General features: G+C 44.4%; 3 protein-coding genes and 2 long non-coding RNA genes across 15 annotated transcripts; 3 read left to right on the forward strand and 2 right to left on the reverse strand.

Annotated features, from left to right (window-relative positions):
• The first annotated feature begins 1,920 nt into the window (after positions 1-1,920).
• On the forward strand, positions 1,921-41,981 carry SCOC (short coiled-coil protein). 8 transcript variants are annotated; one of them, XM_089777988.1, is made up of 5 exons: positions 1,980-2,254; positions 22,238-22,312; positions 22,410-22,493; positions 24,094-24,232; positions 38,629-38,793. In XM_089777988.1, exons 1-5 carry the CDS (start codon positions 2,191-2,193, stop codon positions 38,648-38,650), a joined length of 384 nt encoding a protein of 127 aa, XP_089634114.1. In that variant the 5' UTR covers positions 1,980-2,190; the 3' UTR covers positions 38,651-38,793. The 8 variants fall into 8 exon arrangements, with proteins under 8 accessions (XP_089634115.1, XP_089634114.1, XP_075786038.2 ...); XM_075929923.2 differs by having other exon boundaries at positions 1,981-2,254; positions 22,241-22,312; XM_089777986.1 differs by lacking the exon at positions 1,980-2,254 and adding an exon at positions 21,489-21,677.
• Positions 31,634-105,948, reverse strand: CLGN (calmegin). 4 transcript variants are annotated; one of them, XM_006114270.5, is made up of 16 exons: positions 105,604-105,946; positions 91,809-91,981; positions 90,362-90,435; positions 84,869-84,927; positions 81,251-81,392; positions 80,098-80,179; positions 74,043-74,235; positions 71,190-71,379; positions 66,707-66,820; positions 65,401-65,557; positions 62,076-62,291; positions 59,780-59,899; positions 59,409-59,550; positions 48,799-48,876; positions 34,604-34,710; positions 31,634-32,554 (listed from the first exon to the last, which is right to left on the reverse strand). In XM_006114270.5, exons 2-16 carry the CDS (start codon positions 91,968-91,970, stop codon positions 32,474-32,476), a joined length of 1,917 nt encoding a protein of 638 aa, XP_006114332.3. In that variant the 5' UTR covers positions 91,971-91,981; positions 105,604-105,946; the 3' UTR covers positions 31,634-32,473. The 4 variants fall into 4 exon arrangements, with proteins under 4 accessions (XP_006114332.3, XP_006114333.4, XP_089634111.1 ...); XM_006114271.5 differs by lacking the exon at positions 105,604-105,946 and adding an exon at positions 105,342-105,565; XM_089777985.1 differs by lacking the exon at positions 105,604-105,946 and adding an exon at positions 104,743-105,221.
• A 1,279-nt stretch (positions 105,949-107,227) lies between these two features.
• LOC142829582 (uncharacterized) lies at positions 107,228-150,690 on the forward strand. Its single transcript, XR_012904129.2, has 3 exons — positions 107,228-107,305; positions 136,130-136,176; positions 150,147-150,690. It is a non-coding gene; the product is annotated as an uncharacterized LOC142829582 (long non-coding RNA).
• Positions 114,142-207,315, reverse strand: LOC102460821 (alpha-1,3-mannosyl-glycoprotein 4-beta-N-acetylglucosaminyltransferase B). The gene is given in 15 exon segments (XM_089777991.1): positions 114,142-118,729; positions 119,417-119,529; positions 121,382-121,463; positions 121,572-121,650; positions 123,663-123,856; positions 126,846-126,953; positions 148,589-148,719; positions 152,339-152,453; positions 159,839-159,914; positions 162,871-162,984; positions 169,306-169,352; positions 171,535-171,668; positions 179,130-179,270; positions 185,230-185,391; positions 204,262-207,315. Coding segments are annotated over 15 exon segments (2,691 nt in total). The 5' UTR covers positions 205,436-207,315; the 3' UTR covers positions 114,142-118,708.
• Positions 158,038-170,955, forward strand: LOC142829581 (uncharacterized). Its single transcript, XR_012904128.2, has 3 exons — positions 158,038-158,201; positions 165,330-165,418; positions 166,257-170,955. It is a non-coding gene; the product is annotated as an uncharacterized LOC142829581 (long non-coding RNA).
• Positions 207,316-250,303: the final 42,988 nt, after the last annotated feature.

Consider the following 250,303-nt stretch of genomic DNA (forward strand, 5'->3'; position numbering starts at 1 on the left):
GAACTGCGCGGCGAGTGGCAAATCTCCGCCGCTTTGTAAGGAGGCAGAGGAAACCCCCGGTGACTGGCCAGCTGGGGAAACCCAGCCACCGGCTGCAAGCCCCCTCCCCTGTCCTTCCCTTCCCTTCTCCAGAGCCAAACACCTCCCCTCCCTGCTATAACCCAGTCCCCTTTCTTCCCCAACCTTATGTCCCAGTCTCAGCTGCTAACAAGTGCAGGCTAGAGCTGTGAGCGCACGTGTAGTTGAAACGCAACCCCTGCCTTTTCCATTACTTTCAATGGGAAAATTGACCCCGCATAACACGTTTTCACTTAGCACGATCATTTTCTGAAACATATCTACCACGTTAAATGAGGAATTACTGTACCTCCTGGGTCCTAATGGCAGTTGTGCTCCTCTTCTCTGTGCTGGGAGCCTTCCTGTTTGGAATGCCTGCAGTGGGGCTCAGGAAAATAAAAGGGAGGAGGAGAAGAGAGGAAGTGGGAAAAGAATAGGGAAGGGGGAGGGGAATGTGGGACTGAGGGGAGGACGATGGAGAAGAAAAGGGAATAGGGGAATCACAGGGGCAAGTGGGAACCCTCATCCTGAAAAGTCCTATCCCCCCTATTCTTGGACCCTTCCAATGAGTCCCTCACACCCAAACCTCTACCCCACTGATCCCTGGACGCTCACCTCCTTTAGCTCCACTCCTCCCACACACTGATCCCGTGCTGAATCACAACTCCCAGCCCTCAGGGACCTCCCCTCTGCTGAGCCCAAATCTGGATCCTCTGCGCAGTCCCATTGTCCCACCTCTTGGAACCCCTCCATGAGCTACTTTGCATCTAGATTGCTCGCTGAGCTGCCTGCACCGAGATTACCCCACCCAGAAACCCCTCACCCCACACCTGGATCCTCCTATACTAAGCCCCTCTACACTTGAATCCTGCTGGGCTGTGCCTGCCCACCCACATCTGCTGCAGAGAAGCAGGGTGCTAGGGTGTTTCTGGGGCAGGCCCAGAATCTTGTACTATGTCAGGGCCAGGTGCAATCTAAGAGCCAAGTCCCTGTACCGGGGACTGTGGGGCCTTCAGAGTGATCCCCCATCTCAGTGCAGCCAGTGGCCTCTGCTCCCCATTGCCATGCTAGAACTATATTTATTTACTGACAAATACAATTTGCAGAATTGTAAAATATTGTGCAACTAATTTAAACATTTTGGGTGCATAATTTTTTTTTTTTTGGTGAAGAATTCCTCAGGAGTTGCTCATGCAGCTAGTCTTACTAGCTTTGATGGGACTGTTCAAGCGAGGAAAATCACTCAAGTCTAAATACAGGAAGGACACAGGGGTGGCCAACCTGTGGCTCCAGAGCCACATGTGGCTCTTCAGAAGTTGATATGCAGCTCGTTGCATAGGTACCAAATCCAGGGCTAGAGCTACAGATGCCAACTTTCCACTGGGTGCTCACTGTTCAACCCCCAGCTCTGCCCTAAATACTTTCCCCCCCAAGGATCCTGTCACTTCCAACCCTCTCTAATGAGTCTGTCACACCCATGCTTCCCCTCTTCAGCGTCTCCCACTGAGAGAGCGCTAATCCCAGTGGACAGGAGGAAAAGGCGAAGAAGGCACTGACTGATGGGGTTGCTGAGAGTGGTGGTGGGGAGATAATCAGGGCTGGTGACATAGAACTGCTGCTCTTTGGCAATGTGCATTGGTAAATTCTGGCTCCTTCTCAGGTTTAGGTTGGACACCCCTGGACTACGAGCTTTTAATTTGTAGCTCCCAAACCTGATCACTGCATTTGCTTGAGCTACAAGTAAATTATCTATTTGAGCTCTCATAGTTGGGTTTTCTCCTCCACCTCTTCCTGTCTTGAAAAAAAAAGAAACTTCTTTATGTAGAACGAACAGTACTTGTCACACAACCAATCTGAAACAACAGTGTTTGCTCTGCATGTATCTGATCAAGCTGTTATAACTCTTTAACTTTGTAGTTTAACAATTTCCGGGAAAGAGCTCAGAGTTCAGGCAAGAGATCACACTGAAAGAAAAACGTGTAGAGTTAACTTGAAGGATCAGGTAGCACCTATTTGGTGGATGGAATCATTAAAGATTTAACAAGCCATGTCACATGAAAGCTGAAATATGGGTGACAAATGCCACTGTTTAATGCATTTGTGAAACAAATCTGTTTGAAAAACTGAAACAAAATGGAGGTACCTCTGGAAGATGAGGACAGCACTTTCACCAACATTTCCCTGGCAGATGATTCAGGTAAGAAGCCACAGCCATTTGATTATAAAACACAAAAAACAAGGAGGCTAAACAATAAGATTAGGTAACACAAGAAGTTTGTGTGTGTGCATCAGACTGCTCATTACTCATTATTATGAGCTAGCATGTTATTTTAGAAAATGTCCTTAAGTAAACTTTTCTAGTTGTTTAGTTGAACCAGCCTTGTGATTTTAATAAAAAATAAGATTTTTCTGAGGAGTTGTGGAAGTTCTCTGAATAGCGTATGATGACAAGTATTCCCAGCTAGAAATTGTGTAGTCTTCCACTATCTTAATAGGAAAAATACAGTATGTTTGTAATCTCAGAAAATGTTACTGTTAAAAAATAACAAAAAATGAAATAACACAGAATAACAACATAATCAATGTACAGCAGAGAAAGGTCAAAGTGTCAAAAAAATAATTAATGTATGCAATGAAATAATATATTTAAATCAAACTGTTATGCATTTTACATTGTTTTAAAAGAAACTGCAAGGCACCATTTGTGGACCAAAAACTTATTTGGAATAAGGAATAAGATATTTGAATTTATGGGAAAAATTAATGTGTTATACCATGCATATGTAGTAAAATTATTAAAGAGAACAAGCCAGATTTTCAGCTTGCATAAATCAGCATGATCTCAATGGAACAATGCTGATTTACAATTATAGAAATGTATATAGTATGGCCCATTTCTTCCCCTTCTACCATATGACTCTTCATTATAACATTTATTTTGTGTAGTGTCTTTTGCATACATTGTCTCCTATAATTCAGACTTTTAGGATCATATTCTCTACCAGCATTGTATAAATGTGATGGAGCAGAGAATCAGTCTGTTAAATATTATTTTATTGCTTTAGAAAGCACGCATCCCTGTAATAACCAGGAATTTATATGCAAAATTAAAACTACAATTTACATAAACTCATGAGTGGTGTATATAAGAGGCTTGAAATAAAAAAGGCTGGCCCTGCAGGGAGTAAATGCTGTACATGTCACGGGACATCTCTCTTTAGAAGCGTGCCAGCCTGCTGCCTTTGTGCCCTGGGCAGAAGCACCAGAAATTCGCCAACACTGGGGACGAGGGGTACTGGTGCCAGACTGAGACCTCACCGGTGCTTTATCCCAAAGCCGCATACTGCTTCTTCCATCCTACGTCTTATGCTAACTCTTCCTCTTCCCTTCCCATCCCATTCCAGCTCCACTTCCTACCCTGAAGCTCACATTTGGGTGGGATGCACAGAATGGGGGAGGCAGGGGGAGACTGCACAGAACGGAGGGGTTGGGCATGTTTGGCAGTGCGAGACCAATAAACCAGTGGATTGTTCCCCCTCCCAACTCTTGGGGGCAGGGAGTGTCACCCAGCAAAGGAGGGGTGAGAATGGCAGCCTTTGTTCTGTGCCCCAGGACAGTACCCACTTGGCCCAGCATAGTTCTTGGCCAGCTGGGGTGGAGGTGGGGCTGAATTCCCAGTCAGCAAGGGGCAGGCTGCACTTCCCCAGGCCAGGCTCTGCAGGGAAATAGAGAGGGGTGGGCAGAAAGGGATTCATAGAGTATCAGTTATGTTGCTGTCTAGCATTCACCTCCCCACCATGATACCCTGGCTGCACAACCCACCTACACACCCTATATCTGCCACACACAATACCCATCTGCGTGTGCGCGCACACACTTGTTTTCCTGCCTTCAAGATAAGTGACAGTGAGGAAGTGGGCAGAAAGGAATGAGCTACGGGCAGGTCCTTGGGGGAAGAGGCAAAGTGGGGGCAGGAAGAGGCAAACTGAGGGTGGGGCCTCAGGGCAGAACAAGCAGATGGAGCCAATGACTGAACACTGATGTCCTGTCCCCACCCCTCTTCTAGAGAGCTTCCAGCACTTCTTGGAACAGTCTTCCCAAATGAAAGACTCAGTCACTATCTATGCATAAACTACTGACAAAAATAACTTTATACTTATATGGGGCAAATCCTGCATTCACAGAGGAGTTGCTGGCAGTGGACCTGAAGCTATTCTGCTGCAAACTGGGGTACAGGATTTCAGCATTAGGGACAAAGAGTATGCACACCCTCTGCACAACAATGATCACTGTTTCATGGAGGCTCCTTGTGGCATAGCAAGGATGGAACCACAGAAACATCATCTAGCTTTCTGCCCTTTGATGAGGATTCATAAGGAACACAGGGTATGACTACACTGCACACTAAGCCCTAAACTGTGGAACCAAGGCTTTGGATTGAGTGTTTCCAAGCTCATGCTTCAGCATCCACAGTACACTGTAAATCCAAGTTTACAACTGCTGGACCCAGCTCTCATAGCTGTGCTAACGTGTCCATACTGCACAGCACAGACCTGGCTTGGCTCTGTGTCTTGAGCTATATCCACACTGCAAAATGACAGGGCTTAGAGTCAAATTACAGTGGGATTCAGGCTCTGACCATCCTCTAGCAGGGCTCTGGGACCTACCTCCCACTGACCCTAGTCAGATTTGTGTGTGAACAGAAAGGCAGCTCTGAGATGGACCCTGTGCTTAATGAACAGTGCAGGCATACCCACAGTAGGGATATTAAGGACTAGTCGACTATCTGATAAGCAAATGCTTATCAGATAGTCAGTCAACTAGTGGATTCCCCCCCCGCCTCTTGCTGCTTCTATCAGATAGAGGCAACAAAGGGAGGAAAGAGGTGGCGTTCAAAGGGGCAATGCCACAGCTGAGCCTGGGATCAGCTGTGCGGTGCTGCCACGCATGGAGCCCGGGGTCATCTGGGGACTCCCCAGCTGACCCTGGGCTCTGCGTGGCATTTCAAATCTGGAGTTCAGCATAGAGCCCAGGATTCCCAGTGGACTCTGAGTCCCCCACTGACCCCAGGCTCCATGAGGGAGCTTCCGCTTTGAAATGCGCAAGAGTTACCGCTGGGTACTCTTGTGCATTTCAAAGCTGGCACGCCCGCGTGCAGCCCTGGGCTGCACACAGAGTTCTGCATTCCTCCTTTGAAATGTACAAGAGCCCCAGCAGAGGCTCTTGTACATTTCAGAGGAGGAATGTGGAAGTGCTTATTGACTAGTCGAGAAGTCGATGGAAATTCCATCGACTACTCGACTAGTAAATTAACCGTTACTTAAGATCCTTAACCCACAGTAACTCCATGGTTTAGGATGATCTGCATCTGCCAAACACCCACCTTCTCAGACCAGATTGGCACGAGGATTCTGACCTTCCAAAGAAGGATCTCAAAATGCTTTGGAAGTATTAATGAACTAAGCCTCAAAACACATTTGTCAGCAAGTAAAATATTATTCCCACTTTAGAGATGAGGAAAGTGAGGCATAAAGAAGTTCAGGCCTACGTACACTTGATCTATCTGACTTGCCCAAAATCACATAGGTAATGTGTGGTTACATCTAGAATAGCTGGAAGTTCTATTCTTCAGCCCCAAGCCCCATAGTAGGTAACAAAAAAAAAAAAGCTGCCGCTTCCCCCTATTAAATATGGTTAACAACCAAGTAATTTGTCAGTGATTAAGAAACCCACAAATATAAACACCCAAATCTGGAATTAAACATGCTAAACTAAATAAATATGCTTTGCACTGAAAGCTAAAGTGCCTACATTTGGGCTCCGATGGCCCATTGAGAGTTGTGAATTTCAGAGTTTGTCTCTCTGACTGAGACAGACCTGTCACTGACCCCAGAAATTTTTGTCCCAGGAATGAACAGCAGGATCAATAATTAATCATAGAAATTAGAAGGCTCTGAATAGGCTAGAGAGAAAAATAATATTTTCATATAAGATTTGAAATCAGAGGGAACAGAGGCCCAGACATGCTGTTCTAAGAACAGTCATGTAATCCAGATTAGTGATCCATTCAGTTCAGTGTTCTGTCTCATCTAGTGGCCACATGCGTCAGAGCCAGGTGCAAGAAACCACTTAATCCCTACTAGGGATGTAAATGAGTAGTCAAATGTATAATTAACTGATAAGCACATGCTTATCAGTTAATTTTCTCAACTACTCGCATTCCCCCCGCTTGCTGCCTCTGTATCAGAGGCAGCAAGGGGGTGGGAAGCAGGCTTAAAAGCCGGTTCCCTCCAGCACTGGCTCCACAGTAACTCCTGCCCCTGCCCCGTCCCCCACCCCCCCCCCCACACACTGCTGCCTCTATCCGTGGGCCTAGGCACACCGTGGGCAGAGGCTGCTTCATGGCAGCAGCCCCTGCCTGCGAGGGGTCCCAGCTCCCCATGGTCAGAGGCTACTCTGCCTCCTGCGGAACAGCCTCTGTCTGTGGCGAGCCTGGGCCTGCCACGGACAGAGTCTTGTCTCCAGCAGCATCTTCTGTCTATGGGGGGCCCCAGTGGAGAGGGGCTGCTGCCACCAGGGACCAGCCTCTGTCTGCAGGGAGCCCAGACCCCTCGCGGACAGGGGCTGCTGCCACTCCATGCTGCTGCCTCTATATCAGATGCAGCAGCGTGGGGTAACGGGGCTCCCTGGGATTGGGGCCACAGTGCACTTGCTGCTGGCCCTGCCCTCGGAGACTATATAATAGTCAAGTAACCAATAGGAATTAATGCAGTTACTCGACTACTCAATTAACTGATATCTAACACTCCTAATCCCTAGTAGTTAAATAATGGTTTAAAGCCTGAAGCATAAGGTTTAATATCACTTCCAAAATGTTTGTTAGCATTAACTATTATATCTGGAGGGTAGAAGCGGAGGAAGAGAAGGGTCTTACAATTACAGACAGAGAGGAGGCCAATTACTCATGAACAGGGAAAGAAGGAAAGGAATTAGAATGTGTGGGAAAGAAAAAGTTCTAAGAAATGAATTACAGCCAGTCAAGGAGGGAGCAAAAGCAAAGAGCATTTTAAATGAATGATAAGCAAGTGGACTTTGCTTGAGCATGAGCCAATACAGAAGCAAATGCTCCAGTTATTAAGTCTGACCACGGAGAGGCACTCATCTTAATGAACTGTAGTAAATATATCTGCACCAATCATCAGAGATAGACATAAATAAAGAATTTTAATACTGAGGAAAATAATGCATATAGCCAACAAGAAAAATATTGTGATAAACGTATGTGCTATCTGATCACATATCAGACAAATAAATTGCAACTTTACATGTCAAAGCTTCTTTAGCACAGACACAGCAAAAAGCCAGGGAAAACTCTGGCTAAGCAATGGCGTTACTGACTCTAATGAACTGACTGCAAGCCATGAATATTTAATATCTACTGCTATTTCATAACAGCAGCATTTCTCCATCTTCCTGTTAAAACCCAGATTTTTTTAAATCTCATTTTTAATTTGAAGCAGACAGCTAATGCAAAATGGTAGCAAAAGATAAACTTCAGTGGCAGTACAACAGCAACATAGACATCTAGGTGTGTTTAGAAGCCAACAAGCAGCAATAATTTATATTTGTGAAGAAGTAAAAGTAATTCTGCCTTTGGGTTAAAAAGTAAAGGGGTACCTTTTTCTTGTACATACAAACAAAACTTTACAAACTTCTCAAAGAAGTTTATAGACCCAATTGATTATACAGGCAGTCCCCGAGTTACGCGGATCCGACTTATGTCGGATTCGCAGTTATGAACGGGGATTTTCTCGCCCCGGAGGACTGGAGCGGCGGGACGCCTGGTCCCGCCGCCCGCCTCCTCCGGGGCGAGAAAAGCTGCTCCCCGTCTCCCTGGTCTGCTGGGGGAGCCAGCAGACCAGGGAGACAGGGAGCAAAGCGGCGGAGGACCCGGGGCCGGACCCGCGGTGCTTCCAGCTGCAGACCAGGGAGACGCTGAGCAAGGCGGCGGAGGACCTGGGGCCGCGGAGGACCCGGGGCCGGACCCGTGGCGCTTCCAGCTGATCTGGAAGCGCCGCAGTCCGGCCCCGGGTCCTCCGCCGCTTTGCTCCGCATCTCCCTGGTCTGCTGGGGGGGGGACGCAGCTAGTGCCCCCCCCCCCCCAGCAGACCAGGGAGACGTGGAGCAAAGCCCGGGGCCTGTGGTAGAGCAGGTGGGGCGCTGCCGGTTGGTCCCGCAGCACCGCTCCTTGGCGCTACTGGACCAACCTGGCAGCACCCCAGCTGCTCTACCCCAGGAGTCCTGATTCAGCTGCTGAATCAGGACGCCTGGGGCAGAGTAGCTGGGGTGCTGCTGGGTTGGTCCAGTAGCGCCAAGGAGCGGCCGTGATACTGGACCAACCCAGCAGCACCCGAGCTGCTCTGCCCCAGGCGTCCCCAAGTCAGCCGCTGCTGAAACTGACCAGCGGCTGACTACAGGAAGCCCGAGGCAGAGTTGCTCTGCCCCGAGCTTCCTGGAATCAACTGCTGATCAGTTTCAGCAGCAGCTGACTTGGGACGCCTGGGGTTCTTAAGTTGAATCTGTATGTAAGTCGGAACTGGTGTCCAGATTCAGCCGCTGTTGAAACTGATCAGTTTCAGCAGCGGCTGAATCTGGATGCCAGTTCCGACTTACATACAGATTCAACTTAAGAACAAACCTACAGTCCCTATCTTGTACGTAACCCGGGGACTGCCTGTATAAATAAAGACGAAACTTCAACTAAATGGGGAGCCCAGCACTTACCGTTAATTGAAGAACCCAGCATACTTCCATTCTATACACTACATTAAAGCCATGTGAGCTGGAACAAATATTGGATTTGTGCCTGTTTACTTTTTTACATTGTATAAAAAAGGCCCAACTTTTTTTTCCTGATTTGTGGCTTGGTGTTTTATACATACATGTACGCACATATGTATGTACAAGAAAATCAAGGTGAACAAGAGCTGAATTTCTAATGGAGAAAAAAACATGAAAAATACTTCACAGAGAAGCAAAAAGGATAAAACCACTTACTCCTCATTTTAAGATCACCATTAAAGCTTTGAAAGGTCATTGAAAGGTCTTCCCACAAAACACAGAAGTACAAAGGCTACATTAGTAAAATGCCAAGACCATGCCACATACTTTAGGTTTGTCATCCATAGCCTCAAGCCTGGGAAAGAATCAGTACGACCAAATTTTGATACAAGTTTGTGCATAGGGAAAAATGCACACCCAACTATCCTACGTCAACAACATGGATCATTCTGTACACAAATAGGTTCTTAGCAAACACTTTGCATATATTATCACCACATGTAAGTGTACAAATGAGGGTGTGTCCATGCATACAGTTTCTCACATGAAGGTGGGACTCAATTTTTTTTAAAACAAAATCTTATTTAAATGGTTCATGTAGTGCTAAAGAGAGGAAATGTAAGTAGACTATAAGCTTTTTGAGTCAGGGACTGTTTCCTATTCTGTGTTTACACAATGCATACCACAATAGGGGCCTGGTTTCAATGGGGCCTATAAGTGCTACTGGCATACAAATACTATACAATAATATGACACAGATCAATGCAATAACTTAAGATACAGAACTAATTCATTCTAATAGCAGCTTGATTTTGTTTAAAACCACTATTATGAAACTATTATTATCAACATCATTTCTGCTTTTGGTTTAGGTCCAGCTGTGACTGTCTAGCTGCATTAAGGTGTCGTGTGTTACTTACCACACTTTTTATAGCTAGTGGCAAAATGTAATAATAATTGTATTGCATTCTGGCAAAAACAGCATTACTTGAAAATCTTCTCAAAGGCCATCTGTCATCTCTGCAGATAAAGAAAAGACTTGACATTAGGGACCTAGAGTAGTTAGCAATGCTAGTAAAAAGTATCAAGCAGTTTGTATTCCTTTTCATTCTTCCCCCATGACAATGTTGGTTAAAGGAGAAAATACTGCAGTCTAAAACGTAATGTGTCATACTCATTTCAGAAAATGTACAATAGATCTTATTCTCAATGAAAAAGGAGCATGCATTCCTGCTTGAATGGGTAACAGTGAAGCCTGTGTTGTCAGTCAGTGGAAGCAGACTACTGTGCCTGTAACCCTGTCAGAAAGGAAGTGAATGTTTTATTGGTTTACCTTATGCGTCATGGCAAAAAAACAAAAACAAAAACCCTCATGATGCAGACAAGAGTTTTACAAATAAAACACCTGAAAGTGTTCGCCACCAGTAGGACGTGACAAGCTATATTATTATTTGTCTGTTGGGTCAGAAACCAAAACATGCTGAGAGTCTCTCTTTCTAGTCATTACATAATTGAGCATATTCATCCCCTCAAATAATCTTGACTATTAATGATTCCTTATATACTGAAAGATCACTGCCATTATATGGAAAATACTCTTTTCAGTAAAGCTGAATAAATTAATTCCTTTTGCAAGCAATGTCAGCTAGTTTTAGGAAATCTTAATTGGAATTTGGGATATGTATAAGAACAGATAATTACTTTTGTACAGTGAAACTTGCTGTTCCTGTAAGTTGAAGATAATAGGGACTACAGTATCGTGAATAACTCTCCTGGTCTGGCAACATGCCTTAGATAATATTATAAAGAACATTAATAAGAAATTATTAGTTCTGGTTCTTAGATACATGTAAATCAGTTGTGACTTCAGGGTCACTGATATCTTGCTGAAAATTATGCTCTCTTTCTCTCTGTCTCTGTGTAAATCTTCAGTCAGAAAATCCATTTAGCTGAAATAAATGATCTAGCGTAAAACGTAAAAATGGTTTTAATAAACAAAGAGGCTGAATAGTGGAACATTACTTAGGGCAGTACTTAAGACTTTCCAGTAATCAAAAGAATCCTCTTATTCCTTTTTTAAACAGCACTGACTTGATATTAGTATGTTGGTGTGCTGCTTTACAAGACAGAACAAACAATTTGCAGCTTATGTGAGTAATACTATAATGTTTTCTTCATGACAAAGGGCATTGAATTTCAGAAACAAAAACAAACTAGAAAAAATTCTATGACCATAGTCTATATCTAATCTCGCAATCTTCTGGTGAATGTTTCAGACAGCCTTTAATATTCAAAAACAACCAAAACCAAGGATGACGACTTTGCATGCACTCACATGCAAATTAATATATGCCCTTTGGATTTCGTTCGTCCCAATGAGAAGGGAGTGAAGTGGCAGCAGATCTGCTGCTAGGACTTTGCTAAAGGGTAGTTAATCTTCAGAAGGCAAATCTGGCTGTGGAGATGGGTATTTGACATCATACATGTTACTCCTGGGGGAATTCTGCTTCACTGCATGCAGGCAGAATTCATATTCCTTGTAGATTTTTTTCAATCTCTGCAGAAAATACATTCTGCCAATGAGGTGCTGAAGTTACACCTTTCACTCACCTAGGGTTGTTATGGCACCAGAAAAGAGGCAGCTGCTCCTGGTAGAGAGCAGCCAGCTGCAGAGAGGGAGAAGATCCTGTACCCCTCACAGTGCCTGCCTGTAGGGCCAGTTGAGGAAGCATGGGATATGGAAGGATGGCTAGTGTGGGACAAACGGTGCTGTTGGGTTATGTCATGGACTGGGGTTTAGAAGGACAAGTGGGGGCTGAATGAAGGGGTACAGATGCACTTGGCAATGGGGGAAAAGGTTCAGGCACGCATGGGAATTCAAGGATACATGGGGATTAGGGAAGGGGTGGCTGATTGGGGGTTCAAGGACACACAGTGACAGGGGAGGTGTAGGGACATGTGGGATAAGGGAAGATGTTCCTGAATGAACAATAGAGGCTATGGTTCAGAAAAGGTCTGCATGGTGGAGATTCCCCAACACCCTAACAATCCCTCCCTCACTCAAAAAAACCCGTTCTATACAACTCCCACCCATACACAACAATCCTACAGGATCATTCCCGGGCTTCTTCCCACAATTATATCCCACTCCCTTAGCTCCTCTGACTTCCCAAAACTTTTGCACTGCTTCTGAAGGGTGTGGAAAACATGTTTCTGAACTGTAGTTTAAATGATTACTCAGAGTTGAATGAATATGCCTAGTAAGGAATCTATTTGTCAAAAAACATTTCTTGAATTTTTTTATCATCTGTATTATTACAGATGTAATTGCTGATAGGTATTTTGAAATAAATTATCAAAATAACTGAAAATGATATGATCATACTGCATTACAGGCAGTCCCCGACTTACGTCGGATCTGCACTTACGAACGGGGCTTTCTCGCCCCGGAGGTCGAGGTAGCGGATTGCTACCTGCGAGCTCCGGGGCAAGAAAGCCCCGTTCGTAAGCTGCTCTGGTGCCCCTGGTCTGCTGGAGACCGTCTCCAGCAGACCAGGGGCACCGGGCGGGTTCCCGCGCTTCTGAGGCTTTGCCAGAGCAAAGCCTCAGAGGCGCGGGAACCCGCCGCTGCTGCCGCTTCAGTCCGGGTGCCTGTGGTCTGCTGGGGATGGTCCAGAGCAAAGCCTCAGAGGCGCGGCACCCCGCTGCCGCTGCGGCTCTGCTCCCCGTGTCCCTGGTCTGCTGGGGGGGGGGCGCGGCTAGTGTGCCCCTCCCCCCAGCAGACCAGGCTTTTGTTTTGGACCCTGGAGCAGAGCAGCTGGGGCGCTGCCGATTGGTCCTGCAGCGCCGCTCTGGGCATTACTGGACCAACCCGGCAGCACCACAGCTGCTCTGCCCCAGGTCCTGATTCAGCCGCTGCTGGTCAATTTCAGCAGTGGCTGAATCAGGACGCCTGGGGCAGAGCAGCTGGGGTGCTGCTGGGTTGGTCCAGTAGCGCCGAGGAGCGGTGCTACTGGAGCAACCCAGCAGCACCCCAGCTGCTCTGCCCCAGGCGTCCCCAAGTCAGCCGCTGCTGAAACTGACCAGCGCTGACTACAGGAAGCCTGAGGCAGAGTTGCTCTGCCCCAGGCTTCCTGGAATCAGCGCTGATCAGTTTCAGCAGCAGCTGACTTGGGGAAGCTTGGGGTTCTTAAGTTGAATCTGTATGTAAGTCAGAACTGGCGGTCAGTTTCAGCAGCGGCTGAATCTGGACGCCAGTTCCGACTTACATACAGATTCAACTTAAGAACAAACCTACAGTCCCTATCTTGTACGTAACCCGGGGACTGCCTGTATTTTAACAAATTCAACATGTGGAATTTTTCAGAATTTTAAATTTTTGTGTGCAGAATTTCCATAGGAGTAACATGTGCATATGATGTCAGACTCCCTTTTCACTTCAGAATCAGTGCAACTAATCATGACAAAAAATGAACTATTTTGTCTGATGTCCCCAAAGGGAACACTCACATACTGATTATGATGGTATTTCTACTACAAAGGGATCGCCACTGTTCCTTTTTCTGGCAAATTTATCATTGTAGGTGATAAATATTACCTTCAGTGTACTCTTAAAAATTATCAAGACAAGATTTTAGTGCTAAAATTTTGAAAAGAAGAGACACATTTTATCTAAAGGGGTTAAAGAAATACTGTTGGCTAATGACGTTAGTAGAGTTACACAAGGGTTTTATTTGGTCTACTTCAGTCAAAAGGGACAGAGTCAATTAAGACTCCAAAATGTATCTTCCCTAAAAAGGAGGGTAAGTTTCATGTAGCATCTAATGCCAACAATCACTGTCTGTACGGCATTGCTTAGAATTTATTTCGTATTAAGCAAGGTAAATGATTGTAAAAATATAGCACCATATGTATGATAGATAGTAGGGATGTGAATATTTAACAGGCTAACTGGTTAACCGAGGGCTGGGCAAGAGTCTTGCCTAGCACTTTCACCTGGCCCGTGGCAGCTCCCAGTCCTGCCGCTAATGCATTGCCTGGGAGCTGCCAGGGAGGCACGTGCCCTTTCAATTGCTTTTATATAAAGGGCTTGCGCCTTTGCCAGCGGCTCCCAGGCAACGTTATAGCAGCCACAGGGAAGACGCAAGCCCTTTAAAAAGCAGGAGCTGAAAAGGCTCACGCCTCCTCAGTGGCTCCCAGGCAACACGTTAGCGGCAGCAGGGTTGGGAGCTGCGAGCCCTTTCAATTGCTTCTATTTAAAGGGCTTTTTCCTGCTCGGGGGGCTGCTACTGAGAGGCCTGGGAGCCGCTAGGGAGGCTTTCAACTCCTGCTGTTTAAAGACCCCACCTGTCCCGCAAGCACTTTGGAAATTTTTGAAGTGGCCCCCTCTGTTCACAGTGGGCTCAGGTGCCCCACAGGAAGGGGCTGCTCCAGCTGAGATGTTGGAGCAGCCTCTGCCTGCAGAAAGGGCAGCTTCCACCTGACTGGAGTGGCACCCCAGCTCTCTTTTTAATTGGTTAACCAATTAAATGGGATTTTACATCCCTACTAGGTAACTTACAGACATGTCTGAACCAGAGAGCTTACAACCCAAGGAGCTCCACTGACTTCACTTTGATTTGCCTGCACAATTTGCAATGCATAAATGAGATCTAGGGAAATGAGGGAGAGGAATTATTTAAGCTTAATACCAATGTGGACACAAGAACAAATGGATATAGGCTGGCTAGTAGGAAGTTTAGACTTGAGATTAGACGAAGGTTTCTAACCATTAGAGGAGTGAGGTTCTGGAACGGCCTTCCAAGGGAAGTAGTGGGGGCAAAAGATCTATCTGGTTTCAAGATTAAACTAGATGGGTTTATGAAGGGGATGGTTTGATGAGATAACATGATCTTGGTAACTAATTGACCATTCATTATCAGTGGGAAATAGGTCAATGGAGGGATGATAGGAGTTATTACAGAGAACTTTCTGGGTGTCTGGCTGGTGAATCTTGCCCACATGCTCAGGGTTTAGCTGATCGCCATATTTGGGGTCGGGAAGGAATTTTCCTCCAGGGTAGATTGGCAGAGACCCTGGAGGTTTTTCGCCTTCCTCTGTAGCATGGGGTACAGATCACAGCTGGAGGATTCTCTGCATCTTGGGATCTTCAAAGTATTTGAAGACTTCAATATCTGAGATATAGGTGAGAGGATTATTCTAGGAGGGGTGGGTGAGATTCTGTGGCCTGTACTGTGCAGGGGGTCAGACTAGATGATCATAATGATCCCTTCTGACCTTAAAGTCTATGAGTCTATGTAAAGAAAAAAAAGAAAAAATATAAGTGATAGAGTAGCTATGTCTATTAGATATGTTGGTATCTCATTTTTTAGATTTTTTCAATTTTTCATCTATTTTTGTAACACTTTGGTGAGGAATAGGATTTGCAGGCATCTAAACAAACTGTATCTCCCTAAAATCCTCAAGATTGTTTTGGTGGGTTAGTTTTTTTTGAGGGAATATATGAGCTTTTCATAGATTAAAAATTTTAAAAGCAAACAAACTTACCTCACTTAGTCTTTGTTCTGCCAAATGTGTTGAAAATATAGTTCATCTTCTAATTCAGCTATCTCCAACACAGAGAGCACATTGCCATTTCACTTTCTTGACAATATTTGTCACAGTGCTGCTGTAGCCATGTTGGTCCCAGGATATGAGAGACAACATGGGTAGAGTAATCTCTTTTTCAAGACCAAATACTGTTTGTTGGTGGAAAGGACAAACTTGCAAGCTCAGAGCTATTTTTCCAGTCATTCCTTGTGAGCCCTTGGGGGACCATCTTTATCCAATGCAGCAGGCAGACACACATGATCCCCTAGGGACTCACAAGAGAAGGACCACAAGAAGAGCTCTGCACTGCTTAAAAGCCTGTCCTTTCCACCAATAGCAGCAAGTGCAATAAAAAATATTACATTACCCACCTTCTCTCACCTATTATATTTTACCTTCACTTTACACATCTGCACTATGATACATATAGTTGATATGTCTTTAATAGTCAGTCCCTTATTGGTTCCATAGTCACATGTATGGTCTTGGTTCCAGGTCCCAAGCTCTTCTCCCTATCCCACCATTTAAACAACATCAGCACAACTGTTCTCACTATGTATTCACCAACAAAATATTTCTCTTTTCTTTCCCACTCATATCGCAAACAGCTTATTCAAGTACTACAGACTGTATATGTGTCCATCCCCTACCCTCTTGTCATGTTATCTTCAAAAACATTGACCCACAGAATATGAAGAAGGCTTTTAATGTGGCAGAACTTCTTAGTACTTAAGGCATTAGTTTGGGACGTCCCTGCTCTGTTACATGTCACTTCGTTTCTCCGTGTCTAAATTCCCCATCATTAAAAGTGGGATAGTAGAGGTGTTGTGAGAATAAATACATTAAGAATAGTGATGCACTCAGATACTATGGTCATAGGAGCCATATAAGTACCTACAAAACAAATGTGGTAGTATATGATTCAGGCAACCAATAACTAATATAACTGACTGTGCTACAGAAATACACACAAGGAAACATTTGTCCAATTCCCTATGCATCTTTAAATAACCTAACAATATGTACGGTCTGTAATGAATTCTTCATCATCTCATTTTCTGCATCAGCTGAGGCCTAAAGCTATACAATTTTATAAAAGGAAAAATGTAAGTCTTGGATACAATAAAACAACACAAATCTCATTTACCCGCCCAAATGATCAAAGAGATATGTATCAAAAGTAGACATTATGATAGGATTCTCACCCAGACCAAGCAAAGTAAGACATCTGCCCTGGCAGCATTTCACATGACAAAATGGAGAACACAGCAAATCAGAATTTCTAATGCTTTTCTCACATGATTTTATAATTCAGACAACTGACTGGTCCACAAAAGAACAAGCTAGAATAATGGTCTGAAAGGGACATTTATTATTGCATGCAGTGCAGTTACACACAGTCATAGATAGAGTAGATAGAGTTATAAACTAAGCAAGGTTTCCACCGAAAGCACACTCCACTTTAAAAAACAACAACAAAACCTTGTAGGATTAATTTTATGAAACATTTTTTATAAAATAATAACAGCATCTATGATAGGGCTTTTGGAGTATTCCCCACCCTCCTCCTCCTTGAATTTTATAAATGTTATTAAACGTTATTAAACCACTAATTTAGATAGAATTTACTTGAGAATAGTTTGGAGGCCTAGCAGTTATACCACCCCTGTGAACATTAAAATTTGTGCAAGAACAGGTCCCTTGAACTTTAGAGGCCTGTTAAGTGCTGAACACCTTCAGTTCCCATTCGTATAAGCAGGAATTGCAGGTGTTCAGCATGTTGCATTGCTGAAATGACACACTCAGGCTCAGGAAGAGAAATAAGACAGTGCTTTGTTTAGTCAAATTAACCCCATGGTTTAAGGAGTGGCAGTGCTAAGATCCAAAGTTCCCTATCTTAAAACAGGGAATAATGGGAGTGAGAAACTAATACAGGTCAAACCTCTCTGGCTGGCAACATCCATGGTCTGGCATGATTTTAGTTAGCCAGATGTCCACTTATTATGGGTGAGGCCAAGTTTCCCACAGTGCCATAAAGCTTATGTACAGCCACCAGTCCTGACTCTCAGTGCTGTTATTTAGCTCTAAATTACGCATAACTGTCTTCCAAGAGCTCAGTAAGCAGTAAAAGTGTTGGTAATGCTGCTAGACAATACTGACCTCCCTTGGTGCAGCAAATACTCTGGTTTGGCACAAATCACGTCCTAAGTGTGCTGGATTAGAGAGGTTCAACCTGTACAACTATGAAGAGGAACCTCCTCCAGTAAAAAACACCTGTAACACATTTTTTTGGTGGGCAAAAGTGTTTTTATCCTAGTAAACAAACTCCATATATGTACACACATACATATAAAAGCCAGCCATGATCTTGAGTAGAGCTAGAATTTAATCAAAAACAGGAGAAATGTGTTGTGCTGGCAGTTTTGTTGTAGCAGTGCTATGCACTCTCTGTGCCAGAGATCTTCTAAGAGAATTCTTGGTTGCCATTTTGGCACCATAACAAGGTAAGCATGCAAGATCACAGAGAGAGAAAGCTAGCTTATGTCATGTATTAGTAGCAAGCACTGGCCAATCAAGGAGTGCCACTGACAAGCTCCCAAGTAATAGCTACAGTACTGGGGTCTTGTTTGCAGGGATTAGAGAGGTTAAAAAAAGACCTTTTCTAAAGGCAAACAGCTTGCAGCAACTCTAATCACAAAGGCCGCATAAGAGAGAGGCTGAGGATCAGCCATAAATCCTTTTATATCCTGAGTAACTTTTTCATTTTTATATTAACTGTTTCTTGTTAGGTAAAAAGAAGAAGAGTTGTATTTTTCTCTTTTTAAAATTAGCACAGAATTTAGGAAGATGCTCACTGGAATCATGGAGTACTTTCCGAGGTGTAAATGCAGCAGAAAATACACTTCTCCAAGAAAGAATAGTATAGTCCAACACACTCACCTACTTACCCATGTAGCACCAAGTTACCTATGTACACTGGCACGTCTCTGCTGTTCCATCCCCCTGGAAAAAACCCTGTAATATTTAAGGTGGCTAACTTGAGATGTCAACAGATTATATGACAGGAAAGTTCAGAATCTGTAATTAGTTGCTTTCTACATCCAAGTCCCTAAATTATCAGGATGGGACATGAATGTAGAAGCAAACAAACAAAAACACAAAAAACATATATTCCCAAACAAAACTAAAAGCACAACTAGCAGCTTCTTTTGGTCCAAATTTAGTGTGAGCCACATATGTACATTCAAGGACAGGATTTGGCTGAAATATCTTTTAGGGTATCAAAAGATTTCCAAACTAAAAATCCTAAATTGCTCAGTCACTTAGCTTTTTGTTCTGCATTTCTACATTGTCTAGCACTATATGGTCCTGGCCCATGAGTAGGGTTCCTAGAGGCTACAGAAGCAAGTTAAACAACAATGGAAAAGTTGTTACATGGAAATCTGTATGAAGCCTAGATACCAAAAAGAAATAATCAGAAATGTGTACTTCATCAATATGTGGCATTGTATTTGTACTATTATTTGGTTATTGTACATTCTAGCAATGCTTTTATGATTTCATAATAGTACTTTATCAGAGTATTAATTTAAGATTATTAATAGACAGAATATGGATAATTAATGGTCACCTCCACTCTATTAATCTAACTTTAATCCTGTGGCATTTCTATACCATTAACACAACATGAAGTCATTGTGCAATCTACAGTCTAATCAGAAAAAGTCTAAATGCAAATCACTTCTCTGAATCTATTTAAAAGATCTGTGCCTAGCCTAACTAGACACTAGAGGTCGCTCTAACACCATCCTTTATTCAGTCATCATTGGTTTTCATTACATTGGAAGAACTGAGAGGTGAGCCTGAGTGAAGGCTCATACTCAAAATGTCATAATTCAGCATCACCATGTCACTATATACAATAATTATATAGGCTTTATAGAGCAGTACATGTCATTGAAGCATTGTACAAACATTGACAAAAACAGAAATACAATTTGAGCTTCATAGCAGTTTCCCAACCAGTGTATGCTAAAAAAAAATGACCTAATCTTAGATCCTACAGTAAAGTATAAGAGCAGGTGCACTCACTCAACTTTGGGTTGTTCCACTAACTGAACCAGTTCTCAGCATAAATTAAAAAAGCCTAATGCTCTAATTTATGATGACTACAGTTTTGAATGATCATTCTGGCAGCTAAGGTCATAAGAGATCACTAACCATGCCCCTTTGCTGCATAGGAACCTGGGTGAGCTTCAAGGTGCTAGGGTGGGGGTCTCTGGTCACAATGTTTTCTCAACCAGGGACCACAAACTAGGGATATGAATGTTAAACTGGTTAATCAGTGGGGGCTGGAGCAGCCCCTACCTGCATCAGGATGGGGCTTCTCCACCCCCGTGCCCCCCTTTAATCAGTTAACCAATATATTTATCCAGTTAACCAATTAAATGGGATTTTACAACCCTACTGGAAACAGGATTCAGGGATCCACCAAGCAGGGTCAGCATTAGACTTGCTGGGGTCTAAGACTGAAACCCCACTGTCTGGGGCTGAAACTACCACACCACTGCCTGAAAGCGGGAGCCTTGCTGCCTGAACTGAAGTTGTAGCCTGAGAACTGAGCTTTGCAGGACCCTGGGCAGTTGCCCTGCTTGCTACCCCATAACTAGGGTCCTTCCAATTTTAACACCATGAAAAACATGTCAAGAAATTAGCACTACCATGAAAAATGATCTCCCAGAAATCAACCAGGCTAGAGAGGGATAGGACTTCTTCCCTTGCTGGGCTGTTGTTAGAGGGATATCAGATCCACCCCCACAGGCAGCACAGAAGTTCTGCAGCAGTCCCAGAGCTGGGCTTCAGGCTCCTGCACAGTCTTGAGCTACCCAGACTACAGATTGAAGCTAAGGACTGCAGCTTCTGCCATGGCCCTGGGATGCAATTTCAGATTGAAAAGCCAACCTTTAATGAACTCAAACACACACCTTTTTCCATGCTCAGATAAAGACTCTAGTACTTACCCGTTCCTCACCCCTAAGACAGGGACCTGCCATTCATTTCCCATTGTTGTTTTGACTCAGCAGCAATACTTGTCATAATCCATTTCCAAGAGTTGGCAGGGCACCTCTGCTGTTGATAGGAAACACCCCTTCCCTGAGGGTGCCATTGGATGCCCTCCATCTCCTATCCCACTCACTATCCTGTGCACCCCTTCAGCTCCCTCCTGCATCTACACCACTGTCTGCTTTGCTCACCGCCCCTTCCACACTGTGTCTCTCTGCTGCTTCCCACAGTGCCTATGTCTGTCCAGCCCATGAACCATAGTGGTAGCCATTTTGCCTGCGAGCTGGCTTCCTCCTGTTGACAGCAGGGAACGCTGATAACAGTAGCAAGAAATGTCTGACAATGCACCCTCCATTACGTGTGGGATAAGTTTTGTTATGTGCACTGTGGCGTGCGCAGATGCGAATCCCAGGCAGAGACACGTGCTGCTGGCTGTGGATGCTGCGCTAATCAGCTGGGTGGCGTCTGAATCTCTCCAGCGTGGCCGCCCAAGCACTCGATTGACAGCAAACCCTGTGGGGTCAGCGGGCAGCCAGAGGCGGGAGGGGCGACTGCGGGTAAGGGACACAGTGATGAGTAGCAGCTTCCCGTTAGCTCCTCGCCCGGGTAAAACACGCCGCAGCGGGCAGCGCTGAGACAGGGCTCAGACTCAGACCTGCTGGGAGCGCTGCCAGCGCAACGCCCCCCTCGGCCGAGCCCTCACGTGACAACAACGGTTGTTACCAACTGCTCCAGCAACAGCCCACCAGGGCGCTAGCAGCTCTCTGGGCTTCGGCACCCTCACGCCCCTCCCTTTTCCCCCAACTCTCCTTTTCGGCTCGCAGGCCCCACCCACTATGGGGCATCTTATCCAATCAGGCAATGAATCAGACTGACGTCAGGACAGATGTTCGCTCGCTTTGCTTATTGGCTGCGGAACGCCCCGCTCCCCTTCGGAGCTGAACTGCTCCCCCCCATCCCGCCTCCTCGGTGTCTGTTGTGTTTGTGGGGCGAGCGAGAGGAAGCGCGCGTGCGCCGACAGCCCCAGGCAGGGAGGCTGCGCAGGCGCGCTGAGGGAGGGGGAGAGGAAAAGGTAGAGCAGCGGCAGCGAGCGCCGGTGACCGCAGCTTGTGGAGCAGCGGCGCGAGGTGAGCGGGGAGGGGCTGTCCCGTTGTGGGGCGCGCCTGGGCCAGCGTCTTGGAAGCCAAAGCGGCTCGGGGGGGCGGGGCTGGGGATGCGCTAGGCGGGGCGGGGGCCGTTCGGTTCCGCACCCGGCGATGCGCGTCCCGCCGGTGCCATAGCAGCTCCCGCGGGCTCAGCGCGGGCTGGCCGAAAGGCGAGCGAAGCGCCTGGCGGGGCCGTGGCAGCAGGACGCCCCCGCCCCCTTCTCAGCCGGTCCGTGCGCGGGAGAGGTCTAAGGTAGCCGCTTTCAACATGGCAGAGGCCCATTTGCTCGTCCGGTGAACTGCCCCATGCCGGGCTAACGGCAGCTTTGGCGCCCGTGGGCGGTGACCGCCTCAGTGCCCCGAGCGCAGCTTGCCTGGGAGCAAGGGTTGGAAAGCCTCTCGCCTTTGTGTGCAATTCGGGATTGGGCAATACCGGCTAAGTCACCTCCCTCTGCCCCCTGTACAATTTACACCAAATATGGCCAAACCTATCTTACAGCAGCAGCGGCTAGTTATTCTTTTGACGTTGTTTTCTCTGTTAGCAGAACACCTCCCAGCAGTCCTGCATCCAGGAGTGGAAGGGTCCCATTCTACAATGATGAATGCTGACATGGATGGTAGAAGGCCTTTCATTTTCTTCTTAACTAATATGCTTTAGTGTAATTGCTTATTCTGCTACAAAAGCTGCATTAAAGTGTATGTGGTTTATTGCAGCGGTTGAGGCTGAAAATCAGGTGGAACTGGAAGAAAAAACACGACTTATTAATCAGGTTTTGGAACTGCAGCACACACTCGAAGGTTAGCAGTTTGCCATCTTAGACCATCGCAAACGTTGAGCAGCATGTAAATATTTGTAAGGAAACTCTGTATTCTGGACAAATACAGACTCCCCGGCCAAAAGAGCAAACTGAACTACTGTTCATAATCTTTATTTAAGCCAGGGGTGGAGAAACTTTTTTTAGGTTGGGGGCTACTAAACCACAGAAAAATTAGTTGGGGGCTGCACACAAGTGAGAATCTAACACGAAAAACCAAACCCTCACTGACATGGCCCCTGACTGAGAAGGAGAAAGGCACTCCCCATCTTCCCTGTGCACACCAGAGCCAGGGAGGGGGCTTAGGCTAGTAGATTTGGGTGATCCAGCCCCCCTGGTGTACGAGTGAGGAGGCTGGAATGCTGATACTGAGGGGAGCCCTGAGCATTGGGGGCCAGATGCAGCTCCTGAACCTTAGGTTCCCTACCCCTTGAACTAAGCAAATAGCCTGCATCTTATGGCGAATAAGATACATAAACATGATGTGATCATCTGGAAGGTACTTCATTGACACTAAACACAATTTTTGTTTGTGTAATGTGGGGTCTGATATGCTCTTAAATTATTAAAAAAATCAAAATGGACCTGCTTCAATTTTTCTGTCATAGTATTAATATGCTTGTGAGTGAGCTTATTAATGCTTGGTCAGCTGTAGCTAAGTATAATAGCATCTAAAAAACTAGGTGAATCACCCAAAATAAATTTGCCATCATTAGTCTAGAAATAAAAAAGTGAAGGATAATTAACAGGATGAGATGCTTAGGTATCAAATTTCATCCCAGACTGCCATGTTGCAAGTAACTTCATTTAGAAAAAGATTGTTGGATGACACTGTTTGGTGGTATTTCATACCATATTGCATTGTAGTTTTACCGTATGTAAACACTCAAATAGAGGTTTAATCTTCCTGCTCCAGCCTGCCTAGGATCTGACCTGTTCCGAATCAGGGAATTTGCCAAACTGGCAAGGTCAATACCAGCTCCACTGTTCCAGAGTTCACCTCCATGACAGGTGTCCTGACTCCACTCACCTGTTTTCTCCCATGAATGCTCCTACCCAAGAGCATCCACAACAGTAAGGGACAATCTGCAGCCCACTGGAGCTTTGTGTGTGGCTCCTGAGACATTTTGTCTACCATGGCCAGGAGCAGAGTTGCCAGATTCTGCTGGCTTCCTTCCACATAGAAGGAAAAAAAACTAGTATTACTAAAGTGATGTGCACATAAAAAGAAAGGGCAAGTGAAGTGAGGCATGTGCTGATGGTACACAATATTGAGAGAGCCATGCCCACCACCTGCATTCAAAGTGGTGCTACAGTTCTTTACCCACCCCACAAATTCTAAGTACGTAAGTGCAGTTAGTAAAACTATCCTATCTTGGGAGGCTGTCTTGGTTAAAACTTGCAGCCCACCGAGACAGAGGACCACTGATGCAGTCTGTTCACTAGCCTAGGATGTCTATTGCTGACCCACACTATCACCACTACCGACAAGGGAAGTCTGGATTACAGAGGCTTAACCGATAACTTGATTTGGACACATGACATGGCTTGTGTTATGCTTTAAACACAATTTTTTTTTATAGATCTGTCAGCACGAGTAGATGCTGTGAAAGAAGAAAACCTGAAACTGAAATCAGAAAATCAAGTTCTTGGACAATATATAGAAAATCTCATGTCTGCATCTAGTGTTTTCCAGACAACTGACACAAAAAGCAAACGAAAGTAAGGGGTTGATTCCTAGATTACATCGTTGTAGTGCTGCTTTTTCTGTTTTAATTGAAATACTTAGTTTGTCGCTTTGCTGGATATTTGAAGATTAATGGCAATTATAGACAGACTTAAGAACACTCTCAGACAACTGGAACCATGGTTGTGTACTATTAGCCTTTAAGCAATGTGCAAATGTAACAGACTAACTAGACTTGCATATTTGTTTCTAAAATCAACAATGGCATGTCTTGTGAAAACTGGATTCAGTTTGTCAGGTTCAGTAAATACATTTGACAGTCAACTACTTTGAAGATTTTAGAATAGTGTCTTGATTAGCAGAAAAATACAGTGTTTGTAAAACAGGGTTGAAACCTTTCTTTCAATGATTACAAACCTATTTTGCACCACCTCTTCGGTTGAAAAATAATTTTTAGGTATGTGTAGAACACTGTCATTACCCCTTGACCAGTGATATAAAAAAATACTTAACAGGTTAAGGATTTTCATGAACAAGTAGAGATGGGACTACACTCTGCAGGGTTTTAATGATTTGCTTGTTCTTGACAAACTGAATATAAAATTCTGTAAAGATTTTTTTATGGAATGCTGAATTACTGTGACTGTTTACAACTGGTATACCTTGCACACTTCAAACCAGTTTTTCCCTCCCAACTGCCAGCACTCCAAAAATGGCAGATTGCATTATCTTTAAAAAAGCAGGTTTTCAGTTACATATTAGTGATCATGAAATAGCTTGAATTGTAGTCTTGATAGAAACAATAGCCTTCAAACAGCTATTCATCCTACTTTGAAGAATTTGCACTGAGGAACTGAAGATTATATCTTCAGGGTCTGTTTTTCCCCCCCTTTCTGCTGCTTGTTCCCTTTTTCTGGCATGAGAACATATGCTGTACCTATTGAGGCACAGCAACAGCACAAAAGATATAGTCCAGGAAGGGTGTTGGAACAAATGACTTCAGAGCCACATTGCCTCTTTCTGGGCTGGTGCAGGCCCCAGCCTAAAAGAGTAAGGGTAGGGAATCCTGTAACTACCAGTTATGCTCCCTGACTACTACTGAGCTCATATTCAGCCTAGAATTGCTACAGTGCAAAACACTGGCTACGCTACCCTCTCCTCCTGCACCAGTCCTGAGGTGGTTTAGGGGAATACACCTCACACAGGCACTGTCCTAGGCTTTGTTTACACTGGAAATGTAGCTCAGTGTATGTAGATACTACTTCTTCTAATATCAGGTTTTTTTCCTGTTGGCATAACACCAGTCCCTTGAATGACATTAGCTATCTCAATATAACTATTCATGTAAGCATAGATGCTTCTATTAGGGATGTTAAACTTTGATTGCATCGACTATTTGACTAGTCAAATTTACCTAGACTATTTTATTAGTTGATAAGGGCACCTCCATCTTTGAAATAGGCCCATGGCTGTTGTTACACTTCAAAGGCAAAAGCGCTGCAGGGAACACAGGGCCAGCAGGGAACTCATGTAGTCCCCCACTGGCCCCGTGCTCTCTGCAGCATTTATAAGCAGCAGTGTCACATGGAGCCTGGTGTCAGCTGGGGACTCCTCCGTGTAGCCTAGGCTCTGTGCAGTGCTGCCGCTTTGAAACACTGCAGAGAGCCCAGCATCAGGCTTCACGCAGTGTTTCAAAGTGGCAGTGCCGCACAGAGCCCAGGGTTAGCGGGGGAGTCCCCAGTTGATTCTGGACTCAGTGTGATGCTGCTGCTTTGAAGCATCTCCTGTTTCTCTTCCCTCCCCCCCAACCTTGTTGCCTCTCTCTGATATAGGCAGCAAGTGGGGGGAGGAGAGGGAGGAAGTGACTAGTTGACTCAACTTTCACATCCCTAGCTTCTGTATTGGGGGCTTTGCCAGCATAGCTAGGTTGTTTTTTCACACCCTTAATTATTGGCTATATTGACAAATTTTTGTAGTGTAGACATGTCCCTTAATGCCCCAGTGCCACTGGAGCAGTGTGCAGGTGCCAAAAGCTAGCTGTTTCATACATAATTTGATGCCTGACCAACCTCATTATACTGATTTCTATTGCCATAGGTAGCAACTTCCAGTTCCTGCACTAATACATTTCCATCTGTTCAGAAAGAGGCAGAAATTGGTAGTTATCTATGTCTGGGATGTTTTTTGGCTACGCTAGTAGTTGAATGCGGTGGACTGGTTTATGTGACCTTTCAGCAACTGTTCAATATCCTAGTGTAGATGTGTTAAATGATCTGCTGTTACTGGGATTGGGGCTGTAACAAAGGTCAGTAAAGTCTTTACAAATGTTTCTAGTATACTTCAGTATTAATAGTGAAAAAGCAAAGTACATGGCAGTAAGATTTCATTTATCAGTATTGAAAGTTACACATCTCTCCCAACTGTCTCTATCAAGCTAGTTGATGTGCTGTGGTTTTATAAATGTTAATTAAAACATCTTTTCAGTAATGGAAATCTTTTTCCATGTTAAGAAGTAAAGTAAATTTGTGCTTAAGGCTGTATTTCATCACTTCTGTGATAAGTCTGTAAAATAAAAAATTGTTTTGGTGAGTGGGTACATCCATAAAGAGTTAAACCAGTCTCAGATGGCTTTCTTGACAGCTAAAAATCAATAACAGCAGAGTGATGACATACAAGGCCACATCCATGCAAGGAAGAATGTTCAGGCCTTTGTCCCTTCCCCCACTGTTAAAAAAAAATTACAACTACAGCCTATGCACAATTTTAGATGGGTGCAGGTGGCATACTAAAAGTGAAGCTTCTAATTCAGGTACTAAATCAGGGCTCTGGTTGCAACAAGGTTAAATGTATAGAATGAATGGGATGTAATCTGGCTAGAGCTTTTATCCAACTGCATGGCCAACATACTGTCTGAGTCCTATAAACCCTTAACAATTTTAAACTTCTATATGATTTATCTGTCCCCTTTGTGCTTACTGAACACCTGGCGTGTACTCAAGTATTGGTAGCAAGTAGGATTAATCTCCTAGCTAATGACTTAACTAAGGGGTGTTCAGGTATAAATCAGTGTCCATTTACCTTTTAAACACATTTTGCTCCTTTCTGTGTCTTATAACTTAAGGGGAGAGGAGGTAATAATATTGGGTGGTCAAATATTGGAATAAATTGCCAAGGGAGGTGGTGGAATCTCCCTCTCTGGAGATATTTAAGAACAGGTTAGATAGACATCTGTCAGGGATGGTGTAGACGGAGCTTGATCCTGCCTTGAGGGCGGGGGGCTGGACTCGACCTCTCGAGGTCCCTTCCAGTCCTATTATTCTATGATTCTATGAAATGTAACAGAGAAGATCCACCATTGTCAGTTGGTAATGAAGTATGCACTTGTTAGACTTGAGCCACTTTCCTAAAATCATGGCGTAATCTTAATCATGTTTTGTATTAATGTAAGATTGGATAATGTTTTAGCCATATGTATATAGAATAGTCATTTCACGTGTAAACATTTTGTTTCCCACTATTGTGGCCTTTTAGCTTACCAACATTTTAAAATTGTGTTGTATTTCTGGTTTTGCATTTAATAAAAGATGGATTTGTCTCAGTTGGTTTGTCTTAGAATGTTTTACAGATATGTTGGGAGCTAAGTAGGGATGTGAATGGTAACCAGTTAACAGATAAATAACCAATAGGAGCTGGAGCAGCCTCCCACAGCCATGGGCAGGAGGCTCCTCAAGCTTGGTGATGCTCCAATCTGGCAGGAGTGTGCTGCACTGCAGTACCCTTCCCTCCCCCTGCTCACCTCTGTTTAAAGTGGTTAGCCAGTTAAAGTTTAATTGGTTAACTTATTAAATAGGATTTTACATCCCTAGAACTAAGGCCCTTTTAAACTCATGTGAAAGGGCTACACAGAAATATTTGAACAGTAGTCATGGTAAATATTTGCTAACCACACTGAGTATAAAATTTTTCAGCAAGTTATTGCCACTGATTGTCTCTAGGAACTAAAACTAAGTTTATGCATAGCTATCAGGTGAAGCTAATCAGCATTAGAAAATTAATTCACTTATTTCCCTCAACTTTGTCAGAATAATTAATCAAATTCTATTACATATTTTGAAGTGTGTGTTTGTGGATTTGTTTGTGCAAAATAAAGTCATACTTCCTGATTAGCTACAAGTACTAAATTTTGCATGAACAATCCCACCACGTAAGTTATCTAAATGCACTGCTTTTTACACTGGAACATGGTGGGTGAAAGATTTTTCTTTTGCTAGAAAAACTGCCATGACTTTAGAGTTCACAAAAATATTTGCTAACAATTAGAATAGTTGCCTATTCGACTGTCATTTTAGTGACAAGAATATTTGGTACTGTTACAAATTCAAATTAGTTATGAGAAGAGTAATGGAAGCTTTCAGTCATTCAAATTTACCATGTATGGTAATGTTTCAATAAAATGAATGTTTGAAGTTGAGATTTTACAAATTTAAAATTGTTCTTTTACTTTTTTCACACACATTAACAAATTCTATGACATTTAATTTTTTGAACTTTCCTATAAGTGTAACTTAGACAAAGTGACTTTGCCTGGTCAGCTACAGGCCTCACCTCCTAGTAAGCTCTATCTGTGCCAGAAGGAAGGGGGGAAAAAAAAAAACTTTGCATTGCTGTATGATCTTTTGCACTACTTAGTCTGTGCTCTAAACACTCCATAATAGGTACTAAAAGGCCCAATCCTATGCCATTAACTACAGTGGACTTAGACCCAAAACAGCTGTCAAACTGGAAAGTGTATATCATAAAAGGTTTTGGGCATCTAAAAAAACCACACTGAGAACCTATTCAATACTAAAGTGTGGACACCAGCAAAATCCTTAAAACCCCTATTAGTAGCTTTGAAGTCTTGTACTTTGTTTAAAAATATTTATTTGGAGATGTGTACCCTAATACAGGGTCTTAAGCTACAGCTTTGAACACTATAGGGCTAGTATACACTAGAAGTGCTACGAGATAGCTATGCCAGGGGAAGATGCTTTATGTCAACAGAAAAGTGATCTCCTGTTGGCATAATAAAACCACCTCTGCAAGAGGTGGTAGCTATTCAGGTAGGAGATGTTATTCTGATAAAGCATTGCACATCAATGCTCAGGTTGCTCTAACTCCTGTTGCTCAAGAGAGTGGCTTTTCCAGAGGAGCTTAATCTTGCTTTCTCTAAGAGCTACATCTCTTTCAAATAATCAATCTCTACCTTGAGCCTTTGGTATTCTGGTTCTCCCACCCACCCTCCTGTAAACTCAGTGGCTAGTTTATGAATCCCCACCTCACTTCCAGAATGTTTGGAGGCTGTCAGTTGTTAGCAGCTATGATGCATCTGAGGGAAGAAAGCTGGCTATCTTGAAAGCCTTGGAATATGAAGCAGATTTTAGGCAGGTAATGCTTTGGTACTGAAAATAGGTATTAGCAAAATCTGGCTGATACTCTTTTTTGCCCACTTACAAAAGAAATCCCCCTCTCAATCGAGAGAGGTGGTTTTGTATTACAACTAATTCCTGGCAGTAAGAAGGAAAAGTATCTCTAATCCACTAGTCCAAGTCCAAATACCCAGAAGAAAGCTACCTACCACCTTGTAAATTTATTTTAAAGCTGTGGTAACTTTATATTTATCCATACAAAAGCACCAACTTTGAGTTTTGGTATATCCTACTTTATCATTCTCCAGGGCAAATCGCTAAGAGGTTGTTTCTGAGAAAAGGAGGGAGCACTAGAAAGGAGACTGTCCCCTCTAGCCAGTCAGATCATATACTTTCCTAATGAAGCATTGCAGAGTAAGCAGTTCACTTGTGAAATTAAAAAGGGAAGGCTTTTGAATACACTTAAATCTTCTAGTAGGTGATACTTCATCCTGCCCAAGCAGTGGCAAGACACTTAATGGGAAACGGAGAACTGTTGGAGACAGATGACCCTCTATTATCTGAAGGGCTACAGCTCTCAGGAGAAGCTCACATCTTGATGGTAGCCACGGTACAATGAATAAAGCCATCCAGAGCAGGTTGGTGTATGCAACCATCTCAGTGCAGACCTCACCAATGTGTAAGATGAATGGGAAATTTTCTCTCTAATGCTATGGAGAACTTGGCCTTCCCTAGTGATTCAGGCCTTCGACAGATTTGTAAGCAGTAGGAATGGGGATCCCATGCTCAGGCAGAAGCTATTAAGACTAATCACTTCTTCCTTACTGTTAACTCCCAATCTTACTGAACTAAGACTACTTGCTTTCTGCTCAACGACCTCAGCATTGACAAGATTTTTCCTGCTCAGCCAGTTCAGCATAGAACTTGGCCACACACAAGCCAGAAACTTCATCTTTGGCCCAGATGAATGTGGTGTGGACCAAGGGTCAAGCAATTGGGACAGTTATATTCTACTTCCCCTTTCTGTTTTCCATTTCAGTGGGTGAAGGGATAATGGGAGAAAGGAGGATAGGGAATGAACAGAAAGAGATAGTGCTCCATAAAACTTCTTTAGAAATCCATAGGAATGTTTTGAAGGAAATAGTTTTAGAGGCATAAACACTTCAGACCATAAAGAAAATAAGAAACTTAGTTTAAAATCTTAAATCCTGTAAAGGGGACTTTACTGTAAAAGAAAGAACTAGACTGAAATTTATACACGTTTCAAAAAAAAAAAAAAAAGTAAGATTCAACAGCAAAAATGAACTGCTGGAATAGTGAAGGGGATAGCAGCATGTGAAAGTCACAGTCCCTCATTCACTACTTCAGGGTAAAAAATTCTGCAGGGAGTTCTGTCAGACTCAGCTTAGAAAGTAGAGATCCTAGTAATGAAAATTCTAGCATAAATTCTCATTGCAAAGACAAAATCCAGTTATTTAAATAATTCAGAAATCCCTGGTTTTAAAGACTTTTGTGGTGTCTAATTATTGCAACTATATTGTGTTTAATGTTTTAGTATAAGATAGAAGCAAAAAAGTTTCTCTTGCACTATACTGTTTTAGATCCCAGTGTAAAGTGTCCTTGTGACTTACTATCACTTAAAGACTCAACTCTTCAAAATTCTTGTCTGTAAAACCAGTGCTTTTTTTGTGACGGTACTGCCTGGAATGGCGTATCGTCACCTATTTTCCCAGCCCACAGAAAGGGAATGGGATTTCCCCCACGCGTACTGGCACCTGTTTTCCTGGGGCAGCTTGGCTCCTGACAGAAGCCTGCTTGGGACATGTGGCGTTTTTTCTTCCAGTTCCCAGCACAGTGCTGTGGCTCTTAAAGGGGCCGTGACCGAATTTTGGCCCCCAGCGCGTTTTTTTGATTTGTTTAGATCAACACATTTTCAAGTTTTCCTCCCCCTCCCCCCGCTCAACAAGTTTGCCCCAGAGTACCGGCACCTTTTTTCTTACAAAAAAAGCACTGTGTAAGACTAATACATTTCATGCTGAGCATAAAAGATAATATTAAATATTTATTTTCAAGAGGCAATGTACACTAAGCAAATATTTTGTCAACCAGGATTAGGCCATTCTGGCTAGGAACATGAGAACTATAAAAATTTGAAAAAAGTCGCCTGTACAGCATTTTACTTCAGTAGATGTGAATTCTCTGCATTCAAATGTAAAACATGCTACACTATTAATTGTGTTTCTACGAATGTTACATTTTCAAATAAATTACTGGAATAAATGCCTGGAGTGAACATGACCATAAACATAACATTATAAAGGTAGATCATGACAATAAAGTTGTGTTGCTAGGACTGAACATTTATCATACAAAAACAATTACTGTAATTCTGCACAGGAAAAATATGACTGGCCACTTCTCTAGGGCTCTGAACTATTAGCAATGCTACATTTCATTTCAGCTGAAGGGAAGCAGCTGATTTGTGCTACAACTGAAAAAATACTATTGCATTTAATATTCATTTTTCAAAAAAATGTTTAGTGCCAAAATGACCTTCAAACAAATATGAACTCATTAGTTTCTAAAAATATTAATCTTTTAAATCAGATAGTCAAATTGCCATTTTTACTTTTATTGTAATTTGAAACCCCACCTAACTTCACAGATAGAATTTTTTCTCAAAAAAGGTTGGGAAGAACAAGGAGGTTGGGAAGATCAAGGAGATCAATGGAAGCAGGAGGCTATGTACTGCTAAGTCCACTTCCCCCCCTTTTTAAATCTCAAAGTAACTTGCACGCTGTCAGGCACACCAAAATGGCATGCCAAATCTCTATAAATCAGAAACTAAAAATACTAGTTGGAAATAATTCAGTCCTTTCGTACTCTTCTTTTACGTACGGATTTCATTGGACCATCTCCCGATCCTGTGCTTTCATCAGCTTCTTTCATCTGGAATAAAAATTTTTGGTTTAACTTTATCAAAATGGCAATCTAAGTGACAATAATGAAAGCTATTTTCCTTAGCCCTATAGATAAAATACAACATGGCAAATGTTACAAAATGCACAATAATAGGCTCCCTTTTCTCAGCCCTAAATAGTCTTAATTTCCTGTCCTATAAACAGAATATAAAACATGGTTTTATATTTACCCAGTATAAACTGGTTTTATCCTCAAAAACTTATTTACTTTGCTTTAGAAAAGTATCTAAAGTACAGTACAGTCTGCACTCATTCTACCCATGATTTCTTCGTCTGGAGGTTTTGGGTACTCCACAGCTGCATTGCTCTGTGAAACTGAAAGTGAACAACATGGGACTGTCCAAACCAGGCATCTGACCTAATGTGCTTCCCAATTTGAACACAGGTAATTACTGTATCAGAAGTCTTAAGAGAAAATTCCTGCACGGGCCAATGTATTGTAATCCTGTTTGTTGCACCATCCAATGGCAGGCCTGTCATTTTTAATTTAAAATTCCTGAGCCATACCACTGCCTTAGCAATGACACAATCAACTTTTTGAGAAATCTGAACTACAGATCAACAGCTACCATAAAATCTCAAGTATAATGTGCACCTATGTATAGTGCACACCCTGAGTTTAGACTCTTAAAATCATGAAAAACCCGAACTCCTATGTACAATGCGCACCCATTATACAGGAGAATGGGAGGGAAGGAATGGGAAAGAAACCTGCCCCCCACCCAGCTGCCCGTGCGCCGAGCTTGCATCTGCCAGGGGAGCCTCCCCTGCCCAGCTGCCTGTGCGCTGCCAAGGGTGAGTTTAAAACTTAAAAAAAAAAAAAACCACCTATAGATAATGTGCACCCGACTTTGACGGGAAAAAAAATGCGCATTATACTCGAGCTTTTACGGTAGTCATAATTAGGGATGTAAGCGACAAGCCGACTATCCTACAAGCAAATACTTATCAGATAGTTGACTAGTGACTCAACTAGTCACTTCGCCCTCCACCCTTGCTGCCTCTACCAGAGAGAAGCAGCAGGAGAGGAGGGAAGCAGGATCTGGTGCTGGGGGGAGCCAGTTCCCCCCAGCACTGTCTCTCTGGGAAGCAGTGGTAGGGGTGCAGAAGGGAACTGGTGGTGTTTACATTTCAAAAGCAGAAAAGCTGCAGGGAGCCTGGGGCAAGCTGGGGACTCAAACCCGGAAGGGATCTTGTACATTTCAAAAACAGAGCACCACTGGGGTCTGTTTGAGTCCCCTGCTGGCTGTGCTCCCCATGACACTCCGCCTTTGAAATGTAGCAAGAGCTGACAGGGCTTTTGCTACATGTCAAAGGCAGAGGTGCCCTTACTGTCTAATCGAATAATCTATGCAAATTACATTGACTATCTGATTAGTTGATAAATCTAAATTTAAAATCCTGAGTCATAATTATAAAATAAATGTTTGTATATACTGATAACTGAATTAAAAACACTTCAATATTTCTTATTTTTTTGCATCTTAAAGTCTTCCAAAATAAGGCATTAAGAGATTTTTTGCCTGCTGAAGCATCCAAAACACATTTTCAAAACTGCTAGAAGAGTTGCTAACTATGCCAAACTTCTTTCAATCTCTCTGGCACAAACCCTGCCAACACCATTATGTTCTTTAGAAGGCTATATGTTTTAAAATAATACTACACCAGGCAAACTCAGTGGAGGAAAGAGTTTTTTTCCAAAACACAACAGATTGCTTCCCAACACATTTACAAAGTTTCTGCTGGACCTAACAGGGGAAGGTGTGTAACCAAAGATTTTACAGGCCTATACAATTCTAATGCCTGACATATTACATAATAAAATAAATCAAACTAATATACAGAGAAAACATCCAGATAAATTCACGAGCAACCCATTTATGGACAAATTGGAGGGAGAGAGAAGAATGTAGTCACTATCTCCTGTAAAACGAGGCATTTCCAAGAACAATCAAATTCCTGGTTTTTGCCACTGTGCTCATTTGCAAATCTTATTTGCTGTTCTAGAGTAGCTCACCTCATCCTCTGAACCAGATTTATTTGATTTGTCGCCTTCTTCCTGACTTCCCTCTGCAGCTTCATTCTCCTCTTCATCATCATTTTTATCTTCACCTTCACCCTCACCTTCCAGAGCAGATATTAACAATGAGTCAGTAAATAGGCTATTTTATGCAAAGGTAAGAGAGGTATTATGCAAAAACACTACTAGAGAAAAATAAAATTTGAAATTGGTGTATATTGTAACAGACTATTTTATATGACATGGTTCAGACTAACATAAGAGAAGGTTACTCACCTGTGCAGTAACTGACATTCTTCGAGATGAGTGTCCCCATTGGTGCTCCACATCAGATTGGTGTGCTGCCACCTAGCCTTGGATTGGAGTCTTCAAAGCAGTATCCCCAGGGCTGTGCATGTGTGTGCTTTTAGCCATGCACTGCTTCTGTGCAGGCATCGTGCATGTGTGACAGCCCCCCCCCCCCAGTTCCTTCTCTACCCTGGAAAAAAACCCTTTGAGGAGGCCAGAATTCCAAAGTAGAGGGGAGGAAAGAGAGGGTTGTGGAGCATCCACAGGGACACTCATCTCAAAGGACATGAGTTATTGCACAGGTAAGCAACCTCCTCTTCTTGGAGAGGGGTTCCTGTGGGTGCTCCGCATCAGGTGGCTACAAAGCTGTATCATTCTAAGGAGGTAAGGACTTTGGATCTGGCATGAATGCGATCGACAGGACCACTTTGGAGAATTTCAGACAAAGGTCCTTGAATAAGTGCATAGTGCTTTGCCAATGTATGGTCTGATGACCAGGTATCAGCTGTGCAAATATGTAGGAACACTAGTGAGGTAGACATGGCTCTAGTTGAATGTGCTTGTAGGCTGTTAGAAGGATTAATCTAATACAGTCCAAAATCCAGTGGGAGAGTCTTTGGGATGAAATGGATTGATCCTTATTGTGATTGGCTATAGACACAAAATCTAGGAGAAAATGTGAAAGGCCTAGTGTGCTGTAAATAAAAGGAAAGTGCTCTGTGTAAATCAAGTGCATGCATCTTTGATTCAAATGAGTTAGCGTGGGATTTGGGAAAAAATTTAGAGAGATGCATGGTCTCATTGAGGTGAAAGGATGACCGTTTCTTAGGTAGGAACTTGGGGTGGATATGTAGGGTCACTTTGTCTTTGAAAAAGGTGACATATGGAGGAGAGTCTGCCATCAGTGCTGCAATTTCTCCTACCCATCTAGCTGACATAATGGTGACGAAAAATGATGTTTTCATATAGAACTGCAAAAAAGAACTAGTGGTTATTGGTTCAAATGGAGGCTGAATAAAGTGTGTTTAAAACCAGGCGGAGATCTCAAAGGGCCGTTGGTGGAGCCACATCTGGATAAAGTGCTTGCAGTCTTTTCAGGAACCTGTTAGTGAAGGGATGTGCAAGTATCAAAGAGGAGTCAATCTTGAGGTGGAAGGTTGTTATAGCAGCTAGGGATGTAGTCAACTATTCACTTCCTCCCCCCTTGCTGTCTCTGTATTAGTGGCAGCGGCGGGGGGGAGGAGGGGACACGGCAGGAACCAGTGATGGGGGGAGGGGGAGGAGCCAGCTTAAAAAACAGTTCCGCCAACACCTTCTCCGTGGGATGGCAGGGGAGGCAGAGGCGCAGCAGGGAAAATAGCATGAGCGGGGACTGGAGCAGTCTTTGCTCATGTTGGGCCTTTGCCCGTGGGGCTCGTACTACATTTAAAAGGCAAAGCCGCAGAAGAGATATCAAGCCCCCCCCACACTGACTATTTAAGTAGTCGATGGAAATTCTATTGACTATTCAATTAGCTGATTAATCAAAATTTAACATCCCTAACAGTAGCAAGGTGAACCTTGATGGAACTTAAGGCTAAGCCAGTTTGTTTAAAGTGAAGCAAGTAGTCGAAAATAAAGGGTAAAAAAGATGGGGGAGGGAGGCACGACCTGACAGTGGGCATCATACAGAGAATCTATTCCATTTTTAAAGTAAGTCTTATGAGTGCTCTGCACTCTGTGTAACAGAACTCATTGCACTTGTTGTGAACACTCTCGCTCGTGTAGAAAACCACTGAGGAGCCAAGCTTTCAAGTTCAGCATACATAGGTTGGGATGACTGGTCTGTATTCCAGATTGGAAGAGGATATCCAGGGTGTGTGGGAAGGAGATTGGTGGTATGCGGGACATCCTGGTCAGGAAGGGAAACCACGGTTGTCATGGCTAAGATAGTGCTATTAGAATTAAGCGTGCTTTGTCTCTCCTGGCCTTGTGGATGACTTTTGTTCATAAGAGAAGGCATAGAGGAGGTGAAATTAACAATTGATTAAGAAGGCATCCCCCAGGTAACCCAGGTTCAACTGCCACTTGTGTTCAGTGGGAAGGGCCCTGCTGAAGGCACTGGATGTCAGGTTGAGGTTGCCCAGAAGGTGTACAACAGCTATCTTTATACCATGTTTTAGACACCAGTTCCAAAGGGCAATTGCTTCTGTGCATAGGGTGTGGTATCAAGCTCTGCCCTGGCGATTTATATAAAAAATTTCTGCAATATTGTCTGTATAAAGTCTTAGATGATTGTTGCTGATGACTGAAAGGAATCTCTTGCATGCATAACTTACCGCACAAAGTTCTAGGATGTTTATGTTGAGGTTCCTGTCCTTGCTGGACCACATTCCCTGAGCCATACAATGTCACAGATGTGTGCCCCATCCTGTGAGGGATGCATCTTTCATCATGGAAATGGAGGGTTCTGATGTGAGGAATGGAACACTGCAGCAAAGTTTTTGTGGTATTGTCCACCAATGAAGGGATTTCTTTACTCCTGGTGGAATGGAGAAGGATTTGGATAATGGGTGTATGTTGGGTTTATAGACTCTCCTGAGCCAGCCCTAAATACCCCTCATATAAAGACAAGTGTTGACCACAAAGCTGCATGCTGCCATGTGGCCCAAGAGTTGAAGGCAACTGTGGGTTGTAACTCTGGGAGTAGACTGTAATATTTGTACCAAGGCCACTATTTTGTGAAAATGGCCTGTGGGAAAGGAAGCAATGGCACTTGTGGAATCAAGGTAAAGTCCTATAAATTGAATCTCTTGCATAGGGGTCAAAGCTGCTTTGATTTAGTTTATCTGCAGTCCCAGGTGTTGGAATACATGTCTGATGGCTGATTGTGATTGTAGAGAGTTGGCTTTGAGAAGGTAGTCATTCAGGTAAGGAAACACGATGACACTTTGTTTTTGCAGGTATGCTGTAAAAACTGAAAGGACCTTTGAAAAGAATTTTGGAGCCATAGAAAGGCCAAATAACAGGACCTTGTACTAGTAATACTGTGCACTTAAAAAAAAAATCAAGAGAAATCATCTAAGAGCTTGATGGATGGAAATATGAAAGTATGCATCTTTCAAGTCGAGGGACAAAAACCACTCACTTTGGTCCAACACTGGTATAATAGTAGCAAGCATCACTATCTTGAACTTATACTTATTAAATTCGTTCAGTGCTCGCAAATCTAGGATGGGTCACAATCCTTCCAAATTCTTCTGTGAGGAAATAATGGCAATAAAAACCTTTCCTCTTAAACTGTGTAGGGAGTATTTCAATTGCCCTTAGGTGAAGGAGATGTTTAACTTCCCGTTGGAAAAGATTTTCGCGAGAGTGGTCCCTGAAGGAAGGATGGGAAAGGGGTACACACATAAAGGGAATAATATATCCTTGTTTAATTATTTGGAGGACCCATCTCTCAGAGGTTATTCATTGCCAGTTGTTAAAAAAATGGAAGTGCTGAAACAATTTAAGAAACAAAGATGACATTGGAATAGATGAGGGGTTCTCTCAACCCTCACCATGTTCAAATTTGCTTACTCGATTGTTGTGATTCTTGCAAATTGTTGGGGGGAGAGGTCATCATTTCTCCCCCCAACAATTATTTCTGCCTCTTATGGTTTGTTGATGCTGGTCTCTTTTGTTATATTGTTCGTGTACTGGGGATATCGGGGCCTAGAGTATGACCGATACTTACTATTGTTTCCTTCTAGGTGCCAGATTGTGGATGCCTAGAAGGCCTGAGCATTGGCAACAGAATTTTTCATGGAGTGCATCACTTTGTTAGTGTGGTCTGCAAAAAGCTTCTGTCCATCAAATGGGAGATCTACAATGGACTGAATTTCCCTGGGGAAGGAAGGAAACCAGGAGGCTTTTCTTATGACTGCTGTGGCTGTGGCCTGTGCCACCGTGTCAGCAGCATCTAGGGCAGTTCGTAGAACCGTCCTTGAGATTTAGGACCGTAATTGCTGAGGGCCATACAAAGAGGAGGTTACTTACCTCGTAACTGTAGTTCTTTGAGATGTATTGCTCATGTCCATTCTGATTAGGTGTACGCACGCCGCATGCTTGGATTCTGGAGCTTTTTTCCCTTAGCAGTGTCCATAGGGCCAGCAGGGAGCCCCCTGGAGTGGCACCAGTATACCGGTGCATATATACCCCTGCTGGCCCCTCCGCCCCCTCAGTTCCTTCTTGCAGGTTCCTTCCAACATGGGGAGGTGGGTGGGATGCAGAATGGACATGAGCAACACATCTCGAAGAACTACAGTTATGAGGTAAGTAACCTCTTCTTCTTCGAGTGCTTGCTCATATCCATACTGATTAGATGAATCCCTAGCTGTACCCCCTGGAGGCGGGGTCGGAAGATGACTAAATATCTGTCCTTCTGCAGATCTCAGAACTGCCCTCCCAACGGCAGCATCTTTCCTGGCCAACTGCGTAATCGCATAATGCTCTGCAAAGGTATGCACCAATGACCAAGTTGCTGCCCTGCAGATTTCCAAGATTGGCACATGAGCTAGGAACGCCGCTGAAATAGCTTGAACTCTCGTGGAATGGGCCATTATGCGTGGTGGTGGTCTACCCGCACCCTCGTAGCATTGCCAAATGCAGGAAGTAATCCACAAGTATATACGTTGCGCCGAGACTGGCAATCCTTTCAGCCTTTCTGCCACTGAAATGAACAGTTGAGGTGACTTACGAAAACCTCGCATCCTGTCTATTTAAAACGCCAGTGCCCTCCTAACATCCAGGCAGTGCAAGGCCTGTTCCCTGGGTGTGGCGTGTGGCTTGGGGTAAAAGACGGGTAGGTAAATATCCTGAGAGAGATGGAAGTGCGAGACAACCTTGGGTAGGAAACTTGGGTGTGGACACAGCCTCACCCTGTCTTTAAAGAACACTGTGTAGGGTGGTTCTGAAGTCAGCGCTCTAAGCTCTGACACCTTCCTGGCCGAGGTAATGGCTACTAGGAAGGCTACCTTGTAAGACAAGTGCTTCAAAGAGCATGAAGCCAAAGGCTCAAATGGCAGTCTCATAAGGACAGTCAGGACTAGGTTAAGGTCCCATGGTGGGACCGGCAGTCTCTCGAATGGTATCAACCTGTCAATCCCCTTCAGAAACCTTTTAACCATAGGGTTAGCAAAGATGGACCTCTGACCCTCCCCAGGGTGAAAAGCCGCTATAGCCGCCAGGTGTACCCTCAGGGAGGCTGTGGCAAGGCCTCGCTCCCGCAGGTGGAGGAGTACTCCAAGACAGTCGGTACCACCCCTTCACCCGGAGCAAGCGTTCTACTCCCTAGCCACGAGGTAAACCTCTTCATTTAGCCTCGTATAGAGCTCGAGTGGACAGCTTCCTACTTTCTAACAGAGCCTCTTAGACTCTTCTGGAGCAGGCTCGTTCCGTGGCAGAGAGCCACTGAGGAACCACACTGCTAGGTGCAGGGATGACAGGCTCGGGTGGAGTGCTACTCCGGCCTCGCAGCTCTGGTTAATTAGGTCTGGCACTAGAGGCAGTCTGAGGGGTCCCTCCACGGTTAGGTCTAACAGGGTAGTGAACCAGTGTTGGCGAGGCCACACTAGCCCTATCAGAATTACCCGGGCCTCGAACCTCTGCACTCTGATGAGGGTCTCGTGGATCAGGGGAAATGAGGGGAAAGCATAGAGTAGGCCCCTGGGCCACATGATCTGTAGTGTATCGCCCCGAGAACCCAGGCCGTGACCCATGAATGAGCAGTACTCCCGGCACTTGGCATTGCTCATTGTCGCAAACAGGTCCAGACGGGGAAGCCCCCACCTCTGGAAAACTTGAAGTATGTCTCGCCTTATCACCCACTCGTGCGCCTGAATTGAGTGACTGAGTCTGTCCGCTAGCCCGTTCCTGGTCCCCGGGAGGTGAGACACCTCTAGGCAAATGCCATGGGCCACACACATTTCCCACAGTTCTAGGGCTTCCCGACACAGGGGAGAGGAACGCATCCCACCCTACTTATTGATAGAATACATGGCCGTAGTGTTGTCTGTCAACACCGCCACCACCCTGTTCTGCAGGTGGGGGAGGAACACCCTGCAGGCCAGTCTGACTGTCCAAAGCTCCTTGATATTTATATGGAGGGGAACCTCCCCTGGCAACCACGTACCTTGTGTTCTGAGGCTGCCCAGGTGCGCTCCCCATCCCATGTCTGAAGCGTCCGTGACCAGTTGCACTGACGGGGACGCTCTGGTGAATCGGACTCCTGCACACACTGTGCCCTCGTCCTTCCACCAGTCTAGCGAGCGTAGGATCTCCTGTGGTATAGTCACCACCGCATCCAATGGCGACCGCATAGGGTTATGTGCTGCCTTGAGCCACCCCTGTAATGGGCGCATGCACAGCCTGGCATGCTGGACCACATAAGTACACGCCGCCATGTGGCCTAGGAGCCTCATGCAGGTCCTCGCCATCGTAGTAGGAAATTCCTGTAGCTCCACTACTAACGAGCAGATAGCGAGGAATCTGTCCCTTGGTAGAGATGCCCTTTCCGCGGGCGGGTCTAGATGGGCCCCCATGAAGTCTATCACTTGAGTGGGGTTCAACAAGGATTTGGCATCGTATATGAGGAGGCTCCCAAACAATGCCCTTGCCCTTTTAACATGATCTTGCACCTGTCCTCGAGATGTGCCCCTTATCAACCAATCATCTAGGTACAGGAACACCTGGATCCTGTGCCGCCGCAGGAATGCAGCTACCACTGTCATACATTTGGTACACACCCTCGGGGCTGTACATAGCCCAAACGGGAGGACCGTAAACTGGAAATGGTCCTGTCCCACCACAAACCTTAGGAACTTTTTGTGACTTGGAAATATCGAAATGTAGAAGTATACATCTTTGAGATCAAGAGCAGCGTACCAGTCCCCCTTCTGGAGCGACGGAATGATGCAAGCCAGCATCACCATCCTGAACTTTGCTTTTCTTATGAAGGCGTTCAGGTTCCGTAGATCTAAGATGGGACGCATGCCCCCCTTCGCTTTGGGTACAAGGAAATAACGAGAGTAGAAGCTCTTTCCCCTCATCTCTGGGGGCACCCTTTCTCTATAGCCCCTAGTGCCAACAGGTTGGACACTTCCTGCCAAAAGAGTGTCTTGTGAGAGGGGTCCCTGAAAAGGGACAGGGAGGGGCGTGGGGGCAGGGTATGAGAGGAAGGGGATAGTATACCCCTGCTTTACCAGGTCTAGAACCCAGCGGTCTGACGTCATCTTTACCCATTCCTGATAAAAGAGGGAGAGACGGCCCCCAAAGGGTGGATTCATAGGTGCGACTAGTACTCTGCTCTCCGGAGTACCTTCAAAATGAAGGCTTAGTCTGGCGGCCAGGTGACGGCCCAGCACCTCCTTCGGAGTCCAAACGAGGGCCTCTACGCCTACCACTAAAGAGGTCGGGGCGGCTATTATTGCGGCCCTTGTCAGTGCTTTGCCCCCGCTGAAAGGGTCTGGAATAGGGTCTAGTCTGAAGGGGATGCCTCTGGTGGGCCGGGGCGTGCATCCCTAGCGACTTCAGTGTTGCCCTCGAGTCCTTCAAACTATGAAGCTTAGAGTCAGTCTGCTCTGAGAAAAGACCCGACCCTTCAAAAGCTAGGTCCTGGATAGTGGTTTGCACCTCGGGCAGAATGCACTTGCAGCCATGCACTATGCCTCATAAGCTTCTTGGGCTCTTTCGCCTTTCGAGTGGGACTTGGGAGCCCTTGTTGCTCTTTCTGACCCGCAGCCTGCACTACCATCGACCCCGGGGCCGGATGGTTGAAAAGATGCTCGTGCCCCGCTTGTGGCACATAGTACTGCCTCTCCACACCTTTTTGAGGCGGCGCGATGGAGGCCAGTGTCTGCCACAGGGTCTTTGACAGCTTGTCCGCCATCTTTTTTCAGTGAGTGCGCCACTCGCCCAGGGCCCGCTGCTGTCAGAATGTCCACCATAGGATCTTGGTCCTTGTGGACCTCCTCGTACTGCACCGCTAGGTTAACCGCCAACCTTCTTAGCAGCTCCTGGTGTGCCCTTGCATCCACTGAAGGGGGTTGAGGTGCAGAGTCCGCCAGAGCCTCGTCCGGCGAGGACGATAAGGACTCTCTTGGGGGGACTAACTCTTCCCTGCCGAGCTGTGCCTCCAGTTCCCCTCCAGCAGAAACGCTCGTCTGGATCGAGCATGGCTGGACCATGGCCTCCTGTCCTTGGCTGATTACCTGAGGCCTAAGCATTGTCACCATGAGCGGGCTCTCCTCAGGTGGAAGGGCTCTTAGTGGGTTGGCTGATGGGGCGCTACTCCTTCGGGATGACCCAGCCACCGACACCGTAGGAGGGGGCCCCTGGGCCTGGTGGTAAGCCCAGGGCATCCACAATGGCCACTGGGGTTGTCTCTGGGTCTGCCACTGCTGCTTGTCTGCTGAGTCCCAGTGCCCCGATCTAATAGTCGAATGAAACCCGACGGGATCGAGACCTATACGATGACCAGGCTAATGTCACCGATTCCGTCTCAGACTCTGACGAATAGTTCAATGCCAACCAGGGAGGGGCCGAGGATGCTTGCACCCTCTGCTGAGCCACCATGGTGTGACGTCGTGGGGGTACCCGGCTGGTTTCTATGCTGCTGGCTCTGGGGTAACCCCCACTGGCTGCCGTGGGTACCACGACCCAGCAAAACAGGATGAGTCACTATGCAAACCAGTATGGCCAGACACCCCCCATGGAGAGGAACAAAGGAAGGTGGAATGCTGCCCTGGCTGGGGGGGCAGGGCTGGAGGAGAGTTAGTTAGTGGCTGGCTGTCTGGGAGCATGGAGGAGACAGCCTAGGGAAAGGGGCTGGAGTTTAGGGGCCCAGTCTCCCCCATCTCAAGGGGGCCTGAGGCATCCTAGCCCAGCTCTGTGACCAGATTCCATCTGTGCTGTATCCTGGAGAGGCAATAAACTTCCTCTATTCCACCGGCTGGTGCAGTCTGTCTGTGCCATTTCGGGGTGCAGGAGACGGGGGACCCCCAACGCGCTGTCACACATGGCCAACGGCTTACCCCTCTGTTCCACACGCAGTGCTGGAGGAGGCATAAGTGGAGGCATTTGCTGCAGCGGTACCATGCCCAGCTTTATCTGGTAGGCCGGTAAATAGCCCATCGGTGCCGCTATTGGTTGCTGCACCTCAGTCTGTTGCGGCACCAGTGCTCACAGGGCGTGAGTTGGGATTGGTGTGGGAAGAGGCATCAGCGTCAGTGCCGTGCGGGGCACCGGCTGTGGTGCTGCCCCCGGCCCCAGTGCCGTGTGAGCTGCCGGGGGTCTGTCCAGCTATCCTGGTGCCAGGGTCCTCGGTGCCATGAATGTGCCACGTCTCCTTTTTGACACCTTAGAGGGCAGATGCCCCTCCTTGGGGTGCACCTTCTGGGCACTCCATTCCTTTGGGCATCCCCTCGAGCCCTAGGAACTTCTCGGTGCCGGGGACTGCGACCTCTGCTTCGGTGCCTTATCAGCCCCCAACCGATGCTTGGCCGACACGGGTGCTGCTGACGGTATGCTACGGATGAGTGAGGGCGCTCCTCGCCCTAGGGCTGCGGTGCCGACTCCATTAGTACGAGTTTCAACCGGGAGTCCCTCTCTTTCTTAGTCCGGGGCTTAAAACTCTTACAAAAATAGAGCAGCTTTCTGCTTGATGAGCTTCTCCCAGGCACTTCAGGCAGTCGGAGTGAGGATCTCCATAGGGTTTAAAGCCCTGGGGCCCTGGCATGCTCTCCCCTCAAGGTGAGAGTCGGCTGCACTCCTCTGTCTAACTAATTATACTATTTACACTACTTAACTACTTAACTAGATAAAACCACAAAGTCAACTATAATACAACAGATAAAGGAAAAAACAGCTGCTAAGAGATAAGGCTATTAGCCTAAGGCATGCTCCAGCTACAGTCAGAAGGTAAGAAAGAACTGAGGAGGAGGAGGGGCCAGCAGGGGTATATATGCACGGGTATACCAGCACCACTCCAGGGGACTCCCTGCTGGCCCTATGGATACTGATAAGGGAAAAAAAGCTCTGGAATCTGTGCATGCGGCGCGCATACACCTAATCAGAATGGACATGAGCAAGCACTCGAAGAACTGTTGTTTCTTAATGATTTCAGACGTTTCTGAAGCAAAAACAAAGTAATTTGTGTGGTCATATTTACTTAATAGAGCAGTGTAGTTTGTCACTTGAAGTTGTAGTGTTGAGGACATCTACACCTTGCAACCAACAAATTGAGCCTCTTGCTGTCACGATCTGATGGTGCGGATCTAAAATGCTGCTGTTTATTTTTTTGGTGGGCAGCTTCCACCACCAATGAATTAGGCACGGGGTGAGTAAAAAGAAACTCAGACACCTTAGGTGGAACATAATATTTTGTGTCAGCTCTCTTACAAATGGGGATAGTTGTTGCAGGAGTTTGCCATATCGTTTTTGCTGGCTCCATGATTGCTGGATTAATTGGTAATGCGATTTTAGAAGATGTCACAGACTGCAAAATGTCCGTTAACTCATGTTGGTTTTCAGTAACTTCCTGAAGGGGGATGTTCAGCTCTTCAGACATGCATTTAAAAAAGTCCTGAACATGTGCAAAATCATCTGCGGTAATAGGTGGAGAAGGCATGACTGCTCTATCTGGTGAGGAGGATTCGTTCATGTCCAGTGACGGGTCAGAATAGTCGCCTTTTAGAGCTTGCTGTCACTGAGGAAATGGATACTGGTGACGGGAAATGCTGTGGCACACTATGTTCTTTATGAGTGTATTGATGTCTGTGTCGAGATTTCTAGGGGCTTCAGTATTGCCATTGCAGTATTGCCATTGCAGTTCTGAGATGGGGGGTGGCATACCAGGGATTACCATACCATGGTGGCATGCTTCTATGGAGTGTGGCGGAGGAGTTGTGGCAGAGTAGATGGAACATTAAGTGGGAGGAGAATTGTTTGGAGAAATAAAATGATGTCCACAGCCTCCAGAGAGTCCACAGCCTCCTCAAGTGAGATAGTTGGTAGTGATCCTGGAGTACTGGGAGAGCAGTCGGTACCAAGAAAAGGTGTGTTAAATCTAGAGGAAACCATAAGGTCTCTTATGTTGCATATACTGAAGTGCTGGTGTTGATGGTGCTGTGGTTGGCTGCGCCGATACTATTTGTAGTGCAGGATGGTGTTTTGGCACCGAGCGGTCAGGTGATGTAGTGGATGCCTTCACAGTGCCAGATGGCGTACTCAGCACTGTGTTGCTTGAGGTGCTAGCAAAATAATGTCGTGCCGGATGGTGCTGTGACAGACGATGCAGACAGAGAAGGCAGGCAACTTAGAGCCTGAGGCTTCGTTGTGGGGTTTTGAGTGACCTGCTTTACTGGCAGTGCTGGACACGCCCAGTGCATTGTAGGTGCTGAGATGCGGTGCTACTGTCACTCTGCACTGTAGGTGTTGGTGAGGGTAGTTCAGGTGCCAGAGCCTCCTGAGGCAAGGAAGAGCTTATCTCTTCACAGGCTTTTTGTCTTTTTGTATCTGTGGCTTCTTACACTGCTGATCTGGATCAAAAAGACTGGTCTTAACGATTTTGAAAGGTGTATTAATATGAGATGTGAGTCTCTGTCTCACCGCACTCTGGACTTCAGGTTCGTGCAATGGGGGCACTTTTGAGAAACATGGACACATTGTGCATGTCCATCAGACACTAGAATTGGGTCTTTGCATGTGAAATAATGCTTAAAATCCAGTCAACTAGGCATAGTGCCAAGTATTTATCTAATTAAGGGAAGCGAAACTGGCAAAAAACACTTCTTTTTAAAAAGGAAAAATGATGGACTATGAACTGCTAAACATCTATCTATCTATCTAGGGACTAAAACAGGGTGAAAGAGGATTTATTTATCTAAAACATGGAACGAGGTAAGGAACACTGCCGAGCTCCATCTCTGGCTGAAGGCAGTAGAAGGAAATAAGGGGAGCACGCAATAGAACGAACAGTAGGAGTGCTCAGCTAGAGGCATGTGCGGCCCAAGGGACACTGCTCTGAAGACTCCCATTCAAGACTCAGCGGTGGCAAACCAACCTGATGTTGAGCACCCACGGGGATCTCTCTCAAAGAAGAACCCTCTGATACTAGGAGTAGCGATTTCTTATCGCTAGTGTAAGATCCATTGTTAATTTTTCTACCCAATTTTGACAATTTCAACCTAGTCTCTTTTCATGCCAGCAATTCATGTATTTAGATATTCAAGCAACATTTACTGCAACTGCAAACAACTGTTTATACAAAAAGGAACAATCTACTCCTTAATCTCTAACTATTTTAGCAAACAGTATTTTAGTCCAAAACAGATGCTGGGGGGTACATGGAGCAGCTAATGGAATTGCACGGTATCATTATGGGTTGATACCCTGCATTATCTTTATGGGTTTCCCAATGACCTCATAATCAGAAGCAAGGTTTCAACCAATTCAAAGCAGCACACCAATTCAAGGCAGCATCTGACCTTACTGTAAAGATGCAAAACCTGCAGATGCATCTCCATCAATATGGATGGGTTCTACACATGCCTATCATGAAATGTGGGGTACATGCACACAAATTCCAACTACAATTATGTGGGTGAAATAAGACAATCACTACACAATCACAAAACAACATGATCTCAATTTCCTGGTACAGATGCAGACTTAAAGGCTTTGTCTACACTGCAGGGTTTTTGAGTAAGAAGATTTTTGCAGAAGAGATCTTCCGCAAAAACTTCTTGCGCAAAAGCACGTCCACATGTCAAAAGCACATCGCAAAAGTGATGTGCTTTTGTGCAAGAGAGTGTTCACACTGCACGGACACTCTTGTGCAAGAAAGTTCTGATATCACAAAAAGCACAGGTGCTCTGATGGCTAGGGGTTTCTTGCACAAAAAGAGCCTGTTGAGCATCCACACACATCTTTTTGCGCATGAGTTCTTGCCCAAAAAGGAATTATACTTTGTAAAAGGAGGTATACCTGCACCGCAAAAAGCCCTCAGTTCTGTCGATTGACTGTAGATTTTCTTGCACAAAAATGTGCTTGAGGTGTGGATGCTTCATGGGTTTTTGCTCAAAAACAGCTGTTTTTGCACAAAAACTCTGTAATGTAGATATAGCCAATGACAATTTAAAAGTAGTTCTATAACCGTTAGGATAGTGTGTCAAAACACCACTATTCACATTCTGTCAAAGGACTTCAGTTTTTATTGCTGTCAATTCAACACTTTGCAGAAGCACTAGCATCAGTTAAAATAATAAAGAAAAACCTAAACACCAAAAGTAGCAATTGCCAGAAAGGGAATAAACTGGAAATTTTAACTATTTGTTACTGATTATCTAATGAATAAAGATCTAATTGTGCCTTAAAAGTTGCAAAGGAGGAGATGCGTGACCAAGCCAAGAACAAGTTACTACCACCCATCAGCCCCACAGAAATGCTGTATTAAAAGTAACAGAAGAGCAAATCACAATTCTGAAAAGCCCATTTAGAGATATAAAGTCATGCCACCAGCAGCCACACACTGCTGATGAGGTCTACTGCAAATGCTTCTACTGTTTACAATTGTGTTGTCTTGCATGGAGAGAAGGAAGTTTCTCCCACTGGAAGATCTCAGAGATTTAGAATTTTATAGGTTAAATCAACACCATGCTCTCTACCCAGAAACATAGAAGCAGGCCTGACAGTCATGATCCAGATCAGAATTAGAAAGTTATATTATGGTTGTAGATTCCATATGAAGTAGTTCAGTAGAAAGCCTTTGCATGGGGGTTTCTACCCACCAGCCTTAAGTATTATCAGCAAGAAAGTGTAAGAAGAGAAGAAAGGAGAAGCCATTTTTTTAAGCCCTGGCCCAGGTTACCTCCCTTTCTCAGTACCTGAGGGAGACTCCTTCCTTCCTTTCTTTTTTTTTTCCTTTACAGTCTCTTTTTTCTTCTCCTCAATTGGTCTTCTTTCTGTAGGAAAGACATAATCAAGGAAAAGCAGAAGCCACATGCTCCACACTTTCAGGCATGAAGTGGAAAAGAACTGTGAAGAGACAACAAAACCCTCTTAAGTATGAAAGGCTGATTGATAGGTTTTTGCCTCCTTCCTCATAGGTGGATATGTAAGTTCATGTAAAGAATGGGAGAATAGGGAAAAGTAAAGTAGAGATGTATGACAAAGTCAGCCTTTATTTCTGCCTCACAGAAAGCACAGAAATTGCTTAAACCTCTGAATAGACTGCATGTCTAGAAATTAAAGACTTTGCTTTAATACACATTTAGTCACTCCTGGGATTTTAGGCTTTAACACTGGATCTAAAGAGTCCTTAGTGTAACAATACTGAGTGTTAACAGCCATTTCAAAGACAAAATTTTTAAACAAGGTAAATCAAAGAAGTTATGTGATTCAAATTATTTTTTTCTTTCAGTTGGCACCATATATATTATGCTTTCATTTCAAAGCCTACTTTGATAATGCTAATCCTAGTCATCTATCAGAAAAAGATCAATTTTTAAAAATGTTTCAGTAATATTTAAACCTCAGAGTAAAACCAGAAAAAAATCCTGAATGGCATTCTGAATATCTTAGCTGTACAGCTTGATTCAGTTCATAAGAATTATTGCAGATTTAAGAATTAAGAATATTTCCCACAAAAGTAATCTCCTTTCAGCTAAAGTGAAACACCATACTACAACATGAGGAAAATCCTTGAAGTTTAACAGATTGAGTTTATTTTTACAGTATGAAATCTGTAGTCTAAAGAAGAAGTTACTCACATTTGTGCAGTAATGATGGTTCTTCGAGATGTGTCCCCGTGGGTGCTTCACTCATGGTGTCTGGCTCGTCCCGGCGTTGCGGCTCGGAGACTGGCATAGCCGTGCTCCACCAGACTGCACGTGCGCGAGCAGCGGCTCGCGCCGTTCGCACCTTTCATCTGTTGCGTGTGGTCCAGCACCACTTAATTCCTCTCAGCTGCCCAAGCATCTGTAATGATAAAGAGTCAAATTCCAGAGCGGGGAGGAGAGCAGGTCGTGGAGCACCCACAGGGACACATCTCCAAGAACCATCGTTACTTCACGAAGGTGAGTAACTACTTCTTCTTTGAGTAGTCCCTGTGGGTGCTCCACTCATGGTGACTTCAGAGCAGTACCTGAGCAAGAAATGCACTTCTGAATTAAGGTTTAACAACAGGAGGGAGTACTGCCATTACCACCAAGAAGTCTGAAGCCGAATGATTCAGTATCACATAACGTCTCATGAAAGTCTTGTTGGAGGACCATGTTGCTGCTCGGCAAATGTCACGAAATGGTACTCCTCTTAAAAAGGCTATAAATATGGCCACTGCTCTTGCAGAGTAGGCTTTAGGTTGAGCTGGGAGTGGCTTATTATATAGAGAATAGCATGTAGTAATCCATGTCACTATTAAGTTCGCAATGCGTTGGGAGGACAATGGTTGCCCCTTGGAACGAGTCACCACTGAAACTATAAGGCGGTCTGTTCTGCGGAAATCTCGTGTTCTGTCCATATAGAAAGCTAGAGTCCTGTGTACATCAAGGGTATGCAGAGTTGCTGCATATGGTGAGGTATGCGGTTTGGGGCAGAAACAGGGAAGCACAATGGGCTCGTTGATATAAAGTCCGAGCATACTTTGGGAAGGAATGCTGGGTGATATCTTAATGTAACCGAGTCCTTTGTAAATATGGTATAAGGCAGTGATGACATGAGGGCTGCCAGTTCACTTATTCTATGTGCCGAAATCAAGGCTAGTAAAAAGAGAGATTTAATTGTGAGCGGGTGCAGTGAGGTCGTAGCCAATGGTTCAAATGGGGGATGTGTCGACGTATCTAGCACCAAATCGAGATTCCACAAAGGCGGTGGAGGACTCCATGGTGGGTTAAGATTCATAAGCCCTTGAGAAATCGTTTCGTCATGGGGTGAGAAAACAAGGAAAACCCGTCTACGGTACAGCGAAAGGCAGTAATCACTGCTAAATGTACTCGTAAGGAGGCTATAGATAGACCTCTTTGTTGCAAATATAGTATATAGTCGAGTATCTTATGTAATGGTGAAGCATGGAGGTCAATATTTTCAGCGCACCAAGCCTGAAATCTAGTCCACTTAGTAGAATATGTGGCCCGTGTAGAGTCCTCCCTGCTGGACATTAGTACATGTTTGAATCAATTGGAGCAAAGGTACTCAGATGCCGTGAACCACTTAGCATCCAAACAGTCAAATGCAGGATTTCAGGTCTCGGGTGCCATAGAGAGCTGTTACATTGAGTTAGTAGATTCGGAGCAATGGGAAGACAGTACAGTGTATTGTTCGACAGCTGGTGAAGCATTGAATACCATGGTTGGCGAACCCAAGCTGGAGCTATGAAGATCACGTGAGCCGCATCCATGGTGATTTTTTTTTCCTATGATCCTGGGTGCAAGTATAACTGGCAAGAAGGCATAAAGTAGAGATGCTTCCCAATGAAGGAGAAAGGCATCTCTCAAGGAGTGATGACCTATTCCTGCTCTGGATCAGTATTTTGGACACTTCGCACTGTCTTGTGTTGCAAACAGGTCTATTGATGGAAAGCCCCAATGGTGGAAAATCCGAACTGACATTCTGTACTGGAGCTCCCATTTGTGATCGTGGGGATACTGCCAGCTTAGTGAATCTGCAACGACGTTGTTGACTCCAGGTAAGTACAATGCTATGAGGAACGTGTCATTGCAGATACACCAGTTCCACAACCAAATCGCTTCTGCGCAAAGATATCAAGAACGGGCTCCGCCTTGTTTGTTGATGTAATTCATGGTTGCAACATTGTCTGTGAGCACTCTGGTTGTTGTGCCCTTTATGTGCAATTTGAAATGCTTGCATGTATGAAATACTGCCCGTAGCTCGAGAATATTGATGTGCAGTAACATTTCTGCCTTGGACTATCTGCCCTGAACTGTTAGGTTGTCCATGTGGGCGCCCCATCCCGAAAGGGAGGCATCGGTGGTTATTTGTTTTGATGGTTGGGGGCAGTGAAAAGGGACATCCTGCAAGAGATGTTCTGGTTTGGTCCACCATTAGAGGGACCCCCTGACATGTGGCAGTAACACTACCAATTTGTGGATGCTGTGTTTCGCCCGAGTGTAGACAGAGGCTAGCCAACGCTGGAGACATCGGAAATGTAACCTCACATGTCGAACGCTGAGAGTGGCAGCTGCCATGTGGCCCATCAACTCTAAGCAGGTGCATACTGGCATCATTGAAGGATGTGTGACGAAGTCTACTAGGTCCTGGATTGACTGGAAACAGTCTGCTGGTAAGTATGCACGAGCTGCCTTCACATTTAGTTGCGCTCCTATGAAAATGAAGTTCTGAGTCGGTCCTAGAGTCAATTTTTGTATGTTTATAACGAGACTGAGAGAATTGAATGTTCGGGTTATTTTCAACAACTTGCATGTCTTTGCATCAGTACGACCCCTGAGGAGGCAATCGTCCACGTAGGGAAAGATAGTTACCCCTGCTTTGTGCAGGTGGGATGCTACTACTGCTAAGGTCTTGGAGAATACTCAGAGCACATGCCAGCCCAAATGGAAGTACTTTCTACTGGAAATCTCCATCTGCCACTATAAACCGAAGAAATCGTCTGTGCGCCCCATGAATTGCAATGTGGAAGCAAGCATCCTGTAAGTCGAGGACTGCGAACCAATCTCCCTCATTCAGTGCTGGTATAATTGTAGCGAGGGTGACCATTTTGAAGTGTTTCCAGAGGTATCTGTTTAGATTTCATAGGTCCAAGATGGGTCTCCATACTCCATTCTTCTTTGGAGTGAGGAAATATCAAGAGTAGAACCCTTTTCCTTGGAATTCCTTGGGCACTCTCACTATTGCTCCAATGGTGAGCAAGCAATGGACCTCTTGTTTCAACCGATCCTCATGAAATGGGTCCCTGAAAAGGGACGGGATGGGTGGAGTGGTTGGACGAATTGAAATGAAGGGGATGGTGAGACCGGAAGCTACAATTTCCAACACCCATTTGTCCATGGTGATAGTGGACCAATGGCGGTAATACAGCCTTAGACGACATTGAAAAAGGAGATAGGAGCTTTGTTCGTATCCTTGACTAAACCTTCAGATTTGTTGGTTTGTAGATGGCTGGTTAGAGATACGGGCAGGCTGCTGTCACCTCCTCTGAGGACGCTGCCAGAATCGTTGATGATCTAAGGTGCGAGGTTGTTGCCTATGGAAGGAGAAATCACATCTTCTTTGGTAAGTATAATAGCGCTTTCGTCTGAAGGGGGGTCTATACATCCCTAGCGTGCGAAGCGTAGTTCGGGAATCCTTCCCTGAGTGCAGGTCCTCATCTGTTTTGCTAGCAAAGAGTTTATGCTTGTCAAAGGGCAAGTCCTCAACCTTATCCTGGAGTTCTTTTGGGACTGTTGCTGATGGTAGCCATGAAGATCTTCTCATTGTCACCCCTGTAACAATGGCTTGTGTGGCAGTATCCGCCACATCCATGGCGATTTATAATGTGGCTTTACATGAAGCGAATCCCTCTTGCACTATGGATTTGAACAATGGTCTTTTTGAGTCAGGGAGATGCTGCAGAAGGTCCGCTAATTTTGAATAACTATCAAAACTATGGTTGGAAAGGAGACCAGAATAGTTGGCAATACGCAGTAGTAATGTGGCTGAAGAATAAACTTTCCTTCCAAAGATATCTAACTTTTTATCATCTTTTTCTAGAAGGGCATTTCTGTAGTGTGGTACTTTCGATCTATGCTGTACCACGTCGACCACCAATGAGTTAGGCTGGGGGTGATTAAACAAAAAATCCAAGCCCTTGGAAGGGACAAAATACGTTCTATCCGCTTTTTTATTCGTTGGAGGAGCGGATGCTGGAGTTTGCCATATTTCCTCCACAACCTCCATGATCGCCTCATCAATGGGAAGTGCGATTCTACTCTGGTGCTGTGGGCGTAGGTTCTTCAAGAGATGGTGTTGTTTCAGTCGAATGTCTCCTAACTGTATCTCCTGGTTATTTGCAATGCGTTTGAAGAGATCCTGAAATTGTTTCAGGTCATCTGGCAAAGAGACGTCGCCTGGAATCACCGCCTTATCTGGAGAGGATGATGAGTTGTCTCTTGGCGATGCGCTCTGCTGAGGGGCTTCTGGATCGGACTGTTGTCCTTCTTCTGGCTCCGACTGCTCCAGTTGAATTGTTGGGCTCTTTGGAGAAGGAGGCAGTGAAAGTTCATGTTGAGGCTCTGAAGGTAAAGGTTGAGAATCAGGAGATGAACAGCAACATGTGCATCTCCTGTGGTAGAGGGAGGTCCAATCATGATGAGGAGGGTCATAATGTGGGAGAAAAATCAAATAACTCCAATTGTGTCTAAAGGGGGGACTGTGTAGAAATCAAAACTCTCTGAAAGAAAACTGCTGTAAGGGTTAAAAGTTTTCCAGACCTCTCTCCCTGTAACAGAGAGAAATCAAATTAACTCTAATCAAGACCCTTACAATGCCTCTTATCTCAAGTTCATGGATACTCCTAGTCTGTCACAATTTGTCATGTAAACCCTTATCTTTGTCACAGTTTGCCTTGTAGACTCCTCCACTCAAGTTCTCATGTGGCTTTGTGTACTGTAAAAACTTACTTCTAGCACTCCTGGGGTGAACAGAAGTCTCAGAGTACTTCTGCTGAGACTTTGATATGTTAAAGAACAATCAACAACTGAACTGTCTAAGCATTCTGTATATAGGATACCTGAATCTGTCTCTCATGGCTGCTGCTTTCACTCTTGGAAGTGACAGCCTGCATGCATGCATCATAAAGTTTTTCCTTCTAGGTTTCTCTCCTGCCTCATTGATTTGACCTCCGGCCTCGAACCCTTCTGGGGGCTCTGTACCCCAGGGCAGCGAGATTTCCCCCTCAATAACATGTCCTATGGTAATGACCACAGTATCATTCTGAGTGTGTTGGGGATAAGTGCCGAGGAGATGAGATACACTACTATGTCTTTTATAGTAATAACACCTTGGTGACTGGATAGGCAATCGTGAATAATGGTGATGGTTCCCTATAGCAGGAGTAACAATCAGGGGACACTGACTGGGCTGAGTGCCCGATTGTGGTGCCAGTGACGTAACTGCGGGGAGGGGGATGGCCCCGGAGAGAAAGTTGGTGAAGAAGAAACAAGCCCTGGATGCATGGTCATGTGTGCAAGGGCTTCTTCTGGTGCCGCTGTGATATTCCCCTGCAGTGGTGCTGGGGAACGAGGTGCCAAGCGTGCCTGCTCCAGCGCCGGTGAGGTTGTGGTCTGTGGTTTAAATATTGCCGGTGCCGGCGGCAGCGAGGCTGTTTCTGCTGTTGGTGCCGATTCACCTGGTGCCGCTGATGCGGCTGCCCTGTGTCGGTTTCCACAGTGCCGATGCTGATTGTGCTCTCAGTGCCGCAGGTAGTGGTTTTTTCCCCATGGGAGGCCAGTGTCCACTGAGACCCTGCAGCAGTTGTCCCTGACGTGCCAGGACCATCTTTCAAGCCCTGTCCAGTGCTAAAAGCCTCTGGGAGAGATCAGGTTGGAGACGGCTTAGATATTTTGGGTGCAGACGCCTCAATGGCAGTAGTACTGCGCTTGTGCCCAGAAGGGATAGGCAAATCAGCAGGCTATAATGCCTTATCCATCATAAGCATTTTTAACCGTTTCTCATGGTCTTTATAGACTCTGGCTGTCAGCTTACAACAATGCTGACAGCTTTGTGGTACGTGTGCTTCTCCTAAGCACCGTATGCATGCTTCATGCCCGTCAAAACTGGCATGGGCTTCCAGCAGAGCATACATTTCTTAAAACCTGGGGAACCAGGCATTTCTCACAGAAGGCTATTTCTCATTGTGTAAATTTTTTTTTTAAAAGAAGAACTATGAACAATAATACGACTTAGACTAATTGTAACTTGATATGCTATTAACTATTTACAGATTAAACCTAAGGAGAAACTCTGAGGAAGAGATGGAGCTCTGTCCGTGACTGAGGTCGGTTGGAAGTAACTAAGCGGGGCTGGACCACACGCAACAGATGAAAGACTTGAACGGTGTGAGCCGCTGCTTGCGCATGAATGATCTGGCGGAGCACGGCTATTCAGGTCTCCAAGCTGTGGCACGGGAACAAGCCTGACACCATGAGTGGAGCACCCACAGGGATCACTCAAAGAAGAATAGGATTTTACTTGTATCTTTAAATTAAGTTTCATCATCATGAGATTATGTATGAAGTAAGGATGTTAAGGACTAGTCGACTAGCCAATAAGCAAATGCTTATCTGATAGTCAAGCTGACTAGTCACTTCCCCCCCTTGCTGCCTCTACCAGACAGAGGCAGACGGGGGGGCGGGGAAGTGAGGGTACTTCTAAGTGGCATCGTCACGTGGAGCTGATCCTGGGCTCTGTGTAGTGCTGCCCCTTTGAAACGCCGCAGCAGCATTTGAAACGCCGCAGCAGCATTTCAAAGCAGCAGTGCCATGTGGAGCCCAGGGTCAGCTGGGACTCCCTAGCTGATCCCAGGCTCCATGCAGCGCTACTGCTTTGAAATGCCACGCGGAGCCCAGGATCAGCTGGGGACGCCACAGCTGACCCCGGGCTCCGTGCGGCATTTCCATGAAACTTGGATCAGCTGGGGACTCCCCAGCTGACCCTGGGCTCCTTGTGGCATTTCCACACGGCACCTGGGTCCTCCCAGGCTCCACATGACATTTCAAAGCAGCAGTGCCGCATGGAGCCCATGGTCAGCGGGGGACTCTGAGTCCCTGCTGACCCCAAACTCCATGTGACGCCGCTGCTTTGAAATGTCACATGGAGCCCCCACAGAAATTCCATCAACTACTTGACTAATAAGTTAGTAAATATTTAACATCCTTACTATGAAGTAACATTTCATGAGTTTAACTATGCAGAACAGGCCTGAACTGGGCTGCTGTGAATGTACTTTAGAGGGCAGTTATTTCTATGGACTTGCAAGACAGCTGGCCCTTCCAATAGGATTACTAGCAGAGATCACAAGATAGGGCAGAGGTGATCAGTGTATATAGTTCACTCTTCCTGCTCTAGTCTTAGACAAGGCAATAGGGTCTGAATAGGATTAGTGAGCTCTGTAGTCATCTGCTTAAATCCCTGACATGCAGTATAATTGTACTAATATTGGTCTCAGGATATAAAGAGAGACAAGGGTATGAGGTTATATTTTTTAATTGGACCAAAGACCTATGGAAGAGCTCTGTCTCTCCCACCAAATGAACTTGGTTCATTAAAATATTACCTCACCTACTTTTTTCTCTAAATTCCTGATGGCATTTTGAGTTGCTGGCTGACTCCTCTACAATAGGAATAGACAGGGGGAAGATAAAAGAATGATGCGGGAAGAAGATGGTCAGTGGAAGTATGAAATGAACATAGCTGGAAAGTGAACACTGCAATGAAAAATTTACATACTAAAAAAACAGACCAAGGGAAACAAAGGAGAATAGTGCATCTCTTGGGGGTTTTTTCCTAAGAAATTTATTTAATAAAAATGAATACAAAATGCCCAATAGGACCAACATGCTAGCAGTTCCTAGGAACAAGTTGAATCCCCTAGAGAAACTCTTACTATGAGGAAGCCCACACACAGATGCAGCATCATCTAAAATGGATGGAAAGAAAGGCACTGAAACGCAGGAATCCCAGACTACCATGCTAATAGCATGAGAGCTGGCTCTAGGAGCCCCTGGTTTCCAAGATGAACTCCATTAGAATGTGACAGATGGAAACATTCAGTGGAGAAGCAAAGGAGGCTTCTTTATTCAAGAGCAAGGAATATAACAATGACTGGGCCAAAAGAAGAGGAAGAATAGAAAGCCAGTGCCAGAGGCACTGGACTGGCAATTGATGCTTATGTCAACAGTATATGCCTCTGATGCTGAAGTATAGATGGAATGGGTCAGCGCTACTAAGTACTATACCGAAGCACCAGCCCCAGACAGACAAACAAAAGCTATCAATATTGAAGCATCTACTACATGGAGAGTAAATCATCTGACATCAAGGTGAATCACCAATGCCAGAAAACACTAGCATCAAGAGGGTACAGATGCTAGCGTAGACACAATCGGACAATCACTTGCCTCTTGACTGTTCCTTTCTCAGTAAGGACAGAAAAGAATGATACTGCGAGAAAGTCTTGGAAGACTGGGTTTTCTGAAAGTACTGACAGCAGTCAAGACTGTGCTCACGGAAAGAACTGACCTCTCTTTTTGTATACAACTTCGGGTTAAGGAAACCTAACATGAAGTTGAAAAGATATCAGAATGGTTTAATAACAATCTCTTACTGGATCCAATGGCATAGGCTGTTTTGGCTTAGTCTGAGTGGCAAAGGCTAAGTCTACACTGGCCCCAAATTCCGGAAAAGGGATGCAAATCAGGTAAGTCAAAACAGCTTATGGCATGTTTATTTAAATCCTACTTTCAGGTAGGAATAAGAGATCCTCCGGAAAAGGGCTTTATTCCGGAGGATCGCGCCAGTCTAGATGCTTTTTTCCGGCTTTTCCCCAAGCCGGGAAAAAAGCAGCAGACATGTTTATTTAAATCCACGGCAGATATTTAAATCCCCCGCGGATTTCCCTATTCTGACTTACCTGCTTTGCATCCCTTTTCCGGAATTTGGGACCAGTCTAGACGTAGCCAAAGTGTTTTAAAGCCTGATGATCTACTGCTTTCTGATTTGGCAGAACGAATCTGAGATCCACGCAGGCTCTTAAGGCAGTTCAGTATCAGTAGATGATACCCTCATAGCTTCTGATAAAAAGTGAAGCTTAAGGAAGCTCTCCAGGACTGTGCATAAGAGAACATATACACAGAATAGGAACAAGCCTCTCCCCAAGGGAAGAGAAATGCCTCATAAGTTTAGTGATGATAGAAAAAGTACCGTAGGAGAAGTATAGCCTAAAGCCACAGGTTGACCTATGGTCATCTTAGATCTGAAATGGTGTGAGAACATCTCAATAGTATCTTATGAAATCAAACATCCAGAAGGGGTATAAAGCCTAACAATATGCATACCTAACTATAGGTATATATTAGAAGCATTATAATCTCTCTCCTAAAGGAAAAAGTTGACTGATGCAAGATATAAAGACACTGTAGCATTCCTGCTTTCTATCTTGGCTGATCCAAAGGATCTCTGGGACAGTTGGGACTGTGCACTCTGCCTACAGGATGGAGAAAGGAATGGCATAAGCAGAGAGGTAAGGTGTGCACAAAGCCACAGCTTACATAGCTACTCAAAAAAAAGATCAAAGAAGATGCACAATGGAGACTCCAGGCAGGCAATGGTCAAAGAACTGTTTATACTAATGTAATAGTGGTGTTTCTCCAGGCCTTTTATTCTAATACAGCTGGATATAACTGGTATTAATTTGCCTGGAAAAGCAGTTTACAGCTATTTGCATTTTGACATACCTATAGCCATAATTCGTTGTTCAGCTTACCCTCTATAGCAATATCTTCATTTTCTTTCTCTTCTTCCAATTCTGCTTCATCATCTATCTCCTCTCTCGCTTGTTCAAGTTCTCCCTTTGTAACTGGTTTAGAGACATCAGTTTTTTTGTAGTTGATGTCTTCTTCGATTTTCTATAACAAATTAATCAATTACATTTTTAAATAACTGATCTCTAACATTTACTTTCTGATGGGGGGATTTTGTAAAGGTGCATTATTAAAACTAAGTTTTAAGATAAAAAACTGACTTGGAGTGGTTGTTAAATTTTGTAAATTTATTGCAGCTAGAAGGCATTACGATCAAGCAAATTACTATCACTAGAAAAAGAAAAGTTGAAAATAAAATCATTAAATCTTTTACCTTGCTTGGCCAGCAGAACAACACACCCAACCCTACAGGCAGTGCTAGAGTCAAGATGTAAATAATCCAAAGCCATGGACGATCTTCTGCAGCTGTAACCAATTGACTCAACATACCAGGCTGCAGAAAGAAATGAAGAATGAATCTCTGTAATTAATAAAGTGACCAAGCAGTTAAACAGCTTACTGCATTTTTAGAAGTACTGTACAGACATCTGTTGATCTTTAACATCATGTAAAAAAAAAAATCTCTTTTGGGAATACAGGTTTTTTTTGGCCCATTTACCAATTATAATGTTGCATACACTCTCTAAAGATTGTTTATTAAATATTAGAGGACAAAATTTTGTAAACATGCACCATTAAATAGCTTCTGGCATAAGGAAGAGCAGCCACACACAGGTGGAATAGAGTCATCAGTGGGATGGGACTGGGACTCCAAACCCTGAAAGCACAGGCCATCTGAACTAAAGGAGAACTCTTAGGCTCATTTACACAGCAGGTAATGTGTTCTATGGAGGTGTGATTTCTAAAGCACACCAATGCGTCATGGATTAATTGGCCTGCATATACCCTAATGGTGGAAACTAAAGTCTTCCTAAGACTCTTAACACAGTACTATTTCAAAACAGCATTACATTAACCAGCAGGCTCCGAAAGGAACAATTAACAGAGAACACGTTAGTACTCTATAGAAATCATACCCTTGTAAGGCACATCATGTACACAAACCTTTATCTGTAAAGAAGAGGCTTTGCAGTTTTTGGACACTGCCACTAGAAAGAGTTACGATCACATACACTACGCCAAAGTATCATGGGCACATCTTGCAACATAGGATAGAGATGCGTGCACATAGGATATCAAAGATGCTGGCCATCTCCAGGCAGTGCACATAAGGATAGGATAGCAGTCATGGATTTGATAACATATATGCTTATAGTGTATATGCTTATAGTGACTAAAGACCTTCATTTGTTTGACAGATTTGCAACACGACCAGTTGTTGCCTCTAAGATTTTCTATCCATGAGCAGAATGAGTTTTGTCTTCTGCACTGTGACAGGGTACGTGCCCTGCACTGGCCCTTTAAGGGCAAAACCCAGGCTGGAGCAGGGGCTGGAAGTAAAGACCCAGCTGAAGCTGTTCTGGCTAATGAGGGCTCAACTGGGGGCTATATAAAGGAGAGTAGTCTCTCACTTGAGAGAGAACCATAAGGGGCTGGAAGCTGAGAAAGCAGGAGGTTCACAGGAGCTAGAGCAATGCTGGGGCAGCAAGGCAGGGCTAGGGGAGCTCTAGACAAGCGAGCTCCCAGGCTGTAGGGCCTGGAGCAAGGCCCAGGGCTAGGAGGGCTATAGCGAGGCAGTCCTGGTAAATGGGGGTAGTAGGTCCACACCTCCTCGCCGGTGATGAGTGGCCCTTGCAGACTGCAGTTTGCCCTGAGACAGGCTAGATGAAGACTGGCAGTGGGTCACTGATGCAGGGTGGTGAGGCAGCCCCCCACATGCACCAATATTAAGGTCATGCATTTTTCAGCATGTGCCTTTTCCCCCTGCTGCCATGTCTTCCACCCTCCCCTCTGCTGCTGCCCCCCCATCTCTTACCCTCCTATGTTGTCCTGGCTCCTGCATTTCTCACTCCCCTCAACTCTCCAGGGAATCTTCCCTCTTCCCCATCCTCTCTGACCCCTGCATCTGCCCTTCCCTTCCCCCCTGTGCCCACCCTCCTTTAGCCCCACTCTGATCATCTGTAGCTGCCCCTCTCCACTGCACTCTAAACACCTCCCTCTACCCACTTCCCCTGCCTCTTTCCTCTGCCGGGACTCAAACTGTTGGTGTGCTTCCATGCAGGTGCACAACTTAGAGGGAACTATGAACATGATCAGTATTCTTGATCACTTATCCATGCTCAGAGAGATTACATACTTAGACTGAAACCACTGATCATATGTATTTATTAAAGATCCTACTCCTACTTACCAAATGATATTGAAATCTAGAGGTGACATTCTGCATCATTTAAGTCAATAAGCGTTTTGCCATTAACTTCAGAGAGGGTGAACGAGCGCGCGCACGCAGGAGTAGAGGTGTAAATCAAGTGCTTCCAAGGTTTATTGGAAGAGGTAGATTTGGATAAAGCTAAGCTGTCAAACTAGGGAAATATAGCACATTTCTCAGAACTGTTATCCGCTTAATGAAAAGTAATCAAGTAAATATATATTTTCTACATTAACAATAAACTCTTCCAACAGCATGTTTCTCCACTTATTTTGGCTACTAGGAATTGTAAATACTATACCTCATTAGCACTAGCTACCAATTTCTTCAGGCCCCAGCCATCTGCAGCCCACCTATCTGCCACTTCCATTTCTGAACAGATGATAAAATTATCAAAGTAGATATCAGGGGTCATAGACCATAGCTCTAAACCAATAGCACTGACAGCAGTCATTTCAAATGGGTGAAGATCCTCAAAATAATCTGGATTAGGGATTTTTTGAGGACTCCAGATCCCCTGTAAAAAGAAAAAAAAAATATAGTCATTTGAGAGGTTCTTCTAAAAACCTGGAAGAGTGAAGTATTTTCTCTTTTTTGAAAAAGGCAAACATGTTAGTTTGAAAGGAAGGGGAAGGAAGTTACCATTTGAGAAACATAATTAAAATGTATCTTGCAGGAGTCTCAATCCTGCACATCACTTTCCTAGAACATGATAGATTTACCACCTCTAATGTCTTCAAAATTATTGCTCTCTAAGGGTAGCAATAGTAGTGGCACCTACATCCCCTCATGCTACTTGTGTGCTGTTCCTGTGTGCTCCACTTTGGGTGAATGTAGAACAGTGCCCTCGTAAGGATGGAAGGGGCTTTGGAGTTGAATTTGTCACTGAGGCTAGTATAATGAAGCCTACTTTTGTGTCTCAGCTTGATTCAAAAGTAATTTCATAATGGTTTGTTGATGTGTGTTCAGCAGCCCAGGTAGCTGCCCTGAAGAGGTCTAGAATGAGTACATTGTGTAAGAATGCTATGGAGGCACATAAAGCTCATTGAGTACGTTGTGATGCCCAGAGGTCTTCAGTGTTGTATAGTAAATAGCAGATATGGATCCAGCTGATTATCAGTTTTAGATCATCTTTGCATAGATATGTCAGAGCCCTTTGATAATTTTATTTACACAAAAGGTCTAGGTGATTTTTGGAAGTGCTTCTTTCTGTCCAGATAAAAGCAAACATCTAGTGTGTTTAGGGCTGCCTCTTGAGCCTTAGTATTTAATTTTGGTTTAAATGTAGGTAAAAATGAAACAGTTGGCTGAGATAGAAGAAAGATATTTTCTGCATAAACTTAGGATGTCTAAGTGTCACTTTATCCTTGAAGAAAATTGAATAGGGAAGGGGTGAGCCATAAGAGCCCTTATTTTCCTGACTCTAGACACAGATGTAATGGCCACCACAAATGCAACTTTCACAGATAAGTGAAGTAATAAGCATGTGGCAAAGGGTTCAAATTGGGCTTTGATTAGAATGTGGGGTACCAGTTTTAAGTCCCAAGCTGGCATGGTTTTTTGGATGTCAGGGTACATGTTTTGTATTCCTGTGAGAAATCACCTCAATCATGTGAGCAACTATTGAAGTCCCATCTACTTCCTGATGGAAAGCTGTGATGGCAGCAAGGTGAACTCAGCCAGCTTGTAGCAAGTCCTGAATTCTTTAGGGATAAGTGTTCCAGAATTAGTGGTAGTGTGGCCTGTCTTGCAGGTGCTTGTTTGTTCTGGCACCACAGGAAGAATCTTTCCATTTTGGGAGGTACGTAGTGTGTATGTTGGGTTTCCTACTCTTAATTAACACCTGCTTTTCTTGCTCTGAGCAGGTTAGTTCATTGTGGTGGATGGCTAACTAACTAGATATAACTAACACTACGTATGCTAAGGAAAGACACTGTTAAACAAGAGTAAAGACTAAGCTTTATAACTTAGGCCAGGTCTACATTAGGGGAAAATGTCGAACTAAGGTATGCAACTCCAGCTACATGCACAGCTTAATTGGAGTCAATGTACTTTAGTTTCAGTTACCATGGCATCTCTACTGCAGGGGGGGTGGGGAAGGGGTCAATAGGAGAAATGTGTTGGGACTCCTCTTATTCTCTCCCTTGTGGACTAAGGTAGTTGACAGGAACATGATCAGTGCTCAATTTATCAGATCTTCTCTAGACCTGGGATACTGATCCCCACAGCACCGATCTCCCAGTAAGTATAGACAAGGCCTTAATCTAATCATATTTCAAGTGGTATTCTCAGACACTAACTGAAGGGGTCAGGTCATGCATGTGCTAGATGAGGCACCAGTGGCACAGTAAGATTGCTCCTGCACACGTGCCCCAAACAGACATAGCTACTGAAAATCTCTGATCAACAAATCCCAAGACACACACCTGATGTGGAATACCTACAGGGTCAGCTTGACAAAAAAGCATTTTTTCTTATGTAGTTTTCTAAAAGGAAAAAAAAAAAAAGTTTGTAGTACAGGCAGTCCCCGGGTTACGTACAAGATAGGGACCGTAGGTTTGTTCTTAAATTGAATCTGTATGTAAGTCGGAACTGGCGTCCAGATTCAGCCGCTGCTGAAACTGACCAGCGGCTGACTACAGGAAGCCCGAGGCAGAGTTGCTTTGCCCCGGGATTCCTGGAATCAGCCGCTGATCAGTTTCAGCAGCGGCTGAATCTGGACGCCAGTTCCGACTTACATACAGATTCAACTTAAGAACCCTAGGCGTCCCCAAGTCAGCTGCTGCTGAAACTGATCAGCGGCTGATTCCAGGAAGCCCGAGGCAGAGCAACTCTGCCTCGGGCTTCCTGTAGTCAGCCGCTGGTCAGTTTCAGCAGCGGCTGACTTGGGGACGCCTGGAGAAGAGCAGCTGGGGTGCTGGGGTGCCGAGAGCAGCGCTATGGGACCAACCGGCAGCACCCCAGCTGTTCTACCACAGGCATCCCGAGAAAAGCCTGGTCTGCTGGGGAGGGGTGGGGGGGGGGGGGGGGCGCGCAGACCAGCAGACTAGGGAGACGTGGAGCAAAGCTGCAGAGGACCCGGGCGGGGGGACCGCCCAGACGCACCACGGTCCCGCCGCCCGGGTCCTCTGCAGCTTTGCTCCGCGTCTCCCTGGTCTGTTGGGGGGAGGAGCCCCCCAGCAGACCAGGGAGACGCGGAGCAGCTTTTCTTGCCCCGGAGGACGCAGCGGCGGGACTGTGGCGCGTCTGGGCGGTCCTGCCGCCCGCGTCGTCCGGGGCGAGAAAAGCCGCATTCGTAAGTACAGATCCGACATAAGTTGGATCCGCGTAACCCGGGACTGCCTGTAGTTAGTATCTGTAGGATAGCTGAAGTAACCATTCTAGAATAATTTGGTTTCTGCAGAAGCAGTTCTTAATGTAGAAAAAGGATTTGTACAGGAATGCACGATATTTTAAGGTAATTAAGAAGCAAGTCAAAGTAAAAAAATCTGAAGTCAAATGTGATCAGTCATGTATTCGTGATTCAGCTACATAGTAACAAATATGATATAGAAGCCTAGGCAGATTTTATGAAATTCAGAACTTTTTAATAACAAATACAATATTTTATTGTATTTTATTACTACCTGATAGTTAGGATTATCTATCATTGGTGGTTTCCATTTTCCTTTATAGTTTGGATTGGTCATCATAGGGCGCACCCACTCTCCACAGCCAGGTGCAGTCTCACATTTTGGATTAGGGATCTGTGGGGTTTCCCATTCACCATCCATTTCTTCATCCCTGTGGAAGGGATTACAAACAATTGACTATTATAACAATTTACTTAATGATCAGAACCTGAATATATTCTGCAATTCTGCAGTTTCTGAGTTTCGCCCACCTCTAGCCATAGAAATTTATTCTACAATTTAAGATCTTTGGAAACATTTTTACTGGCCTACATCATTGTGTGGAGAATCTTGAAAATACGAAATGTAAGAAACATCAACAAAGTTGTATTCCTGTATCTTCAGACAGCATGAAACAGCATAGAACAGTGGTCCCCAACGTTGCGTGGCTGCCGGGTGCCCGGGGACAGAGCCACTCACGTGCCATGTGCCCGGGGTCGGCACTGCGCATGTGCTGCGCACCCAGGGCAGGGGCTGGCAACGCACCCCGGGCTGGCACCGTGCATGGGCTGCGCGCCCGGGGCCGCCCACGAGCCACGTGCCCCAGGCCGGCACCGCACATGTGCCCTGGGGCCGGGGCCGCCCATGCGCCCCGGGCCGGCCCTGCGCATGTGCCGTGCGCCCAGGGGAGGGGCCGCCATGCATCTCGTGCCTGGAGCCGGCACCATGCATGTGGCGCGCGCTGGGGGAGGGGGGCCAGCCCAGATGTTTCAGCGGGCGCACAGAAATCCCCCGGCGGGCGCCATGGCACCCGTGGGCACCGCGTTGGGGACCACTGCTCTAGAAGATGTGAGCTACCCCAATCAGCCTAATGGGTCAAGCTAAAGATGACAATTTAAAATATCAGCATTATTAAATATTTTATTTTACAATCCTGAACTGCTTCCCTGGTATCAAAAACTCCAGATATGTCTTGCTACACCTATAAGCCAAAAGCCACAGTTTCCCCAGTGACCGCTTTTACAATACAGTTGTGCATGGGTCAATAAAAATGAAAACTAATTGTGAGGGCAGCATAAAATAAATTTAATACTACAATTAACAAAGGGTCTGCTGTGCAGATAACATTGTCCATTTTCATATTTTATTTCAAGATTACATTATAAAATGTTTCTGAAGAAGTCTCAGAATTTCTAGGCTGTTGCATCAAAGCACAGCTGACTAGTGACAGAATTGTTGTCCAATTTACCAGAGAGTACATGAAGACTTGTCTACTGTACCTCTGCAAAAAGATCTGCTCTTACTGATTACAAGTTCTTACCAATCCTCTGGCTTTTCAGCATTAGGATCTGGAATATATTGTAGTTCATCATCAAGCCATCCCTCAGGCTTGACAGCATCAGGATCTTCTATTTTGGAAGGTTCATCTTCATCCCTTTAATGACAGATTGATATTACCAGAAAAAATATAGCAATCTGGCTCCAGAGTGACAAAGTAGTAGTCAAAGGAACATAAATGACACAAAAGAGATGATTTTCAAACACACAAAAAGGAGTTGGGTATCCAGCACTAAGAGCAGGATGTTCTGCTCCCCTTTGTGCCTTTGAAAATCTCCAAAATCAAGTTAAACAGTTTTAGATAATACACTAGCTCCCAAGTTACCATTGCCAACTTGTGATTTAGTGTGACATCTTCCTGTTTAAAGATGGTTTTCTCAGCTATGTGAAAGCTCCACAGTCATGGAAAATAACTATACAGCAGAAAAAGAGACGTGAGCTATATAAAAGTGCTGTCACATTGTGACGTAGTGGGGGTACCTGGCTGGTTTCTATGCTGCTGGCTCTGGGGTAACCCCCACTGGCTGTCGTGGGGACCACGACCCAGCAAAACAGGATGAGTCACTATGCAAACCAGTGGCCAGACACCCCCCATGGAGAGGAACAAAGGAAGGTGGAATGCTGCCTTGGTTGGGGGGCAGGGCTGGAAGTTAGTGAGTTGGTTGGTGGCTGTCTGGGAGGATGGATGAGACGGCCTAGGGAGAGGAGCTGGAGTTTCAGGGGCCCAGTCTCCCCCATCTCAAGGGGGCCTGAGGCATCCTAGCCCAGTTCCTGTAACCAGATTACATCTGTGCTGCGCTGTGCTGGAGGAGCAATAAACCACCCTCAATTCCACTGGCTGGTACAGTCTGTTTGTGCCATTTCGGGGTGCAGGAGACGGGGAACCCCCAACGCGCCGTCACACTGGTGTCAGAAGTGGGATGCACTGCACCCCGTGGATGAAGCTCCCAGCGGCAAGCGACAAGGCGCAGTAGAAGCAAGAGCCCTGGAGCCAGGCGTGCTGGAGACAGAGCGAAGCGGTTCCTGGGAATCGTGGGGCGCTGCAGCACTAGACTGGTGAGTCTGCACCGAGGGGCCCAGCGGGCAGATGGCCTACGCCCGACTCTTGAAGACAGAGCTGGTGGGGCTGTGCAGAGAGAGGGGCTTGCCTGTGCGGAAAGCAACCAAGGCCCAGCTGATTACCCAGCTGGAGGAGAATGACCAGCCACAGGGCCAGGATCTTGTCCCCAGGGGAAGCAGCCAGACCCCCCCTGAGAGTGTGTCAGGCTCAGAGAGGGGGAGGAGCGCTGGAACCCAACGGAGAGATGAGACAGCGTCTCCCGGGAGGCCTGCAAGCCGTAGCCCATCTAGGGCAGGGGCCAGCCCAGCGGAGCTGCGGCGGCTGGAGATCCAGCTGCGGATCAGGGAATTGGAAGTAGAGGACCGAGAGAAGGACCGCCAGGACCGAGAGAGGGAGCGCCAAGATCGAGAGAGGCAGCGGCAGCATGAGCTGGCCATGGCAGAGCGGAGAACCGGCGGGGCACCGGCTGCGCCAAGTGCGGATGGGCCCCAGGGTCCCAGGACTGCCAGACGCTTGGAGAGGCTCATGGTGGCCCAATTGAAGGACATGGGTGACATAGACGGGTTCCTCAGTGCCTTTGAGAGGGCCTGTGGACTGCAACGGGTCCCCACAGCTGACTGGCTGCAGGAGCTCATCCCCGCACTGAACCAGGAGGCGGCCGGAGTGCTCAGTCAGCTGGAGGACCTACAGCCAGGGGATTACAACCGAGTCAAGGAGGCCCTGCTGCACAAGTTCGGGCTGACCCCCGAGATGTACAGGAAGAAGTTCCGGGGGGTACAGAAAGGGCCACGGGAGACCTATGTGGACCTGGCCTCCCGCCTGGCGCAATACTGCCGCAAGTGGGTGTCTGGAGTCGGAGCCCAGACCGCAGAGGAGCTGCTCAAGCTGGTCATGATGGAGCAGTTCTATGAAGCGTGCCCACCCAAACTGAGGCTGTGGCTCAAGGACCGGAGACCAGAGAACCCCCAGGAGGCCGGGAGACTGGCGGATGAGTTCACGGAGAGCCGGTCCGGGTGTGAACGGGAGTCCCGGAGAGAAAGGGAATCGCGCAGAGACCGGATCTCGGCTGAGCGACGGAGGGAGTCAACTACGGGGCGAGACCAAGGAACAGGTCGTCTGCGCCCCAGAGAACCAGCCAGGGCCTGGACAGAGACAGCCCAAAGCCTAACTTGCCATCGCTGTGGGCAAAAAGGCCACAAGAGGGCTCAGTGCACCAGGTCCCAGGACCGGGGACTTTCCAGGGTTAACTGGCTGGGGCGGGAGGAAGGGCAGGCTGCCCCAGAGGCAGGGGCTGGCAGGCAAACCTCAGCTCAGAGAGAGGGGAAGGATGCTCAGTGCACCTCCCCTGGGAGGTCTGATTCTCAGGAGGCGGATTTCTCCGTGTACCGGGTGGGGGCAGGACGGCCCCTGCGGAGCGAGTGCCTCATACCCCTGGAGGTGGATGGTAGGAAGGTGACGGGCTTCTGGGACACGGGGGCGGAGGTGACTCTGGCCCGATCCGACATAGTGGCCCCGGAGCGGATACTACCCCACGCGCAGCTGACCCTGAAGGGCATAGACGGGTCCCCGTTTAAGGTGCCTGTAGCCAGGGTGCATCTGAAATGGGGGGCGAAGAAAGGCCTCAAGGAAGTGGGGGTGCACCCGCACTTGCCCACCGAGGTGCTGATGGGGAATGACCTAGAGGAGTGGCCCCATGAATCCCAGCGGGCTCTAGTCACTACCCGGAGCCAGAGCCAGCGGGGGGCTGACAACGTGGGTCCAGGGAAGGACTCCTGGCAGCGTCCTCAGGGTCCCATCCCAGTGGACACGGGGTCCAGCCAGGCTGGGACTCCGGACCTAGGCAGAGGTGGGGGACAGGTCCCGATCCCTGCCTCAGCAGCTGAATTCCAGGCTGAGGTGCAGGCAGACCCCTTCTTGCAGAGGCTGCGGGACCAGGCTGGCCTCCGTGCAGCTCAGCCCCAGGGGAGAGGTGGCCAGGAGAGATTCCTGCGGGAGCGTGGGCTCCTGTTCCGTGAGTGGCTCCCCCCCAGGAAGGCGAGGGCATGGGGTGTCCAGCGGCAGCTGGTCGTCCCCCGAAAGTATCGCCTCGAGCTGCTGTATTTGGCCCACGATGTCCCCGTTGGGGGCCACCGGGGGATCCGGAGCACCCGGCTGAAGCTGCTCCAGCACTTCTATTGGCCGGGAATCTTTACAGCCGTGCAGCGGTACTGCCGGTCCTGTGACTCCTGCCAGAGGGGCGGGAAGGCCCAAGACAGGAGGAAAGCGGCTTGGGGGTCTCTACCCCAGATAGACCCTCTGGGCTGGCTGAGAGAGTTATGGGAGGGGAAGTCCTCCCTGGATGGAGCATCTGGGGTGGAACCCGCCCTGGCTGTCCAGAGAAGGCTCGCTGGGCTCATGGCCCCAGCCCGAGAGACCCTGGCCAGAGATCAAGGCCAGTGGAAGGGTGGGTGTGACCCCCGAGGACAGGCCTGTGCCAGTCGCCCTGGAGCGGGGCAGCGAGTGGACAGAGGGAAGCCAATTCATGTGGGGCCTCGCCACGGCCGGCCCGAGTCAAGGGGAGCACCCATGTCCCCAGGGCGGGTTCCCACGCAGAGGACCCGAACTTCCCTAGGTCACGAGCGGAGTGACCCTGCTCAGTTCGCTCTCGGAGGGGGGAGAACTGTGACGTAGTGGGGGTACCTGGCTGGTTTCTATGCTGCTGGCTCTGGGGTAACCCCCACTGGCTGTCGTGGGGACCACGACCCAGCAAAACAGGATGAGTCACTATGCAAACCAGTGGCCAGACACCCCCCATGGAGAGGAACAAAGGAAGGTGGAATGCTGCCTTGGTTGGGGGGCAGGGCTGGAAGTTAGTGAGTTGGTTGGTGGCTGTCTGGGAGGATGGATGAGACGGCCTAGGGAGAGGAGCTGGAGTTTCAGGGGCCCAGTCTCCCCCATCTCAAGGGGGCCTGAGGCATCCTAGCCCAGTTCCTGTAACCAGATTACATCTGTGCTGCGCTGTGCTGGAGGAGCAATAAACCACCCTCAATTCCACTGGCTGGTACAGTCTGTTTGTGCCATTTCGGGGTGCAGGAGACGGGGAACCCCCAACGCGCCGTCACACACATGCATCAAGTAAAACTGAAAAAAGGTTCTTCCCAATCTTTTATTTATCTTATCTATAGGTGTTACTTGTACCAATAGCAGGAACAAATTTTTCAGAGACAAAATGTGCTTTTTTTTTTTTTTTTTTTTTTTAAAAAGAATTACCAGTCTCCTTTAGCCCCTGGCGCATATGGACTCAAATACTACTACTATTTCCAGAAGTAAAAAACAGTCTACCAACACCATAAAATTAGAAGTCAAAGCACCAAAAATGAATATCTTGCATGCTATATAATGTATAAATAAAATATATTTTCCTCACCAATCATCTGGTTTGACAGCATTAGGGTCAGGAATCTTTGGTCTCTCATCCCAGTCATCTGGCTTCTTATCACTGGGATCGTCTATTTCTTTCGGAGGATTCACAGGAGGAACCATATCTTCCAGAAGATTTCCTTTGCCGACAATGGATTGGTCAATTAACAGTTCAAACGTGTCATCTGGTTTCAGCACTAAATTGCAAGATAATAAATATATTATAAAAATTGTGAAATAAAGAAACTGCATTTTAGTCTTTTGCTTAAAATGTTTATCTGTGTACAGACACAGATTAATGTGTAATAAACACACAAGATTAAGTCTGCTTTCTGAAAAACTCAGGGAAAAAATGTAATTTTTTTATATCATTAAGGAACATGTTTTGACCCCACCCCGGCTTCTCACTCAGCAGCCATCTCAAAGTTTCCACTTTTGTTTTAGAAATCAGGAAATCTGTATTTAATTTATACTATGGAATCAAGTGAAAATACTGCATTAGTGAAGTGAAGGGTAGACAGTATCAATTCTGGGATTACTAGAAAACTGGCATGTTTTTGATTAAGATAAAATATAAATTGTAATGGCATACAAAACACTCTGTTAAAAGACTATTAAGGTTGAAAAGTCAAGCATTCAAAAACTAGGAAATACCAGAATGAAGGCTGTTTGTTTTCTCTTTCTTGTCTGGCCCCATGTCTTATCTACTGAATATTGTTCAAATCTCTGAATACAAAATTATTAATTCCTTATGGGCTTTTCTATGCATTCATCACTACTGTAGCTGAGTACTTCACAAATATTAACAAATTTATTTTTTCAACACCTCTATAAGACAGGAGGTATTATTTCCATATTGCAACTGGGAAAGGATGTAACAATTAAGATAAGATATTCCCTTTATTTTTCAGTGTTCTTAGCATTATATAGCATTTTATACATTCGCAGACCAGTTCCATGGACTTCAGTTGCAGAAGTTATTGCTCAGTGCCTCTGTAAATCAGGCCCCAGAATCTCAAGTTAGGCACCCAAAAAATAAACACAATTATTGACCATCACAAGTTACAGTAAACTTCCGATAATCCGGCACCTTTAGGACCCACGGGGTGCTGGATTATCAAATATGCCAGACCATCAGAAGGGGGAGCTATAAGGGGTCTCGGGTGGAGTGGCAGGAATGCGCCCCCTCAGCGCTGCGGGACCAACCCGGCAGCACCCCAGTTGCTCTGCCCCAGACTTCCCCAAGTCGGCTGCTGCTGAAAATGACCAGCCGCTGAATCCAGGAAGCCTGGGGCAGAGCAGCTCCAATTGTCTGGCTGCCCGGAGCACTTCTGGGTTCCAGATGGTGCCGGACCACAGGAGTTTTACTGTACTTGACTACCATTACATAGGAACTCTATGGCAGATGCGGGAAGAGAATTTAATTCTCTAGGGCAGCATTCAACTCTAAAGATGGAGACTGTCCTTTCCCTTCCAACAATCCCCTACTTCATTTACTAAACATCTTCCATCTTTGGCAACAAATAAAGCAATAGTCTAATAGACAACAGCCTCTATTTACTACATATCAGTGTTCCTGAGAGAAGGTCCATTCTGTGCACTGATGAAGTTGGGGTCCTCTGGAAAAAACACTATGTGTTCATGAAAGAAAGATTACTTCAACATGCATAGTCACAAGGAGGGCAAATTAATGTTGCACAGGAAGCATTAATTCTGACACTTCCTAATGAATATACTTGAATTTGCAAACCTAATGATGTCCTTTTAATTGATGTGTGTGCAATTTCCTAGATTTTTAAGACAGTAAACTGAAACAAATTCCATCACATGGCAGAAATTCCATCATGCAGATCATTCTGATATCATATAGGTCATCAGAAAGATTGTAGCCTTTAGATCCACCACAAAGACTTTTGATATTGAGATAACTGGGTAACTGACAGCAGTTTCAGTAGAATTTTATCATCTTCTGCATAGACAACCACTAGAGGGGACAAGTTGCTAATGAGGTGCAGAAATATTTCCTGAAAGCAGAGGAACAATTAGATTCAGGAATTCTGGGTCTCAAACTATTGAGGGAAGGGCTGTCTAGCAGAAACAGACTCTGATCATTCTCGCCCCCCCCCCCACTCCACAGCTTGCCCCCTTCTTTCCAACTTGTCTGAAATACATTTTTCCCCACTATCTAGCAGTATTGTCTCCATTTCCTTCCTCCCCACATTTATTGTAGGACCATGGAATTGAAGATAGATGGGACGTATTAGTAATAAAGAGGATCTTGTGTTACCCATCACACCTAAATTTGACAATAATTTAGGATTACTGTGGGTAAGTAAATTTGAAACATTTAATTGTTAGAGACTTATCAGAAATACTTGATTTGGTTTTTTTTTAAGTAGTAGGTTAAGTATTCCAAGCAGCCATTAACAGTGTCAAGGATTCCATCTCCATAATCAGAAAGATGTTTCAAATTTCATCTTTTAGAACACAATGGGGGGGAGGAGGAGGGGAGAGGATAAAACAAATGCCTGTTGCCAGCTCTAATCCAGCTCTCTAACTTAATCTATGGCCCTAAGATTGGGCTATTGCAATGTGCTCTTTATGGCGCTTCCCTTCTGCTTCTTCTGGAAAAAAACTAGCGCAGTTTGCCTATTAAGCAGTGTTTCTTGGTGGAAGTAGTTATTTCTGGTACCCCATGAATTTTAAACAATAGAATTGCAAAGCCATTTATTTAAGTTATACACAGATATCTATAGCAACAAACAAAAGCATATAGACAAAATAGACTCATTTGTAAGTGAATGGGGACCTCATTTTCTAACCTTTCCTTTTAAGTGCAAAGTTAAGAATTAAAGGATACCCAGAGTATACAGATGTGTCTTCTTGTCTGAATAGAATTTTTTTAGGTCTACATCAGGACGCTTAGCATGCTTTTCCTCATAAACTCCAGTTTTAGGATTCTTATGTCTGAAGATAAAATGTAGTTTATAATCTTCTCCACATTTATCTGGTCCAAACATAATTGTGTAAGGTGTTTTGTCAAAGAAATGTTCCTGTAGAAGCAAGAGAACATAGCATTGGTTATACAGTACATCTTGTGTACCTCTATTCTTTGATGCTGGTGGAGTTCAACTAGCATATAATCCTATTGTCATACATTTCATGCAATGAAATATCAGTCCAGCACCCAACAATTCGAAGCTCAATCCTGCAAGATGTTCAGCACTTCTTGATAGGTGCTGTGTGCTCTTTGTTTCCACCACACTGACCATGCAAGGATTCTCAGCACCTCACAGGAAATCATTCAGCTAGTGATTTGCTAATCTTTTATTAAATTCTCTTCTTTAAAAAATAAAATACAATGATGGTACATATAAGCTCTTCTCTTCCCTTGCCTCCTCTCCACTGTGTTTATACCTGCTTGTCATGTCACATCACTCTTCACCCTAATCTATTTGGGAGAGGAAAGGACTTAACTCATGTTTCTCCAGCATCACTCTCAAACCTTACTGGGATTGAGACCAGGAAACATCATAAACATCACAGACCGGAGACCAAATGTAGGAGGTATGTAACATCATCACTGAACCAGAGACAGTGTGAGAGACTAACAGCTATAGTCAGAGGTTTTTTTCCTTTTACTTGAAGCTGTGTATATGCTCAGTAATGTGGATGCTGAAACAACTGATTGTATAGTACAATTAAATGTTTTATTTATGTACATAATAGCCAAGGGCTGGATAAAGCCTAGGTGAAAGCAGATTTCTGACTGTCATAAGTCCCAATCTCTGTATTGATTTTGTACAGTATTTTATATCTACAGCTGTCTACATTTTAGGGGGGAGGGGTGGAGTAGGTACCCAGTTATATTCTTCATGTTAAAGGAAAACACAACATCTCTAGTTAGTGATGACAGTCTAGCTAGGATACATTTAAAGTGTTATGCTGTAATGATTTATCTTTGGAGTATTATTCATAAAAAGGAATATGAAACTAGTGTGTGTGTGTGTGTGTGTGTGTGTGTGTGTGTGTGTGTGTGTGTGTAAGTAAAACTCTTCTGGTAAGGGCTCGTATTGGATTCCTAGAACTCACTTTCTTTCCCTATTATTGTAAGCAGGGTCTAAATCAATGCTTCCAATGCAGTCAGCTGGAATGGGAAAGGAATCCTAGGTATGGTTATGCTCACTCAGTTGTTTAGCCCTGCAAGGTATTCCAGTGTTATGTAAATACAGTTCATGCTGGAATGGGAAAGAAATCCTGTGTGTGGTTATGTAAATACAGTTAGGTCAGTGCTATAGGCATGATAGTCAATTGTTAGAATGGTATTTTGCCTAGTGTAATTAATTTGGCTGCTGTGGGGGTCACAAACTATGTTAACCCTAAATGTAGGAATTGTAAATTAGGACCACCAATGCTTGCAGGAGAGACAGTCATTGTAAAAATCTCAGATTGACAAGCCTTTCCCTTCCAGACTCAAGTGAAGTGAATTGGCAGGGAGAGCAGAGCAGAGCTCTGAACCAGCAGACTTCATGTCTTCCAGGTGTAAACTGTAAAACTGGTTCAACTTGTTTACTTCCCTCTCCTCACCCCCGTTCTAATGATAGAACTAAAACAGACTCCACAAGGAGTCTCTTTATTTTCTGTTGGCCTGCACTGTGGGTCAAGAGCTGAAATCACTGCAAAGCTGGAATCACAGAAAGCTGAAATTACTAGGCTTGGCCCAGATCCAAATCCATCACAAGGCCAGTGGAAGCAGGCGGCCATCTGGCAGGAGCAAGCAAGCCAGTAGAGGGCCAGTAGGGTGGCTGGCAGGAGCAAGTGGCCAGCAGGAACAGTGGCGGGCAGCTGGCAGGAACAGTAGCTGGCGACTGGAAAGCAACTGGTGGGAGTGGCTGGCAAGTGGCAGCAAAGTGGTGCCAGAAAGCAGTGAGCAGGTGCATGGAGAGTGATCAGCAGAGTGGGTGAGACCCCTCCTATCCCACACCGCAGGATGGGAAGGGAACTCTGCAAATCACCTCTGAGCTCTGGTCTGCCCTGACCAAGGGCAGCAATGGCAAGTGGGGTGCAGAGAAGGGTTGGGCATATGAAAGGGGCACTTACATTGCTGGACTTGTGAGCCTGAGAGGCAAAGGACATTGCCCAACCTACCTGAGCTGGGATGTTTACTCATGATTTGGTTATGAACTCCATTAGTGGTGTTTCCCCAAGTTAATGCCATGTTATTTCTCTCCCTCGTTCATTAAAAGTTTATTTTTCTATGCTCAGACTTTGAGCTTGTGAATGGGGTAGCGCTGCCTCTCAGAGATGCCCAAGGGGTTGTGTGAATTTCCCAGGTTACTGGGTGGGGGCTCAAGCAAGTTGTGTTGAATGGATAGAGAGGAACCCCTAGATATGGAACACGGCCCTGGCTGCTGCAAATGGGTTACATTATAAATATCCACTTTTAGTATTTGGAAGAGTTCCTCTAGAAAATCTAGCTGTAGTCTCTGGAGAGGAAAGGAATTTATGATCTTTGCAAATACTTGAAGTTGCAGAGAGGCATTCTCTAGAACAGAATTACTCAACATAAATTATATGAATCCTAAGTTGATGCTAGTTCAACTTCACTAGGATCTCACCCTCACAGGAAGGAAAAACAGTCAAAACTCTCATGTGTGATAAACAAAAAAGGAACAGGGTTTGTATTGCTTAAGGGGACTTTGGATGAGGTGGGCCATCCAAAGATGACAAACAGTCAAAAAATCACTATGGGAAAGTGTTTTACCCTTAAAAAGATAATCAGATTTTACATATGGCAATTAATAATAATAAACCCCCACTGACCTCTGGTAACAATGTACTCTCCTGCTGATAAACAGACTTATGTATCCTTTATATGTATGTTCACTTAAAAACCGCCCGCTTCTATGAGAGGAAAACAAAATGGCAGAGGACCAGATAGGAAGGGATCTCTCTCTTGCTTTGTGGAACTGAGGCCAATCCCAAACAATTTGGGGCCGCTAAAAGTCAACACCAGAAGTTTAAGTTCTGGGGCATGAACATATCTTCTAAAGTAATTTAGGCCACATTTTCACGATTTAAAAGATCGCTCAATCTTAGCAATAGCTCTCCGACCCAAAATGGGTATCAATCTTACTAAGATCTAAAAAAAAAAAATGATCCAAGGTCCGAAAACTATCCCATACAGTGAGAGACATAAGAAGCTCAACCTATTTATCACAGAGAGGGTTAAGTAGTAACCTGATCACAGTCTTCAAGTATCTACAAGGGAAGAGATTTCCAATAGCAGGCTGTCCTATAAAATAGCAGGAAAAAAGGCATAATGACATATATTGGGTGGAAGCTGAAATCTAGACAAACTTGCATTACAAATATATCCTTAATTATAAAAATGTGAATTAACTAATGACATGGTAGATTCTTCATCATTTGAAGTCTCAAAATCAATACTGCGCATCTTTTTAAATGGGATGGTATAGCTCAAACAGAAGTTTGGTTTGATGCAGGTAAATGGCTTGTATTACTAAATGAGATGTAAGTGACTGATCAGAACTGTCCCCTCTGCCTTTAACATCTATGAGTTGTCATTTTATTTAGATTTTAAGAAAGAATAGTTGAGATCACTTGAGTCCTGCATGTAGACTATTAGTAGTATATGGTCTACATTACGTAATATGCCCATGAGCCCAGATATTCACAAACGCTATAGAAAATATATCAGAGTGAATGCATTATGTGTTCTTGGGTGAATTAGATCTTTATATGTTTTTTAAAAACTTTTTTGTATTTTAAGCTTTTTTTTTTTTGCTTTGAAAATAATATAGATTAACTATGATTAACTATTTCTTGTATTCAAGGTGTATGATGGGGTGAGGCAACCCCGTCATTACGGCCAACCGGGGGGTAGCCGGGACGCCGAAGGGACCCGCACTCATGCCACTATGGAAGCGGCAGGGCAAAAGCCGGCAACTCCGCTTGGGGGGAGGGTTCAACATACAGGGAGCACGAGTACAGCAGGAGGCAGGGGGAGGAATGTTTGGGCAGAGCACCCCGCCCGGCGGGTGATGTCACCCGCACAACAGGGAGCAGTGGCAGAATGGACAGCGGGTCAGCAAAGGGAGATGATATCCCCTGTTGAATCTAGGAAGAGGAGGAGGATAAAAGCCTGGGGGAAGGCGCAGAAGGGGGAGGACGGACATGGCAGGTGATGAAGGCAGAGAAGGGAACGCAAAGGGGCCCACTTGAGAGGTTGTCACGGTGGTCCCCGGCGGCGGAGTTGAACAGTGGCCCAGGGCAGGGTCGCGAAGCCCCCCGAGTAGGCAAGTTTAGGAGTAACCTCCCACCCGTCTGCTACTGCAGGGAGCACTGTTCCCTCCGTTAGGGCTCTGGGCCACTCTCTCTGCCGCCGGTGGGTGACCTAGTGGCTACGAGCGCAGGTGTATCCTTCCCTTACCATTCAGTCTTTACGGCACATGTGTAGAGGGAGGGGGCGGGCCTCTGAGAAGTGGCAAGGGTGTCATGTGCGAATAAAACAACTAGGTGGACTGGACAAAAGGGGTGCAGACTTGTGACAAGGTGTAACAGATGCTAGTAAGCATAATAATTGCCTAAAACTCAAAAGGCTTTATGTGCATACAAGATGATCTACCCGGCACTGGTCAAGTCCTTAACTCAAGCAATTTTTGTTTTTCTTCACTTAAATTAATGCTCCCGGGTGGGGCTGGGGATCAGGTGTTCAGAAAGCAGGCTGCCACTGGGAGAGAGGACAACCCCAGAGCTCTCTTACCACAGCAGCTTGGGGCCAGGTGACAAGTGCCCGTCTATGGCTGCTGCAGAAGGCACAGCTAGGAGAGAGATGCATGTTTGGGGGCAGACAGACACACAAACAGACAAACTCTCTCAAATGTATAGTACAGTGGTCCCCAACATGGTGCCCGCCGGTACCATGGTGCCCGCGGGGGCATTTATGTGCGTCCGCCAAATGCTCGGGGCTGGCCTAGCCCCGGGGCATGTGGCGCAGGCATGGTGCCGGCCCCAGGCACATGGCTCACGGGGGGGCGGGGGGAGGGGGAAAAAAGGGGGAAGAAGGGAGGGAGGAGAGGCGGTGCCAGGCCCAGGCGTGTGGCGCTGGGGGGGGGGGGGGGCGCGGTGCCAGGCCCAGGAGCATGGCACTTGGAGGGGGGGGGGGGAGCGCGGCACTTGGAGGGGGGGCGCCGGCCCCGGGCACGCAGCTATGGGGGGGGCCCCGCACTCGGGCGTGCAAGTGTCCCCGCCCTCTGGTGCCCGGCGGGTGAACAGCCACGCCCCCCTGGCGCCTAGCAACCTCTAATGGTTGGGGACCACTGGGTATAGTAGATAGCTGTCCCTTTCTCCACTCCTGCCCTCTGCTTCCTGAATGAGATTATAGCTGACCCAGTCCTCAACTCTGGACCCTTGCTGCCTCCCGCCCCCGTGGTCATTAAACAGTATTACTGTCCCAGCTAGCAGACTTCTCCCTTTCCATTTTATGAGAAACAAATCATCACACTCCAAGCACATAGCATTGTCCTGGCACAACCAGACCCTTACTTTGCTTTAAATAATGGTAAAAAAGCTTCATACCAAATTTGGTGGTCCTAGCTACTACCATTTAGGTGTTCTTGAAGAAATGGATGGATGGATGAGAGGGGCACAGACTTGCTCAATTATATAGTAGATAAGATTTTAGAACAACTATAGTCAGATGAGAGAAAGATATATTAATGAAAAACCTGAAAGAGAAACTTATAAGTACATTTTGGGCCCAATACCCCCATTTGCTGAGCATTTTGGGTACTAAGGGAATGAATAATCTTATCCGTCACATTTCTACAAGCCAATGATCACATTCCTTTAAACAGAAGAAGAATTATAAAAATGTTACATAAAGAGCATACCAGATCTAAATCATCAGAACCAGAAAGAAGCTTAACGTATGCACCACCACAATCAATGCCATCTTGAAAGTTCACTTCATATCTGTATGAAAAGGAATCAAAGAACATATTGCTGTAACCCTGGAGAAATTAAAGCTCACTTTCATCTACTGTTTAAGTCTGAATACATGCACAAGATTGTATACAAACATTTATATTACAATATAAATCATTACTTACAAAACACTTCTAGGACATTACATGAAATATTTTATTGCTATTGCAATATAAGGCAACACGTAGCAGTCAGTGTCAATCTAAAAAAAGTTACAGTACAACACAATAGCAAGCTCTACTAGGAAAAGTTTTTGGACAGATACATAGAAGTCATTCACTGCGTCACTTTGATCAAGTTGAATGGGGAATTTCTGTACTATGTGCCTTACCTATATCATGGTTTAGATTTTACTACAGCAGCCCTCTCTAGTAAAATAGTTTCTTCTAAATCACTTTTAGTCAATATCCACTACCTTAAAAATTTCAAAAATGTATTTAGACTAGGAATGTAAAATCTTGTTTAACTGGTTAACCAGTTAAACAGGATCTTTAATCAGTTAACTGATTAAAGGGGGCATGGGTAGGTCCCCTCACCCCCACCCCTCGTCAGACAGAGAGCTGCTCCAGCTCTCACTGGTTAATTGGAACCTGTAACCATCACCCTTAATGGGATAACAGGTTAACCTCTCTAATCCCTAATTTAGATATCACTGAAATGTTTGTAAATTCCATGCAATTTGGAAGCTCACTTGCGGAGATGCTGACATTTACATGGCAGTCTTTTACATCAATTTTGAGATACTGAGTTCCTCAGTATTCAGACAACAGGTTTAAAACATCACTATTTGCTATATTTTTAACATATGAGCACTAAAATATAGCTTTAGTTTGGGTTTGAAGATCTTAAAAGCTAAAACATTTATAATAATAATAAAATAATGTGCACATAAATTATTATTATTATCATCATCAACAACAAAATCTCCATATTTGTGCTTTTGGTACATTTGTGCAAAACTATCGATGTTGAAATGGAAATCAGAATCATGAAAAAATATAATTTTTTATATTTCAAAGTTAGATAAGTAATTAAGTAACAACCTGTAGAGCAACTTACTGAACAATCAAAGGCTTAGAATCAAAAATAAATGGCCTTGTTAACATAGCTGATATTGCATGATGTCTTGCTATTGACTTTAAAACTAATCCTCTATCTCCAGGCACTGTGTTTTCCTTAAGCGCTTCTACTTCCCATCTTCCTAAAACAAAAAACACAAGTTTTGAAAAATAGCAAGATGAAGGCAAGAAATTACTGTTATCTTGAAAAGAAATTAAGAGATTTGGAAGGAGCTATCAGACGCAGATTACCATAGCTATGTTATTATTTAAATATGATACAAAAATATCACACACAAAAATTTGTGATTGCATTTGAGATTTCCTGATACCAACAGTTTTTTGCAGATAATCAGGTGTTACTGCACAAACCAATTACAGTAAAACTCCAGCAGTCTGGCACCCCTGATGGTCCGGCACCATCTGGAACCCAGAAGTGCTCCAGGCAGCCGGACAATTGGAGCTGCTCTGCCCCTGGCTTCCCCGATTCAGCCGCTGCTGAAACTGACCAGCGGCTGACTCGGGGAAGCCGGGGGCAGAGCAGATGGGGTGCTGCCGGGTTGGTTCTGCAGAGCTATGGGGCACATCCCCTCCACTCTACCCCAGACCCCTCATAGCCCCCCCTTCTGATAGTCCGTCATATTTGATAATCTGGCATCCCCTGGGTCCTACAGGTGCTGGATTATCAGAAGTTTACTGTACTAGGAGCAAATCTTGACACTCGGTGCCAAAAGTAAAAGTTAGACAACTACAGAATAAAACATTCAGTTTATCGCTAATGATACAACGGTGGATTTTTTTTTCCTAAAGTTTTACTGCTTAGATCACATTTAAAGTTCAACTGACAAGATAAATTATCATTGCACACACTTACAGTTCACACACCCACTCCTGTAATAGATCCATAATCTCTGGGTGAGTTACTGGTGTCCTCAAATCATGATATAGAAACTACTGTTACTGTTCACCTTGCCTTTCATCTAAAACCAGTGTAAATGTGAACAGGGAAGCTAAGATATTTTAAATGTATGTGTATTAGAACTGTAACAACACTGAAGTCTGAGAATGAATCAGTTAAAGAAAACATTTAAGTTCATAAGTTGGCCAATTGACAATAATAGTCCTCCCATCCTTCAAGAAACAGCGTTTGGTTTCCCTTGCTCTGAAAACAGTGAAATCACTGTATCAATGTATGTTTCAATTCAATGTATGTTTGATACATATTTCCTTCTTGGAGACTAAACTGAAGCCATAATGTTCTACAAAATGTATGAGGAGGGGAAAATGTAAACGTGCAGGGCCATTAAAGAGGTCTATGAGGGCCTCCAATCACAAATAGAAATTGCAGGCCTTTCTGGATGTCAGGATCACGAGAACTACCTACTTATAGACACTACGAGCATATTTATTTCCATCAAGTAAAAAGCTAAGTTAGGACTGCAGAAGTCTGGCCAGGATCTGTAAGATTTATCTGAGGTCAGACTCAATTTAATGGGGGTAGGCTTTGGTCATAGAATCATATTCCTCTGGTGTATTAAGCAGCTATTCTAATAACTGAAGTTCTGGAACATTTTGCTATACCTTTGCTAACAGCAGTAGCCTCTTTCCCCAATATAGTCATCTTTTTTCCATGTCATAAGCAAAAAGCTGGTAGCTGCTTTTTCTGAAGGTTGAGGAAGGTTCGAGCTGTCACGCTGGTCCAGAAAACAGACCATGGATTGAAGATTGTCTTGTAATCCTTCCCTGACACACATGTGGTGACCTGGAATGTCGGGGGATATATGCCAGTCTCACACTTGCAAAGCCATTAAGTTGTGACTCAGAGCCTTTCTGTTCAATTATGTGTGTCATGGTAGCTTAACCACCCATTTAAATAAGGACTATTTTTAGGGACACCAAGGCTACAAAGATTTAGGATTAACACTCAATATATTTATACATTGTTGCCATTCAGAGAGTAAATCTTCTGGGTGCAGAGTCTCTGTGTGATCTTCTTATCTGAGGTGGGATACATCTATGGCCATTTCATTGTGAAGCAAAGGCACTTAGAAGTCAATTCCTAATTGCAGATTGCCTTGGACTGGCATCAAGTAAGAAAATCTTTAATAAAGACTTTTTTCTCCCACATGTTCTTTAGAAATTGGAGACAATGACATGTTCAATTAAAAGACCCCAAAAGTTGTAAATGATCTAACTAAAACTCTCCTCCCCTCCAAACTGTTCAATTTACTGTCTTTTGATACATCTGTATGCTCTAAGACACTCTAGTAACAGAACCAAATTTCAATTCGTTTAAAGGCAGAGAAACTGATTTGACAAAAAGCTTTTCAGAATTTCTTTATATATAAAATGAAAAAAAAAATCCATAAAAGGATACAGGTAAGCACCAAATCTGACAAGAGAACCAAAGAATTTGAATGGTCACCCCTAAAGACTCAGAAGCCAAAGACGTCACACAGCTGCTGAGCTCTATGGACCTTTTGTATGCAACAGCCCCCTACAGGGCTCACACTTTGATTTGACAAAAATAACGTTTCACTGAAGTTGGAAATTACCAGATCATTATAGCTCACATAGATACTTCAGAAGATATCAATTGATGAATCAGTAGCAGATATACAGCAATGTGAATAAATATAGCTTACGGCATAGATCTTTATTAATTAAGAAATTCCACTGTATCTCATCAGTTTTAAGTACAAAAACCCTTTAAAATAATATTGTACTTAAGACATTTTGCTGTTCTATTAAAATTTTAATTAGAGAAGGGGAAGACTGTTCTCAAAAAGCACCACTCACATCATACAACTGCCACTGGCTACTCAGATATCAGATGTTCTAACACTGTTTTCTCTGCAGTAATAACTTGAGATTCTTTCAACTGAACTGCTTTTTCCTAATATAATTACAAGTTGCACCTCCCTGGTCTGGCACCCTTGAGACTCGAGCGGTCATAAACAAGGGAGTTTGCCAATCCAGGGGAGGTCAGACCTCTGGGTTCTCCTGGGGCTCCCCCTCCTGACTGCTGCCCCAAGACAACCCAGAGGCCTGACCTCCTCCAGCCCACCTGCCTGGCTGGCTCTGCTGCCCCCAGCCTGCTTACAAGACTCTGCTCCCTGCCTCTGGCTTTGCACAGGGCAACAGCTGCTTCCAGGGTTCCCTACCACCCTGCAAAGGCAGCAGCTACTTCTGAGGAACTGCCTGGCTCTGCACAGGGCAGCAGCCATTCTCAGGGCTCCCTGCCTCTGGCCTCTGCAAAGCAGCAGCCTCTCCCATCCCAGGACTCTCTGTCCCCAGGTCAATGGCCCTGCAGACTTCTGCCCACCAGACCAGCTCCATTCCCAGCCACTCTCAACCTCTGCAACCTGACGGACCACAGATGTTGCCAAACCAGAGAGTCCCAGATGAGACAGGTTCAACCTGTACTTGCTAATATCCGCCCTGTGGGCAGCAGGAAATATATTTCCATATCAGGATAACTTTCTGTATTCTACATCTTAAAGGCATTTTTTTAAAAAAGTCAAGTGTATGGATAGAAAAGCATAATGTAAGTTACAGTTGAAGTCTGCTTTTTGAGAAAGAAGCCACACAACACTGAAAAGAAAGGAGGAAGGTTTACCATCATATTTAGAAATATTTTCATCTGTGTCTTCTTTCTGGGTTTTAGATAACAGCCACCTGTGGAAGAACAAACAATTAAGTTGTGTAATACAGACAAGAAAATATAAATAAAATTGGATTATTATTTTTAAAAGGAAGCAAAAACTTCTTTCATTGTGGATAGTTAAGTAGTAAATGTACAATAAGGATATTTTGACAAAATAAATCACCTAATTCACCGATTTTTTTTGTAATTTAATCTACATGAAGAAACAATATTAACATCGGGGCTAATCTGCAGGCACACTTAATAGTGACTCGAGTCCTAATAAGAATTTAAAACAAGTAAAATTAGTATGAACCAAAATTATTAACATCCAGATAAAAATCATGAGCTAAGGTTTAGATCACATTTAAGGATAATATCTGTAAGCATCACAAAAATACATATTACACACCCAGGACATTTATAATTAAGGTTAATTTTCTTAAAATTCAAACATATCAAGGTTAAGAAAAGCATACGTAAGGCACCCAGACCTTAACTCTATCCTGTAGTGCCACCGTGGGGGAAGCAGAGGGACAGGCAAAATCCCAATGTGTCTTTAAAAGTCAGTTTAAGATAATTCAGAATTACCAACAGTTATACACTAATCATACTTACTGAACATATACTTTAAAGGATCTGAAGGCCTTCAGTGATAGGTGTTAAGATATTTAAAAACTTTTCCAAAGGACAAAGTATCTGAAATTATTTTAGTATCCACTTTACCCTAAGTTTTATGTATTGATGTTATTGCCCCTCCCACCCACTTACCTTGCAAAATAAGAACTCTATCCTACTACTTCCAGTTAAATTAAAGAATAAATACATAGTACTACTTCAATGGGGAACACTAAATATTGTTTTCCCTAGAGACATCACTTTTGGCATCTGGTTATTATTTCAACAGCACAGGGAATTAATAAAAGCAATATTTTAAAATCTTTTGTGCCATAACTGTTGAAAAGTTCAGATTCACAGTATTAGTTAAGTAACCCAAATAATAGGGAACAGAGAAAAATCTGGCTTTTGTTTTCCAATCTGAATGTTTTCTCAGCAGGAAAAAGTGAAAAAATATCCTGAGATATTCAGAGATTTAAAAATACGCTGGTATAAGTCTCTAGAGCTATGGAAACACACACACACACACACACACACACACACACTGTAAATTTAAGACTACCTACTAGTTCAAAGTTTAAGTTTACTAGACAGGCAAAAGGATAATTGTACTTCTATTCTAAAGAAGCTATTGTGGGCTCATGCACACGAAAAAAAAATCAACTCATGATGCTGATAATCTGACTAACTGTGGATTAGTGGTACCAGATCCTATTTTTGGAAAGAAACTGAAAAGCTAGGGCAATTCTCTGGCAGTTTGAATCTTCATATTTTCTTCCAGCTAACTACAGGTTGCCTGGGTACAGATAGACTGCACTGGATTCATTAGGTAATACTCTTAGCAATGGATGAAGCAGCCATACTGCTGTTTTGATACAGTCAGTAGCCTTTCAGCACAAAATTTTGTTGGCGGACATTAGCACAAGTGAAGTGAGTGCTAATTCAGTAGCTTTGGTCTATCTTTTTGATTAATACAAATAAACATTTTCTCTGCCCCTTGTTCTTTTCCTGTAGTCTGCCATAAAACTGAATGCCACTTCTCTTATTAGGGTCACTAAGCAGGTCATTGGGAAGATCCTGGCCAGCTGCAGTGTATTCAGGATGCTGGTGACACCAGGTTCGAGAAATGGAATCAACTTTCCAATGCCCAGATGAGAGAGAGCTGGCTGTGATTTCATGAGGTCTGACGGAATTAATTGGAAGAGCTGACAGTTTATATTGCTGCCCATTGGGGGAAGCATGATCACCATTTGTAAAACAGATGGGTAATTTGGGGGAGTAAGTTCTAGGTTACTCCTAGAGGCTCAGCGTGTGGTTGAATCCAAGAGTGCCTCCCCCTACCATTTGTAGCCAAGAGTGCAACCTAGTCTTCAATCAGTTCCATACATACAAGATGGGAAGGGACTGTCTAGGAAGGAGCATGGCAGAAAGGGATCTAGGGGTCATAGTGGACCACAAGTTGAATATGAGTCAACAGTGTGATGCTGTTGCAAAAAAAGCAAATATGATTCTAGGTTGTATCAACAGGTGTGTTGTAAGCAAAACTCGTGAAGTCATTCTGCCGCTCTACTCTGCACTAGTTAGGCCTCAGCTGGAGTACTGTGTCCAGTTCTGGGTGCCACATTTCAAGAAAGATGTGGAGAAATTGGAAAGGGTACAGAGAAGAGCGACAAGAATGATTAAAGGTTTAGAGAACATGACCTATGAAGCCAGGCTTCATGAACTGGGCTTGTTTAGTTTGGAAAAAAGAAGATTAAGGGGGGACATGATAGCGGTTTTCAAATATCTAAAAGGGTGTCACAAGGAGGAAGGAGAAAATTTGTTCCTCTTGGTTTCTGAGGACAGGACAAGGAGTAATGGGCTTAAAGTGCAGCAGGGGAGGTTTAGATTGGACATTAGGAAAAAATTCCTAACTGTCAGGGTGGTCAAATATTGGAATAAATTGCCAAGGGAGGTGGTGGAATCTCCCTCTCTGGAGATATTTAAGAACAGGTTAGATAGACATCTGTCAGGGATGGTGTAGACGGAGCGTGGTCCTGCCTTGAGGGCGGGGGGCTGGACTCGATGACCTCTCGAGGTCCCTTCCAGTCCTTACTGTGACAGGCTCTAGACTAGGGAACTTTCACCTTTACTTAGGGCAATGACCCTTGTAATTTAATATGGAGGAGGTGTGTATTAGGACTGCTGAACCTTGTAGAACTGAAGAGGAAAATGGGGAGGGGGGTGAAGAGAGGGAAGAGAAGGAAGGAAATTCAGTAAGGACTAGCCACTTGTACTTAAAAGCAATGAAGCCAGAGGTTCACAGCAATTGATTTTATGACCAGAGCGTGAAAAAAGTATTCCGCCAAACCCTCAGAGCATGCAAAACTAGACAACCATTAATCAGCTGAATGAATAGAAAAAAAAGCATACCTTCTGGAGGGGGCACCTTTTCTCCCGATCAGTTATCCTAAAGTGTTTTAGTTTGAGATTCTCTGAAGCTGTTTGGAATTCTGCCAAGGTCTCTTGGATTTAGTCATCCTATCTTGTGTTAACAGTCTCTCCCCCTTCTCTTAGTATTGAACAGAACCAGGCTGACAGACCATCTCTAGCTCCATAAAAGGAAGACTGCACCAAGAATATGGTTGGTTCATCATAAAAGCACAGTTATTTTTACTACAAATTGCAGAGCATTGATATCTCAGTGTTATACTGAACCTTCAACCTATTTTTCTCCTTGCACAGTTTACGACATGTAGATATCACTCAAGTTCAATCATGTGTTTAAACATCTGCTCATACATCAGAATGCTTTTGCTAAACTAATAATTTCCACTGGAACCACAATCTTCTGCTTGCTCCAGGCATACATGGGTGTCCTACTTGGGCCTCTTAGGAGCAAACTGGTATAATCTGAAGACACATCCTAGAACTGGTTAAACAATACAAATAAATCACATCCAAGTGGATACTGACAAGAAAGAAACTCCAGATTTATGATATATGCAGCACTATTTAAGTTAAGGGGCTTCCAAAACACTTTGGGACCAGTTAAAAATAGGAATTTAATCAAATTTGCCCCTTACACAGTAATAATTATATTTTGGAAGAATGGGGGAAGATGTATTTTCAGGCATGAAAACACATCAGCACTGGACCTACATTGGTGGAAGTTGATATTGACATGCAAAAAGTGGTATTTAGCCTTCTATAAAAAGGAAGAACAAATCGAGCCAGTGATAACCCCTCTGTACTGTTGGAAGCAGTTTTATGTCTAACCGAACACATGTAAAGGATCCTAAAAGGTATTAGGATGTCAAATTTGGCCAGTGCCATAAAATAGCTATCTTATGTAATATGTTGACGTTAAGGCTACTAAGCGTGGTTGTGAATAGTCTCATTGCCCACGAAAATGGGCAATTTTAAACAGCATAAAGTGGTATGTTGCAAATAGTTGGATAAATGAATGACAAATCATCACTGAATGTAAAGAAAGTCTACATGAACAGATATTCTGCAACCCAGGACATCTGAAAGGGTAGTGACTGCGAGACTTAAATGGACAATAAAGGAAAAAAAATACAGTAAGAAAGTTCTCTATTTTAAGCATAACTTATTATCTAATAGAGCAGTGGTTCTCAAACTTTTTGGTCCATGGACCACTTGGCTCAATATAAACCTTTCCATGGACCATTAGTTGCTAATGGAAACTCATCCTTAGTTAGGATAATTACGCCCGAGCTATTTTTCTACTGCTGCAGCTAAGGACAATGGTTTAAATTATTAAACAGATTAAGCATTTTAATTTTCTCATGTTATTTTCTGTTAGTTTATCAAACTTCATTTTAAATATTAATTTATGTTCATGAAAAAAGGTTTCTATGTTTTATTTATTTATGAAGGGGGAACTTTTTTGGGGTCAGGGGTCACTGACCCACAGAAAAATCAGTTGGGAACCACACAAATGTGAACAAACAAACAAACAAACAAACAAACCAACCAAAAAAAAAAAACCTCCACCAAAACCCCACCAACCCTCACCGATATGGTCCCTAATTGAGACACCTCATTCCTCTGGTGCTCCAGCCCCATTGGGTGAGGGGAAGGGTCAAGGAAGACTGAGGTTCAGGGCTTTCCATAAGCCAGATTTACTTTTCTGGGGTTCCAGAGGTAGTAGATTGTGTGTCCCCCCCCTTAGGCTCTGTGGTGGGTACAAAAATGAGGGATTCAGTGTGATAGAGCTGACAATAAATGGAATAGAAATGGGGGTGCAGGATCTGGGCAGGAGGAGGGGTGCAGGAGGGGGTGAGGGTGCAAGGTGTGGGTAGAAGGTAGGGTGCAGAAGCATACTGGGAGTAGGGTGTCTGGCCGGGGGGATGGAGCAAGAGAGGGTACAGAAGCAGGGTGGTGGTAGGGTATACCTCCTGCAATGAGGTTTACCATCTAATTCGAATTAGGGGCTTTAAATCGGAAGCCCGTTTCACTGCCGCGTGTAGACGTGGGCAGTTACTTCAGGTTAGTCAATTTCTAAAAATGGCAACCGGACAGGAACATGCAAATCAAGTGCGGGATATTTAAATCTCAGGCTTGATTTGCAATTCCGGTCGCCCTTATTAACCTCCCTAGATCGATCTAGGGGGCTAGTGTAGACATTCCCTTAGAGAATAACCAAGCCATCAAAAACCAAGCAGTCCTGTGGCACCTTAGAGCCTACTAACACATACTAGGTCATGAGCTTTTGTGGATAAAACCCACTTCCTTAGATGTGAACCATGAACAGATTTGGTCAGACTACTGGCTCTGCATGTTATCAGTTATTCAAACTGCTGAAATTTAAGTTTTACAATACAATCTTTTATGAACACTTACCCAGTCAGTACGCCATCATCAAAAGTTTCTGTAAAATACACTTCCCCAGTAGGCTCTGGAGTCTTGTATATAACCTAAAAATATTTATACAAATGATAAAAGAATAGCTTAGCTGAAATATATCATAGCTCATACCTACATTTCTAAGTATCATCATCTCTGATGCAAGAAATGTTTGACTACGATCATTTGCAATCCTCTGAGAAGTACTTGGGGCTGACCACTCCAGCACACACTAGGGATGTTAAATATCAGTTAATTGAAGAGTTGAGTAACCTCATGAATACTTATTGGTTAGTCGACTATTCTATAGTCCCCAAGGGCAGGGCTGGCAGCTACTGTATCAGACGCAGCAGCGCGGGGTATCAGGTGGGAGCAGCCCGTCTACGGCAGGGGAGGAGGAGAAGGGGAAGGGGTGTCTGAGCTCCCGGACCCAGCGCAAGCCAGAACTGAGCTGGGCTGCCTGCCCGCCTGGTTCCTAATAGGGATGTTAAAGATAGTCTATTGACTAGTCGATCCCCCCCACCTCCTTACTGCCTCTATTAGAGAGGCAGCAAAGGGTGGGGGGAGGGGTACTTCAAAGCGGCAGCACCGCACAACTAAGATGGAGATCAGCAGTGTGGTGCTGCTGCTTTGAAGCTGGGGAGTCCCCAGCTGACCCCGGGCTTCATGGCGCTGCCCCTTTGAAATGGGGTGGTAGATCTTGGCTTGTTCTGTCATTTAAAAAGTGATCTTGGGTATAAAAAGGTTGGAGACCACTGGGTTAAAAAGTCTAAGAAGGAGTCCAAGATTCTTCCCCTCTTCTGCAAATGTCCTCTACTCAAGTAGTCTCCTTTCTGACCCCCACCCCAGTCAGAAACCTTCAGTTTGGCTGGTCTGGCAGTCAACAAACCAAACAGACCCTCTCCCTCTTTCAGGAAAACTGCCTCTTTTCTTCTGCCAAATTTTTCATCCTTTGGTTTTATAGGACTGTATCAAGACCTCACCCACTGGACAGAATGCAATTCCTTAAGACCAACTAGGTAGCAATATAATGAACAAGTAAACCCAGTGATATCTTATTCAGAAAGAGAAAGAATTTTTGCTTATTGTGAAGACTGTGGAAAAATAGTTTGTCAGATGTTGCAAACCCATTGCAAGCTCTGGAATTCATTCATCAGTCATATTCTAATCACTGAGGCTTGCAATCATATTCAATCTAATGACTTATATACAATGTTTGCAGTCACAATCCCCGAAAAACAAAGTAAAAAAAGTAATTGATATATATACACATAATATATGACAAGTCATGTATAACATTATATATATATATATATATATATATATATATATATATATATATATATATATATATATATATATATATATATTTTCATTCATATTTGCTGTCAATTACCCATTATATAAAACTCAAGTTTTGGCTGGTGTCAAACAATAACCTTACCTCTAAAGAAGAGCTGCCTTTGTCAATGTCAGTTTCTTGAGAGTTCTTGTCAAAATCTTCCACCTCAACATCTGCATCTTGGATTTCTTCATCATGAATTTCTGCAGTTACTGAGCCAACTAACAAGACACCCAGCCACAGCCAATCCCACTGGACTTGCATACTGGTTATTTCTGTAGAATTAAGTACATTTTATTTTTGCAGTGATAGTTTACCCAATTACAGTTAATAAGCCGTAAGGGCTACAGCTATGGGGAAAATATTTAAAGAAAACACAGGATAATGACTGAATATACATTTTATTATTTGCATTTTTTCAAATGCCCAAGAACAGCTTTGACAACCCTCATGAAAGCATTCTGAACAAAATGCTAGAGGCAGCAAGGGTGAGGAATTGCATGTAGTCATTTGGATTAATCGATAAACCTGGGTTTATCGGTTAATTGTTTAAATGTCTATACACTAACATCCCTGGTCTCTCATAACCATAAGACAACAAAATGTCTAAGTTTTTAAATGAAATCTTTGATTGATCCATGGATCAATCTCTTAATGTCTATTTGAGGATATAGTCCAATGTTGGTTTTAAGGACTTAACTGGAATAATTTGCCTGAGGAGATGGTGTCACTATTAAAAACATGCACCATATCTCCCGTTTGAATTTGTCTACCCTTATCTTCCAGCTACTGAAATGCAATATGTAGCCTACAGGAAAAGACTAAGATGAAAGTAGTCTAAGGAATGGAGATGGGACAGGCAAAGAGAATGAGAGCGGGGTAAGCTGCCAGGAGTAGAGAAGAGACAGGACAGAGATAGCTTGGAATTGATGGGGTAGAAGGCATCAAGCTGGAAGAGAGAAGGTGGCAGTACATTCTATGCCCCTTCTAAGCCAAGAATGGAGCCCAAAGTTCAAGTCTCACCATTTCTCTGATCAGCAAATATTTGTGAAGCCAATTGGCAAAATGTGTTTGATTCCACTCACCTCCTTCCCACACAATACAGCCACACTACTACTATCTGCAATAGCTCAATACTTTTGTTTAAATTGAGGAATGCCTATTGAAAAAGGGGGTCCAATTAGGTTTGTTAGATGTGATCACCTATTTGGTTATAACTGCAAGAGTCCGCTGTGTTGGGAAGAGTTCTTATTCCTCCAAGAGGAGAAGAAGGCAGGAAGGTCAGAAAGGGCAGGAAAGAGAAGGCAGGAGTTGCTAGACTGGCAATATTAAGGGGATTTTCACTCACACTAAGGAGCTCTCCAGATTGCTTCTCAAAATAAGTGAGCTTATGGTAGCCACCTCCCCGAGGCAAACTTTGTCTCTCATTGGAAAGGGTAGTAGTCGGCCTAAGGCAGCTCCTCACTAGTTGGAGCAGAACACAGATGTTGCCGGACCAGACAGTCACGGACCAAAGAGTAAAGTTCAACCTGTAGTAAATAAAGATATTTTGATTCAGCATCCGGTGTGGCATATTTTACCTTAGCAGGTCAGCTCTGAGATACGGATTTAAAGAGGGAACCTTAGAAGGAGGCCTGTAAAACTCCTTGTCAAGTCTTCTGGTAAGAACTTTGGCTTCATAATTAACATATCCATTACTCTATTAGCTAAAATGAGCAGGGAGGTTTTAGGTGGATCTAAAGGTTGCAATCCTAATGATTATCCATGTCAGTATGCATTAAAAAGGAAATCTAGGAAATACATAGAGCCCACATTAAAAACATTAAATGATGAAGAGTCAAAAGTTTGCCGTTGTCGGATTTAAGATTGCATACGCATAATAGTCCCCCTTGGACGTTTATCTCCTTAATGAAATCCTCTAATTACATGAGCACACACTGTTTTGCAGAGGATCCTTGCCTCATTCAGTGCATAGAATGGATGTGCTCTATTGATATATTAAGATTTTAGTCTACAAGACCCCTCTTTTGCTGGGGAAGTTGGAAGAGTTGTAGTTTCTTCCTGCAGTCCCCTGCCTCAGTAAAGAGGGGCTGAACGGGACTCACGGCTGAGATAACTGAAAGCTGCTGCGGATTCTATCCCTGCCTCTGCTCAGGGCCATCCCTACTAGTACTGGTGCTCTACACAGCCCAGCACTGACACCCCTCACTCCTGCATGGGGAAGCAGCTGCTGTGTATGGGGTTGCCAACTCCCCTTGACCAGATAGATTGGACTAGGGATGTAATTGACAAGTCGACTATCCAATAAGTCAAAGCTTATCGGATAATCAATGCATTTGTCGATTAGTCACTCCCTCCTCTCGCCCCGCCTCCCCTCCCACTGCCTCTATCACAAAGAGGAATAGTTGCTAGGGGAAGCCAGCTTAAAAGCTGGTTCCCCCCCAGCTCCAGCTCCATGGGACAGGGCAGGGGTGCAACAGCAGCATTCCTCTTTGAAATGTACAAGAGCCCCCTGAGGGAGCTCTTGTACATTTCAAAAGCAGAACATGTGCTAATCCTTATCGACTAATCGAATAGTTGATAGAAATCCCATCGACTATTCGATTAGTTAAATCAATATTTAACATCCCTAGATTGGATGCCATTTGCTGCAGTGCTGTCCAGTCCAGTCCAGTGGAGTTAGCAACCCTGGAGTAGGACTGCAAATGCAGGCTGGAGGAACAGAGAGGGTGGCTTTGCTGTCAGCTGGAGACAAGCAGCACTTTGAAGGAGAAATTGCCACTTCTCTCTTGCCACCGGCTGTATGGCCATCTCCTGCTCCTCTAGAATCGAGCCATGAATGCTGTTCGCCGCCACCAAGTGAACAGGGTTTGGAGAGGCAGCCCAGGGATGGGGCTACCAGAGCTGGTATTCCCTGCAATCCCATCCCTAAGGCACATGCAGCATAGGGCACCACTAAATTAGAGGCACCAGCGTGGTGCCCCAAATTTAGTGGTGCTCTGTGCTGCTGTGTATGTCTAAGGACAGCCCTACCTCTGCCAGAGTACTTAGGTAATGCTAAGCAAGTCACAAACTAAATATTTCAGATATAATAAATAATTGTGTGGTCCTTATTTTTTGAATGTCTAGATTTGAGACTCTGGAAGTGCTCCGGCCAGCCAGACAATTGGAGCTGCTCTGCCCCCGGCTTCCCCAAGTCAGCCGCTGGTCAGTTTCATCAGCAGCGGACTTGGGGAAGCTGGAGGTAGAGCAGCTAGGGTGCTGCTGGGTTAGTCCCTTAGCACCGCCCCTCACCTGAGCAGCACTGCTGAAACTGACCAGCAGCTGACTTGGGGAAGCCGGGGGCAGAGCAGCTGGGGTGCTGCCAGGTTGGTCCCGCAGCGCTGCCATCTCCCACGGTGCGCAGTTCCCTGCTGACCCCCCCACCCCAGACCTCTCATAGCCCCCCTTCCGGTACTCCAGCATATCTGATAATCCGGCACCCCCTGGGTCCTAAAGATGCCAGATTATCAGAAGTTTACTGTACACAGGGAAGGACTGGAACTACAATTTATTCACAAGTCTGATACTCATGCTAATAGCTTAAATAAAGATACCAGATGGCTGGGACATTATCAACCTACCAAACAATGAAGGTGCCAATGGTTCTTTGTCTGTATAGTATCTGGTATTAGTACTCTTCCTCTCGATAGCCCACTAATGGTTCTTATCAGCCTCTTTTGACTATCTAGTCTTTAGGTGCATATAGACTATTTGTTTTTCCTGTTATATTCCAGCTCAGCTTTCCCCTTCATATTTTTATACCCACTGCCTCTTCTTTTCCTCCCCCCCCCCCCCCATTTTTTTCCTTCTTCCTCCTTCCATTTATTTTAGTTCTGGACATCCAACACTCTGGTCATCTGAAGAAGTGGGCTGTGCCCACAAAAGCGCATGATACATCTACATATTTTGTTAGTCTTTAAAGCGCTACCAGACTATTTGTTGTTTTTTAAGTTTATCCTGCACAGACTAACTCGGCTACCCCGACGCTATAAAACTAGGGCTATAGACCACCCAGCGAGAAGATCAATGTTTAAGAAACTATATTTATAAGTGTAATTGGAAAACCCACAATCAATTTAATATCTCTTATTATCAGGGGTTGAGTAGTAAGTACTAAGTATTGTTTAGGGACATTACTGAACCAACTGGTTTACAATTGCCAAATCCATCTATAACCAGACTACAGATAAGGATTTGGAAGAGTTCAAGTTGGAAGGCAACTCTGGTCAAAGTAATCATGAAATAAATAAAGGAAGTAGTCAGAGCAGTAGAATAAGAGCAGACTTATAAATTCAAAGCACACTGGTTGATAAGGTAGATTTAAGGAAGATTTAAGGGGAAAAAGGATTTTCAGAAGGACATGAAATTTCTCAGTAAGACAATATTAAAGCCACCATAACACCAACAATCTATCGCAATGCAAAAGAAAAGACAGAAAGAGTAGCAAAGGCCAAGTGCATGGTTGTTGTTTTTTTAAACTAATCTGAAAAAAAAAAAAAGTCTAAGAATCCTATCCAAAAAATGGAAACGTGAAATTTCTAAGAACAGTACAATCACATGGGGACAAAAATCAGACACACTAAAATGAGGGGGCATCTAGAAGAGAAAAAAAAGGCAATAAAAAGATTCTATAAATACATTAGAAGTAACAGAAAGACAAAGGGAAGTGCAGGCCCGTTATTAGCAGGAAAGAAAGGATAATGGATGACACCAAGGAGGTTGGGGTGATTAAAAATCGGATCACAATGTTGCTTGTAATTAAATTACCAAAAGCAACTATGGGGAAGGAATACAAGCCAAAGTTGGGAAAGAACAGGTTAAAGATATTTAACACAAGTTAGATGCACTCAAGTTGCAGGACCTGATGAAATTCACCCTTGAGTACTTCAGAAGCTATTAGCAATTATCTTCAAGAACTCTTGGAGGACAGGTAAAGTCCCACAGGACTGGAGAAGGGCAAACATAGAACCTATCTTTGAGAAGGGAAACAGAGCACCTGGGGATTTATAAGCCTTGTGTCAGCCTAACTTTGATTCCTAGGAATATATTGGAACAAATTAAACAATTTCTAAAGCACAGACAGGTACCAAACCAACTTCTATTTCTTTTTTAATAGAGTTATTACCCTAATGGATAGGGTGAAAGCAGCAGATGAGAGAGATCTTGACAGTCCCTCATGACAGCCTCATAACCAAACTAGGGAAACTGGATGTAAGTGAAATTACTATAAAGTACTCCAGGCAGAATTAACGGAAATGTCACATGTAAGAGAAGGGCAGTAACTATTCCAATCTACTTGGCACTGGAGACACTTAGGCTGTGTCCAGACTCAGGGTTTTTTTCGAAAAAAGTAGCCTTTTTTTTGAAAAAACTTCATCTGCGTCTAGACTGCAGCCGCATTCTTTCGAAATTAAATCGAAAGAATGCGGCTTTTCTTTCGACGGTGGTAAACCTAATTCCACGAGGAAGAACGCCTTCTTTCGAAAGTGCTCTTTCGAAAGAAGGCGTTCTTGACAGCAAACAGGCTTTTTAGAAAGAGAGCATCCAGACTCACTGGGTGCTTTCTTTCGAAAAAGCAGCTTGCTTTTTCGAAATTCCGCGTGCAGTCTAGACGCGCTCTTTCAAAAGAGGCTCTTTCGAAAGTATCTTTCGAAAGAGCCTCTTTCGAAAGAGGCTTGCAGTCTAGACATAGCCTTAGGCTGAAGTAGTGTTTCTAGTTTTGGACATCATACAGAGAAAGATGTGGACAAATTTGACACACACACACAAATTGTAGAAACATGACCTGTGAAGAAAGGTTAAAAATGTTTAGTCCTGAGAAAATTAGACCGAGGGAGAGACCAGATAGACAGACAAAATGTGATAAGGACTGTTATAAACAGGATGTTGAAAAATTGATCAGCAAATCCACTGAGGGCAGGATAAGATGATTCCCTCTGGATCTCAAGCAAGGGAGATTTTTGGTTAAGTAGTTAAAAAAGAATCTTACTATAATACCAGTTAGGCATTAGAATAGATTATCTAAGGAGATATTGGAATCCCCATTATTAAAAACAGGTTTAACAAACATCTGTTAGGAACTGTCTAAGTGAACTTTGTCCTAGAGGACTTGAAGGTCCCTTCCAGCCCTATAATTATGAACCAAGGGGAAACCATTCTGATTATCTAGTCTGACCTGCTGTATAAGGCAACTCTCAGAACCTTCCTGAATTAATTTGTTTCAAAAAGAACACATCAATCTTCATTTTGAAGTTGTCCAATGCAGAATCCACTACAAACCTAAGTTTTCAGTTGTTAAATTACCCTTACTGTTAAAAATTCTACCTATTTCCAAACAAAATTGGTGTAGTTTCAGTTTCCAGTCTTTGAATCTTGCTATCCCTTTGCCCCTTAGATTGAAAAGGACTCTATAAATCAAGTTTCTGTTCCCCACTGTAAAGCTCCCTGATGGTACCCAGGATTGTGAGGTGCCTTGCTAATACCTGCCCTTAGTGTGAATAAGCCTAACTGGACATGTTCTGTTCCAGCTGACTCTACAGTGAAACTTGCACAGTCCTATCACAAAGAATGATGGGAAATGCTTTAACCTGATACATTGTTCCAGCATGCTTTCCAATGATGATGAATTTTCTTAAACACAAAAATATTCCTTCTAAGTAGGGATATTAGTGTGTAGTCATTTACATGATTAACCGATGAACCTGGGCTTATCGGTTCATCAGACCAACTACCCACAACACCCTCCCTTACTGCTTGTGCCCACAGGGTGCCAGATGTCAAGCTGGCTCACCACACCTATCTGCTCCCACAGAGCCACCTGACCCCGTGCCACTGCCTCTTGATCAGAAGCAGGAAGGGGAGTGGCAGGTGGGATCTGGTGTTGTGGGAAGCCGGCTTAAAGCCTCCCCCCAGCCCACATGTAACTGCTAACATTTCCAGCAGTTACACAAATAAATGACGGTCAATATCCTTAATAAAACTCCCCTCAAACAAAGAAAAGTAGGGGATTTATTCAATTACTTGCTTACATCAGGGAAGGATGGAAAGTGTGGACGCGATGGAAAACTGAGAAACAATATCAGAGTTACAGGCAGTCCCCGACTTACATGGATCCGACTTATGTCGGATCCACAGTTATGAACGGGGTTTTTCTCGCCCCGGAGAACACGGACTGCGGGACCTTGCGGTCCCGCCGCCCGTGTACTCCGGGGCGAGAAAAGCTGCAGACCAGGAAGACGCGGAGCAAAGCTGCGGAGGGGCTCGGGCAGCGGAGCAGCCCAGGCACGCCTGGGCTGCCCCGCTGCCGGCTTCCCCCGAGGCTTTGCACCATGGACACACCACGGCTGTCCCTCTGCCGGCGTCCTCAGAGGCTTTGCTCCCAGTCTCCCTGGTCCGCCGCCCGCGTCTTCCTGGTCTGCTGGGGGGGGGGGTGCAGCTAGTACGCCCCCCCCCCAGCAGACTAGGCTTTTCTCCGGATGCCTGTGGCAGAGCAGCTGGGGTGCTGCCGGTTGGTCCCGCAGCGCCGCTCTGGGCGCTACTGGACCAACCCGGCAGCACCCCAGCTGCTCTGCTCCAGGCGTCCTGATTCAGCCGCTGCTGGTCAGTTTCAGCAGCGGCTGCATCAGGACGCCTGGGGCAGAGCAGCTGGGGTGCTGCCGGGTTGGTCCAGTAGCGCCGAGGAGCGGCGCTACTGGAGCAACCCAGCAGCACCCCAGCTGCTCTGCCCAAGGTGTCCCCAAGTCAGCTGCTGCTGAAACTGACCAGCACTGACTACAGGAAGCCCGAGGCAGAGTTGCTCTGCCCTGGGCTTCCTGGAATCAGCCGCTGATCAGTTTCAGCAGCAGCTGACTTGGGGACGCTTGGGGTTCTTAAGTTAATTCTGTATGTAAGTCGGAACTGGCGGTCAGTTTCAGCAGCGGCTGAATCTGGATGCCAGCTCCGACTTACATACAGATTCAACTTAAGAACAAACCTACACTCCCTATCTTGTACGTAACCCGGGGACTGCCTGTACTATCCTTGATGGAATGAAGTAAATAGTGGTGGGATGGGGAAGAGGTGTAATAAAGAGAAGGTTGAATAAGAAGGAAAGGGCAGAGTTATGCAGGGTGTTGGTGTGCAAGAAGTTCAAACGTATTGTGAGAAATAACTTAAGGAAAGCCAGTGTAAAGAAAAATCCAGAGAATAATTTACTTGTTAGAGGAAACATCAATTCCAGACTCCTCAGTGGTATCAAAACGATATCAGTTGCAAAAACAATGAAACTCAAATTGTAAAGCTGAAACTACTTAGTATTTTTAGGGGTGACCTGATACTAAATGTTCATTAGATACATGTAAAAGATTGCAAGCAAATACTTCCCTTTACGCTCACAAGAACTTCTTGAAAATTAGTACAGGTGGTGACTTTTGAAAGGAAAAGTGATGTTTACTTCAAGGAATCTACCAAGGAATAGACATCAACTTCAAGGCTTAGTTGTCCCACCGAATGAATAAACTAGCGGTACTAATGGCTACTCAGTTAGCTGGTTAACTGCAACACACACACCGCTCAGTGTGCTCTGCATTTAAAACTCACACCAACAGGCTGGCTCAGTCCCAGCCTGCTGGTCCAAGTTTTAAATGAACACACAGGGGAAGTGCATGCCACCACAGCAGTGTGGGACAGCAAGCGGGAGCTGGCCTATGTGAGAAGCCAGTTTAAAAACCAGCTCCTACCTGCTGCCCCACACAGGGCCAGATTATCCATTAGGCACAATGCTTAGAGCCTATGAAAAATTCATAACTGACTACAAAGAAACAAAGAAAACAGCTAAATCACACTTGAACATTTGCACATGTATTCTAATAAAAATAGCAAATTAAGATCAAGCCAGCTCTCCATGCATATTGGCTCCTGCAGACCCACCTGCCCCCCCATTCACTGCCTCCTACAGCGGGGACAGGCAGGAGCTGGTGCTGGGGAGAGCTAGCTTAGAAACACCCTGTGAAGCAGCCTCTGCCTGCAGGGGAGTCCGAGCTCCCCATGGACAGAGACTGCTTCGCATCCCACAGAACAGCCTTTGTCCATGGGGAACTCGGACTGTACCGTGGCCAGGGGCTGCTGCCACCCCATGCTGCTGCCTCTGATAGAGGCAGCAGCACAGGATAGCAGGCAGGCAGCCAGTCCATGAAAGGAGCTGGTTTTTAAATCTAGCTCTCCTCCCGGACCAGCTCCACCTGCCACCCCACACCACTGCCTCTGATAGAGGCAGCAGCACAGGGTAGCAGGGGGCTCCCTGGGAGTGGGTCTGGAGCCCACTGGCTACCAGCCGTGCCCCTGGGAACTATCATATAGAATCACAGAAAAGTAGAACTGGTAGGGACCTCGAGAGATCATCAAGTCTAGTTCCCTGCCCTCACGGCAAGACCAAACACCATCTAGATCATCCCTGATAGATGTCTATCCAAACAGCTCTTAAATATGTCCAGTGATGGAAATTCCACAACCTCCCTAGGCAATTTATTCCAGTGTTTAACCACCCTGACGGTTAGAAAGTTTTTCCTAATGTCCAACCTAAACCTCCCTTGCTGCAGTTTAAGCCCATTGCTTCTTGTCCTATCATCAGAGGACAAGGAGAATTTTTCCTCTCTCCTCCTTGTAACACCCTTTTAGATACTTGAAAACTGCTATCATGTCTCCCTCTCAGCCTTCTCTTTTCTAAACTAAACAAGCTCAATTCTTTCAGTCTTCCCTCATAGGTCACGTTTTCTAGACCTTTAATCGTTTTTGTTCTCTGGACCTTCTCTATTTTTCCTCATCTTTCTTGAAATGTGGTGCCTAGAACTGGACATTGAGGCCTAATCAGCACAGAGTCGAATAATGACTTCTCTTGTCTTGCTCACAACACTCCTATTAATGCATCCCAGAATCATCTTTGCTTTTTTTGCAAGCATCACACTGTTGACTCATATTTAGCATGTGGCCCACTATGACCCATAGATTGCTTTCTGCAGTACTCATTCCTAGACAACCACTTCTCATTCTGTAGATGTGAATCTGATTGTTCCTTCCTAAATGGAGTACTTTGCATTTGTCCTTAATAAACTTCATCTTATTTGCCTCAGGCTATTTCTCTAGTTTGTCCAGATCATTTTAAATTATGGCCCTAACCTCCAAACACTTTCAACCCCTCTATTAAGTTTGGTATCATCTGCAAACTTAATAAGCTTACTCTCTATGCCATCATCTAAATCATTAATAAAGATAATGACAGAACCAGTCCCAAAACAAACCCTTAAAAACCCCACTTGCTATGCCTTTTCAGCATGACTGTGAACCAGTAATAACTACTCTCTGAAAATGGTTATCCAGCCAGTTATGCATCCACTTTATAGGAGCCCCATCTAGGTTGATTTCCCTAGTGTCTTGATAAGATGGTCAAGCAAGAGTGTATCAAATGCTTTACTAAAGTCTAGGTATACCACATCCACTAGGGATACAAGAGTATAGTCAATTAACCAATAAGCAAAAGTTTATAGATTAATGCTACAGATTACATGCATTTCCCCACCCCACCAGTAAGTTTTTTAGCACGCTAGCCAGCAGCCAAGCTCAGTCTTAGCTTGTGCCAGGTCCAGAACCTACTCCTGCTGCTGCTCTGCAATTAATGAGTATTAGGAGCCATGCAGCCCGGCTCAGTTCCGACTCTTGCTAGATCCAGGAGCTCAGACCGTCCCTACCGGACCGGGACTTCCATGACTTTTCAAAGGTGACTTGCAGACATCTGACTTTTCTAAGTGATTTTTAACTTAAAATTGCATGCTGTTACACAACTATTCAATTACACGATATCTAACATCCCTAACTTTCACACTGAAACATCATCATAGCTGGAATCCACTTCCATTAAGCTGAGTTTTGGTGCAGTCTTCACAGTGGGAGGTTGGCAGGGGAAATGATCCTGTCAACTTCCCTTATTGTTTGTGGAGAGGAAGACTACTGGCACCCATGGGGGTGCCCTCAGCATTCGATTTAGTGGGTCTTTACTAGAGCCACTAATCAACCGTCAGAAGATCGACAGCTGCAGCATCCATCTTTCCTCAAGTTCAGATGTGGCCCAAGACTGTATATGTGTAATTGTGAAGTACCAAATGTCCTGTAGTTCTCATCTTGGTTTGAGCTTTTAGGTACTACCGTAACACAAAGTTGCACAGATCAGGAAGGATTTTTGGAGCAGATTTTAAAAAGTCCTCAAGTCTTACTCAGGACCAGACAACTGTGTGTTGGACATGCTAGTATATTACCAGAAGTTACAGCAGCATCAGAAGCCAAGGCCCATTCTGCTAAGCACGGTACAGACACATACAAAGAGATTCCTGCCTCAAACATCTGGTCTACATTACAGCAATTTCCACTAGTATTCTTTCAATCCTAGCACAATTACTGCTTTCAATATTTCTTAACTTTCCTGGTAGATTAGATTTCTTTTGAATCTATTTTCCCCTCCACAGAGGAAGCTTCTTTAAAAGAAAAAAAAATTGATAAAGAATGTACAAACAGAAATAACTACTATGATCACCTTTAAACCATGCTACTTAACCTCATGAGGGCAAGGACTCTTTACCCTGAAAAATTTAGATTTACAGAGGGTAACAGAAATGCACTTTAAACGTCTGTTGAAAGATCCAATTACCTGAAATGTAGCGCCAGTAAGGGGAGGGATGTGAACGACTAGTCAGAGACAGCCGGAGGGAAGGGGGGGGGGGGAGAGAAGAGGAGAGTGCGCTTCCAAGCAGCAGCGTCGCATGGAGCACGGGATCAGCTGGGGGCTCCCATACTGACCCCAGGCTCCATGCAGTGCTACCACTTTGAAGTGCACCTCAGGAGAAAAAGAAACCAAGCACTGTCCACCTTATCTGTTGGATCCTGGCCAAAGGGTCTGGTCAGTCATGCTAAACAAAGAACAATTGTTGAGAAAGCTACCTTGAGCTAAGGCTATATCTTCGTAAATTAGGTATTGGGCATAAGCATACAAACAAAAGTAACCCATTCTATCTTCAGCCTGCTCTGCCTGATACCAAGTAGCCCTTGTTTTATCTTTACTATAACACAACTCAGTGTTATAGTAAAGATAAATTATTGTTAACTGAAATGATTGTTAACTCCAGTTTAAGGAAACAAAAGCACGCCTTATTGCTTTAAGGAGACATGGACCTTAACTCCCTGAGAATTCCAAGAGAGGAATGACTCAGCACCCAATTAAGACATGCTGAGGCCCTAAGCTATTTCAAGTTTAAGATGTCCCATCACATTACCAAAAAAATTAATTTAGTCCTTTTTTTAAGAGGTCTAATAATCTGGGGCACTAAACTGCAGTTTACATTAGGGATGTCAGCACATAGTTGAGTAAACAATTAAGTCTGGGCTTAACTAAATGCACCCCCTCTTGCTGCCTCTGTACCAATCCTATGGAGCCACCTACTCTCCCTCCCGCCCACTTCCGCGCTGCTGCCTCCAATAAGGGATGCCAGAGCAGCCCCTGTCTGCAGAGAGCTCGGTTCCCCCATGGACAGGGACTGCTGTCACAGAGCAGCCTCTGTCCTCAGCAGGACCAGGCTGGCTACAGACAGAGGCTGCTCTGTGGAATGCCAGCGCAGCCCCTGTCTGTGTGGAGTTCGCCTCCGCCCCCCATGAAAAGAGGCAGCACAGGCTTGCAGACTTCCTGCAAGCGGGGCTGGGAGCGCACTGCCTGCCAGCCCCACCCCCGGGGATTATCAAATAATCATATAACCACTAAAATGTTGTGCTGTTACACGATTATTGAATTAATTGATATTAACCATAAGCTCGTCTGTAGGCATCTGGGCTCTGAGACGTAAGTAGCAGAATATTTAAGACACGCAGGATTGGAGGACAGTCAGTGACAACCTCCCCTAAAGGACGGAACCCCAACCATTTAACAGTGAAGCAGATTTAGTGCAGTTAACATATAAGATATATTGCAGAAGGATACCTATGTTTAAAGCAACCTGCAGATAAAAGCAAGCACGTGTTCAGAATCAAGACGCTATGTCCAGTCCACATAAAACTCCACAAATCCTGGGCCTACGTTTTGATAAAGACTCATCACACGGGTTTTAAATTTTGCGCATTCCAAGGTAGTGCAGCCCTCCTTCAGCCAGGAATACACACGCACAACAGCTTGGCAGCTGAAACCAGAGTATCAGGGTCTGACTGACCCTAACCAAGAGCAGCCAGCCAGTGAGCTGCAACATTCCCCGGCAGGCAGACAGTTTAGGGCACCTACTGCCCATCCCCCACACGGAGCTAATTGCTGTTGTTCTCTCCGGCTGGTCCCACTAGGCCCCAGAGCATCTCTCAGGAGAGGCGGGCGGTGCTGCCCGAGAGCTCTCTGCCCCGCCGTGGGGGGGCGGGAGTTTGAACGAAGTCGGAGACCGGGCGGGGGCACAAGGCCGAGCGCGCGGAACGGGGAACCCCGCCAGGCACGTGTCCAACAGGGGACGCGCCGAGCCCATGGCTGGGGTTCGAACCCTCATGCCACGGACATTCTAACGGCAAAATAACGGCCGCGCCCGCGTGCCGAAGGCTCACCGCCGGGGTGGGGAAAGGGTCGGCAGGAAAGCGGCCTGCACCCCCGACTTCCTCCGCGCCGCCGAGCTCCTAGGCGCCTGCGGCTCACTGGCCTCCAATTAACGGGCGAGCGAAGGAGCAACTGGCCCGCAAGGCGCGAAGCGAAAGCCCCGAGCAGAGCTCCAGAGATGCTCACAGCCGCGAGCCACCACACAGGCAGCAGGAGCGGAGGCAGCCCGTCCCCGCGTGACTCAGAGACGTTTAGCCGCGGGAGGACAATTACCGGCAAAACAGAAGGTCCGGTCCGCGTCTGTCCGGTAAAGCCAGACAGCGTCCCTTCGCGCATCACCCAGGTCCAACTACGCATGCGCCACTGCGCTTCAAGCGATGCCGGCGCCGAAGAGCAGGTGTTGCCTCGCAACCGAGCCAATCCGCTCACGCTGCGAACAGACCAAGCGAATCACAACTCCAGACCCTCCCGTCCGACCCACTGGCTGCGATCACAACGCCCGAGCCAATCACTGCTCAGTCCGCGGCGGTCAGGGCCCAGCACGTGCTGGCTTAGCCAATCACCATCAGCGTTTACAGAAGGGCTCGCGGCTCTGCTCCCGCAGCTTTGGACGTTCCGCTGCAGTGCGCGCACGCGCGGCGTCAGTCACTGTTCAGTCCAGGCCGCCAGACGTAGTGGTCAGTGTCCGCGCGGGAGCTGGGAAACAGGTGCCCGTTTGGTGCCGCCCCGCTTCCTAGCCAGGGTCAGGCAGGGCATGCGGCTTGCGCAGCACAAAGCCTCAGCAGCGAGGCACCTGCTCGGCCCGGAGTTACTGCTGCGCGATCCCATAAACATACCCGCCCTTGCTCCACCCCCTGCACCTCGTCCCTCCATGGTGCTTTGCTTCCCCCGGGCTGCTGGCTGTGGTGGGGGCCAAAGGATTTGATGCGTGAGAGGGGCTCGGGGCTGAGCATGGAGAGGAGGGTTAGGATGCAGGCTCGGGCTGGGAGTTTAGATGCAGAGGGATGCTCAGGGTTGAGGCAGAGGATTGGGCTGCAGGGGACTCTTGTACATTTCAAAGTAGAAGTGCCCTCAGGGAGCCTGGGCTCAGAGTCACCTGCTGACCCCGGACTCCATGCTGCACTGCCACTTCAAAATGCCACATGAGGCCAGGGGTCAGATGGGGACTCCCCTGCTGACCCTGGGCTCCTCAAGGCATTTCCCCAGATCCTGGGGTCAGCTGGAGACTCCCCAGCTGACCCCAGGTTCTGCATGTTTTCAAAAGCTGTGGAGGAGCCTGGGCTCAGCTAGGGAGTTTCCAGCTGACCCTGGGCTCCTCAACATTTTCCCAGAACCAGGGATCAGCTGGGGACTCCCCAGTTGACTCTGGGTTCCACGGAAATGACACAGGGAGCCCAGGGTCAGCTTGGGTGTCCCTAGCTGACTTTGGGCTCCATGCAGTGCTACCACTTTGAAACACCTTAGCAATGTTTCAAAGGGGCAATGCCACACAGAGCCCGGGATCAGCTGTGCAATGCTTCCGCTTTAAAGTACCCCACCTTCCCCCACCCCTTTGCTGTCTCTATCTAATAGAGGCAGCAAGGCTGGGGAAATCACCTAGTGGACTGGACTATCCGATAAGCATCGGATAGTCAACTATTCCTTAACATCCTTAATAAGGACAAATGAAACAGATTAAACCTTCCAAATCCGGGAGTCTCTAGTCCGGCAACATCTGTGGTCTGGCAGAGCCACGGATGTTGCTGGACCTGTCATAACCATGAGGGTTAGCTAGCAGCCTGGAGTCTAAGGGGTTATCTATGTTCCTATATCTAGCCAGGTAGCATTCAGCCAATAGAAATGCAGGTAGGGACTTCAAACTTAGACAAAGGAATTTTGAGGTTTTCCCTCCTTTGTCTCTGAGTCAGTTTGCTCTCTAGATACTGAGGGAGACAGAAGACATGTCTCTCTCCAAGAAAAAGACTCTTCAAAATGTGTAAGTAGGGTAAAGTTTAGATAAATCTGTTAGGTTTTATTGTTTCTGTTCTGGGACTTTGGATCTGATGTGTGTGCTGTTAGAAATGGGTTTTCCTCCCTAATGCTACGTCTAGACTGCAAGTCTCTTTCGAAAGAGGCTTTTTTGAAAGAATCTTTCGAAAGAGAGCGTCTAGACTGCAACCTCTTCTTTCGAAAAAGTAAGCTGCTTTTTTGAAAGAGAGCACCGAGGCAGTCTGGATGCTCTGTTTCAAAAAAGCCCTGTTTGCATTCAAGAACGCCTTTTTTCGAAAGAACACTTTAGAAAAAAGGCATTATTCCTCGTGAAATGAGGATTACCGCCATCGAAAGAAAAGCCGCGTTCTTTCAATTTAATTTCGAAAGAATGCGGCTGTAGTCTAGACGCAGGTGAAGTTTTTTCGAAAAAATCCTGCAGTCTAGACACAGCCTAAGTCCTGAGCCCATGGAAGTCCCCATGAGTATATTAATTGGTGACTTTTTCCATCTAGTCATTATGCTTTCAACAAGAGTATTGTTCTGATGATAAAAGTTCTTTCTTTTGTTAACCTGGTATTGGTTCAGTTCTGTGTCCTGGAAAATCTGTCTGTGGATATCTGCATGCCTCTCACTAGAGGGCAGCTACCACAGATTGCAATTGGTATTTTATCTTTTATTTTTCAAGCTCTTTGGAGAAAAGAGCTTGGGGTACTCTGGAGCTGGTTTCAAGTGTCCACCCGTTTGTGGGTTCAAAAGCACTTGATGGTGGCAGCAGATTTTTATCCCCAAAATCTAGGTTTTTAGGATTTTGGGGGGAGTTTTATACCAAAGCCTGCAAAGATAAGGTTTTGAGGTTGCTTTTGCAGGCCCCCACTTCTGCGTTCATTGTGCCAGAGTGGGGAATCAGCCTTTACAAAGCATTTGCTTACCGGATAGTTGCTAGTCCTTAACATCCTTAATAAGGACAAATGCAAAGTACAGGTTGAACCTCCCAAATCCGGGAGTCTCTAGTCCAGCAACATCTGTGATTTGGCAGAGCCAGGGATGTTGCTGGACCAAAGAGCCCTGGAGCAATGCAGGGGCTGGGAAGCCCCAGCTGGGCCAGACAGCATCTGGGGAGCCCCCACCCTGGCCCAGAACCCCAGAATTAATGGAACCAGGCAATGGCTGGGGAGCCCCACTGCTGGCCAGAGAACCCCCACCGTTAGCGGGGCAGTGGCTGAAGAGTCCCCGCCCCAGCCGAGAATCCCTGGCTGCAGCTGGGCTGCCTGCGGTCGTGCAGCCCTGGCCAGTAACCCTGGGAAACCCCCCATGGCAGCGGGTCTGGCAGAGGCAGATGACCTAATCTCCAGCAGCATCAGGGTGGTCCTAGTAGTAGGGAAAGATGGCGGGGCGGCCCTGGCTGGGGAACCCCCTGTGGCAGCAGAGCCACCAGCAGCTAGGTGGTCCCACCCGGGAACCTTGGAAAATGCCCTGCAGCAACAGGACCAACAGTGGCCAAGTAGTTCCCGCCAAAGACCCCGGGAGACCCTGGGGCAGTGGCCGGGTAGCAAGGTGGGGAACTGTGTTGAACCAGCTTTAACAGGGCCAGTGTTAGCACAGAGAGCCTCAGGGAGAGGAGCTTGGGAGGGGGGCAGCCAGCAGGGGAGCACTGACCTCCTCTGGTTCGGCAAACTACCTGGTCCGGGACAGCTCAGGTCCTGAACGTGCCGGACCAGAGAGGTCTTACCTGTACGCCACTTAGAAAGAAACAATCAGTTTCACACATACAGAATGGGAAGTAACTGTTTAGGAAGGAGTACTGCAGAAAGGGATCTAGGAGTCATAGTGGACCACACCTAAATTTGACTCAGCAGTGTGACACTGTTGCAAAAAAAGCAAATATGATTCTGGATGCATTAACAAGAGTGTTGTGAGGAAGACATGAGAAGTCATTCTTCCGCTCTACTCTGTGCTGATTAGGCATCAGTTGGAGTATTGTGTCCAGTTCTGGACACCACATTTAAAAACAGATGTGGAAAAATTGGAGACGGTCCAGAGAAGAGCAACAAAAATGATTAACGGTCTAGAAAACTTGACCTATGAAGGAAGACAAAGAATTATGCTTGTTTAGTTTAGAAAAGAGAAGACTGAGGGGACATGATAGCAGTTTTCAAGTATCTAAGGGTATGTCTACACTACCCTCCTAGTTCGAACTAGCAGGGTAATGTAGGCATACCGCACTTGCAAATGAAGCCCGGGATTTGAATTTCCCGGGCTTCATTTGCATAAGCGGGGCTCCGCCATTTTTAAATCCCCGCTTGTTCGAACCCTGTGCCGCACGGCTACACGCGGCACGAACTAGGAAGCCTAGTTCGAACTACCTAGTTCGTGCCGCGTATAGCCGCGCGGCACAGGGTTCGAACGAGCGGGGATTTAAAAATGGCGGAGCCCCGCTTATGCAAATGAAGCCCGGGAAATTCAAATCCCGGGCTTCATTTGCAAGTGCGGTATGCCTACATTACCCTCCTAGTTCGAACTAGGAGGGTAGTGTAGACATACCCTAAAAGGGTATCACAAGGAGAAGGGAGAAAAATTGCAGGAAGGGATTTCTATTTTCCATTCAGTCAAGCATGTCTTAATATAATGGGACATAACCTTCGTGAATCTCTAGAGCATCTTCATAAAATCTCCCAAGAGCATCAGTTTATCCAAAATTTCATCGCCTCATACATCAAGGCAGCCAAGCAACCTTAACTATGCCATATTGTGACACCATATAAAGTTTTAGCATTTGTGAACCCAGATTAAGGATATTAAATTTTGGGTAACTGACTAATCTAATAGTTGATGCATTTTTGCATCAACTGTTCAATTAGTCGATAGGGTGCCTCTGCCTTTTAAGTGTAGCAACAGCCCTTGGGTTCCAATCCCCACGCATTTCAAAGCAGCAGTGTCAGGCAGAGCCCAGGGTTAGTTGGGGAGTCCCCAGCTGATCCCGGGCTCCCTGCAGCACTGCCACTTTGAAGTACCTGCCTCTTCTTGCACTCCTACCCCAACTTGCTGCCTCTATCTGATAGAGTGACTAGTCAACCAGTCCTTCACATCCCTACCCCAGATGAGCTTAAAAACATGTAAAGATATTTCATTTTTCCCCTTTGTGGCATCACCAGTGGGCAACATTAAGATGGTTTGTGTGTCATAAATGTCAATTTCTTTCTTTAACTTTTTGGAATGTCTCTTATGTGTAATATTAACTCCGAATTTTCCCAGGTTTATAATGCTTCGTTTTGGGTTAGTTACTGTTTCAAGTACCACAAGCTGGATAAAAACATGAAGGATTCCATGTTTCTAAAACTAAACTTTATTAAAGTACTACTACAGAGTTGTTACAACTGCAGCTATCAAACAATATGCATGTAGCCTGAAGCTTCCCTCTTAAAAGGGAAGTTCTAAAGAGGTTGCTACAAATACAACACTTCTGCAGTGATGTTTATCCTTAAATTATTGAAACACACTCTCAACTATAACCCCATTTTAATTTTCTTTTTTCCCTGGAAATGTTTTTAATATTTATTAGAAGTTTTATTTTATAGACAAACATGCCCAAGATGGCATTTAGTTATAAAATCTTCAAAGAGTAGTTGTAGTGGGCCAGGTAATTTACTAAAGATATAAAATCCCATTTAATTAGTTTAACTGGTTAAACATTAGGTTTAATTGATTGGGTTCTCAAACTTTGTGATACCGTGACCCCTCTCTAAGTTGCTTGTGACCCCCCGAGGGGTTGGGACCCACAGTTTGAGAAACTCGGGATTAACTGATAAAACAGTAGTGAGCTCTATGGCTGTCCTCCATGGCCAGGCTAGAGTTCCCATGCCCATGGTGCACCCAGGCAGGGCCCGCCCTGGGCAGAGTCTACTGCGGCTGGGACGGAGCGCCTCTGTCTGCGGCATGCTCAGGCCAGGCTGATGCTTACTGGTTCACTGATTAACAGTTCACATCCCTATAACCTACCAGTGAGAACTGGAAAATGTGTCCAGTCTCTCTCATGCAACTTAGTCATTAAAATACTCCCTCACCAGCATCAACTTCCTGAACACTATAGTCAGCTTCAGCTTCTATACCCAAGAAACCCACAGATCACTACAGTTACTTTCACAGATCCAAGTAACCACTCCAAACATACCAAGAAATCAGTCATCAACAGCCAGATACCACAGAATATCCAAGGAGAAAATCAGGAATACAAACTTTAACAAAGCTTGAACTTAAAACTTGGAATGTGAAGGCTACCAGTTAACTGGTGAGGCTGGAGCAGCTCCCTGCTTGTCATGGGTATCCTGCATCTCATCTGGAACAGCTTCTGTCTGGGGCAGGCCAGAGCTCCCCATACACAGGCTGCTCTGACTGGGACACCAGAGCAGCTCCCACTTGCAGGGCACCCTGGTCATAAACAGGCAGGGGCTGCTCTGGCATCCCAGCCAGAGCAAACTCTGTCCATGGCAGGTCAGGGTGCCTAACAGGCAAGGACTGCTTTGACCAGGATACCTCTGTCCACAGCCAGACAAGGTGCCCCACAAGCAGGGGCTGCTCTGACTGGGACACTGGAGCAGTCCCTGCCTTCAGGGCACCCAGGCCTGATGTAGGCAGGAGCTTCTCCAGCATCCCAGCCAGTGCAGTCCCTGTCTGTAGCAGAGTATGGAGGGCATTCCAGCCCAGCTATGGGCAAAGAGGGCTGCTCCAGTTGGGCTGGAGCACCCATCCCCCACTCATGCCCCTTTAATCACTTAACTGATTAAACAATATGTTTAACCAATTAGCCAATTCAGTGGGATTTTACATCCCTACATACAATCCATCTTTATCAAACAAGAATGTGCCACCAGGAAGTAGACTGCATCATGTAATCATCTATCTGAATACACCAGAAGAAACTGCTTCACAGCAAAGAAAAAACCAACCTTCTGACCATATATTCCAAGTAGTTACCTATCACATCATAACTGAACCTCTAGATAGAGAATCATTAAACAAGTACAACCGATGGAGACTAAATACTAGAAGAAGCCTTTTCTGCACTCCCGTCTTCTGGCCTTCAAACAGCTCCCCAACTTCCTCATCAGAAACTAGTTCCTCAAACATCAGGTGACACCAACTCAAACCACCACTAGACCTAGCCAGAACAACTGATACAAACCTGCAGACTTTGTTCCACTGTTACAATGATCAATAATCCTCAACAGTGACAGCTTTCAAAATCCAGGGTTATTAGCATATCTGGTATATGTCACTCATTGTGCTAAATGCCCCAATAACACAGATTCAACCAGGAGCAGTACATGGAGCCATCTGTTTCCCTCACCTCTCCTCCTCCTCTCCCACACATCACAGAAACATGCTGGTGACTTCCAGGAGCAGCACAGGGTCAGAGTAAGCAGGGAGCCTGGCTTAGTCCTGCTGAGCCATCAACCAGGAACCCCCTCCCAAGATAAGCATTGCCTGTTTGGAGCCCAAAATCCTCATCCCTTCCTGCGCCACAACCTCCTGCCCCAGCCTGAGCTTCCTTTCAGAGCCAGCACACTTCATTCGTATAATTAATTAGCAGCCGCTTTTGCACAAAAAGATGCTGTGCAGACAGCTCCTTTTTGCGCAAAAACCTCCTCTTACACAAGAGCTGTTCTTCCTCATTTTTTCAGGAAAAATGCTCTTGTGCAAGAGGGAGTTTTTGCACAAAAAGGAGCCAGCTACACAGCTCACTCTCCCTTTCTCTTCTCCTCCTCCTCACTCACTCGTTCTCTTCTCCTCCCCCTCCTGCCTCACTCTCTTTCTCTTCTCCTCCCCCTTCTGTCTCATTCTCTTCTCCTCTTTCTGCCTCACTCGCTCTTTTTCTTCTCCTCCTCCTCCTCCTCCTGCCTCTCTCTCTCTTCTCCCCCTCCTCCTGCCTCACTGTCTCTTTCTCTTCTTCTCCTCCTTCCTCTTACTCGTGGTGCCCAAATGGCCACTTGCTCCCACGTGGCGGCCTGGCTGAGCGGCGCAGAAGTCGGCCGAGCACCAGGATGGGTGGCGAAGACCGTGACAGAGGCTCCAGGCCCCCCCGGCTGAGTGGTGCAGAAGTCAGCCAAACGCCAGGGTGGGAGGCAAAGGCCATGACAGAGGGCAGGGCCTGGAGCCTCTGTCACGCCCTTTGCCTCCTGCCCTGGCACTCTGCTGACTTCTGCGCAGCTCAGCTGGGCCACTGCGTGGGAGCAAGCGGCGTAAGCAGCCGCTTGGAGTGTAGCTTGCACTGCTTGCTACCGCGTGGCAGCCCAGCTGAGCAGCGCAGAAGTCAGCCGAGCGCCAGGGCGGGAGGCGAAGGGCGTGACAAATGCTCCAGGCCCCGCCCAGTATTATTTATTCCACAATTTCTCGCGGAACTCCTGATGATGATCCGCAGAACTCTGGTTGGGAAACACTGCCCCAGAGAAAGTGATATTAACAAAATCTTCCCACGTGAGTATCTGGGAGCCATCATTTGGATGTTCCTGATGGGATTTTGGGGGGGGGGGAGAATCACTTTTGCAAAAAAGTGCATTTCCCATCTGAAAATCATTCTCATGGAAAATTCCTAACCAGCTCTAATACTTACTAGACTCTCCCTTGACTGGGGTAGGAATATCTTTCTTGTAGTCACTAGTTGAGGCAATTGGGCCCAAACCAAAGACAAAGTCTCCCACTTCAACTGGGGAATCTACCTCACATTCTTATCATTCATTTAAGAAACACCTGAAGGAATTTCAGCTATTCCAGGCTAACTCATGGGCCCAGATCCATAAAAGGAGTACCATTTACATGCATTTAATGCGATGCAGGCAGACTATGAAAGATTTACATCTGGAAAAAATGTTGTTTATTGTAATATATAAGACATGTACGGATGTTTACAAAACAGAGTTACCCAGACAAGTCCATTTATAAAAAAAACAGTTAAACATCTACAAAGATTGTGTGATTTATAAGTAATGGAGAAAGAGGAAGAGTGGATGTGGAAGATGAAACTCCCATGTGCAGTAGTCCGTACATTAATTCAGATATTTGTAAAGATCTATTTTAATCTAAATAATTACATGACTATATTAATTTTCTTGGCTTACATATCTCAATTATATTTAAAGGATTATTCCTGTCTCAGAGGAATCTATTCTTTTCTCAGGGTGCATTAGTATTATCAGTAGTTATGCACACATATCAAGAAGGACCACATGTAGCTTCCCTTACTTCTGCAACTGGTAACATAATTAAGGAGAACAGATTTTTTTTTTTTTTACTAAAGAGCATAGTAGCATAAGATCAATAAATATATTCAAGAGACACATTAATACAACCAGACGAGTGATTCCTGTTAGACTTATCCAAATGTTAGGATTTTCCTTTAAAGGTCCATAGGGGGAAAAAATCTAAGACCATACTGCTAAAACATAGGCACTAGAGGTCAGTCACTTTCTCACTGCATTTAAATGAAAATCAAATGGGTTGAATAAGCATAATTATTATGTAAATATTTATTTAAAATGTTTCCATATTTTTAAACTAATTATTAATATGTGTAATGAGCCTGAGGTAGCCTGTGTTTTGGAGATTTTTCGTAAGTATCCTATAAAGGCAATATAGTGCTAGTACTAAAATAGTATTTCTTACTTATAGAGCTCAATGCCCTGCTTAGGAATCTGAGATTTTGCCATTTTATGGGTTTTTTTTTTTGTAACTGATATTTACAGTCTTTCCTTAATGCTTTGTGTTGACAATATTTATTTGTACAATAAACACATAATACAAAGAATACTTTTCTTTTCTATGTGGGCTCATATGATCTCATGTTCCTTATTCTCTTTTTCCTCTTCTTTTAAGTATCAGCCAGCTCTGTTGAGATTCCTTGGCACTTGCTGACAACTGTGCAGATGGGACCATTACCAGTTCTTAATGAACCCACAAAGGGGCTCTACAATAGCCATGTCACTGTCCCTACACATTTCTTAAACACGGTCTCTTGGTTCAGTGCTCTGGCTTGAAATACAACTCACAGGTTGGAATCACAGATTGAAAGACCAGCATGAATGTCCTCACTGTTCAATAGCCTCTTCTTTAAGCTAAACTCTTGGTATGGAGAGGCAAAATCATGGCATTAATTCCTTGGAGTTACAAGGTTGTGGTATCTGCTATTATCTTTAATGTAAGATATATAATGCAAAGCTACAGTAGGAAATTTGGATTACTGAATCATATTTCTGTTCTCATTTACACTGGTTTAAATCAGGGGCTGTTATTTCAATGGAATTACTCTGGAGTTACACCATTGTAACTAACAGCAGAATCAGGTCTGCTGACCCTAATCTGTGGCTTGCATCTCACAACAAAGCCTGAAGTTCACTGTTATTATAACAACTACCTTTTAGATATCAGAAAATTTAGCGCATGAAACTCTATTCTCAGTTATCTTAAAGAAAATTCAGATTAGCGCCAGTGATCCAGTTAGTTTGGCTTTACACTAGGGTAACTAGGTAGGGCTCTGATTCTGCATTCAGTTTTGTACAGGCTGACCCCCTCTTTCCAAACAAAGCTCACTGCAGGGTAAGGTGAGGGGTGAGACAAGGAAGAGGGGGTGGACTATGAATAAAATTTGCCCCACAGTAGTCTCTATTTATGAGGAAGACTTACACTAATTTAATATTTATAATGTCCCTATACTTCTTCAAAGTCAATGGGCAAGGCTCCCACATATCACAGTGATGTGGAACAGGTAAGAACATAAGTAAGCAGGTAAGACTAGACTGAAAGCTGACTGCAAGGAAGGAAACAAATATTTACAGCAGTGCAGTTAGTTAGCCTTGAAGAATTCAGGTTGATCAAAGCATTGTGAGCTTTCTGACATTTTACTTAAAAGTTTAAGAGAAGTTTGTTTTTTAAAAAAGAGGGTTCTTTTTAGGGATGTGAACTACTAGCTGAGTAGTCAACTATCCGATAGTCAACAGACTAGTCACTTCCCCCTCACCCTTGCTGTCTCTATGAAAAAGAGACAGCAAGGGGTAGGGGGAAGAGGAAGGAGAGCTTCAAAGCGGCAGTGCCATGTGGAGCCTGGGGTCAGTGGGGGAATCCCCAGCTGGCCCTGGCTCCCTGCAGCATTTCAAAGTGGGAGCACCACATGGAGCCTCGGGTCAGCTGAGGACTCCCTCAATGACCCCAGCTCCATGAGGTGCTGCTGCTTTAAAACACCGCATGGAACCTTAGGCCGGGCTCCCCACGGCGTTTCAAAGCAGCAGCGTTGCATGGAGCTTGAGGACTCAGAGTCCCCAGCTGACTCCAGGCTCCATGCAGAGCTGCTGCTCTGAAACACTGCGGGGAGAATGGGGTCAGCGGAGGACTGCTTGAGTCCCCTGCTGGCCCTGCGCTCCCTGCTGCGTTTTTGCCGTTGAAGTGTAGCAATAGCCCCTTATCAACTAATCAAATAGTTATAGCAAATTGCATCGACTATTCGATTAGTAAAATAATCAAAATTTTACATCCCTAGTTCTTTTAAATAGCAAAAGAGTTACACTAGCTTAAAACAACAAGGCACTATCATTCTAGGGCCTGGTCTACACTACATTTGAAGGCTGAAGTAAGATACGCAACTCTAGCTATGTAAATTATGTAACTGGAATTAACATGTCTTACATCATGTTTCGGTGCTGTCTACATAGTGGGAGGCTGACAGGAGCAGACACTCGCATTGGCGTCCCTGACTTCTCATGAGGAGCAGGAGTACCAGTGCCAATAGTGGAGCCTTCTAAGTTCGATTTAGCGGGGCTATACTAGACCTGCTAAATCAAACCCTGGAAGATCAACTACTGCAGTGTCAATCTTCTGCGTAGTGTAGACATGCCCTATGTCTATTTTCAGTGGTCTATAGCTCACCCATTCCTCGCACCAAGTGCAAGAAGGCATCTAATATGTGGCTGGATTCCACTGAAGTCAGTTGCATCTGTAAGTGTTTAGCACCTTGCAGGAGGCACTCAGTACCTTGTTAGGTCAGGCACTTAATTGACAAATGTGGGTGAGAGTTCTTGCTCTAAATTTAATCTTACTATTTTATTTAGAAATGCTGTTCCCCACTTACACCAGTTTTGCCCTTTATTTCAATGGGAGGAGGAGCAGGCCCCATATAATGGTTGTTCACCCTACAGAAGCTACAGTAAATTAAAAACTCTAGTTTAGCATTGCAGGATTCTGACAGAAAACTCTAAAATCTACATAATGATCCCGAAACCCAGTGTCATTTTAATAGAGAATACCAAAAACTATAATGCACTTTGGACCTGAACTGAGGTATTGGAAAAGAAGCTTAGTTTAAACGTTTTCATATTGACTGAGATTTCTAAGAGTCAGTGAACAGTAAAATGAAAAATTTAGGTCTCAATTACATGCTTCTTTGGAATGCAGGTACCCCTTACTGCAAGTGAAGAAGGGTGTGAATTTTGTGCAGCTTGGCCTCCTGTAACACGTGGGCTGTGTCTACACTGGGCCACTTATTTCGGAAAATCAGCCACTTTTCTGGAATAAGCTGCGAGATGTCTACACTGGCCCTCGAATTTCCGGAAAAGCAACGAAGCTCTACTGTACAAAATCAGCCGCTATTCCGGAAAAACTATTCTGCTCCCACTCGGGCATAAGTCCTTATTCCGGAACACTGTTTTGGAAAAGGGCCAGTGTAGACAGCCCAGTAGTCTTTTCCGGAAAAAAGCCCCGATTGCGAAAATGGCGATCAGGGCTCTTTTCTGGAAAAGCGCGTCTACATTGGCCACAGACGCTTTTTCGGAAAAAGGGCTTTTCCGGAAAAGCAGCCTGCCAATGTAGATGCTCCTTTTCCGGAAAAACTGAAAATGGAATAGTATTCCGTTTTAAGCAGTTCCGGAAATTCATGCCAGTGTAGACACAGCCACTGTGAATCGTGCTAATTCCACTACCTTTGAACCCTTATTTTTAAAATATTTTATTGAAAGACCATGAACTGCTGATCTATTTCAAACAATGTAAATACAGTGGATTTTAAGATTAAATTTAGAGCAAGATGATTTATTATTTTATTCAGAAACATATGGAGCTACAGTGTTGTCAGTGGAATCACACTGCTGCAAAACAGTTAATTATTTTGGGTAATATATGCAATGACTTTGTGAGGGACACAGAATACACACTTAGGCGCTAAAGAGGTATGTGTATGAAGTCCTTCTAAGAAAGTTATATGTCCCTCCCCAAACTTCCTTTTTTTAATACACAGTATTAAGTAGTAGATGTCGTACACAAGAGTTTTGGTTTTTTCTCAGCAGACCATTTGTTGCTAGATGGCCTGGTTTTCAAAGCAGTCCTTAAGAAAAGACACATAAAAAATGTGATTTTCTGGAATTTTGTATTTTCAAGAAGTCTTGATGAATATCTGAAAAAGAGGGAATAAAATATTTGATAATTTACAAAAATCATGTCAAATATTAGAATTAAATGTATATATCTGTTTTTCCCTTTCAAATATAGTGATAGGTTTTCAAATTATTTCAGGGAAATCCTTTGAGATTTTTTTCCCCTGGAGATGTTGCCATTGAGTCCATAAATGATTAACAGAAACAAAGTTTTAAAATTACATTATTGTCTGAAGATGTTTGCCTATTTTTCCTACAAATAACACCTGAGATTACTGCTACTATTATAAGAGAAGATATAAAAGAATAAATGTAAATAAACTAGCCATGGAGAAAATGGCATACCTCATGGAATAAATAAGGCTACTAGAATTTGGAACAAGTAGTATTTACTCCTAGAATAGTGATAGAAATGTTTACTCCTAGGCATCCTCTCATTGAGTAAAGAGGCTTACTCAGGTAAGTGATATTCAACATGGGCAAGGTTGGAGAATCAGTCCCTTTGTGCATTTTAAGTATTTTTTGTGCAGTTTCATTTTTCCTGGTATAGTTATTTTCCCCTATCTACATGGGTCTTTCACTTTTTTTCAAAAATTAGAAAAAGATGATTGTAAAGCAATAAATACTGGCAGGTGGAGTCAGGGGCAGGAATGGGAGCTGAAATTGCTTTTAACAATAGACCTATAAATATTTTTCCATATGCTTACCTCACTCAGTAATGCCCATACAGAAGAATTAGAATGGATAGATAAACGAATAGCCTGTATTTTTCCTACTGATGGACTGATGATGTCTTCTGCTATTCCATTATCAAATGTACCTACATATAAACAAAACCAAATAGCATTAGCATGAGCAATAATGAAATGCATTTTTCAAGAGGACTCAGTGCAGTTTTACTGTCAATAATAAATATTATCTAAGGCCCAGATTCACAATAGTACTTAGGAACCTAACCCTGAGAGGTAGATGCTCCAGTCCTACTTTTAGGGGCCACTGCAATCCTCAAACTCTCCACTTAGTTGCTGCTTAATCCTGCAGGTGCCTAAACTCACCCTGCACCTACATTTTTTCAGTAAATGTTCCGTAGGTGATTATGTTTCTGCTTCTGGGCATATGCACTGCTGCCTCTGTCTAAGTGCCTGCACACCAATTGACTGCCCAAGCTCCAGACTGATACTCAGACCAGGGGAAGACACCTATCTTGCCTGCAGGGCCCAACCCTTAATTGGTGCTCAGAGGCCTCTTAATTGCACACCACAATGTCCAGAGGAGAAAGACCTCCCTTATAACTTTTAGCCCAAAGGTTAGGATATTTACTTTGGAGGTGGCAAATCCATGTTAACATTCCTTTTCCTCATCAGGCTGAGGAAGGACGGTCTCCTAGGACAGGGTAGTTTTGCTAACTGTGCTTGCACACTTAGAATTTATAGGGTGTGCTAGTTGAACCGTTGTAGCACTTTGGCTGCAAAGGGAGCACATGGTTCTCACAAGTCAATACTATGTGCATTCATCATGCACTACACATGCCCTTGCTTTATGTGCATGTCACTTTAGTAATACTAATAGGGGGAAAAACTATACAGATGGAAACCAGCAGAATCTGACAACATTGTGCATGGGCAATGATGAACAAAATGTCTCACAGGCCAAATATTGAATCCTGATGGGCTGCATGTGGCCCTCGTGTGGCAGGTTGCTCACTACTGGGATACAGACTACATGACAGATCTCCCTCTCTCTCATGCCTGTTTTGTGTGAAATTAGACAACTCCTGAACATTACTGAAAATATTCTTTTGGTGTCTGTAGAAACCATTTCATATTTAGCTAGAAGCCATCTTGTATAACAGAAACCATTTCAGCTTTTCTCTTTGGCACATAGACCACAGTGAACTTTCTATCATCCCGTGAGAAGAAGCCTACAGAATGGGCTATTGGAATGTGTTAATTGGGCTGGTTGGGACAAGAGGTGTACTCCCTCGTACCTGTCCGCCATCTTGCTGATAAGGCTTTGTTTTTCCAAGTTTAATTGAGGATTTCTGTAATTGGATGCCCTGACATCAGACTGTTTGGCTAAGGGTATAAAGATACTATGATTGATTGTATTAGCAGTCTTACTGGGCCCGGCTCTGCTGGGACCACGTTTGGCTCACTTGGCTTTACTGATCAATAAAGCTGTCTGTTTAGCCACCTAAACTGAGGGAGGCTTTTGCTTCGACATGTCCTAGAAGTTTGTGATGTTGACCGTACTTCAGCATATTACTAATAGAAATACTGTGTAACAGATTTATCATGTTCAGATCTATAAGAGCTTTTAAAAATAACATATTCTGATGAAACAAATAATGTCAAAATCAATTAGCTCAAGCTGCAAAATTAAAGTCACGCTCAATACTGAAGAGCTTGAAATTATTGGGTTTTTAATTTAAAGCCTTCACTATTCCCTTTACTAAAGTCTGTTTTTGTTGCTCTACCATACTGAATTCTATGTAACCAAATCACATACTGCAACATGCAGAAGTTCAAATGTATTCTTTGATTACTTGTTGATTTTGAAATACAGAGTTTCTTATAGAACTAATAAAGCTTTCAAGTGGATACTTTTTTAAAAATTATAGTGTAAATACATAAGCAAACTGTTTCAGTCTTTACAATAATAATAATGTTTACCTATCTTTAAATATCCATCTTTGGTTGTTTGGTAGTTTACTTTATCTCCTTGGCCTATGGCATCTTTTAATAATTCTGTTTCCTGTAACAAAATAAAAAGAGTAGTAGCTCCAACCAGGGACATTTTTTTCCAAACCAAATTTATAACATGAGTAGTATTGTGCATTGCAATGGGAAATAAGACACTTACAACAGCAGGCAAAACTTCCACAGTAGTGTTATATAGTTTATCACCAGGGTGTTCCATGTTTCCACTTCTGAAGAGGTACCTGTGAATGAGAACTATTTTATTTCTGTGTATTTTTGTACTATAGAAAATTCTAGGTGGAATAAAACTTTAAATATACTTCTTATATTGCCAATATCACAGGGTCAGAGAATCTAAAGACAGAGGTTAATATTTGCAGCCATTTGGCCAAACTGTATTAAAATCTTTAAATTTCAAACAAATATATCCCCCAAAGATGACCTGTTCTGGAAACTATAAAATACAACCATCCTCAGTTAAGACTGATCCTCCTTCCATTTTGTACTCATATCCAAATACCTCTAATCCATTCCAAGCTTTGCCAGCCCCTTACACCTAGATACAGATGGTCCAATATAATACCAAAATCTAGCTGAGGCCTGCAGTCACTGGCTAATCAAATAGTCGATAAGGGCTCCTTCACCTTTGAAGCGTAGCAACAGCACATGGCGCTGCCACTTTGAAACGCTGCAGGGAGGCCAGCATCAGGCTCCATGTGGCGTTTCAAAGCAGTAGCACCGCATGGAGCCCAGGACTAGTGGGAGAGTCCCCAGTTTACCCTGGGCTCCAAGTGGCACTGCCGCTTTTAAATGCTGCGTTTAGCCTGGGCCAACTGGGGACCCCAGACTGCAGCGTTTGAAAGCGACAGACCCCCAGGCTCCACACGGCACTACTGCTTTGAAGCACCCACTTCTCTTTCCCTCCCATTGCTGCCTCTTGCTGATAGAGGCAGCAAGGCGGGGGAAGTGACTAGTTGACTAGCATGTCGACTATCTGATAAGCATTTGCTTACTGGATAGTTGACTAGTCATTCACATCCTTACTTGGAACCACTTTTTTTTCATAATGACAATCCTTTCCTTGTAACCATTAAGGCTCATAATAGTTTTTTAAATGAAAGCCGAGAGTCTCACTTTCATGTGAATCCAGCAGCTGAGGCATAAAGAAAAACTCCATGTATAAAATTCACATAAAAAACCAAAATAGTTAACGGCCCTAGAATAATGGGTCATCAACTATAAAAGGCAATGTTGTGTTAGAAGCCCCCTTCTTCCTGTTTAGACCTCCATATTGGAAAAATGGAAGATATGGACTAGGGATGTCAGCGAGTAGTCAACTAGATGATTAACCAATAAGCCTAGGCTTATCAATTAATCTAGTTGACTACTCACAATTTCCCCCCCCCTTGCTGCATTTATATAAGAGACAGAGGGTGGGGCAGCTGGAGCCAGTGCTGGGGGGTAGCCATCTGAAAAGCCAGTTCCCTCCAACACTGACTCTGCCATGCCACCTGTCCCATCCCCCCATGCTGCTGCTCTAGTACGAAGCAGCTGGATGGGGCAGCAGCAGGACTGGCAAATCTCATCCCTGGGGCGCCCTGGCTGGGCAGCCAGTGGAAAGAGCAGGGCAGCCAGCACATCCCATCCCTGGGATTCCCAGGGGAGTGTGGCAGAAGTGGGGCAGCCAGCAAGCCCCCTTCCTGGGGATTTTCAGTCGGGCAGGGGAGAGCAGGGCCATGGTGGCTTGTGAGCTCCATCCTTGGGGGGCCCTAGCAGGCTGGAGCACAAGTCCAAACCCTACAGGCTGGAGCCCAATGGCAGTGGGGCTCGAGCAAGCCAACTGCAGGGAGAGGAAGCTTCCTGGCAGGCCAGTGGCAGAGGATCTCGCCATATCTGGTGAAGTCCCTCATTTGGAAAGGGTCAGGTTCTGAGGGTGCTGGACAAGGGAGGTCCAACCCATACAGAAGCTTTACAACTGTTACCACTTCCATTTTCATTGTTTTCACCATAGGGTTTATATTGATTTTCTTTTTTTATTCACTATTTAATTTTTACTCTTTTGATGAGACACCTTAGAATTGATAAGCTTTTAAGGAAGAAGTTTTAGGGAAAGCATTAAAAAGAGGAAGGGGACATAGCAGACAATATTTTTTATAAATTGGCAGTTTGTTGATACTCAAACAGTAGAGGATTAGTAATCTTGACAGGATTCAAAATTGGATATAAGTATCCTACTATATCATTTAGTACTTACCCTTCTGCTTTCAATGGCTGTGAAAAAGTAAATAAGATATAATCTCCAGCCACTGGAGAAAAAGCCCAAAAGCAGTCTATTCCTTCATAAACCTTTTCCAAAGTATAATCCTGGAATATTCTTAGGCTAGTAGTCACTTTTGCAGGGGGATTAACATGTGGTTTATGTAACATGTTTTTGCCAAAATCTTTATCCTGTTAGACACAAAGAAATACAATATCACATATAAAGATTTACAACTCTTGGGGTATGTCTACACTGCCACCCTAGTTCAAACTAGGGTGGCTAATGTAGGCATTTGAACTTGCAAATGAAGCCCGGGATTTAAATATCCCGGGATTTATTTGCATGTTCCCGGGCACCGCCATTTTTAAATGCCCCATAGTTCGATCCACCTGCCCGCTGCTACACGCGGCACGGACTAGGTAGTTTGAATTAAAGCTCCTAATTCAAACTACCGTTACTCTTCATTGTAGGAGGAGTAACGGTAGTTTGAATTAGGAGCTTTAATTCGAACTACCTAGTCCGTGCCACGTGTAGCCGCGGGCAGGTAGTTCAAACTACAGGGCATTTAAAAACGGCGGCACCAGGGAACATGCAAATAAAGCCTGGGATATTTAAATCCCGGGCTTCATTTGCAACTTCGAATGCCTACATTAGCCACCCTAGTTCTAACTAGGGTGGCAGTGTAGACATACCCTTGGATCACAGAGGATTGTTATAAAATGAAGAGTTATTTTCCAAACTATTTTCATATAAAATAATGCATTTAGGTTTTAAGTATCCCATATTAATGGAAGCTCCTTCAGTGAAACCACTGAAATTCAACAATAAGTTATTTAAGAATTGTATTGATCATTTGCTAAATGATGAAATTTCCCCAAGGGGCAAGCTGTTCTATAATTTCCTAGTAGAACACCTTCTTCTGGAGCATCTGGTATAGGTCCTAGACAAACGGACAACATGAACCACTGTCCTGATCAAATATGGTGATTTTTATGTAATCATACAGCACTAATTGAAGTCTTGTACTTAAGTGCTCTTGCATACTGAGGACAGTTGGTTTCAGTGAGAAGGTATGCCACAGGCGATACAGACCTGTGCTGAATTACTAAGGAAAGGACAGTATCTAATGAGGAAAGGCTACCAGAGGGAATCTCTCCATTGTCTCAGAAAAGTCAGGAGAATCTTTGGGGGTAGAATAGTAATCAAGCCCTGTGCTGGTTTGTATTATTTGGATTGTTTCTGTATCCATCCCAGAATCTCTTGAGATGATGTCTGTATATGCCTACTGCGGATCTGAGATGATCTAAGCATAATAAATGAGGCTTCCCTGTGAAGGTATTTCCCCCCTACTTTAAGCTGAGGAGCCTCTGTTTGTAGTAGGTCACTGTAATTGAAAAACCCCTTCTTGACCTTACGTGCTTCTCTGACTGCCATCTCATCTCCCTTTTATCTCGAGGCTCATTACATGAATTATATACAATTGCTGTCAAAAGTTTCTTTTCCTCAAATTCCACTGTTGGCCCTCTCCATTTCAGCTTCCACCCCTTGCACTTCTCTGAAACAAGTCTCACTAATGTCTCTTATGACCTCTTCCTAGCTATGACCTCTTCCTAGTTACAGTATCCCATCCTCCTTCTCCTTGATCTTTCAGCTGCCTTCAGCACAATTGACCATGCTCTTGAAATATTGTCCTTCCTTGGCTTTTGTGATTCTGTCCTCTCTTCTCTTACCTCTGTAACGATTCATTGTGTCCTTCAGAGGGCCTGCTGTGTTCCTGCTCCAACATTCTGGGGGCTCCAGAGAGGGTGTTTGGTACCCTTCTCTTCTCCCTTTACACTTTATCTCTGGATAATCTCATCTGCAAACACACATTCAACTGCCATCTCTGTGCTGATGACTCTCAGATCTACCTCTTTACTCCAGACTCATCTCCTCCTGTCCAAACTAAAACCTGAGCTTGTCTCACTGACCTCTCCTCATGGATGTCTAGACATCAACTCAAGTTCAATAAAACTAAAACAGAGACTCTTCTCTCCTCTCTCATCTCCTGCCAAGTCTTCTACTGTACCTCCATTCTCAATTACTGTGGACCATACCTCCATTCTGATCACCACTCATGCCAGTAAGGTGGGAGAAACTTTTGACTTGGACCTCTCTCTAGGACATCACTTTCAAGCTGCATTTATATCTTGCAGAGTGTTTCAGTATAAGAACTCTAAGATAATTTTTTCTTATCCATTCATAGAGTGAAAATTTTCACAAGGCTCTCATCTCACATCTTCATTCCTGCAATATTCTTTCATTGACAAATACAACCTTACTGCACCCAGATCCATTCAAAACATGGATACACTTCTGTAATTATCAGTTTCCTAGCCTGCCACTTGGACCATATCACCCTTATTTTTGAATTCTTCTGCTATAAGTGATAAAAGGGGAGACAAACTACATGTCTTCACTTTCAATGCCCTTCCTGATTAGTCCCCATTTAGGAACTTCCATTCATTATTGAAATGTTGACTCCAGGCTTTGCTCAGCTCATGAGGCTAATCTCCATCCCCCTTTGTTAAAGTTTCAAACAGACTTTTGTACTTTTCCCCATGCCAACTCTCACAGTTAAGAAGTACTCCTCAAACATCTGCAAAGCTACCTCATTATCCTCCATCACATCCCCCCTCAAAATTTTCCTTTGCCGTGATGCCTACAAAAATATTGATAACAGTTAGGCTGCTGTTGTTCTGAGATCGCTGTGTACCCTGCTGACCAATATTGTTTCACCATGTCCTTATGTTTCTCCCTCCCCATTTAGATCTTTCTATTGTCTCATTTTATATTTAGATTGTAAGTTCTTCGTGACATAATTGCCTTTTCTATCTGTACAGCGTCTAGTACAATAGGCCCATGCCTACGGATCCTGGGTGCATGATGGTATTTTAATAATAATTAATTGAAGGCTTAGACTCGTGGAAGATATCCTTATGTCCTATGGGTGAGTCTTCCCCAGTCTCAGTGCAGATTACAAATTAATATATTCCCTTCATCTCTCTCTCCTATTAATGTGCACTCTTGGTACATTACATTTATTACCAAATACATACTGTTTCTCTGTTAAAAAAGCAAACAAGTCAGAATTCACACAAATTAGAAATACAGTGGACTAATTTTTGAGAGTCTTACTTTTAAATTCTGTACTTTCCCAGCCAAAGACGAATGAATTCCAACATGCTGAAAGAGAGATGGCTTGGCACGGATACGCAAATAGGCCTTTTGCTTATCACAATGTTTCTGGAAAGGAAATAAAAAATGTTACATGTTTGAACCAACAAAGGGATACTTCTTACCATCAGTAATTCAGTTTCATCACATAGCTATAGTTATAGGCCTTGTCCTGCAATCCATAAGCACAAAATGTTAATATTAAAAATGTATATAGTTGGACGGAGATTGAGAGGGACATAGGAGGCAGGCTTGTTTAAAAAGCCTCTGAGTGAGTTTAAAAGAGGTAAAAAAACAAGGGTGATGTCATGGTAGGGTCTATTACAGACCACCTAACCAGGAAGAAGAGGTGGATGAGCCTTTTTTGAACAACAAAATCATCCAAAGCACAGGTGGTAATGGGGGACTTGAACTATCCTGACATCTGCTGGGAAAATAAAACAGCAGATTATGCAACAAGTTCTTGGACTGTATAGGAGACAATTTTTTTTTATTTCAGAAGGCAGAGAAAGCTAATAGGGGGGAGGCTATTCTATACTTGATTTTAACAAATAGGAAGAAACTGGTTGAGAATTTGAAAGTGGAAGTCAACTTGGGTGAAAGTGATCGTGAAATTTAACAGATTTCATGATTCTAAGGAATGGTAGAAGGGAGAACAGCAAAATAAAGACAATGGATTTAAAAAAGGCAGATGTTAGAAAACTCAGGGAAATTGTAGATAAGGACCCATGGGAGGCAAGTTTAAGAGGAAAAACAACTGAAGACAGTTGGCAGTTTTTCAAAGGGACAGTATTAAAGGTGCTAAAACACACTGTTCCACTGCACAAAAAAGATAGGAAGTATGACAAGAGACCTGGCTTAACCAGGAGATTTTGAATGAACTAAAAATCAAAACGGAATCCTATAGAAAGTGTAAGCTAGGTCAAAATACAAAGGATGAATATAAGCAAACAATACGAGCAGATAGGGGCAAATTAGAAAAGCTAAGGCACAAAATGAGCTCAATCTAGCTAGAGAAATAAAGGATAACAAGAAAACATTCTCCAAATATAGTAGAGGGCAGTGCCCCCTGCAAACTGCACTCGCCAACCACCCTCTCTGTGGGTAGGCAGCCCTGGCTTTCCCCTTGGCTGCTGGGGAAGGCCAGGATGAAGCGTGGCAGCCCTGGCCAGTCTCAACTCTCCCCTCTCCAGCCTCCGACAGTGGGAGGTGGACCTAGGCTGTCCCAGCTTTCTTCCTATGGCCACCAGGACTGCTGGCCCAGCTCCTCCCCTCCTCCCCTGACTCTCCACCGGCCTCCAGGGGTTGGGCTGGACCAAGGCTGGCCCTGCTCCCTCCCTCCAGCCACCAACGGGAGGGGTTGGGCTGGATGGAAGCTGGTCTGACTCTCTCCCTCTGGCCACTGGACGTGGGGTTGGGCCAGCCCAAAGCTGTGGCTGGCCTGACCTTCTCCCTCTAGCAGGGAGGGGGAAGGGAGCATGGAGCCCAACTCCCTACTGGTGAGGGGGGAGGCCTCATGGCTCCCATACGCTCCCCCCACACCACTGAGGATACCGCGTGTGCCCCTCCTCCCTTCACCCAAACACCTGCATGCCCTGCTTCCTTCTACCTGAGCCCCTGAAACTGCCGCTCTCCCACCCACCCAAGCCTCTGTAGCTGCCGTGCACCCCCCCATCGCCCACCCTGGACAGTGTAGGAGCCACACAGCTCAATTTAAACTCTGCCAGCCACACACCCATGTAGCAGCTTCTGGAGGGACAATCCAGGACTGGGTCAGGGACTGAAGGTAGAGGTGAGGGCTGTTGGCGAGGCCCATGGTGAGGGGCCTGATGCGGGGATGAGGTTGGGCCAGACTGGGGGAGGGGGCTCACCACGTGGGTGGGTAGCTGCCAGAGGAACATCCAAGCCTGGTCAGGGGCCAGGGTGACCACCACTTTGTCTCCCCCTTCCTCGCAGCAGGCCTCTTTAGTGGGGCCCCCTGCCCTAGGCCTCGCCATCGGCCCCTCCTCTCCATGCTGCAGGCCCAAATTGAAACTCCCGGCAGCCTGTCATGTGGCAACTGCCAGGAACACTTCCAGCCCCAGCCCCAGCTTAGGCTCTGTGGTATTTCCCAGCCCGGTTCAGGGGCCAGAGTGTCCCCGAATCAGGCACCCACCCCAGTGGGCCTCTCCAGCATCCCTCTTGCCCACCGCAATGGGCCTTGCCACAGTCCCACCCGCTGCCAGAACTTTTTTAGCCCACCCCCTTCCCCATAGCAGACCTCTCTGCTGGTTCCTCTCCCACAATTTTCTTCTTCCCCCACCCCAGAAGCCAACCAGCAGCAGCAGATTACTTTCGGTGTTGCTGCTGCTCGGAAGTCATGGGTTGCCTATCCCCTTGCTGGGTTAGCAGCAGGGAGGAGGCAGGGCAACTGAGGGGAGAGAGGCTGTGGGATACAGAGTGATGTGATGACATCACTCTGTTGTTCCACAGGAAAAACTTTTAAAAACAGTATAGATAGATTAGAAGCAAGAGGAAAACCAAGAACAGGGTAGGCCCATTGCTCAATGAAGAGAGAAATACAATAATGGAAAATGAAAAATGGCAGAGGTGCTTACCAACTTCGTGTCAATTTTCACCTAGAAGTATGTAGGGATAACATATTAATGTATTGAAAATGATTCCTCCAAATGGAAGTGACTCCCCATAATTTGTTCCCCACAACTTAAAGTGTTTAGATTTATTATTAATTCTTCTTATTATTATTTGTTAAGATTGTTAAATGTTTAGATTTATTATTATTATTGCCCCTTTAGAATATAATGTATTAGGTCATGTAACTTAGAACTGTTAAGAAGATAATCCTATGTAGCCAGAAACAGCCCTCCCCTCTGCCCCAGGGCATGCTCAAGCTTGTGCAAGGGGCTGCTTGGAATTGACATTGCAGAGATACATTGTAACAATGCATTGTCAAGGCACTAACTCTGCTATGGGAGCCAAGCCCTGTAATTGACTAAGGGCATTGTTACATAATTGACGCCTGTTCTCTTTAAAACATTGTAACTTTACTCAGCACTCAGAGAATGTTTTAAGCAATACCACCCAGAAACTTTTGTAACTACAACTTTTATTATTATACAAAATACTGTATGAATGTATGAGAGAGTGCTTGGACAATGAATGAATGGTTCTGAGAGGTGCCAGCCTGAGAATACAGCAACAAAGGGCTGAAGAAGGCGTCAGGTGCCAGTGCAACCAAAAGGTGTCAAGTGGAGAAAACCAAGTACTGGAGGTCCACCCGATGAGATCACTGACGAGCACCTGGCAGCCACCCTGGAGACATCAGCATGATGCAGCAATTTCCATAGACTGGCATAGGAAAAAATTCCTATAAGAACTGGACTAAAAAACTATGGAATCAGAGTCCAAGGTTCTGCTGCCAGCCTACCAGGAGCTTCAGATGCGCATCTGATCAGGACTTCGCTCCCCACTACCATCACTTGTGTACAGAGTACCTGGCCAGTATTCTGTCACAAGCAACTTCCAGGCTGGTAACTACAACAAATACACAGAACCTGAATGAATGGATGAATGAATGTTTATATGTATAAGGGTTAAGTAGTTAAACAACATTGTTCGCTTCTATCTTGTCTTTATTTTTTTATTATTATCTTTACAATAAATGTGGCTTTTTGCCTTATCCCCCTCATAAGATCCTGCTTGCTTTTATTTGGTGTAACAAGGTTGGTGGTGATTGGATGTCTAACATAGTGAAAGCCAGTGAAAATCAGGTAGGTTCAGAAGTTAAAATAGGAAAAGAGCAAAAGTTAAAAATTACTCAGAAAAGTTAGATGTCTTCAAGTCATCAGGGTCTGATGAAATGCATCTTAGAATACTCAAGGAGCTGATGGGGGAGGTATCTGAGTCATTAGCTATCCTCTTTGAAAAGTCATGAAAGTCAGGTGAGATTCCAGAAGACTGGAAAAGGGCAAATATAGTGCCCAGCTATAAAAAAAATAAATAAACACAACCCAGAAAATTGAGACTAGTCAGCTTAACTTCTGTGCCAGGAAAGCTGATGGAGCAAATAATTAAAGAATCCATCTGCAAACACCTGGAAGATAAGGTGATAAGTAACAGCCAGCATGGATTTATAAAGAACAAATCATGTCAAACCAACCTGATAGCTTTCTCTGACAGGTTAACAAGTCTTGTGGATGAAGGGGAAGTGGGAGATGTGGTATAGATTTTAGTAAATCATTTGATACAATCTTGCATGACTTTCTTATCAATAAGCTAGGGAAATGCAACAATGATGGGGCTACTTTAAGGTGGGTGCATAACTGATTGGATAACGACTCTCACAGAGTCGTTATCGATGGTTCAGTCAAGCTGGAAGGGCATAACAATGGGGGTTCCGCATTGGGACCAGTTTTGGGACTGGTTCTGTTCAATATCTTCATCAACAATGTAAATAATGGCATAGATAGTGTAACCAGACAGACTAACCCCCATATCATCCATCTTATTTGCCTCTCTGAAGCACAGGGCAGAGAAGGAGCAATAATATCAGCATAGTCTATGCTGGCTCATCTGATCCTGAGAAGCTGAAACATAGATATGAGGAGAGATCAGGATATGTGAGACTGCCACCGGCTGGCACCTATGTTGATTCGAACACACACACAGTCCCTGAGAGGAATTTCCCACTGAGAAAACAATGTCCTGTACTTCCAATTTAATCATCTCAATTCTCTCTTACAAGTGTAAATTAAGTTCACAACTCCCTTGTAAGAACTGGTCTCACAGCAGACAGACCAGCATCAATTGGCATTACAAATAAGAAAGAGAAATACGTGACCCCATGATTATAAAAGATGGGCCCAGCACACACTCACTTTGAGTGTCATTCTACCCTCTACCTGCTGGTCGGGTTAGGTGTTTGACCTCCCGAGGTTCTATGGGGACGCCCACCTCGTATTTTCGTCTTTCCTAGGAATTGAGGGACCGGCCCTGGCCTGACATGCTGGAGTCAAGAGGCACAGAAGGGGGTAAAAATGGTACCTGGATGTGGTCCTCTGTCTTAAGTGTACACATAGAAAGAGTAAGCTGTTACTTGGTACCATTATTTCTATTTTTCTATCTTTATCTTCTTTGTAACCATTTTTAAGACCTATATTTTGCTAATAGTTAAGAAATAGAACAATAGCCATTGCAACCATATGATTTATAAGCTTCTTTAATAAACCTGTAACTGTTTAAGCTTTAACCTGCCTCCTTCAGTTGCTGTAACAGAACCAAGCACAATTTAAAAGAACTTCAGCCGGTCTAAAGGGACAGTTATAGGAAGAGCTTGGGCGTTTGGATCTGTGTCACTCCCAGGTGACAGGATCCACTGGGGAATCTTTCAGTCTTTCTCCAAGGCTGCCCGCTGCGAAGGAATTATGAAATTCTAGCAGCTGAAATCTAAGATGTAATAAGCTCTTCCTATATAACGGGGCATCTGTTGGCCTGCTGGCCACCCTCTGCAATGGGACCCCGGTCCTAGCAGTAAAGGCACGGACGTTAAACCTTTTCTCGGAAACATACACACACACACTGCCCTGACCGTCGGCTGACAGATAGTGTGCTTATAAAGTTTGCTGATGATACCAAACAGGGAGGAGTTGCAAGTGCTTTGGAGGATAGGGTCATAATTCAAAATGATCTGAACAAACTAGAGAAATGGTCTGAGGTAAACAGGAAAAAGTTCACTAAGAACAAATGCAAAGTACTCCACTCAGTAAAGAACAATCAGATTCACACATACAAAGTTGGAAGTGACTGTTAGGAAGTAGTACTGCATAAAGAGATCTAATCAGGGGCAGATTTACAATAAAACATACTGTGCCCTGGCACAAGGCCCCCCAGGGCTGGGAAGTCAGCACTGGGTCCAGCAACCTCCCTGCCCCGTGGAAGAGGCAGCCGTTTGGGGGGGGGGGGGCCGTCCCGCTGCAGAAGGGGCTGTGGAGAGAGCAAGACAGCAGGGAGGAACATTTTGACAAGTTCAGCAATATTGACAATTGAAAGTGCCTCTTTACAAAATATTACAATGGCTTAATTGACGATTTTGTAAAGAAAAAGTACAGAAAGAAGGCTACTGAATATTTTTTTCAAATTGAATAAGTTTCTTCAGAGGAAGTTAACTTTTATTTTTCCATTCATGTGTCATCTATACATTTTATTTGTACACTTTTTTCATGTTGGCTTAATGCAAATACAAGCTTCCATCTAGACCAGAAGTTCTCAAACTGTGCTTCGAGAACTCTATTCAGATGGACTGAGGAAAGGTTATTATTTTTTTAAATCAAATGCTTTTATCAAAGCACTTAACAATAGTTATCTCATGGTACAAACAATATTTAGAAAGATTATTAAATGGTCCACTGAGAACCTCTGCAATTTTCAACTGATCTGTGGAAAAAAAAGTCAGACTACAAAAATTATCAAGATATAGGTGACCCCTGACTAGCGACATGATTGGTTCCTGGGGAAGTGTTGCTAGTCGGAGGCATTGTAACTCGAACCCTCATTGATGATAGGTGCTGTGCACCATCGTAAATGTGGGCCAAAGACATAAGTCGAGGGGTTTCAGCCCTTTCCACATTTTAAAAAATAGTTGTAAGTGCAGGGAGTCGCAACTTGGGCAGTCGCAACTTAGGGGTTTCCTGTACCTCACTTAATTTTCATTTACTTCTTATTACTTATAATATAGGAAATGGATGAAGAAAAAATGGGAGGAGGCAGGAAGAGTGAATGTTCTTTTTCTTGGCTGGATCCTAGGGGGGCCCTCCAAAATGGAGCTAAGCACAGGATCTGACTAACTCTAATGGGGTCTGCCATTAAGGCTGCTATTTCTCCCATTCATCTGGCAAAGGTATTACTACAAGAAAGGCCACCTTCACTGACAAGTGTAGTAGTGAGCAAGTGGCGAGAGGTTTGAAAGGTTTACCCCAATGGCTTTTAGCACTAGGTTCAAGTCCCATGCAGGGATTGGGTCCTTGTGTAGAGGGAACATGTTGTGGAGGCCCAGTAGAAAGCGTTTGATGGAAGGATGAGTGAAGATTGAGTGTCCTTGCATAGGGGCATGAAGAGCAGAGATGGAGGCAAGGTATATCCTTATGGATCTCATGGACAGCCTGTATTGTGTAGTACTAATATAGGTATTGCAAAATATGTGAGATTCCTGCGTGGATGGGTTCATAGGCATGGGTTGCACACCAGGCTGTGAACCTATTCCTTTTTTGGATATATGTCTCTCTTGTTGTAGGTATTCTGGAGTTTTCGAGAATAAGCTGTACTGCTTCCAGGAAGGATCTTTCCATGTTGCTTAACCAATTAACATCCACGCCTGGAGGTTTAGCTTGTGGATGGCTGGATGGGGAATATATAACAGGTATGGATACCATATCTGTCTGGGCCAGTTGGGTGTTATTAGTATCACTCTGTCTCTGTCTTGTCTGATCTTGAGTATCACCTGTTGTATAAAGGGAAATGGTGGAAAGGCATTTGCAAGGTGAACCTTCCATTGTATGCTGAAAGTGTCCCCCAGGGAATGGGGGACTATGCCCGCTCTGGAGCAGTATAGATGGCAACAAGCATTTCTGTGTGTAGTGAATAGGTCCACTGTTGGAAATCCCCATTTCTTGAATAGATGGTTGCGCACTGATCAGTTTATGTCCCACTCATGGTTCTGTGGGAATTGTCTGCTTTGGCTGTCTGCTAGTTTGTTGTCTTTGCCTGGAAGGTGAGTTGCAACTAGGTGTATGTTCCATGTGATGCACTATTCCCAGAGGTATATAGCCTCCTGGCATAACTAGCAGGAACATGCTCCTCCCTGTCTGTTGATGTAGTACATCATGGTGACGTTGTCTGTCAGGATCTGGACTATTCTGTTAGGCATCTGTTGTTATTGTGATTGACGGTGGACTGCACTGGAAGGGCACTCCCATGTGTACGTTGTCATGTAATGTCCACCATGTTAGAGAAGATATTTTATCTTGCTTGGCATGAAGAGGCACTTATTCAATGGGTGGATTCATGGCTGGTAGGCTGTGCATAGCCAAGCCTCTAATGGTCTCATATGTAGCTGAGCATGGGGAACTATGAACGTGGCCGCTGCCATATGTCCCAGTATTTGTAGGCATAGTCATGCTGTTATGATCAGGCTGGTCTGTGCCGTTGCTATCAGGTCTTTGATAGTGACCATTTGTAGTGAGGTAAGTAGGCTCTGGCCTTTATGCAGTCTAGATGTGCTCCTATGAACTCCAGTGTTTGAGTTGGGGTCAAAATGCACCTTGCAGTGTTTATCTGTAGCCCGAGAGTGTCAACGATAATTGAGATCATGTGCTGTATGTCCTGCTGTGTGTGGGTTGTTAGTAGATAATTGTTTAAGTATGGAAATATTGAAATCCTGTTTTTGTGCAAATGTGCGGCCACTACTGCCAGTATCTTTGAGAATACTCTTGGGGCTGTTGACAGTCCGAACGGTACTACTCTATACTAGAAGTGTCTGACTTTTATTATAAAACAGAGGAACCTCCTGTGTGCTGGATATATTGATATGTGGAAGAAAGCATCCTGGAAGTCGAGGGTAGACAACCATGCTCTTTTTTCCAAGGCGGGTATGATGGTGGTAAGAATGACCATCTTGAATCATTGGTATCTGACAAAACGGTTGAGCTTGCGGAGGTCTAATATTGGTCTCCAGCCACCCGACTTTTTGGTGGTGAGAAAATAGTGTAAGAGTAAAACTGCTTGCCCCTGTGTTGTTCTGGTACTTCTTCTATGGCGCCGAGGCTTAGGAAATGTTCTGCCTCATGTAGACATAATATCTTGTGAGAGGGGTCCCTGAAAAGGGACGGGGAAGAGGTGGGGTGGGGAAATGGCTATGAATGGGATGCAGTATCCTGTTTTCACAATTTCCAACACCCACTTGTCGGTGGTAATGGTCAACAAGGCTGGATAAAAGTTGGTTAGTCTGTTGCCAAATACTGTGAATGATGTGGATTGCTGCCTCGGAAATTTTGGGGTTGTCAGACTGTTGACCAGGACTTCAAAACTGTTGCCTGGATGTTGATGGTGTTGAGAAGAGGATTGGTCTGAGGGCTGTCTCCGTCTGTTTTGCCTTAGTCAGCATATATTGTCATATTGTCATTGTTGTTGATTAAATGGTGTATGTCTATATATTTGGTGGAATGATCTGTTTTGCTTTCTCTTTGTAATAGGTACCCAAATGCCTAAAGTCCTGAGAGTGGCCCTTGAGTCCTTCAAGGTATGTAGAAAGGTGTTTGTGGACTCTGCAAAGAGCTTCATACCTTCAAATGGGAGGTCCTCTACGGTGGACTGGAAAACCCAAAAGTTGAAGCCAGAAAGCTTGTCTCATTACCATGACTAAGCAAGAGATCTGGCTGCTGTGTCTGCTGAGTCAAGCGCTGCCCGTAGGGCTGTACGGGATATTAATATGCCCTTTTCGGTATTTGCTTTAACTCTTCTCTTTTATTGTCTGGGAGTGAGTCAATAAAAGGTGTTAATTGGTCAAAGATCTGATGTGTGTATTTTGCTAATAATGCAGTATAGTCAGCAATTCTTATTTGCAGGCTTGCTGATGAATATGCCTTTTCCCCCATTGCGTCCAGCCTCTTCTAATCCTTATCATATGGAGTTATTTGTGTAGCTTGTTCATGGCTTCTACTACAAGGGAATTTAGTGCCGGGTGGGAAGATAGAAATTCTGCCCCTTTGGGAGCAGCATTGTACTTTCTGTCCACTTGTTTTGATGTTGGGGGGATTGTGGCTGACATGTGCCATATATTCTTGGCGGGGTCCATTTTGCCTTTGGTGGTGTCTTCTCTGAGGTATGTTGTGAATGTCTCAGATTCCGGCTTTTTTCCTTGCCGGTCCCGCTTGCATGCTGCTTATCAGATTGAGGTTGTGGCATTTTTGTGGGGAGTCCCTGAGGAAGTATAGGACCTTTTCTTAGTCTTGTTGTTTTCCCAGTCCTTTAGGCTCGACTGTGTATAAGCCACTGCCTCCGACTCAGTCCCAGGTGATATGTGTCTGGGAGGAGTAGATTGCTCAAGGTCGGAAGGTGACCGAGACTTTTTCTCAATCCATAGCACTATGAGTTGTAGCTATCTGAATCTCCTGGATCGGTTTGTAAGTTTCTGACAGTGTGTGCAATGTTTTGAGGAGTACTGTTCACCCAGACAGTAAACACACTCCACGTGCCTATCAGAAATTGAGAAGGATAGCCTGCAGCTTAAACGCTTTTTAAGCGCAGGGTAAGTATGCGGCTTCATGCGCTTGTCCAGCGGTGGGTTTTTTTGGATGACTAATAAGAGGAGTCAAATAGGAAGGGTTTCTGAGGTAAAGTATAGGTAAGTAAATAGGTAATAAATAAGGTAAAGGGAGACTGCTGATCAGCGACCACAGACGCTGGCGGCTGAGAAGGAACTAAGAGGGGATGGCCAGCTGCCCATGAACAATAGCCTCCTTAGAACACACACTGACTCCTCACGCGTGCTGCCAGTCATGGGACACTGCTGGCACAAATCTCCAATTGAGGGGCTCAGAGCCTCTGAAGCACTTAAGGTAGAGCACCCATGGGGACACTCCTTGAAGAAGAAGAATTGGGTTTGTTTAGTGTAGACCAGTGTTTCCGAAATGGTGTTCCGTGGAACCCTGGGTTCCGTGACGTGAAAATAAGGGTTCAGCGAGACAATTCCATTACAACCTGAATTCTTGTAATGGAATGGAATTTTCATTCGTTTATGAATTTTATTGAAAACAATTTTCATTTGTGTTTGCCACGATAAGTGTCCCTGTGTAATGCCAGCTTAGTCAGAGAGCGGGGACAATGATGTCAATACTCAGTGCTGTGCGCGCAGTCAGTCAGGGGCTCCACAAAATTCTTTCGAGTTCAGAAGAGTTCCGCGGCCAGATAAAATTGGGAAACACTGGTTTAGAAAAGAGAAGTCTGAAAAGGGGAAATTATAGCAACTTTCAAGTATTTAAAAGGGTGTTACAAGGAGGAAGGAGAAAAATTATTCACCTTGACCTCTTGACAAGAAGCAATGGTCTTACGGTGCAGCAAGTGAGGTTTCATTTGGACATTAGCAGGGGAACAATTTCAGATTTTCGTAGTGGGGGGGCTGATCTATGCATGCATTGATGGGGGGAGGGAACGTGAGAGCATGGGGCAGGCAGACTGAGGTCTGCAGCTTCAGCAGTGTTACTGAGCATGCTCAGTACAAATCAAACTGCAAATTGGGAGTGGGGACCGATTCTATTCACTCTCCCCCTACATACATATGGGAAAAGTGAATAGAACCCTAATTTTTTGGCAGATAACTTAGCAATTAACTGATAGGAACACTGTATCTAATTCCTATATAAAAGTAATAAAATTTAAATAAATATTAGATCCACTCAGCTCTGACATCTTGTGGCAAGTCACTTAGGGGACACTGGTTAGTATTACAATTTTAATATATATTCTTACTTTTTTACTAACTGCAGAGAGAGAGAGAGAGAGAGAGAGTGAGAGAGACTGTCAGAACTCCTGGGCTCTATCTCCGCTTTAGAAGTGGAGTGGGAGACAGTGGGTTACAGACGGGTGCAGATACATTTCAGCTCTATATAAGATCAGAATGGCCATACTGAATCAGACCGATGGTCCATCTATCCCAGTATCCTGTCTTCCAGTAGTGGCCAATCCCAGGTGCTTCAGAAGGAATGAACTGAATAGGCATTCATCAAATGATCCATTCCCTTTTGCCCATTCCCAGCTTCTGGCAAACAGAAGTTAGGGACACCATCCCTGCCTAATAAGCTTTGGACCTAACTATTTTGAGTAGTCTTGTAGTATCTGCAAATTTTGCCACCTCATATTTATCCCTTTTTCAAGAACATTTATAAGTTTAACGGTACTGGTCCAAATTCAAAACCCAGCAGCACAACACGCATTGCTACTCCTTTTTACCCTTATATTTTAAGTAATTGGCAATGTTTTTATGATGATCTAACAATCCTTCAATTACGTGAATGACCAGTTTTATGTTATTCTTAATTGCCTGCTTCCCTCATTTTATAACAAACTCCCTGTCCCAAAGGCAAAACTGCAAACACCTCAAACTCTGTTGCATTTAACAACTGCGTCTGGAGCAAGGTGCAGCTTTAAACAGACCTCAAATATGAAATCCAAGGGTTCAAACTTTAGAGGATCTGTTTAAAGATGGTTCCCTTGCCTAGGAAAAACTTCCTGTCACATGATTAAGCAAATCAGCAAGGGTGGTTAAGTACTGGAATAAATTGCTTAGAGAGGTTGTGGAATTTCCATCAATGTAGCTATTAAAGAGCAGGTTAGACAGACGTCTCTTAGGGATGATCTAGTCAGTGCTTGGTTCTGCAGTGAGGGCAGGGGACAACCTGATGATTTCTCAAGGTTTCTGAACATTTGAATGTTATTAGGTTTTGTTTTATTTTTTAGTCTAAGAAATAACAAATAGGAGAAATCAACTAAAAGCCACGTTCCTATCCATATTTCTGTCTAAAGTGTGGAGAAATGTAACCCTAGAACAAATGTCACTGTATTTTATTGCAAGTTCTCTCTGACAAAATTTCGTTCAGTTTTTGAACTCATCATTTCACTATTACTAAACTGCTCTAACCATAATCTTTGTTGGCCTAATTGTTGTAGATCATGGTCACTTTTCTACTCCTGGCTCTCTCCATTGTGTTTGATAAAGGTAATTGTTACAACAACATTATGTTGGAGCGTCCTGAGAATGAAGTGAAACTCCCAAGCACTGGCTGGAAATGTTACTGTTCTAATTTAGGCATGGTCAGCCATTATGCTAGGTGGGTGAAGTCTTTGCCTTCCCAAACCTTCACACTCTGCCTCCAGAATGCCTGCTGTAGGTATTCTGAGGAGTGGAGTGTTGCTGCCCCAAGCACCCACCTTCCCTGTGCTCTAGGCTGGGCAGGCTGGAGCTGCCCACCTTTCTCCCTCCCCATGCTGAGAAGGGAGGAGCTGTGCACCCTCCTCCTTCCCCAGTGCTCTAGGCCCAAGACAATGGAGCTGCGCATCACCTGCCCTCCCCATGCTCCAGGGGCAGGGAGGCTGGAGCTACATGCCTTCTGCCTTTCCTAGGCTCTGGGCAGAGGAGGCTGGTGTGTGTGTGTGCTCACCTGGCTGCCATCCCTCCTTCCTGTGGGGGCGGGGCCTTGACAGAAGGGGTAGGGCTAGGAGTGGGGCTAGGGGCTTGCCTCCCCCAACCCTGCCTTTACTGACTGCCCATGAATAGGTACAGCATCTGACAACTAAGTGATATACTGAAGAATGCAAGTAACTGCCTTTCAGTAAGAATTTCTGGCATGTCTTGTTCCATCCATGTGTTTTCTCAAACAGAAGAATATTCTCCTAAAAGTGATTTGTGTTCTGGATGTAAATACTGGTGCAATTTGATACAGTAAATATAATAGGCCATAATTATAAATATAAGGAGGTATCATGACCTAAATAGAATAGAGCATAGAACTACAGGCAGAAGCCTTGGGTTCTACTCTTAGCTCATCATCCCTAAGTCACTGTGCAGCCCTAGTAAGTCACTTAACCTCCCTGTATCCCAGTTTCCTTACCTTTAAAATGGGCATGATAATATGTAACCAACTTTGTAAAGAGTTTTGAGCATTCTAAGGTGTTATGTAAATTCTATCAGTACTACTTATAGTGAAAAGGGATTGAAAAGCTGCATCTAACTAGCTGAAATGCAAAATCTCAGATGAGATTTATAGTTCTTACTGAAGTACTAATTAGATTCTCAAAGATAGCAAAGGCCATATAAATAGAGTAAAGTGTTTTTATATTTGTGTCTAGAGCAGATGTTCAGTAAAAAAAAAAGTGAATGCAAATCAGTGCATTGGCAGCTGCTTCTTTAGAACAGGATGATAAATTTTTCACACAAAAAGAGAGATACTTGTGATATGCTATTGTCACAGCTGGTACAATTAATGTGTAGCTGTACCACATTTTATCATAACCACAATAACTACAAAATACTACCCCAGAACATTGGTCGTTAGTAAGTTGCCTTTTGTGCCACTGCAGCAATACAAAAGGGACTTAACCACTTTACAGCAATAGATGAAGATATACCAATGACAGAAGAATCCTCAGTAGCCATGGGGTCTCAGAGTACTATATACAAAGTTATAGCATAGAACACCATAGTAGGGGTTCTCAAGCTTTTTCATTCAGAGCTCTCCCCTCTCTTCCACCCCCCAACATACTATAAGAACTCCAGGGCTGGGGAGGATTTGAGCTCTGGCCACCAATTGGGGGTGGGCATAGGCATAGTTTGACTTCTGTTTGGGGTGGCAAGACCCGGTAGGACATGGGACAGCTCCACATGCCAGGGTGCGCTGAGAGAATACCTCCCCCGCCATCACCTGATGCACCTTAGCAGGACATCCAGTCTGTCTAGGTTGTGGGGGCAGGAGCACAACCAAAATTATCAAAGGGACGGGATCAGCTGAAAAAGTCTCAGGGTAAAAGCAGGGGGGTAGTTAGTAGGATGTGTTTTAGCTCTGCAAGGGGGCACTGGGACTTGGAAGTTCAGCTCTGAAGCTCCCAACAGCCTTATGAGAAGGCACCGGGACTCAGGGCCTCCAAGGAGCTTTAGACCCCCAGCTGAGAACCAATGCTTTATGGGAATGCTGAGGCTACTCTCACTTGTATTGAAGTCCAGTCAAGATCCTTGCAACTCTCAGAATATGGGGAAGAAAGTGGGAAACAATCAAAACATTTATTTCAATCGTATTATGAATGTAACCTTAATTTGTATAGGCCTCTGTGACATTTAAATATCATTTTGATTAGATATCCTAGTTTACCTGAGTAGTTTTTATTGTTTTAAAAATGTCAGCTACCAATAGTCTCCTTCCATTCCAGTAAGTTTACTTATTGCTAATCCTTGCACTGAGGGCATATTATCTGTGATGAGATAGGCTTTGTGTCCTCTCTTTATAAAGTTATAAAGGTAAGAGCAAAGTTCAGAACAGGATGCTCCCTTCCCATCTCTATTTGTCTTGAAGATTCACATGCACGTTAGTCTTCCACTTTTGGGTGGGAATTTGGAGAACTAATCATATCCTCTAAGGAGCTGAACTTCCAGAAGATATGAACCTTTGCATTTACTTTTAAAGGCAGGTCTGATGATGTTCCTCAAGTGCTCATGGATCTGATGGATGTTAAATTGCAGTTATCAGACCAATCACATAGCCGATAATTTCTATCGACTACACAATTTGTATCAACATAATCACAATTTGTATTGACTATACAATTAGTCGATAAGGGTTGCTCTGCAGAGCCGCAGTGCGGTTGCTCCAGGAGCTGGTTCTAACTGGGACTGAGCAGTCCCAGCTCATGCTGGCTCTGGGAGCAAACCACGCTGCATCCTGGACCAGCACGAGCTGGGACTGCTTGGTCCTACCTAGCACTGAGTCCAGCAGCCCCTGTTCATGGCAGCCAGCCCTGGCCACCGCGAACAAAGGCTGCTCCAGCACCAGCCCCTGTTCGTGGCATCCAGGAGCAGCCCCTACGTGGGCCAACCTGGGCTACCATAAACAGGGGCTGCTTGGCAGAAGCAGCCCCTGTCTGTGGGAGGGGTTTAGCTCCCAACTGGGACCCCTGTGAACAGTGGCTACTGCCGGACCAGCCTCTGCCCATGGCGAGACTCAGCCCGCCATGGGCAGAAGCTGCTTTGCAGCAGCATCCCTTATCTGCCCCCCCCCCAACACCAGCACCGGTTTCCCCACTAGAGAGGCAGTGATGGCGAGGAAGCAAATAGTTGATATTCCACTCAACTGCCAACTATATTTTTCCAACATTTAGTGAAAAGATATGGTTGTTTCTACAAAGGCTCCTAGACATACTGCCAGGGACGGAAAAATGTACTTAATGTCTATTGGCCAGATGGTTAAACATATCAAATGGAGGTGAATAGGCTGCGGCAACATCCTAGTGAGAAATTCCAGTTGCTTGGAGAAGCAAGTTGTTGGAGTTACTTTCAGGGTCTTTCCCTGACCCCTGATTGAATGCTCCATCTTTCATGTCAGCTTATTACCTGTTGGCGGGAGACGGAGGGAGGGCTGCCTGTCCTATTTATCTCTCCTTCAGTTCCTGTTTTTGACGTTCTTGTAAATAGCTACCGCTGATGCAACTCATTCTTCTTGTAGCAGCAGCATGCAATGGACTTGACTTGACAGTTTCACTGCTACCCACAGAATTCTGAATAGCAGATGTGAAACTCACTAGAAACTTTTTGATGTCATTCTGCTTTAGCCTAATTGAAACAAACGCAGCAGCTGACACATGTGCTGTTTTATATTCCTGGTTTTATGTACGTTTTACAAGCTTAAAGGCTACCTAATCAATTTTTAAAAATAAAAATTAAGGGCTCAGTTCTTAGTTGCTGAGCTCAGTGCATTTGAAGAATACGGAGGAAGAGGAAGTGGTGACATGACATATCTTTCAATTACCCATTGTTGGTGCACCAGAGTCAGATTGAGGCCACTTCAGTCAGGCCCACCACTGGTAAAGGGGGCAACTGCCCAGAGGCCTGAAGATTCAAAGGGTACCAAAGCTCCTTTAGAGGTGGTGATGGGAGCCCTGGGCCCTTTTGAATTAGCCCCACAGCACCGTAGCAGGCTCTCCATGTGGCTCTGAGTGCGGAAAGGGGAGGGGGGGTGCATTGTAGTCTGGGCGGAGTTAAGAGCCGGCCCCCTATCTTGCCCCAGGGCCCATAATGGCTGTCAGCCTGGCTGACTTCAGCCCCTGGATAAATTAGAGCTGCCTCAGGATTGTCAACTCAGGTTTACTGAGTGAGATCCTGGTTCCTTTTGGGCTTAAGTGGAGTGTGAAGCACCATGCGCAACACTATTAGCAGCCTCTTTGTACTGCTGGAGCTTAAGCCAAACTATCTTCTGCCATCTCCAAAGCTTATTTTCCCTTCATTACTAGAACATGAGTTTGTTTAAGCCCACTTGCTCAACTCTTCATTCACTTATTTATACATCCCATATCTTTGTCACATAGAATCATTTTCCACACCTATCAACAAAAGTAGTACACTGTAACTTCTGTATTCTGGGTGTCCCTACTTTGGGAACAACCATGGCATGAATCTTGGTAATGAAAGGAGGAAGCAGCAATGTATGCTGCTACTTCCCTCCCTGCCACCTCCAGGTGGGGGAACAGCAGTGCAGTGACATGCTCTGCCAGAGGCTTTTTCCCACCACTCCCATAGCAGCAGGGAATGGTGCCTGGAAGCAGCAGGGGATGCAGAATGACAGATAAGTGCCTCACTTCCATGTCCCTCATGCCCTCCCTGGCCTGGCAAAATCTTTAATCCCACAAACCCTGTTTCCCAGGTTTGCCTGATTAAAGAGGTTCAAGTGTACACTTAAAAAGAACATGATGTGAGAACTATCCCTATCCTACCCTCAAGTAAAACCATCTGCACTCTACAAACTAGGTGAGAGGGAAACCTCATGTTGCCCCTTGTAGTATAGTCAGTGGTCCATTTCACGAGAGCTTAAGAGGCTAAGACCTCAGAATCCCATGTCTGATAACAAAAGACTCCACGACCTGTATTAGTGTGGGAGTTAAGAGAATGCTCAAGCACCATTTAAACACGTGAAAATGAACTGTAAAAATAGATTATTTTAAAGATAATCACACAGTTAAAATACTTTTGGAAACACATGGAACTCTTGTAATGTCACCTTCTCCTATATAACCTGGAATTGTTTGTTTCTGTTTCAGTTAAAACAGGTAGATTTGTTTTGGGCTAAACACTTTCTTGCATTATTTGCAAACACATTATTTTTTATTAAAGCTATAAGGACAAAAGCAAAATACACTACTTAGGAAGGAACAACTTCATTCAACATGGGAAATGACTGTCTAAAAAGGAGTACTACTCAAAGAGATCTAGGAGTCATTATAGAGGACAAGTTAAATATGAATCAACAGTGTGACACTGTTGCAAAAAAAAAAAAGCAAACATCATTTTCAGATGCATCAACAGTTGAGTTGTGAGCAAGACATGAGAAATAATTCTTCCCCTCTACTGTGCTGATTATGCCTCAACTAGAGTATTGTATCTAGTTCTGGGTGCCACATTTCAGGAAAGATGTGGATGAACTGGAGAAGATCCAGAGAAGAGCAACTACGATTTAAGGTCTAGAAAACATGGCCTATGAAGGAAAGATTGAAAGAACTGGATTTGCTTAGTCTGGAAAAGAGAAGACTGAGAGGGGACATGATAGCAGCTTTTATGTACCTAAAGGGTTGTTGCAACTAGAAGAGAGAAAATGTATTCTCCTTAACCTCTGATGATAGGACAAAAATCAATAGTCTTAAATTGCAGCAAAGGAGGTTTAGGTTGGACATTAGGAAAAAAGTTCCTGTCAAGATGATAAAGCATTGGAATAAATTTTCTAGGGAGGTGGTGATTGAATCTACATCACTGGAGATTTTTTAAGAGCCAGTTAGAAAAACACGTGTTAGGGATGGTCTAGATGGTGCTTGGTCCTGCCATGAGTGCAGGGGACTAGTTGTGATGAACTCTCGAGGTTCCATCCAGTTATGTATTCTATGATTCTATGATTGAATAATCTAAAATTAAAAGTTTTGCTTAAATAGTTACACAGTACAGTTAAGTATATAATCAGCACTGACCCAGATTTTGGTCTGTAAATATAGTAATTCCTCGCTTAACACGTGCCCGCTTAACACATTTTCATGATAGCACGATTTTTTTTTTAGGGAACATTTTTCGAACAACACGACCTGTCCCCACAATAACATGATTTCCCCTACCAGCCGGCCGGTCACCAGCACCTGCATGGGGCTTCCCCAGCGACCCCCTCTGGTCGGATGCTTCACTCCCTCTCCTCCACTCCCCGTTTACATCCGGTGACTGGGTTTCCCCAGCTGGCCAGTTGCCGGCAGCTGCGTGGGGTTTCCCCTGCCTCCTTTCAAAGCGGCGGAGGTTCGCCACTCGCCGCGCCATTCCCCGGCGACCCCTCCTCACCGGACACGAGGCATCCAGCCAGAGGGGGTCACCGGGGAATGGCTCAGCGAGCGGCGAACCTCTGCCACTTTGCAGGGAGGCAGGGGAAGCCCTGCACAGCTGCCGGCAACTGGCCAGCTGGGGAAACCCAGCCGCCGGCTGTAAAAGGGGGGCGGAGGAGAGGGAGCGAAGCATCCGACCAGAGGGGGTCGCTGTGGGATGGTGTGGTGAATCTCTGGAGGCAGGGGAAATCTCCACGCAGCTGCCGGCGACCAGCCAGCTGGGGAAACCCACCTGCAAGCGGGGGGTGGAGGAGAAGGAGCGGGGCATCTGGCCAGAGGGGGTCGCTGGGGAATGGTGCGGCGAGAGGCAAACCTCTGCCGCTTTGCAAGGAGGCCGGGGAAGTCCCGCACAGCTGCCAGCGACTGGCCAGCTGGGGAAACCCAGCCACCGGCTGCAAGCTCCATCCCCTATCCTTCCCTTCCCTTCTCCAGAGCCAAACATCTACCCTCCCTGCTATAACCCAGTCCGCTTTCTCCCCCACCTTATGTCCCAGTCCCAGCTGCTAACAAGTGCAGGCTGGAGCTGCGAGCGCATGTGCGCTTGAAATGCAACCCCCACCTTTTCCATTATTTTCAATGGGATAATTGACCCCACATAACATGTTTTCACTTAGCATGTTCATTTTCTGAAACATATCTATTGTGTTAAATGAGGAATTACTTTAACTACTAGTGAACAAGTATTTAGGTACATCACTCATGGAAAGTTTTACAGTTGTAGAAAGTAGGGATGAAAAATACCCATTAAAAAAGTTAACCAGTTAAATGATATAATTTGAATTGTTTAACTGGTTAACCAAGGAGGTTGGTGCAGAGCAGCTGGGGTCCCGTGTCAGGGGCTGCTCTGGCTTGGCTGGACCCACTGCAGGTAAGCATGCTGGTTATCCTTTTACATGCCCAATGGAACGCAGAAATGTCAATGAGTGGAGGTTGTTCTTCAGTCTGTCAGTATATTACAGCCTTTTCCTAACTCATGAGACTAGACTGTGAAATACACCAGAAACAAACCATTCTAGTTCCACTGCCTAAACAGAGGGAAGTATAAAAGTTAAACAGCATGAGCTGTTTTAAACAAATCAGATTTTAAAACTAGTTTTCATAATCTAAGGAGTTCATCAGTAATTCATATATTTACCTTAAGTGACGTAGCAGTCTGATAATACTAATGAAATTAAATGAGAAGTCTCAATATAATATGCTACATAAGGCTATAATTCTGCAACTGAATATACAGGCAAACTCCTGAATCCTTAAAAAGCCCCAGTAAAATCAGGGAAGCTCCATGTAAATACAGAAGTCAGCCAACACAAACTCTCTGTAGAACTAGATCCTAAATTCTTATTTTTCCTCTCTAAATTTCTTAAATTTCTTAAAAGGGACTATTCAATACTTTGTTTACTTTTAATCTTTGTTTTTGCCATTTTAATTGCTTTGTTGCCATAACATAAATTAAGCAGCAAGCGTTGCCTTTACCATGGGCGGCCGGTGCAGTGATGGCTGAGGGAGTTGCCCCCTCTGCTGAGGTCCTGACTCCCACCACAGAGCAGAGAGGAGGGGGGCAGCATGCTGAGCATGCGTATTCCCTCACCACAGAGAGAGGAAAGGTATGTCTACACTGCCACCCTAGTTCGAACTAGGGTGGCTAATGTAGGCATTCAAAATTGCAAATGAAGCCCAGGATTTAAATATCCCAGGCTTCAATTACATCTTGCCTGGCGCCGCCATTTTTAAATCCCCCTTAGTGCGGACTCCGTGCCCGCGGCTACACGCGGCACGGAGTAGGTAGTTCGAATTAGGCTCTCTAAGTCGAACTACCATTACTCCTCATGGAATGAGGTGTACCGGTAGTTCGAATTAGAGAGCCTAATTCGAACTACTTACTCCGTGCCGCGTGTAGCCGCGGGCACGGAGTCCGCACTAAGGGGGATTTAAAAATGGCGGCGCCAGGCAAGATGCAAATGAAGCCCGGGATTCATTTGCAATTTTGAATGCCTACATTAGCCACCCTAGCAGTGTAGACATACCCAAAGAGAGGGGAGGGGGGGTTGCATGTGCCCAAGCTTCTCCAGCCCCAGAGCACTGGGGAGGGAGGAGGTTGCATGGCCCCAGCCTCCCCAGCACACTGTCGAGGGAGGAGGCTGTGTAGGCCCAATTCCCCTGACCCTGGAACACTGGTGAGGGAGGATGCTTGGGGGCCACAACACTCTGTCACCAGAATGCCTACAGCAGGTGTTCGGGGGTGGAGTGTGGGCAGGGCTATGCCTGGCTGTTTGGGAAGGCTTTGCCTTTCCTCACCTAGGATACTGGACACCCATGGCCTTTACTAATTAATAATGCTTATTTCATTATAGAGTGAAATCTAACTATTAACACAAGAGATGACCAAGCTCATCAAGTTCAGTTAAATTATATTTTGAATCACATTACAATACAATCCCCTACAACTTAAATTTGAAACTGCATAAACATGTTCTAGGGATTTTTACTTTTGTGTGGTTTCTAATGTAATTTATTTTGAAGTAATAAAATATAGAAATACTTACTGGATCCTTTTCTGGATTGCATACTTTAACCCAGAGTAGATGATCTAGAAGCCAGTCTATGGGCTTATCTTTGTAGAACATTAAAAAGAATTCTACTATGAGTGGTAAATCTTTAGTTCTAAACAATTTTCCTGAAAACAAAATAAAAGAAGAGGTCATACATTTCAGTAATATTTTAGCACTGTGTGGATACCACTACAGCCCATGTTTTCTTCCTGCACCTAAACACATAAGTTAGGACCCAGGCCCTACTGTACTTCACAGAATTATCATCATTAGTATCACAGAATCATAGGATGTTTGGGTGGGTGGTGGGTTCAAGCACAGGATGGTGAGTTCGAGTTTACCCCCCTCCAGCCACCCAGTCAGTGTTTGGGGGACCAACACCAGTTGCCCCAGGAATGGAGCTGGCTCCTGGATTAGGAAGGCAGAATAAGGGATGCCCTGAAGGTAGGAAGGTGAGATGGGTTCTGGAATTGCCTAGGGGACAGGGCATTTCCCTACGGAGCACAGGTGGTGGGCTCGACTCCAGCCTTCCCACTCAGCCAGCCAGGCAGCGGCAGGGCGGCCAACACCAGTTGCCCCAGGAATGGAGCTGACTCCCTCCTTAGGAAGGCAGGATAAAGAATGGCCAGGAGGTGGGGTGGGTTCTGGAGTAGCCTAAGGGATAGGGCATTGGTCAGGCGAGCGCAGGGTGGAACAGCAAGGGTCAGTTAGTCTAACCCCCTGCCAAGATGAAAAATTTGTTGTGTCAAAACCATCCAAGACAGATGGCCATCAGCTTCCTTTTGAAAACCCTCAGTGAAGGAGCTTCTATGATCCACCTCGGTATATTTTAGTGAACCTCCCATGATTTCATGGGGTCAGGCTTTTGCCCATAAATTTTGTCTAAAAAAAGAAAGAGCATGATTTTTATTAAAAAACCCAATTAATCTATTTACTAATCTCATATGAAACATTACTACAGGTGCAGTCACGCACCTTTAAAACTGTATTAAGTGTTGGCGTCAACTTTAGGCCAGGTCTACACTAGACCTGGAAGGTTGGGTTAAGGTTTGCAACTCCAGCTATGTAAAATACATAGCATGTGGTGTAGGTGTAGTTACATTTCACAGGGAAAAACAGCTGTGTCTACACTGCGGTTTGTAGCTGCATGCCACAATAAGAGGCTTTGGGGCAGCAGGGAAAGACTCTGGCATCTCCCCACCAGGTTGCTGCTGGTGCCTCTCCCTGCTGCCTGCCTCTGCTGGCTAGGGATTGGCTCTCGTAGTGGAAGGCACTGTTTTGGAATGTATTGTACAGTATTGGGTATCCACCCTGAGGTTCAGGCATGTCTTAACTCTATTCACTGAAGCAGCATTTCACCATCCATGCTACACTATTTACAACCATGCTAAGGGAGGGAGTGTGCAGTGTATGTCACTATAAGGGTAGACACAGCCAAAGTTAGCTAAAAGTAAATTGATTTAGTTAAACTGGTGCACCTATGTTTGTGGAGACTCCTGTTTAACTCATATAACCTTTACTCCCAGCCCTAGCTAGTGTCTCTGTTTTGCAGGACAGATGAAGGCAGCTAAATGGAACAGGGAAGCATCCTGCATAGACATTTCCCTCCTGTATCGGCCCACGATAGATTTTTCTTCAAGTTTGCTTCCTCTGCACTACATTCAGAAGCAAGATGCAATTTAACATGTTGAAACAAAATCTGTTTTGAATTACCTACTGTACATATTTCTAGCTTGTTGTTAAACTTGAATGTGTTTTTTTCACAATATGTATGTTTTATGATCAGTCACCATGTTGTTAGATAGGAAGGATAACTGAACTGTTATTAAAGGGAAAAAAAAAACAATTCCTAATTCATGATGATTTAGCCGTCTTAATGTACAAGCTAAAAGAGCACTAACAACCAATAGACCAAGTTTTACCTTTGGATGAGTATGCATGGATCCTACTACGCAAAGGCAATTGGAGCCATCTCTGACTACTCAAAGTCATAATATGGCCCATTGGTATTTTGGCAATTGAGCCCACTTACAATTATTTATACATCAGCCAAAACAAGAACAAGCAGCTTCCAAAACTTTTATGAAAATTGTAAAATAGACTGTATGATTTGCACGTACGTTATGAATCAGTTACATGCTAAAACTTATTTGTTTTTATGTTACTGATTTTACAGGTTTTTATCCCATTGTTCTTTGAAGGTCCAATAGCTGCACCACCAACTCTAATTATATTTCAGGAAATCTCGTAAAGGGTTCATTTGCATGTGAGTGCATCAACAGCTGAACTTTCAGATATATAAAATGTGTATATAGTTGTGTGATTAATTTCTGCATGCAACCGCATACTCTAATTGAAAGCACAGAACAGCTTACTTGCACATGCCAATGTGTCAAATTAGCCATTTTGCTAAGTATTCCCTCACACATTAGGTGTGCAGCTGCATGTACACTTACATGCTTACTTTGTTGTAAAATCTAGCCCTAAACATAACTCTTCTCTGTAATATGACTTTTTTGTTCTTAGTTTTTATTTTTACCAGAAGACTATGGTAAGTTATAGTTACTCACTCCATTTTTCCAATACTGATAATGGTGTGAGGGGATATTTGCCACTGAACTATTTTATAAAATAAGTTTTAAAAAAACTTTAAAAACATTAAAGGATCAATATAAAATAATATGAAAATAACAGCTTGATGTAACTGAAAAGTAACTTACTGTTACAGGGTGTATGCATCCCATCCCCAGCAAAAAGAGACAAGGCTCAATAAGCTTCTTTGGAAGCCTGATACACCTCAAATTCTTGTGCAAATTCTAAGACTCGCAGGGAGGGACTCATTACAGTCCAGTTAAGTGTGGACCGTTAAACAGGAGCTGGGAACACACCCCTTGTTCTGAGGGAATACAGCAGGGGTGGGCAAGATATCTCTCATGGGCTGGATTTGGCCCGTGGATACCCTACCAGGACCCTCAGGCATGCAGCAGTCGATGATTTAAGCAGAGTACTACTCTATGTGACTCTCTACTCTGAAGGGAGGGGAAGGCTTCATGTGATCTCCCCACCTCCAGCTCAATCTCTCAGCTCCTGTCAGCCAGAAACAACCAGCCAATAGGAGCTGAGAGACTGGCCTGGGGAATGGGGGCAGTGCAAGACTCTCCCTATCCCAGAGCTGAGCCACCTTGAGCGAGCAGCCTGCATTTTCAAGTGGTCTGGTGCTGCAGTAGGCTGGGAGCCCTGCTTGCCTTAAGGGTGCTGCAAGGACTGCCTGCTTTGGGGGTGCTGCTTAGGTGTGTCCCAGCCAGAGCCTGCCTCTGGCATCTCTGCCCTTCCTGCACCCCAACTCCCTCCCCCTTGTCACCATCCAAACCCTCTGCACCCCCTATCCCAGGTCAAAACTCCCTCCCAAAGCCTGTACGCCCTCTTACACCCCTCCCTCAGGCCAGAATTCTTTCCTGCACCCAGGCCCCCTCCCAGACCCTGCACCTGAATCCCGTGCCCCAAATCACAACCCCACTCCTTCACCCAAACTCCTTCCCAGACCTCACACCGTCTTCTGCACCTCCATGTGCCCTTGTACACCATCCCAAACCACACATCTCCTTCATAGAAAAGTGCGGCCCTTGACCACTTCTCAAAATCTTGGAGTGGCCCCCTACCAAAAATTATTGCCTACCCCTGGAATATAGCGTGACTGGACTTTGAGCTAAACACTAGTGATCATGCTGAAACTGAAACACTTACCAATAAATCCAAGCTGAGAGAATTCAAGAATTATCCACTCATCGGAGGGCTTTGAAAGAGCAAAGGTTTTTATTTTCTGAAAATATTGAGGTTTGGCTACAATATCATCTTCTAGCTGAAAAAAAAAAAGAAATTGTATTTTCATTGTTTACAGAGAGAGGTTATCTTGTAGGGTTGCCAGGTGTCCGGTTTTGAACCGGACAGTCTGGTACTTGAGTTTTCTGTCTGGGAAACAAATTAAGAAAATTGGTATTTTCTAATTAAGTTATATTGTTATCATGAGTATCAGTACGTAGTTGCGTACTACGTGAGCGTGTCTACCAGCCAGGCAGTAAGCAGCTAAGCAGTAGAAAGGAGGGGGGCGGGGCGGTGTGGAATCCTCAGGGCCAGACTCGCCTCTGCACCCCACCGGGACCGTGCGTGGGATGGGCAGCATCCTGGGATCTGTATGTGCCTGGGTCAGCCCCACTCCCTGTCAGCTGGTTCCCCTCCCAGCCAGCCCTGCTTCCTGTTGGCCAGTTCTTTCCCCCGATCTCTCCTACCCAGGCCCATTCCTCCTGACCCCCTCCCAACCAGCCCCACTTCCCTCCTGGCCGGTCCTCCCCTGTCCCCGTTCTGAGATCATGTATGTCCGGTATTTTTTTGAAAGCCATCTGGTAACCCTATTATCTTAATATGTATACATTATGTAATTTTGTTTTATTACTGTCAGGTATGTTACTGAAATGTACCAGACTCTAGCATATGATAGTGATTTGACTAGTTTTCTCAAAAGATTCCCATCTCAGAATCACACAAATATTTGTTTTACTAACAGCTAAGCACTTCCCAGATATTCAAGAAAGCATGAGTCCCAATTTTAAGAGATCTAAGGAAAATCTATGGATAAACAGATAGACAGAGGGTAAGGAAAGAAAAACAACAGGGTATGTCTAGATGGCAGTCATAGGGTGTGATTGCAACTTGAGCTGACATGGACTGAGTTAGCAAAGCTAAAGCTAGCTTGAGTTACAAACAGTGATGTCTCAGAAGCACAAGCTAGCCCCAGGAGTAATTGCCCAGGGTTCTGGATGGGTCTATGCAGCTTGTGCTGCTGTGGCTTTACTGTTCTGGGACTGAGATAGCAAGATTAATCCTAGCTTGGGTGTATTTGCAATGTATACATAGTGTATCTGCAGTTTATACATACCCTTAGAGAGACAAGGTCAATGAGGTAATATCTTTTATTGGACCAACTTCTGTAGGTCCACTAAAAGGTTTTACTTAACTTACTTTGTATCTCTAACATCTGGGACTGACAAGGCTACAACTATGCTACATAAACATACTCTTCCTAGACATATTTTATATAAAAGTAATCTCTATTGTAAGAAATATAGGAGAAGTGTCTCTTTAAGAGACTCCTAATGTGAATGGGATAGAGTTGCAGATGAGCTCAGGTAGGTTGCACCATACATGAGGCCACATGGGAGAGGACATGGAGGCAATTGTATGAGAAGCAGTTGGACATGGCAGGGAACACTGGAAGATAAGGTGTTGCAAAGCTCAATAAGGGGCAGAATTAGAGCTTTAACAGTGGTGCAAATAAGTTAAAATTAGATGCAAGAGTGGATAAGTAGCCTTTTAATAGGAAAGAATGGCAAGATCAACTTGACAGCAAGGAAAAGAACTTTAGAAGCTGCAGTATATATGGTTTGATGGGAACAAAGTGTGCATTTGAGAGGCTAGACAGACTACTGTAGTTGTTGAAGCACAATATAATGAAGATCATAATAAAAGATTTGGCTGTAGAGATGCAAATACAATAGTGGAACTTTGAATTAGGGAGGAAGAATTACCAGTACTTATCTTGGACCAGGGTTTGTGGGACAAGGAAAGAGGAAGGGAGAGTCAAAAGTAACCATGAGATGAAAGAAATTATGCTGTGTCAACAGTGAAAGACAGTTATATGGTTTGGAATGAAAGATTAGGAATGTGCTTTAACCATGTCATCAGTTTAAGACGATTAAAAGATATTCAGGAGGAGAGACCATGAGATGCAGAAGTCAATGGAAGGAAAACAGTTATTCAGTGGAGAAATAGATATTTAAGAGATCACATCTCAACTTATATGACCTAGTAAAATTATCTAGAGATAGAATATTAAAGTGAGAATGGCAAGGAGACAAGGATAGCACTTGGGAAACTTCCAAAACAGGAGAAGAGAGCCCACCAAAAGACAGAGGACAGAAGTATTAAAGATGGGAAGAATAGCAAGGGAGGACACTATCTCAAAAACTCAGTCAGCATTATATGTCAAGAAGTAGCAGAAGGCTGACAACGTCAAAAAGCAGCAGAGAAAATGAGTACAGGCCCCGAGATATGGCCAGGAAGAAATCATCAAAGACTTCAATGAAAATAATTAAAGTAGAATAGAAAAAGCAGAAGTCAGCTACATTTCTATCAGATTGGAAGGAATTGAAGATGAAGTTTGATAAAGTCTAAGGCCTAACAGGACCATTAGATCAGCTAGTCTGACCTCATGTATATTCAGAGGCAATTAAATTTCACCCAGTTACCCTTGTATTGAGTCCTTAACTTGTATTTAGCAAAAACATAATGTCCAAACAGGCATCCAGTCTTGATCTGAAAATGGAGAGGGTGAGAGAGAGAGAGAATCCTACTACTGCCCTTGGTAGAGAGAGTGATACGGAACTGTTATTTATCCTTTTACATAACACTAGACTCAGGGATCAGCCAATGAAATAAATAGGCAGCAGATTTAAAACATACAAAAGGAATTACTTCTTCACACAACTTGTGGAACATTGCTGAAGAATGTTACAAAGGCCAAAATAATAACTAGGTTCATAAAAGAATGATCCAAGTTCACAGAGGATCGAGCCCTCAATGGGTATTAAGCGAGATGGTTAAGAACACAATCCCATGCTCTGGGTATCACTAAGCATCCAACTGCTGAAGCTGGTTTTGAGCAACACTCAAAAATTGCTGTTATGTTCATTCCCTCTGAATTATGTAGCACTGGCCACTGTCAGAAGAAAGGATACTGAGTTAGATGGACCATGAATCTGAACCAATATGGCCATTCTTATTAAGATAATTGCAATCAATAAGAAAAAAAATCATTAGATTGCAAGGTTTCTACAGATAGTAGAGTGGAAAAGCACCTCAAAAACTAAGTCTGAGTATAAAACAAATTCTGAATGAAGATGCTGAAAGCTGTTGTCATATTTAATGTTTTCATTTAAGTTCCCATGAGTATTGACAGAAAGCACTTCCCAACAACTGCAGTAATTGGGCTATTCAAAGATGCTTTCAGCTTTAGAAATACATAATTACCTCAGGACAAAACAACTCTAAATGGACATGAGAAATAATTGCATCTCCTGCTAGGTAAGTAGAGGTTTGATTGCCTACTTTTATGGCTGACTTACAACCCTATTATCCTGACCCTGGCATTAATACAAGTGTCTCAAGGGGCTCCAAAGTACCACAAAACAATTTGAATCATTACAGTGAAAATTGTTACTAAACATCTCTGAGTTTTTTAGTGATTAACAAAGACATTACCAAGTATAAGGAGAACAGACTGAAGATACAGAAGCTGATCATATACAAAAACTTAAACTAGAAGAGATGACTAGAAGTAAACTAGAAGTAAACTAGAAGTATCAGGTCTTATCTTTTTCCAAATATTTATTTTGGTTTAATGAACTTCACAAAGCAGCTCACTTAGATCTCAATTCAGCAAAACACTTCTATTTAAATGTTTTGCTGAACTGTGACTTCAGCTGGTATGTGACAGTAAGTGTACTATAGACACATCACTTTATTATCTTTTCAACTTAAGAAGTTCATGTAAGTTATTTACCAAAATGATATTATTTCTGATAAAATACAGGTTGAACTTCTGTAGTCCGGAACCTTTGGGACCTGACTGGTTCCAAATGAGAATTTTCTCAACCATGGGAGGTCAATATTGTCTAGCAGCATTACCAATACTTCCACTGCTTACTGTGCTGATAGAGAACATTTAGACTATGTCTACACTACAGCACTATTTTGGGATACCAGAGGTATCCCGAAATAGTAATTCCGTGCCTTCTGAGCACACCCGTTATTTCTAAATATAATGGCTATTTCGATGTCCCTGTAAACTTCATTCCACAAGAAGTAAGGGACATTTCAGAATAGCAATTTATTTTGAAATAAGTGTTGTGTACACAGTGCCAAATTTTGAAATAAGGTATTTCAAAATAACATCGAAATAAGATAAGCAATTTGCATAGCTCAAATTGCGTATCTTATTTTGACCTACAGTGCAGTGTAGATGCACCCTTGGGGTAAATTAGAGCTAAATAACAGCACAGAATACTGAGAGCTAGGACTAGTGGCTATAAACAAACTTTATGGGACCACAGAAAACTTGGCCACACCCATGAAAAGTGGACATCCGGCTAACTAAAATCATTCTGGATGACAGATATTACTGGATGAGACAGTTCTGGATTAGAGAGGTTCAACCTGTAGTAAATAAATTCTCCATTTTAAAAATGTCCCTAAAATACTAAACATATCCAACAAGTAAAACAAAAGCATTAGGAAAATGTCACGTACTTTCAATTTTAATCCAAAATGTTTACAGTACAATAGGGTAAGTAATGGGCTTAGGAAAAGGATTTTTAATCTTTTACTTCATGTTGCTATGGAGCTTCCAAATAGATTGTGACCATTATATACATGTTTGGAGGGATGCCTCAACTGCTAATGCAGCACCCATTTTATTCCCTTTGACTCTGAGAACGCCTCTATGTACAGGCCAGGGTCTGTGGTGGGGAAAGATCCAGAGATGGCACAAGCCTAGCAAAAGAGTGGCAGGGTAGGAGAGGACCAGAAGGAAGGGCATCATTTCCCTTCTAGTCTTCCAGAAGGGTCTTAAAAGATAAGATTGCTATAGGGATCACCACAACCCATGACTAGGTTTATATGCCACTAGTCAGACCTTATGATTTCTCAGATGAGGTAACAACATGTCATTATTCTTAAAGGAAACTGAAGATTCATAATAATCATCCCTGTGCAAGCACAAATATTTCTGGTATTGTTACAATCTTCTCCAATCACACCAACACAACGAGAAATACAAAACATTTTGTTTGGAGGCATTAACGTTTGGACAGTTATGTTTCCACTGGCTGCATCTAAGATGCATTAGAGACTTGGGTAATATTTTCAAAAGTGTGCAAGTGACATAGGTACCCCAGGTGCATTTTCAGACATAACTTAGGTGGTTAGGAACCTATATCTCATTCACTTTCACTGATACTGATCACATCTCAAGATTCAGCTTAGGCTCTTAAGCAGAACTGGTAAGAAATTTTCAGATGAAACACTTTTCCACCAGAAAATGCTGTTTCATCAAAAACCAACTGTGACGGACCCCGCGGGTCCGCACTAGCCGCGGGGGAAAGGCTTCCCCCCCGACCGGGGAAGCGCCGGTCGCGGGCGGCGGCAGAGCCGCTCCTGAGCCACGGGAACCCAGGCGCCGGGCAGCGCGGACGAGCGCGCGCTGAGGGAGGCGGGGGCAGGCTCAAGCCGCGGAGCTGCGCCCGGCCAGGGCGCCGCGTTGCCCAGAGGGGCAGGGCCTCGGGTACGCCTCCAGGGAGGCCCGGGGGGAGGCACCAAGGGGGCAGGGTTAACCCCCCTGACGTCACTCCCGGGGGACTTTAACTGCGGCAGTCCGACGACGAGCAAAGGGGGAGCAAGGAAGCGTCCACCCTGGCGTCCCGAGATACCAAGCCTCCGGAGCCCCGCACCAACAAGAAGGACAGCATCGGCAGCTGGAGGGCGGCGTTGGTACGGGGTGAGTGACTGGGAACGTGCTCGGCTGGGGGAGTGGAAGGAGCCCGGGGCGGGGCCATTCTGGCGCCTGTGGGCAGACGAGTTTAGGGCGCCGGCCCCGTCTGCCGTGGAGGGCCGCCCTTAGGCGCTGCACTCCACTTAGGGCCCCGGAGGAGAGGGTGGGCCCGGGTCCCCCACTCCCCACGACCCCTAACCCCAAAAACACCCCCCCCGAAACCCCGAGACCCCCGCGACAAGGGCATTGCGAGGACAGGGTCGCAACCCCGCCCAGCGGATGCGTGCCCTGTGAGGGTGAGACTAGGGGCAGGGACCCCAAGGCCCGCGTTCGGGCCGAACCCCTCCCAGCCCACTGGGAAAGGGGCGGGACATGGCCGCGGGTTCGCTGAACCCCCCTGCCACCTAGGGCAGGGGGGTGATCGCACCCAGCCTTTGTGCCACGCACAGACCCGGCTAGGGGTGAACAGGACGGACTTGAGGCGGAGGGTTCGCAGAGCCCCCCCTGCTCCCCGGGGAAAAGGGGCAGGGGAGCGGTGCTCGCACCCGTCACCCTGCTACACCAACATATACTGCAGCAATGAGTCTTTTTTGACAAAATTTTGATGGAAACCGAAGAGGTTTCTGATGGAACCTCGCCTGCCACCAGAGAGTACCAAAATGTGCCTGGTATCCTGCCAGCTCCCCTATCTGGCTCCTCAAGACCCCACCTGGCATTCTGACATGGAGCCAGAAGCCTGGAAGTTCTGATAGCCTGGCTCCTTAGCAGCCTGTTTGACAGGCTAGTGGGAACTCCTGCAAGACTGGAAGCTTCCAGCTCCCCAGTAGTCCAGGCTTCCTGGCACCAGGGCAGCCTGCAAAGTGAGCTGCTGAAGAATGAGACTCTCAGGATCTCAGAGTTTGCAGGATCCCCAAGTTGTGCAGCTCCTTGCCTGGCAGGTTGCTGGGGTCCTGGGCAACCTTGGAAACATTTCTAAAAAGATTGAAATTAAATGGCCAAGTTGGAATTCCCAATCTGTGAGCAATTTCTACATCTCATTTTTCATTCTCTTTTAGATGGGGAGGGGAAGGGGCCACGCATGCGTGAACTTTTCAGTATTTCCTGCACAATAGGATTTTCAGTCTCTGGCCAGTTCTACTACTAAATCACTTCGAAATTTTTACTCTTACTTAGCCAATAGCACTTACAGGAGAAAGGAGAAGTAGCTCTTTTATGTGCCCCCTTCCTGCTGATAACCCCTGGAAAAACCTTTTTGTGCAGAACCCTAGGATCCAGTTATGACCTGAGCTGTCACCTGAATCTATAAACACATTTGCATTTATACTACAAGCAAGAACTCATTAAAAAAATTCCCTAACCTGAAAGTTGTTTGATGGGTTAGTTAGTTTGCAAGTTCAGCTCTGGCAATGTCAGGAAGGTACAAATGAAACTACTGTATTTCAGATCACATAATATATATGTGTAAAGCTGAATAACTATGAAAATATGGACACTCATGCTTACAAATGATTTGAGCAATAATACTAAGAAACACAGGAGACTTATCTTCACAGTGTAGTTTAACATTAATTGAACTGCCAACGCTAAAAGTCAGCATATTTTATTTATTGATTTATAGCTGGTTATTGATAATGTGAACATACCTGTAAATAAAATGTTCCCTTAGGTTGTGCATAAAGCATTAAAAAGCTATAATCCAAATTCTGTTTAGTTCTCCACCTAAATATAAGCAACAAATTCAATTAAACTTTCTCTAGATTTCTCAATAGAGTTATCAGCATAGTGCAGGCATTAGAACACTGTTGTTACAAACTCTATACTAGCAACTACTCTTACTCACTATTAACTGGAACAGAGGAAAGCTAATAAAAAAAAGTTTGATTAAAAATAAACTCAGTTTTAGAATTTCCTCTAAGCACAGCACACAAACCAATTATACAAGTCAGATTAACTAAAACGCTCTTCTTGTTTTGTTATAAATAGTAATTGTCAACATAGTTATAATTTACTGAAATTTCACTATGCAAGTAAAATAGTGAGCTTTTATGAGTCAACACAGAAGCAGGTTGATAAACTTAATTTTAATATGTAATGGTAAAATGTAAATTTTCCTCTACAAAGTAAACTATCTCATTTTACTATCAATAAAGTATATATTTGTTAAGACTTTAAAGTACCAGATTTATAAAAAGTAATATGCAAAAAATGTCTATAAATGGATTACTATAATACATAGATATCTTATGACTTTAGTTATCAAATGCCATGCAAATTTCTGACCTAGGAATATTTTTAACTTTATTACCCAATAATAGATATATTCAGTTTTCAGTACCTCATCATTTTGTTCAGCTATACAGATCAAAGGGGTGATCATTTCATACTTGTCACCAAATCTTTTTCAGTCAGTCTTGCCCATATTGTTTCAATGGGGACAATAATAGTGATATGAATAAAGTGACTATGATTTGGCCATTTATCTAGTACCTAAAACCCTGTGGTTAATCTGTTCCTCATCCAAAACATTCCCTCTGAGAAGCGAGAATCCCTTAAAATCTATTGCACTCATCAGAAGACAGTTACAGTATATACTCAAACATAAGCCCATTCATTTATAAGCTAACTCCTCAAACTTACAGAGAAAAAAAAACAGAAAAAAAAATCACTAACCCATTTATAAGCCAACTCCAGAATACAGACTTCCAGTTCCAGCTTGTCAGCATGGGCTGAGGGACATGCAGGCTGCAGGCATGGAGCCTCTCAGCTCCCATTGGCTGCTGTTATCAGCCAATGAGAGCTGAGAAGGTCTGTGCCAGCAGCCTGTACGTCCCTCAGTCTGCGCTGCTTCTCGTGGCTTCCACTGGTTAATGGGCCCCCGCCCACCGGTCTTGTACCTTGGCTATAGGTAGCTCAGCCATACAGTCTGCCCTGCCCAACTGCCACTGCAATCCTAGTGTGGCTGCAGGCATGGAGGCTCTTAGCTCCCAGCCATGGGAGCTGAGAGGTTCAGTGCCGGCAGCCAGTACATTCTTCAGCCTGTGCTGCTTCCTGCATCTCAGGAAAAACCTGTTCATAAGCCAACCCCCACTCTTTACAATAGGATTTTTTTCCAAAAAAAGTCATTTTATGAATGAGTATATATAAGGTAATTTACAAGCCAAAATAACCACTCGGGGGAAAAACTTGAAAGGAGCTCAAGGCCAAAGTAGAAAGTGCTCAAGCACCCAACAGGAGAAATTCCAATACTACAAAGTTTATTTTCATCCCAAATTGGGAGAAATCAAAATCTGAATGGAATACAATTCCATAAAAGTGATTTAGAAATATAAAAAAATGAGCCTATTCAAACATTGAAATACTTCAGTTTAGTCTGTCAAACTAATTAAAATGTTTAATTTTGCATCACTTTGACACTGAACAATGGTGACCTGAGCTATAATGTGCCTCTTGGGAGTTGTAGTTTGTACATGTCACTCCACCAGTCTCTTCTCTGGGCCATGTTCCTCAGTTCAGCTGCATCTCCCATGACCCACCACCATCATTTGACCAGAGAAGAGATTAGGGTGATTCCTCAGAGAAAAATCCAGCCAAAGAAGAGACCAGGAGCATGAGGCATTATGGCAGCTCAAGTAGACACAGATCTGAGCTGAAAATAAACATTTTGATTTTATTTCACTAAAGTATTTCAATTTGGGTCAATCCAACTTGAAATTAAATATTTAATTTAACTGTTTCTGAATGAAGATTTAAAAACTTTGGCAAAAATCAAAATTCTCTGTGAAAAATGTCAAATTTTAGATATTGCATTTTGATTAAAAATTCTCAGTCAGCTCTACTAATATTAAAATTGTTTATTTGTATTGTTTTTGAAATTCCACCAACCTTACATATAAGAGAGTTGCTCCCTCACCTCACCTATAAAAATTTGAGTGTTACTGCAAAAACAAAATTATGCATGTGCATTTCTAATAAATTGGGTCTCGATGAGAGCAACTATGAATATTTCACTCATATGTACCAAATATGTTTCCTATCTAGAAAGAACGGGCTTCAATTTAAAAAAGCAACCCAATTTCATTTTTGTATGAAACATGCACTACTCTTCTGCTATCATCTCTGTTGCTTCAAACTGGCAGCTCATTGCTCTTGAGCACATGGAAGTAGAGCTATGAAAGCTGTTGGTGACAATCTAAACTTATTTTTGGTCTATGAAAACCTACTGGTTTCTGTAAACCAACCAGTTTCTGGTCATAGCTTCCTGCTAATGAAATTGAAGCAAGTGGGCCAATGATACCACCAGCAGTTAGTAAAGATGATTAATTATATTATATATAGAAGAAAAACAACAAAAGTTAGGCCATTTATCACCATACTATTCTAATCTTTATAAATCTGCGTCTGGCACTAAACATTTAGTTTCAAATGTGTTGGATTTTCAGAAGCAGAACAAGAGGGAGAATGTTTTGCTGTCATTCTGAATTTGATGGACAACAACAGCACTTATTTTCTCCATACTTGCACTTGTATGAAGTACATTTTCAATTACCTTCTGTTTAAACTAAGAGTGCTTTATCTCTGAAAAACACCAAACCTCATCAATTTAAATACAGTGGACTATTTAAAGGAGTTACTGTTGAACAAAATTCTTGGAAAAATTGTACATAGCCTAGCTTACCTTACTCTTTCCTTTGAGTCCCCAAATGTTTCCTTGAGATTAGAGAGGTCTGGGTAATAGGATGCAAGAGGGGAAATAACCTCAAGAACACCCGACTGCACTTCGTTAGGGAAGCTGTAAAGAAAAGATTAATAACTAAGGGCTAACTCAACAAAAAGACTCCAATATTGCCACTGTCAGCATTGCAATGTCTAACTTTTTAGGTATCCTGATGCTCATTAAAATCCTGAGCATGAAGTTATACAATGCATGGGGAAGCTAGGCACCAAAGAATGGGATTCTCAGAAACCAGCAAGCTGATCAGGGAGCTGCCTAAGCAAGTTAGTAGGAAATGCTGAGGAGAGAAGCAAGGTGTAGACTCCATGCTTCAAATGTGATTAGTGCCTAAGTGCAGGTCACAGGGAGGTGCCTACCTCCACTTGGAATGTACAGCCATGAACCCTTTCCTGGAGTTAGGTGCCTAAGTCAAGTCAGCCTTAGTTTTCTCACCAAAAAGGGAGCACAAGAGCCCACTCCACCAGTCAATGCCCCAGAGATGACAGCATTTAGGGAAATCTGGTTTTCAAATCCCTGCTCAACCTAGTTTCAAGCAGGGATTTGAACTTGGATCTCCCATGACAATTCCCTAATCACTGGGCTGTTGAGTACTACAGTCACAGACCCTTCTCATTTATTTCTTGATCTGCATGCCCCCGACTGTCTGGCATGCCCTGAGAATTCCTACCAGATCAAGTTCCACAGGTGAGACAGGCAGAAGAACAACTAGTTTGAGAGTCCTGCTGGGATTTAGATATCAGTGAGGGTGCTGAGCCACAGCTCACCACAGTCAGGATGTAGGTGGTTTGGTGCATGCCCACTGGCATAAACTTTAGTGCCTAAGGAATTTAATCAACTATTGGTTTAGGCAGTAACTAACTAGACATTTTGAAGATCTCAGTGGTTGCTTAAAGGGGCAGTTAAGTAATGTGGCAAAAGGGGGTGTGATTTCTAAAGCACAGTCATGTGCTGCACATTGATTTGTTCATGTAGATTTTTCTGGTGCATGTCAAAGGTTCCCTAGTCTGCTTTTATATCATGCTATGCTGTTTGAACACTAAGGAACCCTCAGACCTGCCACTGATGCACTCTACATAAGCCAATTCATACACATTGTAGGGTACTTGAGAAATCACTCCTTCTTACAGTTCATTATTCACCATGTAGATAAACCCCATATCCTTTTGTGGATCTAGCTCCCAGGTACTAATCCTGGCACAAATATTTGTGCAGGCAATTGCTATCTCCGTGTTCAATCCCAGACCATGTGTGCATGGACAAAAAGATGTGTTTTAAAAATAAAGTTTATTCAACTGAGTTAGCTAAACACAACTGAAAAGCATACTGAGGCTTGGTCTACACTTTACAGTTTTATGGGAATAACCATTTTAGTTCAGACATGCTACTAAATTAGTTATATTAGTAAAAGCCCAAATGTGAAATACTGGGAATGGGATTATTTTCCAGAACATGGAAAGGGAGGGGGCTGCTGTTTGGAGGGATGCCATACTGCAGAATGACTCTCAGGGCTATGAGCACAGAAGAGAGCTATACTGCAGAGTGACCATTGGGGGCAGTTGCACCATCAAGACAATAGCAAGCTAGGGCTCATTTTCTTGCCTGCCATGAGACCAGGTAAGTAGCACCCTCTGCCCCAAATCTGTCCCCACTCTCCTGGCCCTTGGCTGCAGCACCATGGGGTAAGAGAAGGTCCCTGCTGTCTGAGGGGAGAGAGAGAAGGCCCATGCCAGATGGAGGGACCGGGGGAGAGGGGAAGAGAAGGCTTGTGCCAACCAGAGGGGCTGGAGGGGGGAGAGAAAGTCCCACTGGATGGGACTCCCCACGTGAGCTCCTCCCTCATCCCCCAATCCTCATTCACACACACACCCAGCCTCCTGCCCTGCTCCCAACTTCTGTAAGGCCGTGCCCTGATTCCTGCACCACCCACACACTGCCAGCCCCCTGCCCTGAAGGACCCAGGCAAAACTGGATAAGTCTTCTATAAAGATGACTTATACTAGGGATGTTAGCATATAGTTGTTTAAATGATTAGCTTGTAAGCCTGGGCTTATTGGTTAATCCAAATGACTACATGCACTCCCTCCTCCCTTGCTGCCTCTATATCAGCAAAGGGGGAGGCAGGAGTTAGTGTCCATGGGGAGCTGCCTTTAAAGCAGGCTCCCCAGGAGCCCTGGATCTCGCTGAACTGCCTTCTCCCATCCCACCTTCAAAGTACAGATATCAAGTAGAACAGGGAATGTTTAGTCAAACGTGATCAGGTTATCTTTGGGTTTGTTGGACTTCTCTGTGCTGAGGCCATTTACTACCTGTCTTTTTTAAACTGAATCCCAGGGAAGCAAATTGGTGCCTTTACTCTTTATTTTTTAGTTAGCAACCAAGTAAAATATGTTTTCCTTGTTTAGTGAATAAAAATCACCATTTTAAGAACATGAACTGATTTCTGTGTCCTAGAAGGCAGGTGATTCTGTGTGCACATGCCTAAGACTGCAAGGTAAGCTATTAAGAGTGTTTTTTAAGCTCTCTCCGAAGGGAGGGTAAAAGAGCTTGAGGGTACCCCACAGGAAGAAATTTTCAAATGCATTTTCCTGGATTCTCAAACAGGTTTTTGCATTTGGATGGTGGCAGTGTACCATCTAAGATCAGGGAATCTGTGACCTTTGGGAGTTTTTAAAACAGACGCCTTTAGTGGCAGGGTATTTTAAAGTCTCTTGTGGGCCCCCACCTTTTGCACTTTAAGTGCCAAAGTGGGGAACAGCCTTGGCAATGTTTTAGAAAGAAAAAGGGCAAACAGACCGCTTGGTTAACATGAAAATCAGAAGCTACTTTCATGAGAAATTTTGGATGAGGACAGAGAAAAACTTTATCCTTATGGAAAACTGTATTGGGGAGTTCTGACAACCCACCCTTTTGGCTGAGGTAATTGCCACTAGAAACTATGCCTTCATGGAAAGATGAAGGAGAGAGCAAGTTGTCGGGAGCTCATAGAGAGGACCCATCAATTATGTTAGGACTAAGTTCAGATCTCGAGGGATGGAGTTTTCTACACGTGGATGTAATTTGACTAAGCCCTTTGGGAATTGGCTATGGGGTTTGAAAAAAGGGATCTATCATTTACCAAGAGGCGGAAGGCCAGAATGGCTGCTAGTTGCATCATTATAAAGTTGTCTGTTTTAGATACAGCAGACAGTCCACTATAAGGTTCAGTGGTGCCTTCTCCAAATATATTCCTTTCACATGATACCAGATGAAGAAATGATTCCATTTAGCCATATAAGTGCATCGATTTGAGAGTTTTCTGCTATTCAAAAGCATTTGTATTGTCCTTAAAGCAGGACTTTCCAAAAGGTATCAGCCATGAAGCATCTATGCTGTTAAATGAAGAGTTTGGAGGTTGAGATGGAGCACACACCCAGGTCCCAGAAAACTGCATCCGAATCCAATGGAAGAAACAGGGGAGACTCAACTGACAAGGATCTGCATACAGAAAGGAGTAAGGGAAGAACCTGAGTTAATAAGAAGGAACTAAGGAGGACTGGAGGTGGCTCCATTCTCTTATACCAGAATGTATGATGAGTGATGAGAAAGGGTGCTTGAGCCATTGCAATGATACCAATAAAGGAAAAAATCTGGAATATCTGTGCATATGGACAAAGTAGAATGGATATGTGCAATCACTCAAAGAAGAAGTTCAAAAGCTATACCAGGATAAAGTGCCTTTATACTGATATTACTACATTCACATGGAGGGCTGTACAACTTTCTAGTGTAGAATCACAGAACTGGAAGGAACCTTGAGAGGTCATCAAGTCCAGTCCCCATTGCAGGGCCAAGTACCTTCTAGACCATCCCTAACAGGTGTTTGTCTAATCTGCTCTTAAAAATCTCCAATGAGGGAGATTCCATAACTTCTCTAGGCAATTTATTGCAGTGTTTAACCACCCTGACAGGAAGATTTACTAATGTGCAACCTAAACCTGCCTTCTGCAATTTAAGCCCATTGCTTCTTGTTCTATCATCAGAGGTTAAGGAGAATACTTTTTCCCTCCTCCTTGTAACAACCTTTTATGTACTGGAAATGTCCCCTCTCAGTCTTCTCTTTTCCAGACTAAACAAACCCAGTTCTTTCAGTCTTCCCTCATATATTTTGTTTTCTAGTTGACAAGTATTCAATTCTTTTGTAAGCTCAATTTAAGATCATTAAGAAATCTGGACTGATCATGTTCTAGTCTTTTTTGCCAGTGCAGACAAGGTCATATTGACTTGATTTGGATTCCTCATGAATATAAAAGCTTATTATACAAGCCTCTGTGCAGGATCAAGGACTATCCTGCATTTGTTGAGAGTAGATATTTAATAAATGTTTTACTTCAGAGTAGTATTTATTATTTGGGCTAAGTAAATCTTTAGTAGTACTCTACTGACTTCAGTAGGCATAGGACTACTTAAGAATTTTCAAAACTAAGTCCATAATTTTATATAATAAAACAAAAAGTACAAATGAAAGATTAAAAACAAATAGGAGCACATTGATGTAAGAGAAGGTAGAGTATATATAACAATTAAAAAGATCTGTCCTTCAATAACACTTCTAGGAATTATAAGCTATATGTACTAAGGGTAATCAATTCAGAATCAGGTTTATGCATCAGAAAAATAAACAGCAACACCATTAATACAAAACAGGGTACAAAAGAATTGTGAGAGACCGAAGAGCCATGCAACCCAGTATTCTTTCTTCTAACAGTAGCCGAGGCCACGTCTCAGAGGGAATAAACAGAACAGGACAATTATTGAGTGATCCATCCCATCATTCAGACCCAATTTCTGGATGTAAATATGATCTACTGCACTCTATCATTCAATGGCCTTTTCATTTTCCACCCTGCTTGCATTTAATTGTTCTTCTTTAGTGAGTATAAGTTGACACTTACAAGCAACATCAACAATGCAATGTTTTTCAATGTAGTTGCAGTCAATACTTCATTTAAACAGGCAATTCAAACACTAGTCCTTTCAAGCAAAGACTTTCAGTGTTTCAAAAGCATGTGTTACTACAGGTTGTACCTCCCTTAACCAGGACTCTCTCGTTCAGCAACATCCATGGTCCGGCAGGACCAGGGATGTTCCTGGACCACAGAGCCAAGGTATAGGGAGGTTGGGCTATGGGGCAGGAGCATGGCGGGTGGGGGCAGCAACTCACCTGGGAGTCCCATGGGGGGGGGGCAAAGCAGAGTGGGTGGCACAGCAGAGAGTTCCTCTTGTGGCCGGGAGGTAATAGGGGTTGGCAGTGACTACTGAGCTCCAGCCCCAACCGTGGAGCTCATGTCTGACAGCAGTTGCAGAGATCTGGCAGAAGTTGCGGTGCTCCAGCTCCAGCTGCAGAACTTGGGTTCCAGCTGAGGCTGTAGAGTTCCAGCTGTGGAGCTCAGGGTCCGGTAGTGGCAGCTAGGGAGCTCCAGCCTGAGGAGCCATGGCTGGGGCGCAGCAGTGGTGCCAGGCTGGAACCCTACCAGAGGCCACGAGTTCAGCATAGGCCATGCTGGGAGAGACCTCCCCTGGTGCGGTAAATACCCTAATTTGGGACCAGTCAAGTCCCGAGGGTGCCAGACAAGGGATGTCCAACCTATAGTGTAAACATCCACCAGGGACTAGGTTAAGAGCAAGTAAAATTACAATGAAAATCTTAGTCTTGAACTGTATTTCTTCATAACAGTCACACTTGATTTCAGCCTTTCAAAATCTTTCAAAACTACTTCACATTGACTGTCAATACAGAGAACTGAATTAGTTCAATTCATTGAAGCAGACTGTTATCCAAGGCCATGGGCCTTGAAAAATTAGAACTGCTACCCAAACTATCAAAGACAGTGTCACTGAACTCTGAACAGACTGCTACATAGTTTAGGAGACTGAAGTCAATGGGAATACAAAAGTACCTTGGATTGCACTATTAAGTTCTTGAAAAACAGGCTTACACTGAAGAAAATATATCTATCAAAGGTTATGTTGCCTAGTTTAGGAGGTGAATACTATTACTTTGGATAGTATGGGTTGTAAACTCGCCAATTAATGTGTTCAGAAGATAATAAGGTTTTTGTCCCAAAATCAGGCTACACAGAGTATGTAAAGCACCCTATGGAAATAAGAAATCCATAAGAAAATATATATATGGGCAAACACACAGTTTAGCCTGGTCCACAGACAGAACTGCAATCTAAAATCACTGAATAAAGGCATGTTTAGGAAATGCAAGTAACGGCAGCAATGGCACCATTTCAGCAATCTTTAATTTTATAGTTCACTGTTGAAACACTGCAACTTTTTATGAAAAAACTGAAAAACAATTAGCCATACAATGTGTCCTGAAGAAAGACTTACCTGGTTCTAACACTTTCTGCAATACTGTTAACATACTCTGCATTCACCTAAGGAAGAAGAATAACAAAGAAGTATCTAACACACATCCTCATTTTCCCCAATTTAGTATTTTCAGTCTAATTGGCATAAGCATACACACAAAACGCTTCATTGCCTATTTTTTTTATGCTAGGCACCCCAGAAGCAGGTTTCCAGCCAATGGAGGTGTGGAGCTAGTGCTCAGAGCAAGGCCAATGTGTGGAGCACTGTGCACTCCCCAACCAGCGCCTAGGAGCTGGGCCTGTTGCTGGTCCCTTCTGGAGCACAGCAAAGTCTGCAGCACGAGGACAGGCAGGTAGCCTGTCCTGGCACCCCCACTGGTCACTTGACCACCCTGCAGCAACAAGACCCAGTGCCTGACATTCCACGACCCAGTACTGGGTCACAACTGCTAGTTTGAAAACCACTGCCCTAAGCCACTTTACTCCTTTGAAACTAGGAAATTACACCAAGTTAGAAAGTGACCCTGAGGATTCCTGGGGCGGGATTCTACCCTTCCAATCTTATACTACTCTCGCAACTTAAAGTGACAAGAAAAATTCTTTAGCTGTCTGATGGGAATTTCCTCTGGTGCAGGCACTACGCAAAGCTGCTGTATCAGCCTTACACTACAGAGAAAATGTTCTGGGAGAGGGACAAGGTTTAAATCCATCTTAGCCTCCCCTCCCTCTGGGGTTTATCTATGTGCACCTAACTTACCACTCAGTGTAGGCAGGGATTGTTTTAATTAATACTGTGTCAGTTGGTTATGGGAAATCTAGTGTATTTCTGCCTCTGCCCTCCATAAGGGATCCAGAGGCAACAACTTTAACTCCCACTGAGGAGCCATTGGAGCTCCACCAGCAGGAGACACCATGGAGTTGTCCTGCCCACTTCTCTTTTACTGCAAGTATTTCTCACTTTTATGCCAGCTATAGTCTATTACTGCATACTCATCATAAATTGCTTCTTTATGCCACTGCAACCTAGACCCATTACAGAGCAGGGCTCCCTATTTTACAGTGGGATTAGTCCTGGTAGTTTACATTTTAAAATTAAATTGCTAAATTTAGCTAGACTAGAAACTAAGCCAGTAAATTGATATTTTCATAGTGATCTGGACCACAAAGAGATGTTAGGATGATATTTAGCAGACAAGGTGATCCAGGTATAAATGTATAGTTGAACAGTTATAAATGTGGTTAACTATATGTCTTTATCTTTAACATTTGATAACTACATTTAATAAATGAGTGGAAACTAGCAGTTAAAGGAAGCACAAAGACAGATAGATTGTGAGAACGGATGTGGGTCTTGAACAGTTTCCCAACCCCCACCATCTGTCTGCAAGTAGTTGTTGCTAACTAATGCACTTACGTTAGGTGTATTTCATAGCTATCATTCTTTTACCATAAGAACAAGAGATTTAGGGAGAGGAAAATTCCCACTTACCCTAAGCAGCCTAATTTATGCACATTATTTTCAAACTATGTTTTGTAGATATTACCACAATATTTGCTTTTCTCAGAAAAAAATGTCACTTCACATGCAATCTTCTAGAGCACTGTTTCTGAAAGTATACTGCAGAAATACTTTCAGAAACACTTTAATTGGCCGCCCTGGTTTGTTTATGTACTGGTGCCACGGCCACGGAGTCTCACTGCTCCCATTGGCTCTGTTTCATCCTTTGCAGCCAAAAGGGTCAGCAAGAAGTGGCGTAGACTGGGCCACCGCTTTCCGCAGCTCCCCTTGGCTGCAAAGGATGGAAACGGAGCCAATGGGAGCCGTGAAGCTCCATGGCCGCAGTGCCAGTACATAAACAAACCGGGGCGGCCAGTTAAAGTGTTTCTGAAAGTGTTTTCGTGGTACACTTTCAGAAACACTGTGCTAGAGTATCAAAGCACCTTGTAAAATACTTATACTTCTAAATACTGACGAATATCTCTATTTCTTTCAAAGTAAGTTAATAAGCTCATATTTTGTCAGGTTCTATGGAGGCTTTGTGGATGACAATTTTTTCTATTCCTTTCATTCTGATTTTATATGAAGAAAGAGTGACTGGAAGCAGAGCAAGAGTGCCTGTGAACATAACGTGACACTTCCAAAAGCAATGATTACAAGTAAATGGAAATGCTTCACACACTTCTATACTCACGCAGATTTCTATATTGTCCCCTTATTAACATTAAAACACCTGTTCAAGTAACTTACCTCTGCTACAAAGATAACCACTACACAATCATTCTTCTGCTCTGAAGACATCTCATAGAAGAGAGAGTTCAACGTGCCCATCAGATAACTCTGTTTTTCCCTTTTCACAGTAGGAATACCCATCACCAGGGAGACTGCAAACAGAAATTAAAATAACATAATTTAAAGTCAAATAGAGGCTATATAGTGGCTTTTTTCAATTGTATATGATGAAAATAAAACACGGAAAAGACACTATAGCAACTTCAGTAGACTGATCAACTTGTTAATATTTGTTCAAAGTTTTGACAGAGTACGAACTGCCATATGGCATGGAACATACTGTGTGTCCTGATCATAAATGAGGTTGAAGACATTTTCATTTGAGTGCAGTAGGCATTGGGTCTACCTTACATAGCTGTCAAGCAGTTCTGAGGACTCTGACCACATTTACACAGAGATGCTACATTGTTCTACTTTTGTGCACTCTGACTGCAACAATTTAAATATACAGTACTGTGTATTTATGCCATTTTGTTTTGCTGGCTCCAAGCTTGTTTGAATTAACTGCTCAGCACTGTGATCTGTGATTTTTCTTTTAGTGCATTCTGGGATGACTACCAGAACAACAGGAATTTGGGGATTGGAAGGTTAAACTAATAATCTCCCATGATTCCTCTCTTGACACACATTAATTCTGCGAAAACTATGTTAGAACTGTTAGCATTTTAATAATAATAGTCATTAATATAAACAGAATCAAGTACGTGCATTTGGCTTTGCTGTTTCTTAAGGCTGTTGATGCTTGTAATGGTGTTCCCAGGGTTCATCTTAGACTGTGGGACTGCTGAGAACTTTGTCCTACCAACCCGGACTCCCTCTCACACAGTGATGCTTGTTGGCAAGATACACTTACTACAGATACTGCACTTATAGACATCCACAGGCAGGGACATAGTCAAATGATTTACTAGAATGCTTCTCCTAGCCACTCCTTAACCAACAATAGAGAGACTTCAGCCAATTCCATCCAGTTCCCCATCCTTACTTACATCCCAGGGCACGTCTATACTTGCTTTCACTTTTGAAATAAAATATGCAAATTTGGTGTGAATTTGCATATCTTCTTCTGATCGCTTTTTTGAAAGTGGTTCTTTCGAAAAAGTAAGTAGTCTAGACGTAGTTCTTTTGAGGAAAAAAAAACTTTTTTGAAAGAACCGTTCTTCCTTTAAAAAATGAGGTTTACATGGTGAGATTTATAGTGAAATGAGATTTACAATGAAAGCAAGTCTAGATGTGCCCCGAGAGCTACATGGTCTTGGTCTGGGAGAAACCTGAGCAATGTATGTTCTTTACCCAGTCCATCCCTCCCTCGATGTGGAGAGGACACATACTAGGCTTTGTAAACTAAGCAGAGGTTTCTCAAGGACTTCAACTAAAATGCACTGTTTTAGGTAGAACAAAACAGATTTATTAACTACAGAAAGATTCATTTTAAGTGATTAAGAGTTTGCCTACAGTATTGCTTAAGTCAATGTAAGTCACATCACTCAGGGGTATGAAAAAGCTGCGTCTCTGAGGGTATGTCTACACTACAGTGCTAATTCGAACTTAGTTCGAATTACTTAATTCGAACTAAGATAATTCGAACTAACGGATCCAGACTAAAAAACTAGTTCGAATTAGCATTTTGCTAATTCGAACTAGCATGTCCACATTAAGTGGACCCTGAACCGGGGTTAAGGATGGCCGGAAGCAGTGCCGGCAGGGCATCAGATGAGGACTTAGAGCGTGGAGCTGCTGCCTCAGGCTAGCCGAGGGCTGTGCTTAAAGGGACTCGACCCCCACCCCGGACAGACAGGGCACTCCAAGCCAGGACTGCTTTGCAAGCAAGGCACCCCTGAGAACTGAGTGCCCACACTGGGCACATCACAGCACTTGGCCACCAGACCGGCTGCACTTGCCGCAGGCTGCCAACTGGGGAGAGGGGGCAATTGGGGGGCTGCAGGAGAGCTTCCACCCCCAGAAGCCCGCAGAGCCAGCCCAGTCCTCCCCATCAGGGGCTCGTACCCCATTCCTCCCTCACCTCCTTCCACTTACCCTTCCCTAGCCCCCCTTCCTGATGTACAAAATAAAGAAAACGTGTGGTCAAAAATAGAATCTCTCTTTATTGAACAAAACTCGGGGAGACTGGGAAAAGGAGGTGGGAGAGGGGAAGAGAGAGGGGAGGGCAACTAAAATGATCAGAGGTTTGGAAGAGGTCCCATATGAAGAGAGGCTAAAGAGACTGGGACTTTTCAGTTTAGAAAAGAGGAGACTGAGGGGGGATAGGATAGAGGTCTATAAAAGCATGAGTGGGGTGGAGAGGGTGCATCAAAAAAAGTTCTTCATTAGTTCCCATAATAGAAGGACTAGAGGACACCAAAGGAAAGGAATGGGTAGCAGGCTTCAAACTAGTAACAGAAAGTTGTTCTTCACAAAGCAAAGCGTCAACCTGTGGAACTCCTTGCTGCAGGAGGCTGTGAAGGCTAGAACTAGAACAGAGTTTAAAGAGAAGTGAGATCAAGTCATGGAGGTTGGGTTCATGGAGTGATATTAGCCAGGGGGTAGGAGTGGTGTCCCTGCCCAAAGTTTGTGGAAGGCTGGAGATGGATGGCACGAGACAAATGGCTTGGTCACTGTCTTCGGCCCATCCCCTCCAGGGTCCCTAGGGTTGGCCGCTGTCGGCAGACAGGCTACTGGGCTAGATGGACCTTTGGTCTGACCCAGTACGGCCATTGTAAGCTCAGGGCTCAGGGTCGGGGGTCTCAGTGGACCACCTTGATTTTCATGCACACCTGCTCCTGGGTGGCCAGGCTGGCAGCTCTCCTGCCCTAGATGGCCACTTTCCTGTGCCTAGTGCAGAGGTCGTGGACGAGGTCCACGATGTCCGCACTAGACCAGGCAGGTGCCCGCCTCTTGCGGTCCAGGGCAAGCTCCCGGGAGCCGCCAGCCTGGTCCTGGGAAGAGGGGGAGGGCTGGGGGGCATCGGGTGGCTGGCTCGAGCCATGCCAGGTGCAAGGTCTGCTAGCTGGGTGCTGGCAGGCTTGCACCTGGCACGGGCATCGTAGCCAGCCCGTGCCCCTTTAAGGGGTCCGGGACCGGGAGGGGGGCAATAGAGTTTCCCTGGTGTTGGCCAGAGTGGCCACCAGGGAAAGCTGGGGAGGGCTAGCCTCCCACTAGTTCGAATTAAGGGGCTACACACCCCTTAATTCGAACTAGTAAGTTCGAACTAGGCTTAGTCCTCATACAATGAGATTTACCTAGTTCGAACTAAGCGCTCCGCTAGTTCGAATTAAGTTCGAACTAGCGGAGCTCTAGTGTAGCGCCTATCAAAGTTAATTCGAACTAACGTCCATTAGTTCGAATTAACTTTGTAGTGTAGACATACCCTGAGTGATCTAAGTTACATCAACTAAAAGCAGTGTCCAACTCACACTCTATTGGCAAGACAGCACTTTCCCATTGGCATAGTACCTCTTCACCAGACACGCTACAGCAATGCAGCTGCATTAGTACAGCTGTGCCAATGTAGCATGGTAGTGTAGACTTGCCCTATAAATAAATAAGCACAGAAATCAAGGTTGGTCACCTACAAAATAAAAGTAAATTTGCAATCTGAGTTCTATAAACTAAATAGGATTTGGAGCAAGACAGGTCTCACCCTGATAGATGGCACAAACCTCAATTCACAGATTTTCAGTAGATAGGCTAGAACTCTTCTCCAGTCCAAGACCACCCTCCCCAATTCAAAGTCTTTGTCTTCCAAACATGTTTCCAAGTGTTGAGTTACAGAGGGAGTGAAGACAAATCATGATGTCATTTTCTTCTTGATAGTTTCTTCCAGCTTGCTGAAAGGAGCTGTGTGTGTGATGTGGAGGGTATGTGTAATGTGGGTGGGGGGTCCACGCCGTGGTTAAGCAGTCTCCACTATCTATGTGCACTCTTTGGGTGTGTCTAGACTACATGCCTCCTTCGACGGAGGCATGTAGATTAGCCAGATCGGAAGAGGGAAATGAAGCCGCGATTAAAATAATCGCGGCTTCATTTAAATTTAAATGGCTGCCCCGATCTGCCGATCAGCTGTTTGTCGGCAGATCGGGGCAGTCTGGACGCGATGCGCCGACAAAGAAGCCTTTCTTCATCGGCACAGGTAAACCTGGTTTCACGAGGCATACCTGTGCCGATGAAGAAAGGCTTCTTTGTCGGCGCATCGCGCCCAGACTGCCCCGATCTGCCGACAAACAGCTGATCGGCAGAACGGGGCAGCCATTTAAATTTAAATGAAGCCGCGATTATTTTAATCGCGGCTTCATTTCCCTCTTCCGATCTGGCTAATCTACATGCCTCCGTCGAAGGAGGCATGTAGTCTAGACACACCCTTTCAGAAGGCTCTTGGATGGCTGTTGGGAAAATGGATCCTCTTCCTTTTATTAGGCCATGAGGACATCTGGGTACTCCACTGTTGTACCTGAAAAGCTGCTTGTGTGTGTTTCCAAACACACAACATATTTTAACAACACAGGGTATGTCTACACTACAGCACTAATTCGAACTAACTTAATTCGAATTAGTTAATTCGAACTAAGCTAATTCGAACTAGTGCATCTAGAACTAAAAACTAGTTCGAATTAGCGTTTTGCTAATTCGAACTAGCATGTCCATATTGAGTGGACCCTGAATCGAGGTTAAGGCTGGCCGGAAGCAGTGCCGGCAGGGCATCAGGTTAGGACTTAGAGCATGGAGCTACTGTCTCAGGCTAGCCGAGGGCTGTGCTTAAAGAGACCCGACCACCACCCCGGACAGACAGTTCTCAGGGGTTCCCCGCTTGCAAAGTAGTCCTGGCTTGGAGTGCCCTGAGTGCCCACACTCGGCACATCACAGCACTTGGCCATCAGCCCGGCTGCACTTGCCACAGGCTGCCATCCAGGGGAGGACAATCGGGGGGCTGTCAGGATCCAGGAGGCCCTGCAGGAGAGCTTCCACCCCGAGAAGCCCGCAGAGCCACCCCAATCCTCCCCATCGGGGGCTCATACCCCATTCCTCCCTCACCTCCTTCCACTTATCCCTCCCTAGCCCCCCTTCCTGATGTAAAAAATAAAGGACATGTGTTCAAAAATAGAAACTCTCTTTATTTAACAAAACTGGGGGGGGGGGGGATTAACCTCTGGGGAGACTGGGAAAAGGAGGTGCGAGAGGGGAAGAGAGAGGGTGGAAGAGGGAAGGGGGAAACCTGGGAGGAGGGAGCTGGAAGGGGGAAGCCAGGGGAAGAAAGAGGAGGGGAAGTATAAAACTATGGTATGCCATATCTTCAGTAATGTGTACAGACGTGTACAGACACCTCAAAAAAGATGTTTTGGCGTTGGAAAGGGTTCAGAAAAGGGCAACTAAAACGATGAGGGGTTTGGAACAGGTCCCATATGAAGAGAGGCTAAAGAGACTGGGACTTTTCATCTTAGAAAAGAGGAGACTGAGGGGGGATATGATAGAGGTATATAAAAGCATGAGCGGTGTGGAGAGGGTGCATAAAGAAAAGTTGTTCATTAGTTCCTATAATATAAGAACTAGAGGACACCAAATGAAATGAATGAGTAGCAGGCTTCAAACTAATAAGCGAAAGTTCTTCTTCACAAAGCAAATAGTCAACCTGTGGAACTCCTTGCCACAGGAGGCTGTGAAGGCTAGAACTAGAACAGAGTTTAAAGAGAAGTTAGATAAAGTCATGGAGGTTGGGTCCATGGAGTGGTATTAGCCAGGGGGTAGAAATGGTGTCCCTGGCCTCTGTTTGTAGAAGGCTGGAGATGGATGGCATGAGACAAATGGCTTGGTCATTGTCTTCGGTCCATCCCCTCCAGGGTACCTAGTGTTGGCCTCTGTTGGCAGACAGGCTACTGGGCTAGATGGACCTTTGGTCTGACCCAATATGGCCATTCTTATGTTCTTATGTTCTAAGCTCAGGGCTCAGGGTCGGGGGTCTCACTGGACCACCCTGATTTTCATGCAAACCTGCTCCTGGGTGGCCAGGCTGGCAGCTCTCCTGCCCTAGACGGCCACTTTCCTGTGCCTAGTGTGGACGTTGTGGATGAGGTCCACGATCTCCACACTAGACCAGGCGAGCGCCCGCCTCTTGCAGCCCTGGGCAGGCTTCTGGGAGCCGCCAGCCTGGTCCCGGGAAGAGGTGGAAGGCTGGGTGGCAGCAGGTGGCTGGCTTGTGCCGTGCCAGGTGCAGGGTCTGCTGGCTAGGTTCTGGCAGGCTTGCACCTGGCACGGGCACCGTAGCCAGACCGTGCCCCTTTAAGGGCTCCGGGGCCGGGAGGGAGGCAGAAGAATTTCCCTGGCTTGGCCCAGAGTGGCCACCAGGGAAAGCTGGGGAGGGCTAGCCTCCCACTAGTTCGAATTAAGTGGCTACACAGCCCTTAATTCAAATTACTTAATTCGAACTAGGCGTTAGTCCTCGTAGAAAAAGGTTTACCTAGTTCAAATTAAGCGCTCCGCTAGTTCGAATTAAGTTCAAACTAGCGGTTTGTATGTGTAGCGCCTATGAAAGTTAATTCGAACTAACAGCTGTTAGTTCAAATTAACTTTGTAGTGTAGACATACCCACACATAGCAAAAATTTGTAACTGAACATACAATGATACCACATAACAATCCAATAGGGCATTAGCATTCAACAGATCAAGACTTTTAAAATGATACTTATAAAGTATACCTTGTACAAACATATCATAATTATACAGCAGTGATGAATACAAGGGTTTCAGGATGTTACTTTTTGTTACAGTGTGACAATGCTGCAGCAATACAGCTAATAATAATGAACGAGGAGGAAGTTGAGAAACTACTTCAGCAGATTTACTCAGTGGAGCACTGCTGGCCAACTAGCGGTGACTCATGCAGGAGGTGATGATGCACAATTGAGATGACCCACAGTGCTAGCAGAATTTCAAAATGACAAAAGCATCTTTCCTAAGAATCTGCGCACTGCTCACTTTAGTACTGCAACAGCAGAAGACCAAGAGTTCCCATGAAGAAGCATGTTCTCATCATCATCTGGAAGCTTGTCACTCCTGATTGCATCCAGTCAGCAATTAGCCAGTTTGAGCAGTGGCTATTTTCCATTCTCCACACCAAGCCAAACACTTCATCAACAGACAAGGGTATTTTTCTATGGCGCTGCAAGGCCAATCTGATCACTATGGAAGATTCACTAATATTAATGTAGGGTGGTCTGGAAAGCTTATGATGCCAGAATATTTAGAAACAAAGTCCCGTTTAATGGATTAGCAAGCGAGTATTCGCTCCTCAAAACATTATGGGCATTTATTTAAGATTTGTCTCATCATCGTGGGAAATTCAGCTTACATTCTGAATTTACATGCATCTCTGACTTATGACCTCTTTCACTGGGTGTTTAGAAAAGAGAAAGAAGTGAATTAAGTGATATTTTCAAACAGGTACTGTATAATAAAGATAAAATTTACATATTAATAGGCCAAATTTACAAACTATACACCCTGTATGTCTCTTCAGAGTGAAAACAGAAATGCAACCAGACATTAAATTTTAGCTCTTACCTCCTATTCTCCCTTGTCCAATGACAACATTTGGGTAAAGGCTGTTTTCATGCTCCTGGAGGTGAGGTAAGTAGTAGTATATGTTTGTAAGATGCAAAGGGAGTTTGCTGGTAAAATTTGACATTTTCAACTTCATGGCATCTTAAAATTCAAAAACAAAGAAGAACTGAGGTAATTTTCTGGCAAACATTTTCCCTCAAGTAAAGGTTTAGTATATTACAAATGCAAGGTTATTAAATCAGAGCCATTGCATCAGAGATTACTGTAGATCAAATCAATTCTTGGTGGTGGTGATGGTGAATTATTATCTTTCCCGTTGATTGAAAGATCTGTTAGTTAACCTCTGCAATACAAAACTAGTTTTCCAATGTCTCAGATGGACTGCAGGAACAGGATCAAAATAAGTTTATTGTTGTAGTGTGTTTGATTACACTTGAGCACAAACATTTTCTTCAAACAGCTTGCTGTCAGAAAATCCCACATCAACAAACCAAAATTTGAAAAAAATCATTTAGAAAAAATGGATAAATCGACAGTGTCCTGTTTTGAAAAAAGTATTTCTCATTTTAAATTTAATCTTATATATAAAAAATTAAGTGTCAAAATCGAAACACTTCAAATGTATCAAAATGTTTTGTTTCAGCTGACCCAAAAAATGTTTTTTGCAAGATTGAGAATTAATTTTCTGATCAGCTCTAATTTGTATCAGGATTGATGTACACTAGGAGCATAAATAATGGGGAGTTCTGTGGCACCTTAAAGACTAACAGATTTATTTGGACATACGTTTTTATGAATAAAAAACACTTTGTCAGATGCACGGACATCTCCATGCAAATGATGAAGTGGTTTTTACCCTCAAAAGTTTATGCCCAAACAATATAGACTAACAGATACAAACTAACACAACTACCCTTCTGAGATTTGTCACTATGGCATATTCACATTTAGGTTAACATATTCAGCATTTATAGTGAGTGTGTTTACAATGCTCAGTCCCTCCCACAGGCCTAAAAGGCTTTTAAAATCAACCCTTTTACTCCATCTGGACAAATGAATAAAGCCTGAGGCCACATTTGTGCCACAAATTAAGGGCAGTGTAGATACTATGTATTGTAACTTGAAGTTACTGGCTTCCCGGGGTGATCAGAGTTCTCCATTGTGAATGCTCTGTTGAGCACTTTGAACTCCAATTCTTCAATCAGGTGAGCAGGCATAGGCGTGCACATGGGATGTGCTGGTTGTGCCCAGGCACACCCTAATGTCTCGGGCCGGCTAGCCTGAGCCATTTTTGCGCCCTGGGTCCCGCCCAGCCCGGCAGTACCACAAGGCCCAGCAGCACGGCGCAGCGCCCCTGAGGGGCCCAGGAATGCCCCCGCCCAGCACGGCAGCACTGCATGGCACCCCTGAGGCGCCTGGGAGCGCTCCCGCCCAGCACAGCAGTACGGTGTGGTGCCCTTGAGGCGCCTGGGAGCGCCCCCGCCCGGCCCAGCAGCACGGCATGGTGCCCTTGAGGCACCCGGGGGTGCCCCCGCCCAGCCTGGCAGCATGGTGCGGCGCCCTTGAGGCACCTGGGAGCACCTCCGGCTGGCCTGGCAGCACGGTGCAGTGCCCCGGGGGCGCCCCTCCCCGGCCCTGCAGCTTGGGCTGGCTCTGACTCCAGCCCTGCAAGCTGTAAGGCAGAAACTGAAGGTAAGGGGGGGAATACTCCTATGTACATCACAGGGGAATTCTACCTAGGTCATTCCTTCCCTATCCCTGGAGCTACATGTATAATTGAAAATAAGTACATGTAGGCCTGAAATAGAACAAAACTCCTCTGATTTACCTAAGGACTAAGTAAACTAAAGGGGTCATATCCTCAGCTCTCCTCCCAGCCGTTTCATACTTCTGGGTCTGTGCAAAGCACATAAAAAAATGCTGGAGATATGCTGGTATAGGGTAATCTCCAAGTTGCACTAAGCTATTTGTGGCTATATGCCCTCTTATGGTGTGGTGTAGTGCAACAGTGGCTCTGCTTCTGTTTCCATCCTGACCTCAGCAGAATGGCCCAGCTGCCAACATCTTTCAGGTTAAGGTGACCTAACCCTCTGGCTAGGTCAGATAAAAGTTCCATTCCTTTCCAGAGTACCCAAAATCCAAAATAAACACAACAGTATATAAACTCTTCCAAATCAAAAGGGGAGGGAGAAAGGGCTCTAATAGGTAACAATTCCTGAGTTTCTGGCCCTAGTCCCAGTCACAGTGAAAGCTGAAAATCTGTTCTTCCCAGTCAACCAGCAAATATTTTAGTTCATCTTTCAAAGTCCAACACCGGCTTTAGGCATTACAGTACAGTACTGGGCTGACAAAGCCCCCAAAAGTCCTGTAACCCTTTCCTGGCTGGTTCAAGGTTTATACACCCCCAACACAAAATCATAAAGCCAGAATACCCACGTACATGCTAGGTTTGAGACATGATAGATGGGGAAAGAGTTTATTGTGCTTTGCCACTCTTGCTAGTTTGTCATAAATTAGTCACCTTTCTCTTCCCTGCCTCCTGCAGTTCCACCAAACATGAACTTGATGGAACTGAGCCCTGCATCTTGGTCCAACATTTTTTGACAGGAGCTTAATGTTCCAAACCTTTTATTCTAATTTGCGAACATACTCTTCCTTTTAACAGGTCCTATGTGTTAATTTGAAACGGGCTAAAAGTTTTTCTCTAAAAACCGGAACAAATGCATAACTTGTTTTGATTCAAAAAGTTTCTGAAAAGTACTGTTATGGAAAAAGCAGATTCAAAGTCAAACATAGTAACAATGTGGCTTGATTAATCTTCAGAGAGATTGTTTTACCATTCTGACTTTCTAGGTAATTTAAAAAATAATAATAAACGTTAGTTGTTAGTAAGGGAAGGGAACAATGGCACAGAGTCAAAAGGGAAGGAAAACTATGTGTCAGAATATAAAAATAGGAATGAGCAGACTCATGCCTAACATAGAATCATAAAATACTAGAATTGGAAGGGACCAAGAGGTCATCAAGTTTAGTTACATGAGTTCACAGCAGGATCAAGAACCATCTAGATCGGGGTGGACAAAATATGGCCCACAGCCCAGTGGGATCCTCAGCCGTCCCACCTGCTTCCCAGAGCAGCCTGCCATGGGAGCTACATGCCTCTCCAAGCACCGCCACACATAAAAGGGGTAGGGGGGAATCTCCTATCATAATGCAATAATTGCACAGACTCTTTATGCTTCTACTTCCTGAAAAGCAGATATAACATGGTATGAATCCCACTGAGGCTCACAGTGAGTTCCTTTCACTGTAGAATTTCAAAAAATGGATACCTGAAACCAAAAAATATTTGCTATATACTTGTGAAACCACAGATGCCATATTAAGAGAATTATAGTGGCTTACATTTATACATCACTTTTCATCCAAAAGGATTTTTAAATGCTTAAAGATTATGGACCTGCTTTTTTGCAATAGGTACACACAAATTCATATACATAATTATCATGACTGAATGTACAAGTAAAATGTCCTCTGGCCATTTGCCTGTGAAGTTAACCAATGTACACTCTCAGTCACGGTAATTATTACCACTGTGGATATGTCTATGCTACAAACCTAAGTCGACCTAAAGTAGATTGGCTTATTTCCACTGTTTACTGTGTTGTGCGTGTTCACACTACTCTCTAGGGCTTCTGGTAGGCTGCCCCCACCTACTCTCTTTTCCCTACAGGGAGACAGGAGAAGACACCCAGTGCTTCTCTCTCTTCCACCTGGAGCCAGTGGAAGCTATCCAGGGCTTCTCAGTCACCAGAGTGCAGGCTCCAGCTGTCCCATCTTCTTGGCCCCCTCTACCTGCTCACTCCCCACTAGCAGCTGGGCAGCCTTGTCAACTTAATGGCTCACTGGGCAAAGAGTTCGTGGAGCCACTTGGACGTCTCACCCTTTCTTCCAATCAAGAGCAAGGTCCAGCTGCCTAGCTCTCCAGGGGAGCAAGGGCTTTCTTGTCAATTTCATACTCTAGCCATGAAATTGACATGACAGTCAATGTAAGGGATACAGTGCCTACACAGACACTGTGGCTGTGTCTAGACTACACTTCTCTGCCAACAGAGAGATGTAGATTAGGCACATCGAAATTGCTAATGAAGCGGGGATTTAAATATCCCATGCTTCATTAGGATAAACATGGACGCCGCTTTTTCCGAAATGGAGCTTTTTAAAAAAAAAAAGGCAGTCTAGACGTGGATCTGTCGAAAATAAACCCTTTTTCAACAGATCCTGTAAGCCTCATTTTTTGAGCTATGAAAAGTCTCAACTTCATAGCTTCTAGCGCCATCACAGGCTTATTAGTTCAGAAGAAATGTTGTCCAACATCCAATGGCAAACCCCTAGGCATCTTAAAGCAAAGCAAAAATATTACAATCTTTTTGTAACTGCTGTTCTTTGAGGTACGTTTCACATGTCCATCCTACTACAGGCATGTGTGCACCCTAAGCACAATCACTGGAAAGTTTTCCCTCAGTGATACCTATCAAAGCAGCTCAAATGTGCTCTGGTGCGGTGATCATACTGCTATTATAAAGTGCCCAGCAGATCCAGTGCTTGCTCAGCACTTTCTTTTCAGAAGACTCTTATTTGTATGTGTGTGTGGGAGGGGAGGGGAGGGGGAAGATTCCAAGAAGATGAAACTAGGCTATTCTGAGTGGTGACAGATGACAGAACTAAGGATGTTAAGTAGCGATTAATTTACTAGTCAAGCAGTCAATGGAAATTCCATCGACTACTTGACTAATCGATAAGCACTTCCACATTCCTCCTTTGAAATGTACAAGAGCCCCCACTGGGGGCTTTCATTTCAAAGGACGAATGCAGAACACTGTGTGCAGCCCAGGGCCAGGGAGAAGTCCTGCTGACTCCAGGCTGCACGCGGGCATGCCAGCTTTGAAATGTACAAGAGTCCCCAGCGGGGCCTCTTGTGCATAAGTGCTCTCATAGAGCCTGGGATCAGCGGGAAACTCAGAGGCTCAATGTTGTGATGTAGATTTGAAATGTCACGCAGTCAGCTGATCCCGAGTTCCGCGGAAATGCCGCACGGAAACTGGGATCAGCTGGAGTCCTCAGCTGACCCCAGGCTCCACACAACACTGCCACTTTGAAACACTGCCTTGGCATTTCAAAGCAGCAGCATCACACAGCTAATCCTAAACTCAGATAGAGTCTAATTACCTAATCCATCATACTGCAGCCACTAGAGTGGGAAGTAGATCATCCTGAGTATGCGCAGTAGCCACTGAAGCAATATGTCTTTTTTAAAACAAGTGAACAAAAGTTCTAATTAAATTACAAGGGAAAATCAGGTCAACAGCATCTGATTATCTGTATTGGAATTATTTGTAGTAAAAATTGTTGTCCAGTTTTAAAAATGTACTGCACATGTGTAAAGGTGAAGACAAAAGAGAAAGACCTTCAGTACTTAAAGGAGTTCTAGTCTGCTTCTTATAAGCAAAGAGGGATGAAAAAGGGAGAAATATTTCATGGTTTTAAAAAATGTCCCGTCTTTTGAAATTGGGCTTGGGGAGGAAGGTAACAAGGACTTTTCACAGGACAAATAAAAGAGGAAAACTGTTAGAAAAATATACTTAATTCTGTCAGATTCCAAGCAACTAATCACATAAATTGTCATGCATTAAGTAAATATTATTAGGATCTGTGTTCCCTATAAGCTTAGCACTTGGGCAGCCACTCAGAAAAGATTCAAATACTGCCCAGCTGATTAGCAGAATGCCCACAGTGCTCCTAGTACCCACAGCAAACAGCATGTTTCTATATGTAGTCCACATCTACATATGCTGTGTGCATATAACAAAGTTTATTCTGCACATGAATGGCAAAAATTAGAGGGAACACTGATGAGAACCTACTTAAAGAATAGTACTAAAAGTTCTCTCTCACTCTCTTTTTTAACATATAAGGGACGAATGCAGCCATCAGCAAAGTCAATAGATTTGTGTCTTCTAACATTAGTGAAAGCAGAATTGGGCCCTGAGTATATAATAATTTAATCTCTTTAGGGAGAAAAAAATTTCTGAGCACAAACCTGTATGATTTGCTGTAGAGTTCAGTCTCTCTGCAACTACCAGCTTAATTGCATCCAAGACAATGCTCAACTCACGAGATCTTTTTTTATTTTCTTTTTCAGCATATAACAGTCTTTGATGAAGTTCCAAAAACTGGCTTTGGTACGTGTCTAAGCCATTTCCTGCAATGAAAATGTAAACGGTTTCTTCAGAGAGGGATTAACCATGTACTAGGATATGGAGGGAGTTCAGGAATGAGGGATAACATGGAAAGAGAATTAAGAGGACAGTGAAAACTGAAAAGAAAAGAGTTGATTCAAGGTTTACTGGAGGAGTGAAGGAGGGGATAGAATGATAAGAAATAAAGACAGGATTTAGAAGACCGGAGTTATAACAGAACCTTGAAAGCGAGGACAAGAATTCTGAACAAAATACTTTAGGATAAGCGGAAGGCAGTAGAAGAAATTGAAGTGGAAGATGGCACAGTCCCAGTGACATGAAAAGAGGATGATTTTTGGACAGATAGAAGGAATATGAGATGACAGGATAATAGCTTAAGTAGGAGATAAAGATAAGGACCATAGACCACAAGTTCTATGGGCCCATGGTTCCCCCAGGCACCAGGAATATTCCTGGCCCAGGGCCCTGCACCAACAAAGTTTGGGGACTGTGCCTATGGGCAGCAGCGTGTGGAAACCCCCATCTCCTGCCCAGAAAGGAGTGCCCCAGGTAAGCACTGCACCCCTCACTCTCTTCCCCCACACCCACTGCCACCCCACACCCCCTCCCAGAGCCTGCCTCTTCCCCAACTCCACCTACTGCCCCTTCACACTTCCCCAGCACATCCCTCTGGCCTCACCTGCTGCCCCTAGGTGATTTAAAAGGGTCTGGGAGTCCCCATCGCCACCGCTGGAAGTATAGCAGGGCTAGAGCAGCTTCCTGCCCTCTTGCTTCACTTGGCTTCCAATACATCTCTCTAGCCTGTGTGTGTGTGTGTGTCCACATTCTGCCCCCTGTCCTGAGTGTCCCTGCGGCCAATGGCAAGCTGCAGAGGCATTGCCTGCAGGCAGCAGCACACAGAGACTCTCCCTGATTTACCACTCCTAGGAGCCGTTGCCATAAGAGGATGTCCTAAATAAGTGCTGAACCCCCTCTGCCCACAAACCCTCCCATCCCAGAGCCAGCATCCCCTCCCCCATGCCCCTCTCAACTCCAAATTCCCATCCAGAGCCTGCACCCTGCATCCTCCTGGATCCCCTACCTCTTGCCCAATCCGAAGCTTGCACTCAATACCCAGACTTAATCCCAGAGCCTGAACGCCAGACCCTCTCCCAACGCACATTCCCTTCCAGAGTCCAACTTCTCACCCCTTCTTGCACTCACGCTCTTTCCCAGAGCCCAACCCCACATCTCTGCTGCACCCAAACTCCCTCCTAGAGGGATCTTCTCTACCCCAGTTCCCTGCCCCAGTTCAGAGCCTGCACCCAGCATCCAAGATCCCTTGAAGTACATACACACCAAACTCTCTCCTGCAACCAAACTCCATCCCAGAGCCTCATTCCAGACCTTCTCCCCCAAATTCCCTCCAAGAGTCTTGTGCAGGTGTGAAGGGGAGGGAGTTTGGATGGAGGAGAGACGCAGGTTCTGGGCATTCTGAGCACCACTAAAATTTCTACAAGCCTACCACCCCAACTGATTAGGGTTTTTTTTTTCATGAAACTCTTCCTTCCTAGTCTTAAAATATATTATATTAATCATATTTTACTTTCTCATAGATTGTGGTCATCAGTGTTTTTATTTATTATGGGAATACAGAAAAGCAGCACAGCTTAATCTGTTCCAAATGAAAAAGTTCACATTCAACAAAAAGGAGCTTGCTAACTAGGGACTTGACTGTCACAGCCTTGTGAGAGTAAGAAGGGTGGGGGCAAGTATTCTAGTCAAGAGGCTTCACATCCTTCCCAGGGGTACTGCCAGGACCAGTATGACCTGTTCTCACCCAACTCACCACCATTGTCCAAAGAACAGAGCCAAATAAGCTTCTTATATTAATTGCGTTAGAGCTGTGTTTTTGCCCTGCCAGCTAAGAGTTAAAGTCACTGGGAGCTGAAATGTCTAGGGCAGAGTTTCTGTCCAGCCTGCAGAAGAAGTGAAAATTACTAAGAAACTGATGGTCAGAGATTACAGCTAAGAGATGGATGGCAGTGGATAATGACTGACAGCCAGCAGTGCAGTGGCAAAGAGGTGTGATGAAAGGCTAGCAGCGCAGCAGTGGAGAGCAATGAGCAGATAGATGGCAAGTATTTAGTGGAGCGAGTTTAATGCTTCTTCACCTCCCACTCTGGGTGGAGGGAGGTAAACTCTGCAGATGACCTCTGAACTTTGGGTTTACACTTACCAAACTTTGAGCAGGGTGAAGAGAAACATTGGGCACATAAAGGGGACTTTTGGGTTGCTGGATACAAGAACCTGAAGGGAAAAGGATACTGCCCAACATACACAGGGTGGGTTTTTTACTCTTGATTTAGGTTTATGAATCCTGTTTGTGTTTTCCTAAAATAATGCCAAGTTACCTCCCTTCTTTTAATAAAAATGTTTTCTGCACTCAGACTCTGTGCTTGTGAGTGGGGAAGTACTGCTTCTCAGAGGCACTTAGGGGTAGTGTATGAGTTTCCCACGTTACTGAGTAGGGGTTCAAACTGGTTCTGTATTGGATTGATGGAAAGTAACTCCTAGATATTGAATCCTGCCTGGCTGCTGCTGGATCTACCTGGCAGAAGGGTTACATAAACTAAAAATAAGAACCATGAAAGAGAAAGAAAACTATACAGACAATAAAGTACAGAGTATGCAAATACATCCTTAAGTGTCTCAAAAGGAAATTCCTCAAAACAAACAAAACAACTAGAACTTTTTGTAACTAAAAAGCTAACCCTTAAAAAGAGCTAAGTGGTAGCCATGAAAGGGTATGTCTACACTACCCTCCTAGTTCGTACTAGGAGGGTAATGTAGGCATACCGCACTTGCAAATGAAGCCCGGGATTTGAATTTCCCGGGCTTCATTTGCATAAGCCGGGCGCCGCCATTTTTAAATCCCGGCTGGTTTGAACCCTGTGCCGCGCGGCTACACGCGGCACGGGGTTCGAACCAGCCGGGATTTAAAAATGGCAGTGCCCGGCTTATGCAAATGAAGCCCAGGAAATTCAAATCCCAGGCTTCATTTGCAAGTGCGGTATGCCTACATTACCCTCCTAGTTCGAACTAGGAGGGTAGTGTAGACATACCCACAGCTACTATCCTCATTATCTTAAAAAATAAAACCCACACAACTTTTAATGTTCACATTCCACAAAGCAGTCCAGTTATGAAAATTATATTCTTTGGCACTCCAATTTGTATTTGTTCAATTTTTGATTGTTCTGCAGTGTCTAATAAGCTTTTCTATACTACTAAAACAGAACTCTTCCCAGCTGAACAATTTGTATTGCACTGGATTAAGCATAAACGGTGCAGCCATGTTGATTTGTGTTTAGAACTGCTGGAGCAGCTTTGCGTGGCTGATACTAGTGCTGTTCAATGCCCTCAGAATACTGGTCCCACAGTGCCTGGCACAGCTCTCAAACTCAAAATGTGGGCTCCAGGAGGTTTTGAAAAGACACCAGCACATCATAGGACAGAAATTAAATTTGTACAGTCTAAAAAGGTGCTGGCACAGAGAGGACTCTGACAGTTCAGACTACACCACTATTTAATTCTACTGAAACCAATCTAAACCAGATGCATGTAAATCATCTGAAGCATTTCATGATGACCAATTGTAGTAGCAGAACAGAGGGTTGGTATGCAGGAGGGCACACTTTTCCTAGTATAGGCCTTGAACTATTAAAGCATTTCAATATGGGCGTAACCATCATTGATTAGTCACATGTTTAAAATTACATGCAGAATTAAGCTCTTTATTGTATCAAGGTCATGGTAAATTCTCTAGCATACACAAGGCTCAATAGACTTTGGACTGAAAGCCTTTTTGAAAGAGGATCTTGGGTAAATTTGTATTACTCTGTATGCATTTATGACTGAGTATAAATAAAATAGCAGCTCTAAGATAATGCTTTTTGCCTTTCAAGTACATTGCAGTTAATCCAGATTTTATCATTTACTTTACCAACAGGAAAAATAATGATGCAATACTCACCACAAGCTTTCTTATTTGTCACATGGTAACAAAAGAAGTTGATGATTAATAGCATTGACATCCATTATGTTTCCCTAAGGTACATGATCACAGCGTCATGGAGAAGCAGTTAACATTACATTTTTAAAGAGCAGCAGAGCATACCTGACCACTGTAGGCATGAATCTTGAGACCCAACCATAGGAATCCAACCATAAAGATGTATCTTTGATTGGGGTAGAGTGGGAAATATCATTATATTACTACCAGAGAAGGATTCCAAGTTAGCGTATTTAATAGCTGACAGAACATTGTATGCCTGAATCACATGCCAATTTTTTGCTGGGACTATCTCAGATTTCAATGGAGCTACTTCCAAGTAATACCAGTATAACAGAGCTGAATTGGTACAATTATACCACATAAAATATTCTAATCCAGATTTTCAGTGGGCCCAAGGAAGAGCTAGGACGGCATGGGGAGCATGTATAAAAGAGCCTTTTTGGGTCTATTAAGTTTGGTTCTGTGCCAGACTGGACTTCCAGCATCTATCAGAATAGCTTCAGAACTGTTCTACCAACTGTCAAAATCCCTAAAGTGCTCTTAAGTGAATTGAGGATTGCCACCGCATACCTATCATGTTCTTCTTTCTCCTAAACATTGGCCTCATGCTAAGAAGATGGAGACACTAGAGGATTCCTGTACATGGGATAGTCCTCCATTTGCCAAATCCACAGGCTTAAAGGTCCGTTTTGAGTTATGACACATCACAGAGATGCCCTAACTGACTGAGAATCAGCCCCTGGGTATCCTCAATACTTGAGAGTCTACTGTTCTAAGCAAGTAGTTAAACTTCCCCCCACATTTGTACGGAAACATTGATGGCTGTTCCCCTTCACCGGGGCAAGGGGAAATTTCACAGTTTGCTGCATTCCTCACTCCGGCTGAGGGGCACAGGGGGCAGATGAACCTGGACCTGCCCTCACCATGGACATGCACCCCACCCCCAGCTGTGCCCTCTGGAGCTGCGGTGGCTATGGAGAGGTGCTTCTCACCTGGCCCCAAGCTGCTGCGGTGAGAAAGAGTTGGGGCAGTCCTCTCTTCCCAGGGGCAGCCTGAATACTGAACCTCTTATTGCCATCCCAACCCCAGACCAATGATTTAAATGAAGAAAAACTAAACGTAATTGGATTAAGCACCCAGTTAATGCTGGGTGCTATGATTTCTTTGGGAGTACAAGAGACTGAGTATTAAATTGTACTTCATCAGTTGTAGATAAAACTAATCTTGTCATTTCCCACAATTTCCTATACATTTCTACAAATAGCAAAGCATATCCCTCAGAGATTAAATCTCAAGTGAACTCAAATATCAAAATTCCACTGTACCATGCTGGGAACATAATATTTAAATTGAATTTTATTTTAGTTCAAATTCTAAATTAAAATTTCATTATGATTACATTTCCATTAAATGTCCATCAATATTTAGTTAGCATTTTTATTGCTTTCTCTCAATTTTCTCTCATTTGTTTTAATGAAAAAAATCAAATTTCAATTTTTTTTAAAGAAATAGACCCTGTTTTAGGGCCAAGTCCTGCTCACCTCATTTATTAAAATTACTCATTCAGCACACCATAATTTAGCACAAAATACCAAATCCTGCAAACACAAATATATTCTAAACATTACCAACATTAGTAGTCCCACTGACTTCATTGAAACTATTCACATAAGATAAAATATATGATTTTTTTATTAAATAATTTATGCTAATATAACTATAGGCCCACTCCTGCACACCTTTTCATACTCACCATAGATATTTTGGGTGTGCTAGGAATGAAGGAGCAAGCCCAAAGTTACTTTATCCCACTTGGGAGTCAATGGGAATTTGGGGTGAAGAAAGCAGGGCTGGCCTTACCATGAGGTGAATTGAGGCAGCCGCCTCAGGTGCCAGACTGTGTGTGTGTGTGTGTGTGTGTGTGTGTGTGTGTGTGTGTGTGTGTGTGTGTGTGTGTGTGTGTGTGTGTGTGTAAAGGGGGGGAATGCTACTAGGACCCAGAGTGTAGAAAATTGTGTTTGCTGCTGGTGCATATGTATTCTCTCTGCTCTAGATGCACAGAGATGGCGGAGTGCCATGAGAGGAGTAGAACAGAAAGAAGGCAGAATTGAGACCTTTCAAAGTTTTGGCCCAAGCGAGGGGGAATCAGGGCATCATTTGAGCTCCTTGCCTCATGTGCCAAAATGTTGTGGGCCGTTCTTGCCAGAAAGCATTGCAGACTGATCCTCTATGCAACAACATTATTAACAACCATTACTGCAGCTCTAGAAGTAGTGTTTGTTACTTAATTCCAGTGGCACAGTCAAAGAAAAAACACTGAACCCTTGCACTTTGTATATTGCATAAAACAAAAAGATATTGTTTAAAGTAATTCACAGTGAAATGAGTGTTACTTGTAAAGAAAAGAAAATAACCAGATATAATTCAAATCCTGAATTATTTCCTGATCCAATTACAACCTTTTTACAAAAATAAATAAATTTAATAAAGCTACTTAAACACCCAAAACCAAAATTGACATTAATGTCCAGTACCAGATGAGCTCAGGCATAAACATACACAGTTAATCATTGTATCAGGTACAGTTTGACATTGTTAGTTTGACAGTGTCAGGTGATATAGATTTCAATTTGTAACAAGTACAGTATGTAGCTATGCAATGCTACACTTTGCACTGACTATGCCATTTGCTGGTCACCTATATTAGCTAACAAAATCTAACCATAATAGCCTCTGTCCGAAATGCTTTCCCAAAACTCATATTTTGTCTTGCCTCTTGGACTGTTCAGTTATTAATAATTTCTGGTTTCAAAGACAAGTGTATTATATAATGATTAGGACTCAGCAGCAATTAGCACCATCATTTTGCCCATTTTAGTATATGAGAAGTCAACACTGTGTCCTTGATTTCTAAAAATCTAATACTAACCCTTTGGAACTCTACTGCACATTCTTCAACTTTTTGTAGGCCATTAAGATGAAGTACTATTACAGAATAAATGTTGATTCTCAGCAGATCATTACCAGGCTAATTCATAACCATCATCAAAAGGAAATTGCCCTGAGATTGCCTCAACCCTGTAGTACTCATTATTGTGGCTTTCCCAAGAACTGTACTCTCGTATGGTAACTCACTAGAGAATACAAATGTCAATCAATAATAGCAGCAACTTATCTCTTGGTTTTACTGAGAACAAAACTTTATATGGCCACCTGCATATAACATCCAATGGCAAAGATCTGAAATTCATCGAATACTTGTAGTACTCAAACAAACACTGGTGTTTCACCATTTAGAACAGATTATAATGTTAAACATCTTGGCTGTGTCTACACTGGGCCACTTATTCCGGAAAATCAGCCGCTTTTCCAGAATAAGCTGCGAGCTGTCTACACTGGCCCTTGAATTTCTGGAAAAGCAACGACGCTCTACTGTACAAAATCAGCCGCTATTCCAGAAAAACTATTCTGCTCCCGCTCGGGCATAAGTCCTTATTCCGGAACACTGTTCCGGAAAAGGGCCAGTGTAGACAGCCCAGTAGTCTTTTCCGGAAAAAAGCCCCGATCGCGAAAAAGGCGATCGAGGCTCTTTTCCGGAAAAGCGCGTCTACATTGGCCACAGACGCTTTTCCGGAAATGCAGCCTGCCAATGTAGACGCTCCTTTTCCAGAAAAACTGAAAACGGAATGGTATTCCGTTTTAAGCAGTTCCGGAAATTCATGCCAGTGTAGACACAGCCCTTAAGATTTTTTTAGATATGAAAAAATCATAATTATAGCAAGCGCTGCCAGTGTTCACTCATGTTTAACTTCATTTGACGTATTTAATTTAATTCTTTTACTATGACTATGCCATTCCCCTGCTTCCCTAAAATGATACAAAAGATATCAAAAAAGTTTCAAATTTAACTCCCATACAAATTTAACTTCCCAGTTTATCCATCCTAAGTGAGGGGGGAAAAAATCTTCCCTTTCAACCATTCACACACATCTCTACAGGCCCACTGATGGTGCGGGGTTGGGTGGGAGGAAGTAAGGGGACAAGTGCCCCAGGGTCTGGCAATTCAAAAGGACCTGGGGCTATCAGTGGTGGTGATGGCACCTGGAGCCCCAGGTTCGGACATCACCACCAGAGTGCTACACGGTGCTCTCCTGGACGCTGAGCGTCAGAGGGGAAGGGCACATTGCAATCCAGGAAGCATTGAGGGCTGGCTGCCCTGGCTCTGCCGGAGGCCCTGTCCCTTCCAGAAGAGCAATGCAAGAGCCTCCACCCAGCACCTTGCCCAAAGGCTTGGTGAACCTGACATCTCAACTACTCTTCTATAAAAGTCTGGCAAACTTATACTTGTTCATTTGCAGAACACATTGCAAAGCTTGGGATGGGTCAGAAAAATAGGGGAAGTGAGTTTCAGTTCCTTCCTGGAGAACATCATGTCCATAAAAGCTTTGTCTAGACTCTAAATGCCTTGGAATGTTACATTAGATGTAACAACCTTGTAAGCTCAGGACAGGTTTTATTAATGTGGAGCTAAAAACATATAGACACTGTCTATAATAGTGGTTATATTATTACTGAAGAGCAATTCCAAACTTTGAAGTGTTTATGTAGTCTTTAATTAAAATTGCAACACAATTTCCATCATTACTCCCTATCTCCCCCCATTTCCAGTGTTCATAATTATCTTTAACATTTGCTTTGGGGCCAAACAACAACTCTTTTCCATGGTAGTTTTCTGCCAAAATTTACCTCATGAACTATGTTTGATAATTAAAGATATGAAAGGGAAAACAACTTTTATTACAGAACTCTTACATCAATGTAATAGTGTACAGTATGTATCTACACTAACAAGTCCCTTCATCCAGCTTAACTCAGCTGTAATGTCAACTTAATTATTTCACTTTGGCAAGAGGCATAGTGCTTAACTTAATGTTGATGAGTTGACAGAGAGGCAGTGTAGATGCAGCCTTGTGTCTGAACTGGCCTAATAGGCTGTCCTGTGCTTTCCTGTGACCACTCTGGAGATTATTTAACTCTGCCACACAACACTGGAAACCTCTCTCACCCCGTTAAAGCCCCAGCAACTTTTTAATTCCAATTTTCTGTTTGGTCAGTGTGGAAAGTTCTCCAGCACAGCCAATCATGGTGACTCAATGCCCCAAACATACTTCAGTCTGGAGTACACAGGAGGTGGTGGACCTTACTGGTCTGTGGAAAGAAGAATCTGAGCAAGCACAGCTCTGATCCAGCTGTAGAAAGATAGATACCTATGAGAATATCATGCAGAGTGTGGGGTAGAAGGGCTATACCAGGGACATGCAAGCAGTATCATGTGAAAAATCTAAGAACTGTGGCAGGCATACCAGAAAAGGGTTCCGTACCACAGACATGTCACTTTTACAATGAGCTCCAAGCAATTCTCACCAGCAACCCCACCACTACCTCACAAATACAGCTTGGATACCTCTCAGAAATCTTGAATCCTGGGCTACCCTAGACAACAATTAGGAGAACACTTTTGGAGGAGGAGAATGAGAGACAGAAGAGCAGTGGCTCCATTCTCTCCAAGAATCAGAAGCTGCTTTTAATGCCAGAGCCCAGTTGGTCACAGGACAGCATAGTGGCTGAGTGAGATGCCATGCAAGGCATCCCAAGTGAATACTCAATTCCAATCAAAATGTAGGGGTTAAATGCTCTTCTATTATATGTTCAATCTTAACAAGAAGTGAAGTGTACTGGGTATCTGTTTCCTGGTAGAAATAGATACAGACTACGAAGAGTTTTGAGAATCCTGAATGGAGATCTCTAGAAAGCTTTCATGGAGGTAATCTGCAATCCTTTGCAGAGTGAAAGTGACTTAAATTTCTTACAGGTACTGTTAAATTTCCCCCTCCCATCCCTGCACCAGTGAGAGGAATGCACACACACTTGGGTCACTCACTTCTCTGCCACACCCTCACACCAGTGACAGGAATGCACACATGTTGTGTGTTTTCCTCTCACTCTGTGGCAGTAATAGAAGGGGAACAGCAATCAACAAGCAGCATCCCCAGAAGGAAGGGAGGACCCCTCCCTAAATTGCACCTGGGGAGCTTGGGGCTGGGCAGTCACAGATACAGGGGGAGACATGCTCCCAGCTAGCATCTTTCACCTGTCTGCTTTCTGCTTAGTAGAGCACCCTGCAAGAGAGCCCTGGGTGCCAGACTGGGAGTGCATCCCACCTCCTCCTTCAGTGGAGTGCCCCTGCACCAGCTCCTTCTAGCCAGTGCAGCACACCACCTTGCTTTCACTTCTGGCTGTCTTATTTCTTCCACTATGTTAGGACACTTTCCTATGCCAGTCTTCTGGCATCATTGAGCTCCACAGCATAGCAGCATAGGGACTAGGTCTGTACCTAGACACTTGCAGCATCTGTTCCTTTACCACCAGTTACCCTCAAGAGACTGATATCACACAAGGTCACCTGGGGAAAAACAGAGAATTTTTTCATTACAATTTCTAGGTCTGCAAACAATGGAACATGTGATCCACCACCCATGATGACTTCAGGTTCCCACAGCTGTGCTTTCCTTTTTGCAGGTCTCTCATTTCAAAGCAACAGCCATGTTTCTAGAGGGAGAGAGTATTGTCCACCTACCTGCCTGTTTTCCCAACACAGGTTTACCATAAGTTGTAGGACAAGGCCTGTTGCTCATGCTGCGAGGCCATACTCACCATGTAGGGAACAACAAACCAGTTTGTGGAATAGCTAGAGATTCTGATTATGTTCTGGCTTGCATTTGGATGTAATAAAGAGAGTGTTTTTTAAAGAGCAACTTTGCACTAGGTCAGTGGTTCTCAATGTGCACTCCAGCCCCATGGCCTCCTCCTCCCGAGGTTGGAGCTCCAGCACTGGCTTCCCACTGCAGTGGGGAGGGAGACCCAAGCCTTGCAGATTGGATCCAGTTCACAGGGAGAGAAAATGGCTCAGAATGCTGCCATTCCCTCTCCCCAGATGGAAGAACAGCAGCTCAGGGAAGAGCTGCCTGGAGGCTTTCCCCGCTGCTTCCATTGGCTGAAATCATGGCCAATGGGAGCAGTGGTAGATAGTGTCAAGGACACAGTTCCTGGGAGCAGCCGGGGGTATGAAGCACCCACCTCATCCCTATCATGCCCAGACCCCACCCTTCCATCCCCCTCCCAAACCTCCTCCTCTCCTGAGACCCCATACCTCCACCCTGCTCCTGCAGCCTCCTTTGCTCCTGCATCTCCCTGCTGGTCAGACACCCCACACCCAGCCCGTTCCTGCACCCTCCATCCCAGACCCTCCCATCCTCAGCCCACTCAAATACCCTGCTTCCTGCCCAGACCCCCCTATCGCCAGCCAACTCATGCACCCTCTCTGCCTCCCAGACTCATCACCCACAGCTTGCTCCTGCATCTAGTGGGGCTGACAGCCATAATAGGTCCCAGGGCAAGGTGGAGGGTCCTGACTCCGCAATTCTTGAAGAGGCAGGGCCGAGGGCAGTCAATCCTTACCACTGGCTGGACTGCGGTGCTGCCCCCCACCCCAGCCCTCAAAGCAAGGCAAAGTGGCACTCCAGCACTTTCACAGCAGTTCAAAAGAGCTGCGAGTCCTTTGAATGGCCAAGCCCCAGGACAATTGCTCCTTTCCTCTTCAGTCAGTCTGCACCTTACTTCCCACCCATGCCCTGCACCACCACCCCTCCTGCACCCATTTTGGGATCATGGGTGGTTGGCTGGTGGGCTGCAGAAAGGTTTGCATTGAACAGGGTGGGCTGCAAGCCAAAAAGTTTGAGTACCACTGTACTAGACTGAGGGTATGCACAGACAATAGTTGCCTTGTGCTTTGCATGCCTTATAGTAGAAAGGCTGACCTTCGGCACATCCTTCACAGTAGCAAACAGGCTTTCTCAGATTACAAGGCAGAAAAAGAGGACTCGTGATCATATGTTCAGTGAGATAACAAATGCCTTCTGGACTGCCAACATGGAGCTAGGGGCCTGAAGGATTTCATTGTCTGAAAAAGTGGACATGGAGAGCATCCCTAGGAGCATAAGTGTGCCAGGAAGGACAGAATGCTGTGGATTATGAAAGACCAATCAGACATGTTGAAGGGTAGCTGAGCTTCAAGAAAAGTAGCTTGAGCCTATACTCCCTCTGCAACTCCAGCAGAAAAGTCAAAAAGCTTTGCCCTGTTCCTAACCCCCTACTCTAGGAGGAGTAATGGGGGAGCTCAGTATCCCTTCAACTCAACACCAGGGAAGGATAGTAAGAATAAAAGGCAGCTATTCTAAAACCTTGGACTGTCAAGATTACTGTGATTTCACAGACAATATGACTTAGTTTCTCCCCTCACAGTTTTATCATACCATTAGCCTTGGACTAATTTTCCAATAGCCCAAGGTTAATTTTCTTTCATGATCTTTATGTATGTGCTCTAAAAGTATGCATTTCAAGAAAGAAATGGTCTCTATTTATTGCTTTAATGGTTGGGGCAGTTCAAGGGAACTGATGCAATGTTAGGGATGGTAGGGAAGGCACAATTCAGTGGCACACATTACTATTGCTCATTATTGATATGGGTTTTCAAAGCCTCCCAGATACGTAGAGTTCTTTTTTGGACTCTTCTTACTGCTCTGGCATCTGGATGCTCAAAATATGCTGCCAACCTCTCTGCCTCCAAGTCCGACACCAGTGGAAACATGTCTCACTTTGCCTCCAGATATTATGGACCACACAACATGCAGCAATAACAATGGAGATACAGCTCTCACAAGGTCATACTTGTAAACAAACTGCAGCAGTTACCCTTTAAATGTTCAAAGACATTTAATCACCATTTTGCACTTGCTCAGCCTATTGCTGAACCACTCCTTATTGCTGTTAGGTGGCCAGTATATGGCTTCATGAGCTGGGGTAGGCTTTGTTCGTTATTAACATTTCCATTATCATCAATTATTATTTTGTGATCAGGAAATAAAGTCTCTGATAGCTGCTTTCTGAACAGACCTGTGTTCCTAAAGATGTACCTTTTCTGACTAGCCCACGTTGATGTTGATATGTTATTTCCCAAAGGGGACACTACAAGGGAACTCTTTGCAAGGCTGCTGCTGGTCACTCAAAGCCTGCCACTCCATGCTTCACATGAAGTTGCCCGTGATCACTCAAACCCAGTCACCCCTTACCATTTCCCGTGCATTGGACACCTTGCTCTCCTTCCCATCTGGTGCTGGCATCTCCATTCGCCCCCTGCATATACTTTTGACATCACCATATCAACAAGAGAGGTTTAGGTTGGACATTAGGAAAAACTTCCTAACTCTCAGGGAGTACTTCTACACTTGCACCCTAGTTCGAACTAGGGATGCAAAGGTAGGCGACCGAAATTGCTAATGAAGTGGGAATTTAAATATCCCATGCTTCATTAGCATGATCTTGCCGGCGCATTACTCCACTCAACAGCTGTTCCAAAAGTGAAAGGGTGCGCTGGGACGCGTTCGAACTAATGTTACTCCTCAAAAAATGAGCGGAGTAACGCGCCGGCGAGATCATGCTAATGAAGCACGGGATATTTAAATCCCTGCTTCATTAGCAATTTCAGTCACCTACATTTGCATCCCTCATTTGAACTAGGGTGAAAGTTCCCTCATTTGAACTAGGGTAGACGTACGCAGGGTGGTCAAACACTGGAATAAGTTGCCTAGGGAGGTTGTAGAATCTCCATCTCTGGAGATATTTAAGAGCAGGTTAGAGAGACGTCTATTAGGGATTGTCTAGACAGTACTGGATCCTGCCATGAGAGCAGGGGACTGGACTCAATGACCTCTCGAGGTCCCTTCCCATTCTAGTGTTCTATATCCCACTTTTTTTGCAAATGTGGGCATTTGTTCCATTTGCTCTTGCCAACTGATCAAATACTTTTGTAAAAAATGTTGGGATGGCTAAGACAGAGGTCTTAAAAAGGGACTGTCTCAGCCAGAAATGGGATGGATGGTCATCCTATGTTGGTGAAATACCCCCTGTGATCCACCAGCACTTGCTACACCATTGAAAAGTACCATTTTGGGTTTATGTACTTTTTAGCAAGGTGGCCTGGTGCCAAGATAGCTGGTATGCACATCACCATCACCCCAACAATTAGGGAACTCCATCGCAGCAAAACCATCTACTATGTCCTGTATGTTGCCCAGAGTCACTACCCTTCGTAGCAACGGCCCTGCACACTTTCAAAATTTCAAAATAACAAGGTGAATGTCCACACTACCAAGCCTCTTATTACGAAATAATGGACTTGTTATTTTGAAATAGTAACTCCTGCTCGTGAAGAGGAATAAACTTACTTCAAAATATTTATTTCAGGAGTTACTATTTTTAAATAACTTATTTGAAATAACTTACTATTTTCAAAATAATATGGTAGTATAGACATAGCCTTTTAGGGCATGTCTAGACTACATGGCTCCACTGATGGAGCCATGTAAACTGGTTTACCCGGCAAAGGCAAAGAAGTGGGGATTTAAATAATCCCTGCTTCATTAAAATAAACATGGCTGCTGCGCTGTGCCGATGATCAGCTGATCCAGCACAGCACGGCAGTCTAGATGCGGATCTGTTGGCTGGGGAAGCCTTTGCCGACCGATCCCTTATGCCTCATGAAACAAGGGTTACAGGATCGGTCGGCAAAGGCTTCCCCAGCTGACAGATCCGCATCTAGGCTGCTGTGCTGTGCCGGATCAGCTGATCGTTGGCACAGCACAGAAGCCGTGTTTATTTTAATGAAGCAGGGATTATTTAAATCCCCACTTCTTTGCCTATGCCGAGTAAACTAGTTTACATGGCTCCGTCGATAGAGCCATGTAGTCTAGACATTCCTCTTAAGTAGACCTAGCCTTAACAGAAGAGAAAAGGAAAGTTTTAGCCAGGGACATTGGTGAAAAGAACTTTTTATGAAAACTACCATAGAACTGAATGCCAATGCAAAGCAGACAAACAGGCTGTACAATTTTCTCATACCACATATGAATGATTTAAGTTAAGGCTCTGGATTTGGACTCTGGGGGTCTAGATTCTTATGTAAACTTGTTGAAATCACATAGTATATTATTATTTGTAAAATGGGGGATTATCTCCATGCCTCACAGAGATGTTATGAGGACAGAACCAATCTTTGAAACATTTAATACATTCATAGATTTTAAAGCTGGAAGGGACCATTAGGTTATCTAATCTGACATCCTGTATACAAAGGTCATAAAATTTCACTCAATTATACCTGCACTGAGCTCAATAACTTATCCAGCAGTGTAGCATATACCAAAGGAAAACCTATAAACAAGAATAATAATTTCTTCACATAAAAATGCAAAACTCAAAATAATTATTTGTTACTCTGTAAAGTCTGAATGAGATTACTTGTGTGTGTCTGCAGCACTAGGAACCAAATTAGCCATCTGGGGCATGAACAAAGATTTATTTTTGAGTAATTACATTATATTAGTCAAATTCCCATTAAAATCAATGGGTTCAGGTAATTTACACTAAGTCAGGATCAGGCCCTTTGAATCTAAAATGTGCTATGGCCATTTCTCTTAAAAAACAGTTATTGAGATTAAGAAACAATAGTATTTATTAAATTATGCAGCTCTCAACTCATCTTGAATATTAGCTCAAAAAAGGAAATGAAAGTTAGGGAATCTTTTTCAAAGTTAAGAAGATGTTAATGTAGATTGTAATTTAAGATTTCAAGTCAATGTATTTAATCCTCTCAACAGCAACTGAATTTATATTCTGTCCTGGATTTTTTTTAAGTATCTTGTAACAATAGCCAGATTAGAAGTGTATTTCCCTGGCTAATGGTTCCTGGACATCTGACTTCATTTTTATTCACCAAACACCTTTCCCAGTTTCACATAATTTCTCATATAACATTAGTTCAAGATTATACATGCAGTAGATAATCTTCATAAAAAGCAAATAAATAATAAAACAAGTGTTGTATTCTGTTAATATCCCATATAGAGAACTTCTCAGATTTGAGAGACTCGTGGATTTGTCAATTCTTTTGCCGTCTCCTTGCCAAACAGGAAGTGATCCTTAAACCTTTTGCTGAAAGTGATATCAACACTTCCCATGAGTCAATCAAGTTAGCAGTAAGAAGTCAGGAAGGGAGGGCATTAATGGGGACGCATATGATTGGTACCATAATATTTTTGAGGAGGGGGAAGAAGGGTATTGTTGTTTTTGGCTAAAGGAGATCAAGAGAAAATTGATATTGCTGAACCACAATGTCTGCTGCAGAAGTGCTAGAGAGGGAGGTGACAGATGTCAAATATTTTCTCATAGCAGACAGAATGAAATCAGATCCTTGACAAGATCAAGGCAGTCTGGAGGCATGCCAGTTCCAGTGGGTGCGAAACGGCTACAGTGCAGCATAGAATCAGAAAAGTGTTACCGTAGTTCTGTCCACACCCGGTTACAGTAGAAGAATGCATAAACCCGCCTGTAAGCCAGGATGTTATATAGAACTGTGCAAGTTCTCAACATCAAGCAGGACACACTGAAACAATAACAATAGATGCCTCTGTCCTGAAGTAATACCAGCGCAGTCACTGACATTCCAGAGTGATGCACTGGAGAAAGGACTGAGTATAGCTCTTCTGCAGGAGTAGCTGATCACTTGTGCCAGCAAAGCCCTGACAGGGTATGTCTACACTACAAAGTTAGTTCGAACTAACTTTCATAGGCACTACACTAGCGCTCCGTTAGTTCGAATTTAATTCGAACTAACGGAGCGCTTAGTTCGAACTAGGTAATCCTCATTCCACGAGGATTAAGCCTAGTTCAAACTTACTAGTTCGAATTAAGGGCTGTGTAGACCCTTAATTCGAACTAGTGGGAGGCTAGCCCTTCCCAGCTTGCCCTGGTGGCCACTCTGGCCAACACCAGGCAAACTTGTCTGCCCCCCTCCCGGCCCCGGAGCCCTTAAAGGGCCACGGGCTGGCTACACAGTTTGTGCCAGTTGCAAGGCTGCCAGCACCCGTGCCAGCACACCCTGCACCTGACACCCATGAGCCAGCCACCCGATGCCACCCAGCCCTCCCCCTCTTCCCAGGACCAGCCTGGCGGCTCCCAGGAGCCTGCCTGGGGCCGCAAGAGGCGGGCGCCCGCGTGGTCTAGTGCGGAGATCGTGGACCTCATCGAGGTTTGGGGGGAAGCCTCCAATGTCCACGATCTCCGCACTAGCCACAGGAACGCGGCTGTCTACGGCCGCATGGCTGACAGCCTGGCCGCCAAGGGCCACCAGCGCAGCCGGGAGCAGGTGCGCTGCAAAATCAAGGACCTGCGGCAGTCCTACTCCTGGGCCTGCCTGCCAGGGGCCGACCCGGAGGCGTGCCCCCAATTTCACGCCCTGGACCGCCTCCTGTGGGCTCATGCCGTCCCTGCCCCCCGGGACGTGATAGACCCCGGGGCAGAGGGACCGCTGCAAGAGACCGAGGAGGAGGAGGAGGAGGAGGGCTCCGAGAGCCAGGAGCCTGCTGGCAGCCTGCCCAGGACCCGGGACCCCCGAGGCACCCCACAGAGCCACTCACCTGAGTCGTCTGAGGCCGGGGAGGCGTCCACCTGTGAGTACCATCGTGCTCCCCTTATGTGTACGGGGGGCTGGGGCGAGAGGGAGCCCCGGGACTGTGCGCCTGGGCCTTGCCCACCACGGAGCAGCAGCTGGGGATCCTGCAGGGGCCCTGGCCTTGCAGAGGGGAGCTGGGTTTCACACACCTGAGCCCCTGGGGTAATTGACCGCTGTTCTTGTTGCACCACAGCCGCAGCACCTGGGACTGCAGGGCGCACCACCCCGCCTGCAGCAGCCGCCCACGCCCGGGCCAGCAGGAGAGCCAGGAACCAAGAGGAATACCAGAGGCGGCACCTCCAGTTCCTGGAGCAACAGATCCGTACCCAGGAGCACTGGGTCCAGGAGGACCTGAGGCTGCGCCGGAGGAGTTTGGAGGCCCTGGAGGAGCAGGGCCGTGCCCTACGAGGCCACCTCCAGAGCCTGCTGGACCGCTTCCCAATTCCTTGTGCTCCTGCTCCTGCTCCCCCTGCTCATCCTCCTCCCCCTGCTCTCCCAGCTCCCCCTCCTGCTCCCCCTCCTGCTCCCGCTCCTGCTTCCTCCACACCCCCCGTCCCTCCTGCCCCACCCTCCACAACCATTCCCCACCTACGCCCCTGGACCCGCAGTGTTGCGAGATGGGAGAGGCAGCCGGACCCCCACCCCTGAGCTTTCCTTTCCCTTCCTCCCTTCCCGCTCCCTCATTCCAGGTTTCCCCCTCCCCTCTTCCACCCTTCTTCCTCCCTCTCCCCACCCCAGTTATGTAAAATAAAAAGACGTTTTTGTTTGAAAAACAGGTGTCTTTATTTGACAGTAGGTAGGGAGGGGAAAGGAGAAGTGAGGTTGCTTGGAAGAAGGCCCCAGTGGGGCATGCAAGGAAGAGGTCAGTCCTCCTCCTTCACCAGGAAGCTCTCCCGCAGGGCTTCCCGGATCCGGATGGCCCCCGCTGGGCTTCCCGGACGGCGGCATTGCGGGGCTGACCGTAGTGTCCAGCCATGCTGTCAGCCTCAGCCATCCAGGCTGGCAGGAAAGCCTCCCCCTTTCGCTCACATAAATTGTGGAGCACACAACATGCTGCCACCACGGGAGGGATGTTGTGCTCGGCCAGGTCCAGACGGGTGAGGAGGCATCGAAAGCAGGCTTTCAGTCGCCCGAAGGCCCCCTCCACCACGATGCGGGCCCTGGTCAGCCTGGCATTGAAGGCCTGGCAGGAGGGATTGAGGTGCCCCGTGTAGGGCTTCATCAGCCACGGCTGCAGTGGGTAGGCGGCATCCCCCACCAGGCAGATGGGCATGTCCATGTCCCCGACCCTGATGTGGCAGTCAGGGAAGAAGGTCCTGTCCTGCAGCCGCTGGCACACGGAGGAGTTGCGGTACACCCGGGCGTCGTGTGCTTTGCCGGACCAGCCCACATTAATGTCCGTGAACTGTCCCCGGTGGTCACACATGGCCTGCAGGATCACAGAGAAGTACCCCTTGAGGTTGACGTACCAGGACGCCTGGTGTTCCGGGGCACGGATGGGGATGTGCGTCTCGTCGATGCCCCTCCCCCCCCGCAGTTGGGGAAGCCGAGGGCGCCGAATCCCCAGATGACGGCATCCGGGTCGGCGAGGCGGATCACCCTGCAGAGCAGCACCCGGTTGATGGCCTTGACCACCTGCGGAGAGAGACACAGCAAAGCGCCAATCAGTGGGGCGCCCAGGTGGCTGGGAGCGTTCGTGCCCTGGCAGTGCCCCACGCCCCACTCCCAGAAGCAACCCCCCTGGCGGCATGTAGTACGGCCGGGACAGACCAACCCCTCTGGTGCGGGGCGCTTTCACCTCCTCCCGCCCCCCTTTTGTCCCTGGGGCGGCCCATCCCCTCCTCACAGCCTCCTTCTCCCCCGGCGCAGTGGCCGACGAGGGCCATACCTGCATGTGCACCGCTCCGACGGTGGATCTCCCCACGCCGAACTGGTTCCCAACGGATCGGTAGCTGTCCAGCGTGGAGAGCTTCCAGAGGGCGATGGCCACCCGCTTCTGAAGGGGGATGGCGGGCCTCATGCGAGTGTCCCTTCTGCGCAGGGCAGGGGCGAGCCACTCGCAGAGCTCCAGGAAGGTGTCCCTCCTCATCCTGAAGTTCTGGGTCCACTGTCGGTCTTCCCAGCGCTCCAGGACAATGCGGTCCCACCAGTCGCTGCTGGTGTCCAGATGCCAGATGCGGTGGGGCACGCCGGTGCTGGGGCGCCACCGCGGCTCCTCCACGGCCCCCAGGGCGGCCAGGCGGAGAGGCAGGGGGCTGACGTTCACCAGGTGGTGCCAGGCAGCCTCGAGCCATTGGTGGCAGGCTTGCAGCAGCAAGTTCAGAAAGTGCACCAGAAGGTGCAGGGCGAGCTCTGGCTCCATGCTGCCACCTGCGGCGGCGTCCCCGAAGGGAAGCACCGACACAGACAGGCACAGAGACCAATGCTTTGCTGTCCCTCGGCGAGGTTGGCAAGCAAGCAGGAAAAGCTGAGAACCGGCTGTCCAGGGGGGTCCCTTTAAGCACGAGCCTCAGATAGCCTCAGACAGCAGCCACACAACGCAACTACTGACCTGATGCCCTGCCAGAACCAGTTTCAGCTGCCCTTAAATGCGCCCCTGCGTCCAATCAGTGTGGACGCGCTAGTTCGAATTAGCAAAACGCTAATTCGAACTAGTTTTTAGTTCTAGATGCGTTAGTTCGAATTAGCTTAGTTCGAATTAACTAATTTGAACTAAGTTAGTTTGAATTAGCGCTGTAGTGTAGACATACCCTCAGATACTAAAGAAGGGGTAACATCCAAATAGAAAAAGAGCTTCTGCCTATATATTTCAAGTGGAGAAATTTCATCAGTTTTTCTATGGCCACTCAGTACAGACCACCACAACTCCTCCCCAGCATACCTACAGAGTAATGAGAAGATGGAATCATCTGGGAAAACAGCAAACAGATTGTTACACAAGGCTGATTCTTGTCGTTCAGTCCACTTCTTAGCACTTTTGGCACACGGGTGTCAAAACATTTCAGTGCAGACATTGAAGGAGCAAAGGATCGTAGCTGTTGTATCTTGAAGGACAGAGACACTGCTGAGAGGAGATAGTCATCAATAAGTCGGAACAGGTACTATGAGTTCAAAAGATCAGTCAAGGAAAGATCTACTGGCCCTGGAAGCAGGCACTCCTGTGAGGATCTAGCTATTAGAGACAAACCAGAAAGAGTGGACTAAAGGAGTCATGAGATACAATTGTATGCAAGTCATACGAGGTGACTACATATGTAGGACAAGTGATCTAAAGGAACAAGAGATACTTATGAGGCCAACCCCACAGGGAGGGAGGAGATGAGATAGATGACAGAGAGACAGAGATAGGTCACTCATCTGGTTGCCTGTTGAGGAGACTACACTACCTCACAATTTGAAATCAGCTGAGTTTCTGGTAAAGACAAAATGCCAATTTGGCAATAGTCTAGCAACTTCTCACTGAAGGAACAGTAGTAGGGGGTATGGGCATCAATTACAGACAAAGCAGTACACAAAATTTAATTAAGTTACACTAATTTAAGTTAGTCAACATTTAGTTTCCTTCTTTACTCATGAAAAAGAGGGTAGGAGAAAGCAGCCAGCTGATGCACACAATGCAGAGAAAGTTCAAACAAAACTCTGTAGAGTTCTCTGAATAACCAGAGATCCCTGATTTGCCTCTTTCTGTCCTGGCCTGATGGGATCTTTGACTGGTTCCTCCACAGTTTTTCCTCAAGATTACATAGTAGGTGGAGCAGAGGCACCACCAATGTCCTAGTGACCCCAGATTTGAGAGGGCCTTCTATGCGGAGTTTTGAGTCCCTGAGGGATGCTGCGACAGGGGATGGATGACTCAGATTGGACCTGTTCTTCTCTTTTCTTCCCAATGCAGCAATCCCTTCTTGAGCTGCTTCCGTTCTAATCATCTTGTAATAGAGACATTTTTTCTAATTACTGTACATATTTTATGATGTATTTCTAGATGCTGCTATTTAACATCTATTTTCCATGCTCTTGTCACCATACAAGATTTTTCTAAATTTAATTCAAGTTCCTACTGTAAGATTGTATTTGATCATGGCCAATATATCAGGACAACATTAAAAAATTATTTAGAGGGGTAGCCGTGTTAGTCTGTAACTTTAAAAAAATTAGCAGTCTTGTGTCACTTTAGAGACTAACCAAAATATATAGTATCAAAGGGGTAGCCATGTTAGTCTGGATCTGCAAAAGCAACAAGGAGTCCTGTGACACCTTATAGACTAACAGATGTATTGGAACATAAGCTTTCGTAGGACCCACTTCGTCAGATGCATGTAGTGGAAATTTCCAGAGGCAGGTATAAATATGCAGGCCAGAATAAGGCTAGAGGTTAATTCAGTCAAGGAGGTGAGGCCCACTTCTAGCAGTTGATGTGGAGGTGTGAACACCAACAGAGGAGAAACTGCTTTTGTACTTGGCTATCCATTCACAGTCTTTGTTTAATCCTAAACTGATGGTGTCAAATTTGACTGATGCTGTCAAATTTCACAGTCTTTGTTTAATCTTAAACTGATGGTGTCAAACCTGCCTCTGGAAATTTCCACTACATGCATCTGATGAAGTGGGTCTTTGCCCACGAAAGCTTATGCTCCAATACATCTGTTAGTCTATAAGGTGCCACAGGACTCGTCGCTTTTTGCAAAATATATAGAATCATGAACTTTCATGGGTAAAACCCACTACAACAGATGAACTGGAGGTCATGGTTATAAATTGGAAATCATGATTTAAAAACGAGTAAGGCAAAGAAGAATCAATAATGAAACTCAAGGGAGGGGAACTGAAAACAAACAACAGAACACATGGTCTCTGTCTCTCACTCTCTTTTCTCTTTCACTTACTGTCTCCCTCCTCACAATTCTTTGAATACTCCAATGTCAGCCTGACCCAAAATGTCAACCCTGAACTGGCATTTTGGCAATTACATCAGAGTAAAGTAATTGTATATTTTATGTATTTGTTCTTGAAACTTAGCAAATAACACTAGCTGCCTGACTGAACACCCTAGGTGCCTCTGACAAACACTTAAAAATACAATCAATCATACAAAGAAACAACAATCCTATAACATACAGCCAAATAACTAGACAGCACAAAAATAAAAATACCACCCTCCTTTTTTTCTCTCTAATCACCTCAACTGTATCTACTTCTTCAATAGACTCCTAAGTCTATATGCCTTGCAGTGCACAATTAAAGCCAGCCGATATGAACTATTTCAAACTATTATGTGTAAATTCAATCTAAAGGAAAGTCATACGCAGAAAGAACACACTGCCAAGAGTCCCCTCTCTTTTATACCAAGGAGAGCGATTTTCAAGAGCCTTTGCTAAGTTCCTATATGGAAGTAAGTCACAAGAAGAAGGGAGCTTTATAAGTCAATACCGAGATTCTAAAAATCAGCCTAGAAACCCACATGCAGACATTTCAGATCATGGAGCACTTACTAAATATGTTCACAATCAGACACTGTACTAATCAAGATGAGTGTTATATTCTGCACTACCCTTAATTGCCCATTGGGTTTAATGTTAACAGAGGCCATTACAGAACTTTAGCCTTGGGTCACAAAAGGCATGAATTATGGCTTGTCTACATGCACTTTGTATACTGATTTTAACTATATTCATTTACAATCCAATATAGTTAGATGAGTGCAATCTCTAGCGTGGATTTAGTTATACCAATATACTTTGTTTACATAATGGTATTTTTATTAGTGTAACTATTCATAAAGAAAGACTGAAACTCCACTTCATTCACAAGTTTAATGCCATGCAAATGGTCTAAATCGCGATATTGGATGCCTTGCACATTATCAACCAAACAAACAATGAAGGTGCCAATGGTTCTTGATGTCTGTGTAGAATCTGGTGTTAGCACAGTGGTTGTACTGATCTAGCTATATCAATTTCTAAACAAATATAGATGAAGAATGGGTTGAACCGCTGTAAATTGGGGCTCTGATCCAAAGGACCACATATGTTCCAGGACCAGAGAGTCCTGGTGGAGGGCTGAACTGTCTGGCATGCCAAGAGGTAGGCTAGAGCTTGGCTGCCCAGCTTGGCAGGGAAGGGGGGGAAGAATGGTCAGGGCAGTGGGGCTTGCAGGGGGAGGGGAGCCCGTCAGGAGGCTGGTGGTTGGTACAGGGTTGAGAGGCGGGGGCAGTAATAGGAGGGCCAGATATGACCTCCCCTAGTCTGGCAAAATCCCTCATCCAGGACCAATAAAGTCCCAAGGGTGCTGACCAGAGTGATGAAGTCCATATTAGAAAGGAAAGATCATAACCTCCTATCCAGAGACAAATACAGTAAGGACCTCCCTGGTCGAGCACCTTTGGGACTTGACATGTCCCAAACCAGGGAGTTTGCTGGATCAGGACAACTCAATGCCAGCCCCTCTGCTGCTGGCCTCCAAGCTTTCCCTTCAGCCATCAGGTTCCACAGCTGACCACCAACCCCCACTTCCAAGTTCTCCTCCTGATCACTGGCCCCAATGCTACTGGCCCAGCAGGGTTCCCAGACTACAGCTCTCCTGCCACAGGCCCAGCTGAGCTCCCACCCACTGGCCTTCCTGCTGCTGGACTCCCAGCTGCGTGGGCTCTCCAGTCCAGGAACACAAATGTTGCTGGACCTGAGAGTCCTGGGTTAGAGAGGTTCAACCTGTAATAAAAAGCAATTTTAACTACTGCTGAAGATGATCATCCAGTGACAACTGGGAATCCAACCAAACTCCTAGGCTGCAAACAAGAGATGATCATTTGTAGACACACCTTAAGAACCTGGGCCATATGCAGAGTGTGGGTGCGAAGGATGTGAAAGTACTCCCATGGTTCCCCAAGTAAGCATGCTCTGGCTGACTGGGGGAAGGCAGAAGCAGCTTGCTGCCTGAGTCTCCCTCCCCCATGCTCTGGCCGGCTGGGGGAAGGCTGGGGCTGATTTCCCTGCTTACCTGGAGGACCAGGGGAGAGGGGGGGAGTGCATTTACAAAAAAAAGCACTCTTGCCGTCCACATTTACAAAAAAAAAGCACACACACACACCCCACAGAGAAATTCCTGCATACAGGCCTGAGAACTCTCCATCAGAGAGCCTTCAGGACAGAAGCATAATTGTCTGACATCACCATCTAGATTTTCTCAAGAAAAAAGAATGGAATCACTCAAGAACAGTATCATCAGTTTCTGCGAAAGTCTTCAAATGAGCCAACATTATCTATAAAAGGCAACTGATAAATATAATACTTTCAGCTTAGACAACTGATTTTCATCCCTCACTAGGAATCCACCAATACTTCAAGAGCAGTTTCTGTGCCATAAATATGTTGGTCCTCAGATTAACAAGAGTGAAGGAAAACTTGTGAAAAGTTCTTAAAGAAGATGTTGACAATCTTCACCACTAACCTTTCCTAACAAAGATGGACATGCATCAAGAACATAGTATAATATAATAATATGAGGAATAAGCAGTGTTTTTAAAAAAGGCCAGAAAATTATTAACGTGTGGGCCTTAAAAAAAGAAGAAGAAAGGTAATTGGTAAGCCACCAGAATAGAGATGTAGTTCAATTTCCAGACTCCCTGTGTGACCATGAGCAAGTTCCCCCACCTGTAGAACTGGGGAAATAATGCTTCCCTACTTCTCAGGATGGGAGTATGAAGTACTTAATAATTTTAAAGTATACTGATTTTATGGGGTGTGGGCTATAATGAAATACTTCATTATAACAGTGAGTTGAATCCTCTTCTGAACTAGATAAATGCTAGTTGCAGCTAAGTGGATAGATATTTGTAGATCTCTGACCCTGAAACCTATTTTCTAATGTCTCTCTCTGTCTTTAGAACTGCTCTAATATTATTCAAGGAACTGGTAAGATATAACATGCTTGAAGCTTATAAAATTAAACTTCAAAAAACTTTAAGAGACCTTAAAAAGGCATAAATAAATGAAACAGAAAACCCATGCTCAGAATAAGGTCTTACTCCCCATTGTGCTAGATTCATATCAAGGTTATGCTTGGTTTGGTGTTAAATTTCAGCTAACTTGTGATGCTGAATTTAGATTAGAGGATCTACTCGCATGAAAAAGCCTTGTAGGCTCAGATACAGGATTTAAAGTTCTGACACTGATTTTGTTGCTAGAGGAAACTGGTTTTACAGCTCCTTTAGTTTCCTCTACCAACAAAATAAGTGAGAATTTTGCTACTCATTTCAATGACAACACAAATACTTTCCTTGCCCCAATAGCTGAATGGATATTTTTTGGGGGGGGGGGGGGAGGGGAGTCAGTACAGGTGCTATGTGTTTTCACAATAATTCTAGGATATCCGTTTTTACATCTTTCCCAAAAATGGTAATAAATTTCTTCTTTGTTTATTTATTCAACACAGTAATGAAAAAATATTTTAAACTACATTTAAAACTATTTAAAGACATCTAGTACATATCAGTCTTCACAAGCCTCATGTCACAGAGACTATTTCTCTGTGGGGAAGCAGAGAGACAGAATATCTTTCAGAGCGTGCAAGTGTCATCACCACATAGATTCAGAAGTTTGCTTATGAGCAATACAAAACCTCAATCAATCTCATTGGCAAGGGTAGAGTAAGACTTTAAAGAAAAAGAAACAAATTTTTTTTAGCATCGTTCACCCAGTCTCAAAGACAAAACAGTATTATACTTTGTTATCACAAATTAAATTAGTACGGATGTACTTGTGACACTGTTTGCAAAATAACAGAAATAACTGATTGTCTTACTTATATTCCAGTATTGAATTATTTCTACTAGCTTATTATCAGATAATCAGTCATTTGAAACTAAAGAAGAAAAAGCGTGCGCTGCTATTGTAAATAGATCATACATAAACAAGTAGGTTTAACTATTAATAAGCATTTGCCTGAGTTTGTTTAAGAGTGCAGCACTGAGTTTACCATATATTAGTGATATTTCTGTAACAAACAGTAATTTAATCAACCATTTAGGAAGAGTCAGAAGAAGCTAATAGTTATCTGGGGTTTTAGTAAATATATTTCAATTTCAGTGGGTTTTTTTACATCTCTACATAGAATCACAGTACAGTAAAACTCCAATTGTCTGGCATCCAGTGGTCCAGCACTCCTGATAGTCTGGCACCAACTGGAACCTGGTAGTGCTCTGGCCAACCGGACAATTGGAGCTGGTCTGCCCCTAGCTTCCCCAAGTCCGCTGCTGCTGAAACTGACCAGCAGCTGACTTGGGAAAACCGGGGGGCAGAGCAGCTGGGGTCCCAAGTCAGCGGCTGGTCAGTTTCAGCAGAGGCTGACTTGGGGAAACTGGAGGCAGAGAAGCTGGGGTGCTGCCGGGTTGATCCCACAGTGCTGCCCTCTCCCAGGCTGTGCAGTTCCCTGCCAACCCCTCCCCCCTCCACCCCTCCCTAAACCCCTCATAGCCCACCTTCCGGTACTCCAGCATATTTGATAATCCGGCACCCCCTGGGTCCTAAAGGTGCTGGATTATCAGAAGTTTACTGTAATTGTTTTTAACATAATTTCTGGGGACGAAAACACAGTGAGGTCTTTGATGCCCACATCTCACACTGTGCATGCGAGGACAGCAGGAGAAAGGAGAGCCAGCTGCACAACAGCTCTCTCTCTTTCCCCATCTATACATAGAACCATCTGTAGGCTGGGTATTCAAGGCTAGGGAAGTAGCTCTGGGGTGAGAAGGAGAGGTAAAACACACATGTAATTCCCTTTCTGCAGGCACATTGGCAAAATTTGGAAAAAAAATTATTCATCCAGAGGATCTACATTGCTGCATCCTTTCATGGAGTCTCCAGAGGCAACTACCAAAAAAGAAGCTAGGGCACATAACAATTCCAGAGGGAAATTGAACACCACTGCCTGAGAGTCAAGGAAAAATCCAGAATCAACTTGAGAATCACACCCTCTATAACAAGCTTTGCCCTTATGTTCTTAAGGGTATCTTTTAATATATATAAAAAATGACAGCTGAAAGTTTTGTATTTATAGGATAAATAAATTTGCAGAACCTATAGCCACAGGATTTGAGAACCCAAAAGACAAATTCTACTGGTACTCTCAGTAGGTTATACTTTCCAATTATATTCTTTGAATGCTCCTCTCCTATTCTTTTAAAAAAATCAAAATAAAAGTAACTGCTATAATCTGTGAAGACTTACAATAATAATATTAGAGTATGACTTTTGAACAATGTCCAAAAACCATGTTCTTGCTGGACAGTTTCAGAGACGTTTCTGTGATGATCTAGCTCTTGCTAAAGGCACAGCTGAAAACTCACTGATATTTAAGGTATTGTACAATGCTTATCACTACAATATTTGAGCCTCTTACAAATCAGCAAATACAAATACTGAAAGTATATGAACAAAAATTATTACATTTTCAACTCCTACCAACTTTAGTGATTTTAATGTCACAACTTTTAATTAATTTTAAGTTCAATCTTATGCGATCCCTTAATTTTCATCTTCTTTTATTGTTAGAAGACACTCCAGAATTCTGAGAATTTCTTTCCCTATTTCTACACAGAAAACGAAAATACACAGCAACAGCAGTTGGAAGGGTGAGGCCTGACACAATATTACAGGTGTGGTTTTTTTATTTTGGAAATAATCCCATCATTTTTCAAAACAGCCTCTCTCTGAATTAGAAACTGTAAAATTACTTCTGAAATTGTAACAGCAACTTGAGTTTTAGTTATGTTGAAAAGGGATGATACAGAATAAGGGATGAAACAACTTTGCAGTTTCAGCATAAATATAGTTTCTTTTAGCAACAACAACAATTTATCCAAAGCTAATCCTTTCATTCTGAAAACTGAATTATGTCACTTAAACCTACTTTCTATTATTATGAATGCTTCCTGTTTTATCTTCAAGGAATCTTTAGCAACATAATCTACAATAGGATTCTTGTGTAAAAGTCTCCTTCTAATGACAAGACAATATTAACCTGACAGCACAAGTCAGAAAAGAAAACTTTATCAATCAAATAAATGTGTGTTCTTTTTCTTGCTTAGGAACTACATTTCATAGTGTAATGATACATTAAGAAGAAATTTATTTAGATATATGCTAAATTATATTTTTAAATTTTATAAGTGTATACTAAACAATATGCACCTGATATGATAGATACTTAAGAGCCCTTTATACACCGTTTGGGTTGTTGAAGGACACTTTAGCATTCAAACATATACTGTACAAACAACACAGGAATCATATACCCTGTTGTTTATTGCTTATCACTAACTGATCTAAAATAGAAAAGCATTTCCAAGACAACTTCATTTGCAAGTTCATTGTGTATTAATAATGGTACAAAACCCAAACAGAAGAAAAACACCTCTCCTAAAAGATCAAAATTTAGTTCCCGAGAATATCTAAGGCCAAGCTTAAATTCAACAGACCATAATGGACTGTAAACAGTAACTCACACATTCACATGTCTATATAACTGAGTGCCTGTCAACTAAAATATCTGTAGACAAAATTGTGGTGCTCACAGAGAGACTTGTGCAAGAAAAACAAGGGACAGGACGCTCCTCCTACAAAACAATTCTTCCTCCCATGAATCACTACAAAAGCCAGCCTCAATGTGGCTCTGCATATTTAGAGCATAATCCCCTTCTGAAGGCAATAGCAAAACCTCACACTGGAATAAGGCCTAGATAGTACAGTAAATCATATATTCACAAGATTTCATGGCAACAGAATTTCTGAATGGCTTAAATTTTAAGCACCAATTCCACTTTGAAGTCCTCAGAATCCTATGAATCAGTTCAAGTGACTAAATGTAGAATTGTGCCTCTGTTCAAACTTGCATGTGCCAAAAGTGTCAGATTCTGACTACTCTCAGTTTCTATTGAAGCCTATATGGAAGGTATTCAGTACTTTGTAGGAGTGCTTGTTTAGGGCATGTCTACACAGCAGGGAAAAAGTTGAATTAAGATGTGTATACAACTTTAGCTACATCAATTGCGTAGCTGAAGTTGAAATAGCTTAAGTCATCTTTTGGCGCTGTCTGCCTAGCAGGAAGTCGAAAGAAGAACACTCTTCCTTTGACTTCCCTTACTCCTTTTGAAATGATTACAGGAGTCGAAGTAAGAAGTTCTCCATCTCAATATTATTTTGAAATAATGGCTTGCAGTATAGATGTGCATTTTGTTATTTTGAAATAAAATGTCAGTTATTCCAAAATAACGCTACTGTGTAGATGTGTCCTTAGAGCCCTAAATATGAATTAATGGGCTTTACTTGTGGTTCCATAAATCAAAATGAATGCTACTGATCAAAGTGAAAACGAGAAGATAAAAGGCATGCTGTATGCCTTAATTATGTGACTATTTTAATGGAAACTTTGGGCCAGATATTGTAACTGCATCTGCACAAATATCTACACCCATACAGAGCTTTGTGAAAATGGGCAGAAATATCAGTGGGCTTCTATCCGGGTGCAACTGCAGAATCAAGGCTTTGTCTGCTAAAATAACGTATAAAAGAACTCACATAAATTTCAAGACTTTTTCAGTAAATAGCCCTTGGTGTTACTATGTTCATTATATTATTTCAATTGTATACATCAGGAATTCATCAAAAGTCAGATTTTCTTATTTCAGCAAGACATTTAAAGCTTGAAAACCAGAGAAGTCCCTTTTCTGAGAACATAAGAATGGCCATACTGGGTCAGACCAAAGGTCAATCTAGCCCAGTATCCTGTCTGCCGACAGTGGCCAATACCAGATGTTCCAGAGGGAAGGATCACAACAGGTAATCCCAATGTGATCCTCCGCTGTCAGCCACTTCCAGAGAAGTAGTTATATTTTACATGTTTTCTATCTGGGAGACAGTGGTAGGTGTCACCCAACTATTGTGAGGGATGGTGGCCCAGTGAATGCTGCATGGACAATGGCTCTTAAGGGTTGCGAAATGATACCCGAGGAGCACACAATGTCCCTTGCCTGAGGATATACCTGAATATGCCATTGCTCCTTGCCTAAAAAGGACAAGCTGATCCTGTGATCAGCTCCATTTTGGGAGGTACCCTCATTCAGGAGAACAATGGATTTCCTTTGGATTGGGTACAATTATAAAAGTATCTTGGGGTGCCTCCATCTTTGTCTTCACTCTCGCTCTCCACTCCAGAAGCATTTTTGCTAAGGACAGAGAGCTGGGAAGGAATGTTGGCCCATCCTAACATAGGATGTACCAAAGAGACTTTTAATCTAGCAGTTTGTTGCATCTCTGCTAAGAGCCTGTATCAAGAACTTGGTGATAGATGTATGTACAGGCAGTCCCCGGGTTACGTACAAGATAGGGACTGTAGGTTTGTTCTTAAGTTGAATTTGTATGTAAGTCGGAACTAGCGTCCAGATTCAGCCGCTGTTGAAACAGAGCTGGAGGACACAAAATCTACTAGCCTGAGCCTCCTTAGGCTCTGGTGTGCAAGGGAAATGTGGGGAGTGTCTTTCTCCTCAGTTGGGGGCCACCTCAGTGAGGGTTTTTTTGTTGGTTTTTGTTTGGTTTTTTTTTTGCTTCTTGCTTATGTGTGGCCCCTGACAGATTTTTTTTGTGGGTCAGTGGCCCCTGATCCTAAAAAAGCTCCCCACTCCTGGTCTAAGGGATTTACTTGTGCAACTTCTTGCTGGCTAGACTAGCAGCGGAAATGCTTTCCTTGTGTGACTGGTTTGGTGCCTTATAGAGGAAGACCCCCATCTTGGGCTGTAAGTAGCCCTGGTTGTAAGCAATTTTCCCTGATTTGATCATCTCACAGATGCTCCAGCCCCTCTGGTATGTTTATATAGAGATCTACTCCTAATGTGCTGGGGACGCAGCACATTAAAGTGACATTAATCAGACTATCACAATGTAAGGTCAAACACTGAGGCAAAGGATACTGCCAAGCATATTGTGAGGGGTGGGTGTTTGCTTAAGGCCGTGGTCCCCAACACGGTGCCCGCGGGCGCCATGGCGCCCACGGGGGCATTTGCATGCGCCCGCCAGGTGCTCGGTGCTGGCCTGGCCCCGGGCACATGGCGCGGCGCTTGCGGGGAGCGTCGGCCCCGGGTACGCGGCGCTTGCGGGGGGGGGGGGAAATGCTGGCCCCAGGTGCACGGCGCTTTCAGGGGGGAAGCGCTGGCCGCGGGCGCGCGGCGCTTGCGGGGGGAGGGGGGAGAAGCCCCGGCCCTGGGCGCGTGGCTATGGGGGGGGGGGCACCCCTGGGCGCGCAAGTGTCCCCGCCCCCTGGCGCCCGGCGGGCGAACGGCCACGCCCCTTGGCGCCCGACAACCACAAAAGGTTGGGGACCACTGGCTTAAGGTTACTTGCTTTTGTATTGGTTACAAGTATTTTCCCAAATTAATGCAGGATTTTCTTGGCTTGCAAGATTCAGCGCTGGTGAGTGGGGAACTATTGCCTCTTAGAAGTGCTGAGAGGTTGTGTTTAGTTTTCCCAGGTTACTGACTGGATAACTGAGCTGTTTTGTAGTATTAAGAGAAACCCAAAATATTGAACCTGGTCATTGTTCCTGTCAACTCCACCTGCCAAAAGAGTTACATATATTAAAAATGCTTCCCAGGACCCTAATCATAGCATTCTACAGCAAAATTATCCAGAGACGATTTAGGACCAGACTGAGCTCTATGTCTGCACAAAGCCTTTTTCCCTTGTAGCACTGCACAAGAGTTGGGCCCATCAGAGTCCAAGATAGCATTTCCAGTTACTATAATCATGATTCGATTTATGTAAACATAATTATGAGGTTACACACAGAGTTGCATCAGTTAGTTAATATCAATGAAGATTGTACAGAGTTTTCAATATATACACATATAGCTCAGGGATTTCCATTTCCCTGCCTCTGATAGGGTTCACCTATTCTCAACATTGTTAAACCATACCAACCAGAGGAATCTCATCTCTGGAGTGTTATAAAATTATTTCTGAATAGCTTTTTTTTTTTTAATTTGCAATGCAAAGTGCAGCGGGCATCAGGTATTTTTAAAAAGATACCCAGGAGAAAAGACTTTCCTTACGATCTCTTTATCCCTTTCACATTACATCTATTGAACACTTTGCTGTACTAAGAATATTTTTCAAGAACAAAATATAAAATCTTTTCTGTGAAGTAATGATAATATAAATTCATTTGCAAAGTGACTGAGGTTATTTTTAAATGAAAAAACAAATGAGATGTTCTCCTTCCTCATCCTCTTCTCTCAAGCCCATGTCCCTGTGTGATTTATCATAGACAGAGAGGCAATACAGAGACGAACACTAAATCTGACTCCACACCTGATTGAGGAAGAACCTTGTTGTAATATTAGTAGCAGATCTCTATATAAATTTTAGTTATTACATTGTTTTCCCTAACTTTGAACCTGTATCAAAATTACTTAAATAGGGCAGTTACTTTATCAGTGAGTGGAATTACACAATCAAGTTGGACTTTGTCCATGATAACACACTTTTCTTTACTTAACATGCACACATTTCTGCTTCACAGACACGTCATGCCTTGGGTTGGGCAGGAACCAAAAAAGCTGAGAGCAAAAAGAGTCTAGAATGTGGAACAGGCATTGCTACACTGAAACCTGCTCACTCACTGATAGCAGTCAAACTGGGGTCTACAGACCTCTAGAGGTCCGTGAGGCTACTTCAGGGGCTCTGCTGGCCCTGCTGATCAACTCTGCTATGTCCCAGTGCATTCTCCACACTGGGGAACAGCTGTTCAGCAGCGTGCAGAAGATATTTATAAAAGCAGGTGAAAAGCTAAATCTGTCTTTGTAAGGAAATTATCACATTAAGCCATAGACACTATAGACCTGTGCCTAGGGACCCAGCTCCTGCTGACTACATCACACAGAGCCTTCATTATTAAAAAAAAAAGTAAGTTTCTAACCAACAAAATGTGAAAACATGAATCAGGCGTAAGTGATGTAGTGACACCTGCCTGAGGACTTCTTTTCTTTAGATAACACTGCAGAGAAGGCAATACAAGACTTAAGCTGTACAGAGTGACTGTATTAATATCACCGAATGGTTGATTCCTCCTTTACTGCTAGATTAAACATCAGCAGAACTTCAGCATTACTACATCTCATTCTCTGAAGGGCCACAGCCAATTCAAACCACCTCTGAATTAAGAGATTTTTTTGGTGTGTGCATAGGACTCAGGTTAGGGACAACACTAATATCTACAATATCGATTGAACAACAAAACTTTTGTTGTTCAGAGGTGCTAAAAATACACCCTTCATTCCCAAAAGACAGACGTTTTGCTATGGCAAGTGCCACCATGACCAGCACGTTGTCAGCAGGAGTAATCTCATGTTAATAATGCAAACAACTCTTGTTGGGGGTGGAAGCATTCTGTTAGAAAAAAAAAAGACAGCAGTTACATCACCTAACTATTAGCAACACAGTTGTGTCAGTATGGCCACGTCGCTAAAAGCTGTGTTGTGCAGTAGGGATGTGAACGAGTAACCAGTTAACCAGTAAGCATCACCCTTAACAGTAACGGGGAGAGGGGACTGCTGCTTCTGTCCCCACACGAGGCTACCAATCCCCAGACAGCATCCCAGCATGACTACAAATGACAGCTGAAGCTGAAGCAGTCCTCCCCCGCCCCCAAGCATTTAATCAATTAACTGGTTAAACTTAACGTTTAACCGGTTAACTAATTAAATGGGGGTTTTCATCCCTATTGTGTAGACAAACACTGCAAAACACCTGAAACAACAGCTCTGAGTGATGTAGAGCACGATCAGTATCTATACAGGAGAATAAGTGCAAAATCAACTACTAGGAGAAGGGAGGGAGGGAGATGGTTACTTATAAAAACTATTCCCTAGCCTACAGACATTTAAACATAACAGGTAAGACTGAAGACAAATACTAAATCTGACTTTATACCTCATTGGATGTGGCAATGAAGTCACATCCAGCTCATCAACTCAAGCAAATACCCCACCAATTAGAATTTAAGTCCTGTAAGATGTGAGAAAAGGGGGACAGGAAAAAGAGAAGCTGAGGCTGCTCTCTCTGCATCAGACACTGGCATGGTATACTGCTATTCCTGTCTCTCTGAAAAAAGGAGTGACCCCAACACTTAAGTAAGGGGATGCAGGAGTGCTCCAAGGGATCATGACTGCCTGGAGCTGGATCTGCTTCTATTGTGAACTAACGCTTCATCTATTAGTACAGTACTACATTCACATCACAGTTATCAGTTAACCCAGTTTCTATCAAGTGACTCCATCTATTTATTTACTAAAATAGTCACATAATCTAGTACAACCAAAGACACAAACTTTGAATTAAGAAAAATCCCATCAACACAATAAGTTTGTTAATAAAACAGAGTAGTAAAGGAAAAGTCAAATCCAGCTGAGAAGAGTTAGATGTGTGTGTATTTATTGATTGGTGGATGTAGAGTGCAAATTTGGAGAGAAGAGAAAAGCAGTAGTCAAAACATAAATATATAGAAGAGGCCATGAAAGCTCAAAATGATAAGCATGAATGAAAGTGAAACAAGGAGAAACTAAATATGAATTAATCAGGTCTTGACTATTAGACTACAAAGGAAGCAGTCTGAAGTTTTGCTTGCATCAAATTTAGATCTTAGTTCCTTAGACTATCTTACCTTAATTGTATTTATTTCTACACAATCATCTTTTTCAGTAAAATTGTTGCTTTTGAAAATGTCAAGTTATAAGTTAAACAGCCTCATAATTGGAGAGAAAATAAGAGCAAGTCCCAACAGCTTTTTTATCTGTTATACTCATCTGTACAGTGCCTAACAATAGGGCCTTGATCCCTATTGACACTAGGCAATATTAATAATTAATAGAAACAGTAATATTTAGAGAGAGAGAGAATGCAAGAAGTCATTACAAAGCCTCCCTCATTCCTACAAGAAGTGACTAATTCCTAGGGCTCATAATAACACATCTATATATCTTATAAAACTGAACCCTTTGTGAAGATGTATTCAGGAAACATTTGTGAATCCAAAAATTCTGTTTGCCCCTTTCTCACACAAAATATACTCATGACCAAGTTGTGTTTAGACCTCTAGTGTTTTAACAGAAAACTGCTCTTCTTTAGCTTTGGAAAATAATTTCAGTTTTATCATCTTTTCCCATGTGCTATATAATTATATAATCTAAGCCTTCCCAGGAGAGGTATCAGACATGGTTACCTGTGGAACTGATAAATGATATAGAAGTCATTTATCTTACATAACCTGAAATTAACAGAAATATTCTTTACAAAATTAAAGGTTTGTCTTTGATTGAAACATTAATTTTCAGTGTGAGATACCAAAACAAGGTGGTATTGCCCAAGGACTAGCAGTTTCAGTATGCCAGATTAATAAAATATGAAGATAAATTGTTAAAAATCATCATAAAAGTGAGACTCAAAAAGCTTTAACATAGCAACAACTCCATTCCTACACTTTTCATTTTAATAGCAGGGTGTTTATTAATAATATAGACAAGAATTTTCTGTAATATAATTTTCACCTAAAAGTATGATTCAGGACCTTAGCCTGTAAACACTTAGGCTGTGTCTACACTGGCATCCCTTCCGGAAAAGGGATGCTAATGTAGCACATCGGAATAGCAAAATCCGCGGGGGATTAACATGGCTGCCGCTTTTTTCCGGCTTGGAGATAAGCCGGAGAAAAGCGCCAGTCTAGACGTGATTCTCCGGAAAATAAGCCCTTTTCCAGAGGATCTCTTATTCCTACTTTGAGATCCTCCAGAAAAGGGCTTATTTTCCGGAGAATCACGTCTAGACTGGAGCTTTTCTCCGGCTTATCTCCAAGCCGGAAAAAAGTGGCAGCCATGTTAATGCAAATACCGCGGGGGATATTTAAATCCCCTGCGGATTTTGCTATTCCGATGTGCTACATTAGCATCCCTTTTCCGGAAGGGATGCCAGTGTAGACACAGCCTATGGTAACTTTGCTTACTCTACTCCTCATCCTGCAGAGCAACAATCAGACTTCAACTTTATGTGTACTGTAGTTCCACCAACTTCAATTTTGTGTTTTAACTGAAAAATTCTGTTGCAGTGTTTAAGTCAATGGACTGCCTTTTTACTCTTCACAGAATTAGGGCCTTGATTAGTCAGTCTATTAAACTGGTCATGTGAGTAAAAGAGCACACCTGCTTAAGTATTTACAGAATTAGGCTCTGCAACACCGAAGGCTGGATCCTGAAGCACTGAAGTCAATGGAAGTTTTGCAATACATTATAGTGGAAGCAGGACTGGACTATGCAACCCCACTTTAAAATAGGGGATATCCTCACTGGGTTCCACTTATGTCGGATAAAGTGAGGACAGTTAGTTCCAGCGAATTCAGCACATGCTCTGCAATATAAACATTTTCCCCTAAACAGTTACTGGTTAGGAGCGAATTTCCCATGTGACCTCTTAAAACAGCTTTTTTCCTAGCCTTAATTTTAATCAGGACAATAATTAACCAATATGCATGCTCTTTACTCCGGGAAATGTGAATAGTTCTTGTCAGGATGAGATTAGACATTAGAACACCTCAGAAATCTCTGGCTGTAACCCTTAACCATCCCAAATATGAAAGGTTGTGAAGGTTATAAAAGAGTGGAAGGAGAGGAAAACAGAGAGGGTTGATTTTTTAGAAGTGCAAAGGAAGTCAATGAGAATAGCTCCACATCTCTCAATATCAGACCCCTGCCCTGGACAGCAGGCAAAGGGTTAAAACATCAGTTTCATCTGAAATGCTGTTTTGTGCCCTGAGCCTAGTCTTTTTTTTAAAAGCATCAGCATCCTGTAAACAGGTTGATTTCTAGAATCATTGAGCTGGAAGAGACCTTAGGAGGTCATCAAGTCCAGCCCCCTGCCTGAAGCAGGACCAATCCCAACTACATCAACCCAGCCAGGGCTTTGTCAAGCTGAGACTTAAAAACCTCTAGGGGTGGAGATTCCACCACCTCCCTAGGTAACCCATTCCAGTGCTTCACCACCCTCCTAGTGAAACAGTTTTTCCTAATATCCAACCTAGACGTCCCCCACTGCAACATGAGACCATTGTTTCTTGTTCTGCCAACCCTCACTCACTACTGTGAACAGCCTCTCTCCATCCTCTTTGGAACCTCCCTTCAGGAAGCTGAAGGCTGCTATCAAATCCCCCCTCACTCTTCTCTTCTGCAGACTAAACAGACCCAAGTCCCTCAGTCTCTCCGGGTAGGTCATGCTCCAGCCCCCTAATCATTTTGGTCGCCCTCTGCTGCTATTCACCCAGCTCCCTTTTCTGGGGAGGCAAAGCAGGAACCAGGCGCGCTGCACCTGTGGCAGTGTCAGCAGCAGCAGCAGCCCGGGAAAAGCAGTCGCCCCCCGCGGCTCCCTCCTGCCCAATGAGGGCCGCCCCCTGCCACAGGTGAGCGGTGAGAGCGGCCGCTAGCGGGGAGCCAGGCAGGTGCACGCGGCGGCGGCAGTTGGGACGCTCTCCCCCCCCCCCCCCAACGGTGCGATGGGGCGGTTGGCAGCCGCGAGGGCGCTCACCTCCGCTCCGGCTCCAGGCGGTGAAACAGACCCAAGAGCAGGCGGCGCTGAGGCACAGAAGTGTCACGGCGCTGCCAGGCTTCAGTCTCATTTCCCCGCATGCCCCGGCGTCAGCCTCTCCTCAGGCGGCGGGCGCGCTCGGTCCGCGCTGGCCCCGCAGCTCCCACTGACAGCCCGGCACCAGCGGCGCCGCCTCTGCCTCCGGCAGCCGCCCGCAGCCCCGCCCGCGCTCCTGGAACTCGCCCCGTCTGCGGCGCCGCCTGCCACGACACGGCCCCAGAGCGCGCTGCTGCTGGCGGCCGCTTTTCCCAGGAGCCCCCCAGCGCCCTGCTCTGCTCCCAAGGGCGGCCCCTGCAGCTAGAGCTAGCAAGGTAGCACCACCTCCCGCCCTGCCCCATGGCCAGGCACAGACTGGCTCCCCCCGGGCAGCCCTCCCTCGGAGGCAGGGTTACAGACATTGTGCCGGTGCCCAGAGCTAGCACCCTCCCCCACACCTGACTAAGGCTCTTGGGGGTGGGGGGGTTGTGTGGGGGAGGGATGCAGGCTCAGGGAGGGTGCGTGGGTGCAGCTGTGGCAGGGGATTGGGATGCAGTGGGGAGTGAGAGGTCAGACTCTGACAGGGGCTGTGGGAGGGGTTATGGGGTGCAGGTTCTGGGCTGGGGTAGGGGATTGCAATGCAGGAGGGGCTGCTGGTTCTGGGATGGAGTTTGGGTGAATGAGAGGTCTGGTTCTGCAAGGGAATATGGAAGTGGGAGGCAGTCTGGGGTACAGGCTGTGGATGGAGACTGAGTCTGCTCTGGTCTGAGTAGGGGTAGAGGTGCAGGAGGGGATGAGGAATACAGGCTCTGGGAGAGAGCTTGGGGGCTGGAGGTGGTACAGGGGAGAAGGTAGAGCTGCAGTGCACTAGGAGGGCACCCTCTCCTAGTGGCTCTGCTATCTACCAGCTCTCTGTTCTTTGTGAACAAGGACATCAAGGGCACCATTTGAGGTCTGCTTAAAGAGCATGCCCTAGAAGCACCAGAGGCAGTTCTTAACTGCAACAGTTTGTTCTGCTTCCAGATTTGCCTTGGCGCAAGGAGTTTGCCTTTGGCGCAAGGACAGGTGGAATTCAGAGTGAGAGTCTCTCTCTGTATAGCCTCTTGAAACTTCGGGTACGGCTAAATTACGCTCTATTTTCTAAAAAACCTCGAAAACCTCATTTTTTAAGGAAGAGCAGTTTTTTTCTAAAAGGGTTTTTTTCCGGAAAAAACCCCCACATCCAGACTACTTTCACTTTCGAAAGAGCTGCTTTTGAAAGTGAAATCAGAAGAAAATATGCAATTCCCATGGAATTTGCATATTCTCTTTCGAAAATAGAGCGTAGTCTAGACATAGCCTTCCTCTGGGCATTTGACAGAATAGTTAATTTGAATGGCAGGCATATTGCCCAAGCAAAGGTTGGGAAAACACTATCAAATCAGTGCTGGCTAACTAAATTACAAACTACAATCTGATATTACATCACAGTTTATTTTCCAATTTCATGTTCATAGCAAGGAACATACAAAGAAGAATAACACTAGCCTCTCACTCTTCATGCCACATTCTCAGTGAGCGTGATACATTACTTTTCAGAGAAGTTTTGCAGATATAAACATGCACTATTGGAATAAAAACTCAAAACTGCAGGACTGGTTTGTACCCGTGGATTATGTTCATCTTTATTCTCAGGTATTCTTTGTTATCTAATTTGGAATTATCCGAGGCACCTAAAGACATGTCTACACTGAAGAGTTATTTTGAAATAACTCCCCTTATTTGGAAATAACAGGGCAAGTGGTTCACACTACCAAGCCTGATATTTTGAAATAACGAACTTGTTATTTCAAATTTAATAATAAGTCCTGCTTGTGAAGAGGAATAAGCTTATTTCAAAATAGTTATTTCAGGAGTTATTATTTTGAAATAACCTGGTAGCATAGACATAGCCTAAGAGAGTTAGGCAGCTAACTTCCACTCAACATCAATGGAAATTTGATTATCCCAACCTTATTTTTCATGCAGTCAGTGTCCTTACAACTAGTTTCTATCTAAGATGATGATGAACCGATATAGGTGACAAATTTAGCACCACCCATCCTAAAAATCACAACAGGGCTGCATTTAATCAAGTGTACATGTCTGAAGTAAATAAATGCTTTACACAAGTCACATAACCTTATAGTTTTTAGAAGGTCAGAAATTAATATGGCCCAGTGAGTTACTAGAAAGACTCGGATTAGAACTCAGCTATTCCTGCCTCTTGACTTATTCTCAGTCACTAAACTAAGTTCCTGATGCTGGTTGCTGGGTATGTTTTACTTTTAACAATAAAAATACCAGTACTTTAAAACCTGTATTAGAAGCATTTTATATTATTAATCAATTTACTTGTCTCTATTATGAAACCATAAAAGTGAACCTATTTAGGATGTGGCTGGGCAGATTAAGATGATCATTTTGAAGTGGAGGATGCTATAATTTAAAACACATTACATTTTACTAGTAAAATGCTAGTAAAATGTATTATTATTTGTCCCCAGAAACTAATAAAAACTGAGACAATCTACAGGAGAAAGTCTGCTGTCAGTTGTCAAAAATGCATTAGGAGGTTAGTTATTAAGATTTACTCTGAAGCAAAATAGTTACTCAGAGCAAGTTAAATTATGATGATCACTTAATAATGAATGTAGGGATTGGAGAAATATGTTGAACTGTGCAGCGTTAGTGTGTGGAGTCTTGGCACATGTCAGCTCCATTGCATCAATTATTCCTCAAAATATAAATCTACCAAAAGCAGTTAAGCTTTCACTGCTTAACATGAACTGAGGATTTACTTGCAAACATGCTCTCTATTTGCTCCATTCCTTTCAAGCCTTTCTTCTTATCTTTCCCTCAATAGTGTATTTACACTTACTTCTTTTTTGTTTATATGAGAAAACTGAACTACTATAACTTGATTTGTTTTTTTAATTAATTGTTAAGCTAGAACAAAACTTGTGTGGATGCAGATGAACTTAATTTCTTGGGGAATAATCAACATGGTTTTTGTAAATGGAAATCATGTCTCATCAATCAGCTAGAATTCTCTCGGTGAAGAAGGGGGTGTCAACAAGCATTAGGGCAAGTGAATATAGTGTACTCAGATTTTCAGAAAGCCTTGGACAAGGTCCCTTACTAAAGGGACTTGGACAAGGTCCCTTAAAGTAAGCTGCCATGGGATAAGAGCATGGATAAGTAACTGGTTAAATTGTAGGAAACAAAGGGTAGGAATAAATGGTCAATTTTAAGAATGCAGAGAGGTGAATAGTGGTGTTCCCTAGTAGGCTATGTTTACACTCTATTTTACAGGCATAAGGATCTTGCGAAAAAAGGGGGTTTTGCACAAAATGGACACATCCAGACAGCTTGTTTTTGCGCAAAAACTCCTTGCACAAAATGGATCGGAAGAAATTATGCAAATGAAGCATGAGAAAATGCTAATGAGCGCTTCACTTGCATTGCCTCTTCCGCAAAATGTTCGTAGTGTAGACATACCTTAGAGGTTTGTGTTAGGACCAGTCCTATTCAACAAATTCATGAACTATCTTGAAAAGGGGGTAAACAGTGAGGTGGCAAATTTTGCAGATAATACAAAACTACTCAAGATCATTAAGTCCCAAGGAGACTGTGAAGCGCTACAAGAGGATATCACAAAACTGGATGAGTGGGCAACAAAATGGCAGATGAAATTCAATGTTGATAAATGCAAAGTAAGGTACACTGGAAAACATCATCCCAACTACATATAAAGTGATGGGATCTAAATTAGCTTTTTTACCATTTAAGAAAGAGATCTTGGAATCATTGTGGACAGTTCTCTGAAAACATACATTCAGTGTGCAGCGGCTGTCATAAAAATGAACAGAATATTGGGAATCATTAAGAAAGGAATAGATAATAAGACAGAAAATATCATATTGCCTCCATATAAATCCATGGTATCTTGAATACTGTTTGCAGTTATGGTTGCCCCACTTCAAAAAAGAATATTGGAATTAGAAAAGGTTCAGAAAAGGGCAACAAAAATGAGTAGGAGTATGGCATAGTGCCATATGAGGAGAATCAAGACTAGGACTTTTCATCTTGAAAAGAGATTAAAAAAAGGGGCAATATGACATATCTATAAAATCATGACTGGTGTGGAGAAAGTAAATATCACAAGAACAAGGGGTCATCAAATGAAATTAATAGGAAGCAGGCTTAAAGAAGTCTTTTCCACATGTTGTACAGTCAACTTGTGGAACTCCTTGCCAGAGGATGTTTTGAAGACCAAGTCTGAAGACCAAATGCAGACAAATGAAATTGCAAATGAAGCACGGACTTGAATTTCCCACTCTTCATTTGCATAATCACAATTGGCCGCTTTTCCAAAACACCGTATTTCGAGAAAAAAAGGGTTATTTAAAAAAGAAACCCTTCCTTGAAAAAAACCCTTTAGTCCTTAAAAAATAAGGTTTAAGGGTTATATTGAAGGAAGGGTTTCTTTTCAAAATAACCCCATGTGGACAGCATTTTTTCTCAAAATACGGTATTTCGGAAAAGCGGCCGGCCGCGATTATGCAAATGAAGCAAGGGAAATTCAGATCTGTGCTTCATTTGCAATTTCATTCATCTGCATTTGCATTCCTCTCTCGAAGGAGGAATGCAATGTAGACATGTAGCAGGGTTCAAAAAAGAACTAGTAAGTTCATGGAGGATAGGTCCATCAATGACTATTAGCCAAGATGTGCAGGGATAGTGTTCCTAGTTTCTATTTGCCAGAAGCTGGGAGTAAGTGACAGGGGGTGGATCACATGATGACTGCCTGTTCTGTTTATTTCTTCTGGGGCACCTGGTATTGGACACTGTTGAAAGACAGGATACTGGGCTACATAGACCTTTGACCATTCTTATTTTTATGAGTGTCTTATTTTGTTTTAATTAAACTTGCTCCTAATCAGCTTAAGATAAACCAAAATAAATCACTCATACCAAAATAAGAGTATCCAGGCAGCCTTTTGCACTGATTTAACTGTATCATTTTAAATTTACACCCTTTAGTTTACTGGTATGGTGCAATGTCTCATGCAAACAACCACTGAAAACCATCTTCTCCTGTACATTAACTCTTTTCTTCAAATCCATTTTTAAAAGCACATGTATGCTATAAAGCATTTCACCAAGGGTGAGTCGTACACTGAGTTTAAGGTACTATATTTGTCTGAACTGTTTTTTCTGCCTACAGCAGTGTTTCTCAAAGTGTTCCGCAGATCCACTCAGAGACCTGCTAATTGGACGCTGCATTGTGTATATTTACTGGCTCCATAGCCATGGAGCCTCACGGCTCCTATTGGCTTCAGTCTGCCGTTTGCAGCCAAAGGCAGCCGTGGGAAGTGACGGCCCAACCCATGCTGCTTCCTGCAGCTCCCATTGGCTGCAAATGGCGAACCGCAGCCAATGGGATCCACAAAGCTCTGTGACTGTGGAGCCGGTAAATAAACACACCAGAGTGCCCCATTAGCAGGTCTCTGAGTGGATCCGTGGACCACTTTGAGAAACATAGGCCTACAGTATGTTGAATGCTCCTTGAAGCTGTGCAAAGCCTGTTATCAGAGTTCAATAAATAACAGCCATGTAGACTTCAATTCCTCATGTTTCCAGTTATTATTCCTGATGCAGTGGACAACAGGACCATATCTTATATTTCAGGCCCATAGGCAGGAATTTCTGTGATGGGGTGCTTTTTTTGTAAATGTGGACCGCAAGGGTGTGAATGTACCCCCATTGTCCTCCAAGTAAGCGGGGAAATCAACCCCAGCCTTCCCACGGCCAGCCAGAGCATGGGGGAGGGAGGCTTGGGCAGCACGCCACTCCTACCTTCTCCTGGCCAGCCGAAGCATGCATACTTGTGGGCATATGGGCATGTATTTGATATCCCTCAAAATTTATTTTACACAAAAAAGTATACTACATTTCCTGAAATATCTTTGGGAAGGAATTTGTTAGAACAAATATTTTTCAAAGAGTAGCCATGAAGTCTAAGATACATCTATTTTTAAAAGTATTAATAAACAAATACAATAAATATTTTGAAAACAAGAAATATTTTCAAAATAGTAAAGCATTTATAGCCTTTCCCTTCTTATTTTATCTTACCCATCTACTGCTTTTCATGATGTATAGGTATGTTGCACCATTACCAACCTCAGACATATTTTTAAATATTATTTAAATTGAGTTATCAATACTCTAATAGTAATCAGCCATGCCAGGGCTGAGATGGTAAATTTCTTGGGTGACTGAAGACATATTTTGGGTGAGAGTGTTTATTAGTTATTATTGTACTAGCCAATTCCCATTCATAGCTGCATATTGGATTACTAAATGGTAGGGAAAACCAGCCCTCCATAATATTTATTGCATTCCTTTATTTTGATCTTAACACATTTATATTTTACAAAAATCATCCAAAGTCTCATCTCGTGTTCTCCTTGGACCTTATCTCACCTAATATTCATGCAGCAACTAATACAATTTAAAATCACCAGACAAAAATCCCAGTGTAAATTGCTTCAGCTCTCCACAATGCCGCCTCAAACAAATTAGCTTGAGAGCATGCCTGAAACTCTAAAGACTTGGGCCATATTGGAATCGAGGTGGGGGAGAGAGTTCAGAGCACTTCAAAGGAAAGGATCCCTCCCAGCCCCAGAAAAATTCTCTACTAGCACCCATCTCCTCTATACCAATGGGGGATCCAACTTAGAAATCACTGAAGAGTTCAGCTGTGAACATGGAGAAACTTCAGTATGTCACTTTGTAATGTATGAAATTTTATTAGGAGTAGCACTGGCAAAACTTAGAACAGACAATAAATGGAAGACGCTTCTATCTTAACGATATTTACTTTCTGAAAAACATAATTAACTAGGGTTAGATCCTGCAAACTATGGAATAAGGATTATGTGAATAGTCCTTATTCACTGAAGTAGCCCTATTAGTTACTTCCTGGAATAAGGAATACTAGTGACTCGAATTTATAGGATCTAGCCCTTATACTGTCTGAATTTATCTTTTCTCATCAATGACTAAAATAGTTGTCTCACATTTTCAATGGGAGTTTCACACATTTAGGTGTAAGCAGTCTTACAGATAGGAAAGGTCAAGATGAACATATGACAAAATAAAGGATCATCAGAATGACTATGCTCGGTGTGTAGCAGGTGTCTCAGATACCTTACTCTGAATGACTGCCACTAGCACCAGGCAATAGTCATTGGAAGGGGAAAAAAAATCTGATTTACTGCAGATTAGATTTATATTGGGGGGTTAGAGGTTTTTTCCCTGAAGGTGAAGAAACTTCTTAATGTGCATTAGTTGCTAAGGGCTATAAAGAGGTCATGGAAGGTGTCATTTCCCTTTGCATTGAAATTAATGTAAGAGGTCAGGTTGGTTGATTGATCAGTGTAAATGAAGAAAGGAAGCTAAAATTTTCAGAGGGCTGAGATTGACACCACTATATTGATTCCATTTGAGTAATTAGTATTTTATACCAATAGCATTACTTTCCCTCTGAAAGTAAGTGATGAATCTTATTGAATCACATATTTGTTGCATTTCTGTAATGGATACGCTAGAACTCTACCGAAAGGAAATTTCATGCTAAATGTTGTATTACAAGCCAATGTAAACCTGTTACTGAGATCATCAGCACTTAGAAATTACATAGATTTACAGATTACAGGACCAGACGAGATGATTGTCTAATGTAGGTCATAGGACTTTCCTGAATTAAATATTGTGTGGATTAGTGCAAATATTTTAGGAAAACTATACAATCTTGATTTTAAAATGGTCTTTGATGAGAAATCCACCACAATCATTGGTAAATTGTTCTAATAATGAATTATCCTTGCTTAAAATTTTGCTTTTATTTCCAAATCTGTCTCACTTCAGCTTCCACTCACAGGAACGTGTTAGTCCTTTGTTTGCTAGAATGAAGACTTGATTATAAAATTATTATCCATGTAACGACTTATAAACGGTAATAAATCACAACTTTACCTTCTCTTTGTTAAACTAAACCAATTGAACTCCCTGAATCTACCACTATATAGTATGGTGTCTTTTAATGATTCATACTATTCTTCTCTGAACCACTTCCAATGTATCCACACCAGCCCAAATCTGCAAAGATATTTAGGCAACAAGACACTGAGAAATTCACTAAAACAACATTGCAATCCACAAAGCCTGAATAAGGCACTTCAGCTCCCATAGAATGATTAGAGATTCTGGACATCCAACACTCATGATACCAACATGTTTCGTTAGTCTTTAAAGTGCTATGAATCTATTTGTTGTTTTTAAAGTTTTTCTTGTTACAGACTAACTTGGCTACCACTCTGAAGCTTTAGAGATTGATCTGCAAAGCCAGCATGATAGGTGGTGAGCTGCCTGAGCTGGCCAGTGGGAGTGACTAAACTAAGCTCCACCCCATCTCAGAGATTAAAAACCAGAGTCCAAGCAGCAGGAAGCAGATTTCCACAGATTGTGCATTTTATGCAGAAATGCTTCCTTTTGAACATTAATACAAAAGGTTGAGGGAGCTCTATATTAAGCTATTCTATAGCCTAGTGGTTAGGGCATCCACATGACAGGTAGCCAATTTTTGTTCAAATCTTTGCCCCTCTCTACCCAGAAGAGAGGGCGCTGTAACCCACCTAGAGGAATATCCTGTCCACTAGGCTAAATGGTCCTCCTCACCCTACCTGCCACTATTCTGTGTGACATTGCCTAGGAAACCCAATCTGGCAGACAGTCTCTGAACATGCCTACTGGATTAGTTCCCCAGATGTGCCTTATGCGGCCAATACCTGTCTTTCCCTATTAGCAAATCAGTCTGGTACTACATGGGAGGTTAGAGGCTGGATGCCTATCATTAGGCTGCAGTACACAGGCCCAGCAGCAAAATATTTAGGTTCTGAGTTTAAGCACCTATAGAGTTAGGCAGCAACCACACCGTTTTGTTGATTACAGCAGAGTGTGAAAAAGCGTCTTTGGTCAGAATAGCTTTTTGGATCACACCCCTCCTCCTGGAATTGTAGACACAGATCTAGACACTATATTTCAGCTCAGTCACATTACTACCAGATACAGAGGAAATATAGCCGTCTTACTTCATAATACCATTTATATATCTAATAACTTAACAGAAATTAATATCCATGTAACAGCGTGGCACCCACCTCTCATGAGCACCTCCTTCTTGTCAGATGTGTCTACAGTTCTTCAGTTTATGATAATCCCTATTGGTGGTTTCTCAGGTCATTTTTCTATGACTCAGCAATCTGGCCAACTCACACTGTATATGAAACGGAACAATCCCCTTCCAGGGAATATAGCCCTTAACTTGTCCCAGCCCTTATATGGGACCATACCCCTCAGGCTTCCTCTCTGGAGATACCAGGGACACCACTGGGTGGGAGACAAAGAAGGCATTTGCCCTGAGGCCCAATGATTCAAAAGGGCCCGGGGCTCCGGGCCACTACTGCAGCAGTAGCTGGAGTCCTGTTAGTCGGTGGCCGGAGTAATGAGTGGTCTGTGAGCCCTATCACATCTGAGTCTTTAACTTCTAGGACAGAGTCCCTTCGCAGCGGGCAGCCAGGGAGGCTGACAGGCGCCACAAAGATACACCCGAGTCTTTAACTGCTAGGACAAAGTCCCTTTGCAGCGGGCAGCCAGGGAGGCTGACAGGTGCCCCAAAAGTCAGACCCGTGGAGGCGGCACAACTCAATGCTCAGCTCTTACTGTGTTTATCCCTGACCATGGCAAGATAGCCAGACTGGCTATGGTTCTTTTGATTGTGTTCGGTTCTGTTACAGCAACAGGGGGAGTCAGGTTAAAGCTTAAACAATTATTATTTTATTGTTACAAGGCAAGCTTAGCTGTTAAATGTTACTGCTGTGTTATATATAACACAGCCACTACAAAGATAAGACAGAAAATACAATAAAAGTCACTTAAAGGTACCATGGAACCCTTTGGTTTTCTGAGCTTTTATTGAATGCGCGCAAAATAGACACCTAGCAGGTATATTCTCACCCCTGCAATCCTTACTCCAGCAAAGCCAGTGTTCCTCTCAATCCCAATGGGAAGCAGTTGGTACGAGACAAAGGCATCCCTAAAGTCTCGAGGGTCCAGGACCGCCTGACCAGCAGGTATATGGTTGGATCTCCAAATTAGAGTGGGGCATAGGACCCCACTTTATACCCCTGTGGTCACGTAGACTTTTCTCATGTCATAAAATGCCAATTAAGTTGGAACATCTTTGTGACGCACGTTCCCACAGGGAGTTGTCGAACCTTAATTTGCACCTGTGAGGTGGAGGTAACTAAATCATTAGGGCTGGGCATTCTTTTCTGATGGGGCTGCAGATTCCTCTTCTGGGACAGTGTGTAGGCGTATCAATTACTGGTACCAGCCAAGGGCAGCCTGAGGCCCCGATCGTCTGCTGGTCCAATTGCCGCTGTTATCTGGTTTCTGTCTAGCATCCAGGGCAATAGTTATTCCAGCACATCTGGAGGCCTTGGAGCCTTGAAGACAGAGTTTTGTTCCCAAGGATTTCGGAGGGAGGATGGGGGGGGGGGCAGTTCTGTCTGACTACAAGTCCCAGGCCCTTTAAATTGCTGCCAGAGTCCCAGGCGGCACTGAGGGCTGAGTGGGGGCAGCTAGCACCCTACCGTAGCCCTTCTGTCCAAAGTCCTGCCCGGACAGGAGTGACTCCACGTGACCCACAGCAGGGAGGGAAGCACTTCCTCTCCCCACAGGAGCCGGCGCATGCTGCCTGAACAGCTTGGGCTGTGGCACACGGCAACTTAGTTCCGAGGCCTTTCTGCACGGTGCGGGGAGTTCAGGAGACCCGGGTCTGTGCAGCTCCGACTGTGCAGGCAGCGTGCTCTGCCCTGGGACTCCTCGCACCCTCCCTTGCCCTTCACAGGACGGCATCGTAGAGATCAGTTGCTGGGATGCAACAGCCCCTGCTGCTCAGAGAGCGCACACGACAGCTGTTTGGGGAGGGGGAGTGCAGTCGCACACTTCCCAGAGGTGCTGCAGGATTGCCAGGTACTGGTCCCAGCTGCCCCAGTCCCCTGCCTAGACCCCCCCCCCCACAAGTACCCTGTCCCCTGCCCCCACCAACACTGTCACCAGCACCACCCTGTCCCCGTCCCCAGCACCCTGCCACCCACCGTAGCACCCCAGCACCACCCTGTCCCTGGATCCAGCACCCTGCCAGCTGTGCCAGCATCCTTGGGACTGTATTAGTGAGGCTTTGGAGAGAAGGGGTTTGGCATCTCACTTGTGTGGCCCCAACTGACTTTTCTGTGGGTCAGTGACCTTTGACTCAAAACAGGTTCCCTGCCCCTCTCATATATAAAGACAATGCTAAAACCTTTTCCTGAGTTTAACATAATATTTTATTTAAAAATGAAGCCTGGCCAACATGCCCCCAATTGGGGTCAAATCCCTATCTCACTGCAGCATCATAACACTCCTGCACCACCTGACCCCAAATCTGAGCCTTTTATATCCCCAAACTCCTGCATCCCCACATCCTCAGTCTTCTGCCACAACATTCCTGCACCATCCACACATGGCAAATGTATGTCCTGAGCCCATCATACTCACAACCTCCTTGCTATGAGCCCCTCACATATCCAACACAAACTCCTGCATCCTCACATCCACAAGCCAGTGACTTGCTCAGCATCCCAACCTTCCACTTGAGCCCAACACTCCCTAGCCTGAAGCCCCCTCCCCAAACCAGCATTCTCTTCTCCTGCATCCAAATTACCTCCCTGAGCTTGCACTTCTCACCCCTTCCCACACCCAAATCCCTCATTCCCACCCCAGAGCCCACACCTCCTCTCTCAACCAAGTGAGAGCGTATATAATGGCTGGGGATAGCAAGTAATGGAGAGGAGGGGAACAGAAAGGATGGGGCCTCAAAGGGGTGGGGTCTTGAGGAAGGAATGTGATTTTAATGTATTGGTGGGTTCCTTTTTTTGGTCAAATAAAATTGGGAAACACTTCAGTGGACCATGTAACAGCAGGGCTGGGTCCTAGAGAGAGCTGAATGTGCTGCCTGCAGCACAGTCTGAGGAAGGGGATTAGCTGCTGTGGTCTCTAGAAAGGGGAGGGAATAGGGGTAGAAGAGCAAGTCAGGCATAGGGGCACCAGTTTAATAATCCCGCCTAGGGCACCATAAATCCTAAGGGTGGCCCTGCTGGGCTCATTCCTTAATCAGTCCCAGCAGCCAGCCAATAGCTCTTTCTTTGTTCCTTGATCCCTGCCCACACTGACCTGTGTGTGGTCTTGCTGCTTTTTCAGCCAGTCAGAACACAGGCTTCTCTCATCCAGTTCCAGACAGCAACTACATGACTCTGGGCCCTGCAGTTCCTTTTATGAGAGTCTGCTGGTCCTGAATGATTGCTTCCTGCAATTACTCTAGGCCACTTGGAGGACTTATCATTTGCTTCTCTCTGGGACAGGGTGTGATAGGACCCTGAAGCTTCCAGGCCTAGTCCACTCTATTACACCCTGAATTAGAGTAATTCAAGCATGAAGGATGAATGAGGGAGTAAAAAGGCTTATTAATTGCATGATAATATGTATGTCTAGTCTTGATTAAAGGGAGCCAAAAAAGGACTCTCTGCTTTACAATTAGAGATATTAAAAAATGTTTGATGAAAACTTTATATTAAAAAGAAAACAAACCCAGACTTTTTCACAAACAAGTTTTCCATGGACCATTTAAAGTAAAAATTGCCAGTTTGCAAAAAATTGTGCGTCTAACATGTTTTCAGTTTTTTATGGAATGCTATAAAGATATTTTTGAGATGGTTATACAGGTTTTTCATTCATAGAAAACCGTGCTTTCAAATTTGCAAAGCATTCAGAAAAAATAGGGCCTATTTTGACCAGTTCAAAACAAAAACAATTTCTAAATTTTGCAGTTTCTCATGCAAATGTTTTTTTAATTTTTTTCCACCTCCTATTATAATATAGCCATACATATTCCAAAGTTGTCAACACCTTTATGTTCAGTAGCTTGGGGCCTTTGAAATCTCAAGAATAGCCCTGGATATGTAAGTGAATATTAAGAATTTAGAAACTAACAGACAGTGACAAGAACAGAGGATTTTGTGTATTTTATTAAAATAATTTTAAAATTCTACAGCAAAAAAAGGACATGAGCATATCTAAAATATGTGCCACAGGAAAACAACCCTGCTGAATTGAATTTCCATAGCTAAGCATACATATTTAAGAAAACAAAATTATTTCTTTAATTGGTAAGAAACTGCTTCATACTTTTTGGGAAAATAGAATTAAAAAAAAGAAGCTCTGAACTATAAAATAGTGCATTCAAATAACCCATATTTTGTTCATACATAACCATGTAGTTGGGGGGTAGTTTTATTTTTGCTCTTATGTAAGAGGTTTCTCCTTTAAGAGTTCCCTGCTATCATACTTTGGGTGCAATACAGATCAGCAAGAGGCTTTGTTATCCATTTAACACTTGTTAATATGTCTGGAACTACACAGGATATGAAAAGTGGCTCCTGCATTAATTAAACAAAATGCATTTTTGCCACTGGGATAAATAGCACCTCTAACTTACAGATTTATTGGAGCATAAGCATTCGTGGGCAAAGACCCACTTCGTCTATAAGGTGCCACAGGATTTCTCGTCAGACTAACACAGCTACGCCTCTGATACCTCTAATTTAAGTCTCCTACTTCAAAGAGTATTTACAAATACAGGTTGGACCTCGATGGTCCAGCACCCTGGGGACCTGAATGGTCTTGAACGAGGGGATTTGCTAGACCAGGGGAGGTCCCTCCTCTCCTAACCCGGGTTGCCACCAGGTTAGGGCTTCAGCCTGTTCCCACTGCTGCTTCAGCACCCTCAGGCCTCTCTAGATGCCGCTGGTACCACTGGGGCAGGGGCCAGAGCACCATGGCTGGAGGTCCACAGCTGTAACAGATGCCTGGCTCTGTGATCGGGGCTTGAGCTCTGCAGCCAGGGCAGAGCTCTGCAGCCACTTGGCTCTCTAGCCAGGGCTGGAGCGCCTCAGTTGGGGAGAACTCCATAGCCACCTGGCTCCATGGCTGGGTCTGGAACTCTCTGGTTGCTGCTGGGGCCAGAACTCCTCGATGTGACACCCATTCTTCCCTACCCCTCCCCCAAATTCTGAGCTCCCGGCTCAGTCACAGTACCCCCCAGTACCTCAGCACTCCTGCCCCACTCCCAGACCTCCCTGGTCCTGGGCTCTGTGGTCCAGGAACATCCGTGGTTGGTGCCAGACCATGGATGTTACTGGAGCAGGGATTCCTAGTTAAGGGAGGTACAACCTGTGTATTGCACATGACGTGCCTTTTGTATGGCCTGACTCTCCTTGTGGTTACCATTTCCTGCATGTCCTTTAACTCTTGCCTGAACCTTTGAACATATTCAGTTACATGTTCTCCTTCTGTCTCAGAATCTCCTTCTCAACAGTTTCTGGTAAGACCTAGGCGTCCCCTCATTTTCTCTCTGTACAGAAGATCAAATGGGGGCAAACCTATACATGCGTGGGACATTTCCTTATTAGTAAACAGCAAAGATTGTAATGTGCAACATTTCATTCTAACCCTAGGCCTACCCATGGGTGTGCATCCTGAGTATTGATTTTGGTGTCCCATTGAACCTCTCCACCAGACCATTTGTATTGGTGCAGCTTTTAGTTGTTTTATCCCACACAACTTCCATAAGTCACTGAATAGCTGAGACATGTAATCTGATTTATGATCTAACAAAATCTCTTTAGGAAAACCCACTTCTGCTAAAAATAATGGAAAGAGTTTTTGCCACAGAAACAGGTTTTATGTCACCAGAGCAAGTGCATTGGGATATCTATGGCAAAATCCACTACCACCAGGATATACCACAGTCCATTGCTACTCCATAAAATGCCTCTTGTATTACAGGCAAGGGGCAGAATGGAACTTTCTGGGGTCATGCAAGTCTTTTTGGCATAATCCATTCAAAAGACCTGTAATAATCTCCCTCCTCATTCTGTATCCCTGGCCAGTAGATTTTTTTTAGCCTCTCATAGAATTTCATGGCCCCAAGTAACCACTAAAAAGACAATCAAATTCTAGTAAGTTTAATTCCCCCCAGTGCTGAACACACACAAACAGACACTTGTAAGGTTTCCCAGGGATTTTATTTTTCCTCGTGGGAGCTTACCTGTACATTCTCCACTTCCCCTAACCACAGTGTACTCTTTGTTCATCTACAAAATAATAACAGCAGACAACTAGGAGAGATGCTTCAATAACAGGAATGAATTCCCCCTCCCCAGTCTGAGAGGAGAGGATTTTACTTTCCTTTGCTATGCAAGAGCTGGCCTCAATCTCTTCACACCTGAAAGCATTTTGCTTCCTCTTGCTGAGCTAGAGCTGTCCCCTTCTCCCACAGATGCTTCTTTGTCTGCACAATTCTCTTCTATGGGTTACAACATTAACAGCCTTGAACTTACTAAAAATAACATTTTCCACCAGCATTGCTGTAGGGGTGCTTTTGAATATCCTAGCTTTCAAGGTATATTTCAAACCTTCCATTCCAAATCCACATTAGCTAAAGGTACATGAATTTTATATTTCTCTAATGCTAGGAGCTCTACCTGCTGGTCAGGTAACATGCCAGTTACCTGAATAGCCTTTTCTTGACCAAATTTGTATTCCAGTGTCCCTTGAGACTTCCCATTCCTTGCCACAAACACTGGAAACCTTGATAAACTCCAGGTCTGTCTCTTCAGGGTCAGGCTTCACACATATTTTTCTGTGTTAATGACAGTTACATTAACCTAAGTTGGATGGGGTATGAGTTTAGTTTATCTTAGCACAATTTCTCCTGTGCTCAATGGAGTTACATTCGTGGTACCTCCTTGGACTATTCTCCAGTACAGACTATGTATGATGAGGGTTTTCAGCAGCAGAATGATTCTAGGGAGCTAAGCACCTGAGTTCCCAACCACTCTCCTTCCCAGTTGTAAAATGGAGTCCTTTCCTTCATACCAGGCTTCTGCCCTCCTCTTCAGTGTCTTGTGCTCATTAGACATTTGGGCTTGTACAAAGGAATGAGGAAGGATCGCTACTTCCTGCAGAGAACCTAAAGATTTATCCTAATTACCTCTCAGAATATATGCTTATAAAAATACTCGAGAAAAGAGCACCAAGTATCCTAGCTCTCAGTGATGTTTCCCTTTTTCTTGTTATGTCACACATTTTTCTAGATATACTCACTATGACTCGTGACAGCACTTTTCCTGAGATTTGTAAATTTTGGACTGTACAACTTAGAGGTAATCTGAAACCTCTGCAAGGCAGCTTTTTAAAACTCAGAATATTTCAACACCTTTTCAACAAACTGTTACACGAGTGCTTAAAATGTCAAGCTCACTTAAAATATCAAAATGTATAAATCCTGCATAATTATACCACTGCCACACTTAGGGGTAAAATTGAGACCAATGTCATGTTGTATCACCACTTGTATTAAAATACTTCTGCTACTTGTGGCTTCTTGCCTGGGATACCCACAAAGATAGCATGTACTCTGTATTCTCTAAACTGTACTACTCTGACTCAACCACTCTTATATCCAGCAGCCTGCCATAAGTTAACCAAGACATACTCTTGTCTTCATCAGACTTGGTGAATATTACAAGTGATCAACTCACCTCTAGTCCTGAGCTTTCTCAAACGCATGTGCTCCAATGTCCATGGCTCTCCTGCAACATTCAGAGCCAGAAAATGTTCCTTTTCTCCTTTAATGAAACTGGAGTTAACATACATTTAAAGCAAACACAGAGCTTGGCGGGGCTAGATCAGGGGTGGGGAATCTTTTTGGGGTGAGAGGGCACTTACCCTCAGAAAAATCAGTGAGGGGCTGCACACAAATGAGAAGCAAAAAACCAAACAAACCCTCACTGATGTGACTCCTGACTGAAAAGCAGAAAGACACTCCCCACATTTTTCTTGCACACCAGAGCCTACGGGGTCCTGGCTAGTAGATTTTGTGTGCTCCAGCCCCACAGTGGAGCAGTGGGGAGGAAGGGCTGGAGTACCAGTGCAGGCTCCCCAATGCTGTGGGGGAGCTCTGAGCCTCAGGATCCAGATCCAGGCAAGCAGGGGCTGCATCTGGCTCCCAGGTCTCAGGTACCCCACCCTTGGGTTAGATTAAAAATAAAATTAGCTTATTAACAAAAGACAAGATTGTTAAGTGAGTTCAAGTATAAGAGATAAAGCTAGAAATCATTATAAGCAAATAAAGTTAAACACACACCTCTAAAAGTCTAAAATTTAATCTACCAAGGTACAGGCTTTATTCAAGATGCCTGTCCCAATTAACAGTCTTCAGGAAATATAGTGGCTGACCTCCCTCCCCACCTTTTTAATCAGGATTTCCTATAGCAGCCCAAAGTGCATGTTCCTTTGTTTTCTTAGCTGAAAGGGATATGTTGGAATCTGGTACAGTGAATATCTTAAGCGGATTATTCTGGTTACCCCTTAAAGTAATGTTTATTCAAGCAACATGGAAGATGACAGGGACTCTGGTGTTGAAGGAAGCTCCCTGCTTTTTCTTCCTCCACTAGTATACAACAAAATGTAAATTGTTTTGTTCCTTGCTATCTCCCCACTTCTCTCCCCAGTAGTCTGACTGCAGTGTTTACACATAAACTGAGGTAAACCCACATTCCGTTAATTAGGCTAGAGCTGTTTAAAACTTTTACCTGTCTAGTTTTGAACAAGTAACATCAGTTCATAACTTTACATATACTGTTGATATTGTTAGCCATGATATTAACTAAGTGATTAGCTTTCAAATGGTACCTCACAAGACATATTTTGTAGATTATTACAACACTGTGTAAAGTATAAATACAAGGGTAAATAGGGTTAACTTCCAGAGTCCCACACTCTTGGAACATAGCTTCTGCAGCCTTTGATAAAGCTCTGGTCAGAAACAGGGGTGCTTGGGACTACAAACATGATGTCCCACAGAAATCTGTGTTTGGGCTAGAATCAGAGACCTGACATACTTCTTAATTCCTTCCAAGCACTTGTGCATGTTGTCTGGACCCCCACCCTCTGCTTCCTAACTTCAAAATACAAAGGGTGAAATTCTGGCCTTACTAAAGATGAGGGAAAATAACCCCACCGATTTCAGCCCATGTAGGAGTCTGGGATTTCAGGTGCTATATCAAATAGTTTTTTGTTTAAATCTATCTTTGAGTGTGCACCAAATAAGAACTCTTCTCTTTAAATATATGTAATAGAGCTATCATGCTACAATACAACTAGGCAAGCAAACATTTTGAACAGCAGACTACATCATGGGAAAAATAAGCCCCAGAGAACTCTCTGATGTACTTCCATGCTGTAGCACTTCAAAGTAACAAGGGACATTGTGAAAGGAATACATTAAATTAAGAGGTTACACTATAAAAAAGGTTAAGAGGGTCTAGCTGAAAGCTCAGCTGCTACCTCTTAACATGGCTCACTTATCCATTAACTTTCACCCCACTGTTTTAATATTTTTGAATGCATCATTTGACTGCATTCAAATTCAACACAAACATCACATTCTTTTAGAGTGGATCCCAACAGAGTGTACTGTGCTTTTAAGAAAATATGAAACTTTAATTAGAGAGAACACCAAACTTACTGTGTCACTTCTGATATTATCTGAAAAACAGAAACCACTAGACCTGCTTGGCAACTTTTGATGTTATGTGAAAGGTATCAGAACAAATGATTTTTCCTGCATTTCAAGAGGTATTAGAATGTGGCCAAGCAAGTCAGTTGGCCCTCTCATTCAAATATGATGTGCAATTCAAAGGAAGTGAAATGTTCTTTGCTCTTCTCACAGGAACAGCACAACCTATGAAAGTGTGCAATGCTCAGGCTGAGCCCTATCACAGGTGGCAGTAAGTCCTACAGTGATTTTAGACCTCTTTCCTGTCAACTGCAGCTGTTATGATGCAAATGGGATGATAGATTGCTCTTCACATATGTAACTTGAAACTTTTGTAGATAATTAGAAGTACATACCATGATCTTGAAATGGATCTGGTAATAGCAATATAACAGAACTGGAGCCCTGCAAGAACACACCAACATGCTCTTTTTCTCTTTCCATATTCTTCACATACCCTTACTGTACATGCATCTTGTGGAAGGAACTGAGGTTCCTCTTTGTCTCCGCCCATTTTGCACATGATGTGTCACAATGTTCTGTCCTTACAATTAGAAGCACCAATTCAAAGAAGAGAGTGAGACCTGATTGTCATACTGTTTCTGGAAGTAGCTATTGCAAATTCCTCCTTGAGTTGTAGGGAATGACTTGGCTTTCCCACTACCTCCAGATTGTAGAGCCTGGCTGGACTGAACTCCTCAAGGGAAGCTTACTCACCTTGTGCAGTAACTGGAGTTCTTCAATAGTTGTCCTGATGGGTGCTCCACATTAGATGCACCAGCGCTGCTGCGCCCACGGTCCACAGATTCTTAGTAGCAATGCCCTTCTGGTTGGCTTTGCACACGGAACGCTGTCATGTCACAGTTGGAACTATCACCCCATGTGCACAGTCAACTGCCTCCTCAGTTCCTTCTCTGACCTGGACATAATTGGATCTGAAGCAGAGGGGAAGAGGGTGGGTGGTGGAGTACCCACGGGGAAAACTATCTCAAAGAACTCCACTTCCCTTCTTCTTCGAGGAGTGTCCCCGTGGGTGCTCCACCTTAGGTGACTACAAAGCAGCGTCTGTGCTTGGTGGGGGTGCTTCGGTTGTGCTAGCTCAGTAGCTGCGAGAACAGTTCACCCAAAGCACGTGCCTGTATCAGCAAATGCCTAAATTGCCTAATGTTGAGTGAATATGAGTGCTGAGGCCCATGCTGTGGCTTTGTATATGTTCTCAGTTGGTATCCTGTTAAGGAAGTTGTAACTGCCATTGCTCTCATAGATTGAGTGAGCCCTTATATTGGCAGGCGGTTCCTTGTGGAATATGTTGTAAGCTAGTCATATGCACCCCAGTATCCATTTTGGTAGTCTTTGTTTGGATATGGATAACCCTCTGATCTTTCCATAGATGACACAAAGGCTACGTCTAGACTACAGGGTTCTGTCGACAGAGCCATGTAAAATATTTTATTTGGCATAGGCAAAGAAGCGGGGATTTAAATAACCCCTGCTTCATTAAAATAAAAATGGCCACCATGCTGTGCCGACGATCAGCTGATCCAGCACAGCGCGGCAATCTAGACTGCCTTTGTTGACCGCTCTGGTATGCCTCGTGAAACGAGGTTTAACAGTCAACAAAGGCTTCCTTTGTTGACTGCCCCACATCTAGACTGCCGCGCTGTGCCGGATCAGGTGATTGTCGGCACAGCATTGCGGCCATTTTTATTTTAATGTAGCAGGGATTATTTAAATCCCCACTTCTTTGACTATGCCGAATAAACTATTTTACATGGTTCCGTCGACGGAGCCACGTAGTCTAGACGTAACCAAAGAGTTGTGTTGTAGATATAAGACTATCACCCTGCAGATATCTAGTGTGTGTAGTGCCCTTTCCCTGTCATCTTTGTGTAGTTTGGGGAAGGAGACAGGTAAGTATATTGGTTCATTGTAATTAAATGAGGTAAGTACTTGTAGCCAGACAGCCCCCCCATCTCAAACAATCTTGCTTGCCCTCTGAGATGTCTGTATACAGGGCAGAGAAGGAACAATAAGAAAATCAGCATAGCCATTAAGCTTTGATCTGCTTTGATGCGAGACCAGGATATGCGAGTTTCTCTGACTCTGAGTAACGATTAAGGAAATAAACTGAGCTCGAGGCTGCAAGAAGTGCCCGGCTGGCACCCATGTTGATTCGAACACACACAGTCCCTGGGAGAGGAATTTCCCACTGAGAAAAAGAATGTCCAGTACTTCCAATTTAATCCTCTCAAGTCTCTCTTACAAGTGTAAATTAAGCTCACAACTTCCTTGTAAGAACTGGTCTCACAAAAGACAGACCAGCACCATTTGGCATGACAGACAAGAAAGAGAAATACGTGACCCAATGGGTATAAAAGATGGGTCCAGCACACACTCACTTTGAGTGTCAATCTACCATTTACCTGCTGGTCGGGTTAGGTGTTTGACCTCCTGAGGTTCCATGGGGACGCCCACCTCGTATTTTCGTCTTTCCGAGGAATTGAGGGACCGATCCTGGCCTGACACACTGGGACCGAGTGACGCAGAAAGGGGTAAAAATTGTACCTGTATGTGTCCTTTTGTTTTAGTGCATGCATAGAATAGAGCTCTTGAAAGATTAAGCTGTCATTTGGTACCATTATTTTCTATTTTCTATCTTTATTTTCTTTGTAACCATTTTTTTAAGATTATATATATATACACACACACACACACACACACACATATATATATATATATTTGCCAGCAGTTAAGAAATAGAACAATAGCCATTGCAACCATATGATTTATAAGCTTCCTCAATAAACCTGTAACTGTTTAAGCTTTAACCTGACACCTTCAGTTGCTGTGACAGAGCCAAGCACAATTTAAAAGAACTTCAGCCAGTCATAAAGGGACAGTTATAGGAAGAGCTTGGGCGTTTGGATCTGTGTCAATCCCAGGTGACAGGGTCCACTGGGGCACTTCTCAGCCTTTCCTGGGCTGCCCGCTGCGAAGGAACTCTCCCCCCCCCCCTATGTTCTAGCAGCTAAAATCTGAAGTGTAAGAAGCTCTTCCTACACACTGGGGCGTCTGTTAGCCTGTTTGGCTACCCTCTGCAACGGGACCTCGGTCCTAGCAGTAAAGTCACGGACGTTAAACTCTCGGGGCTCCTTTCAGCCTTCTGGGCTGCCCGCTGCGACGAGACTTCGTGTCTTAGCAGCTAAAGACTTAGGAGACACACCCACACACACTGCCCTGACCGTCGGCTGACAGTACTTTAGGTAGGAGTTTAGGGTGTGTACATAATACTGCCTTGTCTTTCTGAAATACCAATTAGGGTAGTTGTGTCATGAGTGTACTTGTCTCCCCCACCCTTCTTGTGGTGATAATTGCCACCAGAAATGCCACCTTCATAGATAAGTGTAGAAGGGAGTTAAGTGGCCAGTCGCTCAAAGGACTTGCCCATGAGAGCCCTTAGGACTAAATTAAAGTCCCATGCAGGGACTGGGTCCTATCTTGGTGGAAGCATATTCTGTAGGCCTCGAAGGAATGTTTTGGTAGACGGGTGAGTGAAGGCCAAGTATCCCTGTATCGGTGGGTGCAATGCCGCTATGGCGGCAAGATGTACTCGGAGTGAGCTCAATGATAGTCCTATCTTGTGCAGGTGTAGTAGGTAGGCCAAAACGTCTGAGACCCCCAATTCTGTTGGGATGAGAGTGTGTTCTAAACACCCTAATGTAAAGCGATGCCATTTCTGACTGCATGTCTTTCTAATTGTAGGCCTGTGGCAGTTGATGAGGATTTGTTGTATCTTGTTTGGGTAATTGGGCTCTGACTGCATCAGCCAATCACGTGTAAAGGTGAAGTGTGTTCACTTCTGGTGGTGTGTCTGTCTGTCTTGTTGCGTCAACAGGGATTGAAATGGTGAAACAGTGCAGGGAGGTCGAGTGCTCATCCGCAGTAGGTAGGGGTACCAAACCTGTCTGGACCACTTCAGGGCTAGCAATATGACCTTCACTTTATCCTGTCTGATTTTTAGGATCACTAGTTGGATCATTGGGAGCAATGGAAGAGCGTACAGTAGCGGTGTTACCCACCTTATGCTGAATGCATCTCCCAACGACTGTGAGCCTGTGCCTGCGTGTGAGCAATAATACGGTCACTTCCTGGTTTTTTGGGTGGCAAATAAGTCTATCACAGCTCCCCATTTCTGAAATATATAGGGGAGAATTGTGGGGTCGAGCTCCCACTCGTGGTTGTGAGAGAAGTCTCTGCTGAGAGCGTCCGCCAGGACGTTGTCCTTGTCTGGGAGGTTGGTGGCTATCAGTGTTATGTTTCTCGGTATGCACCATTCCCAGAGCTTCATTGCTTCCATACATAACCAGTAAGATTATGCTCCCCCTTGTTGACTGATGTAGTACATCATCGTGGTGTTGTCCGTTACTATTTGTACCGTTTTGTTCTGCGCTACAGGCTGGAAGTAGGCACAAGCCTTGCGGGCTGCCCAGAGTTCGAGGAGGTTTATGTGTTTGTTTGCTTCATATATGTGTCGTCTGCCTCGTACCACTTGTTCTCCCAGGTAAGCTCCCCATTCTATCAGGGAGGAGTCTGTGGTTATTGTTCGTGTTGTGGGTGGCTGCTGAAAAGGTATCCTGCTGCACACATTGTGGTGTAGTCTCCACCATGTAAGTGTGGCCCTTCTTTTGTTTGGCATGGAGAGATGCCTGTTCAGGTGATGTGTGCGTGTTATGTATACTGTTCTTAGCCATGCCTGTACTACTGGTCTCATATGTAGTTGGGTATGTGGTACCACGAGTGTGACCACTGCCATGTGACCCAGTAGATGTAGACACTACCTTGGCGTTATAGTTGGATTGGCCTGTATTAGGGTCACTCACAAGCTCCTTGATTGCTGAGAACCTATGTTCTGGTAATCATGCCAAGACCTCATTGCAATCCAGGTGTACGCCTATGAAGTATGGTCTGTGTTGAGGTAAGGAGGCACTTTTCCCAGTTTATCTGTAAACCCAGGGATTGGAATAGTTTTGTGATGGTCTCTACTGCCTTTTGTGGGTTTTGTAGTGTGGAACTTCTTAGAAGGCACTCATCTGGGTACGGGGATATGGTTATGCCCCTCCTTCCTGAGGTGGGCTGCTACCCCTGCCAAAACCGTTGAAAAAAAATTGTTCATGTATTTTGTGAAGAGGGCAACATAATTTGCAATTCTTAGTGGAAGGCTGGGTGATGAGTATGCCTTTTGCCCATAAGATCCGGCCGTTTCCTGTCTTTGTTGTAAGGGATTGTACGCATGGCCTGCTGCTTGCCTCTGATTGATTGCCTCAACCACTGATGAGTTTAGCATGGAGTGTGAAAATAAGAAATCATCAGTTTTGAGACCACATGATCCTTGCAGTCCGAACTTTTGCACTTTGGTGAGATTGTTGTTGGCGTCTGCCATAAGATTTTGGCAAGATCCATGAATGCTCCAATTGTGGGGATTGCCAATTTGGTATAAGAAGGAGCATGCAGAATATTCATCAGCTTGTGCTGACTCTGACATATTTGACAGTGATCTCTTAGTGTGTCTGCTACGCGCTTAAAAGGTCCCGGAAGGGTTTTTAAACCATTCCCTACATTGGGTTGTGGGGGCATGGTTATGCCCTTGGGTGGGCAAGGATGGAGGGTGTATAGTTGATAGTGAGTCAATGTTTGTTCTACCCCTGAGATGTCCGCTTCTTCTCCATCCTCTGAGAAGGCAGAATGGTCAGGTGACAGAGTGGAGAGAACCTGAAGCTTGGCACCTATGGTAGTTGCAGCTGCTGAGGTTGTTGAATTGTGCATGTCACCCATGGGTCCCAGCACAGCAAGTTGGGGTGGTATAGGTGGTGGGAGCCATTAATGTTGTTGTCACTCATAAAGGTAGGCGCTGAAGCTGGTGTTGAAGAGGGACTAACTCCTGATGTATTTGGGGTGCCATCTGTCTCACATAGTGGCACCCTTGGTGCGGAAGTCACCATCAACTCCCCTATAGAGGTAAACTGAGGCAGCTGAGCTGGGGAAGCAGGACAAGCACCAGGGTATTTTTTGTGTCAGCACAGGAGTTGAAGCTTAAGCTGGTGCCTGGTGCTTCCTATGCACATTTGCGCCCTTAGCTAGTGCTGGCTTTTTAAATGCTTATATTGAAGTGCTCGGTGCCAACTCTGACAGTGCTCTTGCCCATGCTGCTGTCAGTGCCTCAGCTAGGGCCACTGTCAGCATGCGCTGCGGTGCCACTGTCAGCACTTTTGCTCTCACTGGTGCCGCTGACAGCGCTTTTGCCAGTGCCGGCACCGAGCTCCTGCCTCAGCTCCCTGCTCGGTTTTGGGGACGACAGTCATACCGTCTGTTTGGGGTCCTGGCTTTTGTGTTCACCAACCCCAGTCTCCATCTGTTTCTCTGATGCCTTAACTGCATCAGGTGTGGAGAGAGATTTGTTATTGCCAAGCGTTTCCTCAGCGGGGAGTCAGCCCACTGAGGAGTGGGACTGCCTCCTGGGCATTTGAGCCCTGTCTTGGTTGCTGGGGCTTAAGAGTGGTTGCCCTTTCAGCGTGAGCCTCCCCAGGGGACATGAGTTTGGGACCCAAGATCTTCATTTGTTCAGTGATGACTCTTGAATCTTGTCAATTTCATGTTAAGTTTCCTTATCACTTGGAGTTATGAAACTGCTGTGTATAGTCCACAGCTCCTGTGAAGCAGGGGAGAGTCCCAGTCTTTCATCTCTCAGTTCTTCCTTCTTTTTTTTTTCTTTTTTGGTAACGGCAGAGGAGAGGCTAAGTTTCCTTATCACTTGGAGTTATGAAACTGCTGTGTATAGTCCACAGCTCCTGTGAAGCAGGGGAGAGTCCCAGTCTTTCATCTCTCAGTTCTTCCTTCTTTTTTTTTTCTTTTTTGGTAACTGCAGAGGAGATACTAAGTAACTAACACTAGAACTACAGAGTAACCTAAAGAAACAATATAGCTAAGCTAATAGGTATGAGGGGAAAGAGAGCAACTGCTTTATGTGACCTAAGCCAGCGGCAGTCAGAGAACTGAGGAAGCAGTTGGCTGTGCATGCGGAGTGACAGTTCCAACTGTCATGTGCTAGCTCCTGGATAGGGCAAACAATAAGAGAGGCCTTAGTCTCCTAGGTGGAGCAGAGCATACATAAGTCTATAGCCAAGATCTCTAGCAGTAACCCCCATCCGTAGAGAAACCTAGGCCCATGCTACTCCAGAGTTCTGATCCAGGGCCATGTGAAGTCTGCAACTTTCCTGTTCAGGATTCAAGTACTAACTCCCAATGTATTCCCTGGGTCACTTCCTTCCTAACTTTAAGTCCATTACAGTCTTATCCTCTGTGGTACTAGCTTAGTGTTCCTATAAATCTCTACAGCTGGAAGGTTCTTCATAGCATAGAATGATTCCCTGCCTCAAATTGACAATTCTTCAGCAGCACACATGGGTGTCCGATATGTTAGGCAGGGGAAGGCTTTGCCTTCCCAAACCACCAGGTGTAGCTCCGCCCACACTCCATCTCCAGAATGCCTGCTGTACGCGTTCTAGGGACAGAATATTGCTTCCCTCAGTGACTACCCTTCCGGTGCTCTGGGGCTGGGGAGGCTGGGGCCATGCCGTGTGCCCTCTGTCCTCCTTGGGGCTGGAAAGGCTGGGCTGGATCGCATGCCCTCCTCTGGTACTGGAGAGGCTCGGTTCAGCTAAGTGCCCCCAGGCTCCTCGAGTGTATGCCCACCCACTCTCTCCCCTCCCCATGGTTGGGG

The sequence above is a fragment of the Pelodiscus sinensis genome, chromosome 4, assembly GCF_052426305.1.
Source record: "Pelodiscus sinensis isolate ZL-2025 chromosome 4, ASM5242630v1, whole genome shotgun sequence".
Taxonomy (NCBI): domain Eukaryota; kingdom Metazoa; phylum Chordata; order Testudines; family Trionychidae; genus Pelodiscus; species Pelodiscus sinensis.

Coding starts and splice junctions, on each gene's coding strand:
- SCOC (XM_025180257.3), top strand. CDS start 21,437: ATGTTCGCTCGCTTTGCTTATTGGCTGCGGAACGCCCCGCTCCCCTTC. Junction 21,678..22,237: donor TTGTGGAGCAGCGGCGCGAG/GTGAGCGGGGAG, acceptor TTTCTCTGTTAG/CAGAACACCTCCCAGCAGTC. Junction 22,313..24,093: donor GATGAATGCTGACATGGATG/GTAGAAGGCCTT, acceptor TTTTTTTTATAG/ATCTGTCAGCACGAGTAGAT.
- CLGN (XM_006114270.5), bottom strand. CDS start 91,970: ATGCAAGTCCAGTGGGATTGGCTGTGGCTGGGTGTCTTGTTAGTTGGC. Junction 80,180..81,250: donor TCTAAGCCTTTGATTGTTCA/GTAAGTTGCTCT, acceptor CTTTTCATACAG/ATATGAAGTGAACTTTCAAG. Junction 62,292..65,400: donor TAGATAATCCTAACTATCAG/GTAGTAATAAAA, acceptor TTCTTTTTACAG/GGGATCTGGAGTCCTCAAAA.